Below are 255,738 nucleotides of genomic sequence, written 5' to 3'. Positions count from 1 at the left end.
TCTCTTTACCTGTTTTATAAAAAAAAAAATTTAACTAGAAGTAGATCTTATCCTTATTTATATTTGAGATATATTTTTATTTTTCATTAAATATTTACTTTATAATTAATTTATTATAGTCTTCAAGAACATTTACAGCTTAATGATAAATAAAAAGAAATAATTATTTTTATATCAACTTTCTAACAAATAATCTGAGATAACTATTTTTAAAAATTACCATAAATAATTTGAGCCAAAGAGAGTATAATACTATCCATGATTAGAATAGAATGTAGTTATTCACCTGTTCAAAAAAATATTTTATCAATGATGTGTTTTGGACAATTAATTGGTGAATTATCTTTAACGAGCTTGAGAAATAATTTGAACAAAGGGTATCTTTTTATACTAAATAATTTATAGAGGATTGCTAATAACGGATCAGATTTAGTAGTGTCTTCTCTTTAGGACTCTGTTGTAACTTCCTCATTGTATATAGGTTATAGATAAGTCTTACCTTTTTCTTAGTTTATCTCTTTGTTGTAGAAGTTGTACAAAATCTATATATACTTAGTTACAATCAATAAAATACACCGTTCCTTTCATTCTACTGGCAACTTTATACTTTATATGGTATCAAGAGCCAATTAACTCTCACGAGTAAATTTCTGTCGAGAAACCTCCCACCCTTCCCATAAAAATGGCCCCAGACATCACTGTAACCAACTCCGATGCCAATACAACAATTGTTTAGTTTAATCCTGTCACCCAGTTACCAATCAAATTAACTGGCAGCCACAATTTTTCCCTTTGGAAAGCACAAGTGTCCATGCTTATGCGTGGTCACAACCTTTTTGGCCATCTCGACGGTTCTCGCCCAGCCCCTGCTTGTACAGTGGCTCAAAATAATCAGGACATCGAAAATCCTGCATTTGCTTCATGGTATCGCCAAGATCAACTAATTTAAAACGCTATCTTGGCCTCAGTTGACCCAAATCTTGCTGCTACGGTTATCGCTGCATCCACTTCCCAGGCTGCTTGGGATGCTTTGCACACTGCGTATGCCAACAAATCGCAAACAAGGATATTTAGTTTGCACGATCGTCTGGCTCGCCTCGCAAAAGAAACCCTTCATGTCGTTGATTATCTGCACCAAGTTCGATCTCTCTCTGTGATGAACTTGCCACTGCTGGAGCTCTTGTGTCCAATGAGGAACTGATTGTCAAAATCCTCACTGGACTTGGACCTGAATTGCGTGAAATATCAGCTGTTATCCGTGCAAGAGATTCTGCTATCTCTTATCCTGAACTTTATGAGAAGTTACTTGACCATGAGCTTTTCATCAAGCATGAAGAAGCAAAGAAGCCACTCTCAACACCTATTACTGCTGCTATTGCACAGCAAACAAACATGCATCCTCGCCAAGGAAACACCTCTAATAGGCGTTCAAATGCAAATTCCCCCAACACCAACCAGTCAAGGCGTGCCCAACCATCGCGTGCTGGCAACAATAACCAACATCAGCGTTATGACCACACTCTAAAGTGCCAATTGTGTGATCGTCCTGGTCATTCTGCTAAGGTTTGCAGATCACAATCACACGATCACATACAAGCCCGGGCAAACTATGCTGCTCAATCTCCAACTCAACAGGCTCCTTGAATTGTTGATACAGATGTCATTCATCATATGGCCTCTAATGCGCAAAACTTCATTGAGGTGCACACTTACCATGGTCCAGAGGAGATAGCAATGGGGAACGGTAACACCATTCCAATTTCTCATACCGGTAACACTAACTTAAGTGCATCGAATCAGCAATTTAAGCTTCTCAATACTTTATGTTCTCATTCCATAAAAAATAATCTTTTTTCTGTTTCAAAATTTTGCCGCGATAACCATACGTCCATTGAATTCTTTCCTTTTTCTTATTGTGTGAAGGATCTGAGTACGGGGGCGTCTCTGTTTCGCGGGCAGAATCGAGATGGGCTATATGAGTGGCCATCGGGCAGTGCACATCATACCCTTCAATGCAATGTTGTCGTTCCTCTACACCTGTGGCATCGACGTTTAGGCCATCCTAATCATCGCACTTTAAACACGATTTTACATCAGTTTTCTCTTCCAGTTTCACATTCTAGAACCGCTTCCATTTGTAATTCGTGTCATTCTAATAAAATGCACAGGTTACCTTTTTCTGAAAATTTATTACAAAGTCAACGACCATTGCAAATAATTTATACTGATTTATGGGGGCCATCTCATGTTTTGTCAATTGATAACAAGAGATTTTATGCCTTATTTGTTGACCAGTACTCGAAATACATGTGGCTGTTCACTATAAAATCAAAAAAGGAAGTCATTGATGTCTTTCAAGCTTTACATCCCTTACTTGAGCGTCGGTTTCAAACCAAAATTATGTCTCTCTATACTGATGGTGGTGGTGAGTTCCAAGGTTTATCCTCATATCTCAAAATTCAAGGTATTGAAAACTTAGTGACACCACCATACACGCCTCAAAGAGTGGTATCGATTGAACGTAGACACAGGCATGTAGTTGAGACTGCCAAAACCTTACTGCATCAAGCATCCTTGCCCTCATCTTTTTGGAGTTTTGCCTGTCACCAAGTAGTCTACCTTATAAACCGTCTAACCACTCCAAATTTACAAAATAAATGCCCTTATGAAATTTTATTTCATGAGGCTCCAAAGTATGAATCACTTAGAGTTTTTGGTTGTTTATGTTACCTATGGCTTAAACCATATACCAAAAATAAGTTAGAGCGAAAATTGACTCCTTGTGTATATTTAGGATTTTCTAATAAGCATTATTGTCACCAATGTTTTGATCCCGTCAAAAATAAATTGTATTTATCTAGGGATGTTCAATTTTTGGAAGACACTTATCCTTTTCATAATATTTTTTTGAATCTAAAAAATCAACAGAGCACTGATTCTTGGGAGATTTGTTCTGATGTTCTACCTGTGACTAATAAACCATCACGTTTCGATTCTTGTCATACCCTCCCAGATGCTCTGCCCGTGTACTCTCCACTGCCCAACACAATGCCTGCCAGATCAGAAGGTGTCTCCATTGCATCAGGTAATTCTTAGACTTTATCCTCTCATCCATTGCCACACACTATCACACCACCACCGGATTATACTCAGCCCCCGCCGTCACCCAGACCATTAATCACCTACCAACGCAAAAATCACCAATAACTAAGTACATCAGTGTTACCACTCCCTTCCCCTATACCTCCCACCAACCTACCTTCTCAGTCATCTGCCAATAACTCTTCCCAACCTACACTTGCTTTGGCTCCATCTGATCCTTCACCCGTGGTTACAACTTCAAGTCATCCCATGGTCACACGCTCCAAAACAAATAGCCTCAAACCTAAGCAGTTTAGTGTCAGTGTTCAACTCTCCTCGTCCTTTGTTCCTCATACATACAAACAAGCATGTCCTCACCCTCACTGGAGAGAAGCGATGCATGCTGAATTTGATGCACTTGTTAGGAATCGGACATGGGATTTGGTTCCAGTTACTCCTTCGATGAATGTGGTTGAGTGCAAATGGTTGTTTCGTATAAAACATAAATTTGATGGTTCCATTGACAGGTATAAAGCTCGTCTTGTTGCAAAGGGATTTACCCAGCGTCCAGGCTTAGACTTCCATTCCACATTCAGCCCGGTAGTCAAACCAGTTACTATTCGGTTGGTGCTTACCATTGCAACGCAATACAACTGGCCAATCCATCAGATTAATGTCAATAATGCATTCTTACAAGGAAGCCTTGAGGAAGAAGTTTATATAAGGCAGCCACCGGGATTTGAAGATCAAAGTCTCTCCACACATGTCTGTAAGTTGAATAAAGCAATCTGTGGCTTGAAACAAGCCCCCCGAGCTTGGTACAATGAGCTCAAAAGTTATTTGCTAACTGTTGGGTTTGTCAAGTCCTAATCTGATTCTTCTTTATTTATTTTGCATAATTTTGGATTCACTCTTTATGTTCTTATCTATGTGAATGATATAATCATCACTGGAAATCAGATTCGTGGGGTTCGTCATATAAGTCTTTCCACTCGTTTCTCCTTGAAAGACCTTGGACAGCTCCATTATTTTTTGGGTGTTAAGGTTATCTCTTCTACTGCTGGTCTTTTTTTGTCCCAGCACAAGTATATTATGGATATTTTAGAGGATGTTGGCATGCTAGACAGTATAGGAACTCCTACACCTATGACCTCAACTACCATTTTGACAGCTTCAGTGAATGATCCTCCAGCTGATGGTACTCTTTATAGGCGGATAATTGGAAAGTTGCACTACTTATCCTTTACACGTCCTGATATTGCCTTCACAGTTAGCAAACTCTCTCAATTTATGCACAATCCACGCCACTCTCACTGGAAAGCAGTCAAGCGATTACTCCGTTATCTTCGTCATACCTGCCAATATGGCATACAGATTGCCAAAGATCCATATTCTCGTTTGGTTGTTTATTCAGATTCAGATTGGGCTGGTGATCCAAATGATCGCACTTCTACCTCAGGCTATATCACTTTCCTGGGCAACACACCAATTTCCTGGGCCTCCAAGAAACAACGCTCCGTATCTCGGTCCTCTACAGAAGCTGAGTATAGAGTGTGGCTGTTGCTGTTGCAGAAACCAACTGGATCACAAATCTTCTTCATGAACTTCGGCTTTCACTTAAGGGAGTTCCACAGGTTTTCTGTGACAACATCAGCACCACTTACATTTGTTCCAATCCGGTCTTTCATAGTAGGATGAAGCATGTCGCCATTGATTTTCACTTTGTTCGTGAACAAGTTCAGAACAAGGATATTGAAGTTCACCACCTTCACTCAGCTGATCAAGTGGCTGACATACTCACAAAACCTCTTCCCAAAGCTTCTTTTGTTCAGCAATTTTCCAAGTTGGGTGTTGTTGACACCACCAACTTGCGGGGGCGTAATAACGGATCAGATTTAGTAGTGTCTTCTCTTTAGGACTCTGTTGTAACTTCCTCCTTGTATATAGGTTATAGATAAGTCTTACCTTTTTCTTAGTTTATCTCTTTGCAGTAGAAGTTGTACAGAATCTATATATACTTAGTTACAATCAATAAAATACATCGTTCCTTTCATTCTACTGGCAGCTTTATACTTTATAACTTTGTCGTCTATGCACTATGCTTCTATTAAAATGAACAAAATCCTAATTCCAAATTCCTGGCAGCAGTCGTGTTTCTTCTTCAACAGGTGTGACGAATCACATCAGAAAGAGAACTGCAATTCTAGTAAGTAACTTAACAACAACTAGTAGTTCGTCTAAGTCGAGAACAAAAAAAGGTCAACAATTTACAAGTTCCCCAATTCTGTAGAACGATCATTTTCATGTATATTCATTTATTTTATTTATAATATAGAAACAAAGAAGACTACTTCAATTGATTTCTGGATATAAATAATAATTCTCAAATAGTTTTTGGATTCACACTGAGCAAACAGTGACAACATTGAGTTGTCTTAATAATTGGTAAGACACTTTTGTATGATGGATTAACCTTATTTGAGTGAGAAGAGTTCATCTTCTACTGCCTTCTGTTTGTTCTGAATATTCCTCTCAACCCCAGCAAGAGCAGTATAAGCCCAAGATAGTCATAGTCATAAGCCAATCTGACAAACTCCAACTTGAAATTATTCCATGGAGGATACCTTGATTCCAACTCTATTAATAAGCTCCTATGTAGAACTGCTTTTTCATGACTGAATGTGTCAAAAGAGAACTTCCCATGGTAACGTCCATAGCCACTCTGACCAACGCCTCCAAATGGTAATGTATCACATATAAACTGAAATTGCAATATTATGACAAGTAAATTAAACATCTCCCTTTTTTTCTGCTTATATTTAGCTGAGGGAATGAGGATACAGTTGAAAGAGGAGGTGGATCATCATACCTGAATCATAGCATCATTAAAAGTCAGACTTCCGGAAGATGTTTCCTGCAAGATTTTCTCCTTTAACGAATCATTCTTGGTAAATGCATATATTGCAAGAGGTTTTGGCCTTGAGTTTATGAACTGAATGCTTTCTTCAATATTGTTTAGCTGTTAAAAGAACCACTTTCTTGTCAGACATTTTCTTGAAAGAGATTCTCTGATGAAGTGAATCGAGAGTGAAGTCCTTTTACTCCAATTGGAAGCATAGATCAACGTTTCTCAAGTAAAACATAGCAACGAATTTTCTTGAAAATCAGTTTGCTCTTACTGTGATGATTGGAAGCAATGGGCCAAATATTTCTTCGGTCATGATATCAGCATCAAGTGGAGGATTCAACAAGATTGTTGGTTCAATGACCCTAAAAGATACATCAAATAGAATGAGGAACAGGGTATGTAAGCAATAGTAGAATAGGATATAGGATACTGGGGTTACATATTTTCCTCATCTACTGAGCCTCCATAAACAACAGATGCTGCAACTTTTGGATCTTTCAGAAGATTGTGTACTCTATCAAAGTGGTGCTTGTTCACTATTCTGGCAAGATTTCCCAAAGTTTTCAAGTTTTCACCATAAAATGTCTTGATGATTTTCTCCAATAGTTCAATCTGAAATACCAGAAACTACAGCATAAATAGGTGGCTACACTATCTGCCTCAAAAAGACAAATAGAATTAAACTTTTACTGAGAAAGAAAGAGGGAAAAGATAAATATAACAGCTCATGCTGCCATTAATACCAGAACCGGAGCAAATTGTGTTTCCACGAGCACATAATCGATTCCTATGCATGCTTGTCCATTGCATGGTCCCCACTTGCCCCCCGCTATCCTCTTGACAGCCACCTTAAAACCAACATCGTACTGTGAGCAAAATGTGAATACGGCCTTGAACAAATTATATACTCTACTCCTCATCATAATGCGACCCGAATTTTTTGGTGAAATATACTATGACAAAAATATCCAATTGTACTCGAGCTATATGTCGATTTCCTTTCATTTGCCACAAATAAAGTTGTCCCGTATGGGAGATGTTTTAGCCCTTACAGTTTATAGCTTAACTTTCTTTTTAGATGAAACGTGAAGTAATAATTATTACATTAAGAGGATATTTAACCATTGGGAACCTGTAAATCATAGGAACTAGATAGCGTGTCCAAGATGGTAGGACATTTTCCACCAAGCTCTAGAGTCACAGGTGTTAAGTGCTTCGCAGCTGCTGACATTATGAGGCGGCCAACTCGTGGACTACCTGCAAAACAGGAAGCCAGAATTACATCATCAACACAAGTGGCTGCTCATAACTAACAACTCTTTTTTTTTTTTGATGACAAACATAACTAACAACTCTTTCTTCTAGGTCATTCCTTAATTATTCTTATTGCTGAATGCCCTTCTGCAAATTAAAATGCTCCTCCCAAACATGAGAAAGATCATAGGAAACAAAATGGCTAGGTTATACCTGTAAAAAATATCTTATCCCATTTTAGCTGCAGTAGTTGTTCTGATACATCTTGTCCACCTTCAACAACTTTAATAGCTTCTGGATCCAAGTAACGAGGTATTGTATTGGCCAGAACGGAGGAGCATTTTGGTGCTAGCTCTGAAGGTTTGAGGACAATTGTGTTACCAGCTGAAATTGCTCCAATCGCTGGGTCTAAAGTTAGGGCTGCAGATGAAATAACAGACTAATAAACACAAAGCAACAATTGTGGACAACCAGCTAAGAACGTAAAATCCACATTAGTTTGGCTCCTGATGGTCATTTTGTTCAAGGAATTAGTTTGATTCTAGGATGGTCAACATTTCTCCGCAACTAGAAAAGAAGAGATGGGACAGTTGCAGTATTAGTCAAGAAGATTTTACTCACAGATGGGGAAATTCCAGGACACAAATATTAGCACTACTCCCAGTGGCTCTGATACTACTGCTCCTCTTGCAGGAAAGAGAACTAATGGTATTGAGGCCTGCTCATATTGCATCATTAGTGGCTGCTCAACACCTTGGTTTATAAGTTATAGATAAACACAAAATAGCTGTCAAATGACTGAGCAACATGAATAAAAGAACAATTTTAACTTTCACTTGCTGGTTAGATGACCAAGAAGCAAGTAAACATAAAGAGATATTTACCAGCTTTCACACACAAAGAGTAAAGAGCACTTTGATGTCTCAATAAGGTCATAGTATCACAAGGTTTACTTCATTGTTACTTCTGGATTGATTGCTACTGAACAATTCATTTGAACTGCAGATTGTTTTATGTACTATTTGTTGTAACACTTTTTTGTAGGATGTGATGCAGCTCCTGTTGCTACTACTTAACATATTAGTAACAGAACAGAACAATTTTAATCTGTTCCATTCTAAGTCTATTTCAACCTTGTCAAAGTTTTACTGGCCTGCTTGTATCTGTAAGACTGTTCTGGACAGCAAAACTTGGACAATTCACCAGTAAGACGATACATAGTAATCTTAATTCTTAACAAGGGCAGTTGTAAAAATGAATATACTTATTTCTACCATAGTTAACATACTTATTCAAGAAAGAAAAGAGAGGATCTGTTACAGCCAACATTCAGAATGTGTTACTTCGTTAAGGATAATTCCACAAAGATGTTCTTTTGATAACTAATTTCAACGAAGATATTTGCAAAGAATGCTCGAACAGTTGAGGATGATTTTATTTATTTCTCAAGGGGAAGGGGGGAGGAGTAAGAATTACAAACCTTTTGAGGGGCCATCCACTTCTCAACACAGCGCAAAGCATTGGTAGCTGATTTCCTCACCACACCAACCTGAAATGAGTGAAAAACCAATCCCTTGGTCATGCATTGGATCACTAAATACACCATTTTTTGTTGTTTAATTCGTTTTGATCAAATATGAATTTCAAGTGTATATGCCATTTCGCTGACGTGATAGGTTGATCATTGCAGCAGTAAATTCTTGCAACCATCTCCCACAAAACAAGAGGCCGTTTCCTACTGATCAGGGATCGTTTTCAATCCCTAGCTATTGGACCCTCCGGGTCCTCTAATAAAAGGGGATCCTCAGATTCTTACCCAGCTACACTCTATCGCTCACTTACACTTTTGGTCTTAGCTCAGCTGTTGCTACCACTTTTATCAACGCCTCTATGCTCAACTTGTTTGGAAGCTTACAAACGATCATCAATAAGATCTATCCAGCATTTACTCTCTACTTTTTTCCACCTTTTTTCACGATTAGCTTTCTATTGAAGCTGCTAGTGCCCTGTTCTTCGTAATTGTAGGTTTTTAAAGCATCCACACATCACATCCAACGAATACAACTTTCAATTTTGATAAACAGTGCTACGTATATTACTGAAGCAGAAATTTGCTTTATAACTAGTATGAAAATTAACAGTGTACGAAACTAAAGCACCAGATGCATAACTCAGTTTAAAAACCAAAAATGGTGAAATTAGGTACTCACTTCATCACGATAAGATTCAACGGGGTGCTTTCCGAGATCCTGTTTAAGTGCTTCAAAGATCTCCTCTTCATTTTCATCAAGGAGTTTGAGAATTGCTTGAAGCTGTGCTTTCCTCCATGCAACACTTCTGGTTCTTCCACTCCTGAATGTTGTTGTCAGTTCACCTAACACATCCTCCTCAACTCCATTCATGGCTTCAATTTTACTACTCCAATAACAATCTTCTTCCCCCAAATCAAACTCAAATACTAGGCCCTATTACACACTCTTCCACATGCTCTGTTCCTTTCTCCCACTAAATCTTGCTTTTGCTGTTGCTAACAAATACTCCTATCTTGCAAGCATTAAATGTTGCGTTTCCCAACATAATTCACGTGGCGATTGCTCGGGCCTTGATTTCAACTCATTTGGGTAATAATTCAATTCTGCTTTAAGATGATGTATGATGCCAGTGAATAAATATAAATACTATATACGACAAATTTTCAAAAAATTATGAACCAAAACTATACTATTGTGAATAATTACAACAAAGTAGTATATTTTCAATTAATAAGATGCGGAACCAGAAAGATAAGTGCCGTTAAGACATGATTTTGAAATTATTAATTTCATTTGTTTAAATATTTATTTGACATATAATTTTGATCTCAAAAATGTAAACATGAAAATTTTATAACTTCTAAAAATTATTAAAATTCTTCTAGGTTTTACTATCTTATCAAATGAGGAAATTATACTTCTAACAAAGTATAATATATATTACTAGAAGGAGAGGCGGACCCACCCCTCTAGGTTGGGGTGCATGTGCATCCGGTAAATTTGGAAAAGATAATATATATATATTTTGAGAAACTGACATAAATTAAGATATAACAAACAGTGCACCCATGAAAAACATAGGAGTGTCATTGTGCTACTTGTACAAGCTAGAAGATCCACTCGTGAGACCTGAGTTTGAATCCTACTAGAGTGCTATTTTACCTGAATTCGCCTCGGACTAGAAGACCCTTCTAAAAATTATACTCCCTCTATTTTAATTTATTTGACTAGTTTTAATTTTTACACCAAGTTTAAAAAAGTAAAATAAATAAATTGAATCTTGTTATTTTAAAATATTCTTTAATTTTGTAGTTTTAAACATTTCAGGTAGAAAAATAGATTTACATAGTCATAAAATAAAAGATATGAAACGGAAGTAGCAATTTTTAAGGACCCGTTTGGCCATAGATTTCCCAGGTAATATTTGGGGGAAAATTTGGCAAATAGTGTTTGTCCATACAATTTACTATTATTTGGCAAATATCCCAAATTTCCAAATACTAGATTTTTCTAGTATTTGGGTCAAATCTCATTATTTGGGATCTTTTAAAAATTGAAATTTTACACCAAACTTTTATCTTTTACAAAAACACCCTCTATAGTAGTTGTTTGTGTTGTATTACATAATTTTTTACGCGACACCAGAGTAGTGATGAAATATTCAATGAATATGAAAGTGATGATATGGTTGTGGATGAAAATAATGAACAATCGGCTCAGGGTAACAAAGTCATGTGCTTTGTCTATTTCACGATATATGGAATGATGTTTGTTGCACTCACTCCAAACTACCACACTGCTCTAGTGTCATGGACACTACTTGTTATTTGTTGCAACGAAGATTCAATTGATTTGTAATACAAACTTATGATTAGTTTTGATAGTTTTTAAAATTTATGGATATAAATTATATTTTTCTAAAAAGGTGAAATATGTTTCTCAAATACTATGGTCAAACACATGCTAAAATTTCACCCAAATAATATTTGCCAAGAATATTTAAAAATCTATGATCAAACGCTAGCCAAGTTTGCGAAGTATAAATATTCACGAACAAAAAGAACTAGACACGGTTTGGCAGAGAAGGGGTAAAAGTATTAATAGCAAGATCAAATCCGACGTGGACAATTCTTCTTAAACTCTGATAGGTGATGGGCCTCTCCAGCAATTATTAGCCCCACTTATATTCAAGAAAGAAAAGAAGTAATATTGAATGCTTTAAACTAACTTGCTTGCTCAAATTTAAAACTATCATAATTGTAATTAATACTACAACCGGTAAGAAGATATTAGTTGTTTGGTCGAATTTAAATCTCTCATATTTAATGATCTTTTTGCTTTTTTTTTAATTTTCTTTTCCTTTGTAGTATTATTTAAATTAGTAGTAGTATTTATTAGTTTAATTGAGGAAATTTCTTAAAATCTTATAGTCTTTTAAGGTAAAGATATATTCTCGATGCTCCATTTTAAGTGTCTTTTAATCCTTTTAAATTTGATCCATATTGAATGTATCGTTTCAAGAAATCAAAACCATTACAATATTTTCTTTTTCCTAATGTATTTGTGTTTTAATATTTTTTGAACTGAAAGTCTATTGAAAATATTATTTTTTATCCTATAAAAGGTAATAATAAAATTTATGTGTGAAATTAGACTAACTATGTTGTTATTGCACATCTATGTTCTTATAAATAAAACACTTATAGTTGTGAGTGATTTTTTGTGAGAAAAACCCTAGTTGAGTGATTTTTGAGATAAACTTAAAATTGAGTGACTTTTTGTGAAAATATTTCATAGTTAAGTGATCTTTGAGTTAAAAATCAAAACTGAGTAATTTTTTGTTTTAAAAATTCATAGTTAAGTGACCATATGAGATATTATCTCCTTCACTTGAATAAACATGTTTCAATGGTATTAACATTTTATAGTAATTTTAACTAATCCAGCCGTAAAAAAAAAATATATATACTTTATGAATTGATATTTGTATAATTCAAATTCACACACATTAAATGGAAAGAAATCAGACATACTTAATAATATTTCCATTGTGTACATTATCAAATTATTATATCCTTATTTAATTTGAAGATATAATAACTTAGCATTGAATATTTATATGTTATTTTTTCATAACTGAGGTTTTTCTAGTCTTTACCAGTAACAAAGTATTATTATAAGAGTAATTGAACTTCTAATTAAACTATGGAACATGTCCGCGCTTCACGCGAAGATTAATAAATATGTGTTAGGATATTTTTATTTTGAATTAATTATATCATTATATTATTTGAGCATATCATTATCTTTTCATTTGAAATGATGATACATAATGAAACTTATCAAATTTAGTATCTATTTAATGTGAATAATACATTCTTAATGAATTAGTCCGAATATATATTCTATTAAAAAAATACTTTATTTTCATTGCTAAAATATATAAATACATCAACAACGGCCCAACATTCTTTATTAGATTGATGTTTAGAGAATATATTCTCTAATCATAATTTATTTCAGCTCCCTATTACATAGAAACCAATACATGAAAGACATCATGTCATTCTTTGTTTGTTTGATCTTGTGAAATTCCTCTATATATATATATATTTTTTTTTTTATTTTTTTTCAATTGCTCTTGTTCCTTTCTGAAATTTGCACTTCGCTCTTGCATAATATTTTCACGCATCACTTTAACCGATTTGCTTGATTGTTCAATTGTATCTGTATTCAAAAATAAATATTTAGAAGAACAATTTAATATAGTCATGAATATTATCATTAATATTTTACCTTGACAATTCTCTGAACTAATTATTTGGGGCCGATTCTTATATTTTTTTATCCATTGTAGTACTTCTGTATAAGTATTTGTCAAAATCAAACTAAAGATAGAGTATTGCAATAAATGGTAAGTTCCATATAATAATATTGGATATTGAAAAACTAACCTCAATTAACCACTATGAGCCGATGGTGACTATGAAGATAAATGGTGTGTGTGGATCTTTATTATTTTGTTTGTGGTATTTATACCACTTTTTTGATTTATTGGTTGTGCTACCATTTAATTGTATGAATTAATTATTTGAATTTGTTAAATGTTTGTGTAAAGGTAAGTGTGAAAATTTTGTAAATAATTGGAGGAAAGTTGGGAATTCGTATTGTTTTTATTTATTTATTATGAAATATATGGTATGAATTTATTATGGAGATATAGTAAATAAAAAGGTGTAGAGGAATATATATAGATAAGTTTTCACATTGATCATGTAGATCAACGTGAATATTTTCAAATTAAAAAATAAGTGTATTTTACAACTTTTTTCATTGGTTGTGATCTTCATTTATTCTTTTAAATAATGAGATTATTTATGAAATTGTTAAATCTTGATATAAAAATAAGTGCAAGACATTTTGAGAAATAATAGGCGGAAAGGTTGAATTTGTATTTTTTTTATTAATTCGGGTAAAATTGTAGAGAGTATCGTGAGAGAGCTTGAGAGTCTTTGTCAGAGGGTAAAATATGAGGTACGCACTTGCTTGTGTTACTGATTTGTTATATAAATAAAGGGAAAGGTGGACAAAAATTGCTTAATATGGTGTTATTGTATATAAAGTAATCCACACATATTAGATCATGATATGACTCTACATAAATCTTGAAATTTAAAAGATTTTTATAGATTTAATTAAAAATACTACTAAGATTTTCAATGATATCCCTGGATGTAATTTAACTTCAAGCACTCATCCACATGAAGACACCAACGGCATGAACATGAAAGAATAATTATATGTTGATACCATTATTTTAAAGTTATAACTGAAGATTGATGTCTTAATTTAAGAAAATATATATTTAAAATATCTTATTTTTCATCTCTCCTCATCATTGCTACTACAATTTATTACATTTTCTATCTTCTATTTTTATAATTCTTAAAATAATTTTTTTATTTATCTCTCTAGTTTATTACCATAATTAATTATTCTTATTCACAAAATTATCTTTTTCCTTAATAAGTTTTTTTTCTTTAATTTATAAAATTTGAATAAAAATAAATCTCAAATATTTTATTTTTCTTTTTTCGTGATATTACTGCAACCTGTTATATTTTTTTATTTCTTCTCATTGTTACTATTAAAAAAAAAAATCATCAACCCACCTTCTATTTCTAAGATTTTCTAAATAAAATTTTATTTATCTCTCATTCTTATTATCATAACTATTAAATTATTATTATTATTATTCTCCAAATTTCTCTTTTTTTCTTAATTTTTCTCTCTTGACCTATAAAATATATATAAAAAAGAATAAAAAATATCTCTTTAAACAAAAATCATAGTTTTCCTTTTTCTTCTTTTCTTGAGTTTTTAAATATTTTTTAATTTATATTTTATGTTAAAAGAACTCAAAAGAAGTTATAAAATAGTGTCTAACTTAATATTTTTTTAAGACAAAGTTCTGATACTCACCTTTATATTATTACTAGATAATGTTGCCCGTGCTATGCTCGGGCCTAATAATATAAATGGTATATTTTGGGGCTAATAACCGAGTTTTTGAAGCGATTGTTTGCGTGGATAAAAGAATAAGTTTTTTTATCAAAAGCATGTACTTTCTTTGACGCTATTTAAGGCATAATAAGATTACCACATACAACATTTTTGAAATATTTTATGTTGTCAATTATTATGATTTATAGTATTTTTACGATAGATTCACTTCAAGAATCAGTGGAATTTTTTGTATTTTTTTTCAAAACATATTTTATGTTGTCAATTATCATGATTTATAGTATTTTTACGCAATTTTTAAATATAAAAAATAAAATAAAAATAAGACAAATAAATTAAAATGGACCCAATATATGTTATTTTTGTTGTCTCAATTTATGTGACACAAATGAAATTTGGAGGTCATCCAAATTTTCATATATTTTTTTTAAATGTTTGAAGTTATTAATTAATGTGATTTATAATATTTTTATGTAACTTTGAAATAATGTACATTACTGGTCACTTTGTCATAATTTATGTGATATGGATAAAATTACAAAATTAACCCTTTTAAATGTCTTTAAGATATTTTAAGTTGTTAATTATTATTATTTATAATACTTTTTTGGTAATATTAAAATGATATGTGTTATTTTTTCTGTCCTAATATATGTGAGCCTGATAAAATTCTGAGAGTCAACCTATATTATTATATAACTTTTAAATATTTTAAATTGGTAATTATTGTAATTTTTAATGTTTTTTAAGTCATTTGTAAATAATATATGTTGCTTCCTTGATTGGGACTTTTCCATTTGTGAGATATATATATCGTGCTATGCACGGGCCCAATAATATAAATTGTATGTTTTGGGGCTAATAACCGAGTTTTTGAAGCGATTGTTTGCGTGGATAAAAGAATAAGTTTTTTTATCACAAACATGTACTTTCTTTGACGCTATTTAAGGCATAATAAGACTACCACATGCAACATTTTTGAACTATTTTATGTTGTCAATCATCATGATTTATAGTATTTTTACGATAGATTCACTTCAAGAATCAGTGAAATTTTTTGTATTTTTTTCAAAACATATTTTATGTTGTCAATTATCATGATTTATAGTATTTTTATGCAATTTTTAAATATAAAAAAAAACAAGACAAATAAATTAAAATGGATCTAATATATGTTATTTTTGTTGTCTCAATTTATGTGACACAAATGAAATTTGGAGAGTCATCCAAATTTTCATATTTTTTTAAAAAATGTTTGAAGTTATTAACTATTGTGATTTATAATATTTTTATGTAACTTTGAAATAATGTACATTACTGGTCACTTTGTCCTAATTTATGTGATATGGATAAAATTACAAAATTAACCTTTTTAAAATGTCTTTCAGATATTTTAAGTTGTTAATTATTATTATTATTATAATACTTTTTTGGTAATATTAAAATGATATGTGTTATTTTTCTGTCCCAAAATATGTGAGTCTGATAGAATTCTGAGAGTCAACCTATTTTATTATATAACTTTTAAATATTTTAAAGCTTTTTAAGTCATTTGTAAATGATATATGTTGCTTCCTTGATTGAGACTTTTCCATTTGTGATAGATATATATATATATATATTCTATATTATTTTAAAAGGTAGTTTATGCCCAAGTTGTACTATATAATAAATATAATATATAATATTCAAGAAAGTCCCAATCTTGAATATTATATATTATAGTTGGGTATAAACTTCCTTTTAAAAGTCCCACAAGTATAATATATAATATTCAAGATTGGGAAAAGTCTCAATCTTGAATATTATATATTATAGTTGGACCTAAACTCTCTTTTATAATATAGTGGATAAATTATGATAAATATATTTACCTTATTTATCTCTCTTCTCTTTATTGTCTTTCATCTCTCCTTATCATCAATTTATCATTATTTTTTCTTAAATTCGTTTTTTAACCTTTCATTTTTATAGTTTTTTAAAGATCAAAAATCTTATTATCTCTCCACGGTTTTATTTGGAAAATATATTTTGGACTAGTTTTAAGAGTCGCCACTTAATTTTTAAAGGGAAATTAAGAAAACTTATTTTCAAAAGATCAAAACAGTAAATCTATTGAAATATTTAAAGGGTTCGAGGTTCATATTAGCATTTCGGGAAGGGTTTGAAAGCACCCGAAATTCCCGCTAACACACGGTTATCCAGTAATTAACTACTTGGCTAATTGATTTTAAAATAAGGCATGCATACTTAAATTAATTAAGAGGTAAACAGTTTTAATACTTAAAAAGATCTTAAAGGAGAAAGTGGATATTAAAAATATTATTTAAGTACAATATTTTGCAAATTTTCTTGAAAAAGTCTAGTAGAAAAATGTTTGCTTAATTTTAAATAGTTAATTCAAAATGGTTATCTTTGGGGAGTTGAATTTTTAGAATCTTAAGATTAATTTAGCAAATAAAACATATAATAGCAATTGAATAGATAAGGAAAGGAAGTTTGGGCCCGAGTCTGGATCTGTCCGCCTGGGCCAGTACCTGGGCTCATTTTCGTTTTGGGCCTTTGGCCCAATTTTCACCTGTCCTAAGAACTAACAAGTAATAGTAAGTAAAATGGCGAGGGCTTAGGCCCAATAATAACAAAATACAATTCCGAATAAATAAAGGTAGGCTTTGGCCCGATCTTTTTCAACTCCCGATTTGCTCCGCTTTTCTTTCAATTTTGAGACCTGTTCGTCGATTTTGATATCTAGCTGACTCGGATAAGAGGGGATATGGGCCTCTGTGGCCCAAAGGAAAATGCGAGGATAGAGTCCGTGAGGACCCCGGACAAATTTCACATGCAAACACGAAAATGAGAATCAATAAGTAAGAGTTATGAATAATATAGGAGAATTTATTATATTCTAATATTTACTACACTACCATATACTAATATTTATTACACTACTATATTCTAAAATTTATTATACTACCATATTCTAAAATCTATATACTACCGTAATCTAATATTCATATACTACCATACTTTAATATTTATATACGACTATATTCTAAACAATTATATACTACAGTACTTTAACATTTATATACTACTATATTTTAAATCTATCTATTGCCGTGTCCTAATGTTTATACTACCATATTTTAAATCTATAATTACCGTATTTTATTATTTACATACTACCATACTTTAATATTTATATACTACTATATTCTAAACAATTATATACTACCGTAATCTAACATTTATATACTACTACATTTTAAATCTATATATTGCCGTGTCCTAATGTTTATACTACCATATTTTATAGTTATCTACTATCATATTTTAATATTTATGATAAAAGATAATGTGTGCCACCAAGGGCCTTAAATTCATACACGAATGACACTTCAATGACCTTAAACGACTAAGCCTATAGTTAGAATTGAGCAGATGCGAAGCTTTAACAATAGATAAATTAATAGCCCATCCTAAAATTTCCAATTTTGAAACAATTAAACCATGATCAACTAGTGGTCATGTGGATTTGAATAAGCCTATCACACCCAATCGTAAACCAACAACAAATAATAAAAAGGGCAAATATATATTCTAGTGATAAAAGCAATAGAAAATAAATGGGTCAAGACATGCTTCTCATCCCATGGAAACGATATAACTACACTTCAAAACGGAACATATGAGGCTGTGAAAAATAAATAAATTAAAATCCTAGAAACAGTTTGCTATAAACAACATTTGACTTATCTTGACAAAGTAATACACATAAACAATCTTTCCCTTCTTAAACAACAGTGAACTTCCAAATAATGAGGTAAAGGTGGATACCTTATGCTCTCATGCAGTTAAGATAGCAAATGACTTATGTGATGCAAGAAAAAAAATAAAAATAAAAATAAAACAATGAACCTAAATGCTTTAACATGCACAAATTAATCAAAAATATTATTGGTAAGATAAGAAAGAAGTTCACATAATTTCCAGACTTGAACAATGAAAGGATTTTAGCGCCTACAAATTAATGAAGGAATGCCGGAAAGGATAGACATGTTTTAGCATATTTATGAGACCTAAGTCTAGCAACAAGATGATAATGAGACTAACATATCAAGGATCTAAAAAAAGGATGGAGGAAGGACAGGCCACTGCCTCCAACAAACAACAAATGATGCAACATACGAACTCCACATCGACTAGCTTAGGATTTTGCCTCTAACACTCACGAAAACAACAACATTTACAAGAGCACGCCTTATGTCTCAAATGACCAAGACGCCTACTCCACTCAATCACTCGGCTACTACATAAGCGATGAATCGAGAAGAACAAAGGCAGTCGAGAAAAGAAGATAAATAAATCAACAAACAAGCTTCAATTCATCGAACAACACATCAACTAAAGAGCCGAAATTGAAGCGAAGTCTACCTTTTAAAGTGCAGCGAGCTAAGACGAGACGAGCAGGGGGGCGAATTTCCATGACCACAGAAGAACTCTAACGAACCTCTGTAAATTTCAGCAACCAGCGAACGAGGGAGAAGGAAAATGAAAAGGTTTTTAAGTGTATTCTTGAAATAACTTTGCAGCTTAAGAGTTTTCCTCCTTTGTAAATTTTTCAATCCCTTTTTTTTTCTCTCTTCCTCCTCTCTCCCTTTTCTCTACCATGAATAGGGGGAATATATAGGATAAACTAGGGTTCGGAAAAATGGGGGGAAAGGGCTGATTTTCCGGTTCAAAGAGCCCATTTCGAAATTCAAAAACCCCAAAATTCCTTTCACCATTAAGGATAGACATCATTTTCTGAAATTTCTGCCCCATTCCGAAAAAGGAAAGGGGAGAAAACGCATGCCCCTGCTGCTACTGCGATTGTACAAACTGAAAAAGGCGTCTGAAGAAGAAGACAAAGAAAAACAGAGTGTTGCCTGGCTATGCGTATTGCACCGATTCACGCGTCTCTTCATGCCGTGATGATTTTCGTGAACTCGCTGATGTTCATCCTCGCGTGAGGCGCGTACACACGTTGCTTGGAATTGTCGTCGACGTCTCTGAGCTGCTGCGTCGGTGCTGAAGATAAAGAAGAAGAAGAAACGTGGGTCTGGGGTTGGGTCTGGAAAAAGGGTTGTTGGAACATTGTATTGCTGTTAATTATTGTATTATATATGGGCTGGGAAATAGGAGTGGAAAAAAAAAAAAAAGTTCTTGGTGGGCTGTGTTGGTTTGCTGGCAAAGTTGAAGAAAAAGGCCCAAAATTTTGGTCTTAAAATGGTTTTAAGGGGAGGTTAAAGATGGATTAGTATTAATTAATTAACGAGCTTCTTAATTTTGACGAAATAAAATAATTAACTTGATAATAATATAATTAATTTAAACATGAACTAATTAATTCAAACTCATAATTATGATTTAAATTAAACCAAGTTAGTAAAACCCTTAGCTAAAAAGAAATAAAAATCTTTTGATATGATTTTCAAATATTTATAAAATATACTAATTAGACACATAATTATATAATAATTAACTTAATTATAAACTAATTAACTTGAAAAATATAAACTATTGATTAACCAAACTAAAACCAAATATTCAAATAAAATTAAGATTTTTTGAGGTGAATTTCAAATATTCATAAAATATACTAATTATACACATAATTATGTAATACATATATATTATCTAAAAATTATAAAAGGTGACAAACTATTTAAAATAACTTGCAAACTATTTTCATCATATTTTTTTCTTTTTGGAATTTTCTAAAACTTATTATTTTAAATCGTTTCAAATTGAAGAAGCTCGATGATTAATTTACATCGGGGAGGGTCGAAATTGGGTGTCAACATCCACCTTATTATCATAAACTCAAAAAAATTACAAAATAGTGTCTCATTTAATACAATATTATTTAACATAGTTATGATACTCACCTTTATATTATTACATTATGATAAATATATTTACCATATTTATCTCTCTCTTCTCATCATTACTACGATTTATTGCCTTTCATATCTCCTTATCATTACTACAATTTATTATTTTTTCTTAATTTCATCTCTCCTCATCATTGCTACTACAATTTATTACATTTTCTATTTTCTATTTTTATAATTTTTAAAATATTTTTTTATTTTTCTCTCCAGTTTATTACCATAATTAATTATTCTTATTCACAAAATTTTCTTTTTCCTCAATAAGCTTTTTTCCTTTGATTTATAAAATTTGAATAAAAAATAAATCTCAAATATTTTATTTTTCTTTTTTCGTGATATTACTGCAACCTGTTATATTTTTTTATTTCTTCTTATTGTTACTATAGAAAAATAATAATTTATCTTCCCACCTTCTATTTCTAAAGTTTTCTAAATTAAATCTTATTTATCTCTCCTTCTTATTATCATAACTATTAATTTATTATTATTATTCTCCAAATTTCTCTTTTTTCCTTAATTTTTCTCTCTTGACCTATAAAATATATATATAAAAGAATAAAAAAAAATCTCTTGATCAAGAATCATAGTTCTCTTTTTTCTCCTTTTCTTGAAATTTTAAATATTTTTTAATTTATATTTTATGTTAAAAAACTCAAAAGAAGTTATAAAATATTGTCTAATTTAATATTTTTTTAAGACATAATTATGATACGCACCTTTATATTATTATTATGATAAATATATTTACCTTATTATCTCTCTTCTCACTATTACTACAATTTATTGTCTTTCATCTCTCCTTATCATTACTACAATTTACTCATTATTTTTTCTTAAATTCGTTTTTTAACCTTCCATTATTATAGTTTTTAAAAAATCAAAAATCTTATTATCCCTCCACCTTATTATCATAAACTCAAAAAAGTTATAAAATAGTGTCTTATTTAATATAATGTTTTTTTAACATAATTATGATACTCACCTTCATATTATGATAAATATATTTACCTTATTTATCTCTCTTCTCATCATTACTATGATTTATTGCCTTCCATACCTCCTTATCATTACTACAATTTATTTTATTTATTTTTGATTTTTTACCCTTTTTAGTAGTTTTTTAAAATGAAAAATCTTATTAGCTCTCCTCCTTAAACATATCTTTATTGTCATGATTTATTATTATTATTCACAAAAAAATCTTCTTTTGATCTATAAAATCAGTTTAATTTTATTTATTTTTAAAAAATACCTTATTTATCTCTCTCCTCATAGTACTACTATTTATTATTTTTTCTTAAATTCCTCTTTCTATCTTCTATTTTTTAAAGGAAAATAATATCATCCATCTCTCTTCCTTATTATCATAATTTATTATTATTCAAGAAAATTTTTATTCTTTCCTTAGTTTTTTTCCTTTTGATCTATAAAATTTGCTAAAAATATCTCTTTGACTAAATATTATAATTGGTTTTTTTTTCTCCTATTCTTGACTTCATATATTTTTTTGTTATTTATGTACTATGTTAAAAAAATTCAAAAAATACTTTAAACTATAATCTTATTTACTTTTTAAGTAGTTATATATATTAAGTTTAATTGATATATTTTTATAATTTCATATTTCAAATGTTAAATAAAAAAAAGTAGAAAAAGAGAGAAGTGACTACAAATAAAGTAAAATAAAAAGTAACTCTTTTAACTTCTTTTCCTTTTCCGTGTTTTCTTTTTATGGTAGTTCTTTTAAATTTTTTCTTTTCTTTTACTTTTTACTCAATTTATTACCATCTTCTTACTTTTATCTAAAAATCAGGATAAATTAATTGAGATCTATGTTCCTGGTGAACTAAATAATGTCCAGAGACATTAATATTTCTTGTAATAAATGAAGATTTGATATGTCTCGAGTTAACTATACAACTGGCAATGCATGCCACTCTATTATAGTATAGGAAATAATTGGGCTAGCTCGAGCATGTAATTGTCCTCCTCTAGGATAGCAAAATTTGCTCTCTTCATATCATGTTATAGTCAATTTAATTATAGTAATTGCTGCATGACCTTGATAAAAATAATGCCACGAAGTTCATGTAATTGAAGAGTTTGAGGTTTTATCATATACATACATAAATTAAGTGTTCAGGTTAATTTTCATGTATTTCAATTAATAAGTCTATTGGGTATTGGTTAATTTTCATTAATATAAGTATCGATCTGACAATCTTGTTTATTAAATTATTTACACTATTTTTGGCTTATTTTTTATTTTACTGAATTTTGAACCTAAAACATATGATATGCTCAATTTACTTTATTAACTACAGTATTAAGTTACACCCTTGAACCTTGAGTGCAACTACTTATGATTTATGAATATGGCACTATTAGCGGCAAGGGTCAAGGGTGCCGATTAATCACTTCACTAATAATTTTGTGTTATTTTATAGAATTAAAAAGTAACATTGTTTTGCTTCTTTTGCCTAATTTGTATGCCTAACTAATACAGCAGCATTCAAAATCTCTTATTCATGTATTGGTTCCCTAGCACTTATAAAGCATCAAGAACTAAAACTTTAGGGGCCTAAGGTACAAAGGTAAAGTTATATGTGTATATGAGAAGAATCCACATCGATAAGTTACTCTTTTAAGACAATCTCCCCCTCTTTAAGTTAATTTTTAATTCAATTCAAAATCTAATTTTACATGATAGTCAGGTCCTTCGAATGTGGTTGCCCTGGGTCGTTTGATAGAGTGTATAAGAATAATGTTAGATAGAATGTATTGGTAATGCTTGCATTGATATATATAGATTAATTATTATGCATTGTTTGATTTTGATGTATTAAAAATAACACGTATAGCAAAAAAATATTTATTTACAAAAATACCCTTCACAATTATGGTGAAAAAGATGTAAAAAAGCGTTTGAGGGACAATTGAGTCTTTAACTATGCTAATACATATATTAAAAAGAGGGAACTTTCGCAAATAGCCACTATAATAAACTTAATTATGCTACATAGCTATAGTTTGCATATTTACGGGCTGTAGATACAGTTTATGCTGCCTCGTTTGTAAAATTCACAGGTTTGTATAATTTACGGGTACATTTGTATAATTCAGTTATTTTTGTATAAACTCGAAATAACGAATTTATACAATTACAAACATCAGAAGTGTAAACAGTTATACAAATATATTATAAATTTTTTGAATTATACAAAAGTTATACAAATTATATTATACAAATTCTGAATTATACAAAAGTTATACAAATTTCAAGTTATACAAAACTAAAAAGCTGCACCATGTAATTGTAGCTAAAAGTAGGTCGCGAATTGTAATTAAGGCAAACTATAGTTATGTTAACTAATTAACTAGTATAAGTTTGCTTATACGCGTAATTTTTCCTATTAAAAATTCTTGCATCACTAATACCTAGAAATCCATGGTATTAGTAATACACTCCTTAACTAGAGCCGTCAATATGGGCTAGGCCTGTTGGGCCGGCCTGGCCTAACCCGTGATTTGATAGGGCTGGACTACGATTTTTGGAGCCCATTTTAGAAAAAAGCTTTTTAGTCGGGCCTGAATAAACTTGTCGATTTGTGGGGCTTGAGAAATATGGATAGGGCCGGCCCGTGGGCCAAATAAAAATTTATTAAAAAATAAAAATAAAATAGAGTATTAAAAATAACTGGAGTCTATACTCAAAATCTATTTAAAGTTTGAAATATTATAATTTAAATACAAATTATGTTTATAAAATATGTACTACATAAAATAAAGTTCCTAAAATTTCTAGGGAATTACTACATAGGCCATAGCCTGTGGAATATTATCATAATTTTTGTGTTTTATTATGATCATTGGAAAACAATTAGGTTAATATTTCTATTTAGCTATTTATGTTTTTACTTGAAATCAAACTTCATAAATATTATATAAGGATTTTTATTTGTGTATTTGATTAACAAGTAGTAACAGTAGTCGATATTTATGATAATATTTTTAAATTATAATTTAATTTAAAAAATTATAAAAAATATACTTTTAAGAAAAGAGGGTTGACTCGGCAAAGCCCGTAGCCCACACACTTGTGAGCTGGGCCGACCATTTTCTGACCCACATAAAAAATGGGTTAGCCCGACCTGGTCCGTCAAATTGCAAAGTCTGTATGGGTTGGCCCAGATAGGGTGGGCCAACCCATATTGATAGCTCTATCCTTAACACACAATAAAATATATAAATAATGCAAATATTAGTTATAAATAGGGATAAGGGTCTGAAAAATATCCCAATTTTGGTCGGATTTGTTGTTGCGATACTAAACTTTCATAAGGACCTATTACCTCCCTAGACTATTTAATACCGTATTTTTTACCCCCTGAACTATTTAATTGTGTATTTTAAAGGTATATATGTGCCCACATGGACACATTACTATTTATAATTTTGCATTATTTTTTATGTCCACGTGGACAAATATATATGTTTAAAATACGGTATTAAATAGTCTAGGGAGGTAATAGATTCTCATGAAAGTTTAGTATCGCAACAACAAATCCGACCAAAATTAAGATATTTTTTAGACCCTTATCCCTTATAAATAACATGAAAAAATGTACCAAACAAAATAGTACTAATACATAGAATTAATGCATGCATTATTTTACTTATACCAACTATCCTTGAGTCCGGAGGAAATGAAAATGCCCTCCATCTCGGACGGACTGATTGAACGGGTGGGGCGGAAATATCCCCAGTACATGAATGTGGATGCTCCAATCTGAAAAAAAGATACGTGGATAGGGAGATGATGAATAGAAAACAGAATTTACAACCGTAAAAAAAAAAAAGGAAAAACTTCAGATTATGACAAACATCCATATATATTCAAGAAAAATAGCTACATTTTAATTTTTTTCATGTTATATGGATATAATTAGATTATAAATAGCAAACTTAATTATATACAAATAAATAATTATATATATATATATATATAATATAATATAATAAATAAATATTAAATAGGAAAGTAATTATTGAATGCCTAATTAATTATGGCAGGCACATTTGTGATCTTTTCCCACGTTTATCATCATCAAATTTTTCTCTTTCATCAATATTCATACATCACATACTTTCTGATTTTTTCCCCCCAAATTCATTCAAATTCAAGATCCTTTACATCACTGCAAGAGTAATTTTTGTGATTTTGTATTCATCAGATATCTTCTAATTGCATATTTATCTCGTTTTTATGAATATTATATATCTACACATCTACACTTTCTTCTATTTTCATAGGGTTTTGATTCAAGAATTTGTTTATCCATTTCAATGGCTGAAATTAATACTCTGAGGAGATACGAGAGATATACATTTATTTGACAAATTGTTGGATGAACTACCTTCTTTTGATTTGTGTATTATTCAACAAGAAGTCAAAATTTCAGGCTCTACTGCTGCAATGGAGAACGAAAGAAGAACAAAAAAGGTTAATGACCATATACCCTTAAATCTGCTTGAAAAAATCGAACATGCAAAATTAATAAAGAAGAAAAAAGGTTCAAAAGTGAAAACTAATCTTGAAAAAAAGGAGAAAAGTCAATAATATTGATTCAAGTGGGTGTGAAAATAGAGCAGTCGAGCAGGAACAAGAGGAAAATGAAATTGAGATTTGTATGCTTTATTTTTTTTTTAGTTTAATGTCATTTACTTATATATCTCAACACATGTATTGTGTGCCATTGTCATTATATTATGGATTGTCCTCTTGTATTAAAATTGTTAGAAAATTTGATTTCGTATGCATGTGTATAGTTGTTAAAAAATGAGTACGAGAAGAACATGAACAAAAAAGAGATTGAGGGTTCTTTGATTGTCAATTTTGTATATAGTAGAATACTTATATACATAGACATTTGTATCATTATATAACCACAAGTTGAATTGTTGATCTGTGAATACAATTATATTTGAATACATAAGTACTCAGTCAAATTTAAAGTTGATTAGGGAATTCAAGTATAGTTGGATACATCAATACAATATTGTTGGCCTTTTCAAAAATTTATTTACAAGAATACTTATACAGTTTAATACCCACAAATTGTATCTTTTTTTGCTCGTGTGTCTAATGTATCCATATTTATACAGTTTGATACCCACAAATTGTATCTTTTTTGCTCGTTTGTCTAATGTATCCATATTTTTGCTTACCAACAATGTTGAATGTATCTATATTTATATACATAGATACTTGTATTGTTATACAAGCACAAGTTGAAATGTTGATTTGCGAATACAATTATATCTAGATAGATAAGTATTATATCCAAGATAAAAAGTTGATTAGGGAATACAAGTATAGTTGTATCCAACGTATTCATTTTTGTGTTTAACAACAACGTATTCATTGTATTCTATATTGGTGCATTCATTTTTTGTTTAACAACTAGTGTATCTATTGCCATGTAGTTCACCTATTCAAAATCGAAATACTTAACCTTCATTCACAAATTACAATTTGCTTACATACAATAACTTGAATCAACAAAAAAATAAAATTAATACCTTTACGATGCCAAAATAAGAATTATGGAGACAACAAGAAAATTGAGTATGATGTATCACAACTTTTGTTAAACTGATAAAGAATATAATATGATATGTCTTTAAATGAGTAATTTTCAGTTATAAAGTTAATTATGGGAAGTTGCTCATTGTATGGATGTAATGTAAGGATAGTGGGTTATATTTAGAGTTAATTCTTTATTTAATTTGTTGTACTTAAAGATGTATTAATGTATAAATAAATAAAATAAAAAACTATACAAAAATACAGCAAAAAAATGTTATAAATTGTAGTAATTTATTGTAAATAACATACTTATAGCTATTGATATTTATTAACCCTATAAATATAGTTATTTTTGAAAGTTACTCAAAAAAAAAACCCTTAGGTAATGGTGAATAAGGAGTTGTCCTGGTCAAAGAGCCGACATCACACGTTAAACAGTAATGATAATGAAAGCCAGAGAGACTTTCACAAAATAGGCAAAACCTTATAGTAGTGCAGTTACTACACTTCAATCTTTCTTTTCCCGATATAGTTTCTCTACTAACCCACCCATCTCTCTTCACTTTTTCCTCTCTTTAACTTCATCATTCATCAACAATGAACATGACCCTCGTTTCATCATCTCCATTACAACAATTTCTACTTCCTCCAGAATGGGTCGTGGAAAAATTGAGATCAAGAAGATCGAAAACTCGACAAACAGGCAGGTCACTTACTCCAAGAGAAGAAATGGTATTTTCAAGAAAGCTAAAGAACTTACTGTTCTTTGTGACGCTAAGATCTCTCTCATCATGCTATCAAGCACCAGGAAATATCATGAGTTCACAAGCCCAAACACTACGTATGTTATGTTCTCAACACACACACAAAAAAATTGCTTTATTGAAAAAAAAAAGAGGTTAAATTTATTTTTTTTCTATCAGGACAAAAAAGATGATTGATCAGTATCAGAGTGCACTTGGAGTTGATATTTGGAGCACTCACTACGAGGTATAATTTCTTAAATTTTGTGGTTTAACTTTGATTTAGTATACTCTTACCCTAGAAATTGAAATCAATTTGTAATTTGAATGTATGTGTGCAGAAAATGCAAGAAAACTTGAAGAGATTGCAAGAGATCAATAACAAGCTAAGAAGAGAGATAAGGTAATATTAGGATCATTATTTCGTTTTCGTTACTGTTCTTTCTTGTACATATTGTGTACTACTCTGCATATCATTGCTGTTACTTCACCCATATTTGTATTCCCTTTTTCAAAACTATTTGAAAATGCTTTATCCTTATGAGGTAGGGCTAAGATATGTGTGCACTCTACCCTTCCCCTAAACCCTACTGGTGGGATTACATTGAATATGTCGTTGGATTAATAATATAGCTTTTAACTTTCTAATTTGAGCAATTGAAGGATGGTTAATGAGTTCTATCATGTGATCATTTTTATTTTTGTTTTTGGTATGTGTAATCAAGCAATGATAATGAAATGTCTGATGTTGGTGTCTGTTGATAGGCAGAGAACAGGGGAAGACATGAGCGGACTCAATTTGCAGGAACTATGCCACTTGCAGGAGAACATCACTGAATCTGTAGCTGAGATTCGTGAAAGAAAGGTTATTATTCGTACCTTACTCTTTACATTTTTGGGGTTATGTTAATCTAGAATAAATTTTATCCATTTCTGAAGCTAAATGGACCTAAATTAAGTACTGAGGATAACTTTAACTTTTATCAAAAAATTAAGTACTCAGGATATCTTCTTTTATCAAAATTGTGAAATAGTGTATATTAGATGTTAGGCAAAGTTCACTTTATTTTGAGTCTCGAGAACAGAAAAGTGTTCCAACTTTTGTTTGAAGTATAGGCAACGAATCTTTTCAGCTTGGACCAATTTAATTTAAACATTAGTGAATACAACATTGCCATTTTAATAGTTCTTCAAGCTGGTCTTGTTATACTTGCCAAAAATGCCAAACATTTTGTGACAGGTGCAGCTTTGAGCATTCAAGGTTAGACTCAAGGTTATTTGTAATACGTTAAGGTCAAACCATGAGTGTCTGGGTGTCTAAATATGCATTTATAAAATTCATGACCACTCTATCACAAAAATGATACGTTTGAAAGAATTGCTACTCAGTGACTAATTGATGAGTCGACTTGCCTAAATTAGGTTTGTCACTCTTAGAATTCATTTCAGTTGACTAACCTGAGCTAGTCGAGTAATCTGTCTTCGTATTATTAGTGACAGAGTGATATGTAGACCTACTAGAGGCAGGTTTGTCACTGCCAAGATTTTTACTGGTTGACTTCACATCATGATTCGATTGGTTAGATCTGATAGAGCTATGACCGAAGGATTTGCGCTTGCTATTAAGTTGCATTTGCAATTCCTGAAGAAAATTCTTTTCTATTCCACATATGTACTTCCAATATTTTTCCAACTCTTTCTTTCCAAGAATAAGTGTAGAGCGTTCACATGCAGCCGTTGAGTAAGTCTTCATAGTCTTCAACTGGACTTGATTAGCTTCTAGAGTTTTGGCGAGAAATATGTGTTTTGGTACTTGTTTTCATAGAGGTCATTTGATTACTGCCTTGAGATCTTGAGTTTTAATAAGTGCAGAATCTTCTTATTTAATTTTGCTCACTCGAGATGATTCCTTCTTTAACAGATGTTGATTGAGTTCTTCCCATACAGGTATATTAGCATATAGCTATTTTACTTGACTTCCCTTCATATGCTTCTATGTGTTAAGCTGCGTAATCCTGCATACATTGAAAGCACTTACATTAAGCTTGTCATCATTAAACTAAACCCTAACTGTAGAAACTTTAAAATAGAAGGAACCAATGCTTCAACCCCTTGATCAGCAGCAGCATTAGTGTCCACAACAATTTTTGGAACCTCTCCAACATCATAATCACAACACACTTCAAATACCTTTTCCATAAGCCATGTAGCTAGTTTGTGCCACACACAATGCGTGACACACTTGATTTTTCAAACATAGCCCTCTGCTCAACCCTCAATCTCCAGATGCCCAAATCATTGGGCTTTCACTCAACAATAGCAACTCGTGCACCAAAACATTCACTAAGCTTAACAAGCCTTTTAAAACGGTTGGCGACACTACAACTACGTTGAGGCCCAATTCTAGTTGTGTTGAAGCAGTATGTCACATTGCATCATAAGAAAGTTCATTTAGAAGGTTGATGGCTGTGTTAGTCAGGGGATGATACCATTAGGGCCTGTTGAAGAGGCTTAGTGCAATCTCGAAAATGGTCTCCGTCTATGTAAGTGGTAGCTATGGAGTGAGCTAATGTGCTTTCTTCTGTACCTGGATGGCCTTTCATTGCTATAATTGCTTGTCTTGCTACAAGATTTTGCTCCCCCATTTTGAATCAGTACTTGGTAGAGAAGACCATTGAAACGAAAAGAATAGTACAGTAGTAATATTTTGGTGACTCATTCATGTAATTGATCATATGATAGGTCGATCAAACTACATTTTAGTGTTCTTTTTTTGTGTTTTACATCGTCATCAAATAAAATTAGAATTAGTTTTCCACATGTATTATTTACGTACTTAACTATAAGAGCCTCTATGATTTCCTACAGTACCACGTGATCAAGAATCAAACAGACACCTGCAGGAAGAAGGTAAGTTTTTCATTGTTAATTCTACTTTTTAATATTTTAGATGAATTCCTTTCTTTTCATTTTGCCTGGGACATATTACAAAGTGCAATGGGTTCTTCTATATGACAAAAATAGGTGAGGAACTTAGAAGAGCAACATGGAAACCTCGTACTTGACTTGGTAAATATTTCTTTATAAATTCAGTTCATATGCTGATTTATTTGTTTTTGGTTGATTAATGGGGGAATTGTTTACTAACACAAAAAGTACGTAATTGCTTTATCAAAGGAAGCAAAATGTGAAGATCCGAAGTACGGTGTAGTGGAAAATGAGGGGCATTACAACTCTGCTGTGGCATTTGCGAATGGAGTACACAACCTTTATGCTTTTCGCCTACAACCATTGCACCCCAATCTTCAAAATGAAGAAGGATTTGGTTCTCGTGATCTACGTCTCTCCTGAAGATGTATCAATTTGCAGCAATGACGTTAAACCTTAAATGCTGAGTTACTTATTCGAATCAACTTCCCAAATTATATCTTATTACTAAAAAAGTTAAATATTGCAAGCTGCAAACACTACTACTTTATCTAATTAATTAGGTTTTGCTCTGAGTCTGGATTTGGTTCCTGTCCTATTTATTGTATTAAGCACTTTATTATTCTAGGTGTTTCAACTCCTATATATATGGGTGATGCCTTGAATGTATGTTCAATTAATCAATTTTCCATTTCGACTTGATTGTTAGCTGTCCATACCACTAGGTTCTTTTTAGAATGTTATGCAATATGTATCTTAATATTTTGTCATCAATGGAGCTAAGCTGTTAAATTTAACTTAAGATCTGTATATGTTCTACTTAGGTCATTCTGAATTATCTGATTCATCAAATTTTTTCCCTGTACTTGTTATCTTAGATCTACCACACATAGATTACACGTCAAAAATGTATGTATTAGGTAGCTGTATCCAATTGTAACGATGCACTTATAAGCTTTGTATATTATCATGAATTGTTATAAATATGTGCATCCACATTTTTTCTTCTAAGGAAAAAAATTAAAGAGGATCTTGCAGGGATAAAGGTATCAACAATACAACTTTCGTTTGAACTGGCATAGTCAAATAATTCCCCGAATATGCTTTTGCTTTAGATCCGTTTGGCACTATGGATGCTATTAGGAAATTGTGTGGTTAAAGATTTATCATCTATTACATATGCATAAAAAAAATATTGATTTCCTTATAACATGATTTTCTATAGAAGATATTTAGTTGAAAATTCCTTCATTGTCCTTGTTAGAAAGTCGACACATAATTAGGGAATTGTGTTCTTTAGAACTTTGTTTTGGAAAAATTAATTTTAGAAAATAGTTGTGTTTGAAAGTTGTTTTACAACATTTATGAATTGTGATTTTCATTTAAAACTTTGAAAAACATATAACAGAGTTTTGAATTTTTTTTAACAGTACTGAATTTATTTTCATTCAGCTGAAAATTAAATTAAATCTGAATATTACAATACTTATATGTTCTCTCAATGAGGCTTAAGGCCAATGGAAATATTTCATAATTGGAACGGTAATACCAAGTTCGTTTTACAGATTACTATTTTATTATTATTATTTTATTTTAAGGATATAAATATTTTTTTTAATCTTTGTTATAATCTCTAAATTAATTAAAATGAAGAAGAGATTTGAAACTTAATAATTTGAGTATTTGAAATTGTTTTAGACATGTATATTTTTGGAAAAAAGTTTAAAGTCTTACGAAAGAAAATCTCAAAACTTCAAAACAGGTATAAGCCCACTTTTAAAAACTTGAAAATAATTAAAGATCAGATTTTTAAGATCTAATTAAATTTATTTTGACTGAATATTTGAAGAATTTTTTTTTTAAAAATCTTTGACCAATGCAAGTTCCAAAAATTGAAAATCTATGCAAAAAAAAAAAGGGACGTTAAAGTATTACGGTAACGGCGAAAGGAAAAATCAGTATTCCGTGAAGCATGTTACCCACGCCGTGACAACGCTTCACAGCAAAAAAAATAGAAGCTATAAAAACATTTCCCAATCCGCAAAATGTCACTCTGTCACCCAAGTTAGCGATTCCGAACCATCACCGTGAGTTTAATATTCCCCAATCCACTTCTAGAAATCAGTTTTCTCGCTTTCTCGAATCAGAATTGAGAATGATATAGCTTCCTGGCTATGGAATCAACCTGAATTTTAGGGTTTACAAGTCGGAGATGGCAAATTCTGCTCCACTTCCTGTTTCATGGATTCCTGAAGATGACCTCCTTCTAAAGAACGCCATTGAGGTTTTTCTCAACTCGATGTTATTTTTTTCGCATGAATCACTGATCGTTCTGTTTTTTAGGATTTTGTGTTAAATGTTTCTTCAAATTTTCAATGTTTAAAACACCTCAATCTATTTTAACATTGGAAAATTAAGTTGATAGGATGATATAGGGATGCTAAGACTTTTTTAGATAGTCTAAGGTAGATAATTTGCCGGAAATGCGAGGTACACAGACTGACAAAACTCATGCTCTTAAATCTTTTTGCTGAAATTGTGGTTAAAGAGGAGAATACTGGGTTGTAACAAATCAATGCGAGAGATTCCGCGAATTTTAGGTGTTTTTTGCTCTAGCAGTTGCTTATTACATGATTGGATGTTTCAGCTGCAAGCAGACTGGGAGTGTGAGATGTGTGTAGAATAAAATGATCTAGTTCTTTTGTATATTTATAGATCATGTGATTGTAGATACTTGTACGTCATTATTGTTTGAAAAATGTTCCGAAAGACACGCATCATTGTTGTTAATAGCTAAACATTGATTGCTATAGGTACTCCAGTTCTTCGATTTGATGATTGGCTTTGAGCCTCGTTGTGCCTCTTCACTGTTTTACTATGAACTAGCAGTTTTTCAATTTGTACACTGAAGACTAGCTTTGGAAATTTTTTAGTTTGTCTCTGTGAATCGGATCTTCTTTCTATATTCTTCTTAATTTCCATCTAGGCACAATTAATTTCTTTCTTTCTTTACCTTGGCTCACATATCAAAAAAATAAATAAAAAATGGCTGTCTGCTGGTTGGCTAGTTGATAGAAATACTTCAGTTATTTTCTTTGAAGTAATGTCTGTCTCTTATCTTTTCATCGTCTTACTGTTGTCTTGAATATATTCAACATCTATTTTTTTTAATTAGCACTCTAAGTTGCTTCATAGCTTAGTCTTATCAATAAGACTGAATAAATGCACGGCTAACTTAGTCAACATAGGAAGAGCGAAATCGAGGTGAGATTAGACAGGATTGCGGTACCCAAATACAAACAATTCAGTGTTTAGGTAGTCGTTCTCAGAGAATGAAATGATGATGAATATGTTACACATAGAATCAAAATATGATGGTTCAACATGGGTGTCATGTCATAGCAGATGCCTACCACAATGAAAAGTAGGTTTAGAACAGTCATAAGAACAACAATTTTATATGGGAGGAATGGTGAACTGTTGAAGTTCCACACGTCTCAAAATGTCGCGCAGAGATGCGGATGCGAAGATGGATGTGTGATTATACAAGCCTAGACAATATTAGAAATGACCACATTCGCGAGAAAATAGTAGCACAATTTGAGTATAAAATAAGAGGTCACTTGAGATGGTTTGGTCATGCCTTGCTTCGACTTCAAGATGCACTGGTCCATTAGGTATGAAACCATGATGCTCGAACGTGTTAAAAAGGGATGAGATAGATTTAAAATCACTTGGCAGGAAGTTGTCTCGAAGGACTTATAATCTCTTGGGATTCATGCAAATTTAGCGAAATATATGGCACAATGGAAGGAAAAAATCTATATAAACGATACCTATTAGTTGAGAATATGTTCTAGTCATGTTAGCACTTTATTTTACACCCTATGCCTTTCTAGAAATTGTTTAGTGTTCCAAAGATTTATATATTAGTAAAAAATATAACAAACTTCTTATCTTATTATTATTTTGTATAATATTTGCCAGAGATGAGTTTATATAAAGTAACATGGTCAGTGAGGATTCATATAAGTCAACCCAACTTGCTTTGGATTGAGTCATAACTGTTGTTGTTGATTTTTAAAGAAACTTTCTCAGTTTTCCTTGTATGCTGCAGGCTGGTGCATCCTTAGAAGCACTTGCTAAAGGAGCAGTACGATTTTCTCGCAAATTCACGTTGCAAGAGCTGCAGGATCGTTGGCATTCGCTTTTATATGATTCAGATGTTGCAGTTCCAGCTTCTGCTCGCATGGTTGAGCTTGAGCATTCAGGGATCAATCCATTGTCAAAGTTTAACAGATCTGAAAATCTTAAAGGAAGCAAAGATGTTGCTGGAAAGAGGAAAGCAGACAGCATTCGTAGACGATACTATACTATGCGGAAGAAATTTCGAAGTGAATTTTTCAATTCCACAGATCTAGGCTTTCTGGATGAGCCAAATCTACATGATTGCAATGGACATGGAACTGATTTTAGGCAGGATGTAAGAATTGAAGCTCAGGCTCGTGATGGGAATTGCATGCTTGGGGATTGTATCTCAGATGATCTTGGGCTTCAAGAATCAGATCTTGATATCTTGCGCCATGCTTTCCCAGAAGCACTTGGAGACATGCCTGTCTCCCCTGCCATCACTAATTCTCATATAGCCTACAATAGTAGGTGTTCAATCTCAGTAGACGATAATGGTCCAGATGCAATTCTAAGAGAAAGCAGGTTTCTGGAGGGGCTTTCTACTTCATTAAGAGAGGAGAGGAATTCTTTTCAGCCTGATATGGAAGATAGAGAAATTACGGATGTTCTTAAAGATAATTCCATTGACTTTGAAAAGTGCTCGGCTGTTAAGAGGCCTCGCTTATCACAGTTATCTCCTGAGAGAAAGATCTTCAGTAGTCTTGAAGGAAAACAGTTGTCCACCTTCCGTTCAAGGAGTGATAACCATCAAAATATCTGTAGTGGTCCTTGTGGATTTGGAAGTAGACAGCATTCTCGCTCCCCAAAATCAGGTGAGAACTATTTATTTCATACACTGGAATTTCCATCTGTTTAGTCTATTCTCCTCCTTTGGAACACAGTGGAAAATGTAGCAGTATGAGTCTTGGAGATGTGCAGTAAGCCATTAACAAGGGCATATCCTGATGATGGCAATAGTAATGATAGTGTTCATGTGTGTATGTTGTTGTCATTTCAGGAACTATGTTGGGAGCCAGGACTGGCAGCACTGATTTTATTGATTCATCAGCTACCTCAGATGGTGAGTTCGCGGATCTCCCAGATTCCCTCTTAAATCTTTCAAATGAGGATGACGTTCTTTTGGAGGTAGATGGCAAGGATTCAGCGGACAACTTGTGTAAAGAGAATCTTAAGTTCCTCCCAGATTCTCCTTGTGATATTCCAGAAGGCGGTTCAGATGACCATGAATCTGAAGTAATCAAAGAATCAAACACAAACATTACAGATCCTGATGATTTCAATCCTTTAGGATCAGAAATGGAAAATTCTTCTCTACATGGTCAAGATGTCAGAGCTGATTGTGAAGTTAATGTGCCATCCACATCAGCATTAAGTCCTGATATAAAACAGCCTATTGATGGGAGTAAGCTTTGTACGCTTAACACCGAGGACACAGAGATTCCTTGTAATGATGATATCTTCTTGCTTATCCACCCTTCCACATCATTTGCTTCTACCGCCACCCAATCAGTTGGTCAAAGTTCCATAGACCTGTCATCGCCTTGTAGTAGAAGTGAACAAAGAGTCAACTCCTTCACTCGTGGAAAAGATTCTGGCAAGTCTTTTGCATGGACTAATAAGGTTGTACCAAACGTATTTGGAGAAGCACGACCAGTGCAGCCAGCCGTTGGTAGTACTGCCCATTTAAAGGTGCCTGGTACTACTGCTTTACCTGTCCTTCCTGGTGCTGCTAACAAGGGTGTGGGAGTCGCAGGTCAAAGCAAATCATTGCCTGTAAACCCAGTAGTATCTAAAAATGATGTGCTAGAGGAGGATATTGCTAGAGTTCAAGGGGTATCAAAACATGAAATATTATCTATACTTTCTTCCATAAATTGCTTACCTTCTTCATATGGAACCTTTAGAGCTGCTTATTTGTTGGCAGCAGGTGGGGGACACTCCAACTACTTTCATCGAGGCACCAGAATTTGGTGAATCAAGTTCTGTCAGGGTAGCTGTTACAGAGCCAACAATAAACCCTTCAACATCAGAAGTGGAAGATCCTCAGAGTGATGATGATGTACCATGTTTTTCTGATGTTGAAGCTATGGTAATTCTTGAAGTTTCCTTCTTTAAGCTAATCTTATCTGCAGAGTTACCAAATTAGATATAACATTCTTTGATTTTGCGATTTCGCTTTTCAGATACTAGAGATGGACTTAGATCCACATGATCAAGACTTATATGCAACTAGGCAAGGTAAGTTCTTTGAAATTGAATGGAGTGTGTTCATTTATAGCTTTTACTGGGAATAAATCATGTGCAGTACCAGATGTGTAAAACTTGATGTTCCTTCTCTGTGGTATCACTCTTACATATGTTTGTTCTTCTTATGATTGATGTGCCAATTTTATACAAAGATTACATCCATATTTGGTCATCCATGCATTTAAATGTGTGCAATTATTTAATGCTGTAATTCACATAGCAAGAAAAAAGTCGATTACCAAACGTTACCAATGGGTGTGTTATATTGTGAAGCCAATATTTTTATGTTAAAGTGAAACAGAAAATGCTTATTATTATGCTAAGTGGTGTAGATTTTTATAATCTTGAACTGCTGGGTATGTGATATTCAGAGTCCAAGTATCAGTCTGAAGACTTTAGAAGGACAACCATAAGATTGGAGCAGTGTAGTCGTTCTGGTGTGCAAAGAGACATGACTTCTCGAGGGGCCTTTGCCATCCTATATGGTCGTCATCTGAAGCATTACATCCGAAAGACTGAGGTAAATATCCCAGATTGTGACCTTCTGCATCTTTTGTTATTCAATTGATTGATTATATTAATGCTTTCTGCATTCTCCTTTACAGCTGCCCCCCTACCCCAACCCCACACCAACAGTCACTCACACTCTCTATCTATCTATTTGTCTTGTTTCTGCTGGGGAAATTCTCTTCCACATCTGTCATTTCTATTTTCCACGTAACTGTTCCTTTTGAGGTTTTAGTTTTAATAGTATAGTTGATATCCAACATTTTCATGTGGCTGTTCAATTGCTCCCTTTTGGGGCTATCTTCTTGCTCCTAATAATACAATGAGCAGGAAAAAGTCCCTAGGTCGTATATGCACCAAAGAAGCTACATAAGCTCCATTGCAAGATTATAGTCTTCCTCCTATTAAAGTAATAGATACAAATAATATATACGGATAAATTTCTTCTTCCTATGAAGAAACTAAGCTTGTCTAACTGATCATTGCAATTCTTTCCCATTTTGTCTGTGTATTGTTGACCAAGGCAACTTGTCTTTGTAGGTCATACTTGGAAGATCCACAGATGATGTTGAGGTTGACATTGATTTACGAAAAGAAGGCCGTGCTAACAAAATATCTCGGCGACAGGTAGAATTATTTAGTAATCATCTTCTATTGCATGCTATGACTTTGTTAAGAATGATGTTAGTCTACTCCTTGGAACTTACTTCTGTGTTTATGATTTTATGTACTCTATGAAAAGGATACTTGTCAAACAATACGAGGCAGTGCGTTGTATCTTTGTTTTAAGTGCCTTTTGACGTTACTCCTTGATGTTAAAGCTCCAGTGAAGGAAGATTTTGTTGGCACTTTTTCATGCTTTATGTAATAATGTACGAGCATAGAAGTGATGCCGCCAAAAACACATAAAGGATATTAAGCTTTCTTGCTTAATAACCTTTACTGTGTTATTAAGCATAGGACGTCAACAGTGTTTGACTGATGATGTCTTAAAAAATTTAAGGGTTACTCTTACGGAAAACAAGGTAATAGCACTTGGATGGTGAGAAGACAGGGTGATGAAATTAATCCTCTGTTCTCTTATACATATTATGAAACAGTCAGTTATAAACAATTTATTGCTTTTTTCGTTGAAATCATTTTGGTGGAGTTAGATATTTCAAACGTTCTTTAGATAAGATTGCCTTCTATGTCAGCTTATAAATTTCGTGGAAAATATAGTCAGATTGCCTTCTTTAGTTAGATATTTCCTTATAGTTTTGTATTAAATGGAAGGCCTTTTTAGGACATTTCTCCATGTTTTCTTACTTAGGCAAGCATCAAGATGGAATCGGATGGATCCTTCTGTCTGAAGAATCTAGGGAGGTGCTCAATAGCAGTGAATGGCAAATCTGTTGATACTGGGCAGTATCTGACCCTTAGCAGTAGTTGTGTGATAGAGGTACGTCACTCTCCTTACCTTTAAGGGACAAATTTTCTTGCAGATTACCTACATTTAGGTCTTGGAAGTTCTGCTTTGTGGTCAATAATACTTCCTTCCTATGAGTCTGGTTTCTTATTTATTTAATTGTCTGAGATGTTATGTAAGCAAATATGACACATCGCTTTTCATGTCAATGAAATAAGGATGTTCAAACCATCCAAGGTTATTTCTAGAGATGAGTTGAGGTATTATAAAGAAAAATTACATAGCATTTGCTGAAAGTTAGTGTATGAAACACATCTTTGATATACTTATGACAGAAAAGGATTGATTGTTAGGTAGTAGGATTTTGATGTGGCATGCATCTTTTTGTCATTTTGGAATTCAACATTTGTAAATCCTTTATTTCCAACATATCTAAATGTCTACTGTTCCATATCATATCTAAATGTCCAATGTTCCATATCATATCTAAATGTCCAATGTTCCATATCATATCTAAATGTCCAATGTTCCATATCATATCTAAATGTCCAATGTTTCCATATCATATAATACGGAACCACAAAAGTGTCATTTTAAACAACTATGGGGTCTCAGGTTAAAACCCCAACGGAGACACTAGGTGGTTTCTTCTCATTTGCCCTGGCCTTGGTGGATAGAATTATTTTGTACCTGTTGCTGGTGGGAGGTGGTAGTTTAGTTATAACATAGTAACCATTACTAGTTTTAAAAAAAAGGTTATAATATTGAAGCAAATAATCCCAATTTATCTCCTCATATTTAAAAATATTTATATGAAAAATATTATAGTTATGTTACACGGTTTTAAGTAAGGAAATGATTTATATAAGGTAAAATGTAAATCAATTTGAAGTCTTAAATATGAGTACTTCTTACCTAATTAAGACAATGGAAGATATTAAGAAGATTTTAAATTGATTTCAAACTCCTAAGTATTAAGTAGATAATTAAATTCTGTTTAATCTAATGTTAAATTATATTTTTAAGATAGAAAAGGCGAATGACATTTTGCTTTAAATTCAATTCCCTTTGTCGTTTAATGAGAATGCACATGCCAACATGCTTTTGAAGTTTTAAAAGTATACTAATCTCACATGAATAATAACTCTTTGGTACATTCTCATGTTAAGTACCCAAAATTGGTTGACCAAACCGGGTATGGATCCCACATCCACACCCATGTTGTGTCGACACGGGTGCAACACTGAAAGTGAAGAGTTTGAGCAACTTAGCTTAAAACACAAGGATAGATTGGAGGAAGGAGATATGAGAGCGAGTGCACAATGAATTAGGGAGGGAGTGGAAGTGAAACAACAAATATAGGAAGACTGGATCTGGGTTGTGGGTTAGAGGAAGCAGGAAGATATGACCCAGGGATGTTGATGGTTTAGGGCATTGAACGTGTCACTAGTGGAATAGAATGAGAGCTATAGAGAAACGAGGATTGATGAAGAAAACTTAGAGAAGGGATATGAAGTCGTTTTGGATTTACTTGGGGCAAACATGTCTATTTGAAGCTTATCTAGATGGACCTTATATCCTGGTAGATAATTTGCTCTTCCTTTATCTGTGCATGTGACCAAGAAAGGCCATCTAACAACAAAATAACTCCACCACCACCACCACCTTGATCATTAACTAATTGGAGCCTGCTAAAAAGGTTACCTTACTTGGTTGCAAATGTTCTCCAAACAATAAACAAAAATGTGCTTTTGTAGATTTCCTGTCATTCCACGATTTTTCCTTTTATTTCAATTTCTTCTTAAGTGCTATGACTCTTTTCTCATCCCCTGATTGCTTTGTGGGATCACCCTCCCCCCCTTATGGGGAGTCAATAGTATAATTGGTGAGTGCATTATTTAGTCACAACAATGAAGTGAAATTCCATCTAAGCTAATTTCTGAGATGGCCTGTCACTTCTTCAACTATTTTATATTGTGGCATTTTTATTGGCAGGAGTGGTCTTACAGTTTTATTAACTTATGAAACATACTGAACTTTTACAGATACGGGAAATGAGTTTTTTGTTTGAGATGAACCCTAAGTATGCCAAGCAGTACATAGAAAGCATTACCCAGAATAAAGGAACAGTTAGCAAATTTGAACAGTCACCTGAAAGGAAACCATGATGAACACCTTTAAGGTATCTTTGTTGTTCTTGTTCTGTTCTGTAAATTAACCTTATGTTGAATCAATATCTTTTGTTGAGGATCAGTTTCCTCTGTTCATTAATGGATGTGTAGGTTGTATATATCTCTTTATGTTCCTGTGAAAATGTCACCTAACCTGCCCTGATCCCCTTATTACCTTGTTTCTTTTCTTCATCTCTATGCGGATAGTTTCACTGGGACTCAGTTTTTCTCTTCTGGAATTAAATTTAGGAGAAAGGAGGAGAGTAATTATGATCACATAGCTGCCTAAAGAAAGATTAAATGTCCAAATGGGAGAATCAAAGTTTTACAGAAGAATTTGATCTATAGCTGTCTAAAGAAAGATGCCCATTTCATTTACAAATATTTTCTTCCAGATTAAACTACTCAAATGTAAATGCTGTGAATAGAGTTTGATAAAAAATAAAATAATAACATCTCAAGTCTTTTACTCTCGTATTTCAGAGGTTTAATTATATATACAATTTGCCTCCTTTTCTTTTTTCTTTCTGAAAGGAGAATGATTGCAAATTGATGAGTTATTATTTGTTTTAATCAACTCTAATTATTTGCCTTATCCTTCTTTAAGTCCGTAGAAAGTCTCTGGATTTTTGTTTTCTCTGGGAATTAAATGGATTACTTGTTCATATTAATTGAAGTGGGTTGAGAGCCATGAAGTCTCGGGTCAATTCTCACTGAGACCAAATATTACGGTAGGATATTTTCTAACCTTCACGAGCATAAATATAATAATTCCATTGGCCAAGACTTTGACAAATGGGAAGAAAGATAGCAAATATCCCATGTATTAGTTGAGGTGCATGGTGCCGGTACCCAGTTATCAAAAATAACTTATCTATATATCTGTCAGTTATTTTAAACATTCCCTTGAACTAACCACTACCAGTAAAGATTTTATCAATCACCGTAATGTTTTTGAGCTCTGACTTCTGATGCGCCGTCTCGATCTTGTCGTTGATTCTTCATCATAACAAACCTATTCCTGGAAGCCTGCCAATTGTGTCTATCATTTGAAGTGTAATCTGCCAAGCTTCTTTCGATTGTTTTAGAAGTTCAGATTTTCGTCTCTTATTCCCTTTTGCTTCTTTTGACAAAGTGTGTTAGGAATCTATTCCTCATTCTATAGAAATTGGAAGGTGGATGCATCCTAAATAAATACGTAACAGATTAGAGATTATTCGCCAAAATCTATTAATTGTTCCATGTCCTACAAACCTTTCTTGTTTCTCTTTTTATACAATTTCCATGAGTGCTACTGGAACGTTGCACGCATTTCTTCTTCACTATCTTGTAAAGGTCAGTTGGGATAACCTTGTATTTAACAAAAGAACTCCTTGAAATTTGGCAATGCGAGTCGATTACCTACTTGGCAGTTCATATTGACTTCTAACAACGGATATCATAGCGATCAATTTCTCCTATGTTTGAATAAAATGGTCTTAAAGATAAGACAGTAGTACATACATACAATAGCGAATAGTGAAGCATCTTTCTCCGATTAGGTTAAGAAATGAGCTAGCGACTGCGATTAGGTAGAGGGCAGCCTTTATTTTATTGTTCCCACTTTTTTTTTTACAAAATAAAAACACAATGCATTCAACAGGTTTGGGACCCTAACGTCTCTCTGTGTGATCTGGTAGGGAGTAACCTTATTTTATTGTTTCACTTTATAATGGGATTTTTAATAATGCACTTACACTCTGTTTGAATGGTTGTTACATACTACATAATGTATCATACTGTATTTTGTTGTATTGTGTTGTACGGTATTAATTTAATGAATATGACGTTGGCAAGATTGTATCATTTTTCATGGTTACATAATGTAATACATCAATAATTTAAACGATAAACCTACAAGAATGTTGGGTATGAGTATAGCTACTATAAAAAAGTAGTAAAGGATAAAATAGCATTATTAAATAATAAGTAAAAATAAAATGAGAAAAAATAAATAAGGCAACAACACGATTATGCTAAATTAGTAGTTACACTAAAGGATACTTAGTTTTTGTTATTACCTAATAATACAAAAAATTAAAGTAACAATCAAAACAAACATTGTATTTAATTTAACAAGGGATTACAGCCTTCCAAATAAGCTGTTAAGATGTTCGGACCCTAACGGTCACCCTTAAGATGACATGCCAGACCAATGGGGCTAATAGGGGATGGGTTAGAATTTTTGAACAGCACATCGATATTCTTCCATAGCAACCAACCAAATATTCGTTACACATTTTCCAGTTGTAAGTGATCCTTGATATATTCTTAAAGACAAAACAGAGAAGTGTTCAAAGAACATTGGTGCTAATTATAAGCTTTTTTATGAGTTTAACAATTTGAATGTATAATGTGGCATTTAGAAGTACCAGCGGTATCAAATGATTGGGTGGGGTGAAAGTGAAACGGCTTACAGTAATTTAAGTCAAAACCTAGCCTACCACTTAAAAGTTGTTTCAGTCAAAAATTAAACATAGCTGAGGTGTTGGACACCCTTAAAAAAAAACTCGGCACTTCTTTTTGTTCTGACAAATTATTTATTTAAGAAATTAAGGCGTTAGGTCAATCTCTAGGAAATATAAGTGTATCTGGCCAAAATAAGCTGGCTGCAAGTAGGTTAAACTGCGGGTCACTATTCTACCTCTCTAAACCACCTTTGGACACATTATAGATTGTACTTTTAAGTTTTAACATTGTTGTTAGGAAGGTTCTTGAATGTGCTATTAGTAATGGAGAGTAGAATGTAAAAAATTTATTTGACACAAGATTTTCTCTAATGTTAAGAATGTTATCGATATGATGCAGAAACGAGTGGCTGCATCATGGGAGATAGGAGTGATGTATGAAGATATTTGGATGCTCTTGAGCATGTTTGATTATATCAATTTTATATATTCCAATAAAATAGCTCATTGGTTAGCTAAATTTTCCATTTCTTTGCTGAATGAGATCTCTTGGGTGAGGCTTTCTCCAAGTTGGATTGTACATGATAACAATACATTTGAATCACGCAGTCCTTGATACAAGTAATACAAGAAAAAAAAAGACTTTTAACATTTTGGATGGTGTCGAACATTAGATTGGTCTAGCTTTACGAGTAATTTTGGTTTTAAAAGAAGCAAAATTTATCCAACCAAGAGCAAAAAATTCAAACTTTGTTCACTAGAATAACAGCCTTAAACAACTAGCAGTCAACCAATTGAAATGCCACCTTTAGTGAAACGCAAAGACAAATTATTGGTACCTAACTTTTTCGAGAGTATAAGAAAGTGGCTCTCTTTTAGTGGTCGAAGCAAAGTGCTTACTACTCAATTAAAAGTGGTTGCCTCTCAATCAGTGCAAAAACAATTGCTGTTGAACCAAGTTATTCATCATGTCCTCTACTTGCCCCTTTTGAATACTAATTCTGATACCTATTTTGTTAGTTATGACATAAAAATATATTTGAAAGAATAAAGCATCAATTAGCTGGAAGAATATTGGAAATTTTAGTAAAAAAATATATTGTAAATGAAGAAAATGGGAGCCTGAAATGAACCATAAATTGGGGACCCTATAAAGCATTTATTGGCAGTGTCACAGAAAGGGATCCTGTATCATTTTCCCTTTCCTTCAATAAGCAAATTTAGATGACATTTTACCCGTGAGCCCACTTACCAAAAGATAATATAGCCAAATTTTGCGTACTTTTTTGTCTCGAATTGTATGTCTTGTTTTCTACTTAAAAATTGTTCCAAATTATATCTACCTTTTAAAATATTGGCTTTTCAGTATCTTGATATAATATATTTTAAAATTTTATACTTTTTATCTTCATAGTTTATTTTTAGGCTTCATAGTTAATTCCGCACCGTCTATTTCACCTTTCTTTGTTTGTTCCCTTCTTCGGACACACAGAATATATGCTCACGCATCCATTTAAAAACCAATCTTGAAGGCTCTTCTTCTTCATCAATTCTCATTACGATTAAACAAAATAATATAACCACACATAAAAAAATCCAGAAAATGGGTTGTTTTTCAATTTCTACTATTCTGTTCTTTATAGTTCTCTGTGCTCTGTTCTTGCATGCGCATTCAACTACTCACTGGCAAGACATTGAAGTCTTGAAGCAGCTGAAAAATAGCGTCGACCCCAATTCAGTGTCACCTGGCTCATGCCTGAATTCATGGGATTTCTCTGTAGATCCTTGTGATAATCTCGGAGGTGAAAAATTCACTTGTGGTCTCCGTTGCGACCTTGTCGTTTCCTCTGTTAGCCGAGTCACTGAGCTCGCTCTAGACCAGTGGAATTACTCCGGTTCACTCACCTCTGTCTCTTGGAATTTGCCTTATCTCCAAAACTTAGACATCACTAATAATGCCTTCTCCGGTTTAGTACCTGAGTCACTCTCGAATCTAGCTCGGGTTCAACGAGTCGGTTTATCAGGTAACTCTCTATCCGGGTCAATTCCGAGTTCACTGGGTTCACTTTCAAACCTTGAAGAGCTTTACCTTGACAATAATTTCCTTGATGGAGAAATTCCCCAAAGTTTCAACGGTCTCAAGAATTTGAAACGGCTCGAATTTCAAGGCAATCAAATTACTGGCGAGTTTCCCGAGTTGGATCAATTAATTAATTTGAATTTCATCGATGCTAGTGATAATGCTATCTCCGGCAAACTCCCGGCGAGTTATCCGGCTTCTCTCATCGAGCTTGCGATGAGAAACAACAGCATAGAAGGTAACATCCCGGCGAGCCTCATCGGACTGAATTTCGTACAAGTTATCGATCTGAGTCACAACAAACTCAGTGGGTCAGTGCCAGCGAGTCTCTTCACTCACCCATCTCTCGAACAGCTCACCCTATCATACAATCAATTCGGGTCGGTTCAGGAACCCGGGATCTCGTTTCAGAATAGTCAGCTTATTGCAGCAGACTTAAGCAACAATGAGATCCGTGGGTTATTACCCGGGTTCCTGGGTTTAATGCCTAGATTATCATCACTTTCACTAGAGAACAACAAGTTATCGGGTATGATACCGACCCAATATGCATTGAAAATGGTGTTTCCGGGTGAAGGGGTGTCTCAATTTGAGAGGCTACTGTTAGGAGGAAACTATTTATTCGGACCCATACCGGGTCCATTGTTGGATCTGAAAGCGGGTTCAGTCACAGTGAGGTTAGGAGACAACTGTTTGTACCGGTGCCCGTTGAGATTATTTTTATGTGAAGGTGGGGAACAGAAATCATTATCGGAGTGTCAGGCTTTTGGTCCCATCATTCCTTGATTAATGTGATAATGTCTTTACTTTGAGGTCCTCATTTTCATTTTGTACTATAGTAATTATTGTATCGTTTCAATTTTATCGGAAGGGACTAGTAAGTATTGTATAAATATATTTTTTCCTGCAACCTTATCCCATGTATGGGGTTTTAGATATGATCTAGATGGATCTATGGTAGAGTTGTTATTGTTGTGAAGAGTGAGACAGAAATATAAGATTTCTGACTTAATGTGTTGAAGTAGTAATTGTGGGACAGTTGAGGAAATTTTATTAGCGGATTCTGAATTTAAGCTATTAAGTTCACTGCAATTTCTATATTATATATTGATTGATATGTCTGTCTATATTAGCTTTAAAAGAAGCAAAAGGAGAAAAATAATAGGATGGACTATAAAACAATATCTGGATGGTGTAAAGGTGTATCTTTTCAATTTGACTTAAGTCATCTGTAGCCCCTTAAAGTTGTCTGTATAATTCACTTAGACACCTTAACAAATCTTGTTTCCTATTAGACACTCCAATCTTAAAAAATAAGTACTTATTGAACATTTTTCTGACACTTAATCTAAAGAGAATGTGCGTGTAATACACATGCATATGATGTGGCATTGAAATTTAAAATAATTATAAAAATAAATTTTGCATATAACAAAATCCTAAAAGAAAATACTTTAAACTAAAAAAAGTATACACCCCCTAACCCCACCAACCTCAAACCTCTCTATTTGCCTTGTCCACTATTGTTAACCTCCATTTAGAAAAATTAGAGGTTTTAACATATATTATGAATGAATATATCATTTTTATTTCTCTTTATGCCTTCTTCCTTATTTTCATTTAAATTGATGGTGTTTTCTTAAAAGATCCGTTTTTCTTATATTGATTTCAATTTTTTTTTGTTCGATTTGTGAGGAATAAGGGGTGTGTGGGGAGAGGTGAAGAGGGAGAGAGTAAATATTTGAATAATGATCTTCATTTTTTCCGGCAAGAGAAGATATAGATGGTTTCCATTTTTCCCGGTAAAGAAGATGTACATAATAACTTCCATTTTATCCGACAAAGAACTGGTGATCTCCATCTTTTTTCTGAAAAAAAAAAGCTGGAAATAGACAATGATAAGATGATTTTTTTTATAAAAAAAAGAAGAAGAAAATTTGTGGGGAAATATGGTGATGAATTGTGTTGAAGAAGTGGTTGCAGTAGGTGTGTGATTTTGAAAGGGAGGAAGAAGAAAAAGATTCTTATTTAAAAAAATAATAATGAGAAATATAAAGAAAAAATTGAAAAGGAAAAGGAAAAATGTTAAAATATTGATTTCCCGCGCTCATCAAGACGTGAACTATACTTTTTGTGCGACATCTGTATAAAATGTCTAAATGGTTCAAATTCGAAAAGGTAGAGATGTTCAATAGATAGTAATTCTAGTTTAAGTGTCTAAGTGAATTATGCGTACAATTTTAAATTGCCCTACTTAAGCATTTCAATTTCTATTATTTAATGAAAGCTACGGCAATTGTTTATGAATTTCTATTATTTAATTAGAGATGTGATGCTTGATGGTTTCGGATTGTATGGATGTATGAAAATGGATACGTAACGGACGACGATTAGATTTCCTCGTCCAAAGATGACGAAATGCCATCACATGTTTGTCCTGACTCATAAATGATAATGCTCCTTTTCCCCCACTAATTACTCGCATCTCCAAGCTATAACTTTGTAAAAAAAAAAGTTAAAGCGGATTAAAAAAAAAGATAAATAAATTAAAATAAAGAAAATATTATATTTCAGATTATTGGACATAAATTTTATGTTCACCAATCACCATAAACTCAAATCTTATACTTTTACCTGCTTCTCTCTTAACCAAAGTCTGGAGTTCGAACATTGGGTATAAAAACTTTTTTGGTGAGAGCGTTATCCTCAAATGGAGCCTTACCCAACACATTTAAATTAGTTGAAATTTAATGTGAATATTAAAACTAAATGAGATTTAGTCAAAATTTAATGTGAATATTGAAACTAAATGAGATTTGATTGTTTTTTTTTTTTTTGGTCCATAGATTTGTACCCTACTACTACTACCTTCCATTTATTTTTTAAAAAAAACCATCACACTACTAATATCATACGTGTGAAGACAAAATGATATTTTTTTGGCTATAGCTGCATCATACATGGAACGCGCTGTAACTTTCCTTTTAACCTAAGTTTTTTATTCTTTTAATGGTAAAACCAAAAGCAGAAAGAAAGGGTAGAAGTTAGGGAAGTGGTACACTGATTGCATCGGCAGGGAGCAGAAGCTGCATTACCTGTTCCGCTGCTGACATCTACAAAAATCCACTTTAGCTTAGCATCACATAATCTAGTGAATAGTGATATATTAAGGAGTACTTACGTTCACTTTTATTTATGAGCAACTTTCACATATAGCAAACACAAAATTCATATTTGTATGTTATAGCAAAGTTTGCATAATTGCGCTCCATAGCAAACATATATATGTATAATTCGCTATACATATACAAAAAAACAGTTGTATAATTCGCTATACATATACAAAGAAAGCAGTTGTATAATTCGTTATACATATACAAAAGAAAGCAATTGTATATAAAAGATCAATTGTATAATCTGTGTATGTATAAAACTAGAAAGAGAGAAAGGCAAAAGAAAATTGGGCAGAGAAATATTTGTATTTGTTCACATTAAATTTTATATGTTATTTTACGAGAATAATAAGTTAAATGTATATTTTATTTCGAATTAGCACTGCTTGATCAATGGGGGAGGAGACGGAAATACTTGATCAATTTAAATTTATATCTTTCAACTTGGATTTCACGATGAGGTGGACCTTGAGAAGTTTTAATGTAACAAATAGTGGAAGTATGTAAACCAAAAGTCCACAAGGTAGAAGTGATGGGCCTTATTAATGAATTTTGATTGGTTAGTTGGCACTGTATATAAATTACGTAGCTCTTTTTTTGCCTTTACACATGATCATACAAAGTCTACGCGAGCAGCGGCAGAAACGGAAAATTTAATTGTAAATGCCATTACAATATTGTTTATTCTTATCATACACAATAAGATGAAAGATATTTAAGAAAATCTGTATTTACAAGTAGAGAGACATGTAACATGTAGTAGAAAAAGTGCATATTAAAGTGAAAGCCAATATAGCCTATAGGCACATGATATGACCTTTTATGTGATCTAAGATTGTGTATTTTCTTATAATCTCAAGTTCCCCCGTGGCCGTGGGATGTCTTTTTGTTATTATGGGATCAAATCCATCTCCATACCTTCAAAACTAAACAAATTCAAATGATTGTTTGTATGTCTACATAGTTAGCTAGCTTGTGCACGCCCAATTATCAACTAGTAATAAGATATTATAAAGTTCATTCATAGATTGCAAATGTCCAACATTTATCATAAATCTAGTACAAAATTTTAGGTCTCACATCTTCTCAAAAACAACGTCTATGATGGATATATTGGCTTGCAATTGATTAGCAAAAACATTCTCTATTTCTCTTTCTCAAAAAGTAATTTTTTTGAATCATTCCAAAAAATATGTACTGTTCACTTTATGAGATGCACATCAATTTATCTTCACTTTATGAGATTAATCTTTACTTTATTCAATGCCATTCGCCTCCTATTTTATACCCCAAAAACCACAAAGTCAACATAATGCTCCCACATCACATGTTTTTGGAACAAATAGTACACCATATTTGATCAACTCTTCTATTTTTTTTTTTTAAAAAGCTAGTCCAAAAAGATGAATTTTTGAATGGATGGAGTAATGAGTACAACCTTCTTCTTTTCTCTGTTTTTCACCCGATATTCATATTAGAGTCCGACTATTTAAAATTCGTGTTACATAGGCTCCATTCAGAGAAAAGCGCTTTCTACTAAATATTTTTTCATAACTCGAACTCCAGACCTCTTCTAGAAGGAGAGATATTAATTAAATCTATTTTTTCAGGACAGATGGGGTATTTTTTTTATATGAAAACCTAGAACCTAACCTAATAATACTAGCTAGCTTTCTTGTAATGGGAGTAATTTGAATTTCCCACTCTTCAAATTAAACTTGCTACTACATAGTCAAGCCTCCAAATGTTGAAACTCAAGTATTTTACTACACAAGACAAAAAATACAAATTATTGCATCGTCAACATTTATTACCAGATCCCTTGCAACTGCACTTACTTGAATGAATGAGTGATTTTCCAGTCACCTTTTTCAGTCAATTTTGCTAATTTCAAGCTAAGGCAACCACTCCACTATAGTCAATTATGATCAATATGGATGCCCTTTTTTTCCGCAACTGGTGGTCCATGTTATCTGTTGCCTTAATTAAAATCGTAATTTTCTTTTGCCATATGCTTGGCAAATCATATGCTATATAACATTCAATCAATTATGTAGTGGATGAGTGTAGTACATCTAACATTTCTTTTACTAAAAAAATTGAAAATAATGCAAAGTAAATATCAATACATGAGGACACAAACTAAAGTCTTGTGCCCATTTGACCATAGATATTATTTTCACTTTTTCCCTGAGTATTATTCTAGAAAATTGTTTGAACATGTTATAATTTTCTAAAAAAATTCAGAATTCAAAAAACTCCAAAAAGTTGTTTTCACAACTTTCACTTCAAATCACTCACAAAATTTAAAATCAATTTCAATTTATATTTATGTTTAAACACAACTTGCCAATTTTCGTATACTATTTTTAACTTCTATTTTTTTTCTTTTCAAATTTCACAATTTTGTCCAAATGCCCATTTTAGAACCTTTGCGTCCTCAATCATCGTATCCAAAAACCAAATACAAGCAAAAACTATGATAATAGGCCAAACCCCATTTAAACAAAATTCTACTTACACCACTAAATTGAAAGGTCATGATTTGCACCATTTTCCATACCCCACCCCATCTTACAAGCATCTTGATAAACCAATTTGGGCAAAATGAGTCATCTCCCACTTGCATTATAATATCCAATAATGGTACCATACATTACATGTATAGATGAGATATACATCAACAGTATAAGATCTTATCCATCGTTGCACACAATAAAAGTTTAGTACTTATTATATTATGTTAAGTATGTTACTAACGTTTGTGGTTTTCAAGATTTGCAATAGGTTGGCCATGTTTGTAATTTGGACTTTAGTATAGAGAAATATTTAATTTGTCTTAACTTGATTATTTTTCCATTGGCTAGTTAACAAAGTCATCTAATTGGAGTATACTGCTCGTACTTAGATTCCACTAGACAAAATGCAGCAAAAGAATAGAAAAGAAAAGGTGGATGAGGCAGGAAAGAAGATCTCAAAGTAAATTCTCTGCTGTAATTATATATAGCTCAGTTACTTTAATGTGATAATATAATGTTTGGTCACACTCACGTATTTTAGTGTGACGATAATAATTTTGTAACTTTATTGTCATAGTAGTTCAGTAACTATACGTGAAATTAATTCAATAGTGTAACTACAATAACAAGTTAACAACTAAAACAAGCCCAGATCGGCTATATGATCCATTTTAAATTCATTCCATGCCAAATTGCCAACTAAGGAGGGAAAAATTCAATTAAACAATAGAAGCAAAATATTCTTATTTAGTGCATGACCTATCTAATATATTTTTAGGTGTGTAATTTACTCAAACAGCATGAGGCAACTGTTTAAAGCTACTCTGTATTTAATACACCTCCAAATTCCTAATCTCAATCATATACATTTATTTTCATTTCCAACAACAAATATGGGAATTTTGGGTAGGAAAAAATCTTTCTTGTTCATCTTATTTTACATAATTTTTTCTGTTTCTGTTCCAAGGCCATTAGAATGTTGTCATTTGGTTGATAAAACATCTTTGTTAGACTTTAAGCAAAAAGTCACTTCTGATCCTTCAAACTTATTGCAAACATGGACACTTTCAACTGATTGTTGCAAATCTTGGGAAGGTATTGCTTGTAATTCCAATGGAAGGGTTGTTAACCTCTCTCGCCCTGGCCTTTCTTCAGGGGACGATTTCATTATCGATACCTCAATTTCTGGAACTCTTTCTCCTTCTCTTGCTAATCTTTCTTTTCTTGAATTGCTTGATCTTAGTAATCTTAAGGACTTAACAGGGCCAATTCCACCTGAATTTGGCAAGTTATCGCGCTTGAGTTACCTCTTTCTTGATACTAATAAACTCTCAGGATCTATACCTGTCACATTTAAATATCTATACCAACTTAAGAAGCTTTATCTCAGTGATAATACTCTATCTGGTACTATCCCTTCGAGTATTTTCGAAAGCTTCCTTTCACTCTCAGAACTTGGTTTATCAGCAAATCAACTTTCAGGTCCAATACCATCTTCAATTGGGAATTTAGTATCATTGACCAAGCTTGATATGAGTCGAAATAAGTTCTTTGGAAGCATTCCAGAGAGTATAGGAAGATTAAAAAATCTTGCATATGTTGATTTGTCTGAGAATCAGTTATCTGGAAAGATTCCAAACTCTATTGGAAACCTTTCCCAAGTATCTCTAATGTATCTGAACCAAAACCAATTGAGAGGAAAAATTCCTTCATCAATATCTGGTCTTAGATCATTGGTGTTCTGCCGTTTATCTGAAAACCAGCTGAGTGGCAGTATTCCACCTTCTATTGACAATCTTCCAAAGATCGAAAGGCTGATATTTGAGAACAACAAGTTAAGTGGAAAACTGCCTGCAACACTTGGACATCTTGTAACTCTCACTGATATGTACTTTTCCAATAATCTATTTACAGGGAAAATCCCATCAAGTTTTGGTAATCTAAAGAATCTACAGATACTAGATTTGTCGAAAAATAAGCTCAGTGGTGAAATCCCTCATCAGCTTGTGAAGTTAGTGAGTTTACAGACATTGGATCTGTCATTTAATCCTTTGGGGCTTTCAAGAATACCAAACTGGTTCAAGAAACTAAGACTGTTTCGTCTCCTTTTGGCGAAGACTGGGATCAGAGGGAACCTCCCAAGTTGGTTGGCTTCATCGTCATTATCAACACTTGATTTATCAAACAATGGTTTGACAGGAAAATTACCTACATGGATTGGTAACATGACCAACCTTTCACTCTTGAATTTATCAAACAACGCCTTCTATTCATCAATCCCTGATGAGTTCAAGAACCTGACCCTTTTGATGGATCTTGATCTTCACTCAAACAGATTGTCAGGCAACTTGAGAGCAATTTTCTCAAAGAATTTTCAAGACCCCCTTGGTCACTACAATTCTATTGATCTTGCATACAACTTGTTCACTGGACCATTAGACGAAAACACCGGAAATGAACCTGTCATGGATTCTATTTTGTCACTAAGTTTGTCCCACAATCCATTGACAGGACACATACCAAAATCACTGGGAAATTTGACAAGCTTGCAGGTAATTAAACTAGCCGAAAATGGGCTAACAGGTGGAATTCCAATAGAACTTGGGAATGCCAAGGAACTGAAAACAATTTTACTTTCAAATAACAATTTGGAAGGTGCAATACCAGCACAAGTTCTGAATTTGAAAGACCTTCAAGAATTTGATGTATCGGGAAATCGACTAAGTGGTAGTATCCCTCCTCATAAAGCTAATATCCCAAAGTCTGCATTTTTGGGAAATCATGGCTTGTGTGGAGCTCCACTTCCTCCTTGTAAGCACACATAGTGGAAACCTTCAAACACAATATTTCCCTTTTCTTTATTTATTTTTCATTTTCGACATGATTCTTCGTCAAAATGTATTGTATTTCAGTTGTAATCATTCCTGCAATCAAGATATATAAATAGAAACAAAATATTGTTCATTAAGTTCAAACAGTAGATCCTGAATAAAGTTGATTTTCGAAAGCAACCTTGCAGAATTCTACATCAATATCAATCCTCCATAGTTTCAACTAATGATGATTTTACAAATTCTGTACAGTTAGAAGATTGTTTGCTTTTGCTCTGACTTCTTCTCATCGAAGTATTTGCTTCGGCCTACAAAAGTGTTAGTTTGAATACCATGGTCTTGTTTTAATTGCTATTTTAATTTGTTTTGTATTGTATCCACCAATTCGATGGGATTAGGATGGTTATTACCTTATTTTTTTTCTTATTACTGTTTATTGAGATTATCTAATAATCTTATTTTATTCATTAAAACAATATACAAAATGCAATACAACGATAACCATTGGAACAAAGTGTTAGGATTGGTAAAAAAATCCAACAACGCAGGCAACAATTATTCCATATATGATAATACCCTTTTTCTACCATATGGTGTTGGCCTAATAGGTAGGGTTAGGCATAAAATATCAAAAACTAAATCGAAATTTTTGATAATTCGGTATTCGATATGGTATTTAGGAGTACAATTTTAGAATTATAGCATTTGGTGTTGGATTTGGTAATAAGACATTAGTACCACTTGCTATTTAACATGAGGCACCAGTGGTAGAATAGTTCCCTGCCACGGTACAGACCCGGGTTCGATTTCCCGACTGGGTGCACTTTAATTTAATTTTTTTGGCCTGAAAATTTGTTGGAAAAAAGGAAAATAAAATAATGGGGGTGTTGCGAGAATCGAACTCACGACCTCTCGCACCCGAAGCGAGAATCATACCACTAGACCAAACACCCTCTCGTTAGATTGTAATGTATTATCTAGTATTCATCAATCTAGTTTCTTCAACTGTACGATAGAATCAAAGGAGGAATGCATGCTTCTAGAGGAGTGCAAAATAGACTAGTTAAGGATGAAAGAGTGAACGTTTAGAGCTCGCGAACCTCTAAAGGTAAGTTCAAGTCGGGTTCTAAAACGATATATATGATTGGGGATTATTTTTCTAGTCATTTCTTACGAAGAAATAGGGTAACATGAAAGAATTATATATGTAATATTTGAAACATGAAGGAAGGTAATATTACGGGTATATACCTGAAAGAGGACACACACAGAGACATAGACTACCACTTCATGTTTCATGCATTAATTGATGTAAACTTTTTTAAGGGGGGAAACCAAATTTTGATATGTATTTTTGGTTTTATTTGAAAATTAGTAGAGTAATGTTATTTTGTTTTAAAATGAAAGAGACTTTTTTCATAAATATTCTGGATTGTTTATGGAAACTTTTATTTCAATCCACACCGCCTTGCTTCATATTTGGATTTTCAGACATAAGATGGGTCCACATTGAGAGGCAAGATGCTGATGAACATATCTGCCACTACCATGTGAGTCTCTCATTTCAATTAAATAAGTGAAATTTCAAGCTTTTAATGCTTAAACTTTTATCACCTCAAATTAATTAATCAATTTCTATCATAATGTGCACAACTTTAAACTTTAGTTAAAACTCGGTATTATATTATTTGTCTTGATAAATCTAATTAATATGTATAAATTAGTATTTTAGAACTCTATAATTTAGAAAAAGTTAAAATTCAAAACCTACAAAGTTCAAACAGTCAATTAAGTCGTCAATGCGTACATGCGAATGTTGACAGGAAATTCCTATGTCTCAAAATTTGGAATTTCACGTTAATATTCACACTACTTGGAGCTGAATATGTATGAAAGACTAGGTCCGAAATTCAAATCTGCATTGGTACTCAAAGTTATATCATATATTTAGATATAATTTTAAAAGTTTTTGTATCACTTCCTCTATTTATTTTTAGTTGTTCACTATGATAAAAATATTTTGTAATTTTAGCATGTCAAGAGAAAAACATTTTTTTTTCATGTTTTACTATCAATATTAATTATTTATTTCTCAAATTATTTGCCAAAATTTAATTAGACTAAATATTATTAATTAATATAAATATTGTGATAAAATATTCATATCAGTTATTATTTTAAAAAAACGTATAATGTTCAAACTGAAAAAGTATAAGTGACCAAACAGAGTAACTCGGAGTGGTTTCAAGTTTCAACGCGAAGAGGTTTTACATGAAGAGATTTAAATTGTGAACTTAATTTTTGGAAAAATGTAGAGGGATTCTGATACTTAAAACACAGAGTTCAATGTACATTAGCATACAAAAATATTTGAGACCATCGAAAATTACTTGACATAATTGTACTTGACCAAATCTTTTTCCCCTGGAAGAAAATATTAATTGAAAGAAGTTTTAAATTATTTTACCATTATTTGTGTTTTATGATATAATTTTGTGTTGAATATTTATTCTGTTAATTATATACTCTCTCTGTTCCTAAGTGTTCGTCCACTTTTCCTTTTTTAATTGTCCATAATTACTTGTTCATTTTGACAAATTAAGAAAGGACAAATTCTTTTTACCTAATATATTCTTAATTAATTTCTTTGAAAAAGGTAAAAAAAATATTAAATCTTAAGTTTTTAATTCATCCACTTTATAATTAATGGGGATAAAATGATAAACTCACAATGTCAATCATTGTTTTCTTAATAAGTGTGTTAATTCAAAAGTAGTCAAGTAATTAAGGACAGATGGAGTATTATATTTTCATAATTACTAGTATTCAATGATAAAACTGGGGGGAAATAATTAATTTTGTCTTGAACTTTTAAAATAACAAATGATTTAAGATAACTATTTTCTTAAAAATTAGACAAATAAATAGTAATTTGAGATGGAGGGAGTAATTGGATGGGTTTGACCATGTTTTATTATGAAATTTGAAAAAAAAAGAGTTGTTTTCAAAGGGAAAAATGATATTTGAAAATTGTTGTGTTTGACCATGAATATAAATTGGAGTTGTGTTTGACTTTATAAAGGCAATTAGGAGTCAAAATACTTTTTTTAATTGTTTTTTTCAAATTCTAAAATTCAACTTTATTTTTCAAAAATTTTATGATCAAGCATATTATTTAGAGTTTAACTCCGAAAAAAAAGTGAAAAACTTTCATGCTCCTAAAACTAACAAATGCACATTCCTTTTGGGTACCACGGCATCGACTCACCAAGTGGTTGTTAAGGCACATGAGAGGTTAGATGGAAATTTTTGTGGTGCCAAATTTTAGGTGAAAATTTTCACTTTTGTGCTTAGCTTATTCTTACAAACAAAAATTGTGGTTGAAACCTAATCAATAAAGAATAGAGTACTATGAATACTACTGCTACTTTTTAGCATGAAAGGAAATAATTTTGTTACTATATATATACATTTTATGGGTGAGAGGGTGAGTATTTAATTGGTGAATTAATTACCTCTATTTATGAATTGTACTGAAAACAGATAATAATGCAGTGACAATAACTTTATATGGTCTAACTAACTTGTTCCTTTAGTAAAAGTGATCATATTTACAAGAAATTGTTACTAATTGGGTGTATTCCACTTTATAGAGGTAAATTAGTTCAAAAAAGTATTTCACCTTTAGCTTTTTCCACTTTAGTTCCTCAAAACTGTTTAACATTCCTAGAAATTGAGCCTTTATATATCCAATGAATTATCATATATTTTTCTTTTATTTCTTAGAATTAGTACTCTCTTATCCATCGTTTTTCTTCCATATACTTTCGGACCCTTTGTACAATTATATAAACTAATGTTTTTTAAAAAAAAGGTGTTTTATTTTTATGGAATTATGTAGTAGTATAAGATATCTACACGACTACACGTAACTATTTCAAACAAATTTCATAAAGATTTTGAATTTCAGTATAACTTGGAAAGAGGAGTAGCTAATAAGTAAAGTTGGCATTGCAAGTAATGTAATGTAATGAAGCAAAAAATGGTACTACACATAAGGACGTTTTAGGAAAGTGGAAACCTACTTCCTTAGACTTCCTCGTATGTCAGTATCTTTCTGTTAATCTTTTTTTCTTCTTAAACTTTGTGTCAAGTCAAATTCACTCGTATAAATTGAGACATAGAATACTAACTTTAAAAAACATGATAGCAATCAATTATAATTGATTAAATTATATATTGTATTGATAGTGTGTAATATTACAACAATTTTGGTCTTTGGGAGTTCATGTATAGACTATAGTGCGTTTAATCCTTTCAATACACATGAGTTTGCTTTGGAAATTATAATACATGTAGGTAGAGTTGAAGTTTAAATGTAAGAGGGGCAATAAGGTAATAATGACACAAACATAGGTTATCCAGATACATGGATATTCTGAATTTTGGTAGGCTGCACATTGCGAGGAGATTGTATTTGTAACGCCGAGGATGATGAAAGTGGGCGCCAATTATATGCATTTACTTTTTTCCTTTTGTTTTTTTCTTTTTCGGGTTATTCTATTTTATTTATTTTTTTACTTTCCACTAGATATCTGGTACTCACGTTGAAGTTCAACTATTTCGAATTCACTGTTAGAGTGTGTATCTCATATTGGTTGGGAAATAGATGACAATCTCCTTATGTGGACTTGAGTGATCCCCCCTAATGAGTCAGTTTTTGGATTGAGTTAGTCTTAGATATCATATTTTTACATAGTATCAGGGCCAGGTTCATCCTCGTTTAGACTTTCGATCCACGCTCAAGTTGGGTCTGGATGTGATGGAGGGTGTTAGAGTGGTGAAAGTCCCACATTGGTTGGAGAATAGACTAACGGTCTCCTTATATGAATTATGAGCTAGCTTTTGTAATTATGAGCTAAATTTTAGGGATTGAGTTAGGCCTAAGTATAATATATTTACATTCACACCGTATAAGACTTCATTGGAGGAGAAACGCTTCCTACCCAAAAAAATTCTCATACCCAAGTTAATCTATTCAATTCAAAGTTTTTAAAATTCAAAATTAAAATATTTGTAGTAGCTGGTCAATGATATTATACTCGACCATAGGATAAAACCTTAACCTCGAAATTGTAAAAATAATTTTTGATGCCAGTCAACTGCCAGATTTTCTTTGTCCTATCAAAAAATTACACGTGTTACCGGCCTGCTATATTACGACATTGAGCCGGCGGTCTAAATTATTTACAATGTAAAAACCGTCGCACATTTTGGTATCTATTAATCTTTCTTGAACATTATTCCTTTTTTTCAAAGTCTCGTTTTTTATTTAAAAAATATTTTCTTATTTCAATTTCTTCTAAAAGATAAAAATCTCCAAATTTTATCTATAATCCGATTCAGTATACCAATTTCGTCCTCGCTCGTTGTTGTAAGTAGCAACATCGACGTAAAGACAGAATTAGAATTATAATTTATAAATTATAAATATTTTTAAAAAGTAGCTTATGAAATATATTTTATTAAACTTATTTGTTCATGACTACTATAATCACATTATTATTAAATTATAGTTTAGATATGCAAGTTGCAACTCGAGTAAATTTTCAATCAACTTATACGTATTACTTCAAAAGAAAAAAATCGATTAGTGGTCTCACAAATTAAAAATGCTCTCCTTGTAAGTTTTTAATTAGTCATATATATATATATATATATATATATATATATATATATATATATATATATATATATATATATATATATTCTTAAATTATATCCACTGCTAATATGAGTCAATTCTCTAAATGGTCACCCAAGTTTAGGAAATTGTCTTGAAATATCATGTATGTTTCATTTAGGACCAAAATATCACTCAACTATCATTATTTTCCTCCAAATATACTTAACACTTCAAAAGTTTTACTTTCTCTTAGTTGGCATGTCATGTCATTGATGCCTTTTTTTTAAGAGTGATATCTCGGTCGACATGTGTGCTTTTCAGAAATATCCATTAAGTTCGAGGATAATTTAGTCATTTTAGATTTATTGTGGCTGCTTACAAATTATGACTCTCAAAATATCGCATTTGCCGTATATATTATTTAAAAAATATGTTAAAATATTATACTAATACTAATTGACAACAAAATTATAAAATTAAAATAAATAAAATAATATATATTGAGCCCAAACTTATCCGATCTTTTGTATCTAGTAAATAAAATATACACAAGATACAAGAGACAGCAGTTGGATTTGCAAAGGAATCATTGGAGATGGAGACAAATGGTGGTGGGGGAAGCAACTGGCTATGCTTTCATCTACTTTTAGCACTCTTTGCTTCCAAGGGATTATGCCATATATCTTCATTATCATTACATGCACTACATGTGTGTAATTTACTAATTAAATAAATATGAGTTTTTTAATCAGAATATACAGTATAGAAATATATGATTTCTACTTCCTACTTTTAATTAGTTTTTGCATTATTATTATAATAAGAATGTTAGTACAATAGTACTAGCTATTAGTCTCATGTCTTAGAAAAGTAGTAGAGAGGAATAGAGAATTATTGAGTTATAAATAAATTGTTTTCCTTGATTTATTAAACGAGCGAGTTCATAATAATATATATAGACCATAGTCTGTTTCTAACAAAATAAATAAACATAAGAATCATACTGCAACATTTTTATACGAGACAAAAATAATATATATCATAGGTGTAGACAGAGAAATATGTAATAAATTGTTAGCGGTTGTTTTCCAACTATATAATTAAGTTGGGCGCAACAATTAAATAGTAAATTGAGATAACTCAGACAAGCATGATTTTATAATACCATGATAAGAAATAAACCTTGAATCAAACTAAATTCAAAAAGTTAAATCATAAAGTAAAGATTAATCTAAAACCATATAAAAAGTCTTCACCTCCCTAAGAACTAACACGAGACTCTAACACCTTGCATGTCTAAAATTGAATATTTAAAGAGTAAACAATATAAAATGAGACTGTGATATTAAACCATATACAAATTTTAATATTTTTAGTGCAAATTCAAAAAACATGTTATATTGGGTGTAAAAAAGGAAACCAATAATGTATAATTGAGGTCAGATTATTTGGATTTATTTGTGACTTTAATTTTCCCACTATGCAATGAACATCATGAAGTGAATTCTTGCATTAGACGAACCACCCAGAATCGAAAATTAGGTCAGTGGTATACTTTACGTGCAAATTACAACCATTCTTTCATGGGCAATACATGCGCATGCAAAGTGATTTCACTCATCTTCAAATTCAAAAGTTATTGCAATTACTTTTTCTTTTGAAATTGCAAAGATAAATAACAATAAAATTTATACTAGATGATTTAGAGTACAAGATAATCAACTATCTAAATTTTGGTGCGTAGGATATTCAAGGCATTTAAATAAAATTTATATAATAAAAATTATTATTCATTTTGTTCCACGTATATGCAGAACAATTTTCGAGATTTAAACTTCTAAATTTTGACTATAAATTCACACATAAAAGAGTTAAGATTTTTAAAATAAAATATATACATTTAGAAACTACGGAAAAACTATTGTTTCCTCCATCCAAATTATATAATTTAGTTTGACTTAATAGAGATTCTAGAAAAAATGAAAGACTTTTGAAATTTATGATCTAAAATAAAATTATTTCATTTATGGTCAAATGAGAATTTTAAAGTTAAATTATTAATAAATATAGAAATGTATTACTTCATTTTAGATTGACTAAGAAGAAAAGTGAGACATATAAATTGAGATAAAAAAAGGTATAATAAATCACAATAATTAATAGCTTATAATATTTTAAAATAACATAGAAGAAATTCCAGTCAAAGAAAAAAATTTCTAGTAATCATGACCAATTGTATTTGGAAATTAAATTATATTACTCCCTCTATATCAATTTATATGATTTATTTTTCTCTTTAGTCAGCCAAAAAAAATAATACATTTCTATAGTAAGTAACTATGTGACTTTAAAATATCTATATTATCCTTGATAAAATTATATATAGCCACACAAATATCTATCAGCTATTTTAAATTGGTTACACAATAGATTTTTATGATCATGACCAGTGTAACTATTTTTAATTAATCTATTGTAATTTAAAAAAGGAGCAAGAAGATTGGAAGTACAAATAATTAATTGAGGAAATTTTCTCCTTTTGATGGAAATTAGAAAAGTGTAAAGAGCGGGAAAACAAATTAATTGGTAAATTGGCATCAAAGAGCGCCGAATAAAGCGTTAGCTAAGATAAGCATACGTAATTAATTAGTCAAAAGATATGGGACCAATCTTCTAAAACAAGAAAAGTTTCACCTCCTAAAAGTAAATGAACAATTATTTTTTGGCAGTTTCGTTTAATTTCATCACATTATTTTCAAATTTTGTAAGCTATTTGGCTCCATAACGCTTCATTTAAGTAGCCAATTTGGAAATAATAAGGTTTTATAATATTTGAGCATTTATCCTTTGAAATATCCAGGGAAAAAAAAGCGGTTCTAGATATTAAAGTTTGATAGCTTTTGCAACAAAACAATAATTTTTCTAATTTTTTTTACGTATAAATAAATAAAATTTATGTAAATAATAGGACATAAAATTAAAGACAATTTTAAATGCAAATAAAATTATTTCACCCAAATTACATAGAATATCATGAGTAGGAATAAGTCAAATTGTTAGTTTGGTATTTATATTTATATTTAATATAAGTCAATCTATTGAATGTTTAGTAGAAAATTATCTTTAATGACCATTTACTAATTGAATTAAAAAAAGAAAGACTTTTTTTTTCCAGCACTTATGCATGTAGACTGTAGTAATAAAAATATCTTATAATAAGGACATAAAATTAATAATAAATATATAAAAATTTAAAAATGAAATCTCCTAAATCTTTTATAGTCAGAAAATAAGTTATAAATACTGGGTACTATTTAAATGAAATCCCCCCACAGAAAAGTACAAAGGAAAATAAAAAGAGAAACAGGGGAAGAAAAAAAGTATTTAGGAGAAGTTTTAAGGAAGAAAGCAAAAAATATTTATTCCCTATCTCCTCATCCACCTTCTTCATCTTCCTCCTCTCTTATCTTCTTCGTCTATATATCCAGGTACTTTTATTTTTTTCTTCTTTAAACCTCTCAAAGATTCAATCTTTTTGTGTTTCTTGTTCTGAATTTGCTTTGTGTAACTGTTATTAGGAAATGGACTGTGTGGAGGGGGCTTTGAGAAACAGTTTTGTGCCGGAGACACCATTGAAAATGACCCAAAACCAGACCTTTGGGGATGACTTGTCTGCCGCCGGCGCCGGTCAAAATGGAGTCTCCGGCGATGATTTCTTTGTTGACGACCTGCTTGACTTCTCCAATGGCTTTGTTGAAGGTGAAGGTGAAGAAGAAGAAGGAAAAAACCAGGGGGGAGAAGATATCTCTGTTCAAAAACCATGCTCTGTTTCAATTTCTGTTTCTCCTCTGAAAAAAACAGAAATTGTTGAAAAGGACAAAGTCACCATTTCTGTTAAAGAAGATTTTGCTTCTCTTCCTGTAAGTGAAATCAGTGTTCCGGTGAGTCTTCCCAAACCGCCCCTGTTTTGATTTTGCTGTAAAGTTTTATTTTATATGAAAAAAGAAACGTTTTTTTTCTTAGTTCTTGAACTGAAGGTAACAGAGCGATTTTTTTTTTTTGGCAACAGACTGATGACTTGGATAGCCTTGAATGGCTGTCTCATTTTGTTGAAGACTCGTTTTCTGGGTATTCACTTGCTTATCCTGCCGGAAAATTGGCGGTCGAGAAAAAAACAGGCGACGGAGAAATTCCGGTTGAAGAGAAGAAGCCCTGTTTTGCAACTCCGGTTCAAACCAAGGCAAGAACTAAGCGAGGAAGGACTAGCGTCCGAGTTTGGCCTGCCTGTTCAGGTTCATTGACCGACTCATCTTCTTCTTCAACTTCCTCATCTTCCACCACTACCATGTCGTCATCTCCTACTGCTTCTTGGTTCCTTTACCCAACTCCGGTTCACTCTGCCGAGTCACCAGGTAAACCGCTGGCTAAGAAGCTGAAGAAGAAACCGGCGCCACATGGTGGAAATGGGCCTCAGCAACCACGGCGGTGCAGCCATTGTGGGGTTCAGAAAACCCCACAGTGGCGAGCCGGTCCAATGGGTGCAAAAACTCTTTGCAATGCTTGTGGTGTTCGGTTCAAATCTGGTCGGCTGCTACCGGAGTACCGTCCGGCATGCAGCCCAACGTTTTCCACCGAGTTGCACTCAAACAATCACCGGAAAGTTCTGGAGATGCGGCGGAAGAAGGAATCAGAAGAAACCGGTTTAGCTCAGCCGGTTCAGAGTTTTTGAAGATATTTTATTTGCTTTTTAGGGAATTTTATTTTTAGTTAGGAAAGGAAGGAATTTTTAGATGAAAAAAGAAAGTGAACCGGAGTTAAGTTAGTAAGGGTAAAAAACAGAACCGGTTTAGTAAGAGAGTTAGGCCCGGTTTAGATTGTACATTTCCTAACATGGACCCAAGATTTGGTGAAGGTAGGTTTTAAAGTTTAGTGTAACGGATGGAGGAGTCTTTAATGTACTTTACTTGATATAATTCCCAGAAAAAAAAGAAGGAAAAGAAAAGTCTTTTAGAGAAAATCTTCTTATTTTCATTTATAGTCTTGTTTTTATTCTTTATTGTTATTTGTTATAATAAGTGTGTTTGTATTATTGTGCAAAAAATAGGAGGGAAAAGCAAGATGACAAGTGCATTTGGAACGTTTCAACCTTTTAGTAAAGCAGGCCGTTGAAAAGTGAGAAGTATATGAGTCTTTTAGGGGGTTGTTTGGTACCTGGATATTGTGAGATATTTTAAAATTAGATTTTTATATTATATTTAATTGATAATTAAATACAATAATTTCAAATTTAATCTTGGCATATCACATTTTGTTCCATTCAATTTGTAATTTTATTTTATCTCATTTTTCATATGAAATAAATTAGTCAATAGATTACTTTTTGTTCCTTTTTAGTTGTCACAACTTTTTGAGAGTTAAATTGACTAATTTTCAACGTTAAATTAAATTATATTGAATTGAGATTTTAAAATAAAACTTAAGATTTTCAAAATTCATAAGAAAAGTAGTATAAATTGTATTTTTTTTTACATATTAATATGATGGAAAAAAGACACTCTAAAATGTTAATCAAAATTTATATCGTATGAGTTTAAAAGAGAAAATAGTGACAAGTAGAAGGAAACAAAAACAGAGAGTAAATTTTAGGAATAACAAATATAAAAATCATATTAGTGCTAATAGCTACAGTTTTGCTATTTGCGCTCCATAGCCAAATTATGTTTGATATGAAGCATCTGGTTTGTATAAATCGCGACGATTTGTATAAATTGGGCAGTAATTCGTCTGTGCCTATGAAAATTGTGTTTGTATATATGTATATGTTCTTTGTGTTAGGCTAGAGTGGCGAGCGAGACTAGGAGAGAGAGGACAGAGGTGGATTGTATATGTATATCAGCTAGATAATTGTATATATGTAACTACTATTTATACGTATCGGCTTAACTTGACGTATCCCAAGCTCTTGCTCTGATCAATGATTGTGTTTGTATATCTACATAAAATTTGAATTTGTATGCAATTGAATTGAGTTAAACATTTGTATTTGTATAGAACAGAGAGATGTATTTGTATGTGTATATATAGTAAAGTGAGAGAGGCGAGGAAAAGATGACTGAAAAAGAGGAGAGTGGCGAGCGAGATTCCTTAGAGAGGGGAGAGAGGCGAATGACAAAAAGTTTGCCGCGAATTGGAATTAAATAACTGTAGCTATAACATTTACTTTGAATTAATAGTTTGCTATAATGCACAATTTTTTCCCAAAAAAATAATAACTTTAGGATTATAATTCAGGAATAATTAGTCTTTGTACGAGTTGATCCCTAAGTGTTTTTCTTTTGGTTTTCACCTCCCATTGTCTGAGACCTGCATTTAAATCCTGACTAAATTCGAATCGCACACTGCAAAGCCTATTCGGAGGTGACTCTCCCAACAAAATTTTCTTCATACAGAAGACTCGAACTCAAAACCTTTGATTAAGCAGTCCCACCAATGTATCACAACCCTATGATTAAGCACTGAGCCAATGCAAACACCCCAATTCCCAAACAGTCATGGCGTGAGCCATAAGCATTCGCCTAATCCTAACGAATTAGTTTTGCAATACATGACTAGATAATCTTATATTTGTAAGTTTTGCACTATTTCTTACTCTTATTCTTTATTAGTATAAGTGGTTCACTATTTGTTTGATACAAACAAATGGAAAAATCAAACAAACATGAATAATGACATTTTGGGTGGCAATGGTATATCTTGATGTGGTCCACCCACACTATTTGAACAAGATTCAGAGAATTCTAAGACACATGGTTAAGGTGGGAAGGACTCAAGAGACAAATTCCATGCAATAATTTCGATGTGACCGATAATATCACAACATTTTAATTTACTTATCTATTTTTAATTTTAACTTTTTATGATATGTTTAATTACAAGACTAAAATAAATATTTTTATAAATTTTATATATATTTAATTTAAGACATCAAAATATAAATTTATATTAAATAAAAATCAGACAAATAAATTAAAACGAAGCAGGAGTGCGTTAAGGATTTGAAAGGAGTATCTTACTTTTTAGGAGTCTTTTTTGGTAGAGGAAAGGAATCACAAGCTTTTCGTGTAGAAAGTTGAAGAGTAAGAGAAAAATACAGTCTGCATGGACTGTGACTCTTCTGTGGGAACAAGAGTGGCGCGCACTTTCCTAGTTTTATTATGGTTTCACTTCATATTCAGTGACGTAGCTAGGTTGATTCAAGAATGGTCATTCGAACATATTAAGAATTTATATTATGTATAGAAATAATTTTGTGTATATATATTAAAAATAACTTTTCAGAGATATATATTAAGATTTTAAACACTTTTAGCAAAATTCTTAGCTTTACTATTATAAACATAGCGTTTAACAGTCTTTTAAATGGACATATCCTTCTCTTATTTTATTCTTTCCACTTTTGCTTAATTTTCTTTCTAATATTTGATATTGGAGTGAATATTACTCCACTCCTCATTTGGAATTTTAGCCCAGTGATAAAAATGTACTAGATGGTTGAGGTGTTTTGAAATTGAATTGAGGATCTAATCCATTAATTTAAGGAAATATAATTCCACCAATTAGGTAATTCTATCGATCAAGACTTAAATAGAGAGGAGAAAAAATTGAATAATGTCTTTGTTTTTGTTGGGACATATTGGTGATCTTATCGACTAACTTGTGGTGATCACACTTACTTTGAACCACTTATATATAAGGCACTAAATATCAATCATGTCACTTTGGAATTCTCTTTTATGATTAATAGATTTGTAAATTTGCTTTCTTAGACACAAAAACTAGATGAGAACCTTCATCTAAAATTTGTTGTCAAAAAGAAGAAGAAAAAGAACCTTCACTAAAATAGAAACTTGCACGTCTCACTTACATTGTTCCTTAGTTTTGAGTTTTAATTTGTTACTATCATATTTTAACATGTATGATGACACTAGCTCCCATATCTACTTAGGTTACTTGGAGTATTATTATCAGCATTATTTCTGGCACATTTATAGGCAAGTTTCATACACGTGATCACACAACTTATCACGTGATCATACAGACAATATTAAATAGTATTAGTGGTATAAGGGATTGTTCACACATATTTGAGCATCTCAAGACAAGAGGCCAAAAGAATCTACCAAAACTAGGAAATAATATAATACCAAGGGGTCGTTTGGTAGGCCGCATTAGACTAAATAATTCATGTATTATGTATGGTATTATTTAGTATTATGTTTGGTAGGAATATGAGCCTATGTATAACTAATCCATGGATTAGTTATACCTCCTACTTGGTATTATAGGGTGTATTACTAATACCTTTCATTTGGAGGTATTAGTAATACATTGGATATAATACCATGGGATAAGTCTATGTAAAGACAAAAATATCCCTCAAATCATTTTAATTATTTTATTTATTTTCTTGATTTTATGTTTTATATTTGTACTAGTAAATTTATTTAAATAAATTAGCTTACAAATTATTTAGAGAAAGTTGTTTGTTACAACATAAATCCAATACAAATTAATACAATATTTGAAATGTGAGTTGCTTAACATTAACTAATTAAAAGGGCAATATTTGTGTGGTTTCTAATTATTTATATTTGAACAATTTATAAAATTACATACATATTAAAAACTACAACTTGCAATTTTTATGTGTAAATGTAGATATGATTTATTTAGTTTTACTATTGTTTACGTCTTTTCAATTTTAAAAGTTGATAGTTTATCTTTTATTAAATTTGAAAATTGGCATTTTGTAAGTAATCAATTTACTAAGATGACAATTATTTATCCTCAAATAATTTAAGTGAAAAAAAAGGCAAACATGACAACAAAATTGTTCTTCTCATAGCTAGTTAGAAGGCCATAAAAAAATAATATTGTCTGGCAATTATTTACATAATAATTCAAGGGTATAATTGGAAAGAAGTTTTTTTTATAAAGTTTTAACCCAATTCCAAAATGGGGTTGGAACCAATGAACCAAACACTTGGTAAAAATAAATCCTGCATTACTAATCCCAACATTAGAAATCCCTGCATTATTCATTTTTGTACCAAATGACCCCTAAAATTAATAATTAGTTACATAAAATGGATTTAGGATGCTAATTTGATTGATGATTGAGATTAATTGAATGCACAATCCACAATTGATTAAAGAACGCATGCCATTTGTCACAGTGTTTTGCTCTGACTTTCACAATATCTATGTCATTAGTGTATTTAAATATTGTTCTAATCAATGATTGATTAGGTAATATCCAAAGTAATTAGTGGATGTGATGATAAGTGCGACTGAAAATGTTCAGACATGTTCTCTAAAGTATGTAGGTGTTTCCATTAAATTTATAAGCTCAAGAAGAGTAGGCTAAAATAGTACTCAAATTATTTGTCCTCATTGATTTTATATGCTCTTTAAAAAATATTAATAACGAGGGCATTTTCACTATTTTACCCTTCTTTGTTATTTGAGTAATCATAGTAATCACTACTTAGGTCACATATTACTATTAGTTGTTCACTTTCTCCTTTACACGTCCTTAAAAGGATAATTTTACTAGTTTGTCCTAAAGAAACTTTTTTACTTTACAAACTTGCATGTTTATACTTTCAAAAACAAATTAATTAATTGTAAGGGTAAATGAGAAAAATAATAAGTAATTATATATTTTGATTTTGTAAATTTGACAAATAATGTTAGTGACAATTATTTATAGTAAGGTGGACAACTATTTATATGGGACAGAGGGAGTACCTAAGGTAATTAAAATGGAAAACAACTGAATTTGTCTTAACTTCAAAAACGATAAATAAGTTAATATAACTATGTTCAAATATCAAAGAAATAATTTGAGATGGAGGAAGTAGTATCTAAAATTGTTTTTCAGACATATATATATATATATATATATAGCACGATCAAAGTGTTTAACTATGCGACTAATTTCCATTTAGAAAAGTGGAATGCAGGACTAAAGAAGATCAATACCAATTTTTTTCTTTAAACTTAGCAATAATTAATCAACATAAAATATGCAATTATGGTAAAACTTTATCATTTTGCTTACCCACGGAATTATTAGGGTAATTGAGTGGAAAATGCTTGCAATGACTGTGTCCCAACCATCCCAACTACTTCTCCAAACGGTCTAAATCTATTATGACTTCTTTATCCACAAGCATTTGTAAATGACACCTTGAGAGGATTAATAATTAATTAACTAACTAAATATTGGTGTTTTGGTTTATCAAAAACTTGTTCCAAGAAGAAAAAGAAGAAGATATATATATATATATATATATATGAAGAAAATTAAAGAAGAAGATATATATATATATAGTTCAAATTTTAGTTAGTGTTTTAGATGAAGTGTAAATTGAAGTGTGTCCTTTTTCTCTCTAAGTTACTATATTTTTTTCTTAATTGTTTGGTCTAATCCCATTCCATATTTCATTTCTTTAGTTTTGCAGTTTATTAATTAAAAAATCAATCAGCCAACTCCAATTTATTTCCGATTTATAACTTTTTTGGTCAAACTATTAAAATTGATTTATTTTAAGTTTTTTTTTTCCTTATAAAAAAAATTATTGTGTTCTACTAATCAATTTTAAAAATACTTTACAATTTACCGTAGTAATTAGTGTTTTTGATAAAAAGAATTTACTCAAAAGCGTTTAAAAAAAGTATTTTTGGATAAATACTTATTTTCTTTCAAAAGCTTAGTCAAACACATTATTTATATTAAAATAACAATTTTGGCCTCCCAAAGCATAGAGCATATTTTGATTTACTTAGTTGGTGAAAATCAAAATAGCTTTTAAAGCACTTTTATAAGATATTTTTTTTAAAATACTTCTAACCGCTTATTTTGAATCCTTAATAACAAAAATAAGTTAAATTAATAAAAAACTAACCACCTCTTGGGTGTTTTTTATAAAATAAATAAATAAAACACAATGCTACTAGTGCTTAAAAATTGCTGTTTACTATTCGTGACGCCCTCTGCGCTTACGCCTTAAATTAAATATTTCGGTAAGTGGCAATAGTATCATCCCTATTCCCTGGCGCTTAGCTATTTGGCGGTACAAATTTCATCATCTTCAATTTAGAAATTAATATAAGTTCAAAAGAATGATAATTATAGTTTATTTTCCACATTGTTGTTATCGCAATGATATTGACATGACAAATTCAAAAACCACTAGATGCCATGCTACGTGCATTTCAATTTCTAATATTCAACTTTCGAAACATTCGTACATACCATTTTTGAATATTTATAATTTTCCTGTGCTTACGAATGCTTGACTCTTTGTTGGGTTTAATCAATTAATAAGCGTGATGTGACTGTTTTATCTTTAATTAGAGATTTCAGGTTCGGATCTCAAATGTAAAGAAAATTTTGATGTGTTTCAGATTTAATCAAGGCTTTAATATGGTTTCCGTAAATGGGATGGAGAAAAAAAAAAAGTTTGAAGAATAGTCTACTACACTTTCCATTTTGTTCTGTCTTGGTTTAATTAAAGCGACTTTAATTCACTACCTGTTGCAAATGGCTCAATCATTTCAAGACTAAATTGGACTGGGGATTTAAAAAAAATAATATTTTTGTTGCTAAGTTTTGATTTTGGGACTAATCTTTGATAATTATTGATCCAATTGGTTGGGTTAATATTTGGGTGGAATCTAGCTAGTAACTGCCTCTTTGTTTTACAAATTAACCTAGTGCTTAGTTAGATAATTGTTACTTTTTCCGTTCCATTTTATGTGACACTTTTTAAGTTTTGAAATTCAAATAAGTCTATCTTTGACCGTAATTTTTTCATAGATCTTTTAAAAATTTTGAATTATCAATTATTGTGACTTATAGTACTTTTTACGTACTTTACAAACATATACTCTAAATTTCATTTCAAAAAAATTGAAAATTCCATGCATAAATTTCCGATCAAACTTAAATGGTTTGACTATCGAAAAGAGTACATCAGAAAAGAGCCAAAAATATTTTTGAATTATCACAAAAGATCTAAATATATTCCTTATTTATCTATTTTGCTAAAAATATTTAGATCCTAGATTTTTGCTCACTTATACCTTTTGACTAATGATCAACACTACACTGAATTAATTTATTTTTGAAAAAATTCTTCGTGGTATTTTATCATTGCTCCTATTTTAAACTTGAACCCACTCATCCGATTTTACCCAACCGGCCGACCCAAATCGTAACTAGCTCGAAAAACATTAAATTACTACTAAAAAGGTCGAAAAACATGACCTCATCAACAAATATAAGTATTTATTATAAAACATAATCAACTTTTTTAATGCCAAAATATCGAAAAAATGCAAACCAACCTCCGAAGATATGTAGTTACGTAGAGCTAATAATTATTGGGAAACAAATTGAGGGAAATATGCGTCCTTTCCTATCCGTAAACTTTAAAGACTGCCATATTCTGGACAAGGAAGGAATCACAATCACTACTCTGCAAAGCTTATTTATTGACCCACAATCACTCTCTTCCAAGACATGACCATGCACTTTTTTTTTTAGCTTTTTTGTTAACCTGTCTACAACATATGGTGTGTTTCAATATATTTTATTTCATATTTGATTGGTTAATTTTTTCTAATAAAATTGCCTAATCGAAAAGGGAAAATAAAATTTTTGTAAGTGTCATTCCAATTTCACCGTCTCTTGTCCAACCTAAGGCCCTAACCATCAAAATCCCACCTCTTTTATACAAGTGAAGTTAGGGAGGAGGATGTGTACGGAAACTTTAGCTTAACTTGTGAATTCGAAATATTATTTCTTTCTACTAAATGGTATGCACCCAACAGGGTTTTTTTTTTCTTATTTAAAAAAGTGTTTAGTAGGCCAAACTTTTCGACTGGGCAATTCTTTTGTACTCGAAACAATCATTTTGACAGAGAATATTCTTTCAAGTTCATCAATTAGCTAACATCACCAAGTCCAAGACCAATTCATTACTATGTTTTTATCTGCTTCCTAACGATATGGGCCTGAGATCTGGGTTATTTTGGGCTAGATTACAATTGGGCTTAGCTTTTATTTCTAGTACTAAAATGGTCAACCAACTTATTGAGCTATTTCAACTCTTTGAAATTACTAGTACTAATTGATCGATGTCATTTATACTATATTTGCTGCTTATATATTGAGATATATAAATTTGTTCAAAGAGGCTTTCTCTTCAATGTGTCGAGCTGAATTCAAGTACGGGCCATTGTCTTATAGAAGAAACAATCATCCCATAAAAAACAAGTACAAAGGTTAATTTTATTGATAATCACCATCACCTACTACTAAACACCAAAAGTGGACTATAATTCTATTAATTCATGAAATCAATTCCACAACATTAAATCAACTCTTTGAGTACTAAGACTCTTCTGTTACAAAATTTATTACAAGTAATTGAAATGAGTTTCACACAACCAAGCAATACTTTTTAAATGCCTTTTGAAGCTTTAGGTTAAAAGAAAGAAGTGATGAAAAGTTAGATCATGCATGCAAAGATTAGTTGCCTTTTGGAGGATACTCCCAACATCCCCATCCCCAACAATTGCCCCCTCCTCCACCTCCGCCTCCACCACCACCTCCTCCGCTACCACCACCGCCTCCTCCTCCCCAGCCCCAACCCCAACCTCCACCTCCTCCTCCTCCTCCTCCTCCACCACCTCCACCTCCACCCCCTCCACCACCTTTACCTTTACCTCCTCCTCCACCTCCTCCACCACCTTTACCTCCACCTCCTCCTCCACCACCACCTTTACCTCCACCTCCTCCTCCTCCTCCACCACCTTTACCTCCGCCTCCTCCACCACCCCCAGCTCCTTTTCCCCCACCACTTCCTTTGTCATGTTTTCCTTCATGCCCTCTACTTTTTCCATTTCCTCCACTCCCCTTTCCTGCTCCCCCTCCTCCTCCTCCACCATCACCACCACCGCCTCCTCCTCCACCACCATAACCACCACCTCCTCCTCCACCTCCCCCTCCACTTCCTCCCCCGCCTCCTCCACCACCTTCACCTCCTCCTCCTCCTCCGCCACCTCCACCTCCCTGGCCCCTATTTTTTCCAGCATTTTCAATATTCACCATAACATCACTCACAAAAGTTGTGTTCCTTGCATTGGAAGTAGTGACATTAACTTGAGAAAATCTCCTCCTAGTTTTCTTATGATCCACATTAAGACCATTAACCAAACATATTGAGCTCAGCAAAGTTGCAACTAACAACAAAAGTATAGCCCAAGAACCCACCATCTTCAATATATCTCAATTAATTAATTACTCGAGATTGCATGGAGACACACATTTATATCCGACCGATATTTATACTATTCTATCAATTATACCTTGTATGAAAAGCTTCTAAAAGGCTTAGCAAATTAAATCACAATATATGACAACAAACATCAAAACAAGTTGTTCCAAAGGCTGCAAGCTAAAGGAAGGTAAAGAGAAGTTGGGGACTATACTAAACTGACCTCATGATGAACTTGCTTCTTACTAAATTTTGTCCCCACCTCACACCACCTTCTCTTTCTCTAACATGCTCATGACTAGTTATTATACTCTTTATTTTCAATCCAAAATCCTTAAATTAGTCTTTCTTTTTGCCTCTTCATTACTATTAATCACGTGGGGATCAATTGGATAGCGGCGCAACTTTGCCAGCGTTATTAAGCACAATGTTAGTACATAACATCATGTTTCTCCCTAATATATAAGACTGGATAATTCCACTTCACATGTATCTATTTTTAGTATTTTTATAAAGTAGATTCTCTTATAAATCTCACCAAATCCGCCATTAATAAAACTGTTTATTTTTCGTCTTCATTCCATTCCTAATTGATAATCCAATAATGGGTCCTTCATCATTAAGTTCAAGATTTTAAGGTGGAAATGGTCATTAAAATTTTCCTCCGAAAAATATTCAATGATTATCATCACAGATATTTTGATTAAAATGAATGAGAAAAAAAATTGTGCAGTGACTATTCTTACTATTTCAATGAGAATATTTGTTTAATTCGCTTCTTGTGAGTTGGTTCGATAGAAATTAGGTGTGAATATTATGTTTTATAACCCTTTGTTTCTAGTAATGACAAAACATGTTTAAGACCACAATATTAAAAAATGTTTTGTACATTCGACAAATCTTTAATTTAACAATATAAGATTTAAAAATCTTCTTTTACTTTCTTATATTTTATACCAAATTAAAACTAGACAAACAAATTGAAACAGAAAAACTCAAAAAAGTATGATTTAGTGGAAATATGGTCTTGGATCATTACGTATTTCTTGGACATTTTATTTTAGTGTCCCATCATTTTCAATTGCCATCTCATGTACATCTTAATTAGGTCATGTTAGATTCTATTGCTAAACATTAATTGAAGTATTAAGCTGTGTTCTCTTTATATGATTTGTACACATGATCTCATGCACTTGTCGTTGGGGTTAATATAGGACTAAGCTCTATTAATTTCTTAACAGATCGTCACTCATACTAAGTCTAATATAGATCATGTCCTATTAAGTTAATTTGAATGATATACATTCAATTATTTTAGTTCAGAGGAGTATAATTCCAAGAAAACATTGAAAATATATATAAAAACAGTAGATGGATATAGAAAAATAGACGTTCATGTGATGTGGGCCTAGATAGGGATGTTTTGCCTTTAACTTAACTTCAAGGATAGGGCAATTCCAAGAAGTGTAAAGCACGTGATAGAAAGTGGTAAATGATGCAAGTCACCTAATAAGCAACTAGCTGCTATTTATATAATTGGGTGCGGTGGATTTTGGGCTCTTTCTTAAATTAATAAAAGTGATGTCCAGATAAGTTCCATACCTCAACCACTACTTTTTACATGTATTTTTTTTTCTCCACTAGTTTAAATGTTTTTACGTTTTGCTATGTTATTTTTTTATCACCTACAATTTAAAGAAAAAATTAGAAGACTTAAGCCTAGTTAACTCAAGAATTAAAGCAATTACAACTTAATCCGGAAGTACAAGTTCTTTCGTTGGTCAGTTGGGAAGGTGGTCATTCACACGGATGAATTGGGATTGATTCCCCCGCAATGCCTTCTGAGTCGAGTCTGTCGTGTAGGACTTGCCTAGTGCAGTTTAAGTCTCTTGTGTGATTTGCAGGCTATTACATAGTGGCGGGTTTACCCAGTGCTCAGCCAAAGGACAGAGGCTGTGACAGAAGTTGTAGCGGCCGCGGTTATCCATGGTTAAAAAAAAAACAAATTATCCATTAGATAAAGTCATAATGATACTATGAGGATTTCCTCTTTTCTTAAAGCAATTGGTTCATAAGGTGTGGTAACAGCTGTACCTATAGGACCCATGATGGAGAAAGATTTGTTATCGCCATGTCTAGGACCTTAATTCCACACGAATTAAAGTTTTCCTATCTTTGCCGATGGAAATTCTCAATTTCTAACATTTTACCCACAACTACAAAATATCTTAACCATTATATTTAACATGCCTTGATGTCCCTTAAATTGCAGACATTATTTCTAAAGTGGAACGAGTAAATTTGTCCATGGACTATCATAAATTGAGCAACATGGGTGCGTGTCTAGTTTTACTCTACTTAAAAAGTGTTGATTTTGCTCTGGATTCGTGAATAGAGCTTCATATGAAAACTTACATAAATCTCACTGGTTTAGAAACTAATTACTTAGATAAACTTCAGGTTATAATATTATGAATTTTACCAGATTTTGGTGCGTCCATATACATGTATCTCGGATACATGAGGTCAAAATTAGGTATAATTTGTTCTAGATACATTGTATCCAAGTGGATTCGCATGTATTTGGGATAAACGCAAATCTCGTCTTCATCCCTCGTCTCTCTCATCTCGCTTGCCACTCTCTTGTGTATATAGTGTGATTTATATGTATCAAGATATATAACAAATCTCGCTCGCCTTTCTCCCTATTTTAGTATATCTGATAGCAAAAATACATGTATCTAGGTGTATCTTCCTTAATATATATAGTAGAAAACTCTTAATTAGTAGTAAGATATGTAAAAAATTTAAAGTATAGATAATAATAATAGTACATACGGACTTGGTATATATAGTAGTGTGACCTATAGTAGTAGAGTACATCTAATAATATAGTTTCTATATGCCGTTCCACTAATGGGCTTGTGGTCCAACAAACATGTTGCAAGTCCAAAAGGTTTGGGCCCAAACTACAAAACATTTTTCATTTCTTTTCCTCTGGATTTGCCACTTGTTGAAAGAAACTTTTTATTTCATTAGTTTCTTCTTCTTAATAATACTATAGTTTGTGTGTGTATGTTCAGCAGAATGATATTTTTGTAGAAATAATTTAAATTAGCAAAAATATTTTTTTCAAATTTCAAATGGATGGTTCGGCATCGACAAATTCAGAATGATTAGAAGGACTAAAAGAAGTCTAGACATTGAATATAATAATACACACATAAAAAAGGGACACCTTATAAGACGACACCAGCAAAACCTTCAATTTCTACGTTCCCAATGAACCCAACTGCGGCTGTTTTACTCCTTTTTTATTTAATGTTGTTGTTAAAATATTATTTAGGGGTAAATTTATGGGGGAAATTGCCTTACATGAATAAGTAGTAAGTATTCTATGTATATATATATATATATATATATATATATATATGTATTTTTTAAATTGATCTAATATTATCTGTTAACACCCATGTTTTTAGAACACTAAGTACAATTTTTTCTCTTTTTTTTTGGTGCACCGATATTCTAGAAATTTCTGATTCGTCACTTTATATACTTACTTGAAAACATACAAAGTTCAACGGTCTTAACTAACCTTAAAATAAGGTCTTTATCAGCATGTGTCGACAAAATTGACAAGCTTAAGGAACTTGGTACAAGTGTAAATTTATGTGCATAAAGTCTTCAAGACCTTCAAGACTTTAATATAAAAAGCATAGCATTGTCATTACGGTAACTGCGGTAGACCAATATGTCAAAAAAATACAGTTATACAAGATAAAAGACAAATAAAATAGTCAAAGTCATCCATTATATCTTCACAATTAAAAGGATTTAGTGGTAATTAGTCTTCAATACTAACATATTTTACGTTTAGATCATCTCAAACCTCATGCTATGTCATTTTTTCTCTAATTCATGGTTGTGATTAAAGGCGTTGATTTAAATTAACGTTCAATGTCTTTAGAACCATTTAATCTACAAAATATGTATAGAATATGTAAATAGTGTATATTGTATACTAAATATATATACACAAAAGGAGTGCATATACGTGTTGTATATTTCGGAATATATTAGTACTCACAACTGCATTATCATGATGTCATACTTTGAGCCATTTTTTCATTTCTGTTTAATGTATTAAAAAAAAGTGTTTAGTTTAATATGAAGTATTATCCATTTTTGACTTTCTTAAGTGGGTGCATTATATTCTCTTCTCCACACTTGATGTAATCTATTCCTTTTATTTATTTATTTATTTAAATGGAGCCGAAAAGCATATGTTAATGCTGGAACTTGAGTTTAGTTGTATTGGATTATTTATTTATTGATTAGGAATATTTATTTAATAAATTAGAAATACGAGGCTTAAGGTAGTAATGATTAAAAATAAATAAAGATAAGAACAAGATAAATATGAGAAATTGGAGTGGTTGGCCCGTTCCGCCCACTTGGGAATTTGCTGATTTGGCTTTGTTGGTGTTCCACAATTAATGAAAATACGATTTTCTTTATTGAGTTCACGTAAATCTGTGCCTAAGCTTCTAAATACACATAATGGAATTTGTTGGAGCTACTCAAAATTCTAGTTTTATGACCGACTCAACCCCTTTTGCATGTGAAAATTAAAGGGCTTAGCCTTCAAATTTTTCGATTAAAATTTAATGACTCGATTAATTTAAATTTTAATAGTATAAAGCTCGGAGAAAGCGCTCCTTACTATTAGGAGTAGAGAGTAGTACTCTTTGTGATCCTAAAATAAGAATGAGTAATACATGTTTTTAATATTTATTTAATCTGGATGAGTTTTTCTTCATTAATTTGGGGACGTATGGTACGGAGGAAATCATAAGTAATATTTTTCACCGGTTAAAATGTTTTACTAAATATTTTTCTTTAACAAAAATAATTTTTTTGGACAAAATATCTCTCCTAAAGTCCGAATATAAAAAACAAGTTTCATAAATTGTATCACATTACTCGTCATCCTCCAAAACACCCAGTCTCACCCTTGTCCTCTGCCCCATTGCGCCCCCACCTCCTACTCCATATCACATAGGCAAATTCAGAATTTGAAGACTTAGGGTGCATCAATATTATCTTAGGTCAAATATGAACTCTAAGATAAACTTAAAATAAAAACATTGTAATAGAAACTCTAGCTGGATTTGAACGGACATATCCATTATGTTTGCCTCTATTCCATATAAATGTTTTGAGATAGAATTTTCTGGTTATTTACAATATTTTAGAAGATAAGTAAGAAAATTACTTCTTTTTTTAAAAAAAAAAAAAATCTGCAAAAAACATTTTCCTTCCCAGCTACTACACACACCTAGGACCCGTTTTGCCCCAAGAATATTTGGGAAAAGTTTGAGAAGTGGTGTTTGGTCATATAGCTTGGGAAATATATTTGTCAAGTATCTCAAGTTCTCAAATACTAAAAAAATTAGTATTTGGGCCAAGTTCTAATATTTGAGAATTTAAAAAAAATTCAAAAATGAACCCAAACTTTTATATTTTATAAAAAATATCCATTATTTATTAATTCCAACTCATATTTGTTACTACCTCGTCAGAAAAATTTTGAGTTCTAATTTGAGTGATAAAATTGAGAAAAAATAGCAATTTGTGTTTAATGGATCATAATTAAAACTGAATCAATGACAAGTTTGAGTATGCGATTAATGTATTGTCTTGCTTATATTGTGTCAATTATATAATAAGGTTATTTTTAACGGAACATATTCATTATAAAATGATAATATAAATATATTGTTATTTTTAATAATTTTTAGAACTTATGAGTATAAATTATATTTTTTGAAACAGTCAAATATTTTTGAAAAAATTTGAGGCTAAACACATGGTGAAACTTCATCAAATATGATTTGCCAAGAATATTGGAAAACTTGAAGCCAAATGCTAGCCTGAAGTGTGAACCTTAGCCAAAAAAGTGTCTTCTAACTAATAAATTAAAAGTCAGAAAAGGAAGAAACCGAGTACCCAACACAAACCAACACACGTTCATGAATGGAAAGTGACATTTATTTTGTGCCAAAGAATCTAACTTCCCTCTTCTTCAAACATTTGCATCTCCATGATTATAAAGGAACACCGCTTCTATTATTTCCACTTTTTATTTATTGTAAAACCAAACCGACAGTAGAGTCCACACACACAAAAGTGAATGGACGTATCAATTATATATTAAGATTAGAGCATTACTTATAACACTCCAAACATCATTGTCTCTTCGTTTTTATCATGGTGAATTGATGAGGTCACTCTGATCATAGATTGAAGTAAGAAACCACTCTACTATGAATTCTATCATCCACTTGTTGTTATAAATATCTAACTTGTCTCTTTCTTTTCAAGTCCACCTTTAACTGCTATGTCCACACATGGACAATATATAAAAAGATTTATATCGTACTCGCTTGAATTATTTAATTTTCAGATGAGATTATTATACACTTTAATATAATATCAAAACGTACAAATAGTCTGAATTTGAATTTCATTATCACCCGGCCCATTATTAAAGAATAATTTTCTCCTATGTAGGACCTACTTGGCATTATGATTTGAAATAAGTTGATTTAGAGTTGTAAATTTTATTTTGATAAGAAACTTGAATCTTAAAATTGTTTCTTGTAATGATCTGATTTGTTTGCCTTTTCATTTTGATTAATTTACTTTAAAGTTAAGAGCTACTTTTTATATTATTAGTCAAGAATAAATTCCCATATGGCAACCTTTACAAAAAAGATTTTTAAAAATATCGAGAATAATGTGATTTTTTTGTTTTATTTCATGACACTTGCACCACCTATACGTTGATAAAGGCACTCATGATGTTAATGCTCTATCATATATATTATCACATTTCATTTAGAGTATTTTAATAGCTCGATTAGTTGAAAATTCCCACATTATTGGTGATTGTTTGATTTTTCCATATTGTAATACCATATTGAATGTTTTTGGATATTTCTATATCTTGTAGTACAAATCAATAGTTTGAATATATATCTTACCTAGTTTATGTGAACTTTAAAACTGATTAAGGTAGAAGGAGTGCAGTATAATGTGACATTTTAATAATACGTGTACATATTGATGGATGTATTTTACTAACCATTAAAGAAGCATAGCATATATAGTCATGCATTATATTTTGATCCAATAGTTGAATCTTGTTAGCTATCTAGAATAAGAAGAAAGGATCATTAATTTAGACAATACAATGTGAAAGTAATAACATACATATATGTGAGTGATTAGAATTTAGATGAAACAATTGTTTCTTTCAATTTGTATCATGCATTTGGGTAAAGCAGAGACATAACTAAAATTTTAATTTTAAGGATTTCGATTTAAAATGATGATTTTAATAAATAGCAATTATCATTTGCTAGTTTAATTTTTACTGTTATTTAAATAGTTATAATATCCCTCCACTAATTACAAACATGTACTAATCTATCAATAAATTAATTACAAACATGTACAAATCTATCAATAAGGATGGTGGTGGAGTGCTAAGTACTCCTTCATCCTTAAATCATCTTGGGTACGGAGTCACTTTTGTTACGGAGTGCTTTACTCCCAATGTGGACTTTTTGGATATAGAGTCATCTTTGTTAGGGAGTGTTTTAATCCCAATGTGGATTTCTTGGTACGAAGTTACCTTTGTTAGGGAGTGTTTTACCTCCAACGTGGGACTTCTCAGTGTGAATCCAAATTTTATCGGACTCCAATATGAATATTGGACACCGGAGGAAAACAAAATAAACTTTGAAAATGGGAAGGCACTTCCGATTAATTTATACATTTCATTTACACTTCAGCAAGATGACGCATAAGTTACATTTATTCTTGATTGTCAGAATGACAAATAATTAATCAAATACTACCTTTTAACTTTTTGAAGAAATCTATTATGAGTTAATGTTCGGTGTATTAAAATAATAATAATCTGCATCATGATAGGGTTTTGTTGGTTGGTTACCTGAACTTACAATTTGTTGGTGAGGTTTGATTTACTACATTGTAATTTTCACTTCCTACCCCAAACTTTTAAAAAAAAATGATAATCCAAAAAGAGAAAGAGTTAATCTGTCATTATCGATTAAATTGGCCCAGTAGGCCAAGCCCATTACGGGGTCCCGATCTTTTTGCTGCACTGAGCATCTGAAGTCACATGTTTTTTTCCTTGTTAATTTAGCAGTTGATTAGTATCTTAATTTTAGTGGCACATCCATGAATATTTATTATTTTACTCTTTTTTTTAAGTCGAATTTGGGAATTTGAAGAATACCATTCCCGTTTGGATATAGATTTTTAAGTTATAATTTAAAATTTTGAGTTTTTTGGAGTTGTGTTTGGACATGTATTTTACTTTGAAAATATTTAAAGTTTTATGAGTGGAAGTTTCAAAAACCGCTGGTAACTTGAAAATATTCGAAGATCATATTTTCAAAATCTGACACTAACTAATTTTTCATATTTTCACTCTAAATCACTAACCAAAATTCAATAACTCTAATTTATACTTGTGACCAAATACAATTCCATTTTCCTAATACCATTTTGATCCCTTTTTGACCAACCAATATTTGAAGATAACTTTTCAAGATCATATCAAAATTTATGGTCAAAGGTTTGAAAGGTTTGACTTTGGGTTTGAGCTAAACATTTATCAAAACTTTGGTTAGGAATAAATTATCTCAGAATTAATTATTTTGGAATTAATATTTTATGATAACTTATCCCACCACATATATGAATAACTTATTTCATCACTATGGTATAAATGGTGGATAAGTTATCCCAAACATGACAACCAAATAAGAGATCAAAATTTTATCCTAGTATTATTTTTTTATACAAAATTATATATTATTATCCCTCACACCAAACAACTTGGAAGTCGAATTTTAACCAATCTCCATACTCAAGGACAAGTGTAGTAGGGGTAATTTGGGCAGCACAAAAAGTAGTACTTTGATTATGATTATCATTTTTAAGTTATACATCGTAAAAGTAATTACATTTTTTTGTTTAACTATAAAAAAAAAGTTGGAAGTTGCGGCGTCAATATTGGGTGGCACCAAAAATACATACAATAATTAAACTGAACGGATTATTCAATCAAGCAGATTTCAAATCTAAAATCGATAGGATTCTGAGGTAATTCTAAAATTTGTTATTTAAACTATTTACTTTCTTTTAGACTGAAGAATTTTCATTTCTAGAAGGTAGGATGACAATAAGATCATTTTTGAGATCAGATGTCAAACCATTTATAGAGACAATTGACCAAAAGAAAGCCAAGTTTCGAGTAGACATTTCGTTTTTATTTTACTACTCCCTCTGTCCCTAATTACTTATCCACTTTTTCTATTTTAGTTGTTCCTAATTATTTGTCCGCTTTGACAAGTCAAGAAAGGACAACTCTTTTTACCTATTACACTCTTAATTAATTATTTTGAAAAAAATAGAATTTCTTGAAAATCTTAAATTTTTAATTCATCCACTTCATAATTAATAAGGGTAAAATGGTAAACTCACTATGTCAATTATTATTTTCTTAATAGGTGTGCAAATTCAAAAGTGGACAACTAATTATTCTCCAACTCAATTTCATTTTACTTGATTCATATATTAAAATTATTTTTTTATTTTACTTGTTAATTTTATTGTTTTTTTTTTCAATATTATATTTATCATTACATAACTACGTAAAAAGACTTTCTTAGTACACCTTTGCTTTTCATTTTTGTTTATTTCCCTTTGTCTAGTACTTTTCTTATTATTATTATTATCAAATAGCCATGTGACCTCCTTTTTTTTTAAAAAAAAAAAACGGAAATAAAGGAATTCCATTTCCCTCCGTTCTTATTTAGTGTAAAAATGTGTGATATTAGCAAGCTATTTAGTAGTTATTTCCTTCAAATTAATCAATTTTACATGAATATTTATATGTAGTTTTATAAACGATATGATTAGGGGTGTCAATGATTTTAAAAAAATTGAGTTAGCTACTATGTTGTTTTTTCTTGCCTGTTGTTTAGGTAAACCATGGTTGAGAAGAACGTAGTACGACCAAACATTTTGGTACTCATAGTTATTTTTCTCCCTATAAATAATGCTTTTAATTTGTTAATTTCTTTTTTAATTAATCATGATAATTGAATATGGAAGATAAAACGTCAAAATATGAGATAGATATAAAGTTAAAATTGAGGGGAAAATATCTAGATTTTTTTGTATCCATCTTTATCATGAAAATTGAATGTCACAATAATATGTCATATTACAGTACTACTAATTATTCGGTTGCTAGCAAAAGATAAATCTTTTTCGTGCTACAAGTGTAAAAGTCTGTTTGAATTGGATTAAAAGTTGGTCAGACCTACTTTTAAGTCATTTTTAACTTTTGAAAATATTAAAAATAACTTTTAAAAAGTTAAAAATCAAAAGTAGGTTTCTTCTTACTTTTTTTTTTATTTTTTTACTTAAAAAGTCATTTAAGTTTTGACTTTTTTATATTTTTGACTTAAAAATTATTATTTTTTAAATTAATCCAAACGGGCTCTAAGTTTATTTTGAACAATACTAACAACTAAACAAAAAAATTAGGTGAACCATATCGTTACCTCAAGAACTATAAATGTTGTATTTGTATACACATGTTTTAGGTTTATATATATATATATCACTCTGAACAACCAATCCACTTTTTTCAAAGACATCTCATATTACAACTGCATGCTCTAATATTGAAGATATATAAATAAGTATATTAAAGTGTGTTATTTCTCCAGTAATTTAAGTTTTTAAATAAGTTTATCATACATTTCAATCATATGGTATAACGACAGTCAGATGTTTTGGGTTCAAATTCCACGGTTAACCAACCGACAAAAAAATCTGTGTGGGTTTGACCCATGTGACTAAATAACTTTTTAGACCCATAATTTTCAGTTTGGACCTATAGTAGTCCCATATTGATGTTTGTTATGACGATAATTCAATATATTGATCTCATTAGCTAGATTTAGAGATTAAGTTAGGCCTAATTAGTGTTTTCAGTTTGTTGTTATTACTGAATTCAATTCAATATCAAGTCCTCATTGAATTTGTTGTTATTAATTATGCCTTAAGATATTCTTCATATTTATTTATCTGCTACGTGTTATCACTATTTTCCAGCGTCATGTAAATGTAGGTTGTGACTTGTGAGTCGTACTCTATAGATTCTATCTGATTCAAATTAGTAATTTTACCTCTAACCACTTATTATTAATTATATTTGTGTTTTCCTGTTATTTTATCCCATAAGTTAATTTGTAACCTGTAACGACTTATTAGAAGCCAAAAGACTGAATTTTATACCAAACAACTCACATTAATGGTATTTAGTAATGAATTGATAAAGATCGCAACCGATCACTGTTTTTTTTTTCTTCTTATAAGGTTACTTAAGTAGACAGGCAATATGCTTAATTTTGTCGAATTATCTCATGCATAGGTACTTTGGTTAATTTGCTTAATACATGGAACTTCTATTTATTTTTTCTAAAAAGAAGACATTACTGTCCAAAATGCATATCATTTTCAGTCACACTGGACTTAAAATGGCTTGTAGTAGTAATAATTTTCCACCTTTAGTTTGGTGCTACACTATACGACAAAAGGAAATGAAACCTTCACATACGTTGTTATTTGCAGCAAAGGGAAAAATATCTTGTAATTTTAGAATAAAGCTATTATCGGAGAAAAATGCCTTAATTGCTGGCAATGGTTTTGAAAAAAATACTCGTCCTGTTAATGGATTAAAATGGGAATAAATGAAATGCCATCATCAAAATTAAGATTGCGATAGGGTGGTAGTTAAGTATCTCTTCATTCTTGATCAAATATTTAATTTTAAAGATAAAGCGTGTAATTAATTAATCGTGTTTAATAGAAAGTATTTTACTTTCTAAATAAAAAAAAGATTAAATCTGAATTCAAATTAATCAAACTTCAAAGAAAGTCATCTAACTTAAAAACTTGTAATGGTGAGGTGATGCTTTTTTTTTTTGCGATGGTTCTAGCGTCACATAAGAAAACACAACAGATAAATCAAGTTTTACATCAAAATCTTTTACCTATTTTTCTCAACAAATGGCCTTAAATAGTTAAATTTAACACGTGCGGAGTACTCTTCATATTATATTCTTCGCTACACAATTACTTATTATTACAACTCTCACGTGAAAAATAATAGATCGTCATGATTATTTATAAAGGAAAGAAAATGTATTTGTATTTCGTGCTCTAGGAAAAGTAGGATGGGGTTGTTTGGTATAATACATTTTTTTTAGAGCAACTCTCACATATAGCAAACATAAAATTCATATTTATATGTTATAACTTATAGCTATAGTTTGCATAATTGAGCTCCATAACAAATTTTATATTTGCTATGGAGCATTTGATTTGTATAATTCGCTACAAACATCCAATTTTATACAAATTGTTCAGTTTTGTATAAATTCATTTATACATTGTAATTTGTATAATAAGATTTGTATTTGTATAATTATAAGTGTATAAGACGAAAATATATGTATTTGTATTTGTATATACAATTTTCTCTCGCTTTATACAAACACAAACGCATTTTATACATTTTATACCAAAATGTGTAAAATGACTAATTGTATACCGAAAATGGCTAATTGTATACCGAATCAGATGACAAAAAAAGGGGATGTTTGCTGCGAATTACAATTAAAATAAACTATGACTATAACATTTAATTTGAATTAATAATTTGCTATTTCATACTATTTTCCCTTCTTTTTTTTTGTATGATTTGGAATATTTCATGGTTAGTTATAAATAATTAAGGACTAATTAATACTCCTTATTAGAAATAGAAAATACAATAATCCAATACCTCATATAAAACAACCCCTTCAGATAAGACCATATTATAGATAGAATGGTCAGCCAATGATATTGTGTGCCCTGATTTCGATTTGTTTGTTTTAATTATCATTTTAAAAGTAAATGATTTCTTTTTCAAATACTTTCTAAATATTTGAAATTGTTAACTATATATATTTTAACTTATAATAGTTGTTTTTTAAATATAATTTTTAGATATATAAATTTTATTTTTAAAAAATTAAAAAAATTTATAACTAAATTCACATTAAACATTAATTTATGTGTGAGATTAGGAAATATGTACAAGCTTGAGGGAGTTTTTACAAGATTTGACGTTTGCGTGAAAGATTAAATATACGAAAAAGGGCCAAAAATATCCTTGAAGTACAGGAAAAGGTCTAAAAACACCCTTCATTCATCTTTTGGTCTAAAAATACCCTTCTACTCTCTCTCTCTTTTCAAATACTTATTATGTGTCATTTTCTTATTGAATGAAATAAAAATTCACCTCTATTAATTTTTCCCCATAATTTATCCAAATCAAAACAATATATCTTTTCAAGATCCAAAAAATATTTTTTTTAAATCTAGCAATTACTATTTTCTATAGCTCTTTTCCAAAAAAAAATTTGTTTTAGATAATTAAAATATTTTTAAAAATATTAGTCATGCCACAATTACAGGGACATAATATATTAATATAAATCCTAAAAAAAAGTTGTTCCAGTTGGTGCACCAGTCCAAGATTTGATCACTAATGACGTGGATGACAAGATTATTAGTCAAAAAAATTAAATGATCTTTTTTAAAAAAAAAAAAGAAGATAGAATTGTACCCGCATATAAAGTTATGTTTCTTCAAATTTTATTTGTGTAATTTATTTATTTTCCATATGTTTAAAATTTGTTGCAAACGAATTGGCACGCCCAATGGGACCAAATCTGCCCTTCATCTCTTCTCTCTTAAATCAAATATGAAAATCTAAAGCTGCAAAGGTGGAAGAAGAGTACTTCAAGCCTCGTCTTTGAGTTTCATCGAGTCTACACTCCAACAAGCCTTGAAGCAGGGGGCATTTGTAGACATTGAAATTTTGCGGACTCTACAAGACATGTTCAATTCGAATTGGGACTCTAGAAGGTGTGTTCAGTTTCAATTAGAATTTTTGAAGTCTACTCAACCCTAAACCCTAGTTTATGCCTATATAAAAAGTACTAAACTTCCTTAAAGGAATCGCAAAGTATCCATTAACTCTTGGATATTTTTAAAGATCAAGATCTCGAATATTCTACAAAAGTCATGGAATATCCATATAGAAGTTAAATCTAAATTATCCTAGTTCGAGAAATACGTCACTAACGGCCCTCGAATCATGGATAAATCTTAGGAGAGTAGAATCAAGAGAGAAACAGAATTGTACCCGCATATTTTTCAATAAAGTTATGTTTCTTCAGATTTTATTTGTGTGATTTATTTAGTTTCCATATGTTTAAGATTTGTTGCAAACAACAACCACTCAAGGCCTCAATTAATTCATACATTACTTCTTCAAATTTTAAATCCTCTTAATAAAATTTTTGACTCCACACGCCATGGTCCAGTTCACCAAACTTAGGCAGGATTTTTTGGTGAATTTGGCCGTTCAGCTACCTGAAGTACAAGATGCTAGTGGCTAGTTCCCCTCTCATATGATATTTTATTTTTGGTTCCCACTCGGTGTTCAGAGCCCACATTGAACTGCAGGACTCATTTAGGGGTGGTGCTCTCAACAAGACTTTCTATATAGCCAAGGCTTGAACCCGAGACCTCTGGTTAAGGATAAAAATACTTCAATCAGTACACCACCACCCATGTTGGTCCTCTCATATGAAGTTGTGGACTAGCTTGGGTCAGTCTTTGACTTAAAAGACCAATCTACAAATAGTTTAATATAAAGCTTAATATAATAATATATTGGTATATTTTACTTGACATATAAATCATGTTTTTTTCGCCAAATCAACAGTATACACCAACTTGGTACCGACTGGAAGTGGAATAAATTTGTATATAAAGACCCCATCCTATCCTTCAATAAAAGGTAGAACCAAAATTTTGAGTTCATCCCAACTAGTCCCTATCTCCCACATACTCCACCACCATCTCCCAAAATCTCCACTCAAAAAACAAACCAAATATATCAAAAAAACAAAGAAAAAAAAGAGAAAGCATTGTGAACAAAATGAAAGAAATGGTACAAAACAATATCAATTCAATTCTTGAAGCTTTACAAGCTCAACCCATGCTACTCTTCTTCTTCATCATCCCTCTCTACTTCTTATACCTTTTTTCGACGTCTTGCCGAAAACGCTATCCTCCAGGACCATTAGGCTGGCCTCTCATTGGTAACATGATGATGATGGACCAGTTAACTCACCGTGGTCTTGCCAAACTTGCACAAAAATATGGTGGCGTTTTTCACCTCAAAATGGGTTATGTCCACAAAATTGTTATATCTGGTCCAGAGGAAGCTCGTCAAGTACTACAGGTACTATTGAAATATCTGACCATCTCATCTATATACGGAGGGTATAAATAATTAGTCAGTAGTATAACATAACATAATGTAGTACTACTAATTAATAAGTTTGGGTATCTTATTATTTTTCAAATATTAAATTAAACAGATTATTTAATTTCTAACAGGTACAAGACAACATATATTCGAACCGTCCAAAGACCGTAGCCATAAGTTACCTAACGTACGATCGTGCGGACATGGCTTTTGCGGACTACGGACCCTTTTGGCGTCAGATGAGAAAATTATGTGTTATGAAACTATTCAGTCGTAAACGAGCTGAGTCATGGGACTCAGTTCGCGACGAAGTGGACTCAATGGTAAAGATTGTTACAACCAACACGGGTACATCCATTAACTTAGGGGAACTTGTTTTCTGTCTCACTCGTAACATTATCTACCGAGCAGCTTTCGGAACAAGTTCAGATGAAGGACAAGATAATTTTATTAAAATTTTGCAAGAATTTTCGAAGCTATTTGGTGCGTTTAACGTGGCTGATTTTATTCCATGGCTAAGGTGGATTGGTCAGCAAGGTCTAAATGTTAGACTTGCTAAGGCAAGGGCATCACTTGATGGATTTATTGATTCGATTATTGATGATCATATTGAAAGAAAGAAGGCTAATGTTATTAATCATGATGGTTATAGAGAAAGTGATATGGTCGATGAGCTTTTAGCTTTTTACAGTGAAGAAACAAAAGTAAATGAGTCTGAAGATTTGCAGAATGCTATAAGGCTTACTAGGGATAATATCAAAGCTATAATCATGGTAAGTTAATGCTTTTCCGTACCTTTTTTTTTGTGTGGTTGATACATGTTCCAATTAACGTGTCATAATTTAAATTAACTCGTGGTTTAAAAAGAAAAGAAAAAACTAAATTTGTACTTGTGGCATTTGTGGTTAAAAAGAAACATGTCATGTGACAACAATTTTTTTTTTGAAACTTGCGGCATCAAATATATCATTATATTTGTGGTTTTAAAAGGTTTTCGTTGGTCAGGGAAATGAGAAGGGTAAACTTTGAAGTTTGAATTGATAAGAGATTTAAGAAAGATTTTTTTTTTTTTAGAAAAATAACCAGTAATCTTAAATATGTCATAATATTTGTGTGATAATAACTTTTTTGAAACTTATGTCATAATATTTGTATGGTTACAGAAGTTTCTTGTTAAGGTAAAATTGGAAGTACAAAGTTGATAATTTTCAAATTTTAAAAGTGACATATTTTTAATTAACAAAAAAGAAAATTGTTTTACATCAATCGAAAGGAATAGTATATTGGGAAAATACAAGCAAATAAAAGAGAGTATTATTTTAACATAAATTGAACATAAATTAATTTGATGTTAAAAATCTTGCCCAAAACAAGAAACTTTAAATTTTAATCAGTTGCTACTAGGTAGGATCACTGAACACGGCTGTCTCTGACAGCTCATGTATAACTATCAAGAATAATAGAAGCTTAGGAAACACAAATATTTTTCGTGAAAATATGTCCAATGTATAATTTTAGTACTTTACTTATATTTTAAAACTTCCTTTGTTAGATGAAAATTTTGATAATTATTTAATTAAGTTGACTCTTTATGATTTGTTTTTAGAATAACAAGATGCGTTAAAGTTTCTCAATCATCACAAAATTGATATTAAGAGTGAAAGGAAAAAATATTATTGAAAATTGATAACTTAGTATAATAAAATTAGTGCTACCCCATATTTCTATGGTTTTAGCATCACCTAGCTACACTTTAATTTAAAAATTTGATGAAACTTATTACTACAATTCATTATATAGGAAAAAATCTCCCTTTAATTTCCAATTTTTCATACAACTTGATCCTAGTGGAATGTCATAAAATAGAAACATTAATTTCCTCTAAATCATTAGCTTCAAATCATTTGTTTTTTTGAATGTCCCATCAATATAATAAACACCAAATATGATTACGACTTTGTCTTGTTATATACGATATAATTGTTAATGTCCTAGCTATGGTCTACTATATATTTTTCTAGAATTAAATAGTACAAAGGAATTAGCGTACTGTACAACTACTAGATCTTATCTTATAAGTAGATTTTTATTTATTTATAGGTCTATCTACTGATGACATATATCATGAGACTAATATGTTGATTTGAACTTTCCCTAATAATCTTGATTTTAGCTTCAATGCTATCCAATATTTTGCCAAGTGGCACAAATGGAAGATTAATTAGGTAACAAAAGTTTTCAAGTACAATTGCCTAATGTTTTTAATGTGAAAAAGTTACTCCAGAAAGAATTTACTAATGATTAAATTAAATCTTTACTAGACAATGAATATATTTAACGTGTAAAAAATGAGTTAGAGCCGTAAAAACTATTCATTAGGGGGCCCTTACTGAAATTACTCCATAATTAACATTTCAAACTGGCCTATATTCTATGATTAAAAATTCAAACTGGCCAATAAATACCTATCTAGAAAATTTGGTACCATTCCTTATCCCTTTGAAAAATCATTTTTCTGAAAACGATGTAAAAGTTATAGTTTATCTTACTTCTACCTAACTACATACCTATATAACTTTTATAAACCTACCATATCAAAAAATAAAATAATATTGTTATGTATTATATTACTTGACTCATATTGATCTTACGTGTTAAAAAATTGTAGGATGTAATGTTTGGTGGGACAGAGACAGTGGCATCTGCGATAGAATGGGCCATGGCAGAGCTTATGAAAAGTCCAGAGGATCTTAAAAAGGTACAACAAGAATTAGCTAACGTTGTTGGACTGAATAGAAAAGTTGAGGAATCTGATTTTGAAAAATTGACCTACTTAAAATGTTGTTTAAAAGAAACTCTCCGACTTCACCCTCCTATCCCTCTCCTCCTCCACGAAACCGCGGAGGAATCGACAGTCTCCGGGTACTATATTCCAGCAAAATCACATGTTATCATAAATTCATTTGCAATTGGACGTGACAAAAACTCATGGGAAGATCCTGATAGTTTCAAGCCTAGTAGGTTCCTTAAAGAAGGTGTGCCAGATTTTAAAGGTGGTAATTTTGAATTTTTACCATTTGGGTCGGGTCGAAGGTCTTGCCCCGGTATGCAACTTGGGCTTTATGCATTAGAAATGGCTGTGGCCCATTTACTTCATTGTTTTACTTGGGAATTACCTGATGGGATGAAACCAAGTGAACTAAAAATGGATGATATATTTGGGCTTACTGCTCCAATGGCTAATCGACTAGTGGCTGTGCCTACTCCACGTTTATTATGTAAACTTCATTGAAGAAAACAAAAAGGGGTGTATACGAATAGTTATACACAAAATATTGGTTTGTTTGGACATGTTTATCTTTTTTTGTTTTGTCTATTAGATGTAATAATGGAGAGGGACAAGCAAAAGGACGAAAATAATTGCTTGAAAGGGAAAAGAGAGAGGAATTGATTGTGTGGTATTTGTGTATAGTAGACACTATATATCTCTTTCCTTTTGTTTTTTAATATTCATTTGGCTTGCATTGTAAATGTCCCCTCCTCTTGTTAGTTTCTTCTTTGAAAACATTATTTAAATTAAATAAAGACTTTATCCTTGTTACCTTACTGTATTATAATGGTTCATTTTGATTGGATCAGTAAGGAGAATTCAGGTAAATAGTCGGACAAATTTACTGTTTAATTTTTCTGATCGTACATAGAATACACATTAATTATACATGATTATACACATACACACAAATTTATTATTGATTTTTCTAATTGGTATAGATAGATTATACATTGATTATACACGATTACGGAGGCTATTGTGTTCTTTTATGAGGGGAAAAAAAAAGAATTTTCATATAATGGTCTTAAACTTTTCTTCCAAGAAAAAAAAACATTGTTTTTTTAAAGTAAAACACAGTTATGAAAATAAGGTAGGAAATTTAGGATAAATTTCAACAGTGTTAATATTTTCTTCAAACTAAACTATGTACATATTTTTGAAACTCAACTTATTCAAATTCATATTAGAAAATCTCACTTTAAGGAAAACGTTTCTTACTAAAGATGACTTCATTTTTAAGATGTGAACCCAATAAAAAAATATTATTAAAAATGTTGACGAATTAAATGTGAAAAATTTGGAAAAGGGATGTCAAACATACCCGTACTCTTATCTTCTCTGCTGATCCATGAAAAAGTTCTAACCTGAATTTTGAAATATTACCTCCGTCATATTTATTTACTAGATACATATATAGGTTTAATAAATTAATGAACACACTTGCGCGCTTCAAAAGCATAAATACAAAAAGTAATCGAATACTTTGTTGTGCTATTATGTGGGGCCTACAACGACCATTCACTTACAAAATGATTAATAATAATTTTTTGAATAACTTAATTAATGTGTCAATATCCTGTGACACCCAATCGGGTTGCTTCTAACCAATACCCTCTTTGCTTTAGAAAGCAGGAAAAGGATATTTATCCTTTTGATATTCACTTTTTACCTGTTTAGTTTAGAAAATCTAGAAATATTTTATAGTTTATTTTTTAATTTATTCTTATTATATTAATTAATTAGGGAAAATGCATAAGTACTCTCAATTTATGCTCAAAATCTCAGAGACACACTTATACTATACTAAGATTTTATTACTCTCGAACTTATTTTATAAATAATTTTCTACCCCTTTTCGACCTACGTGGCACTATCAATCAGATAGCTTGAAAAATTGTCAACACGCATTGGGCCCAGAAGATAGCGCCACGTAGGCAGAAAATGGATAGAAAATTATTTATATAATAAGTTTGGGGGTAATAGGACCTTAGTATAATATAAGTGTCTCTGAGATTTCGGGCATAGGTTGAAAGCTACTTATGCATTTTCCCTAGTAATTATAATCCTCTTTCAATGCATTCTTCAAAGCATTAAATTGTTATAGCTAAAGGGTAAAGCATGTTCTAAGTTAATATTAAATATGTAAAAATGAACGAAATGAATAATAACAAAAAAAAAAAAAAAATAGACACATGAAAATGAATGAAAGAAATAATAACAAAATAAATCTGATAATGAGGGTAGGGTTGAGTAGGTCCAAAGCTGTGGAGGGGACCGTTGAGAAGGTTTGAATTTCGACGCTGAAAATTAAAATAGAAGGACACGACACTAGTAAAGGAAGGGAAAATAGAGGATCGAATTTTTTTGTGAAAGTTCAAATAGTTAATTAATTGAGTTATTAATTCAATGTTTCATGTCATTAGTTTTTTCTTCTTAAATTAGTGTAAGACAAAGGAAAATAGGGAATCAAACTCTTAAGTGAAAATTCAAATAATTAATTAATTGAGTTACTAATTAGATTCTTCACGACACTATTTTTTCTTCTTCTTAAATTAAGGTAAGGAAAGAGAAAATAGAGAATCAAACTCTTTACGTGAAAGTTCAAATAATTAATTAATTGAGCTACTAATAATTATTTTTCATGGCACTAATTTTTCTTCTTCTTAAATTAGGTAAGGGTAGGAAAAATGGAGAATAGAACTTTACATGAAAGTTCAAATAGTTAATCAATTGAGCTATTAATGGATTTTTCATCGCACAAGTTTTTTCTTCGACAGGGAAAATAGAGAATCAAACTCTTAGGTGAAAATTTAAATAGTTAATTAATTGAGCTATTGATTAAATATTTCACATCTGTTTCTTGAATTAGGGTAATGAAAGAAAAAATAGAGAATCGAACCCTCACGTGAAAGTTCAAATAGTTAATTAATTAAGCTACTAATTATTAAATTTTTCACGGCACTAATCATTTTTTCTTCTTCTTAAATTAGGGTCAGAGAAGGGAAAATAGAGAATTGAACCATTATAAAAGTTCAAATAATAATTAATTATGCTACTAATTAGATTTTTCACGGCACTAGTGGATGCATGGTTCCAAATTAAAGTAAGCCAATTTTTCAACTCCCCAAAAATGTAGTTGTTGTAGAAAGTTGACACTAATTGGAAGACGTACGAAAGCAACCTTAATTGAGTTGAATATGTGATGCATTAATCATAGGGAGTTTAATTACGTTGGATAATCTTGAAAAGTTTAATTTAGGGATATTAAAGGACAAAATTTCTTTTTTGACATATAAGAATAGTCAATTCAATATGTTTCTATATATGCATTTTAAATTGATGAGTTTGAAAAAACTTGGTTGAGTATTTGCTTACATTAATAACTAAGACACACACATGTAGTATACATAATCTAAGTAAACATTGTATGTATTTAGCTTTAGATATTTGTATTAGTGGTTAAAATTTAAATGAAGAGCTAAGCATGAGTCTCACCATCCTAAATATTTGTTTCGTTTGATATATGTTTTAACTGACGATGTGAAAATATTTACTGAATTAATCAGGTACTATAATTTCTTAGATAATTACAATTAAATCCTTTCAAATAAATTAATTGGCCATCAACATTATTCTAGTCTAACGATATAGGTAAACAACTGTGAAATTTACAACCAACCAAGACATAACAAGCCTGGATAGCTGAACGCGTATGTCAATATCGATTGTGATAGGATGATTGAAATCCCTCACTTTTTAGTCAAATTTTTTGCGTTCCTAAATATGGAAAAAATCTTAAACTCTACCATGCACGATATCAGATATTAAATAAATAGATAGCTGAACGAACATGATGACTTATTATCTAAATGACCTTAAATTTGTTAGATATCGCTTTCAAATTAAAGAACCATCAATAATTTAAAAGTTGTAAGTCCGAATTATTCATGAATGACACTATCAAATCTTCCAATAATTTGCAAGTAAAGGAATGCATGGCTGGAAGCCTGGAATTGGGACACAATGCCCAGTCAAGTGTTAGCATCATGTGCCAATTGCAATAAACTATTGAAAAGACTAAATATAACCATAGACAAAAAAAACACGAGTAAATTGTATAGTAAGGTATGGTACGAAACTTATGTTTGTGGACCACTGATCCATGTATCATGTCCAGATCGTTTCGATGCGGTGTTCACGATTTGGTGAAAAATGAAATAGATTTTTAAAAAACTTATGATTTAATCTACTTTTAACTTTTAAAACTGATAATAATTAATTGTGTTTTGGTACACTACGAAAAAAAATCAAAAAAATAAATAAATAGCCAAACCAATTCTATATAATTATTTGGATATATGACATTAGTTTTAATAAATAATTAACGATATTTTATACTTTTTAACTATTAACTAGGATTTAGTCCTACTTATATGTAAAGCGAAGGAACCTTTAATGTTAAGCAGTTTTTTTAACCCCTCTATAGAAACTTTTACCCTTTTTGCTCTCTAGTTGAGGCGAAGTCAAGGTACTTACCATCTGAGCATCTCACTCTCGTCTTATAATTATGCAACTTAAACATGCTAAAGCTTAGGAATAATGTTGAAAAATAATAGGATTCAGATACATTGATCTTCTGATAGTATAAAATTTTTTGTTGATTCTTAATGTTCATTTGAAATAGTTGTCTCCTGCCTCTTAGGAATAGTATTGAAAAATAATAGAATTCAGATAAATTGATCTTATGATGGTATAGAAAAAATTGTTGATTCCTAATATTCATTTAAAGTAGTTGTCTCATGCCTCGTAATTTTACTGTCATCAAACCGATATTGATTTGGTTTTAGAAATTTAAAAATCAACTAAATTGATTTGGTTTTGATTTTAATCAAAAATCTAAAACCAAAACCAATCCAAATCGAACAATGAACTCCGGACTCACTAGTGGAACTTGCATAGTATTTATGTTGAGAAGAGATTTTAAAATGGGTACAGAACTGATGACAGCAGATCAGTTGATATAACATTCGACCAAAATTTGAAGGCATTAATAGGCCAAACTGAGAAATTGTTGCTGCTACAGGAAAGGGAATCTTTAGTTTAACTAATTTTACATGAACTCATTTCCATAAACTAATTTCACATGGATCATTTCCCTAAAACAAAGTCATACTTTCTGAAATCTACAATTAGCTTGAAGCATCTCAAGCGTTATGCAACAAACATAGATAAAACACACCCGTTCAACACTACAACTCAAAAGTTAATAAAAATTGAGTTGCACATTTAAATAGCTAGTATGCTATAGTTATGATGTCTGCTAATGCAATGGAGATTTAGGTGTCATACAACTCTGTTTTATCCATTGAGCATCAAAGATGTTGAACAACTATATTCTTTATCATCATTAGCATTGTATTCCACCACTTACTTCAAAAGGCGGACTACGGCCAAACCAACAGCTGATATAGAGACAAGGGTACCTATGCAATATTTTATAACATCATATTTTGCAGCTTCCAACTGCGCCCGTAGTGTATGAATTTCCTGGGATTACATAATTACATACAAAAAGCAGAAAGAATTAGTACAATTTACCAGGTATCAAATGTCAATCAATAGTTATTAGACTCACTCGGTCAAGTGTATTAGTGAGATTAGCAGTTTCTTGATTCTGATTTGCTAGTTCATCCCGGATTCTCCTGCACAGAGAGCACAACAGTTGAGGCTAGTCGTAAACAGCTAACTAGCAGTAAATCTGCAATCATACTACTAATGATTATGCAATGACTGGCCAAAATGAAATAGTGACAGTAACTCCCTACCCCCTTTCAAGATTGAGATCCAACCTATGACCAGCAGAGACTTTGTCAATTTCATACCTGCAATAATCCAAAACAGAGACCAGAGAAAAAATTACAAATTCCAAAACAAGCACACCGTAATATGGAAGTGGTAGTGTGGTACTAAGAAAATATAGTTTGTGAAGACCAACCTCAATTCACTGCGCATCTTTTCTATATCTCTTTTGAGTTTTTCAATTTCATGTTGCAGTAGAGAAAAGTGGTTCTCCTGGATCACCGAATGAGTGAAGCATGAATCATTTTACAAGTTTAGACACCCATGAATCATCATGAAAGAAAAACTTAGTCCAATGTATTAAGCATATAGATTAAAAGGTTTACTAATTTGCACTAAGCTTGTATATTACACCTTTGTACATATGTATGTAAAGTCTGATGTGTTGACTCACATGATCTCCTCTCTTTTTTCTTTTCTTTTTTTATCAAGAACAGGATCACATATTAATTCTCTCATATCTGACAGATTATCAGCGGCATTATAAGAAGAAAATCTTGACTCTTTGCTGCAGTCACAAGCAACATATAGGAGAAAATCACTACGGCGTCACTTTACAACAGCTTTTTGCCCTTTAGTCACTTTCAAAAATGTTGTGTAAAACAATCACCATTACAAGACTTAGAATTCCATCACAAGCAGAACCCACCAAACCACACTCACTGGATTTTCATGAGCCACCACTCAACCAGAAACCTCTGGAGTCCCAGAGGCCAGAACGCCTCACATAGAGACAAGTAAAACACTTGGTTGTGCTCTGACTTTGACAATTTTTCAAAGCAGCATGTCATCTCTGAAATTTCACTTGTGCAACATCTTAGGCTCACTCATCGTCAATCTCTACCATCTGATCACCAACCCCCAACCTCCCACAGAACTACACCTACTGACATACCAACCGTGCTAAAGATTCACATCTACTCAACAGACTCACACCTTGCACCAAATCCTTTCATTGCCAAATGCATTGCCATCTTCATCACCTTTTACTATATTAAAAGGTAACTGCCACATCTTCCAATCAAATATCAATATAGAAGTACAAATACTAACTATTGTAAACAGAAGTCAAATACAAATGTAAAGTATTTTCATTGAGGAAAATAAAAAATTCATTCTGAATCCAATGAGACACTAACACACACAATTACTAATCCCAAACTCAGCATCTACTGGTTTACTAGCAATTTTGTGTGGTATTTCATTTTAAGAGATTAGATCATGTTACTATACTCAGATTGAGATGTCAATGAGCGCTGCAACATCAATCCGGACACTAAACCAGAACAGCACTAGAACAGATGGAGTACCTATTAAAAGCCGTTCTATTAAGTATGTTCTTCATTAAGCTTCTAGATAATACTATCAGCAAAACCTCTTAAACACCTGAGATTGGCTCATTATAGAACAGACTGACATCTCAAGTATCAATATACAGATAGCGCTACTTTTTACGATCATATTCTAACTAACTTCCTCAAGGGAATGGCAGGACACGAGTGTATTTAGGAACCTACAGGATAGTTTCAGACGCAATTTTGATAAAATAGTCACACATGCTACACGTCTAATCCACTGGCTGAATGTTCTTATCTATTAAGCAAAAGTATCAAACTTAGAATGCAGAAAACGTGAATACATAAAGGTGAATTTCATGTAAAATTATGGCCTTTGCAAATATGATAGAAGATTTGGACTTTGAAAAGGAAAACAATCAAAAGAGAATGGCAAAGGGTTGATCATTGGTGATATCTAGAAAAAGGAAGCTCTTTTTATTATATCAGCCTGGTCATTGAAGAGTTATCATAAGATCACTCTTTTCAGGAAGAGAAAATTTTCCTTCAATAAAGGCCTTGATATTTCCCAAAGGCCATATATATGATGGATGACCAACTCATTCAGCATAACACCACTCCAAAACCCAACCTTTACCAAAATATACAATGCCAAAGGAGAAAACTTTCCACCAACGGTATCTCTTTATAAAAAGGGGCAAGTAAAATTTGTCAAGACGAACCAATGAAAAAGTAAAGTAGGGATACTCAGTTCATCAAAATGTGAATCCACAAATTTCACAGTGAAGAATTCATACCTGAGAGCTTTGAACTTCGGACTTAAATTTGGACAACTTGGATTCTTGAATCATCTCAAGCTATAGATAAGACTAATGTCATATAAAGTTGAAGCTAAATTATCACAAGGACCAAAATAATCAATTCAACATTACATGTACACAAACACAGTTGGATGTATAAAATAAAAAATTACTTACTCTCTGCAAATCAGCTTTAGAAACAAATGTCTGAGCTACATTATCCAAGCTATCGTTCAAAACTTCAGTAATAGCAGCCGTTATAGCCTCGGCTTGCTTCGTAGGCACCCCTTTCGCTTCCAATTTTCTCACCTAACAAAAAAACACACACTAATTCATTCTAAGGCCAATTCAAAACTGAAAAAATCAAACATTCTTCATTTTCAATTTCGCAATCATAGAAGCAAGTTAAGAAATTACTAGAGCTAGAGTGTCGACGAGGAACAAGAGCTTGCCGTCAAAAGCACGGTTCGAAATGAATCGGCAGTGGAATCGGTGGCTTCCGGCAAGAGCTCCGACCCGTTTACATGCCGCCATTCGAATTTAAACAAAGAAACAAGGCAATCGCCTTCGTTATTCCGATCGTTGAAGAAGATTTGACTAAGTTCAATTAGTGAATCAAAAAGTATTCTTATCACCACGTTTTTCTTGGGAATTGTGAAATACTTCAGCATTTTTCTTTAAACCTTTGCTTCCACCTTCCAATTTCAGCAAGGTAATCAACCGCCAGTAATTTTACCGCGTGTTAATTGGATCCTTGTGAATTTACATTTTACCCATTGTTACAAAAAAAATGATTCTTTAAAAATATTATATTTTCTAAATATAAATTGGGACATATACGGTGTGAGAAAACAATAGAAAATTATGTTTTGTGAAAGGCAGAACGCATAAGTGGCCCCTGAACTTGTAAGGATTTTTCGTATAGACACCTTAACAAGGACTCCTTCCTATTGAACACTTAAACCACTCAAAACGTGTACCTATCAAACACACCTGACTGACTTGGCACTTATCGTGTGAGGCACTCCTTTTGAGCGCGTGAAGTGAGAAAAAAAAAGCTGATGTGCCTGATTGGCACACTTTAACATACAGTCAAAATCTTCCCCTTTTATTTATTCAACCCTAGATTCTTCCCCTTTATTTATTTCTCATCTCTTTCTTCTCCACATCTCACCATTGTTGCTGCTACAGTGGAGATAAAAAAAAATTCTTCATTCGTCTTCTTCACAGCGAAGGAAATGTCCAATTTGTCGATTTCAACTTCTTCAGATGCAAATGTGTTCTGTCGATGTGGGGTCAATGCTGAATTGAAAATTTCATGGACACAACTTAATACAGGACGTCGATTTTTTTGCTGCAAAAACACAAAGGTAAGCTTTTTATCATTATTCTAATCTGGTTAAACAAATCGTTGTCAATCGCTAATTATAGTTTAATTATTTTGATAATTTATGTAGAGAAGAGGTGGATGCAATTATTTTCGATGGTACGATGATGAAATACCACCTCAAGCAAAAAAGATCATATGGGGTCTATTGAAAAGAATCAAATCCTATGAACAAGAGAGGAAGCAAGCAAGAAAAATCAGGATCATATGCGTTATTGCACTCGTGATTTTCGCTATATGAAAATATTTATGTTAGTAGTCTTAGAGTGATTGTATTAGTAGTCTTGTGTTTATGTTGTACTGATTTTGGAAGAACAAATGGGGATAAGTTGTTCATTAATCTATCATATTGCTCATCTCCGCGACGCGGAGGCATCTTTAAATTTCCATTCGCACACAATTGCTCATCTCAGCGACGTGGGCACTCCACGGAGTGTTCTGCCTCAAACTTGCTTTGTTGAATCAATTTAGGAATCCCTCGCGGAGAGGGAACGGAGTGCTATGCCTGGAATTTGATTTCATGAGCCAAATTATAATTCTTCTCCACGTCGCAAAGAGGATACGGAGATGCCTTAAGTGACATTCAAGCTTCTTCCTTGCTTTCTTCACCTCCAAAGAACAATAACCATACTAAGTGAACAACCAATAACATTAAGCTCCAAACAAGCATGAATGATTGACAAAAAATTCTTAGCATTTCCTTGTAAGAAAATCCACATTTAAACCACTAGTTATAGTGTACATCAAAAACATCACAAAACATATTAAAGCAGTCTCAGTATTATTTCCTGCTTGCATTACATATTCAAATAAAACAACCCCCAAGTGTACATCAAAAACACCCAAAACATATTAAAGTAGTCACACCCATCTGTTCTTGCTCTTGTTGCACTAAACATTTGCAAATCCACCCCCTTTGGACTTACTCATGCGTTGTAATTGTGGAGTAGTGACAGCATCTTTACCCTTCCATTTCAGTCCACGAGGCTTATAACCAATATCAATATTTGTTGGTGTTACACACTTGAAAACAGCTAGAGTAACAACTCTTTCACCTGTTGTACCAGGCTGTATACAAGAAACTAAACTAAGTGCCTATTATAAAAGTGGATTATAAATAATTGAAGTTGGTTATACTCTTACATTTAATGTTTGTCTGCCACTTAGATCATCAGTGTAGATGCCAAATCCCACAGTCTTAGGCCTTTTGTTTCCTCGTGTTGATGTTGATGCTCCTTCTCTTCCCTTACCTCTTCCTGCTTGTTGCCCTCTTGTAACAGTTGAAGTATCATCACTTCCTCTCCCCCTGCTTTTTCCCCTGCCTCTTCCGCTGCCTTTTCCAGCTTGTTGAACTCTTCTAACAATTGAAGTATCATCACAGATAGAAGTTGATTGTTGGCCTTAGCTAACATGTTGTGATGTTCTCCAGGTTGGTGCCTGGCTAGAACCTACAAGTTGGCCTGAGCTTGGTGGTTGGCTATAACTTCTTGGTTGCCTTGAGCTTGGTGGCTGGCAAGAACCTACACTTGAGCTTGGTGGTTGGCTATAACCTGTAGGTTGCCTTGAGCTTTGAGGCTGACTTGAGCTAACAGGTTGGCTTGAGCTTCCAGGCTGACCCATTTCAGAAGATTTAATAGTGTAAATAAGAAGAAGAAAAATTGTATTGCATTTTATCTATTTAATTGAAGTAATTAAAGGTTTGCTTGAGTATTACCACATATTTGCAGGCTTTATTATTGTGGCCTTGTTAATGACACTTGGAGCAAGTTATTTTTACACCTCTCCTGGACAACTTTCCATACTTCTTTCTTGGCTCATCCTTTGACTTTCTTCTGCATTTTGGTGGTTTGCCAGGCATTTGCTTTGGTTCAAGAGGCTCAATCACTATATCACTAGTGTGAGGCCACATTTTCATGTTAGGTATTGGCTGGATAAAGTAATTATAAGTCTTCATGAAAGTATCTTTTCTATACCAATATACAACATGATCTTCAGGGTCTTGGCCTGCATGCTGATAAGCCAAAACAGCATGTTGACATGGTATGCCTCTCAACTGCCAGGTTCTACAAGTACATGTCTTCTTTCTGATATCAATAATATGCCTATGACGACCATCTAAAATTTCATATCCAAATTGGCCATTGAACCTAACTTGACAATTTCTAGCATAATCTTTGTTTTCTTCAAGTACTAAACTTGCCATAGGAGAAATGTCTAATATCCAAGTGTCAACAAATTTTCTCATCTCAACATTTCTATCCATTATCTTATGTCTAATTTCTTCTAACATGGTGATAATTGATTTATGTCTAGCAGCTAATATCCAAGAATTAAATGTCTCACACATATTATTCTCAACAACATCACACTTAGCATGCTCCTTAAAATATGCTTTACACCATGTCTTTTTTTCATAATGTAACAAGTTTCCACAGATCTTATTACCAAGTTTATCAAGTTTATCCATTTCATCTTGAAATTTTACCTCAAAACTTGATTTTGCACATCTCCAGAATTGTTTTCTTCTTTCTTCTCCTCTCCAATTCTTCTGCCAATTGGACCAGATGTGTCTAGCACACATCATCTGCTCACAATCTGGCAGCAACTCCATTATGGCTGCTACAAGACCCTACATATCATAATAATTGAAATTTATGACTAATAATAATTAAATAAATAGGCAATGAGATCAAAATTAAATAAAATGAACATTAAACTAACCTTTTGCATATTAAACATCACAGTCAATCCATGTCCAGTGCCTAAGTTTAGATCTTGTATCAAGAAGTTGATGAAGAATCTCCAACTGTGCTTTATTTCTTGATCAACAACTGCCCAAGCAATTGGAAACATTTGTTGATTTCCATTCCTACCAATTGCAACTAATAATTCACCCTTGTAAGCACCCTTTAAAAAGCATCCATCAAAACCAATGATTTTTCTACATCCTTCCAACCAACCACTCTTTAATGCATCAAAACAAACATAAAAATAAACAAACATATTCTTTCCTGGAGTAGATTCCATGTCTGTCCTCACCCAACATGAACTACCAGGATTAGTCTGTTTTATCATGTCTGCATAATCACACAACCTTGCAAACTCCATCTTCCAATCACCTATAAACTCTTTGAGAATCATCAATTTTGTCCGATAACAAAGAGTTCTTCCAACATACAATCATGTCGTCTTCCTCACCAACTCTTGAATTTCCCACAACTTTATATAAGGTTGAGAAACTATTCTGTCCCTAAACTTATTTGCAATAAAGTTAGATGTACACAACTTGTTTTTGGTTGTGGTAGGGCACTGATGAACATGATAGTAATTCTTAACAATAAAGTCACCAGAGTCTTTGTCTAGACTAGCATACAACAACCATTTGCATTTCTTATGCTAACATTTAACTCTGACTCTATGTTTTTCATTAGGCCTCAATTTTAATCTGACTTTATATTCCACAACATACTCTGCCACAGTCTTTCTAAATTCTATGACATTTTCAAATACCATACCAAGCTCAAATATAGCAACTACACAATCAGGATCAAATCTAACTTTTTTACTTTTTCTTCTAGCTGGTAAATCAACACCTTCCACAGCTTCAGGATCTAATTCATCCCTACTGTCATCACTATCCAGTTCTGAACTATCAATATATTGCTCATCTCCCCCCAATCTTCCTACATACCTAGCAGCCTTGTTCCTTCCAATGTCTTCAAATCCTCTATCAATACCAGCTACTCCAAGAATTATTTCCTCTGTAGAATCAGGTTTTTTCCTCTGCAATTTGGTTCTTCTTTCATTTCTAAGAGTTCTCAACTCTTCATCAATCTCTGAGTCATCATCATCTGGAATAGCAAACTCTTGTGAATCATCATTAATATCCCAATCTGTTTCAACACCTTCAAGATCTGATGCATCATCTACACCAACTTCAACATTAATATTCTCAGATTGGGTAGCTCCTTGTTGTAACCCTTCATCCACACCAACTTCAACACTAATATTCTCAGATTGGGCAGCTCCTTGTTGTAACCCTTCATCCACATTAATATTATGTGAGTTTTCTACCCCATCCTCATTAATAATTTCACCAACTGTTGGCCCACAAAGATAACCTGTAGGGACCCCATCTTTAATAATTTCTACCTCATCTATAACATGTCGAACATACAAGTCCAAAAAGTCACCATCACCTAGGTCTTTTATAAGGTTTAGTAAGCTGAAATCGTTATCCACTAAGACAAAGTTATTGGATGTAGGGTCTTTAAAATAAAACCCACCCACAGTAACATACCTCAGATCTCTAGTATAAAAAAGCAATTCCATTAAAGAAAAGTGGTCTTTATCGATACCTACATATTCCACTTCACTTTTCCCTATGTAAGTGAGACCTCCACCAGATGCTTCCACAAATTTACCACCATGGTGAAAGCGAGTTACTATAATAATATCCATAAGATTGCCTAGAAAAAAAGTCAAATAAACTCGACAAATTACTGACAAGAAAACCCTAAAAAATTCAAACTTTATTCACATATGTACAAAACATCATCACTGTAGTAATATACAAAAGAGACGTTATATTTAAAGGGGAAATTGATAGCAATAGTCATAAAGATTCGAAAATGAACTTACTTCACAAGATTTAACACAAAATCTCCTTGTTTTCTCGAATCAGCCCTAAAACACAACAACAAGAATTATTTTATTGAATCGACCACACCGTAGGATGAAAACATGAAGATTATTGATTAACTTTCTTGAATCGACCACATATTGAGCGGGAATCTTGAAAGAATATCTAGGGTTTTTTGAAACACGTTTTGGGGATTTAGAGAAATGACTGAGGGGTTGGGTGTGGGGTTGGGTGTTTTGTGATGTGTATTACCACGTAGGATTAGATTTTCCACATAGGAGATGTGTAGTGTCACGCGCTCCACCTTAAAACAAATGCCTCACACGATAAGTGCCAAGTCAGCCAGGTGTGTTTGATAGGTACACTTTTTGAGTGGTTTAAGTGTTCAATAGGAAGGAGTCCTTGTTAAGGTGTCTATACGAAAAATCCTTACAAGTTCAAGGGGCCGCTTATGCGTTCTGCCTTTGTAAAATGTTCTTTTGGATTTTGTTGGAGAGTGAAAAATATTTTCATTAAAAAGCATTCATTGAAGAATGATAGTAATGTTAGCTAATCCTATAGTGTTGTAATGTAGTTAACTTGATCGAAAACTACTTTCCAATTGAAATGTGTGTGAAATATGTCCCTTTAAAAAAAAGCATAGTTACATAAAAATAAAAAAAGCTCATAAGTTTAGTCAACTATTGTCATATTTTCTGTTTTTTTCTTCTCATTGAGAAACTTCCCAATAACACTAACAACCTCCATGATCTTTTCCAATCCAATACTACATGTTTTGACTAAATATGTTAGGTATTATGACTATATAGCTAATTTTCCCTAATCTATATCATCAATGTCGATAGCCCATTGTGATCGATATCCTAAGCTTCAGAAACATCTGTATACCACCACAACTACAGATGACAATTCCAGCTCAACCACATTCTGTGCTTACCAATATTAATAAATTCCTTTGCATTTCCTCAACCAACAAGATAACCAAGTTTATACAAAAGATTACACAACTCACCCCTGGTCAGAGCTCATTATGCTTGTCAACTACAAATGACATGCCTTCAAAATGAATCTTGAAAGACACATTACAAGGTTTCCTTTTAACCTATTCCAAGACAAATGAAGCGGAAGTATGATATTATTTGTTGGAGCAGCATTCAGCTCAATGCTAATTTCATTTCTCTATTTCAGGATTAGAATCCTATTTTGGGCGTCGATAAAAGATGTCATCAACACTTTCTTTTATACGGTTCCCTACTTTCCGCAAGTTCTTGGCAACCCCCATTGCAACCAAGTTAGCATTCCTGGAGAACCTGTATTTTCAAAGGAACAAACATCGCCATTGTTATTAAACAATTCTATATAGTGCATCATGTGAAGCAGATATCATGTATCAAAATTCAAATAGTGCTTGCCTGGTAAGGAACTCATCACCAGCTGAGTTAGTTGGTTTGTTTGATCGAGGCTGTGGAGGTTTATGTCCATCTTTTTTCCAATAACAATATAAAGAAAACAGAAGAACCAAATTAGGTTGCTAATGATTAAACCAATACATAATGAGCGTAACATTCCAAAATAAGTGCAAGAAATAATGAACATTACATAACAAGATCCCTGAATTACATTGCATATCAGATTATGATCAACTACTAAACAATATGTCAAATTTAGAGGTTTTCATTTGCTAAAGATCTAACACATTATACCAATAGCATGAAATGCATGGAAGAGCAACAACAGTTATCCATGAATTAGAACACCAAGAAGCCAGAGAAGATATGTTTGAATCAAAACAAGGAATAAGACATCTAACATCCTACCATACTTTTCCTTTTTCTTTAGATAACCCTGGTATCCAAGCAGCTTATGCGCACAGGACTAAATGGAACACTGTCAATAGCTTTGCCAAGCAAGAATAAAATGGAAAAGTTTCAAAAGGAGAACCAGACACTTGTGTATTCTGTTTCAGCTACATCTAGATTCAAACTTAACCATCATTTGTGCATTGCCTACCAACAATATTAATTATCTAGGATGGAATATCAAAATTTCCTTGTTCAGAAGTTTTTCCAAAATGAATAGTAGTCATAACACTTAAGCAATTCTACTCTGTTCATATTCCCACTACTAACAAATACTAATAGAAGATAAATAAAACTGCAGGTAGAATTTTAATTGAAAAATGACATTATTTAGAAGGGGGGCAAATGTCTGTAAATTTATTATTATGCCTGTATGGTCCTTCAAAGACAAGTCCAGGAGTAGTAGACTAGGAGATCATTTATCTCCATCAGTCTTCTTTTTTGTAAAGGAAGATTTAAGCAAGTTAATGTAATGGAGGGCATCTGATGAGGTTCATAAAAGGGGTACCAGAGGTGAGGAGATACCTTTTTTTAATGAAAAGAGTGAGGAGATATCAATATTGCATCTTTTCTTTGAGGGGTGTAAAATAGTTGAGCCCCCTACTTAAGTATTTTGATCTTCCTCCTGATGGTAAAGATCAAATACGGCAAACTTTGAAACTCAGAAATCTCGAGATCTATAGGGATCTTGTCTATAGGCAATGGTCGCAGACGTTCTTAAAAGGGAGTCAGAAATCTCAAGATCTACAGGGTTCTCGTGGCTTGATCTATAGGCAATGGTTGCAGACGTTCTTGAAGGGGATGTAGGACAACGTGTATGGGATGATTTTTTAGAAGGCGAATACAAGATTTCACTGCAAGAAGTGGAAAATTTCCTACATAGCTTTATAACTACTCACATTTTAAAGGTCAATAATATCTTATGAAAAGAATCATCTTCAAATTCTCTCTGTTAAGTCATACTGTAGCCACTTAATTGCTGGAGGTAGCTCAAGGCCCTATTTAGATTCACGATGAGGAACAACAAAACCCCAAGAGAGTGATTTTCTTTACATGATATGCAATGCGAAGAGCAATATTAACAACAGAAAATAAAATAAGGAGAGGATGCATTGTCATGAAATTTTGATTTTTCAGTGAGGATTTTTTGATAAAGGATATTTCTGGATTTTTTTACTTTAAGAAAGAAAAAGGAAATGCAGTAGGTTAAAATGTGAATAAACTTTCACGAAGCATGTAATCAATTAATAAAACATGTTACTGGAAATTTAAATATCAGGAAACTGGAACTAGAACACATTCTATGTAAAAATGTTTGAACCAAATCTAGACATCCATATGAAGAAGTAGCACCCTTAACACATAGGCAATAGCATATTAACGTTACATCGAATATATTTTTCGGCATGGAGAAAATGAGATCAAGGCAGTCACCTTCTCTGTTATGAGCATGAGTATGGCCAGGAGTTGCATCAGCTGATGTGGGTCTTTTATCCACCAAAACCTATGGCACGCTTTCTATATTAGTTCAGCAAAAGAAAATTGGGATAACCAGAAATGATGACACAGAAAACACTAAGTTATTCAGGGCTATTATCTTCCTGTATATTCTGTCAAAGGTTAAATTGCATGTAAAGGACTGTAAACACAATACTGGTCTGAAGAGGAAAGTAAAAGACAACTGTGGACAGACTCGCTGTATCTTAAATCATTAAAAGCATGACACCTTGAGCAGAAATAAATTGCTTACTTCTCCATACTTATCCTAGAACACGTCATAACACAAAACAAGGCATGAAGCGAACTTTAAAATAGAAAGAGGAGAATGCTAACCTCAAGGCCAACACATACAGGTAATTCTGTTTGTGCCTCTTGCGCTTCAGTTGATCGAGATTTCTGATCCAAATAAACAGAATAACCGACACAAGCATATCTAAAATCTGTAAGGCTCCGACCCTCTTTAGAAGCTTCCTTCTCAGATTCCCCAACAATATATCGAGGTACTTCAACAAACATCAAAACCAGTCTCAGCACACATTCAATACAGGTCTAATTTTTAATTATGCGAAAAATGGAAACATTAAAGCAGAACATTCAATGCATAATAAGATACAGTAGCAGAGGCTATGTACCCAACAACTGAGCACGTTAAGTCAAGAAATTCTAACTTCCTGTTTCCCACAGAAATATTTATAAGAAGGATATCTCATATGACATGGAATAACTAGAGCAGACCTAATTCACCTGCCCAAAATGCTTAATATTTAGTCATTCAGAGTATTACAGTATAAGTAACATGTATTACTACCAATATTGTTGAGTATTTGGTCTCCTTATTGGAATTTTAGACAATCATCACCTCTAAGTTAGCTTTTGGGGTTGAGTTAGGCTCAAGGTCAATTTCTTATCAAATATAGAGAGAGTTTATGAAATAACACAGTCCACAGATAGCATGAAACCCACAGTTAGACCAAATTAACAACTATTGCTACTACACAACTATTACACCTCAATTCCAAACTAGATGGTGGGGATGTATGAATCCTCAACATTCATTCTGCTCCAGTACTCATAAAGTCATAATTTGCCTGTTAAGACCAATTAGGGATTCTCAAGAACTAGAATCTCTACATTTTCTATTGAGCATTAACTATTAGATACTAAAAGTTCACCAGTAACCTGAGAAATTTCCTCATCTTAAGCTGCAAATTCAACTAATCCTAAATACTTTTATGAAATTTATACTTCCAAGAAAAACAGAAAAAGGAATCAGTTCAAGCAATTCAATTAGCAAAAGAGAAGCACAATAAGCAAGTAACAATACATTTCCAGTATTGTGTTCAAGAAAATCTGAAAAAGAAAAAGTTAGAACGCGAACCTTGAGGAAGGGAACTACTAAGACCGAGACAGAGTGGATTGCGAGAATTGGATTTGAAAGTAGACGAGTAATAGAGACATCCTTTGCATGATTTCCCTTGATTCTTGGATGTCAACGACGAAGATGTCGGAGATGAAGATACACCTTCACCGGAGCCTGTTCCTCCGGCTCCGGCTCCGGCTCTGGTCTCGTTGATTGGATTTACGCTTTTGCTGTTACCGTCGACGCAGCAACTGCCGCCTTTTTCGATCGTACCATTCTCCTCCCGCATTTGTTTATTCCTCTCCTTGGCTCCAGAGCAAAATATGTAGATTCAGATTTTCTCTTTCGTTCAACTCTAAAGCGCGTTTAACTTTTTATTGTTACTCGACGTCGGCTAAAGGGATTCGAACCCGGACCATATCAATATATAACAATTAGCATATTATTTATATAAAAGAGAACCCTAGGCCCGCCTAGGGGCCTAGGTGGGCCACCACAAATCAGGATCCCCTTTTAATCTATAGTATCTCCAAAACTAGCCTTTCTCTTTCATGGAAATTTATGATTTTTACGAAAAGTTGGGATTTTTATTAAAAGTTATGTGTTTTATGAAAAGTTGAGACTTTTATAAAAGATTGTTATCTTTTCGAAAGGTTGTAACTTTTCCAAAGAGTTGTGACCTTTTCGATACGCCACAAAAAGTATTTGTTCACACTGCCTTTTGTTGTCTATAAATAGATGAATTTTCTCTCATTTTAAAACAACAAAAAATCTTAACTTCTTCTTCTTCTTCTGGACAATTAAATATTTGTGTACTTTGCTCCTGTTGAGAAGCTCACTGACACTATTATTTTATATCAATACACTGGTGAATAGAATTGTTCTATCCTAAGAGGATATATTCATTTAAACCTCGGGTACTAGAGGGGAATAATTCTCTTAAGGGGACACTGTGCATTCAGTGGGCTCGATTTTTTCCATTTTGTTTCATTCTATTGATACAAATCATGGTATGCCTTTTACAGTCATTAATTTATGCTTATATTATTAATTGTTGTTTTTGAGTACATGTTTTAAACTTAGTTGTGTATAGTTCTGCAAAGTAATTGTTATAAGTATTTGTTAGTGCAGATTAAATAACAAACGTTAATTGAGTATTCATGCAAGTTTTCTCTACGTACAATAATTTCTTCATCAACAACGTCATTCCTTCACACACAAGCATGAGATTTTCTATTCTTTAAAAAATCATCTGAGAGTTAATAAGTTTGCATGCCCATATTTTTGTCTTTTATATTGTAAGTTATCTATTTTTACTAAATTTTATAAGTGGGTATTATGAGTACTTTAAGGATTGAAAGTTGATTGAAGTGTCGGTCAATTTTTTGAGGTATGTTATTTTAAAACATAGGAAGTTTTCTAGTTAGAATGATTTGTTATCATGATTGGATATCTCATATTTTACTCCATTTAATGTATGTGTTTTCTCGTTGTTTTCTTGTCTCCTTAAATTTGTATTGACTATTTTTCGTTTAGTATGTATATGATCTCACTTGGACAAAACTTTCGTCCTTTTAATGTTTTTCTTTTTTCCTTCTCATTCGACTCTTCTAAATATTTTTTGTGTGAGTTATGACTGTTTTCGGCAAGCTTAATTTGAAGAATATGAAATAAAAACCTACTATAAATAAAAGTAATATCTTAATCTACAAAATATATGTCTATTAACATAGATTTTTTGGCCTTCATGTCCCATGTCATTGCTGAGCATTTGAGCTATCTAGGTTAGGATCATCTTTAATTTTTTCATGTTCGAGAATATTTCTTTAACATGAGTCTAGAATCCAACATTTTGATCTACTTGTACTTTCATAATCCAGCAATTATACGTACATACTCTGAAAAAATTGTAAAGTTGCATTGATGAAGCATTTAGAAGGGCCTTAAGAGCAGCATTTTAATGAAGAATGAATTTCTAAAAGGATCAACAATATTTTGTTATTGTTGTTTCAAATTTATTTTTCTCCTTCTTTAAATTTTGTTAGAGTAACAAAGTAACAATAACGAAAAGTGTTGAACGTTTGACCTCAGACAAGTAGATTTCCTCTAAAAAAATTATTTATGTTATTGTAATGTACATTTTTTATATTATCAAACATATATTATGATAAATTATATAAAAGATAAAAATGATTAGCTATCAAGATAGTTTTAATCATTCATTATATATTTACAATTCTTGAGATATGTGACTCAAATTTACGTTTTTTTTTCTTTCTTATAATAGTCGGTGATTGGAAAGGTTGTTCAAAAGCTTAGAAAAATTTCACGCGGATAAATTACCTAGTTTGATAGAAGAATAAATTGGCAAGTAATTTAAGAAAATTAAAAAGACTTTTAAATTAAAGATATTATTAAAATGATATTTAATTTTATGACCTCAGTGAAAATCCAAAAGGTGAAAACTAGGACGAATAAAATGAAATGAAATATTTGAAGAAGTAAGAAAAAAGTCATTTTCACTCTCTCAATATATTCAAAAAGAGTAGAATACTAGATTCTAAACACCTACTTTAACCCTAAAGTATATATATCTAATTAAAGAAGAGTCAACCTTGATACATATTCATGTACCAAAGCTTTACATCGCAATGACTTCGTGATATACCTCATCTACCCTAAACTAAATATTTGTAAATTGACTTTGATAGTTGATTTATGAAATTTGGCAGTTAACTATTATATACTTGGTCTTTTAGAATCAATACTGTATCAGTAAATATCCAAAATGAATAAGTATTTACTGTTATTTTCTAAAACTTCACAATCCAGGTAAACACTAATACTTCTAAAAATTAATCAAATAAATAAGATGGAGAAATAGCATTTATCGTTTCGTTCATGTCTTAGAAGGAACAACCTTCTTATCAAATTCACAATCTGGCATAAATCAAATAAATACAAGAGCAAGAGAATCATAATTTCAGATTCTTGCTATATTATTATTATTCATAAGCAGAAAGCTTATGTGTGATATATCGTATACAACAATAATAACATACCCAGTAAATAACCACAATTTTGGGGAGGGTGGAATATATGCTAGAGAGGTTGTTTTTGATAAACGCACGGCTAAAGAAATTCATTTTTCAGAAAATGATTTGAAAGAGAAAAATTGAATAAAGAACTACAGTACCAGACTAGAACCCTGTTAGTGGTCATATAATGAACTGGCTACCTATGGACTTCCTGTAACAGATACAATCCCCTAAAATACAGTTATCTAAGGAAGAAAAATGTGTTGCAACGTCTGTCTTCATAGCGCAACTCGACCGAGGACTACCGGATAATAGGCATCAAGCTCAAGTAGATCTAAGATCTTTTGGGTAGCCCATAAATAGGAGGAATGGCCATCAATGAGTTCAGTTACATCAACCTGTTAAAAGTGAGAGGTTTAAGCAAGAAATGATGGAGATCCAAATTTGGTTATCCTTAAGAAGAAAACTTACAAGGAAAACTTACGTTCTCAATGCCAGGAACATCAACTGGTTGAATTCCAGCCAAACCTCGAGTCAGGAGACTGTTCAGAGAAATTGCACAAGTTACACAGAAATAGAAGCACAAAACAGCATGCGAAACAGAGAACATATTCTCCCTCCATCCACAACTTGTCCTATTTCCATTTTGGATTATCCAAGAGTTATTGTGCACTATTCTTAAATGAAGTTCTCATATATCTTAGGGAAGGATTTTTTTTATAATCCAGATATGCCCTGTGAGTTAGCTGGTCCTACCCAAATTGGCTCATAGGTTCAGAAACTCGAGAGTGTAGCCTGCACTCTACCCTGCTTCTAACTTGAATACCTTGCTTGAGTCAGACACACAATGACATAAAATGTTTTACGTGACCTAACTTTACTCTCTCAAAACAGTTTTGACCTTATTTTATTGTCCTATACAACATAATAAATTATCAGAAAATGACTCCATCAAGAAATGACGAACATTTCATATTTTTAACGTATCTTAATAATTGTGCTAGTCAAAACGCAACATTGAAGGGGGTGCAAGGGAATAGGTTCAACACAGGTTATGCCCAACTCAACTTCAGTCCAATACACTTTCAACATCAGTACTATGCTTGCAACTAAGGCAAACCTGGCACGAAAGGCAATTCCTAGCATCCAATCATTTGTAGCGTAAGCATTCACAAATCGACCAGCCACTACCTGTAAAATAGGAAGAGGGATCCTCATATAATAATGAGGTAACCAAGAAGATAAGTACAAGCCTTATACTAGAGAAAACAAATGAAAAAAGGGAAGGGGATAAATATGCTCATACTAGTAAGAGTAGATGATATGAATAAAGTGGGAAACAACAACCTTTCTAGCTGCTTCCCAGTTCATATTTTTAATTGCAATGGGTGCACCAAGAAGAACAACTCTTTCCACAAGCCCCGCTATCAAAATACAAGAAAATATTTTAGGATCATCTAAAGAAAATGATAAAATGTAAGAAAGAAAAACATATTTCAAAATAACACTTACAAGTATTCTCACTCTCAGACAGAACCTGGAGACATTTAAAGATAACTCTTGCCCCAAGTGAAAACCCAACAAGTGTTACAGGCCTGAGATATTCATGGACAACCAATAGAGTTGGCTGATGTGAAAACTCGATCTTCCAAGAGACTCAACAGGAAAATGCTCAGAATCTATTTAAGACTATTTACCTATTTCCTTGTAATCCTTTCTGTAACACTTCTGCCAGAAGTTTTCCTGCCTTATCCGATCTGATATAAACAACAGGTTAAATTCAAAGTAGGAGACAGTGCTTTGACATACTAACATAATATCATAGTAGAACTGCTTGATAATTTAAGCAGAGGCAAAATTGGAGCCAGAATTAATTCCACTGAAACAAAAGATGGAAATACAAAAAATTCAAAGATTAGAATTGCAAGGGCCAAACAAAAATTGATGAGAAAACTGGTAAATAAGTTGAGTTCACCAATACACGTATAGGTTCTTCTCATCATTACTGCAATTATATTAATCTAATCCTTTTACTTCCAATCATGTCATATAGACACATGGAAGATAAAACAGCTTCATGCCTTTTTCCTCCTTGATCCCAACCCCAAGCTCAAAAAAGAGATTGTACTGAACAGACACACAGACAAACAAGAACCTGTCCACAGCAATTGCCCATTTGCTGTCAATAAAATCTGTCATTGCAAGCAATGTTGCTGGCAAAGCCAATGCTGTCAAGAGAGTTTTTAAAACTGTCATCATAGCACCTCGCTTCATCAACTCCATTGCAAGTCCTGTTGTTAGTGATGATGTCAGCATCATAACCGATCACAGTGGTAATGTAGCTGGTCGATATATCATATGCTGAAACGCAAAGTACAAATTATTACTTGACGTCAACCAATCCTGAATTGCAGTGCTTACAGCAATAAGATTCTTTGACTCCCACTGTAGCACATATCTGAAGAAAATGAGAAAAGTAAGAGTGGTTTCTGCATTATAAGCCTTCATCGACAGATACGGGAGAGGGGGGGGGGTAAGAAATCTGAAGTAAAATTTATGTTTACCTAGGTAAACGAAATCATCTACCCAAATGGAGATCAACCAACAAAAAAGAAAAAAACAGATATTTTACCTCTCAGAATTATCATATTGTCCTTCCCAAGGTCTTACAAAATCTTCTTCCTTAAAAACAAGTCCTGAGATCAAAACCTCAACTGCCAGCCGCTGATAGCAAAAATGCAAAGTGAGAACAAACATAGCTGAGCTCCTGTGGTCCATGACTAAAACTAAAAAGTATGGCAACTATGAGAATAAAGATGAAAGAACTCAAAGAGACACAATGCAGACTGCAATGGCCCACCTACCAACTAAAACGAGAAACCGCAGGCAGAAGTTACAGGAAAGTTTCAAGTAGTACACACAAAAGCTAATTACTTACACCCTGGTTATGGTTTTCTCCTATAGCCTTGAACTCAAATTCATCAACATCTCCTATTCTCCTGGCCATTTTACTTCCTGTGAGTCCAGCTCCAGCAGCTGGGTAAGCAAAAATATCGGTGACAACCCTTAGTAACTGTTGGATAATTTCAAGATGCTCAGATTCCACAAATCAATCTAAACCTTGTTACCTAAGAAGTGCAAAAGCACTTGCGCAAATGATTTAGATCATCCATTTTATTATTTGGATTGTATGAGCTACTGATGTGATTGTGCTCCTAAGCACTATCTTTTTGTAATTTTGGGTACCTTTTTGGTACTTCTCTTAAGGAAACTACATTACTTTATCAAAGGAAAAGAGAAGTGCAAAATCACAAGTTGCGCTCTCCTCATCTCCATTATTAACTTATGACGAAAAAGGAGATGCAACAAGATATCTCATGAAACATGTGTTTACCTCCAAATGAAGCTGCTACTGCAACAGACCCTGCAACACTTCCTGCGGCACCAGCAACGGCAGCAAACCCACTTGCTCCAATCACAGGAACGAGAGTCCCCAAGGTAGGGGCTAAAGCACCAAAGCCTGCAGCTATTGCTGGAGCAGCTAAACCTGTTTACAAACAAAATAAAGGCAACAAAATTACAACAATTTTGTCTCCTATGAGCACTTTCCACAATCACATTCCAACTTCTTTATGCACCTTATGAAGACTGTAAGGAGAAGACATCTGTTTCCTGTAAGGCTTGTCGCTAAAAGGACAAAAAAATCTGTTTCCTAAGATGTTTGCTTAAACATGTCAGGACCTGAGTTAAGAAACTTAAGAAAGTCTGGAATGTCATACCACCAGTAACTGCCAACAAGGTTCCTCCAGTTACTGCAGCTGCGCCTATTATACCTCTTCGTTTCCACTTAGCCAATGAGCTTTTAGGAGATCGGCTTTGTTCCTTTAATTCTTCTTCTTTCAGTGCCATTGCAGAACAAGCAATCGTGGTTTCAATGGCTTCCTGCAGCAGATAATTTCTTTTTTCACTGTCTGTACAAGGTTAAGGTCCATGTTTTAAGCTATTATAGGCAGCATAAATTTCTGCATCACTACAACAGGCTCCTTTCTTATGAAGTAGCTGTTTTCCTAGTCTAGAAGAAAATGATTGCTAGATTAAATAGAGAAAAAACATGTCCTTGCTTCTGCTCATATTATGGTAAAGAAAAAGAAAAATTGACATCAAAAAGTGGAACCAACAGTTAATGTCAATTTTTCTTCTTTTTCTAATGATAATGTAACTGCTCAAAAAAAAACAAGAAGAATGGAACAAAAGATGAAAAAGATTTGAAACAGTTAACTATACAAAAGAAAATCAGAAATGAAGGACTAGACATTCCCCTATTGCCCACTACATAGTTATAGCAAGGTGAAGGTACAAGTGTGGCATAAACAAAATCCTCATGTGAATTAACATGTAAGCTATGATTTTCTAGTAACATACTCCACAAAGGTGAGAAGAGCACTCCATTATTTAAAGGTGTCAGCCCTCAACTAACAGATGCCTCCCATGCTCTGGTTGGAGGTGAACTTTATCACCTGCAGAAGAATAAGATGCTTGCAATAGCCTTTTTAAGATGATCATCACTTCTGTAGGATAATCTTAAAGGATATAAAGCTAAGTTGTTAGAACCCTTCCATAAATTTTATGGATAAAATTCAAAGGTATCCCATCAACAAATTAAGCAGAGCTTAGACTAAAATTTAGCGACATCTAAAATATTTCCACCTTTAAGAATTTTTTATTGTTGTACTTGAGATGATAGAAAGAACGTAAAGAATCAGGGATGAAATGCTAAATGTTTAAGGTGTTGTGTTCGAATAGTCCTACTTATATTTGTCCTTTTTAATGATGATGATATGAAATGAAATGAACTTAAATTAAGAAGTGAGGATTCATATAACCGACCCTAACTTGTTCGGGACTGAGGTGCAATTGTTGTTTGGTGCTTCATGTGTAAGAGAGACAGTGAGGAAGTCAACCACCTACTACTTCATTGGCAGGTGGTGCACAAGCTTTATCGTAAGGTGTAGAATATGTTTAGAATCAATGGTAATGGCAGGGACAGTAAAGGATTTGATACTAGCATGAAATTTCAGAAGAAGAAATAGAAGACAGAGAGCATAGGAGGTAGCAGTATGCCACATCTAGCAGTCATGTGCAAGATATGGAGAGAGAGAAACTGGGTTTTTTTTATGGAATATCTTTCAAATATATTAGAGGAATCTTGTTACTTTTCTGTATATCTTGGAGCAGCTCCAATAAGCTGGTTATGGTACAGATGATTGGATGCTTTTTGTAGAAAAATGTTGTTGTCTTTTTGAAAGTTCTCTACATGGTATACATCTTGTATGCAGAGTTTTCCCCATCATTTGACTAAATTTACTACCTTCATAAAAGTATAAAAAAGGGAAAAGGTGGAACAAGTAATGACTATACATGTCAAAAATAGAAGGCATCCTATCTATCCAAATTCCTTTGAGAAGAATAGTTTTATTGACCTCACATTACTAATTGGGTCTCTTACTTTCTCTCGTTGTTGGGAGTGTTTTTCATTTGATTTTCTCCTACTTTGGAGATGAGTTTTGTATTAAAATGATGCACAAGGAAGAACTTACAAAACATTTTAGTAAAACTTGAACACTTCAATTCTCCCTGCATCACATCAAGCATGTATGGACAAGGATATCCAGTAGGCAGTAGTATTAAAGAAAATCACTCCAGAAGAGACAACAGCAAGAATAAATGATTGAACAATAATATTGCAGAAATCACATATGATGTAGATGCAGGAACACACCACTTTGATCCATTTGACATCAAACCATGTAGCTAGCAACCGCAAAGCCACGCGATGTCGTGCATCATAACCCCTCCTTTGTGTATAATTTTTACTCTCTTCAGATGATTGAGCAAGACAGGCAGAGAAAAGTTGATAGAGAACATTAACTTTCCTAGAGTATTCAAGTGTCGATGCCTCCTCCACAGGTTTTTCATCAAATCCACTAACTGACTCTAAATGGGCTTGCTCAATGCTAGATGGCTTCTTGCTTTTCTCTTGGTGATTTTCAACATTTGTAGTATTTTCCACTTCGGACCTAGATTGCGTATCAGCAAGAGATAATTTCTCCCGACATTTATGCTCATATTCACACTGCTTCTCTTTCTTGGACACATTATGGGAAGTTCTCTCCATGCTTGATGCCATAGCATCGATGGCCTTTGCAAGATCAAGTTCTTTGTCTGCTGCTTCTGAAGAAGATTCAGCACCTTCTTCAGAGACAGATAGTGACCTTAGAAGCTGTCAAACTAATGTAATATCAGTCATTATGGCATCAAACAAGTAACAGAAAAAGGGCACAGAATTATACTCGTTGAGGGTATTAGCAGAAGATATTAAAAAGAAAAGGATAACTCCTTTCCCTTCCGCTAGAAACATGTATCAGCAATTGCTACAAAGTCCTGTCTGAAATACACTAGACTTCGAATGTGCATGCAGACACATGCTATGCCGATGAAATCATTTGCCAGTGTTCGGTTACCTCAAATAGTTGAAATGCTTTTCCATAAGAAAAAAACAAATCTATCAAAAAGGAGTAAAGCTGCTCATCAATTTGGGCGGAAACGAAATATCTCAACTCGTATATCATTTAGCATGCTTCAATCAATAAGTACACATATAACATAACCAAAACACAACCACGATACCCTGTCTTCCACTTTATATAATCAGTTAATTACCATATGTCACATAATTTTATACCCCAACAAACCCTGAAATATGATCCAGAAAATGATTCCCAAATAAACCTCATAATTTAATGCCACTTATCAGTAAATTTTCTAATGGTTTCAACATAAACTCAATGCTGATTAGAAAACTAACCGCTCCAACGTGATGCTTTGGTGATGAAGACCCAGCAGTTTCCTCTAGTCCAGACCATGCTTTTTTATCAATCTCTAGAAATCTGTCAACCACAAATCAAACATACAACTTGAATGAATGATCTTCGAATAAACTACGTCGTCAATCGATGAATGCTAATTCAAATAATAGTGTTAATTGAAAGCCAGAAGATTAAGATAAGCAGAAGGGAATTAACTTGAAAATTGGGCGGAGGAGGCCGGATGATTCGTGAACCCAAAGTTGAGGGTCGTCAGAGACGGAATCATTACTGCTACCATTGCTGATACGGTCCTCCTTGTCGGACGGAAAGCCCAATGGACAAGTCTGATGAATGTGGGCCTGATGAAGGGCCAGACCGAACAGAGCTCCGGCAGCGTACCTTTGCATTGGCGTCAATGTCGAAGACGACATCGTTTTTGTTCCAAGAGAAACAAGTTTCAAGTTTTTCTTTTCTGTGAGGGAGGAATAGCATTCAAGTATCAAGTTATCAATGAAATGAAAAAGTATTCAGTATTTCGAGTTTCACCATTGACGCTCACTTCCAAAGCTCTTTTCCTCTTGAGGGCTGATTTATGTTCTTTTGGACACTTGGCGTAAAGGTAGGGTCGAAGTGATATGTATTTTTCTTTTGTTTTTTCCCAACTCAAACCACAAATACAAATTTATTTATTTATTCTATAAGAAACCGAAGATAAATTATGACTCTATGAGTGAACCGGCATTTTTTTATTATTATTTTGTTTCCGAAAAGACCGTTTCGTAGGAGTGAACCCTGTGCATTCGATTTTTCGATTTGATTTTGGACTATTTATTTTGGGTTTTTCTTTTTTTAACTTTGAAGAAGTGTAGCCCAATTCGAATCAAAATAAATTTGGTTTGATTTGATTTAGTTTTTCTCTTTTCGGTTTGATTTTTTCGATTCAATTATTCGGTTATAGATAATTAAAAATATAATCAAAATTATATTTGTAATTTAAAAATAATATATATATATATATAATTGGTTTTTTCATTTTTTGATTTTTATTTTTCTTAATCCGAAACATAACCAAAAAATCAAATAGAGTAAATTATTAATCCAAAACCAAACCAAGACCAAAAAATCAATCCAAATTAGAATTTGATTTGATTTTTCGGTTTAATCCGTATAGTGCACACCCCTACCCTAGAGTCTAGACTAGTGATTAGCAAATCATTTATATTTTTGACTTTGCTAAATTTGAATTTTGATCTCATATAATTTTCATGTCAAATTATTGAATATTAAGTTATTAAATAAATGACGTTGAATAATTATTTTGAAGTATAACTTGAGAAGAACTATACTCTCTTTGTGCAAAGCGAATACTATGACTTGAAGTAAACATATATAAAGACATATTTATTGATGGATTATTTTGGGCGAAATTTAAGTCACTCTATTAAAAAAGTTAAAGTCAATTTGTATCGTATATAAAGAATTTTTTTTGTATCTAAACAAAATATAAAAACAAACAAATACATGAAAAAAAATATTTGAGTTGTATTATGATTTCGATCCGTTCATTTAGACCTAAGCTAGTGTTCAACTAATTATATTTTATTCATGTTGACCCATTTTAATATATATATTGACTTGTCCATCTGATGTCACTACTTGTTATCCATTGACTTGTGCTAAGCCATCCGAAGCAGTTCAATGGCCTAACTAAGTACTTCAATTAAATATACTATTGAGAATTGCTTCTCATAGGCTAAATTTGCTACCTATTGTAGCAAGGAAGAGGAGCTAAATGTTAAAGACAACAAATTTATAGCACTAAAATGAAGATGATCCATCGCATTTACTGGCTCCTTTTCTAAGAAAGAAACAGGATTTGGGAATTTACTCATTCAAGTTTGAAACGTCAAATTAATCCGTAACGCTTACCATTCAAAAAGCAGAAAATTGCTATAAGTTCACTACTGCAGCTTATACATGTGGCAAAATCCTCATAACACACTGGTCCAGAAGAAAAAATTGCAATCTGCCATATTTTCAGTTAAGTTATAGTGGTAACATTTTAGCTACATGTCAATTTGTTACTGAAAAAAGAACTTTCTGATTATACAAAAAGAAAGCAATTGCCTTCAATTTACGGGTGTAGATAGTCACACGCCGCCCCCTTCTTGCAACGCCCACTCTCATAAAATTTACAAATTCGCTGACCTTTGGGAGGAGGCCTAGAGTATCCTCCACCACCATATGGCTGCTGTCTGTTCCAAGATGGCCTACCCCTACCAAATCCCGACTCTCCTCCTTGAAGAGCCCAGTCTCTTGGACCACCAGACCTTTCCCCTGCATACCTACGCTGGCTATCCCAGACTGGATTACCAGTGAAAGGCGCCCCTCGATTCATATGTGAATTTCCCCATGCAGCTCCCATGTTGCTTCCAAAACCAACATTTGCATATCCCTGAACTGGTCCACCCCAACTTAGGTTTCCAGGTGCTGCTCCACGCCCATTGGTCATACCTTCAAACACTGTACTCCTACCCATTGCAGCAAATGCAGTAGTTTGACTCGTGGTACAGGGTGCAGGTATACCGGTGGTACAGGGTGCAGGTATACCACTGGTATATGGTGCAGGGATACCGGACCCAACATCCCCCTGGGAAAACAAAACATCAGCCGACTTGGTTTCTCCCTCACTACTCGTAGATGAATTTCCGCCAGACCTCCTTAATGGATCAAAAGCATCAGCTCGAGATGCACCAACTGTTTCATCCGTCACAGTAGATTGACAAGGTAGTTGTAGATCTCCGGTGGAGCTCAAGTCATCACTTCTTACAGGATCATGTGTATGACTCAGCTCCTCAATCGGGCTAAAGCACTCAGTTTTGCAACCAGGTATCATCTCCTCACCGCACCTCATAGCAGAAGTAGGAGAACCCATACCATTTTGATTTTGAGATTCCATGGCATCAACTTCAGCCAAAAGGTCTGACACTGATTCCTCAGCCAAAGTGCTGAACTCTATAGGTTCATCAAAGAAGTTTGACATTGGATGAGATGGGGAAGTATGATTAAGTTGGTTGGCATTTGAAGCAGGTCTCAAAACATGATCACCCACTGCTTCAGCTGGTTTCAGTGAGGAAACGGAGACAAGACCAGAATCCCATTCTTCAGTAGATGGTTTTGCAGTAAGCAGGTCGGCAATTGAAGGTGGTGTGGCAACATGATCACCCACAGTGTCAACCGGTTTCAGTGAGGAAACAGAGACAAGACTAGAATCCAATTCTTCAGTAGACGGTTTTGCAGCTGGTGAACTTCTACCCCATTCATCAGCTATTTCATGAAGTTGGGGCCCACCAACCACTGGACTAGAAGCACTGCTCCACCTTTGGCCTGATTCCTGAAGAGGAAGACTTAATGGACCAGATTCTTTATTTTCACCTGCATGCCCACCTCGAGATTCACTGTCAGGAAGATTTGATGGACCAGATTCTTTATTTTCAGCTGCATGCACACCTTGAGCTTCACTGTTTGAAATAGGGGTAGGACTTGGCAAATCATGAATATCTGAACCACAAACAGGAATAACTGAACTCAACAAAAGCAGCTTCTCAGCAGCCTGAGCTTCAAGGTCACCATAGCTCGTCTCTGGAGTAGGACTAGGTAGGTCCGGGAGATTCACTTCTCCTTTCTGTTCAAATAAATCACTTGATTTGGTAGCAGAAGCAAAACTAGATCCAGAATCCAGGTTAATTGAACATTTATTGCTTGTAAAAGATTTCTGGTTCTGACCAGAAGATGGATCTAAATTCTGACTGTTAGATTGTGCATGGCACAATGTGCTTTTATGAGAATTCTGAGTTCCATGTCCTTTTCCCTGACGTGGAAGAGCTAAAATCACCTCCCGCTGACTAGATGAAGGGGAGCTCGACAGTTGGGGTTTGTCAGAACAAGAACTATTTCCCTTCAATGACTCTACACATCGTGGAAAAGAAGGGGACAATCCATTCATCCTCGTAAACTCTGTGTTACCGTTTGAACAGTAATTTGCATTGTGGAGGTGCCCAGGTGCCTCTCTCTTTTCACATTCTCCCCCTGAGCCAGTAGCACTCTCAGACCACCTAACACTAGTTCTACTATCCGAGCTAGTTGGTTCCCGTGACTGGATTGATGTCTTATCATGTACTTGAGATTCTTTATGGAAAAGCCCCTTTAGTGCATTAGTTAAAAGTACTGAGTCTTCATGCTCATGATTTGTCCATATCCTCATATCAGGAGGAAAAAGCCCTGATGTATTCCATTTCCTCAACTGCATCACGGAAAATGGTCCTTGTATTCGTTTAGCAGGGTCTCGGTAATGCCACAATTTGTCAGTTTCACTACTGATAACGGATGATGCATTCGCCGTAGAGAGACTAGCAATTGAAGTTTCAGATCCAGACCTATCAACAGCCTGTTCAACAGTTAGTTGATTTCCTTGCTTGTCCAAGATATTAGTTCCACAAGCATCTCTTTTCCCACTCATCCTACATTGAGCCATGATAGAGCCCTCTTCTTTAACTGGATAAACACAAGAAAATCTTTAGTTAGCTGACGCTAAACAACCTTTTGAAGGACATCATAGTACAGTCTTCATCTTACCTCGACTCCCTGAAGATATAAGTTTCCTTCTACTAAATCTAGTGCCTCTTGGTGCCGGATGTTCAACTGCATTATGTTCCATCAGCAATAAGCAATCATTTTATTTCTTCCTCACCCCCAACCCTTAAAAAAATGAAAGAGGATTTAGCAACACCCGTAGAGTTACTAAAAACAAAATGATATAAACCTTTTCTCTTGTCATTGTGTTCTCCATCATCTCCTTCAGATTCATAATCTGGGTTCATCTTTGGATCAGCATGCACTTGTGGAATCTCCAGTAGCCTCCTCAGGCGCTCCTCAGGCGTCTTGAGAAGCTCTAACTTCTCTACACATTCTCTGAGCGTGGAAGAGTCAAGGAAGCCCTCATGCTCAAGGTCAATGTTCTTCAATTAATGAATACAGAAAATGACACAATTCATAAATATCAAATGGTGCCTCAGCTTTTTCAGTTGAGGCATGAAATCTGAATTTGGCATGTAAAGAACTATTAAATATATTGCCTCAACAAAGGATATTCTTTCTTGTGCCCTTTCTCACTTGCTCTATCACGAAGATTATTGAGGCGCAATATTTCCGCTTCCAGGGACTGTATTTTAAAATAAATAAACACAAACACATCAAAACACCATACAAAAAATCTCTAATGCAAAAATGTAACAGTTCCATGAAAGTAGCTATAACATTTTGTGATGTCCTGAGAAAGAACAGTATTACTTATGGAGAGCACACTACAATGCATGATCAATTACCATCTCACCGCAATTAATCTCTCCTTTTTTCCTTTTCTTCTTTTGGGGTGGGGGGGAGGGGTAAGAGAGTGTACTTAATGAAAAGTTAATCTTCCAACTAAGTTAGATATCATGAGTAACATGCCTTTCTGCAAGTTTTCTTATTTTCATGAGGCGAAAATAACAAAAATAGCAACTGGTACCCTCAACTTTAGACTACCATGTCCACTTTATGAAGAAATAATGAGCTACCCATTCCACAAGGAGTAACGCGTTGTGGTCTTTTGCAGAAGAGGTGGTACCACTTTATGTATACCAGCAGATAATGTGCTCACCAGTTCCAAGAAAGAGATTATCAAAAATATTGAGTTAGTTCTCCATTTTTTCATTTATTCCCGCAGAAGAAGCCCCACAGGCACCTCCCATGAATTTGTAAAAATGTCCATTATGCGATATTAATGAAATGGAAGAAAATAGGACAGGACACACAAATACAGAATAACTGTTGAAAGATGAGTTAGGTGACGCAAGTTTTAAGGAACCAACAGTAAATTGCTTCGAATGATATACATGCAAGGTTACAATTAGAAGAACTGAACACTAAGCAATTGACATACATCATTGAGCTTTACTTCCCGGAGTTCCATAGCTTTCTTCTGTATCTCACCCTACAATTAAATCTCATTAAGTTAGAAATCTTAATTTACTATAGCAAAATTTACAATACTCAGGTTTGAACACTTACTACAGTAAGCCTTTTCACAAGCCCGCATTTTATACTCTGACGTAATCTTCTGCATTCATCCTGAAACGACAAATTTAAGCAATCACTTGAAGCCCACAAAATCATGCTGAAACGGCTAGAAACCAAAACCCTTGAAAAGAACATCTTCGATGTAGAAGGGCTGCCGAAACTAGAAGTGGGAACATTGTAATGGTAGAAGAGCAAGTTGGTAAAAAATTTAACACATATAATTGTAAACATGCATGCAATAATGTGAAATAAGCTTTTCCAATAATGCACCTGAATTTCATAGTCAGCAGCTAACAAGTAAATTTAGCTTGCCACTCACTGCGAAGTTACAGATGACAAAAAGAAACGAGACAAGATAAAACAAAACAAATACAAACAGATTTCCCTCATATAGGCCACTACAGCAAAAAGTTCAAGGTTAAATGAGCAATATCTACACCTTCCAGAGCCAAAATAAACAAGGTGCTAATTCGCTCATGGGCAATGTTTGGCCATGCCACTCTCCTCATAGATGCGTGCAATAATTTATTACAAATCAAAAGATTCTCATGACCCCATACTAATTGACTAGATTCAATATAGAGCAAGAAAGTGAAAGACCTTTCCCAGGTTGTAGAACAGCACAAGATAGGAGAAGACAGCATAAAATGTTGCATGTGATACCAAAAACCACCAAAACGGTACCATACTATGGCCTCTGTCAGTGCCAGACAGACTGCTTCCAAAGGGAAGAAGGGATAACAAGTGGCTGATTTTGATACTCCATCAATACAACCATCTCGAACCTAGCCATCACCCCCTCGATGCAACTATATTTTTTTTACACACAATACGTATGTCAGTACCAGACAGACAGCTTGCAATGGGTAAGAAAGTAAGTGATAACAACAGGCTGATTCATCTTCGTACCAAACCACCAATACAACCACCACCAACCCAGCCCTCATGCCCTCAATGCAACTAATAAACCCACTTAATTTTTACAATCCAAGTTTACTACTTTTTGGATCACTTTTAACTACTTTATTAATGCAAGCTACACTTGAAAAATCTTACTCCATATTTACAATTATACCCCTAATACATAGAACCAGAAGTCAGATAAAAATTGCTCAACCCTACTGACAATTTCCAAAACATCCCTAACTTCCCCAGTATTATGAGCTCATCTAGAATCGTGTATCATATTCATGCTAAATGGACTAAAATTACAGTGACATGTAAAGTTTGCTCGTGTCTATGTGAACTAAATGATTCTTCAGCCTCAGCTTAGGTGGTATATATTTCCTCTATATAATTCCAATACAGCAGCGGTTTGTGCTGCATTACTTAAAAGTAATATTATGGCAAATGTGAAATGAACAGCCTAAGAAAAAAGTCAGAAAAGACTGATATACCACACATAATAATAAAGATGAATATCACCTTATCTGCCGCAATATCCACTGGTGAGCAAGATTTCTTTAACAAGTGTGAGAGTAAGAGGAAGCAATTTTCAAAATGGATGGAGAAGTAAAACGTGTTTTGTCTTAATTACCTCACAGAAATCTTGATTTGAAATAGTATCAATAGATATGGTTTCTTTCTTGTCTAAGTTCAATACTTCAAGTTGTACATCAACCGTCTTATCTCTGATCTTATATGGTTCAGATGCCTTGCATGTACCTGCATTAAAAAAGTACTATAAGCCCCACAAACAAGAACGACATTATATTGCATCACTGTGTCAACAAAAGCTTTATGATCAATTTTTACCTACAACATGGACAAGCCTGTAAATTTCCTGTTTCTGATCATTACCAGGTATTCTTATGCGGACAACTGAGCCAGTAACTCTGCCATGGAACTTCTCCACATCTTCAGTGAGATTTTCCATCAAATCACGCCGCAAATATAAGAAATTTATATTGTGAGCATCAATTGCAGCAAATTCATCAAGATTAATCTGGGTCATTTTGACTTCACCATTTTTACGACTTTTACGTTTTTTCGATGAAGAGATGCCATTGCTATCATCAGGTTCTACATGGCTAGCCACTATTCCAACAATTCCAGCTGGTATAAAAGCACTCTTATCTGAGTCCTCCTTTATCAGAAAGTGAAACTCGAGAAGCTTCAGCATTTCTATGTGGCCAACACATGGCTTACCAAAAAGGCTTTTGAGCCTTGAATCACAAATTATCTGACTCTTCCGCTGAGGATCTCGAAGATTATTTTTCTTAATATAGTCGAGCAAAAGTGTCTGGACATCATACTGAGATATAGCAGAAGTTTCACCATCCTTCATATGTGCAACAAAATCCAAAAGCTCCTTTGACGCCCACTCCATGCATCCATTCACTGATGTCTGCATAGCAGTGCTTCCCTGTTTTGTCCTCAAACAATGTTCATTCTGGAGATCTAGCTCTACAGCAGGCTTTGTTAGTTCTGACTGAGGAGAAGAACTGAAAATGCTCGGGTTATTAGACTCTGCAGTTGTTCGGCTTTCAGTGGTTGGAGGATCCTTATTAGATAGCTCTAACAGCTCTAACGGTTTCTTGAGCTCTAAATGGACAAATGACTTGCCCGCAATACCTTTGCCATTATTTGCAACATAATGACCATAAGGCAGTAGTGGACGCTTACCATGTACTGCACTTGATTCTTTCCATGGATTTTTAGCTTGAAGAAGTTCATCAAGTGTTAATGATAGATTTTCCTTTAGGATTACCCAATATACCTTGAAGAGATACTCCCAGCTAGTTTTGTCATCAAAATCTACCTGAACCTGTTAGGTTTTAGGTAAATCAAAACTTAACCCAAGATTACTTTATGGAGATAAAAGAAAAGAGAAGTACAAAATGATAAAATTAAACATGGCAGTCTTTTATCTGGAAATCCGTGATAATATCACTGCTTGGAGAACCAATTGGTTTATTCGCAGTTAGACTGATAAGGAAACATATTTTGTGAGATCTTACAGTACATTACAGTATTACACATACCATTTCCTTATCTGCTTGGTCTTTGTTCTCAATCAGCATGATAGTTTTCATGCACGTCGAGCAAAAGCCTTTGTTTCCTCTAACACACAAGTAATCAGCATTTTTTGTGCATGCCTTGCACAATGAATAGGTACAAGTATAGCACAGGTAGTGGGAAGCTTTTTGACACACACTACAAATATGCCAACCTAAAAAGGGAAAAAAAAGTAATATCAGTGTGCTGTATCATTCTGAGGCCAATGATGTAGATGATATGCTTCATATAGAAAATAGAACCAGATCTTTTGTAGTTCAAGAGAAAAGTACTAAGTGCAAAATAAAAGCAAACCTATTATGCATTAACAGTCTCCGGTACCAATCATGGAAGTGGATTCTAGTCTTTTTTTTAATCAAGTAAACGTACATAGCATCATTCATAAACATGGCCAACGGCCTGACCAAATACAAGTAATATACCAAAAGGTAAAGAATCTACACCAAGAAAAGATTCTCCACAAACCCCACCCAATCTTCTGGAAGGGGATTCTACTTTAACATTGATGATTACTTCAATAAGTTCTAGTTGATTTTTCAGTTCTTTTTGTTGTTCCAACCTTCTGTGAACATAGATTCCCTGGATATCACCAAGATCCTCAAATGTCCTTGAATATATCAACTATGATATACTGAGATACATTTTAAGATAATACTTACATTCCTTGAAGCATCATTCAAGCAGTACATAAATCAATACCAAAACCTGGTTTTAGCAACAAGGTTTTCTAAGCAACATAAATAAGGTTCTTTCAAGAAGCTCCCAGCTTAGCCACATTACCATACAATCTTTTGTGATGTTGTATGACTACCCCAAAGGAAACAGATTTTTCGGATGCTCTTGATGAAATATGTGCAATGTAGGGAAAAGGGAAAAATAGAGAGAGGGAAAGAGAGAAGTTATTAACAATCATATGAACTTGTTTACTAGTAATATAAGGGAATTCCCACACATGGTGTGAAAGATTGTCTGCAGATACCCTAGAGAGTTTGTGGAAGTATCTATCATTTCGGACAAGTTAGAAATATGCAACCCGTTCAAACTTGGAAAAAAGACTTTGAAGAAGACAACAGCATACATAAGTGATGACAAAAAAGGAAAAAGATACAAACATGTACTCTATACAAACTCAGAGAAAGACTAATGAATACGACAAAGAGATACACGAGTCAAGACGATAAAAGGCAATAAATACATTATATATGATATACAAACTTGTAAAAAGACTAGAGTCCATACGAATTTGGGAAAGACTGAAAATGACAAAAAGATGCACAAGTCAAGACAACAGAAGGCAAAAGATACAATAGGGTACTCCATTAAAGTTAAGAAATAGACTATGAAAACAACAAAAAGATACATGAGACGACACAATAAAAGACAAAAGATCCACGAAGTATTGGCAGCCCGTGCTGGGATTTTCATTTTCCAAATTTTCAAAATCACTATATTATGAGATCACACTTTGAATTTTAAAAGGTTTAATAACGGCTGGTAAGAATCCATGTCTAGGACTTCATATTATCTCGAGAAAGGATTGTGAAAAAGAAAAGCATCCAGAGATGTTTTTGTTCTTCAAGCCAATACCTAGATTTGTTATTCAGGCAAGATATTAATGAGCAAGAGAAAAAACAACATAACAATGACTCACATGCTTTTTCATGGTTTTCACTTGAGAACACTCACCTCACTGATTCTTCCCCTCATTCCTTTTATCTTGGAAATTGAAATGATAATGCAAAGCATTCTGTAAAGTAATATACATGACCATCCGAATTCCGATCATGCATCTCCTACATTCAAGACTCATCCGAGAAGTATGAGTTAAGGCTGTCATTGCATTTATAGAAGATGCTTCTACAATGTAACAACATGAATTATGCCATGCAAGCCTTTCAGCCTTAATGTGTCATGCTCAATAATCTACTACTCTTTTTTTATAGATAAAATTAAAGTAAATTTACAAATAGAGAACCTATGCAAAAACTACTATCCTTATTTCTCTCTACTTAAATAGAATGTCATTTAGTTCTCTCTTAGCTCTTGCCAAAATAATTTCGGCACTTAAATTATCCCATTATGAGAATAAACTAATAATAAAAAATAAAAATAAAAACTCTAGCAGTAAAGAACTACACGAACTGAACAGATTCTTCATGTGCATAACGCAGTAAGAGAAAACATACCACAGTTCCATTTAGCCTTGGAGCGAAAAAATGCCTCATCCCGCTTAATACAAGCTGGATGATATGCCTTTGGACACCCCCTATCCATTAAAAGAAACAACTTGTAACACAATTACGCTTATCAAACAAAGAGTACGATTATTTCTGAAGCACTGGTACTTTTTTTTCAACATTTATAGCTCAAAGTGAAGTAATGTCACATGGGGAAAAGCATTAGAACACTTAAAATTGGAAAGTAGAGTATGAAAACTGATAAAAACGAGCCTCACTCACTTGCGATCGCAAAGAACAAGAGAACCACCATCAAAACATATGAAGCAAACATCTTCATCCTCTACTCGCGGTTTCTTTGGCACCGGAGGTTTCATCATCAGGTTACGAGGTGGCCTCCCTCGCTTCCGGTTATCGATCACGTTTGCAGCTGAATACCTAACATCTACAGCTACCGTAGCCGGAGCACCTCCATCTCCGGCGACCGAAGACGAAACTCCGACCAACTGAGAACCATCCATATAATGTACGGAACTACACTGTTCCGACCTCTGTAACTCCATAGATGTTGCTGTACCTTCATCTAGCCTTTGACTATGTGCTTGCTGTACACATGGTGCGTACATCCCTGAGCTAGACTTCACACCACCATCCATGGAGAATTTGAGCCCGTATCAAAACCCTAGACTACTGAATCGGGTTGATCATGGACTTAAACGACGTCGTTTGAAGAAACAGGGAAAAATCTGAGACGAAAATGAGAAAGATTAGGAAGAGAGAAAGAGGGCACGTTTGGTTAGAAGCCAAGTGTGCCTGTAAAATTGAAAAAATGTTTTGTGTAGTATTAACCTTTCGGCGAAACAAAAAAGGACTTGTCAATTAACACACATGGTAAAGCGTCAAACGCGGCTCATGTGGGATTGTTTTTATACTGCTACGACTAAACTTGTTTGGAGTCTTTTTTAAATGACTGGATTCACAGTTTTTCTCCACTCTCTAAATAACACGTGACTTGCTTTCCAACTCTTTTTTTTTTTTCTGCCTTTTAAACAATTGCCTTTTTTTAATACTAGTGCGAGTAGTCATATTAGAGTTATGGTCAATTAATTAATAAAAAGATTTTATTAAATATTGTGAAGATTTCATTGAAGTCATTCTTAAATTCTTTTCCTATAATGTCATTCAAATATTCTAAATAAATTCATTAAAAGCACTTTTGAATTCTTCTTTCCTAAATGATTATTTAAGTATTAAATTTGAAGAAAAAAAATCCCACAAAGTCATCTAGATTAAAAGGATTTCATTAGAGTTACTTCTGAATGTTTCTTCCTTAAATAATTATTTAAGAATTGTGAAGATTTTACTAAAGTCAATCTTAAATTTTTTTTCCTATAATGTAATTCAACTATAATTTTATATCCTAAAAAGAAAAAAAGTCACTTTTTTCAATTATTTTATTACTTGGCATATCGTCTCAAATTAATTTTTTACTTTTTATGTCATGTAAGATAAAATTTAAATTAACTTTGGATACAAAAATGTTGAATTTAGCCGTTTGAATTTAAGTATTTGTCAACTCAAATCCTCAAACGTTTTGAAATAAAATCTTATTGTTCTAACAATAATGATTTTCAGTATGGTTGCTAATAAAACTAACTATAGAAAATAAAAATTCTTGTTAATTTTGTGTACGGAAGACTCTTATATCCCTACAAATTAAGTAATTCATCTATTAAATGCTCTTATAAAAATGAATTACTAATGAAGTTATGTTTTTTAAAATAAATAATTAGTTGACATAGTCTTAAAACCTCATCATGATATATATGATATATATAAATGCAAGTTGCCTTTTGATTTTTATAGTACTTCAAAATGTGGTTCTATTTCATACCAGGTTAAAGTTACTAGCAAATCATTAGTATTTATTTTTTCATTAGCATTTTTCGTTGATATACTAAAAACAAAATTAGATGGCTACATTTTATTTTATTTTGTATATCTTAAATTTAGACTAGGTCTTGTCCTACAGGAAAAAAAAATGACATTACATGGCATGAATCTAGTGAGGGCCGAGGGGAGAAATTTTCGCATGACATGAATGATTTTACGGAAAGAAAAAATCAAAAATAACTTTAGTGACATTTTCTCAATAATTTTCTATATAATTAAAAAAGAAAAAATTATTTTAATATTTGAATGACCATATTAAAAATTAACTCATCAATTATAATATATGTTGATTTTGGTTGGCTTAGCTGGCACAAGGACTGGTTAATGCCTATAGTATACTATACCCCATCATCTTAAAAGGGCCTTTTCACTAACAACATTTTTCATCACTTTTTATATTCCTTGTGTTTGTACAATGACAACATAATTTTATTGTGAAAAAAGATTAACTTTTACACAAGACAGCTGCACGCATCTATTTTACCTTTGATTTCTGGTATCTAACAACATGCACTTGTTGTATATTTTTCTTTTTTTATACTTTTTACTATATAAGCAATTAGAGAGAGGATAAATTTTAGGAATAACAAACGTAAAAAATATATTAACGCTTTATATTTATAGTTTTGTGATTTGTGCTCCATAGCCAAATTATGTTTGCTATGGAGCATTTAATTTGTATAAATCCCGGCGATTTGTATAAAAATTGCGGCGATTTGTATGAAAAATGTGTTTATATATGTATATGTATATGTTTTCTGTGTTAGGCTAGAGTGGCGAGCGAGAGATGGCAGAGAGTGGAGAGAGATGATTTGTATAGGTATATTGGTTATATAATTGTACATATATAACTATTATGTTATGTATCAATGATTGTGTTTGTATATTTGCATAAAATTTGAATTCGTATACAATTGAATTGAGTTAAAACATTTGTATTTGTATATCAAATCTCCCTCTCGCTTTCTACAAATACAAATTATACATTGTATTTTGTATAATTGGTGTTTGTATAAAGTGAGGGAGAGACAAATACAAAAGAGAACTAGCATGAGAAGATTTGTATTTGTATAATTATAAGTGTATAGATAGAGAGATACATATTTATATTTGTACATACAGTCTCTCTCGCTTTATACAAACACAAACACAAATTATACAGTTGTGTTTGTATAAAGTGAAAGAGGCGAGCGAGAGAGAGTTGAAAAAGAGGAGAGTGACGAGTGAGATTCCAGAGAGAAGGGAGAAAGGTGAATGACAAAATATTTGTTGCCAATTGCATTTAAATTAAACTACAGTTATAACATTTATTTTGAATTAATAGTTTGGTAATGCATCATTACTATGTTAAATTGTAAGTTTTTGTAATTGTATTTGTTACATGGGACCCCTCGTTATGTTTGTAATTTGAGCAGTCACAATCAGATATAATGGCATATCATAAATTACGTAGTTGCAAAGTTGGATAAAAATTAAGTGGAGATGGCCTCGCATGGGAAAGCATTTACTAAAGCTACTTGCAAAGTGGTAATTTAATAAATGATGAAGAGGGGAATGTAGAAATAATTAAAATATTATGTTTGTTTTATTTCATGTGAAAGTATTATAATTTAAGGAGTTATTTTTGTTAATTTAAACTAGTGGAATAGCCATATTTTGAGTTTAAATTAAATTAAATGACACTTTCATATTCCACAATTTAAGTCTATGCTACATATAGAATATTTTCCTTAAAGCAATTTTGTTGTTGATTTTTTTTTTAATGATAATTGATCTTTTATGTTGTTAATGTAACTCAAATTGTGATTTTTGGACCATTGCTATGGAAACAAGGATATGGGTTTTCCTCTTCTTTTAAAAAAATTTCTTAGTCTCTCCGTCCAACAATAGTTATTCACTATTGATTTGACACATACTTTAATTTAAGAAACAATAAACAATAGAGGTAACATTATCATATTACCATTTAAATATATTAACTTTAATAATTTGAAAAATGTATTAGAAATTTAATAGTGTTTAATTAATAGCAAGGTAAAATAAATACAAAAAAATAAATTATCTTTTGATTTTCTGAACTGGACAAATATTGTTGGACATCTATTTTAGTATAGTGAACATCTAAACTAAACAAATATTGTTGGATATCAATTTTAATATAGTGAACAAGTAAAGATGGACGGACTCACGGAAGAGTATTTAATGTGGATGAGTGTGATTATATTAATTGTTACAGAAGAATAAAGGTGTGAACTAAATGAGATTTTGGTGGGAAAAATGTATTAGAGCTTTATTATGGCGAACAGTTAGTAGATTATTTTTGTAAAAAAAATAAAATCGAACAAGTAGTGGATTAATTAATGATGATGTGTCCACTTAGGACAGTTGCTGTGTTTGGCCACCATTAATTAACTAATTTTCCAAATTAATTGCAGACCAATCCAAGACGTCAAGTAAACATTTTTGCTCCGGATTTAAGAAACGTCTAAGTTAGCATTACACGTGGCGGTGAAGAATCGTTTGTAATATTTTTTTCCTTTTTTTACTCTTTTTGCCTAATCTTGGAAATATTTCATTTTCATTTGCCAAAAGAAAAGGGGGGGAAAATAAACAGATTTGTGTCTGTTTTTTGTCCTTACGTTGTGTTTCTTTTTGTTTTTGTTTGTTGAGTGTTTTTTTATTTTATCATATATACGGAAAATGACGAATTTATTAGTTTTGCATGCATTGCATTTCATTTCGCCTTATATGTATTCTATATGGGTGTTTAAATACTATTTTCATTTTGAAAGTTAAATAATATGAATTTTAATTAATATTTAAGATGTTTTTTTTATTATATTGATAGAAGAAAAAATATAATTTATATTTTTTTAATATAATTTTAAATATTTAAATTTTAATTTAGCGAATATTTTAAACCGAACTTTGTTGGATCAAGCAATATACAGGTAATTATATAACTAAGAAGAAGCGGAGGAAGTATTTCATAACAATCATTAATTGATTAAGCCTAATTCCTTTTTGGCCAAACCAAGTGTACATTCTATTTTAGTAAAGTAATTTAAAAATAAGAAGCTATGAAGGACAGAAAAATGTTCCATCTCGTTTCGTAAGAAGATGGAATTTCACAGACACCACTAAGGCACTAACTATATGTAGCACTACTTTAGAGATTTCAGTTTTGAATGTGGATATGAAAAAATCAAATGGCAGAGAATGTTATCTCTAAATAAGCCTCTATCTAATGTGAATTTGAATTAGTTGAACTTTAATGTAAATATCAGACATCCAATAAGCAAAAAAAGGACACTAACTATAATAAAAGTTAATTGTAATCATCAATATATTGTGAAGAAATTGTATACATGTCGTGTTAGTAGTTTTAACCGATAAAAATTAAAGATTTTCATATGCCTCAGAGATCGTAATGTGATCTTGTGTGTGTGTGGAGGGGGGGGGGAGTCACATGTTTTTTGTTTTTTTATCATTACAAACGTATAATTATTGAATTTGAGCAATACCAATGAATATGACTTGAAATTAAATTATCTTAAAGTTGATATATAATTATAATTTGTACAAATCAGAAAAAGAAATGCATATATATACATAATACTCTTCAAGACTACTTAGTTTTCTATATTTTAAAATCATAGTAGCTAATCATGATTGCCTTGCCTATTTTCATTGTGTGATCTTTATATTTAATTAGTAGTAGCTATTTTAACTTACGAAACCCACCTGGATATTGGATATGAAGGTGATCAATGATTACATATTTATAATCCAAGCTAGAGGGAACCAAACCAAAATTTTCTTTTAATTAACATATATATAGTTTGCTAATAGGAAACCTATTCTACTCTAATACTAGGTATTCCTAACTTGTCCATGACAGAACGCAACCAAGAAATAGTACAAAAAAGGGCTAATTAACATTTATAAATCATAATCTTGTCCATTTTAAGCTACTAATTGAGATAAGAGTATCAACTACCTTTGTTACAATTGTACTATAATAATAATACATATGATCCAAAATTTCATATATTTGCTCCATGATCATTCTCAATGACTACCATAATTGAATCAACATCTATTTGAATAGAATGACAACAAAAAGTCAAACATTATTTCAGTCAATACAATTGAGATGTGTTTTTCTTACGATAAATTCTATCCTAATTATACTTTAATCAAAAATGACATTCGGTGGAGAATGTTTTTTTTTATGAAAAAAAGTACCATATAGATAATTTTTTTGGAGTTAAGTTTTGGACTTCTATCGATAAAAGATTATTTTTTGTCATACATAATACAATATTATATTGTGAATGTTATCATGTTATGGTATAAAAAAAATCTTTAATTTACAGAAATCCAAAACTTTTCCTCGGGTTAGGCAAATATATATAAAAAATACATTTCTTTTAGAAAGAGTAAAATCAATTAGATAATATATTTATATCTCTCTTGAGAGAAAAACAAAATTACCCTATAATTAAAAAAAAAAATAGGACAAAATGCTTAACAAATTTTGCCTCCATAACGGTCATATTTAGGGCCAGTTTGGCCATAGATTTCCCAAGTAATATTTGGGGGGAAATTTGGCAAATAATGTTTATCCATACAATTTGTCATTATTTGGCAAATATCCCAAATTCCCAAATACTAGTTTTTTCTAGTATTTGGGACAAATCTCATTATTTGGATCTATTAAAAATTGAACTTTTACACCAAACTTTTATCTTTTACAAAACACCCTCTATAATAGTTATTTGCGTTGTATTACATAATATTTTACGTGAACACCAAAGTAGTGATGAAATATTCAGTGAATATGAAAGTGGTGATATAGTTGTTGATGAAAATGATGACCAATTAGCTCACGATAACAAAGTCATGTGCTTTGTCTATTTCACGATGTATGAAATGATGCTTGTTGCACTCACTCCAAACTACCATATTGCTCCAGTGTCATGAACACTACTTGTTATTTGTTGCAACGATGATCCAATTGACTTGTAATACAAACTTATGATTAGTTTTGATAGTTTTTAAAACTTATGGGTCTAAATCATATTTTTCTAAAAAAGTGAAATATATTTCCCAAATACTATGGCCAAACACATGGTAAAATTTCACCCAAATTTTATTTGCCAAGAATATTTGGAAATCTATGGCCAAACGCTAGCTTAAGAATTGTGCTATAGGCAAAATAAGGTTCATTCCCAAATCCTTATAATACCTTAATTACCATAGACTTCTAATTTAGTGATTTACCTAACAAAACAACTAAAATAAATAAATAAATCAAAGTCGTTGAGGATTGATTTGATCTATGGTGTGATCTAGGGGTGTTAAATGGCAAGTTGAGCTGAATTTCATTAAAATGAATTGAGTTCATAAATGAATGATTTGATGGCATGTTTGTTATTTGGGATGAAGCAGGTTGAGTTGAAATGAACTAAAAATTGGTTCACATAAAAATTCTTACTAAGTTTTAAATTCAAAGTTTATTTTCTTATAATTTGTTTGAGTAACTATTAAAACTCTTCCCTTAAATCATGACTATAAAATTATATCAAATGAAAAAAAATCTTTTGAAAAATAATTAAAACAAATTTCTCACGAGTCAATATGAATGGAATATATCAGCCTAATTTTAAAATGAACTTAAACTAAACGAATCAAAACAAATTCACGAATAAAATAAACAGGTAGTTACATGCTCAAAAATAAATTGATTGGGCGGGTCAATTTTTTTTGGGTTGTGCGAGTATAATATAGGGAAAATTGTATATAATAGCAAACTATTAATTCAAATTAAATGCTATAAATATACTTTGATTTAATTGTACCCTATAACAAACTATTGCTATTTTCGCCACTCTCCCTGGTGAAATTTCGCTCACCACTCTCGTTTGGTGGTAGTCTCACTCGCCTCTCTCACTTTTATACAAACACAAATGTATAAAATGTGTTTGTGTTTGTATAAAGCGAGAGAAAATTGTATATATACATATATTTTCGTTCCCCTCTCCCAGATCTCGCTTGCCACCCTCGCCTCTCTCCCTTATACAAACAGAAACGAAATGTATAAATTGCGCTTCTGTTTATATAAAGCGAGAGAAAATTGTATATACACATGCAAATACATATATCTTCGTCCTATACACTTATAATTATACAATACAAATATTTCCCTGCCCAGTTTTCTTTTGCATTTATCTCTTTCTCATTTTATACATAGACAGATTATACAATTAATCTTTTGTATACAACTGCTTTCTTTTGTATATGTATAGTGAATTATACAACTGCCTTCTTTGTATATGTATAGTGAATTATATAATTGTTTTTTTTTGTATATGTATAGCGAATTATACATATATATGTTTGCTATGGAGCACAATTATGCAAACTTTGCTATAACATACAAATATGAATTTTGTGTTTGTTATATGTGAAAATTGCTCATTTATATTGGGCTCATTCGTTGAACCAAATAACTGGGCTTGGTGCTTGATATCTGTGGGTTCAGGCCCATGTAAAGTCTCTACATTATGTGAAGCTACCAAAATTCATCCCAATTAATTATAGTTGTAAGTATTCGAATTTGAGGTAATTTGACAATATACTCTTTGTCAATTTCAAATATTAAGAAGTCCTTTAATAGATTACTTTTAAAATATCCAAACAAAAATAATCAGTCCAATAATTATCTGTTCTAATAATTATTTAAATGGATTTGTGTATAGTCTTAAATTTAGAGTTCCCTAGCAAAACATTACGATTTTCATGGTTAAATTAAGTAGGTCACTCTTCAATAATAATAACATATTCAATGTAGTTTCACAAGTAGGGTTCGGGAAGAATGGTGTAGACCAAAACATTTAAAAGTGAATATTGAAACAAAAAACTTATTTAGTAGAAGAAAGAAAACACAATAATTAGTCATTTATTATCTTAAATTAATTGCATGGAGACAATGGGTTACTATTACTTCCAAAACAAATGGTAGAATTTGTAAAACATAATAAATAAGAATCACATGTGAGACAATCTAACGATAAAAAAAAAATACTAGTCTGATTTTACACTTAGATATTTTTTATTAATTAGACAAACACAAAAGCACATGAAATGAAGTTCGTTTTCATTCCAAAAAAGTGAGACGAGTTAGTAAGTACTCTTCCGTTCTTTCATTTAGTAATGGGCTTCTTACTTTGCTGCCTCTACAAAACCGGAACAAAAGGGGCTCTCTTATCCAGAACCCGACCCGCCATTGTTGAGGAGAAATTAGTCAATAGACAATTCTAAATTTCTTTTTGGAATTAACCTAACCTCGAAATCATCAAATTCACTTTCGAAACTCCAAAAATAAAATAAAAAAAGATAACCACGACGTTTCCGTGTGCTCGCTGGATGCCAAAATTCCATAAGCAGAGCCTTTGCCACATCGTTGTCAGCTTGCCTCTCCTTCTACTTAAAGCTATCTATCTCCATCGTCTCTAGACTTTAAAAAAAGTCACAATCCCCCGATTCAACATATTTCAACAACGAAACGATGCAGAGACCAAGACGCCGCTGCGAAGGCACTGCCATGGGTTCTATTGTTCTCGATCTCCGCCCTGGTGTTGGAATCGGTCCTTTTACTCTAGGTAAACTTAATTTATTCCATTTGTTATCTTGTTAAGTTACCGATTAGGTCAAATAGGATGATCAATTTGTCTCATTTTTTGTTTTGTTTTGTAAATTGATTGATTAGTCATTCAATTTGATGCGGTTTAGTTTAGCTGATTCAACATGTGATGATGATCTGGTAAATGTTTCAGGAATGCCTATTTGTGAAGCTTTCGCGCAGATAGAGCAGCAGCCTAATATTTATGACGTTGTCCATGTTAAGTATTACGACGAGGTATGATTCAGGGTGGACAACATTTTTTAGGCCAATTTTACATACTTCTTTTTGTTTTGGTTAATATGTTTTCCTTATTATGGTGAGTGGTGACATCTAATCTTGCACCCTAGTCATTTGAAATCAACTTTACTCTATGAAAATTTAGTTGCTTTGAAGTTCAAAACAATCAGTTTACGGAGTGCTGATTACTATGCCTTTAAAATAATTCTTTTTGTGTTATTTAGTGTTCTGTTAGTCACATACTTAGTACCTTTTGTTGATTGAATAGAAAAATTAGCCAATAAGTTGCGATCAGCTGAGCCATAATCTATTTTGCAGTAGGAGCCATTCATAAAGTTCCCCATTTAGTTGTGATTAACTCAGCCAGTAATGTATATTTTGTAGTAGGACGCATTCCATCCATTACAATGGGTTTATAGGCTGAAATTCTGCAATTTCCATGCATGAATGGTTCTGAAATTATCAGGTTTTACATGGTATATTAATATGATAACACTGTAATCAATGTTGTGGACATGGGTAGTTTTGCACATCAGCATCTCGAATATTACATAACTTCAATGCTTAATCTGTGTTCTGCAGGAGCCCTTAAAACTTGACATTGTCATTAGCTTCCCAGATCATGGATTTCATTTGCGGTTTGATTCCTGGTCACAGGTATTAGATGTGGTGCATGCCTTACTCGGGTCTAGTTAATGAGAATATTTAGTTGCCTTGTATGTAAATATGTTTGGTTGTAATTTGTTCAAGTAAGCTAATGATATTTTATTTATGGTTCATTCTTCGCTGAATTCGCAATTCTGAATGCATGGCTAAAATGTGGTGGCAATGCGCCAATGCCAACTTTTCGAGGCATTTGTATCCTTTATTTTGTAATCCTTGATCATTTATTATAATGCACATCTGAGGGGCAAACTTCAACAAAAAAGAACATACCTTGTGAAATTCCACAAGTGGGGTTTGCGGAGGGTAGAGTGTACACAAACCTATCCTTAACTCGTGGAGATAGAGAGACTGTTTACGGAAGACCCTTGGTTCAATTAACGCATATCAAAGTAAATTTTAAAAGAGAAAACGGAAGTTATGAAGACATTGCAAATAATAAGGGAAACGTTTTGAAACAAATAAAGAAAAGGAACAATAACCACAACAAATAAAATGATAACCGAAGCATAACACTTAGCATGTAGTAGCAGAAATTAAGGGACCAGAAACTACGAGAATAGTGCTAATACTACTGGAATGCAAGGAGAAACCTATCCCACTGGACAACGAGACAATGCTCAACTACTCACTAACCTACCACCCTAATCCGCTTCCGCCATAACTTCTTATCTAAGGTCATGCTCTTAGTAAGCTGGAATGTGCCATGTTTTGTCTAATCACCTCTCCCGAACGCTTCTTCAGCTCACTTCTACCTCTCTCGAAGCTTATCACAACCAACCTCTCACACCTCCTCACCAGGACATTTGCATCCCTCCTTTTCACATGCCTGAATCATCTCAGTCTCACTTTTTTAATGAAGTGTTGTTAAAAACACTAAAGCGCTCGCTCTAAGCGAGAGAAGCGAAGCGGTAAGCTGTTACTCTAATGCCTTGAAGCGACACGATGGTGAAGAAGCGAGAAGCGTGCTTCTTATTAAAGCGAGAAAAAGCTCGCCTTTTAGAAGTGCTAACTAGTTTTTTTTTTTAAATTTCTGTAAAAAACTTACCATAGTTTTTACCAAATAATTTTCTTCCTTTGTCAACTACTGTTGGACTCTCTGTAAAAATACTTACCTAAGTTCTTCTTCTTCTTCTCTTTCTGTTTCTTTGCTGCACAAGGTAACTAGATTTTTTCCCTTCAATTTGCTGTTTTAGTCTGTTTTTATTTCTTCTGATTTAATATTCCTCTGTTTGTCGTATGCTTTGTTTTTCTCTTTTTTTGGTTTTGCTAGTCTGTTTTGTCTCTATTTTCTGTTCCTTTGTTTTTTTGCTGTTGTGTGACTGAGTCACGATTCTGTTTTTGCTTGTAGTAAGTTGTATTTTCTTAAATAATATCTATTTCTAGTATCTATTATTTACTTTTTAATATAACAACTGAAAGATTTGCTCAATGTGTTTATTGAGTTCTTGATTATTTATGTATGCATATTTAATATTTCTTACTTTTATACTAAATAGCGCTTTATATAAAAAAAATTGTGCGCTTTCGCTTCACGATTCTTGCTTCGGTGAAGCGAGCCCTTATTGTTTTTTTCCGCTTCTCGCTTCCCAAAACACTGGCCGGCCCTCATTTTGTCTCCCATGGAAGTCACCCCACCTTGTGTCGAACATCCTCATTCCTAATCTTGTCTCTCCTAGTATGCCTACACATTCTGAGATTCAGACTTCATTGAATTGAATTCGGTCTGGAGTGTTCATGAAGAAGCAAAGGCACGTTGCTGCAATTGGAGAAACAAAAGATTTTACTAAGCCTGAGTATGCTGGCAACGAATGTCAAAGTTTGCTAATGTTGTGCAAGATTGTCCGTGCCGCTACACCTATTCATGGTTAAATTTTATTAGGAGTAAAATAAGTTTTCTTTTCTTTGGGTGTGGAAGAATGCGAAGCTTATATTTTAATCTCTAAATTCGGGAAATAGTGCTAAGAGATCTTCAAGATAGTGAAATGTATTGGTGAATTCATCTTGTCTTTATCCTCGTTACCTTTTGTTGATTGTCTCGATGGTTGTCATTTATGGAGGGAGAATTCATCTTCTCCATGGGAAGGAATAATGAAGGGAAATATTGATTTTTTTTTTTGAAAATGGTAACGATGTAAGGGAAATATTGATTTTAAAAAATACATTGAATTTATAGAAGGAAAGGCAATCATATCTGATTTTGGTGCCGGAAGGTAACTCTGAAGATTGAGAGTCGAAAGAAATGGAGCATTTTTCTTGGATACTAATAGTTTAGTGGCTAAAGAATGGCAGCATGGGATGGCATCAAAAGCTGACGTCGGGGTGGGAGGGAGTTTCCTGGTGAAACCTTACTATATTTATCTGGATGGTTCAAAAACTGCTAAGAATTAGCTTTCTTTGCTTGGTCCGCTTCATGGGACGTTATCCTTAGGTTGCAGCAATTTGAAAAGGAGTTGCATAATGTTAATCAGTGTTGCATGTGCAAGAAAAAGGGGGAATACACTAATCTTGTGCTCCTTCATTACACTATGTACTATGTAGCGGAAGTAAGAGTTTTGGTGTATTCCATGATTTACTTCCCTGAAAAGTTGAGACACCCTCGCAATGTGGAGGTTGAGCAAATCAGGGAAGGGAAGGAGGAAGTTTTGGAAATAGCATTGTGATGCCTTTATTGTATGATATGGAGAAATGTTTGGAGTTGAAAGATGGATGCTGAAGATCATTAGTTACCTTGTTTTCCTGTACTATTGGTGTAAATAAGAGATTCCATTATTATTTGTAGATCGTTGAATAGTTTTTTGGAGGCTCAATGTAAAGACCTTTTACGTATTAACATTTGGCATCACCTTGGTGCACATTAAGGAAATTCCTTTTGATTTACCCTAAAAAAATAATATACTTGGGGAAGTATCAATAACATGAATACATCTAATATCTAGTTTCCTTGATCATGTACATCTCCGAAGTGGAACATGATTTGGGATGGAATGAGGTATGGAAATTTCCTTTCAGGATAAATGAATCCCCTAGGTGCAAGTTAAACATCAACTCAAGAAAGCGATAGGCGAATGGGGTTAGGCACGGAAAAGGCATTTCCCCTTAGAATTTTTTTTAAAATTATGTGATTCTCTTTTAAATTTATTGTCTTGTAATTTACTTTATCAGGAAGACATGAACATATTTCTTTTGTAAGTTTCTCTTTTATAAGATTTATTTCTTTTATAAATTAGCTCAAGAGCTTTCTACTTGCATAATGGATTAGAAACAATTTTTCAAGTATGTCTTTACACTGAGTCTACCTGTTTCAGAGACTGCGCCTTATTGAAATATTTGATGTAAAACGGCTTCAGATGCGCTATGCCACCTCTGTTATAGGGTAGGTTTTCATAGTGTTTACTTACACAACTCTCTAAATTGGTAGGTTTTCATAATGCTGTGCTAACACCTCCCAACATTTCTGTTGATTTAAATATTGTCTTTTGATTTTGTTACTTTCAGCGGGCCGTCCACTTTAGCCACTTTTGTAGCCGTCTATTCTCTTTTTGGGCCGACCTATCCAGGAACATATGACAAGGACAGAGGAGTTTACACTTTATTTTATCCAGTATGTTTGTCCAATGTCTATTGATGCCACATTTAAATCTGACTTGTGGCTTTTGGCTTATTTTTATTGTTTTGGCTTAAAAGTAAGTGCTTAAAAGCACTTATTTATTTCACCCAAACACTACAAAAGTGCTTAAAAGCTATTTTGGCTTAAAAACACCTAAAATAAGCCAATCCAAAGAGGCTCTTATTCTATTATCCATCACTTAGTTCTGTGTTGAGGGTTCTGATAGATTGCAACTTTGCAGGGATTGTCGTTTGCTTTTCCAATTCCCTCCCAGTATACAGATTGCTGTCGTGATGGTGAAGGTATTCCTGGTTATTTTCGTTTTTCACACTTGTGCAGACTCAAATTATTTACTCTGGTATAAATAATTTTTTCCTTTCTTTCTCTTCTTTTTCCATTTCAAAAGCGGAACTACCTCTTGAGTTTCCAGATGGCACAACCCCAGTTACTTGCCGTGTATCAATATTTGATAGTTCTGCTGGAAGTAAAGTTGGTGTTGGATCCATGATGGACAAGGCCTGTACTCCTCCTCTGCCTGCTGGGAGCCTCTACATGGAAGAAGTGCATGTTAAGGTTTGGTTTAGTCCTTTACATGTCCACACTGAAGGTTTTGTGCAGTCTCTTTAATGTTATATATGTGATTTCTTATTGAATAATGTATTAATAGTAAGTTAAGTCCTCCTCCTTTGAGCTGCAACTCTTTATGCTTTTTCGTGGGAAAAGCTCTTTAGGATGTTCTTTTTGTGTGCTTGTGGTGCTTTGACATAGAGCTGACATAAAGGGCATTCACATCTGGAGCTTATTAGTTTTGGCTTTAATGTGCTTAAATTCGGCCTTTCACAGATCTCTTTGCCATGAGAACCGTTAATAGTTTCTTGATATTTTTGTCGTCACTTTCCAATATATAGCCATTGAAAAAGGGAATTGACCGCTGGGATTTGACAGTTCTGGCTGATATGTTTGTCTTGCTCTGTTATAAATCAATCATCAGAGAATCTCAAACTTGTGTTTTAGAAAATTGTAGTATTGCCTCAAAATTGATGATGTTTTAGTTTTCATCTCAGTCCTATCTCAAATTGTGATGCAAAGGAAATGGAATTAAAGTAAACTAAATCTGGTGCCATTCCATTTAATAGTTCCTTCGTCACTTGCAATGGCTACTATTTTTGATAGTTCTTTCTCCACTTGCAATGGCTACTAGTTTTGAGGTTAGAATTCAAAAAAGTGTCTACCCCTTTTTGAATAGAGAAGATTTAAATGTCTAGTTTGATATCCTGTGGGAGGTGCGTACAAACTGGCCTAGACACTACGGTTATAAAAAAAAGAATATTTGAATGTCTAGTTTGATATTATTTTTATCAGATTATTTTTTTCTCGTGCTCTATAATGCTGAATCTTGGCACTTGATGAATGATTTAGTAGTATTTTCCACTTCCAAAGATAAAAAGTTCATATGTGTTTCTGTGCAGTAGTTTAGATCATAAAAGATGTGTCGAGTGTCATTTGTTAAGTTTGACGATTAAGTTGCTCTGACATGCAGTTCAGTTGATTTACATATGATTTTGTTTGTTTTCTATCTTCTTTAGCTGGGGGAAGAATTACGGTTTGGTATTGGTGGACAACACATCCCCTTTGGTGCATCACCACAGGTAACTATTCTTTCTTTAGATTGTTTTGGAGTTAATCATTCGCTTGAGTTGTTTAAAGTTTCTCTGTCTTCCATTGGATTATTTTTCCTTCATATTGTGGAAACTCTAATTGTATTGATATGATACTTTCAGTCTAGATTCCATCGAATAATCGTATCCCTATTGCCTAAAAGAAGTTCAGGATGAGTTGCAATGCAGAAGTTAATTTTTTCCTGAAGTTAAAGGGGAACAAGAGGCTGAAAACCTATTTTAACTCGTATATTGAACTAGGCGTTGAACTTATTTCACTTTTGGTTTAACAATGCTTGAATCTATTTGTTCTTGTATGTTGCGTGCGGTCTGGCGTAGGTTTGTTCGTGCTGCATATCGTCCTGTTCCTTTATTACATATGTTTTGATGACTGAATCAACCAAGCAAAACCTTGTCTTATCTTATCTCTATGCAGGATGTTTGGACCGAATTAGGTCGACCATGTGGAATCCATCAGAAACAGGTACTGCTATATTTCTTTGGTGTCTTAACAGAAAATTGATATATCCAAGTTCTTGTGAGTTCCTGTCAGGTTTCTACATGTTAGATTGTTGGTGGAGATTGACTTCATTAGTTATACAGGTTGATCAAATGGTGATTCATTCTGCTTCAGATCCCCGGCCGAGGACAACTCTTTGTGGTGATTACTTCTACAACTACTTTACTCGTGGCTTAGATATACTATTTGATGGGCAGGTATGTCATCCTCTGAGTTTCCATGAGCACATGTTATGATGTCTATATCTGTTCTCAGATTATTGTGGTTTATTTGCAGACACATAAAATCAAGAAATTTGTCTTGCACACCAACTATCCTGGGCATGCTGATTTTAATTCATACATGAAGTGCAATTTTGTTATCCATTGTTCTGATTGTGAGTTGATTCTTCAAGATCTAATGCCCTCTTTCGTTATACCAATGTAAAAGAATTGGATATTCGTTTTAATACTTTTTGCATCTTTTTTTCTGCAGTTGTAGGGTCTTATCATCAGGATGTGAACTCCTCTAAAGCTACTATTACAGCCAGCACAAAATGGGAACAAGTTAAGGTGAATTCTTCTGTTTGATTCATAGTCATTCCTATTCATTTATCGGTATTTCTTCGAGGTTTTCAAGTTGGAAGTTTTTACTATTAGTGTTCTGGATAATTATTACTCTGCCCCTTTTTAATTTTAAAAAACTCAGAATCCGTTCATGTTAATGATATTTAGAACTAATGGGCAAACTGTTGTGTACACCTGTGTATATACCTATCATCAGACATCCTCTTTTTCTAGGCTCAATTTCAAGTTGACTCATTGTTAAGTTGCTATGATTCTGCAGGAGATACTAGGGGATTGTGGTCGAGCTGCTATCCAGACGCAAGGCTCTGCGAGTAATCCGTTTGGATCCACCTTTGTATATGGCTACCAAAATCTTGCCTTTGAGGTGATTTTTTTGATTCGAATAAATGTCTGTATACCCCACGCTGTGGTTCCGCGACACACTTTATCTCTCTTCCCTTTGTGCTTTCATTTCCTATTGCTTCACTTGGATCTTTGCTTATTTGTCACAGGTGATGAAGAATGGTTACCTTGCGACTGTAACTCTCTTCCAGTCCTGATCATCTATGTGGTGCGTGACCTGTGTTTATTTTTCAGTTTTCTCTGATAGTGGGTGACTTTATTTTTTATATGAACATCACATCATTTTTCTATAGTTGATGACAACTATTTGCATATTCGTTGCAAAAAAAAAAATATTGCTATCACTATCTGGTTTGGTCAGTTCCGCAGTAATTTTCTCTCCCTTTGTCTTGGTGGTGATGTTGGTTGTCCTTGCTGCATACTAAGGGGTGTGTGTGGGATGTCCTTGCTGAGTATGAGCGGTAGCTGTTTAAGAAGTGTCCATTTTCTAGGAGTGTTGGATTTCTTCTCCATTACAATGTGAACATGAGATGTTGATATCTGATGTTCTCTATATATGATATTGACATCTAGAGGACCTATATTTTTTTTTGACATAAAAAGAGGACCTATATTTGTTTGCCAGTAACTGCTAGCATGTCTTTCCCCATTGTGCTTTTGATCATAATCTTCCTAAACTATTGGATATTCCTTTTCGTTGTTGACTTGTTCAGTTTGTTTCTGTCAGGCTGCCTGTTGGTATTTTGTACAGTTCAATTACTTGAAGAAAGCAATTCTTTTAACTGACCGTCATGGTGGAATTGTATCTAATGTATATTTGTTTATACTTGTACAGTTTATTTTATAATTGTCGTCTCTTGTAAACTTATATACATAGCTCCCAACTTCTTGCAATACAAGACTCGTTACTTCATTCCTCGGGTAGGTGAAGTTTGGTGGCATGTGATTTGATAAGGCATTGTGCTGACACTTTTCGCTATGACTTCTTCTTGACAATTGTACTGGACCACTTGACCCATTTGGTATTCAGTTGGCTTTGCCCAGCTTAATCATTTGATAGGGTTTGTTTCCAAAACAAATTAACGAAATTTTCAACCAAATAGCACAGAAAAGCAACAGTTCCTGAAAATGAATGCTGATAAAATTGATTGTTCGTAACTGTATTTTGGTTTAATGAAAGTAGGAGTAGGTACTTCTTCTATTTTTGTGGTCGTGGATGGACGTGCAGGCTGCTGCAACAATTCGGATGAGAAAATTGGTCTATAACATGGTGCCTGGGAAAAATGATTTTCTAACTTACAATATGATGCACACAAATTGCGTAATTGTACAGGAGTAAAGACTGCTGACTTTTATAGCTTAGCTAGACATTAAAGAAATCATCAAATATGGAGTAGCCATTCATGACCATCTATGAAACTGAGTGAGATAAACGGTTTAGCTTCTTGTTCAGTGAGCTCCCTGGACCATTTCACCCTTTCACCATGGTCTGCCCCTGGTCCTGAACACTTGAATTGCCCATAAAATACTGTCCTGCAGATCAGCATAAATTCCTCAGTAAATTCGCGTTCTATAGTATGTGAAGAGCATCTGTGTGTAAGTAGTATGAAAAAAGAAAGGAAAGAACTTACATATGCCTGTTCTTATCTCCCCAGTCATACCATCCCTTTGATGTGATGATTTTATCCATGTAAGTGTAAGCAAATACGACCCTAGAGAAAGTACCCCAAGCCCTGCCCAAGTAAAGAGCACCAGATCCAGTAACTTTGCAATTGAGAAAAGAGAATCCAGTTTCCTCCAGTAAACTCTCCCTCTTCTGGGCTGTCAAGGCCCCATAGCTTTTTGTTTTGGCACGTAAATGACAATTCTCATAAAGGGACAGCCCATCACCAAATATAAAATCTACAGAACCTTGAATATAACAGTTCTTGAAATAGTGCCTGCCCCTGTGATCATACAGTGTGTCTTGTGCTCCAATGAACTTGCAATTTATGAACGCCGCTGTGTCTGCCGAAATTCTTAATGCCACCGCTTGCTTTCCTAGTGCCCCTGATGGTGGCGGTGGTGCTACATTCTGTTCACGAAGGAATTAATTGTGATCTCAAAAGAATTTTTATAGAAGAAAACTACATGTTTTCCAAAAGTGAGAATAGTTTTTCCGATATATCAATTGTACAAAATCTATTATATTTATAAATGTTAATCCAAGAATTATACAGGTGGGAGCTAGAGCTTCGCCTACAAGTTTGGCATAACCCAGTAGCTTTTGCTCAAATATAATATTTGTGTAATAGATAATTTATCAGGAGCTTACTACATTTTTTAAAATTCAGAATCCATAAATTTAAAATTCTGACTCCACCGCGTTAACAAGCATCATCTCTAGAGATAAAATTAGTTCTTAATAGATCCATCTAATTGTAAAACATAACAAAGTACTTGCACAATTACCTTAAAGGTGATGTTTTTGGCAATGAAGTAGGGGGAATTAACAGCAAAAGTTGCGGAACCATAAGTTCCCATTGGTTGGCCACTTTTTCCTGTCCTATCTGCAGTGTCATCCCATTTGATAGTTGTTTTGTGTGAACCAGCACCCTCCAGGGTAATGTAAGCCATTGTTGCTGGAATTTCAATCTTCTCCCTACAAAATTTTAACCTCATTTAAACAAAACTTCCATACAATTGCTCAATTTGTTGAATGCGCTTATAGTACAAAATCAAGAAGCAGAAAACAGGACAATTGAAGTGTACAAAATTTACCTGTAAGTCCCAGGACTAACAGAAATAACCACTCGACATGAATTGACTATTGGGATTGAATCAATAGCCTTTTGAACCGTAGTAAAATCTCCGAATTTCGGGTTTTTATTCACCTTAATAAATTTACAAGGCTCTAATTTGTTCTTCGCTTCTTGGAAAACAGAATGATTGCGAGAACTCATGCGATTGATCCAATTCAAGTAGTCTTTTTCTTCATTAGCCACCTTCAATGTATTATCCCTCCTAGAATGTTTAGCACTACTTGTGCTAATAGTAAACAACATTAACATAAAAAACAGCTCTAATAGTTTCATCCCGAGAGTACTAAAATAAGATAGAAGATAATGAGAGTCAGAAATTTATAGGAGTAGTATATAAAGGATGCAAAAATAATGTATGTGTACACGCGGCCTAGTGGAGTAGTTGAGAGCCGAGAGGTCTCCGGGGAGAAAAAAAGATACTAGGTAATTTTTCCTATCTGTCTTGGCCTTGATAGATAGAGTTACCTAATACTTATTGCTAGTGGGAGTTGGATGGTATTCCGTAGAATTAATTGAGCTAGTCCGAACACCACAATTATAAAAAATAAATAAATGTGGTAAAAATGTTTGGTCCGGGTGAGAAAGAGAATAGGAAGAGAATCTGACAGGTCGTGGCTATGCTCTGTATTCGTATTATCTTTTTGTTTCTTTCCTCATTCAGACCAATCTATCCTAAATTTTGATTTTACCATAGGCCGATAAATCATACCCTATGTGACTAGAAACTGATCGAAGATTTAAAGTTGATTGTTTCCGTTTTTTAAGGTTTTTAGTGCTGATCAGAGGCAGCTCAAAGTAATAAAAGACCTAAAGCGAAATTTCAATTAGAGGCCTAAAATCTAAATAAACTTCATATATATTTATTTAAAAATTATTTTTCTAACTTTTTAGATTTAAATTTTTGCTTAAAATTTCTTTATAGACGATTTCTTCAAATATCTTTTTTATTATTATTAGTTTTAGGTAAGATTTTATCAATTCAACATTGGAAAATACTCTTTTACTGGGGCCATTACTATATGAAATGTTAACATAATTCTTAGTAATAAGTTGACAAACTTTAAATAAAAACAAGAATTAAAATCATAGAATTTGATTCAAGAAGTTGATAACTTGGTATATCCTACTTTAATATGTTTGTTGTATTCCTTGAAAATTTAAGAAGAAATAAAAAAAGAATTTGTAATTTACTTTGTTCAACACTTTTCGACTATTGATTCATATTTTTGACAGACTATTACTCTACCTTATTAAAGATTTGAAAAATGAAGAAGAATTCAAACAGATAAATAATATGAGTGTTGGCGAAAAATAATTGATTTTTTTGAATGGAGTTAAAGAGAACAAAATAATATAATTTTATGTAAAAAAATAAACATAAAAATTATTCTTGGTAAGAAATTGAGGCCCCCCAAAATTGGGGGCCTAAGGCATATGCCTCAAATTTTGTATGCAAGAGCCGCCCCTGGTGCTGATCGCTGAATTCATAATACTACTAAAATCATGTATTCAATAAATGTTTGTTAGAAATTTTAGTGATTTTTCACATATAAATATCAATGTTCGGGGATAAAAAAAATACTGGATCTGGTTGAACATGGGTTCTATCCGCCTCTATATTGATAATTACTTTCTTCGTTTCAAAATAAATGTTACCTTAGCAAAAATAACAGTCATTAGTAAATCAATAAATATAATGTGTTGTTTACTAAGCTACTCCTAATTAATAACTGTTTCTTAAAAATTGAACACCATTAAGAAGATTAATCGGAGAAATATATTAATTTTTGACTTTGGGAGGGAAGAGAGTATTTGTCATATTATGCACAGTTCGATAGCAATGTGTCTGTTTAGGTCAGCTGGAGAGTGGGACTGTTAGGGAAAAACCGTGACTATAATTTGGCAGGGAAAAAAAACAAACAACCAACCAACTTGTACATAACACCAATTGCCATTATATTATAGCCATTCTCTTTGCAATAAAATATATGAAGTATATTTATGTAGAGCTATTGCATTATTTGCCTGGATTGTGGTTGTTTGCGGCAGAATAAAACGATTTTAGGAGCAAACTGGTTGACTAAATTGATAAAGCAGGAACGGAATTCAAGAAACTATATCATCATTCATGGGACCCTTTATGCACGAGTTTGGTATTTCAAATTTCATGTGACTATTATTTTTTCAAAGAAAGTTGGGGAGGAAAAAAAACTGTTAATGGGTCTTAGCTACATCATATATTATATTATAATAAAATAAATAAATAAGAGTTTGGTTAGAGTTAGAAAGTACAGCTTGGAGTTGGGAGAAGAAAGAAAATAACACAACAATCACTATTTTTCCATTCAAAGTTTCAGAAAAATCTACTATAGTTATTTTTTCAGATATTTTGATTGAATCATTGATAAAAGAAAAAAATAATCAGGGACTTCTATTAGTATTTTAATGAGAATTTGTTTTTCACTATAATCTGCCACAGACCCTCACCCCTATTTTTATAGGGTTTTTTCGATTGATTCTCCACATTTCTCCTTTTTTAACCTCGCTTAGATGGGCTGAGTTGGGAGAAAGAAGAAAATGGAGTTATAAAATTAGGGGAATTGAAGGTAGTCATGATACATCTAGTCCGTGATGAAGAATTGGAGGTGTTGCAACTCCCATTAATATTATGAACTAATCCTTTAAAAGTATAAATATATCTAAGACAATTTAGTAAAATATAATTCTATTGTGTGTCTTTTTTTGGTTAAAATTTAAATAGTTGAAACCCATCTCAGCTCCTTCAAAAGCACTCAGGGAGACGGTCCAAGGATTCCAACCAAGTTTCAAAGTTAATGTTCTCTATTTGACTTTCACATGCTATTCTTTATGGAGCAGGGGAGAGGGTGTTAGATTTCCCACATCGTCTCCTTATATGGTTTTGGACAAGGATTACCTCATGAAGGCTCTGATAAATGATTTGAGAATTTACTAGATACTGAGAGGGTGTTTGGATTGACTTAAAAGTTGGTCAAACCTACTTTTAAGTCGGTTTTTTATTTCTGAAAGTGTTTGACAAATATAAAAAATAACTTAAAATAAGTCAAAAATGACTTAAAATAAGTTACGAAGTGTTTGGCAAGATAAAAAATGACTTAAAATAAGTCAGAAACCAAAAGTAGGGTAGGTCTCCCTTGTTTTTTATTTTTTGACTTAAAAGTCATTTCAATTTGATTTTTTATTTTTGACTTAAAAATTACTTTTTTTTAAGCCAATCCAAACGGGCTCTGAATTTTGTTCATTATCTAGTGTGCCTAAGCTCATGTTGGTCTTAGCAGATACTGCATTCAGGACATTTGAGCTGCAACTCTTCTGTGAAGGGAGATATGTTCTGTTGCTTCATGCAAATTGCAAAGCTAGGCACGATGACTCTGTGTTGGTACCTTCTAAATAAAGAGGAAGGTTTTCCCAAGGAACTTATGGATTAAATCTCGTACAAGGATGCCTTTGGGCAGCATATTTGGGTCCTGGATGTTAGAAAGGTCTATACTATCCATCTATTCATTCTAGCTCGCGCTAGAGGTATTACTTTTCTGCAGTGGCGGATCTATGAAGGGCTGTGGGGGTGCCACGCCACCCCCGAACTTCGACAGAAACTCTATATATACATAGGTATATATATATATATATATATAAAATATTTATATAAATATAAAGCGTGCCACCCACATAACAAAATTGGCTTGTGGTGCCACGGTAGGAGGACAACTTTAGAAGGTTGATGTTGCGGGTTCGAATCCCATTTGGCACCCACGGACTCTAAATCCTGGATCAACCACTGCTTTTCTGATAATAAATGCTTCCACTGAATGCAGATAGAAATGTTACCGTGAAATGCTTGAACAACAATTCTTTCATCCTGTGATTTTATAGATGAGGATAGTTGTGATTGATAAAGCTTTCAGATTGTGGCAAAAGGATTACAACTAAACCTTTGACCACTCACGAGACATTGGCTATGCGAGTCTTCATTTGGCAGAGTCATATTGTGGCAAAAGTATTACAATTACAAAATTGTTGAGGGTCTTGACTGAAAATTTTGAATCAGGATTCTTAAATCAGTCCACACTCAGTGAGAATTTATGGTCCAAGTTTGAGGTCAATGCTAATGATGCTTCATCACGAACCTTTTGTGCAACATATGCCCATGTAGAGGAGCCCTGGCCATTGCAATCATGTACATCTTGTCCTAGTTTTGATTCTGAACAGTCGGATAATAAAGATGAAGAAGCTCAACCCTCATTAAGCGATCAACTTGAACAATTAACTCAACCTTCATCTAGCAATTAACATGAACAAATACCTGAGAAGCCGTTGGATGTTGATCAATGTGATGCAATTTCCAAGGAAGACTCCTTTCAGGTGTCTATGTTTCCTCTCCACAACCCCATTTTTGTGGAGAATGTGGACATGATCTTTGGTGAATAATGCCATGTCGAACAAATAAATCATGACAGTTGTTATTAACAAATTCCCCTCCATTATCAGACCTGAAAACTTTAACACTTTCCCCAAACTGAGTCATTATCATTATCAAGAACTGTCTCAAAATAACAATTACATCAGACTTCAAAGCAATAAAAAAAGTCCACGTCCATCTAGATTTATCAACTAAAGTAAGAAAGTATTTCATCCCATTATGAGTAGCCACCTTATATGGACCCTATACATCCATGTGAACTAAGTCAAAAACATCATCTACTGTAGTGTGACTCATAGGGAATGGAACTCTAGTTTGTCTAGCTTTGGGGCAAACCATACACTATTCAATAGCAAGGTTACTACATGTATTGAAATCTTTTATTCTCCTAAGTACTCCCATAGGAACATGTCCTAGTCTCTTGTGCCATAGTTCTGGATCTCTTTCTCTTGATCCCACTGCAGACAATGATTTAATCTTGTTTTGATGTTGCTTGGTGTTCCAATTCAGCACATACAATCCATCCTCAACTTCACCAATCCCCTTGACCTTCCCATACAAGAGATTCTGAAACACACAGTGTGTAGGAAAAAAAGAAACATATCAGTTCAATTCTTTTGTCAGTTTGTTGACAGACAAAATATTAAACTCAAAGGCTGGTATGCATAAAACATTTGTGATCATATCAGTGTCATTAAGTTGAAGATCCCCAACATGTGAAACTATGGTTGAGTCCCCTGTAGGCAACTGCACTCTCCCCATGCTACCCACTTTATTCTCAGAATGTAGGTAAGTGTGATCATGTATCATATGGTCTGTAACACCAGTGTCTATGATCCATTTTAAGGATGAAATAGGCTTACCTGCCATGTGTGCACTTTTCTGAGTATTCATGGTATTGTTGTTGCCTTGCAGGACATTGAGTATCTGGTTAAGTTGTGATGGTGATGATTCGTTCAACAATTGCAACAACTGGTCGTGTGTGAGATGTTCTCCCATATGAGATAGATCAGGATGTGACTTCTCTCTCACAGTTGTGTGTGCTTTCCATGCCAGTTGATCCTGCATAGCACTATTTCCCATTACTGCATTTACCTTCTTCTTACCTTTGAATTTTTTTGGATTGCCAATGAGTTGGAAGCAATCATCCTTCACATGTCCAGTAGCATTGCAATGATCACATTTCTTCAGCTTATTACATTCAGCTCGAGTATCCCCTTTCATATTACAAAAGTCACAGAATAATGAATGGAAGTTTCTCCTGGGAAAATCCTGCCTAGAATTAGGCTGTGATGACCTAAAATTTCTAGCAGTATACAGTGCTAAAGATTCCATTCCTTCATGTACAGATCCAACAATTCCTTTTTGACTTTCATCCTGTATAATCAAGGCATAAGCCTGGTTCACATTGGGAAGGCAGGTCATCATCAAGATCTGACCTCTAGCCTGTGAATAACTGTCATTTAAAGCCATGAGAAATTGAAACAAACGTTGGTATTGCATTTGTTCAACATAGTCCTTTGCCTTATTGCAATCACAGCTAGGTGGAGGTAAAATTGAAACGTACTCATCCCATAGGTTCTTCAATTTCGTGTAGTATGAAGAGACTTGCAGAGTCCCCTGTGTGAGAGTGAAAATGTTTCTGTGCAGTTGATAGAGTCTAGATCCATTAACCTTATCAAATCTCTCATTGAGATCGAGCCATACCTGATTCGTACCGGAAGAGTATAGAATTCCATTGAGTAGATCCTTGCTCACATTACAGGTGAGCCAAGAGATTACAATTGCGTTATATCGATCCCAAATCTTTTTCAAAGCACCATTAAAATCAATATGCAAAACAAAACCATCAATAAATCCCACTTTGTTTCGTCCAAGTAATGCAATCTCCATAGCTCGACTCCACAAGGTGTAATTCTCCATTCCTGTTAGCTGAATTCCAACAGAGCTCTAGGAACATCAGAAGAACTCAAATATAAGGGGTGATTGTGATCAATTACCACAGAGCTTTCATTGACAAGATCTCCTGGAACTCGACTAGCAGTGCTTCCCGTTAGTTCTTCCTCAATCGCTATGGTGAATCTCTCGATCTACCTCCAAATCTCACGAGGATAAATCCCTAGATCCCTATAGCTTTGATACCATGTAAAAAAAGTGCATGTAAAGAGAATTGTATATTGATTGCTTGAATGAATTTACAGATACTAAAAGTGTGACTTCATAACTGCTACTTAGCTTCTATATATAATCAATTATCCTAACTGAATTACTGACACTTCTAACTAACTCATAATCTGTTAACTTTAACTGACTATATTCCGTTAGCTAACAACACTGCATTTAACCATCTGCTTAACACAAACCACCTAAACCCCACTTGAAATCAGCCCACTACACCAGCGAAGAAAACCCCGACTACGGGAGCTCTGACACCCTCAAACCACCTTAAAAAAACATACCACATCACTCATTCCCCTGCTTTCAGCCATCAAACACCACAACACCCACTCTTCGCCTGAAACAAACCCCAAACCCCATTTTCCAGCATCTTCTCCGGCCACACACAAAGCCACACCACCACCAAAACCCTTCCCATCGCTGCCTCCTCTACACCAGAAATAACCACCACCGCGAGCTTCGAGCTTCGGTGAACTCCCTCGAACCAGTAGCTCCGAACAAATCCCAAAACCACCATTTCTCCGGTGAAACCGGAATCCACAAGCAAGCAAGCACAAAGCTTCGACCAACAACAACAGCTAAACAAAACACAACCACGAGCTCCAAGCTCGCCTTAACCAGACCCTTTCCACCGGCGAGCAAAAGAGCTCAAAGCTCGTTTGAAGCAGTAACAGATCCACAATGGAGGAAACATAACCGATGAGTTCCATCTTTGGCGACCCTCTATTTGCTATCATTTTTATATTTCGTGATGGTCTTTTACATACATTTTTGCTTTGTTTTGTGTTTTAGATCTGAGAAATGATTTTATTCCGGCAACACTTGATGTCGTTTTCTATTTTAGGCTCAAAATTTGTTGCATGTTTGATTAGATTATGTGTTTTTCGTTGTTACACCATCTCCAATCCAACACCAAATTTTACATTAAATAGAATTTGGTGTTTTGGAGCTCCAATCCAACACCAAATTTTACATCATTTTGGTGTGTGAATGTAACATTATTCATCACACCAATCCGCTCAAAAACTAGAACATATATAATATGTACTCACCCTAATTTGCGTTAAAAGACAATTAATTGAAATAGAATAGCCAAAGTGGAGCGGAAGGTTACAAAAGATTCATATGGCAATTCAGCTATTAAGAATAGTCGAATTGATTGTTGGAGGGAATGGAAGCGCATAGATAGAATAGTTGAATTGATTGACGGAGGGAATGGAAGTGCGCGCATAGATTCTACGAATAACATTGAATTGAAACATTTTCAGAACCCATTTGGCAATAGATTTTCCAAATAAAATTTGGGAGAAAATTTGATAAATAGTGTTTATTCATACAATTTGTTGTTATTTGGCAAATAATCCAAATAGTGGAAAAAATTGGTAATTGGGCCAAATCTCATTTACTAGGATCTTTTAAAAATTTAAATTCTACATCAAACTTTTATCTTTTACAAAAAAAACACGCTCTATAGTAGTTGTTTGCGTTGTATTACATAGTTTTTTTTATGTAAAAAGCAAAGTAGTGATGGAATATTCAATGAATATGAAAGTGATAATATGGTTATTGATGAAAATGATGAACAATCGGCTCAGGGTAACAAAGTCATGCACTTTGTCTACTTCACGATGTATGGAATGATGTTTGTTGCATTCACTCCGAACTACCATATTGCTCCAGTGTCATGGACACTACTTATTATTTGTTGCAACGAAGATCCAATTGACTTGTAATACAAATATATGGTTAGTTTTGATAGTTTTTAAAACTTATGGGTATAAATCATATTTCCTGAATAGGTGAAATATATTTCTCAAATAGTATGGCCAAACACATGGTGAAATTTCACTCAAATTTTAATACATAATATTTGCCAAATATATTTGGAAATCTATGGCCAACGCTAGCTCAATTTGTGGACTTGGATAGTGTTGAAGGCCGAAAGATTTAGGAAAATACGTGCTAGATGAGATTGTACTAATTAAGTTTGCAATTGAACATTATTGATCTGATCTGGTCGTTGAATTTCAACTGACCCCTATTATGTGAAATAGTTTACCTTGAGTTGGGAACTCAACGTCCTAATTCAAATACTACTAACATTTCTTTCTCTTGTCTAAAACGTCTTTGTGAACTGCTAATATCATCTTCTGTTTTTGTTATATTTGCACCGAATAGTCGTCTTCTTACTGGCTGAAGTTGAGTGGTGATATTCTCTACGGACCATCATGAATTTGGCTGTCTACTCTATGAGATTCATAATGTGCTCACTTTTCTTTCCTTGATGGAGATTTTTTTGGGCATGTGGACCAGAATATTTACTGTCACCTATTCGTCTGATGTTATAATACAATTGCACATATGAAAATTTAATGCCAATTTGTGTGGAGATCGATTTTTATGAGGACCCAGGTTGAAAAGGAAGTGAACGCTTCTCTTGATTCTTCAAATAAAGTCAATATTAGTAGGAACTATCAATCTCATTACATCAATTCTGTTGCAGGAACTTGTTACTAGGCTAGCTAACCCGACCCTTTTGGTAAAAGAGAAAGCAATTTCTACTGGGGAAAATTGCGATTTTTTGCTTTTAAATGGGGAAAATACTCTGATTGATGAAACAATATCAGACACCTAAAACATAGCTGAGGATTATTAATTAATTATAGTGTGAGATTCTTCGTTTAAATTTTGATGTCCACTCAACAGAACCCAAACTAGACTACATTAGCATATTTGTCTTTTACTTTAGAACAACTAGAGCCTCAAACCTATATGGTTTTACAAAGTTCCAAAAAGGAGTTAATTTTGTGGCACAGGAAGTTTAAATGATAAGGAAAATAAGGACTAATGAAATCCAACCATCAGTTAGCAAATTCCTACATAAGTCTGTCAAGCCAAGTCAGCAAGTTATCAAGCCAACTGGCAAGAGCTAATTGGCAAAACTATAATGGCCTCAAATGATATTATCTTTTAGAACTATATATGCAGTAAGCATGGCGCTCTCTGCCTGTATATTGAACACACAAGATATACTCAGGAGTTGAGGAGAGAAAGATAAGGAAAGTAAGAAAATGGCATCAGCATCTCTCCTCAAGACATCTCCAGTCCTTGACAAGACTGAGTTTGTAAAAGGCCAATCCCTACGCCTTCCATCTGTCTCCGTCCGCTGTCACCCGGCTGCTCCCTCTGCACTCACTGTCCGTGCTAGCTCCTATGCTGATGAGCTCGTCAAAACCGCGGTACACAGTCTTGTATACTCCCTCTGTTATTTTATATAACCATTCTGTGCCAAGTCAAATATTGTTATATAAAATGAGAAGAGGAATATTGCTATGACTTCAAAGCTTTCTATCTCATGTAGTACCAATTGTTATTTTACTTAGTCTTAACAACATGCACTTATCTTCTTTTTACTGCTTAATTATCTCTTACTACTTGGATAATTTGCCTGAAGAGTTTTGCTAGTGTTTTCCTTTTCTGACAAAACAGTGAACAGTGTATTATTACAAGTTCTTGATAATTTTGTTGAATATGGATAGTGATGCTGTTAGTTAATGTTGAAAATTATTACCGAGATAACGTGATGTATGAACTGAGATTAATTAGATTTTTCTAGGAGTACAAGTGTTAAACCTTTCTATAAAACTTTTTTGAGATGAATGAAGCATATTTAGCTAATTTGAGCTAATGGATTGAGTGTAGAAAACTATTGCGTCCCCTGGTCGTGGAATTTTGGCCATGGATGAGTCCAATGCTACCTGTGGGAAGCGTTTAGCTTCAATCGGAATGGAGAACACTGAGGCTAACCGCCAGGCGTTCAGGACCCTGCTAGTTTCAGTTCCTGGACTAGGGGAGTATATCTCTGGTGCAATCCTCTTCGAGGAGACACTTTATCAATCAACCGTCGAGGGAAAGAAAATGGTTGATGTGCTTGTTGAGCAGAACATTGTTCCTGGTATTAAGGTTGACAAGGTAAAAGATCTAAACTTAGTGACTTAAAAAGGTGTAAGGATTCTTCCATCGTGTATTTCTAAGGGTTTGATATTTTTTGCTCTTAAACTACAGGGTCTTGTTCCTTTGGTTGGCTCAAACAATGAATCATGGTGCCAAGGTCTTGATGGCCTTGCCTCTCGCTCTGCTGCTTACTACCAACAAGGCGCCCGGTTCGCCAAATGGTAGAGTGCTTCTCTTTTATAAGTAAAAGCAATAATTACTTAATTTGAAACTCATCTTGTCTTCTTCATTGTGAACCTTACAGGCGTACTGTTGTGAGCATCCCTAATGGTCCTTCTGCACTTGCAGTGAAGGAAGCAGCCTGGGGTCTTGCTCGCTACGCTGCTATTTCTCAGGTAAGTTGGCATATACATAGGATGTGGAAACACACATAGCTCTCTAAAATTTTTAAGTTCTGTGCACAAACAATGTGTAGATTTTTCACTCTATCAAGTTACATTTACCTACAATAGTAGGTAATTTTCATAGTAAGTGTGATATGGTAACATGTAAAATGGAGTAATGTCCTTCTATAACCGGTTAAAAATTGCACTAGTAGTATGAATTTAAGCTTTCTACATGATTAATAGCTAAAGTTTCTTGTTCATTCTTGTAGGACAATGGGTTGGTACCCATCGTTGAGCCAGAGATCTTACTTGATGGTGAACACAACATTGATAGGACCTTTGAAGTCGCCAAGCAGGTGTGGGCTGAAGTTTTCTTCTACCTTGCCCAGAACAATGTCATGTTTGAAGGTATCTTGTTGAAGCCCAGCATGGTCACCCCTGGAGCTGAGTGCAAGGAGAAGGCCACCCCACAGCAAGTTGCTGACTACACCCTCAGTCTCCTCCGCCAAAGAATCCCTCCTGCCGTCCCAGGAATCATGGCAAGTATCTACATATCTGATAGATCAAATATTTTTCCATAATTCCAAAAACTTGACTTATAACTTTTTTCATGATTTTATTATACACAGTTTTTGTCTGGTGGACAATCAGAAGTTGAGGCAACTCTAAACTTGAACGCCATGAACCAAAGTCCCAACCCATGGCACGTGTCGTTCTCATACGCCAGAGCCCTTCAGAACACATGCCTCAAGACTTGGAGTGGAAGACCAGAAAATGTGAAGGCAGCTCAGGATGCCTTGCTTGTTAGAGCAAAGGCCAACTCTCTTGCCCAGCTAGGGAAATACACCGGTGAAGGTGAGTCCGATGAGGCCAAGAAGGGAATGTTCGTGAAGGGATACGTCTATTAAGTGTCTACCAAAGTCTATAGATATTTGATGATGAAGCATGTAATGTAGCCAAATCAAACTGCATAAATGCTTATAGCTGCTCCTCAAGACTGTTTTGTTCATATACCGTGTGCTTTTAGCAATTTATTACATTCATCCTGCTCTGTTGGTTTATGTTAATGAGCTCAAATTCTCCACTAAGTTAAAATCAATTATAGTGTAAAAGAAGAAATAACATTCTACTTCTAAGATGAAAGTTGTGATCTTAACTTTCAATGAGACAATTAGAAACAGAGTTTGCAGTAAATACAAAGTGAATTCCCAAACTTAGAATGAGATTATTTCACAAGAATTGTATCCTGGAGAATACTTGCCGTTGACCCAACAGCAAACTATGAATTGAGGAAGCAGCGCGTATGATGTTTCTTCAGGAACTATATAAAATATCCAAACACTTAAAATGTTTTTTTTCGGAAGTTTAGAGAGTTGAGATGACTCTGGTTAGTGAAGCAAAGTAGGTTGCTACCCAATCAACAGAGGTTCAAAAGCTACATGCCTGAACAAAATATTCAGATTTGGACATATACCCTTTTTCCAGAGGCAAAAGCTATCTGTGATCTTGGCATCCTCTATGATATGAATCCTTTGTCTATTCAAGATTTCCAGATTGAGTTCCGTGCTAGGAATTATGCGAAGGAAATAGTCGAAGCGTAATGATACTTGTAGAACCCTGATAGAATATTGCAAAGAAGTACTAATAGGAAGTGCTAGAGGCGTGGGAACATATAATGAGAGAAGGCAACAAATGTGATGACTTTCTTGCCGTACAGGATCATGTCGATCTTGATCAATTTTTGAATAGAAAAAGAACAACAATACAAGAGCAAGAAACCATAAAAAAAATCTATACACCTAAAAATGACCTTAAATTTCAAGATACAATTGTTAACTTCTTAATGTTATGTAAATTCTGATAAACGACACTTAACACACTACTCACAATTCTCGCAGGCATGAAGATCCAATAAGAAAAGGATCCAAGCAAAACAACACCAACATGGAAAGCAATATATTTTGATCCTTACAATTACTTCATAAAGGAAAGGCATAATCAAAGGGATTAAACAATCATTAACAGAAGGCCTAAAGCTGGCAGCAGATCAATCAAGCAAATAAGCTGGCAGCAGATCAATCAAGCAAATCGTGATTGATAGAACCAGATCAAGGAATCATCAATCAAGCCAAGAATAGAGCCAAGCCATCAAGAGAAGAAAGGAAATCAGATCAAGCCAAAGAGTCAAGATAAATCCTTCAGCCAAGTACATAATTGAATCATATCTGTCAAGAAGGAAGGAATGCAATTTACCATGCACATATCTAATATGGACATGGATCAGCAAATCGTCTCAATCAAGGGATTCCTCAAATCCTTGATTGAAGTATAACTCCGTTGGGTTTTCCTTACAAGAGCACAAGTCTGTTCATATATATATACATCCTCACACTTAGATGTGAAGTATGCACTTGTAATCTTCTTTTATCTTTCATAAAACTTTGTACACACTTTAGTGAACAATTGAAAAGAAAAAGAGAAAGAAAGATCTGAGTGTAGGTTATACAGGTAGAGGTTGTGTCTAAGAAGAAGATCTGATTTGCATATCAGACGGGGCTCTTAATTGTAACATTCTGTAACACCCAAGTTCTCAACAAGCTCTTAAGGAAACCCTTGTAACCCAAGGGGACTAGACTAGGCACCACATCGGTGATCCTAACCAGTATAAAAGCACTCTGTGTTATTTACTTACTGCAAGTTATTATTACTGTTTATTTATTCTACTAACGTGCAGGTGAGTCGACTGGCCACTACAGGAAGTCGACTAAAGGAAATTTTAATTCACCCCTCTTGACTTTCAACAATAACTTCTACTATAATCATCATAAACTTCAGTTACATCAGCTACTTTCAGCAGGCAGTTTCTTCAATGTTGTCTTAATGGCAAAACTAAATCCTAAAGCAAATAATGATCATGAGACTGGCGAAAAATCAACGCATTCAGAACTTGCGCTTTATCTAACACTAATTGCCAAATGTTGTTCGATTACTAATCTGGGCTACTGAGCTTCAGTCATATGCGCAAAGGTGGAACATGCATGCCACATGAGGTCTATTTGACGCCTCACAAACATTTGCTCATAGAATATCTGGCTGGAACAATCACTGAAGATGATTTAGTCCTGTTGAGGAAAAACAAAAAAATCAGTTCAAAAAGTAATGCTTAGAAACTTAAATAGGGAAATACTATTAGATCAACCTTTTTATGAACAATCTGTCAAGTTTTCTCCTATAAGTTCTGCACAGCAGAAATGGGCTGAGAATACATTTACTGTAGAATCATTCTAGTTGGTTTGGCATAGACTTGACAGTGTTAACTGCAACTTCAAGCCGGAACCTTCTATTCAAATTTGTTCATGAATAGGATGCCAGGAGATTAAGAGAGACATTAACAAGAAAACATAAGAACGAGAAAAACACATCTCTTCAGTAGACATTTCAGCAACCTTCTTCTAGTTCGGAAAGGTTTTCAATTTCCAGATTACGAATAAAGTCATCTGTTCTACTTACTAAAAGGGAGAAGTAGAAGAAGGGACATGAATTGATGAAACTGGAAGAAACTCATCTCCACTAATTTATAACATAAACCAATGGCTCATCGGTTTTCAGACAGTTTAGTTCAGATGATAAATATTTAGCATTCAAACGAAAAAAAGAGAATGTGAAGATTCTGCATTATATTAAGTTGAAATTACTGACGAAATATAGCAAAGTTATTCCGAGATATATTACAATTGGCTAACCTGATTAGATGCGTGACCATGAAAATGACTTGGCTTCACATTCAAGTCGATCATTTTGTCCTTCTTGCCATGCCCATCTGCACTCCCATCTGAAATTAGGATAGGAGACCCCCTGTGATTTTGTTGATTGTCTTTAACCATTGGCTTTGGTGAGTGACTATGATCCCTCTTATTTTCACCGGGATCTAATGTCTTCCTGGCTAATTCCTCTGTAGGCCCAGACTTGTCTCCTGGAAACTATATGAGAAAAACAGAGAAAAAAATGACCTTATATGTAAACATTGCACATATTAAGAGTAGCATGTAACTCATACAACGGAATACCAACCTCAACTTTCTGCCTCAACAGGAGATATCTACTGTGTGTTCGTTTACTGCCAACATGTACCATCATGTCACATTGCAGACAAAGAGAACTTCCATCGACGTCACAGTAAAAGAATGCTTCACGTGTAATGCAAAGGAAATTACCGATAGTTAGTTTCACTTTGCAGGCCCTTGTTTGTAGGACAATATTACAAAATAAAATAAAAGGAATCAGAAGAAGAAACTAATCAACTGAAGAACAAGACGGATTTAAGCTCCACTAACCAGGTGAATTTTCACATATGTCACAACGACGAACCTCGTTGGGCTTAGCAAGTCCAACCCTCACATGCCTACTAGCAAGCTTGTTACACACATGAACCTATGGACCAAATTTGAAAAGTGTCCACAAGAACGAAAACATCAGAAGTCTCTTAGTAACATTGTCAATATTAGCCGATTAAACCAAGATAAGAAGTTGATCAGATGGCCTGCAATAGATTTGGCCTTTCATGACTCCGGATCAGAAATATGAGTGTTGAAGATATAATTTAAGAACCTTGAAGTGTATCCTCTCTAACATCTTAATCTTTTAGATGAGGTGATCACATAATTCACACGTGTAGGGATGTTCAAGATATAACCAAGTAAGTAGAAGCATATCCTCTCTAACAGCATAAACTTTTCAACATAAAAGAAGATGAACTGATGAAACTAGAACCAAAGAGAAGAAGCAATGATTCCCAGAATTTACAATTAAGAATACTGTGAACACATGTCAATTTGTTCAACAGGTCAGCATGCTTTTTGATCTTTATAAGAAAAAATGCCCTATGAGAGCAAGCCTTACAACAAGCAACATGATCTCTCTATTCTAAACTGACTCACAAGCCTAGTGAAATCAAGACTGTCTGATGCTAACCAAAAAACAGATAACTTTAAAGACACACATAATCTTAGGCAATATTAGTCCTAATTAGCACCATCCTATACTTGTAGCTTATTATATAACTATGCTCAACACAAGTAATCTGCACCTCACTACACAAACAGATGGTGGTCGGTTCTCTGTTCTTCCTTTAAAACTGAACACATTCAGGTAAACACAACAAACCAACAACTCACTCAAAACACAAAAGCATATTTCCAAGAAATATAAATGGAAAAATTTCATACAAGTAGAGTATTAAATTTGAGAGTAAAAATGAGACCTTTTCATCACAGGCACGGCAAAGGGCAGCCTCATCTGCAGCACAGAAAAGAATGGCTGCAGCACTTTCACAAACATCACAAAGTGTCCGCATGATTCATTTCTACCACAACTCACCCAATAATAAAACAATATAAAGCCTCATATTATTATCTAGATTCCTTCAACTAATCTTTATCAAGAATTAACTAGTCTATTTAGACAAATACTGCACCTTTTAAGTATGGAGAAAGTTGAATAGTACACTAGTTTGACACAATACAGAATACAACTCACCAACCAACTCTTATATATTGACAAACAATATTTTCATAACAAACCCAAATCCTTCCCTTCTTAACCATTCCTTCGAGATTTGTGAATGGATAAAATTCTGCTAATTTTTTTTTTATTCCGTTCAAATTTTTAGATTAGTCGAGAAAGCAAAAAGGAGTTCAACATCTATTATATAATATACATTAAAAGAAAAATACTCTGGCCATTTAGTTGTACTTGTCCACTGTTCTAAAAATAAATTCTTAGTGTCTACTAGTCAGTTTTAAATTTTAACATATAAGAAAACACAATTAACTTGTTTTCATATTTATCAGTATGAATATTATGATAAATACTTGGGGTGGTTTGGTTGGGAACAAGTTGTCTCAGAATAACTAATTCTGGAATTAGCTATCCTGGGATAACTTATCCCACCATATATATGGGATAACTTATTCCATCACTATGGTATAAATGGTGGGATAAGTTATCCCAAATATAGCAACCAAACAAGATACAATAGTTTTATCCTATCACCATTTTCTAATCTCATCACTATTTATTTTTATCTCTCACACCAAACAACTGTATTGTTTTTTAAGAAACGTAGCAAATGTAAAGAAGTATTTTTGTGGATGTTGGTGAAGGTTGAACTAATTGATGGTAAGTTAGTACTAGGATACTTTTCTTATTGGCTGGGGTTTTGAAAAATTAGACCATATAGCACCATGATCTATTAAAGGAAAATATACACTCAAATAAGAAAAACTTAAAAAGAAAAATATATACTGGCATCATCATTCAACACAAGGAATACATCACAGCCACAAGATTAAAGAGTGTGGCCATGATAATTCCTATTGGAGAAATATGAACCACCAGTTACATATCTTAGACTTGGCCCATCAAATTTAATATTATAGTGAGTACTGCCTTTTCTTTTTGTTTTGATTAAATTTAAATTGCCCATCGTAAGATCCAATGTTTTAAAAGGCGGGGTGTGAGACAAGACACTTTATACAATACAGGACGAGGTGAAAGCCCCGAGACACAGGGCGTAAGTCCCATGAATCTACGGGGCATAGTCTCATGTATATTCAATTTTATAGTTTTATTACTAATAAAATAAGTAAAAGTAAACCTTTTAATGATTTATGATTTTTATTTGAGATAAATATTAATAATCAATAATGAAGGAAAAAAGTATTATAATTACTATTTGAAAAATATCACTACACTAGTAATAAAAATATGATGTAAAACAAAAAAGATAAAAAATTAAATTAAAAACACCCGGGTGTACGTTTTACGCCCAGGACTTACGTTTTTATATTCAGAGCTTATGCCTCAAATTTTAGGATTTATGCCTAATGAATCTACGTCTTTAATTTACACCCCGAAGCATTTTTGGTAACCCCGCCCCTAAACTCGCCCTAGGACTCACCCCAAAAACGTTTTTGAAAACACTGGTACGATTCATTAAAACAAAAATTTAAATCACGTATTGTAAGATCCATTTAGAGGTGGTGCTTCTAATAAAAAAAATATTCATATTTAAGATTCGAACTCAAAATCTTTAACTAAGGATGAAACAATCTCAACCATTACCCTGCAGCTCAACTTGTCTTCTCAGTTATGCTTCTCCATTTTCATCATTTTGGATTTTATTTTTAATGTATAAGCCACATTGTGAGTAGAGCTGTCAAAATGGGCTGGTCCAATCCAACCCAATCCAACTCTAACGGGTTAGAGAGTTAAATGGGTTGGGATGGGCTTACCCTTTTAATTGAAGGGCCTATAAAATAGCAGCCCAACCCATCTCTAAGCGGGCCACGGGTTAGGATGAGTTTGTCCTTCAACCAAAAAACGGATAACATTTTCCTTTTAGAAAGAATACGAGTGTTGATGAATTACACATACTTCAGCGAATATTTACAAAACAAATACATAATAGCCAAGATACAACATTCATAAGTTTCATCCGAGCAAAAAACATTACATGATCACTATTTTCATAAACAAGACAATAAAGGAGAAGTGGAAAATTAGGCATAAAAAAACAAAAAGTAAAAGAGGTTGAAATTTTTTAGTTATAATGGAGTAATGGACTTAGGGTAATAAGAAAATTTAGTGGGCTAATGACCCTAAAATGTAAAAGATATATAAGAAATATAATCTTGATTTTATATTGGTATTTTAAAATTATTTATTGACAAAATCTTAACAAGTAAAACATTACTTAAAATATATATAATAAATATTTTTAAAATTTACTGTCCGCGGGCTGGCCTTTGAGGCTCGCGGATTGGGCCTATTAGGCCAGCGGGCCAAATGAGGCTAGGTTAAAAAGCCTCGTTCCTAAATGGGCTGAAAAAATTGAACCCAATCCCTATCTAATTCAAGGATTTGATTGAATCGACCTAGCGGACCAAGCCTATTTTGACAGCTCTAATTGTGAGGTCTGTGATTATGCCACGTTCCCCTTTGTGTCTTCTCATTCTCAACTAACCGTACGTGACTTTTGTTTTTGCATCCCAATGATTTGTCGATTGATCAAGTTTGGTCCCCTAATTTTTGTCTATTTTTTTCATGTGGCTACTAGTACTGATCGCGAATTCATTAGTTGCCCTGTCGGTTTCGTTCGCACAATATTATTTTTTTCTATACTATTGAAAATATTTTTTTTGATTTTTAATATATATATTTTTTCGTTATACTTTGACACAGATATAGGTAAATACAATTTTAATAAAAAAACACATATCAAACTAAGAAAATTCGTATAACCTATATCCCAATTTTAACTCATGCCTGACACATTCTTTCCGGTGACCCAGCTTGAAGCATAATCCATTTTCATAGTCATCTTCTCCGCCTAAAACTTACATTTAAAAGTTTTCGAAGATGAACAAGTGTGAGAAAATGATTTTGACCAGATTTAGTGATTACAAAATTTCTGCTCTTTTTTTTTCTTCTCCAAGTTAAATACATCTCTCCATTTTTTCAAGTACGAGTTCGAGTCATGAAAAAAAAATGAAAAAAATGGGAGCTCCCAAAAAAGATTTCAACATATTGCTTTTTGTTCAAATATCACAATTTTTATATTCAAACACCCACCCAGTTATATTGGTGATCGATGATTATGTATAAAAGTTCCACTCCACGGTGTAGGTTAATTGTCATTGCAGGTTATCTACTTTATTTTTAAAATTAATTAGCTTGACTTATTAGGAATATTATAATAACGCATTCAGTGTAATTCTACAAGTGATGTACAGGAAGAGCGGAGTGTATTGGTAGAATTTTTTTTAATAGACCCTCAACTCAAGCAAATCCATAAAAAAATATACTCATATAAAACAAATATGGTAGAAAAGAAGTTAGGCCGAAGACAATGAAAAAGAAACGCATAATATATAAACATGATTCTTAACTTGTCTTCAGCGGACAACTATGCATTTCAACTTTGAATGTGCATAAAAAGACACTTAAAGTTGTATAAAATTGAACAAGTAGACACATGTGTCTTATATGGCAGAACACACGTAGGACGCCACATTGGACACAAAATATGTCTATTCGTTCAATTTTATACAAGTTTAAGTATTTACTTGTGCACGCCCAAAGTTAAAAATCATAGTTGTCAGTTGACGCCGAGTTAAGGGCCATATTTATGTATTATGCCAAAAAGAAATCCGTACTTATTTGAATATTTATTTGTAATTAGTTTCTCAAGTACTATTTATAATATTATTTTTTTCTTATTTTATTAATTTATATAAATTAAACTCATTCTAGTTTCATCTATTAAAGTTTGGATTGTTGTGAAGCAAGTTGAGTCATAAGGGTTTCATATATGTACATGCATTAATAGGTCATCCTAAGTGGGCAACTAAAACATCATGAAAGAGGCAATAAGCTCACAATTTTACAAATATGTTGTTGTCGCGTCTGTTGTTGGGTTCCAACACCCCCACACCCTCACATTTCTTGGAGGCATGAAATTAAACTTTCCTAATTTCTCCACTTTTTAAGATTGGTGTAAAGTGTAAACTATGTACAAATGTAATCGCAGTTTTAATTTAGTTTACACTAATCACATATTATAAGCAACAAATCAGTTTACTTAATGTAGATTATAATGTTTTTGTTATTTAACTGTGCATAAACTACGCCAATTTTCTGTTGTTAGGAAAAGTTTCCTCGAGCGAGTATGGTAGAGTTTGATTTTTCTACCCAAAAAATAAAAATAAAAAACCCCAAAATGCAGCTAGCTTAGTATAATTAGATCTCGATACATCATCCTTATTGTTGATGTCTTTTATTAAAGTAGTTTCACATGGGTCAATTATGGGATAAGTGGTCTATGATTACCTATTGAGCTAACTTTTGAGGTTGAATTAGACCTAATATCCATTTCTTTAATGCCTATTATATTATTTTCTCCCATCTTGAGACAAACAAAAATAATAACATATAATTGTAAATATACAAACTATATATAGTTTGAAAATAAAATTATTCAATTATTCAAGCTTTAACTTGTGTAGGTAGTATCAAGACAGGCTTAAAAGATATGAACTTGTGGACAAAGCCACTTAATCAAACAAATTATAAGAACTTCCAATCACACACACACATTGCACACTGGTATTCATGTTTAGAAGGAAAAGTTGAGCATGTTCATGCTTAAGTTCTCCAGCATCTCATTCTCCATGAAACCACATCCATAATTTGTGGCAATCATTTTGTTATAATAGTTGTGGGGCTTGAGTGAGCAGCTTGAAGAAATGGGCAGAATAGGAAGGTTGTCACAGTTGCATATTTCAATCATGTAGCCATCAGGATCATGGAAAAACACTTGATCCACCTTTATCCCTTCTTCCTCCACAAGTGCAGTCGCGTATCGCATTCCCATTTCCTCCAACCTCCTCTTCACTACCACAACATCACTACTCTGCTAATTGCAGTTCCAACACATGTTAGGAAATCGGAACGATTGAAAAAAACAACTGAACCCAAATACATTGTGCTTTTTGAAATTATGGGTTCATAGTAATGTCAAATGTTTGATTCGATTAGCTAGGCTGAACTCATATTACATGATCTGCCTCTGTTTAAAGAATGAAAGTAAATTTACCTGGAAGGAAATGTGGTTATCCTTGGGATTAATTGGTCGAGGTTCATCGTAATCCTCCATACCTTTGTTCTCAAGCAAGTGAATCCCCACTCCATAGTTGTACAACCTTACCAAAGCAATTACTATATTAAAACACGAAGCATGCATATATATATATATGTGTGTGTGTGTGTGTGTGAATATTGTATTTGTAATAGAGAGGCTAATTAATTACCAGGCTCCATGGAAGTTGAAAGAAGAAGGGCGTTTAACAAGGCAAAAGCCCAAGACATCTTCATAGAAGCGCACAGAATTCCAGACATCTCTCACTAACAAGGACACATGATTTAGTGAAAGCAGAGGCAGTGCTTCGCAGCTGCTCACTTCCTCAATCTCCACTATCATCTTTCCTTCCTCGATCGATATATAGATTATTATTATTATTATTGATTTTTTTTCCTTTTCTCTTGTTATGGACAAGTCTAGCTAGGGAGATTGGCTTATTTATAACTGCATAACGGAGACTTGCAATTGGCAAATGAACATCTGTGAACTTTCCTAGAAAATTCTTATCATTGGAGTGTAAGTATAGGACAACGATGTACAATTTAGAATTTTCTTATAGTAAGAAGGATCGGAGTTGTGTAAAAATGGAAGCAACCTATTTTCATTTTGCCACACCAACGCCTACTGTCGCAGATATCAGTCTAGCCCGGGACGATCTATATGTTTCAAGTGTGTTATATAAACCTCTACTTTTTTTAATAACTTAAATTTTTAGATGACATTCCAAGCGGCCAGAATATGTGTGATGGAGTAGGGTTTTATACTTCCAAGAAAAAAAAAACTGCACATGATTAGATTGGCTTTCCTACAAGTAAATAGATTTGTCACGGAGTACGGTTTTGCTGGTAATTGGGTGTTCCATAATCCAAAGAAACTTCTTCGACGCTTCTGCTTCCTGCCAATTCTTTGTATAGTTTCTTTTATTCTTCAACATACTCCAAATGCGTAAGATTTTTATATCTAGCTATAAAAGGTACACAATTCCATGCTCTTTGAAACTACGCTACAATCTTTCTTTTTCACAAGATGGGGTAATATCTGCGTATACACCACCCCTCTCCAGACCTCACTTATGATATTACACTAAATATATTGTTATTCTTATTCTAATTTCAAAAGCAGAAGAGAAAGATTTAAGATATTCATCAATTTCTCCAATGTGCAGGTTAGAGATGATTACGAAGCGACCAGATCAGAGATCTTCTTCATCAAATGTATGATACCTATTTCCAAGCACGATGAAGAGAAATTGAGAATCAACTGTTGGAATGGAGAACATCAATTTAGTGAATAAAGCATGTAACGGCAAGGGTCATATTGTTTGAAAATATTAATAGTGTAAGATGAAGACGTTGCGGAGCGAGAACAAATCGTGTACTATATGCGAACTTGTGTGATCAATCAATGAACGGGGAAATTGCGTGAATGATGAGACCGAATCGTTAAATTCACCACCAAGAGAATTTAGTATCCCATGAACTAATCCATTTTAGAAAAATAAAGTTATACTTGAAGAATCCTCAATGCCCTGTATTAGTATATATGGATCAAGGTGGAACACGTTAGTGCACGGTCATGTGTGGTGCACATAGAACTTGAACAAACTATTTAAGAAAGTTCCCGTTTAAACCTTTGACCTTTTTGCTTAAATTTAAAATTTTACTGATCAACATTGCACGCAAAATTAACAGTTAATCACAAAGGATAAAAATTAATAATTGTCTTTTTTTTTTTCCTTTACATAAAAAAAACATTGTTAACAAAGAACGGAAAAGATCTATTTTTGACATTACATAACATGTATTATTTGTTATACCGCACATGTTTATTTGTGACTGAAAATCCATAAACACATCTTTATTGATTAAAAAAACATCATTTGACATTACATTTTAATAATAACAAAATCATTTGCTAATTTGTCTCGTAGTAACTCTCTACGTAGTTTTTATTAATTTCAAGTGTCTAAAATCTGAAGTTAAATAACATAATTAATTTAGATTCATACCGATAAATCCGTTAAAGCAAGATGGAAAAATCCATCATTTTGAAAGTTCCAATATGCTACCTCTTACAACATTTAGAGGGATCTCAAGATGATACCAGATGTGGAGCCGAGATTAAAAGTTTGGGATTCTAAATCAATTTGTTTGAGGTTCACAAGTTAATATACATAATTTTTTTTATTTTTTAATACAAATATAGAATCTACGAAAAAGTAAATGGGTTCGTTCGAACCCATGAACCCCCACCTAGCTCCGCCTCTGGATGAAACTCAACTGAATTTGATGTAAGTAATATCTGAAAGTTAAATTGTGTAAATTATTAGAGTAATAAAATACATGTCAAATATTTATTAATTTGGTATTTAGAGAATGAATTCTACTAATGCTATTTTAATTCAATTGCGTGTTGTTTATTATTACTTCTGTCCATTTTTAATTGTCATTAAATAAAAAAATTAGATATTCAAAAATTATACGAAAAATATTATAAATTGCAATTTTTTATATATTAATATGATGAAAAAATATATGGTAAATATTAGTCAAAATTCTTATAATTTAACTCTACAAAAGAAAATCATGACAAATAAAAATAGACGGAGACAACAGCAAACAAGAAATAAGCCACATTTAAAATTACACGTATATCATATAGTGTGGTCTTTATCGCCGACAAATACAATCTGTGAAAAATGCTTATCGGCGATGCTCTTCACCTCCCGTCTACGTTAGCCTCTGCAACCAGCGACGCCATTAATTTTCCCTATTCGCCATGTCAAGGTACGCCCTTTTCTTGTTCATTTCGCACATTTTGCCTTTCTACTCTACTTGTTTAGCTCTATGTTTTTATTAGAGTAGTAGTAAATTAAGTTGGCTGCAAAATAAATCGCAAGGTTTCTGTAGGCCTTTTGGAATTTTCTTCAACAAGCTTTTTAACTGCTGTAAGTAAAACTCAACGTTTCATACTTTCTGTATTTATAGGGTCCCATGGGTCTGTTGGTAGGATTGGGGTACTTTTTGCACTAGGGCATTTTAGTTCTGCATACGAGAACGAACATTCAGATTTCATTGTGTAGTCATTCCAATTAGTGTTATTGTTCTTGAAACAGTATTTTAGTTGCACATATCAAAAGAGGGAATTATTTTTAGAGTGAAATAGCTACTGGTTTTACATTTTGCCTCTGCTAAGTTGTGTTGTGCTTGGAATGCAGAATCTTTTCAGTTGGTAAAACTAAAGGACTTGGACAATCCTTATGCCGAAATCGGACTACTATCTGCTCAGAACAAGCGAGAAAATTAGAACTTATTGGGAATGGTGTATGTCCTCCTATATGTAGATTTTATGGGCAATATGTATCTACTAGGGGATATGATTCATCTGTAGCACGTAGAATGCGTAATACTTTCTATGGGAGTTATTCATTGACTTCACCGGGAACAGCTGTAAGAAATCATGCAGAAGTTGCTTGGAAGAAGTTATCACGTAAATATTTCGATGAGGGGCAAACTTTTATTCGCTTAAGTCGATTTGCACAAGCACTTAGCTTGGCATTGAGCAGATCTTATGTGATTCTCCCTAGTTTTCTTGCCTTAACGTATGGAAGAAATATAGCACTGGCACAAGCATCACCAGACTTGGAGTATGGTCTCCCACTGACTAGCTTCTACAGGCATGCTGAAAACGGACATTTTTTGGTTACCTCAGTGCTGCATTCCATATTTGAAGGTTTTGTTCTGCTGTTGAGGGCCTTTTATTTGGGGATACTCTTTTCTCCTAGCATTGTAATGGCCCCATTTGCTGATGCATTTGGACCTTCTTTCAGGAAACTGTGGCTTCAGGTAGTCCGTAGCACACTCGAAAGAGCAGGTCCTGCATTTATCAAATGGGGCCAGTGGGCAGCTACACGGCCTGATCTTTTCTCTAAAGATTTGTGTACTGAGCTATCAAAGCTTCACACCAAAGCTCCAGAGCATAGCTTCGCTTACACGAAAAAGACAATCAAAAAAGCATTTGGTCGAGAGATTTCTGAAATTTTTGATGAATTTGAGGAGAAACCTCTGGCATCTGGAGGTATTGCTCAAGTGCATAGGGCTTCCTTGTTGTATCCATACCGTGGTCGAAAGATCAAGCCTATAGTGGTGGCTGTGAAAGTTAGGCATCCTGGAGTAGGTGAATCAATAAGACGAGATTTCGAGATTATTAATCTAGTTGCTAAGATATCAAAGTGCATTCCTAAACTTAAGTGGTTAAGGTTGGATGAAAGTGTCCAGCAATTTGCTGTTTTTATGATGTCTCAGGTTGATCTTGCTAGGGAGGCTGCACATTTAAGCCGCTTCATCTATAATTTCCGCAGATGGAAGGATGTCTCTTTTCCAAAGCCTGTCTATCCCCTAGTGCATCCTGCTGTATTGGTGGAGACTTTTGAACAAGGGGAATGTGTTTCATATTATGTTGATGAGCTTGAAGGCCATGAAAGACTTAAAAGTGCACTTGCTCATATTGGGACACATGCTCTTCTAAAGATGCTTTTGGTAATATTCTCTTTACTTAGTGTGTGTGTTTGTGTTGTGTGTATAGATTAAGAAAATGTCCTCTTTGTGTTAATTTGTCTGAATTTGTGTATAAAGCACCACATTTTAATGTAATGTGAAACTCAGGATATACTTTTATGGAGTTGTACTTCTACAAATGCTTTTGGTTTTATTATTTTTATATATGTTTGCGTGCGGGGATAGATTTTCATTAAGAAAATGTTCTCTTCATATTAATTTATCTAAAATTTAAGTATAAAGCACAAATATTGATGCAAGTGTGTGACTTGAAATATACTATCAACTGAATACAAAGGTCTAGTGCAATACAAAACTGACACTATATTAGATGTTGTTGTTCCCTCTCAAGCTATAAAAGCAAATGTGTTGGTGCAAGATTTGAACAAAAATGTGGAGTATGTATTCCAAGAAAATCTTTAGTTATGCCTAATGTTGTTTGGCCAATATTGGGCTACATGGAAGTTCTTGTTTCTTCTCTTGGTTAGTATTTTAGTATGAATTTGTTTTTCTGTAATTGCTTATTAGTCCTTACTCCCTTAAAAGGAAACTGTTAGATGCTGTATTTTTTTTCTTTTCCCTTGTTAAAACATAGTCTTGGATATACTATAGATTTGTTGCTTTACTGAGTAATCGGTGATATATTGGCCTTGAATACTGTCCAGAAACTGTACTCTTATTGAAGTTAAAACAGTGAGTAGTGATAATACTAAAATATTCAAATGCATTATTTTGGCATTATCAACACTTCTTCTTTATGACTGTTTTTTACTGCTATTGTTTGTAGTTTTTTAGCTATAAAGAAGGAAGGAAAAGAAGCCTTCTATGACATTTGCTTGGATGCTTTCTTTCTTTTTATGTAGTCTATTAAAATAATGTCTAGAACTTGTGATGTTGAAGAGGGGATGGCATTGGAGAGGAAATTTCGGAGTCCAAAAAGTGTTTAGATAGATTAGAACAATCTAATTCTCTATGTTATGTATTAAAATCACTATTTTTTACTTGCTCTTTTGTCTCTCTCTCTCTCTTTCACTTCTCATATAATACCCCATTTCCCATTTCAGGTGGATAACTTTATTCATGCTGACATGCATCCTGGAAATATCCTTGTTCGGGTAACCCAAAGCAAGTCATCTCGGAAACGAATCTTCAAATCAAAGCCTCATGTTGTTTTCCTTGATGTAGGCATGACCGCTGAACTTACTAACAATGATCGGATAATATTATTGGAGTTCTTTAAGGCAATTGCTCGTCGAGATGGCCAAACTGTAGCAGAGTGCACTCTGCAATTGTCAAAGAAACAGAATTGTCCTAATCCAGAAGCCTTCATTAAGGTTTAGTTCCATGCATCTTAAATTGATTGTTTCAAAACTTGCTTTGGCTGTTCTTAATTATCTTCTCCAATAGAGCTAAAATTTTTTGATCCCTCGAATTTCTTTTACTATATTATACTTGTGCAAAGAAACAAATTGGAAATCTACCATGAGGTTCTCAGGTTCAAATCCCAGGTGAGACAAAAACACTAGGTGATTTCTTTCCACCTGTTCTAACCTTGGTGGATTGAGTTACCTGATAAATGTTGCTGGTGGTAGGTGGCAGGTATCTCGTAGAATTAGTCGTGGTGCTTGTAAGCTGCCTGCCCCGGACACCACAGTTATTTTTTTACAAAAATGGACATCAGATGTTTTAAAAACAACCTATAGGGCTTGCTATTTATCCTCATTAAACTAGTGAACTACTAACTTGAAATCCATTAGTGAACTATCCTTCTACCCAAATTGGCTGTCAGGCTGACAGCTGACTTCTTGGGAGGTTTGGAAAAAGGGCTCGAGTGTTCTGTTTCTGATATTGTGAACATAGATTGTGAGAAGATGGAAAAAAAGAATATGAAAATATTGCAATCATATGTTTTTGACATTTTGAAGATGTAATTTTCCATTCAAAGGAGGTAAAAATTAGCAGGACATTCTATAATGGGAAGTAGATCAAACAAAAAGTAGGATGGAGGAGACTATTAAAAAGAAAATAGTTCCTTATATTGATCAAAATACATTACTAGCTTTAGCTCATTGGCTATTAATGAGATTATATATAATCAGATTCTACATTCTTCAAGTTGTTCAACATTTCTACACATTCTTGCTCATGAAATTCTGATTGGTCATCTTTTTGTGGGTACAACTAATGTCTATGGGCATGGAGAATTGGTCCCATTATTTTACGTGATATTTTTATGCTAAAAGACTGCTTAATTTTTTCTCGTAAATGGGGGTGATGGATATATGCCTTGGTTCTTTACTGACGTACTGCAGGAAGTGAAGGAGTCATTTGATTTTTGGGGAACTCCAGAAGGTGATTTGGTCCACCCTGCTGATTGCATTGAGCAACTCCTTGAGAAAGTTCGGCATCACAGAGTGAACATAGACGGCAATGTCTGCACTGTTATGGTGACCACTTTAGTCCTCGAGGTAATCTTCCTTTTTCAGCAAACATGGCGTTCATGAGTAAGACGTGGAATTGATTAACCTGCATTTCTATATTCAAACATGTCGAAATTACTTATTGACAAGTACTGTAATCAGTCTGCTGAGTAGTGTTCAATAATCTAGTTTAAGATTTTTTCTTCTTTTGATGATTTGTTTATTGCCTTGTAGGGCTGGCAAAGGAAGCTTGATCCTGATTATGATGTTATGCACACCTTGCAGACACTGCTGCTCAAATCTGATTGGGCAGAATCTCTAACTTACACTATTGAAGGACTCATGGCCCCATGAAAAACTCTTCTAATTCTTCCTCCAATTGCAACATATCGTTATACTTGTAAGTTTAGAACAACAAATCGTATATTAGCCAATAGTTCAGTTTGGTTGAAAAAAATTTAAGCATTTCAGCTCAGCCCAAGTGTAGAAAAACAGCCTTAGAAAGACTGTCCTGTACTTGTTGCTTTGGTCCAAAAATATTACAGCCACATGGATCTTATCCCATACATGTAAGAGTTTATAAGTAAAGAAGAATAAAGCCCTTCTCTTTGCCTGAATTGTCAAAAGTGAAAACCATGTGAACTCCAGAAATTTGACTTTAGCACTGTTCTTGGAGGCAGTAAATTATTTATGATGTCACTGAATATAAGTTTATTAGAAGAGTTTGAAATTCAAAAAAAAAAAAAACAATAATAGAAAAGGTAATCACATATTTCTTGAAAAGATGCAATCTTCAATATCCAGTAAAGCTAAAGTTGACAAACTGTCTTCCATTTGAATTAAATACAACACAAAGGTGAAGCTTGTGAAATATCGTTGCAGCTTTGTCAAAAGAGTGTAATTATAAAAGATAAACCTTACATAACAGAAAACTTATGTTAAAATTGTGACTTTTGTTTTTTTGTGTTTATTTGTTCTTTTCTTTGGACATAAAGAATGCGTTCAAGTTATTAATAATAGACCCATCTTATTAATCCAATAACTCTTAACGGTTTTATGCACTAAAGGGTCTTGAACTAAACTTTCTGATGGGGTACACAAGTACCCAACATAGCATATGGTATACTTTTAAGAACATAATTCACAGGCCCCCTCAAATATAACAAAGTGCAAAGTAATAAAGATTATAAGGTGGGACTCAAATCTAATATTGATGCCCCAAAATCTCCCAACACTAAGAAAACACATTCACACCACATGTTTGTTCATTAGATTTTGTGGCTTTGGTTCCATAAACCCTTTGTTTTCTCAGTCTTTATTTTGACTTGTGCATTTTTGGTCCACCTCTCCTGTCTTCTCTGAATTCATACATGAACCTAAAAGACATTATTGTATTTCTGTAAGTTTGATTGATCTTGCTAAAGAAATTATCAAAAATGAGAAGAAAAAAAACGGATTTTAAATCGAATTCCTCATCTCTACTTGTTTCATTTGTTAAACAGTTGGAGCATTTTCGTTGCACTATACTGGTAATGTTAATTGTGAATAATGTCATAGCCAATTTCATTCGTCAAAAAATTATACTTACTACTTCAAATGATTGAATTTCCCTAAACACAATAGACCACTCTTTTTTTTTAATTTCCTTAAAGAAATCCGTGCCTCACACTGATTGGGAAGAGAAGAATACAAGCAAATTATAAATAAGTATACATATTTTAATGTCCTGTGAATTGTTGGAATGATAAAGAACCATTAGTATACTGAATATATATATATATATATACAATTGAAAATTAAAGTTGGAGAAAGAGAAAACCAACTTCATTTTTTATTTTTAGAAAAATAAAAACAAAGTAGTGACAGGTAATAGATAAAAGCTACAAATAATGAGAAGTGGCACATGCATGTGAATGGTCCTTTCTTATTGTTTCATCTGAGCTGCATAATAATGAAGAGTAAGCAAGGAAATGATAAACCTTCTCTTTTCAAAGCACATGCCTTCTATTTTTATTTTTTCCCCTCAGTCAAATAGGTCCCATCATCCCTACATACTCTACAAGCTTTACTTTTCTACTCGTGTCCTTTTTTTTCTTCTCACATTGGCCATTCGAAATTGATATTAGAGCCTGATTATATCTGAATTCACGTCGAAAAGTTTCACATAAAAAAATAAAGCGGTCTCTAACAAAGACGATTTAGTACGAAGGACCCGCACTCAAAACCTCTTATGTTCATTTTTACTTGTCATAATTCTCTTTTTAAGTATCATATAATATGAATTTTGATTAATATTTTAAAATATATTTTTTCGATATAAAAAAATTATAATATATAGTACTTGTTATATAATTTATAAATATTTTAAAAATTAATGAAATTATCTCTCGAAAAGCACACATATCATGAAACGGTGCAAGTATATCTATATATTCCCCCAACTTATGATAATCAGAGAGGAAAATAATTATAAATGGAATCGGCTTCTATCAAAACATTCATTATTGGACGAACAGAATATGGCAATATTGGAATAGGAGAATCATATTTAGGTTGATATAATAATAATTCAAGTTTAAATTATATATACTTAAAGTTCTCCCAGCACATGCTATGAATAGTAGATAAGTCAAACAAAATTTAATCCATTATTAAATAGTTTGATCATTACTAGACAATATTATTGTACTAGTAAAAGTCGTAATTATGAAAAAAAAAATATCAAATTGTGTACCTTGGATTAATGTTGTTACAACAGAAAAGAAAATGTAAGATATAATTGTGATTTGAGAAAAATATCATCAGAACTGTATCATTAAAGGCCTAGGGTGGCAACTCTTTATATAACATAAAATTGAGATTGATAAAGTATTAAATTATACTCGTAGAAAAGAATTTTATGTTGTCACGGTATAATTATAATTAAGTTAATTATATACAAATGATTAATCGTTTGGCTGCTTTGGAATAATAGCATTTAATCTGCCTGCTATGGAATAATGACAGGAAGAATTTGGAAAGCCTGAAATTTTAAATTAAGACATAAATATGTTACTTAGTACTTAATGATAAGAATTAAGAGCAACAGATTGTGAGTGATTTGGCTCCACAGAGTTGGATCTTCTTCACCTGCCACCATTTATTGTCTTCATAAATTAGTAGTATATTTTTCTCTTGGTTAGGTGAAAATATTACATTAATTTATTTGGGCCCAACATAAAAAGTGAAAATGATTTTTTAGCTTCTAATTAAGCACCTAAACTGCCTGTCTTTTATTTGTTGACTTGTTGTATATTGGTGTTTCTATAGGTGTCCCGTGCTTTTTTATGAAAAATGAAATTAAAATATCAATGCAATATGTAAGCACAAGATAATTTATTGCCCACTCGACAAAAAAGTTAGGTAACTTTGTTTATCAAGATTAAAACAGATAAAAAAAAATATTTAGTCATATTTAAAAAATAATAATTAAACTTGAGATCTCATCATTATTCTCAACTCACTCTATAGCTATCAAGCTACAAACAATTTTTTTTTTTATCGAAGAACTATATTTTTGTTATTTCACTCAAAAGTTACTTAACTAAATTAATGTTACGACACAAAAGATCGTTCAAACCAAAAAGTGATATATTGAGCTACTCTTTAATAATGTAACACCTGATTTTTAAATGAAAAATAGAATATATTATAGAGATTTTAAACAAAAACCTACCTGACCCGTAAAATCTCTTTATATACTAAATAAATTCCCAAAAATTGACAAATATGTTTAAGAAATAAGCCTTACTTGTCATTCACGAATTTAGTACACGAGAAAAAACGCAAGATGAGATAGACTTAAAAAGAATAAACATATGAAGCGTGCCTTTAAGCTCCAAGTCAAAGCCCCACAATTCTTTTATTTAAAATCTTTTTCGAATACTCTATAAATTTATAATATGTTAATAATAATAATATAGTTTCATAAAGAGGTTTGGGAGAGTAAGGTGCGTCGTATATGTAGATTTTTATATCTATCCTTATAGGATATAAAAGTTATTTATGATAGACACCATGACTCAAGAAACAGTTTGAAAGAATTGCAAGTTATAAAAAACTATGATGCAAATATTGAAAAAAATAATTGATAGTACAAATATTAAAAACAATCAAACTAAAATAAAATCGAACATAAAATAATGGTAGCGTACTATTGTAATATGATACATATTTTTGCATTTTTAGAATTCCTTTTTGTAATCCATATTATTCTTTTGCTTGCCATTGCTTCTACAACTAACTAAAAGTTGACGTTTATGCTGAAAAAGACTGTTCATCTTTAATGTTACCCTATCTTTCTTTAATTCAAATTCAAACAAGAAAAACTACATTTATTTATTTCTTCAATTCAAATTCAAACTAGTAAAATAATTTAGCCATTAATTTTAATTTAGAGACAATTATTATCTAATGAAATGGTCAGTTTACCGAATTGATTGAGTCAGGGCAAAAAGTAATTTGATTGAAATGGAAGAAATTTAATTTAATTAATTTTTGGTAAACTGTTACAATAAGATCTAACATGTATAACAACAATTAACCAACTGTTTAGTTGATGTTTAGTGAAAGAAAAAAATGTCATTAAATTAGTTAAGCTGTTGTTGGATGTGGTTGTTAAGTTTGCAATTAAATTAGAAAAGAAAAAATCTAACACAACTAAATATTAAAGAAAAGAATTTGGATCCAATTTCTACTTTTATTCAAATAGTTTTAAAATTCTGTCTCTTTATTCTTGAAATTTATATTCCAAAGAAACTAAACAGAGATTTTGTCAAATGGCCGGTGTTTATTTTTTATTAAAACTATCAAATCAACTTTTTCTGAAAATGACCCCCTGACGGAGGAAAAATTCCACCTTTTCCAATGTGTAAATAAAATAACAAACAAACAAAAATAATACTAACAAAAGAAAAATATTACTAGTAGTAAATAAATAAATATTCATATCCCCTTTATTTTTATTTCTTCGTTCTCAATTTATGTGTTTTACTTCTTCCTGATATATATTTCAAAAAGAGTAATATTTTTTTTATATTGAGTATGTAAGTTTTTCAAATTTCAATTTTATCTGATAAATTCAAAAACAACAAGATTTATAAGTATTACACACATCAAAATTTCAACATCTCCCTTTATTTATTAAATATATGCACAATTAAATTAATACACTTTCTTTTTAGTCTGTGTATAAAAAATATTTTTTGTTCAATCAAATATCTTGTTATAAAATGTAATGAAAGGTGTATTAATTACTCCTATTATATTATAAGTATTTTAATATTAATGGATGAGCTTGTGAACCTAATCTTTTGGTTTTGTTGTGAAAACCAAAGGTTAAGGAACATTCATAAGAATCAAGACAGAGACTGACAGACTGTAAATGGGGACCATAGCTAACCCATAAACATCCAAACAATATTTATAAAGTCTAAAATTTAGCACATAAAAAACCATAAATGCATGAGACAAACAAAATACACTTATCATTCAACTTCCATTCCATTGACTCACACAAAATGATCATTCATTCAATTACATAATATGCTTTTACTAACCTTTACTTCTCTTTGAAGAAACAAAAAAAAATGAGATATATATTTTGCTAATTTCTTTTGACATTTTATGCATAAACTTGAAGCAATTATGGGTACAATGGCGACTGCTGATGAGGTGGTGAAGGAGGCTAGTGGCGGGGAAGAAAGAATTTTGGTGTCGGTGCGTCTGAGGCCTTTGAATGATAAAGAAATTTTAAGAAATGATGTTTCAGATTGGGAGTGTATTAATGACACTACAATTATTTACAAAAATGTTAATCTTTCTGTGTCTGAACGCTCTATGTATCCCTCTGCTTATACATTTGGTAAGTTCATCCTTTATTTCTTCATATTTACTTGAAAGTCTTGTAATTTGCATTTCTGCTTGGTCCATTTTGGGTACTTTATTTGGATTAACTGTTGATTTCGGAGTTTTAAGTTAATTGTGATTTAAATTATGTGCTAATTCAGGAAAGAAAGGTTTTAGCAGCCTCAATAAGTCATGTTTAACCATAATTGAATTAAACTTTATGAGTTTGACAATGTTCTGTTTTTGGGATATGATTTTGCTTGCAGACAGGGTATTTAGGACTAATTGCTCCACAAGACAGGTGTATGAAGAAACTGCTAAAGATGTTGCTCTTTCTGTCCTTAGTGGATTCAATTGTGAGTAAGAAAATTAAATATTTTTCATTTCTTTAGCTAATTTATCTGATACTATTAAAATTTCAATTTTCAACTTCATAATCTATGATCCGGGTATTTGTGTCTGAATTGTTCAGTATTTCCATCGATCTTATAGTTCGTACAAGTTCATGTTTTGTATTATTGATTTGAAACCATTAATGTATTTCGTAGCAAGCGTATTCGCGTATGGCCAAACGAGCAGTGGAAAGACGTATACTATGACTGGTATAACTGAATATGCTATAGCTGATATATATGACTACATTCAGAAGGTGATCACTTGTTTATATTGTCTGCATTTCGTATTATCCAAGGCTTTTCGCTTTCGCTTACTGAGTATCTAGTTGTATTACTACTTGTAGCACTCGGAGAGAGACTTTATTTTGAAGTTCTCTGCTATGGAAATCTACAATGAATCTGTCCGAGATCTCCTTAGTGCTGATAGCACTCTTCTTAGACTTCTAGATGACCCCGAGGTTAGTCGTTTTCTCCGAATCAACAATTTTTTTTTCCTCTTTGAAATCTCATTAAAGCAATTTTGACAGAGAGGGACAATTGTTGAGAAGCTCACAGAGGAAACATTGAGGGATTGGAACCATGTCATTCAGCTCCTTTCTATTTGTGAAGGTAAGAGACGAAAAATTAGCTTTGGCTTCAACAAGGCATTTGTGATTTTGAATTTATTTAGTGCTGAAACGAAATTTTGCCTGAGAAATGTGGAATGTGGATATTGATTGATATTGCTTGAACTTTTGCAGCTCAGAGACAGATAGGGGAGACTGCGCTCAATGAGACCAGCTCCAGATCTCACCAAATTATCAGACTGGTATAATAACTTAATATTTGTCTTGTGCAACTGGCTAACAAGCTAGTATTAGCTTTTAGAAGATTACAGTTTTGACACAACTTATTGCAGACAATTGAAAGTTCTGCGCGGGAGTATTTAGGCAGGGACAATTCCAGTTCTCTTTCAGCTACTGTGGTATGAAAATATGTCTGGGGAGATAGTTGATATTTAGCATGGTCTCAGTAATCATCATACTAATAAGTGCTTGTTTTTCTCGATGTAACACAGAATTTTGTTGATTTAGCTGGAAGTGAGCGTGCATCTCAGTCATTGTCAGCTGGCACAAGGCTGAAAGAAGGCTGCCACATAAATCGCAGTTTGCTGACTTTGGGCACTGTTATACGCAAGCTAAGGTCGTTTATATTTCTTGCGCTCTCTTCTAATCTAGTGCAATAGGGTCATTGTAAGAGTTCATCTCCTCTTACATTGCCTTTGCATCAACTTTATTTTCTCCAAAATGACCTAATAAATCCAAAATGCTGATTGATATAAACATAACATCTCTAGATCACTCCTAATATAGCAGGAAATTGAAATTGAAATTGTTGCTAATGCAAGTTGTTATATAATACAGCAAGGGTAGGAATGGTCACATTCCATTCCGAGATTCAAAGTTAACTAGGATACTACAACCGTCATTGGGTGGCAATGGTAGAACTGCCATCATCTGTACAATGAGCCCTGCACGAAGTCATGTTGAGCAATCAAGGAATACTCTTCTGTTTGCAAGTTGTGCCAAGGAAGTAACTACTACTGCCCAAGTGAATGTAGTCGTCTCAGATAAAGTTTTAGTGAAGCATTTGCAGAGGGAGTTGACGAGATTGGAGAACGAGTTAAGGAGTCCTAGAACTTCTCTATTCCCTACAGATTATGAAGCATTGCTGCGAGAGAAGAACAAACAAATAGAACAGGTACTGCATCTTGGACTGATAATCTAGTTTCCTGGCTATTGTACCAGTTTGACACCTTGATCATTATGTCATCTCTTTTGTAGATGGAGAAGGAGATAAAGGACTTGACTATGCAGCGTGACATAGCTCAGACTCAAGTTAGAGATATGCGACAACTGCTTGGAGATGATGCAGGTTTATTAATGCAGGTATATATGCTACTTAGACTGTTATTTTCTGTCTATATATTTGCTTCTTAATGCTAAAAGGCGCTTCAGGGTCACTGTGGTGTGGCTGAATGTAGAGCAGTCCGCCCTTACAGCCTTTGAATTATATTACAGGTTGGTTTAGGAAACTACCCAAATCTGTGTGCGCGGAGATCACCAGATTATCGAAGCCCAATGCAAGTGTCCATTTTGTCATACACTCCATCTATAGATGCTGATATTAGAACATGTTCAGATGGACATAGCAGGAGTAGTTCCGAGGAACAAATTATACGCGTACCAGAGTTTGAAGAGAACTTTCTCCATAACAGTTCATCTCCAAGGTTATTAGCTGGCCGCAGTTCAAATTATAGTGAAAGTGATTCATGTGAAGGATGGGATGAGATTGAAAAACAAAGTAATGGAACTAATTCAGAAGACCTATACAAGGAAGTTCATTGCATTGAAACCAAGGAATCAAGTACGAAGGTAAAACAAGAATCCAAATTTCCATCTCCTGAAGAAAGAAGTAAATTTCCAGCTGAAATGACAGCAGAAAATGAAAACAAAGCTGATAAGGGAACAGTGTCACCTCCAGCAGACGACTATGCACGATCAGCACCACCTTTACTCAAGGAAAATAGAGAAGTCACATTGTTGCCCTGTAAAGAAGATGTAGAATTTGTGCCCTTCTCATCTTTTAAGGAAGAAAAGAAAGCTAGTGAAGAACCATTGTCACTTCCCTCAAAGGATTCTCAAACCCTTGAATCACCAAAGTTCGCAGACAGTAGAGAGTCAGTAACATTGCCGTTGAAAGAAGAGAAAGAGTTGAACTGTGTGCATACATTTGAGCCTCCTTCTCCAGCAAATTTATCCTCAACATATGAGCTCCTTGACGATTCACCAGGCTCAAGCATCTTGAAATTAAGTAGAAGCAGAAGCTGTAAACCTAGCCTAATGGATGATCTATATTCTCCATGTTTTAAGGAACGCAACAAAAATGAAAATACTCCACCATCTCGGCCAGAAAGAAATGTCAACGCAACACCTGAGTGTTGGGAAATCAAAATCTCCCCCCCGAACTTTACCTCCGATGTGAAGGACTCTCAAGAGAAAAGTTCCACCTTTTATGGCGAGACTGATGTCAATGAAGTGTCAAAAGGGGAAGATACAGATAATGAGAGTGTCAATGATGTAGATGATGCAAGGACGGACGATACAGATGAGCTTCAATATGAAAAGGAGGTCAAAGAGTGTCCTGTGAGTATTATCTTTTCTTCTCTCTACCTGTCTTCTTAATCATCTTCCCATATATCTCCAATCTCTTATCTGTTCATGATGATGAAATTTATATGCTTCATTTTTTGGATGGGTGATTCTTCTAGTCCTGAGATTTTTAGAAGAACGCCCTTCTTTCATGGTTGATGTTCATGGAATGAAAAGTTTGTGTGACGTGAAAAAATATAGATAAAACCTGTAATCGACAGTCGGATTACATTCCTTGGGTTTATGTCCACTGTTTAAATAGAATCAAGAAAACTTACATTTCCTTAATTTCTGACTAATGTGTTTGTATGTTACTGGTTAAGGAGGCTGAACTAGAGCATGATAGACCATCAAAGTGTGTCAAAGATGTCAGGTTGGACCCAATTGAAGATGATCTGAAAAGTCTTCGCAGCTGGCCCTCGGAGTTCAAGATGCTACAGAAAGAGATTATTGAACTTTGGAATGCTTGCAACATTTCCCTTGTGCACAGAACATATTTCTTCCTTCTTTTTCAAGGTGATGCTAAGGATGCAGTATATCTGGAGGTAGAGATCAGAAGACTGACCTTCCTCAACAACACATATTCGCATGGAGAGAAAACAGAGGTCAATGGCAGGACTTTGTCCCTTGCACAAAGGTAATTTGACTAACATCAGGCATATATTTGTATCACAGAGCCATATATATGTGCACTGTCTTTGTACCTAAAGCATGATAAAAGGTAAGTCTTTGCATTTAACAGCTCAGTTTTGTACTTGGCATGTTAAATGCAAAAGCAAAAGATGATAGATAACTATGCAAATGAAATTTGAACGGATTGACAACTTGTTTGATTTGTGAAACAGCATGAAAGACCTTCGTCAAGAGAGACGAATGCTGCGCAAGCAAATGCTGAGGAAGCTAACAGAAGAAGAACGAGAAAGCCTGTACCTTAAGTGGGGCATTCGGATTAACAGCAAACATAGGAGGTTCCAGTTGGTTCAGCGTTTGTGGAACAAGACAGATGATATGAACCACATTGCAGATAGTGCTTACCTGGTAGCAAAATTAACCGGATTGATGAAGCCAGGACAAGCTCCTAAAGAGATGTTTGGTCTTGATTTTTCACCTAGACCATCTAGAACTTATAGCTTCACGCGTAGTTTGATATCTTCAATCTTGTAAAAATGTCAGGTCCAATATTTGAGTTGGAAACACTCGTTGATGGCTGGCTTCGAGCTCCATTACTCATAGTGTTCTGATTTTTAACTGTTAGTGAGTTTGAGTATTTCTTAGTTTGTTTGTTCTCTTGGGTGTTGATCACCGGAGAGATTCTGATTGTAATTGCGAATGTAGATTTGTACAGGAGTGCTAATTTGATCTACTGAACATAAAGAGAGTGTAAAATACCTACATTATATATAGATTGGTTGTTGATTATGTGCTTCTACCATCATTTCATCTGTCACAAAACTTTAGTGACCAAGAAGAGACTGCTTTCCGTTTTGGCTTCAGTAAATTGCATAAAATGGACCTGCACTGCTGATTTCATCAATCCAGCAAAAGCTTAATTCACATTAACAATGGGCTTGTAGCTGATGACATTCAGCTGCAATCTGAGTTATAACATGTTTTGCCAAACAACCCTTTGATTTCTCTCTTTTGTTAAAAATTTGGATATTGACTCCGAATAGTTTCTACTGATCAGTTTCCGTGTGAGGATTGATAGCAAAAATTTAGAGCAAGACAACAATTAAGTCTCTGATTAGCACAAACCATAAGAGGGAAAATCATTTCTAACACTTACTCATATTTACATAAGAAAACACACTCCAATATCAAATATCAAGAAAATATAATCAAGATTAGAAAAACATACTGACTGATGACTAAAACTGGAGTCATAGATGAGTCCCAGTGCCAGAAATTTATCAATTTCTACTGATCTACTAGTATTAGTTTAAGCCAGGGATTAACTTGTAGCCTTTTTATCTTCCTCTGGTTTGGGTTATGGTGGAATCTAATCAGCAGTTTATAGTGAAAGTCATAAGTTTTCTAGACCGACTTCTTCTCAGATTCATCGACATTATATTCATCATCATCATCATCATCTTCTTCTTCTTCTTCTTCCTCAATTTCATATATGTTGCTCCTGAACTTGCTTAGGTCAGCCTCAGCATCATCTTCACCCAAAAAGTCAAATCCAAATTTGATGTCACGATGCTTAACCAAAAGCCATCGAAGTAGGCGGTCTTCTTTGTTCAAGTAATGCAGCTCATTGTTAAAACTGGGAGGTGTCATCACTGTCATTTGCATCAGTTGCCCCTAAAAAAATGCAAGATATTTCAAATATAGTAACAATAATCATAATGCTGTGAACGAAAATGGACCTAAATTATTGACTCTATTGTGAAGATAGAGAAGAGCAGGCCTATCCGAGGTCCTATAGGTGCATCATGGAAAAAATTAGCATGGTCATTGTCACAGACCTAAAACTTATTTATTTTCATGCACCAAAATATAGGAAAGCAGCAGAAAAATGATGATGGGGCTAAACAACTATCTCTACTGCTATATGGAACAACTGTTAAAAGCACCTTTGGAATTTCTTCGGGCATAAATTCATATCTTTGGCAACTTTTATAGTTGAATGTTCTTCCTTCCTTTTTTGTTAATTGTGGTCTCAGGGATGACTATGTGGATCTCGACTATTCCACCTAGTACGTGCTACTTCCTACCAGCACAGGTACCGGGTAACTCTTTCTATCAAAGATTAGGAAGATGAGAAGAAATCAACTAGTGTTTTTTTTCTCTTCTACTTCTATAGTCAAATGTTCATGGGACTGCATTCCGCCTTTGATGCTTTTCTGATGAATCATTTGCTTGTCCGGAGAAAAAGAGATGCAAATATGACATTATTGAAAGGATAGTAGAGACAGACCTGATAATATCTTCCATCTAGTTTCTTAATGCCATAACCCAATTGAACAGTACCAAACGACTTTAAATCTGTAAGCACACCATTTTTTCTATAAACATGCTTCCCAACCTTTGCTACAAGGTCCATCAGAGCCTCCTTCTTTACATGCGGTTTCAGTAAAAGCATACAATCATAAAGCGGCATCTTTTGTCTCCTCTTGACTCAACCAACTACCTGAATCACAAAATTGAATTGTATTAAAGCTTGGAGAATCCAAAAGTAAGACAAACTGCACACCTGTAACAAGATGATTAAAGCAAACTCAACCAAGAGATTCACCCATTGAAGTAAAACAGAATATAAATCTTACACGTTATAATGTTTGATTGTTTTCTCATTAGCACAAGTGAAGTAGAAAATACATGAAGTCCAGATTCTTAAATATTTGGAGAATTCCTTTTTCTGATAAGCAAGCAACACAAAGAGATCAGTTCTCATTGTGACAATTTGAAAAATCCATGAGACACACACACAATACAAATGAACAAGCCATAAAGAAGCAGAATACCAACTTCCAATCGCGACATATGAAATATTCTTTGACTAACTCAAACCCCACACCATGAAATAGCAAAGTATCATAATAACCTCCGGAGACCCCTTGGGATATATATATATATATAACACAAAAGAAGAAAAATCGTGATACGTTTGCACATCTAAGTTCAAGCTGTGAATTATAAGCATTTTTCCTCTTCAATTGCGGTATAAATAATCTTTATATTAATGCTCTATCAAGGTCATAATCTTCAATTTCGTGCATATATAATCTTTCAAGTGATATCAATGTGGTCATAAACTACGAATTTTTAACTCTTTTATACAAATATTTTCATTATCAAGAACACCTATATTTCACACCCTGCTCTTTATTTCACAGCTTTTGTTTATTCTCAACTCTTTTATACGAATTTTCTCTGAATTTTCCGCAGTAAAATAATTTCTTCAATAAACAAGAACACTTTCATTTTCATTATCAAGATTCAAGAATACCTAACTAAGATTTTGAATTAGAAACATTAATATGAGTGAAAAATTATTTAGGGGAGAAATTATAGATTGAGAGGTGAAAGGAGTACCGTTCGATTGCCGTAAATGCGAGGATTTCGCCGTCGACGGAGTAAGATTGGGGACGGGGGTTTAAAAGAATTAAGGCAGAAATTTGGTTAAGACTTGAGAGTTTGGGCTTTATATGTTTTGTCTTCGTCCAGCCTCATACATTTTGGGCTAATTTTTCTGATTGCAGGACGAATGGGGTTGTCAATTGAAAAAAAAAACATAAATCTCACATAATGTGCTTCCACTTTAGTTTTTGATATTATATTTTTTTAATCACATTTACTTCATCATATATGAATTATAGGTCAAATTAAATGTAATTATTTTAGATACATTATATCACAACATAATTAGCATGTATTTAGAATGTATTTGGTATAAAAAAAAATACATGTATTTAGTATCAACTATCAAAAGATACATGTTGATAATTCACTTACCTCTCTTCATGTGTATCTGTAATTTAAAATATATCTGGTATCAAAGATACATATTTTTAGTAATTTTGATACATGTATCTGACTTGAAATCTAAATGAGTAATGTATCTGACTTGAAATCCAGCACAAAATCATTAATTAGTGAGACATGTTATAATTATTTGGAACTATAGAGTGAATTAATATCTATGATAGAAATGTTTATGTAATTAAATAGTTTATTTTATTTATTTTTTAAAAGAAATATAAATTACTAGTTTTAGAATCTAGGACAAAAAAAAAATTAAAGAGGTTAATTTTGTATTAAATAATACTTAATAAAATTGTAGGTTAATTAATTAGGGCATTAAATACTCCTATCGATTTTACTGAAGGGAACCTAACACTTTTGTCATCTCCCTTTCCCATAAGCCGCCCTCAAAGTGAAGAGAAACCCTAGAAAATCCAGATCGAGAGAGAAATTTGAAACCCCAATCTCGAAGCTCCAACGATGACACGAAGTTTTGATGAGAAGAAATCTGTTCATACCTGCAAAGAGGAAAGCTTTGCGATCAAGCAATCAAAGAAAAGAAAAAGGCATCGTCACGCAATAAGAATTCACTTAGCAGATGAAATTATTACAAACACCCTTAGCAGATTACCCGTGCAGTCTCTTCTTCGATTTAAATGTATTTCAAAATTTTGAAACACGTTAATCTCTGACCCTTACTTTAACATGAAGCATCAGAGTCATAATTCTGAAAAGCTTCTTGTTGGCCAATGGTGCATGAATACACCTAATATATTTAATTTCTATGCTTCTCGTTTATCATCGGTTCAACTAGTTGAGGACGATGTAGAAAAACTTGTTTCTCCTTCAAACTATAAACCGGCAATTAGGTACAGAGTGTATTCTTCTTGCAATGGGTTGGTTCTTCTATCAATTGCCGAAGACCTTTTGATTTAATTTGGAACCCTTCTACAAGAGAATCAATACGAATTCCACATTTAGAAAGACAGAGTACATTTCTTACTTATGGATTTGGATATGACACAATTAATAATGACTACAACATCCTTAAGTTAAACTATCCTAACATGGAAATTCTACCACTAAAAAGTGGATTATGGAGAAAAATAAGTTATTGTGGACGAGACTTATTACCGATAATTGTGTAACGCTCTTATGGGTCCTTTAACATTTCTACATGGAGCATTTCATTGGGTAGGTAATTTCCAAGAAAAAAAAACTTTTTGTAGTTTCATTTAGTATTTCAAATGAGACATATGGAGAGATACAATTGCTAGAGCCAATAAGGAAAATATTCACTCATCATGATGTCAAATATGGAGTTGCAGTATTAAGAGAAGTGCTTTGTGTTTATTACGCGGAGAACACTACTTGTAAGTTATGGATAATGAAGGACTATGTTGTCAAAGAATCTTGAATTCAATTGTATACCATACGAGAGACATTTTTTATTTTAAATAGACCGCTACATATGTTTGACAATGGTGAAGTGCTACTCAGCTGTAGACGTATGAACTATGTAGGATATCGATTTAGGACATCCAAAGGGCCATTTGGATTATGGCTTGAATTCAATACCATTCTGTACGGAATTACTTACACAGAAAGCATGATTTCCTTAAAATTACTTAGTTAGTGTTTGCTTATGTATAATCAAGACATGTTTTACTTTTTTTTAAAAAAAAATTAGTCTTTTGCCCAATGTACTATATCTTTAACCTCATATTTAAGGTATATAAAGGGTATTGTTCATAGTAACGAAATTGTTTTACTGAATGTTTACATATAAATCTATATTTTTTTAACTAATTAGATGTATGCAATATCAAGTAAATATAATCTAATTTAGCTTTGAAAATTAATCAAATTAACTCACGAGACGTAAGTCAACTACACTTCTATTTTTTGTCAGGAAAAACGAAATATAATCTTATTTTTGTCAAATATCTATTCCATTATTGTCAACTACACCTCTAATTTTTTTAATGAAACTTACCTTGCATATAACATTATAACTTCCTTTCTTCTATGTTAGTGAAATAAAGGAATACTCCATTTTCGTATTGAAAAGTACATACCCTATAAACGCTGAATTATTATTTTAAAATGTAAAAAAATAAAAATGAGGGGGGAACAAAAATAGAAGGAAAAAAAAGGTTTAATGGAAGAGATTACACTTTTGAATAGAACATTTTCTTGATTCACAGTGACCTTTATATTTATATAAGTCGGTCTCTCTCATTCATGAGAGAGTCAACAATTAAAGAAATAGACTCACTATTCATCATTTTAACTTTATATTTCGTGGCCCATCAAATTACGTGTAAATCATGAACCACATTTAATAATTTTTATATGATTTAGAAAAAAAATCATAACAATTAACATGAAATACAAGTGCTTGCAACACAATACTAATATCATAAGTACCAAATATGAAGAATGTTATCATACGAAAAAAAGAAATCCTAATTATTAATCATGAAAAGACTAGTACTTGAAGAAATCCTAGCTATTATTAAATCAAAGAAGGAAATAACATTTTCAAATCTTTTATAAATAAGACATAAAATTAAAAAAAGTTTGAGAAGAAGTAGAAAATCATAATTTCTAGTGCTTGGGAAACCTAAAATCTTCTTGTTTGAGGACAAAATAATCTTGAGCACCATCTTTAATTGCTACTTTCTCTCTCAATACCACATTCACATTCAACTCTCCCATTGATGCCTTATTTTTACAAATCTTAAGACTTGTGTTCTTATTATTCTCACAAGGAATAAGAGATTTTTCTTCTTCTGAACGTAATTCACTACTCTTGAGTCGAGTCTCCAATTTGTACGTTGTGATTCCTATTAAAGAATTCGAAAAAAATTTACGTGCCTTAAACACCTCGAAACGAAGAGAATTTACCCTTTCTGTTGGATCAACAGTGATTACCCACCTATTTGTGCCCCATATAACATTGTTGGAATATTTGATATTTTTAGATGGGAGTGTCACCAATGCGTTACGCTTTATCGGACCTTCTCCTTCGATGAAAACTTTCACGTAGAATGTTCCCTTCTTTTTTTTATTAAAAGAAGCAAATTCTACGGTCAACAACATTAATATATTATCACTAGCATGTGTGTTTTTCTCCATGATAGTAATAAATAGAAATTATATAACCCCACGCTACAAAGCAAGCAAGAAAAATAATACTTAAGTGATTTAATTCTTAGATGCATCTAATATATATATACTCCACATGAAATGGATGATTTTATTATGTTTAAATAATGAGGATTTCCCGGAGAAAATATCTCTTTGATCAACAAAGTCAATACTCAATAGAGAGAGAATTCCTAGTTCTATGGATAGGGATATGATAATTCTGTATTTTATTCCGAGATTAAAGTAACAAAATTTGTTTTTTTTTAAAAAATATACAATTCACCTAATTTATTTTATTTTTTTATTAGCTTGATTTACTTTAATTTGTCAAATTTAGTATATATAAATTTTGATTTATGATTTCTTATCAAAATCATATTATTTTGCCTTAGTCATTAATGTAATACGTTGAGATTTGAATCTAATATTTTTTCAATAGTCTTACCCTTAATCATTGGAATAATATGCCAAAGTGCACCAAAATTCACTCCGGAGCTTTTAAAAATAATATCACCTTTAGTGATTATATATTATATATAATTTTGATGATTATAAGCCCTAAATAATTCAATTGTTAGCTTCAAAATGAATGAAAATACTGAGAAGCTTAAACCTATCCAATTAATTATCGTAAAAGTTGTATAAAATGAATGCAAATGAAAGTACAATATGGGATAAATATATGTAAAAGTTGTATAAAAAACTACTCCTATTAATCTCCAGAGTGCAGTCTCCCTTATGGCGAGATTTAAAGGTATTGGACTAAAAGAGACATATTTAATTATCAAACAAAATTAAATAAAAGAATAATTTTTATTAATATTATTATATATAATATAGTATAAAAAATTATTTTTTACAAATGAGTTTCATAGGCCAATCTGAACTACATATTTTGCTAAAATGAGACCAATTTTATATAAATAAAATTTGACGAATCAAAATAAATTGATTTAATAAATAAACAAATCAGGTGGATTAGATTTTAAGGATTAGTTTTGTAACCCCTACATTAAAGCCTTATGGATAGCCGATTTCGGAGGGAGAATTGGACTCTCAATTGAAAAAATATTTTATTAAAAGTGATTTAAAAATAAAATAAAATAGATGAGAAAACAGTTTATATTTGATCAATAATTTTTTTTAAAAATCAATAATTAATGTTTGACCAGGAAAAATTCTTTTGGGGAAAACCAACTTTTGTTTTAGGTTATGAAAAAATCCACTACTCACACTTATTTCTATCAAAAGTTTGGCCACTTTTTGGATAAAATTTGTTTGTTATAATACCAAAAATAATGGTATTATAACTAAATTCTACGTGAAGATTTTGTAACACGGCAAGTGAAAACAACCATCTAAGAAAATAAGATATTCTAATTGTATCAGATCGATATGAAAGTTTTTGCTCGTTCAATTACGAACAAAATATTTTTGTTTTGAGGTGTGTAAGGCACATAATTTTTTTCCCAATTCTTTAATAAGAGTTGCAACATATAAATTGGAGACTCAACTAGTTATCAACAAGAAGAAAATCTTATTCCTCATGAACATATATAAGACGACCACAAGTCTTGAAATTTATCAAAATAAGATTCAATTGGTGGTGTTAAATTAGAATATTTTATGATCCCATCCCAAGATTATTAATTATTAGTAACTCTTTTTTCTGATTGTCTTCTAGTCGATGTTTACAATTGTGCAATTTATCTTCATATTGTTTGGGATCTTTATTTTCTATTTGAAAATTGTTCAATCCTCAATGTGATGAAAGTAAAATGTTTGTGAAGCTCTTTCAGAATTAACGACAAATACAAAAAACTGTGATGTCATGCAATACCTCAAACATGGCTTCAGTCAGAATAGATCTTAAGCCTCATGCACCAGTGTTTTTGGCAATGGCTTTCTCACCAATAAGTCGAAAAGCATTCTCGGTAAACTGTAAACAGTGGCGGAGCTACAGAAATATATTTGATCTTAGCCAAGTATTTCACCATTAAAGATTCCACAAACAATTACAACCCTAGAAAAAAGCCTAAAAGTAGTGACCACAACATCCATCAAACTCCTGAAACTGGAAACTGCCCCACAAATTCAAGTATGAGTCCATACGTAGTGAAATCATCCCTTTCTACCGAGATACAGAATTTAATGTCAAACTAATGCTTCTGATGCATTTAGCTTTTAAAATTTCACGAGAATAAAGAGTCATAAAATCACTAGATTTACGGAAAAGAAAACTATGCTCAAGTCACAGGGATCTCCTCACAAAGTGTTTCATGAAATTAATTGAGTATGACAAGATAACCTTTCTGCAATTGTCTTCTCTAAACCACAGGGATGAGAACAGTGACAAGCTAATGAACAATTAATGTCCAGCTCGTTACAACTTCACAGTCTTCGTAGATAATTGCTGCAAGGCATTTAAACCAGCATTTGACTTGATTTCCCACTTCCAACATAAGTGTAGTTTAGCTGAAGAAGTGTTGTTTCTTGTTTGTTGGATAGGCCAGTGTCCGACATCTGATTTTTCTTGAACAAACAATCTTTCCCAGTAGAGACTAGAGATTGTATTTCACCCCAAACTTAATCAAATAGATTCTAAAAAGCACTAAACTATATTACCATCCAAATAGCAAGTGGTTAGTGTTTTTCCCACTAAACTACATTACCATCCTATAATAGATCCAGTATACCTGAATAGTATCGCCACATGGATGCTTCCGTGCTCTATTATCAGGTACACTCACAATCTAAAAAAGAAATAAAGATAAACTCAGCAGGTGAGCTTATTGATCTCCGAAAAATGCTTCAAAAGAGAACACATTTGAAGTCAAGGAACTACAGATATGAATTTGAGAACACGTTTACAAGAGTAATAGGCAATTTTGGAACGAACAGAAAATATTTTGCAATAAATACTCACAGTTCCTTCAAGCATCTTTGGCAGCGCCTGTTGGACGTCCTCCTCAGATACATCTCTGCCAATGTTAAGGCTCTCAGCCTATAGAGATTACGATGAGAATGATTACTTTAAAGTCAATTATCCAAATTCATAAAGTAGATAATAATTTTTGGACCAGTTTAGCTATTTTATCAACTTCATCTATGTAGACAACCTCTTGCTGAGCTGCTTCGACATTGAAGTCAGCAACGTGCAAACAAACATGAACACCAAAAAATAATTGAATAACTATGCTGATGATAGTACAAAAGTGAACCAGATTACAAAAGAGAATCCATGTAGTCTACTTGACAATGAAACACGAGCCTTTGAAACCAATATTTAGGCACATTTCAAAAGACAGGTAAAAGTCATGTTTAGGTTCATTTTGGAATTTGGAGAAAAGTTCTACATAAGATAGTTATGTCAACACTCATGGGTCAAATTTTAAAAGTAATACTCAAAAGCAAGTACTTCAAACTCTCAAATAAAAGGTGACATATCTCCTCCCTATAGTTGCCTCAATGTGAAGAGAAAAATGGGTGACATTTTTCCAAGCTCTTCCAGAATTAACACCAAATACAAAAAGTTGTGGTGTCATGCAATACCTCAAACAAGGCTTCAGTCAGTATACTTTCTAGTATAGATCTTAAGCCTCGTTCACCAGTATTTTTGGCAATGCTTTACTCAACAATAACTCGAAGTGCATTCTTGGTAAACTGTAAATCGACCTGTAGCATCAAAACAAATTGTTTCGCGGTAAATTAACTTATTTTGATCCAGTGCATCAGAATGGAGTATCATTTTTTTTTTTTATCAAGAATGGCTTCTTCTTCTTCATTATCTCTTTCCCTTTTTTCCTGTGAATGTGTTGGGGATAAAGACAGAAAAACTTATTTTTTCAGAGGAATGAAATATCATACGTTAGAGCTAAACAACACTGAGTTAAAAGCATACATTATTCAAGTTGATTGCTTGTATTTCTTGCAAAGAGCATCTTTGGGTTCTGTGAGAGCAAAAATAAGCATCCACAAATAAAAGGAAAAAAAAGGAAGTAAGAAACAATATGAAAGGTGAAAAGCAAAAGAGAACATCAACTTCAATTATTCTCTTTCATCTTCAAGCAGCCTACATATTTTTTTTCCTTCTCCTGGTAGTCTAAATATCATAAACAAATAATTTCTCAATGCATGCAAGTTGAACCTCACAAAGACTTTTCACAATAGGTGTAAATGACTGTTTCATAGGTTGGTTGGCTTCTCTGTCCATGTATAAATCAACTATTGTAAGATTATTGCATTTAACTAGGTCAAGGTACTTAAATCAAATATTTGAATAATAAGCTACAAATTCAAGAGTACTTCTGATCTAGACTATAAATGCAAAGAATATGCAAAAATGGAGATTTATTTGAAGAAGTTCGATAATGTAAATTTTTGGCACGCGGAAGCAGCACCTCAAGCTCAAATTCTAGAGGGGTAAAGATGATTTTACAGATATCAACATGGAAAAAATGATCAAAGAAAGATAGAAAAAGCAAATATTGGAAAAGGATACTTTTAACAGAACATATTGAGTTTACTAGTCTTCCCTTCTTAATGTCAGCTAAGAGTCCACGATAGCACCTAAAAGCAAAATGAACAAACTCCCAAAGTTCCCCATCCAATCAATCGATCAAAACCACATTTAAAAGTCTGGTGTAATTCACTCTGGTTGGGCCAATTTCATTAGGACATCATCTCAACAAATACTATGAGGATTCATCATAATATGACTATTTTAAAGTTGGTCATCAACCTCCTAAGCAGAGTTGGAGTTCCCAAAAAGCCGATTAAATCATGAAAACGTGAAACTAGAAACTACATTGCAAAAAGGCAAAAAGAGTAGACAAATCTGAACAAGATGATCCTTATCCAGTGAAGATAAACTCACTAAAACTGGAAACCGCCTCACAAATCCAGATATGAGTCCATATGCAGTGAGATCATCACTTGACCTCCCCCTCCCAACATATATGTAGTCTAGCTGAAGACGTTTTGTTTCTTGTTCTTGAATAGGTGAAATGGTGCATCCCTGAATCCCTCAAAGAGCTAATGTTATATTGGAACAGATGAGGCCTCCACAAAACTGCAAAGCCCCTCTGGTACTCCATACCATAACCAAAGTAGTGACCAAAACATACATTAGACAACTTTCTTCACTAAAGAAAAGACACCGTAGAATCTTGGTAAAACATCACAAAGACATTGTAAATTCTTGAACATTCGAAACCACTAAAGCAAAAGAATATAAATTACATTGTGAATTACAATCACGAAACATCAAGAATTCAAATTCTCCATCATAAAACCCTAAAGAACCTAAGATGCAATCAAAAGAGGGAGAGTTTCTTTGACTTCACCGAAAATCTTGAAATCACAATACGAATATCCATTGAAAAAGAGAGGGAGGAAGCTTACTTTTTAATGCCAGAGAGAGAGAAGAGAGTGAGAGTTTCTTTCACCTCACCGAAAATCTTGAAATCACAATACGAATGAGACACAGAGAGAGATCAGTTCAGTATGTTCAAGTAAACCACCCATGAGAACGTATTTACTATTAGAAATCTCAAGGCACGGCATAATTTACCCACCCAAAAAAAGATTGACAAAACGAAAGGTGAAGTTATGTAAAGCATTAAACTAAATCTTTAAGTTTCTTGAAATTTTAATTCTACATTAGTACTATAGAATGATCGAAAATCAAGAAATTAGAATCATATGATCAGAAACATAACAAGAAGAACTAGAATTTATCAACAAAAAAACGGGTAATAAACCTCGAGGGGCTGAAGAGAGTAACCCGAATGAAGAAGCGAAGTAGCCAATTCCAAACCTACGAAGCCAACTACACTCCCAATAGCCATTACTGAAGCAGAGAGAAACTGAATCATTGGCGGGTTTTTTTGGTGGAGAACAGCGTGGAATGCGTTTGGGTAATTCTCTTTATATAAAGAGCAGCTTCAAGTTGACGCGCTTGTTTATTTCATATGTCCGTGTCCATTATAGAAACACTACTACTGTCTACTTCACCAATCTTGATGAAAAAACATTGATCTTCATAATCTTGATAATAATCTTGATGAAAAATCAGAAGAAAAACAATTGATAAGTACTAGAATGATCGAAAACCAAGAAATTAGAATCATATCATCAGAAACATAACAAGAAGAAGCCAAGTTCTTGAACAAGATAAACCACTAAAGCAAAACAATATCAATTTACACGGTTGAATTCAAATCAAGAAGCCAAATTCTCCAACATAAAACCCTGAAAAAAGAATAAAGAAAGCTTACTTTAAGACGAATGCCACATACACAGCGATTTCGAACGAATTTGAGGCTATCAGATGCTTTTGGAATTGATGATTAATTTTGGCGAGTATTTGGAAACTTCAGAGTTTCTTTTAGTTTTTGAAGAAAGCAATTTACCCCAATCCTCTCTATTTATACGCAGGGTTGCCATTTGCCACGTGGAAATTTTTCAAAAAAGAAAGAAATATTTCAAAAATAAATATGTTTACTTTTAAATTTAGATTTAATAAATTAGCTAATGTTTCTTAATTATATTTTTAGATTAGTTATTTAACTTGTAAGACATTTGATAGGTAGATACGAAATAAATTATTCATGTATAAAGTAATACAATTTTTGTTTAACAATTAAAAAATTCATATAACTAATACATGTATAAGAATAAGTTATGAGGAAATTTATATATTATTTTATTAGTATTTTTTTTTTCCCTTTAAAGTTGTCTGTATTATGAATATCAAACATTTTTTTTATTAAAGAACAAAATATCACAATTAACCTATTTTAGGATTATTATTTTTTACAGAATGGAGGGGGGAGGAAAAATGTGGGGTGATTGCTATGTGGGAATCAAACCTTCACTAACAAGATGGGAGTTCAGATAACTAACCTACTAAGCTACTAAGATTCTCTAAATCTATTTTAGGATCAATTTTGAGTCCTAGAGTGAATCCCTCCATTAATAAAATTGGGAAAAATATGCGGTTAAACAAATTTATGCTACTTAATTACTCATCATAATTATAGTTTGCTATAATTACCACTCGCGACTAACATTATACATTAATTGCGTGGGCTGACTTCCAGTTTGTATATTAGCCACATTTGTATATGTATAATTTGTCATATTTGTATAATTCGCATGTAACAATTCTTTGTTTGATTTGTATTTCTATACGATTGTTTTAATTTGTATATGACGATGATTTCCTTTGGTTTTTCAGTTTTATCATCATATACATTCAATCTTTTTGTATATAACTTTTTAAAGTTTGTCTAAACGTGTAGTTTTTGGATTTTGTATAATTTAATGTATATAATGTAATTTGTATAATTGTTTAAAGTTCATATATTTATGTATGTATCAATTTGTTACTTCGAGTTTCATTATATTTGTATAATTTCAGACTTTATATTACTCAATTATACAAAAACACGTGAATTATACAAACGTACCTGTGAATTATACAAATTATTGTCCTCTCTCGCTCGCCTCTCTCCTCCCTTTCCCAGTCTCGCTCTCCTCTCTCCTTCCTCTCCCAATATCGCTCGCCTCGCTCCTCCCTCTCCCAATCTCGCTTGCCATATATACAAATGTATATGTATAATATACAATTATCTAACCGATATACATATACAATTCATCTCTCTCCCACTCTTTGCCCTCTCTCGCTCGCCTCTCTCCTCCCTACAATATGTAGCTACAAATTGTAATTATCAAATTATAACTATGAAGAGTAATTAGGCTATTTTTGAGTGGCTATATGCGAAAATTCCTCTTTAAAATTGGACCAACAATGTTGTATACGAGGTGGCCCAAAACAAGTAATAAGCCCGAAAACTTCAGTCCATTAACCTATGTGCATTGAAGGTGAAACTTGGACGTCTTGGCCATTAAACTGAGATGTCAGTGAAGAATTTTAATTTTTTTTTTCATTCTCAATAATATCACTTACTTATGAATGAAGGAAAAGTTATATATTTGGCCGAAGGGTGTAAAAAATGAATTTAAACATAGGTAATTCGTCCAGAATTTCAAGGATTGGGCTCAAGATAATTTGAATTAGGTTCAATCTCAACTCATTCAAGCCTAACTCATTTTAAGAGAATCCTCAATTGAGCCCAATTCAATCTCCAATTTCAATCCGTTTTAAAACTCTTTACTAAGATATGTTCCTATATTAAAGGTATGAATTAATATCTATTTAACATCTTTTAGGATTAATCTATCTATTTGTTACTTTTAAAAAAAATAAAATCTTGAGCTGAAATTCGAATTGTGATTATAAAAGTTAAATATCGCTATGTTAAAATTATTGAGATTAATCGGGTCAAATTGGGCGGATCAAGACCCAACCCGTTTTTTAGCTCATTTGAGCCCAAAGCAAATTTGGGCGGATCAAGACCCAACCCGATTTCTATTTCAACCCATTTTAATATCTCTAATTTCAACTCAACCCGCCCATTTGACACCCCTAATTTGGCCCAATAGCTAAAAACTAATTAGATTTTCTATCAAAATATACTATTATACACAAAAGTTGTATATAAACCTTTTAATATACAAAACATATATATTATCGACTATTATTTTACTAGACCGCTATATTATGCAAAAATAGGAAAAGTGTGGTCAGGGAGCCAATAGTTGTAAAAAAAATGTGAAGGTCTAGAGCAAATGCCTGTTAAATCATCTCATACTAATTAATTACTGACGAGTTAGATAATCTAAATCTACTTTGTAAAACTCCAAAAGTTAGTAAAAATAAAAAATGTTGTAAATGAATTACGGCCCGTTTGGCCAAGCGATGTGGTATCATGATATAGATTCATGAGATGAAATTGAAGGTTTATTTGGACATGCGATATAGAATTTTTGTGTTGTATATTTTCTCATAAACATAAAAATCTCATAAGTTGTAAAACTATTAAAATAGCCCCAATTATTTATTCATTCTTATAAAATGAACAAAAAATTATAAAATCGCATAATAAATTATTATAAAGTTATTTGTTCTCCACTTAATTAATTGTTTCATCTAACTTTAATTTAATAAAAAAAATTGAACATAAATTGTAGTGTACTAGTCTTTAATATAATCCTCCCACATAGTACGAACAATTTTCTCACGTTGAACTTGCATTTCTCGATCATGTGACCGAGAAGACGAACCAACATTGTTACTTTGAGTCATTTGTTGGTCAATATCCTCCGCAACTATATCTTCATGTTCATCGACCATAAATATTTCATCACTACTTTGGTATTCTCGCAAATAATTATGTAACACTGCACAAGCTATGACAATTTTCACTTGTGTATCAATATCATAATGGTTCATGCCTTGTTTCAATATTCTAAATCTATTTTTTCAAGCTCCAAAAGTCCGTTCAATCACATTGCGCAGAGATGAATTCCTATAATTAAATAGCTCTTTGGCATTTTGAGGCTCTCTTTCACTTCCTCGGTAATCTTGCAAATGATAGCGTACTACCTTTGTATGGAGCTAAAAATTCTTCTGTGTTTCGGAAACCAGCATCAACAACATAATATTTATCTACCAAAAAACATTTTATAAAGAATTACTAAAAGCATATGTGACGTAAATGAGACAGCTTTGTGTAAATACATAATACTTATTCTAAGGATGTAATTTAAAGTTATCATGTGGCGGAAATAGAAATTGTGACGTTGGTTCAACAAGTGCATTCTCAAGTACTTTACTATCATGTGCAGTACCTTCCCAACCAGCAGCAACAAATGTAAATCGCATATCAAAATCACAAACACATAAGACATTTTGTGATGTTCTTCCTTTGCGATTATGATATGCTTGTTGCACCGCTTTAGGAACCTCCCCTTCTATATATGTTCCATCAATCGCACCAACACAATTCTACCAAATAAAAAATACATCAATATTAGTTTAGGGAACATAAAATAAATTGGAAGCATTATAGAATGTACTTCATAAAAATAATATTTGTAAGAGTAATAAAAATAGTGCTTCCAAGACAATGCAAAGTCATAAAATAAATATTATCTCTTTAAACAAAGTTGATAGGAAATATGTAACTAAATACTAATAACTTACTGATAAAATATAAATGTTCACTTATTAAGGCCATAAAATAAATTTATTAATGTGATTGAAATTTTACTTTAAACCAAGGCCAAAATCAAGTATTATGTCAAATTTTGGAATGTACACCAATCATATTTTTTTGTTGTATAAATGTTGGTTCCATCTTGCTAATTGCCTCGGCAACTATTTTAACATGCCGGTTAATTGTTTCAAGTGAATGTTGAAAAGTTTCACAATCGTGAGGTGTGAGTTAAAGTGACTATATGTTGGTGAGAATAATAAATTTTATGTCGGTGAGAATAATAAATTTTAAAAAGTAATGATGTGATTATAAATTTTATTTACATATGAAACAAATGGTTAGTAGATATAAATGTGGGATTGTTTTAACAAAATATAAACTCATGGATCAATTATTGTATTAAAATATCTCAAATCATGATATGGAATCACCATATAATTCCATATCATGGTTATTGGAGAATATGGTATCACCTCTCACGATATGGAATCATGAGATGAAATCAGCGTAAAATCGCATGTCCAAACGCTAATTCCATCTCACGATACCATATCGTGATATGATATCACATGGCCAAACACCTACTTAATAAACGTCCATTATACCCTTTTTATACCTATAAAAGGCATTGTAACTTGTATGGAAAAACACACAAAATAAGAAAGATACAAAGTTTCCTATTTTATCGCTCTACTATATTCTTTCTTTCTTGGTTGTTATTAGTTTAATTTTAGTACTTAGTCTTTATTTTATAACAAAAAACGTGATGTTTAATTTCATGATTTTATCAAAACTTAAAATCAAGATTCACATTTGTTGGTTTATGAACCCGAGATTATGAGATTATTGACAGGAATGTATTATTTCAAATACCTAAATGTTGTTGGCTATCACATTTCAATATGTATAACTTTTAGAAAGAGAATATAAGAAAATTAAGTAGGGCTTGTTTATAAAAATTAAATATTTTTCACTTTGTATGACTTTTTTGAAACTGAAAATAGAATTGTGTTTAGTTATACTTTTTACGAAGGAGAGAAAAGAACATTCTATTTGAAATTATAAGATAAATTAAAAACATTTCATAAGTTGTTTTCCAATTTCAAGTTGCATTTGGAAGTTCCATGACCGACATTGATTTTCGAATAAATATTTTTTATGGTGAAACAAGTCCTTAAGTAGTAGATTATGTGGATTTGATCAAACTCAATAAAATTTGCTCAAACTATATATTTTACTATATATAATAAGTGGGAATGTCTACTACTTAGCACATGACAAGTGTTACATGTGCTTAGATAGTGTTGTACATTCTTCTTTTATGGTTGTACCTTTAAAATTTATATTATTGGACAATTTAACACCATTAATCACAATAATTAATAACTTAAAACATTTTTAAAAAAATATGAAAATTTGGATGACTTTCCAAATTTTATTTGTGTCACATAAATTGAGACAACAAAAATAACATATATTGGGTCCATTTTAATTTATTTGTCTTTTTTTTGTGTTTTTTATATTTAAAAATTGCGTATAAATTAACATAAAATATGTTTTGAAAAAAATACAAAAAATTCCATTGATTGTTGAAGTGAATCTATCGTAAAAATACTATAAATCATGATAATTGACAACATAAAATATTTCAAAAATAAATGCATATAAAAAAAATTCGATTGATTCTTGAAATTAATCTATCGTTACAAATTATGTATAAAATATAATAAATCGTGATAATTGACAACTTAAAATATTTATTAAAAAAACATAAATAAAGAAATTGACTGATTCTTAAAATTAATCTATCAATGTCACATAAAATGAGACAAAAGTAGTAATATGTATTATTTAATGTGAAATTATTAAAAACTACGGAAAATGTATTGTAAATCTTAACAATTAACAACATTTGATTGACTCTTGAAATTTTATCTATGCTACATACATTGAGACAAACAGAGTAATATATATTAAGTATTTAAAATTACGTACAACCTTATTGCTTTTTGTAGGCTTCGAATCATCGTGGTCATTTTTTAGGCTGATACAAGTTTTGTACATTTTCTATTTAATTTTTTTTAATATTATAAATCGCAATAATTAATAATTTAAAATATTTTAAAAAATATATTAAAATTTGAGTTGGTTTTGGGAATTTTATTTATACTATATAAAATGGGACAAAGGAAACAACATATATCATTTACAAATTACTTAAAAAGCATTAAAAATTACAATAATTACCAACTTAAAATATTTAAAAGCTATATAATAAAATAGGTTCACTCTCAGAATTCTATCATGCCCACATATATTGGGACAGAAAAAATAACACATATCATTTTAAAATTATCAAAAAAGTATTATACATAATAATAATTAACAACTTAAAATATCTAAAAGACATTTTAAAAGGGTTAATTTTGTAATTTTATCCATATCACATAAATTAGGACAAAGTGACCAGTAATGTAGGTTATTTGAAAGTTACATAAAAATATTATAAATCACAATAATTAATAACTTAAAACATTTTAAAAAAAAATATGAAAATTTGGATGACTCTCCAAATTTTATTTGTGTCACATAAATTGAGACAACAAAAATAACATATATTGGGTCCATTTTATTTATTTGTTTTATTTTTTTTGTGTTTTTTATTTTTAAAAATTGCGTAAAAATACTATAAATCATGATAATTGACAACATAAAATATGTTTTCAAAAAAATACAAAAAAATTCACTGATTCTTGAAGTGAATCTATCATTAAAATACTATAAATCATGATAATTGACAACATAAAATATTTCAAAAATATTGTATGTAGATAGTCTTATTATGCCTTAAATAGTGTCAAAGAAAGTACAAGTTTGTGATAAAAAAAACTTATTTCTTTATCCACGCAAATAATTGCTTCAAAAACTCCGTTATTAGCCTCAAAACATACCATTTATATTATTGGGCCCGTGCATAGCACGGGCACCATTATCTAGTATGTTAATAAAGCAGAAATTTCCCCAAAACCCCACCCCCAACCCCCTCTTTTTTTTTCTTCCTGTTCACAATTAACAAGTACTGTTAAAACTAGTTTAAAAAGTTGGGGAAAACCCATCAGTCAATATGTTGCACTTTCTGTGGTCCTATTATAAGCTCACAAGGCAAATAAAGTTCCCAAACCAAGAGTCAACAAAGTAGAAATTTGCCTTCATCAATCTTCTATTCCCTCACTTCCTTTACACTTTGTTATCCCTATCATAAATAGTTGACTTATAGTATTTATCATATTCATTGATTGAAAGACTGATTAAAAAAATAAATAAGGGCAAAATAGTAACCTTATTTAATTTTTTAATGCACGTGAAATAAAAAATGATGACATATAATAAATAAAAGCGGAGGGAGTAACATGTTTGAGTTTGAAACTATTCTACACATTTTAACATTTGAATTATCCCACTGAGAGAATTCAAAACAAAATCTCTGCAGTAGAGATTTTTGTCTCTTTTTTTTCCACCTCCATTTGATTAGCTCACATTTCAAAAGTAAGTCAGACTACAAAATGCTAATTTTGGGATAAAAGTTGAAAAGGTAAAAAGATAAGAGACTAGTAAAATAAAATCTACCAGTTTTTTTTTAACTGAACCAGAAAGTAGGGAAGCATTAATATATATGGGACTTAACACATCGTTTCAATAAAGATAATAATTTCTAAGATAAATTTGAAACTAATTTTATTTCATGTTTGAGTTGATATATTTAATAATTTCAGAATTATTTTATTTCATCATAAAGATCAAATAAAATAATCTCAATTCTCATATGATAAATCCATCCTGCTTAGCAAACAATCCAAAAATACTTTCTCCGTTCATTTTTACTTGTCACAGTTTGATTTGATAAATCTATTAAAAAAATAATTATTGATATAACTATTTTACAAAAACTATCCCTATTAAATGATGTCTTGAAAAATGAATATTTAATGTTAAGGGTAAACATTGAAAGAAATTACTTATTGTCTTTTTTTTATATGTAAAAAATAACAAAAAAATAAAATATATTTTAAAAATAAATGACAAATAAAAATAAAGGTTGGGAGTATAAAACTTATAGCTCAGCATTGACCATTGACTAGTGATGCATTCTCTTTATTGTGATGCTGTTGTACAAAATTTAATTTGAGTTAATTGTAATAGTAACTTCAGACACTTGGCCCCGCCCAATTATTATTAGTACTATATATTATAGGCTTTATTATAATTTATGTCTCATTATATGCATTAACAATTACAACTACAAATTAAAGGAGTTTACTGTGCATTTTCTTTAATTGTTTTCAATTTTCCATGAAAACTCACTTTACTTTTCCATATAATAATGCTGCCAGCTCATATACTTTGGACAACTTTTAAGTATATAGACCAATTTCGGATCAAGTTTGAATATTTAACAAAATTAGAGGTTAGTGTCTCTCCAAGATCCAAAAATTAAAGTTGACAAAACAATTCACTAACTTAGTATAGTCTAACATATACTTTATGAAAATTAAAAAAAAAACAATAAAAATATAGAGCATGTGGATCTAAATATGTGACCAATATAAACATCATACATAAAAATACTCTCTCTGTCTCAATTTAATTACGTGTGTTTTTCTCTTATCGAAATCAAATAATATAAACTTTAACTAATACTTAATAATAAAAATTATCCCCACCCCCTTTTAATCAAGAAAATCAATAGTACTCTCATATATTCTTCATCGTGACTTCAATTCTCAAAGATTAGTTAAATCAATTATGAAGAATGAAAAGTATCACGTAAATTATGACGGAGGGAGTAGATTGATACTCTTAGGTAGTGTACTACTAACTACTAAGTTGTAATGATCTTTAATTTAGGAAGGATAAGATAGCAAGAGGGTCAAATGATTCAACCCATAAGAGGTTAAAAAGTGCTGGCCCTTGTTTTGAAAAGTGCTCATTTGCACATTCTCCACTTCCTCCCTCACTCTTCTTCTCTGTGTCACTCTGTACCTCTGTGCAAAGTGAGGGGGCCTCTGCTATGGCCATTAACACTCATCTTCTCCCCTTTATCATGCACCCATTTTAACCTTCACTATAAACCAAGCCAACTCCTTTTTCTTATGTTCTTGATTTCTTCTTCTTCTTCTTTCATGGCTGCTTATCTACTTCTGTTTCTTGTTTTTCTCTCTACATTATGCTCTGCTCAGAGAAACTCACAAACCCTTTTGGAAGTTCAAGCGCTTACTTCTTTTAAACTTAGTATTCATGATCCACTCGGTGCACTCACTGACTGGGATTCTTCTTCCCCTTTTGCTCCCTGTGATTGGCGAGGTGTTTTCTGCGTCAATGGCCGGGTCGGTGAACTTCGTCTCCCTCATTTGCAACTCAGTGGGCCACTTAGTACCCAAATTGGTAACGTGCGCATGCTGCGCAAGTTAAGCCTCCGGTCCAACTTCTTTAATGGCACTGTTCCAGCTTCGTTATCCAAATGTACCTTTTTGCATTCTGTTTTTTTACAGGGTAACGCATTTTCCGGTAATCTTCCGCCGGAAATATTCAACCTTACTGATTTACAAATCTTTAATGTTGCCGGAAATCAGTTGTCTGGTGAAATCCCGGGAGAGCTTCCTCAGAGTCTACGATACTTTGATCTTTCGTCAAACTTGTTTTCAGGAGACATTCCGAGGAAATTTTCTGACCGGTCTCAGTTACTTCTGATTAATCTTTCTTATAATCGCTTTTCCGGCGAAATTCCGGCGAGTCTCGGTCGGCTTCAACAGCTTCAGTACCTGTGGCTTGCGTACAACAACTTGGTAGGAACTTTGCCCTCTGCAATTGCTAACTGTTCATCGTTGGTTCACTTGAGTGCCGAAGGAAATGCTATAGGGGGTCTTATTCCGGCAGCAATTGCTGCTTTACCGAAGCTTCAGGTGATATCTTTATCACATAATAATCTCTCTGGTTCCTTACCAGCTTCATTGTTCTGCAATGTTTCCATTTATCCTCCCTCACTTAGGATTGTTCAGTTGGGTTTCAATGCATTCACGAATATTGTCAAGCAAGAGTCTTCTAAATGTTTTAGTTCTTTGCAAATTTTGGATCTTCAACACAACCAAATACATGGTGAATTTCCTTTGATTTTGACGAACATTTCTGCATTGACGTCGCTGGATGTGTCATGGAATTTGTTCTCTGGAAAAATCCCAAGTGCCATTGGGAACTTGCGGAGATTGGAGGAACTGAGAATGACAAATAACTCATTTGAAGGTGCTCTTCCGTTTGAGATTACGAACTGCAGTGACTTGAAAGTTCTTGATCTTGAAGGGAATCGAATGACGGGTGACATTCCAATGTTTTTAGGTGATCTTAGAAGCTTGAAGACATTGTCACTGGGAAGAAATCAGTTTTCGGGTTCCATTCCTTCTAGTTTTAGAAATTTGAGTAATCTCGAAAATCTCAACTTGGGAGGAAATGGTCTCAATGGAAGCTTGCCCGAGGAGGTAATGGCTTTGAGCAATTTAAGCACACTGAATCTCAGTGGAAACAAGTTTTCTGGCAGTATGCCAGTTGATATTGGGAATCTTCAGCAGCTCTCGGTTCTGAATCTGAGTAAAAATGGCTTTTCAGGCACTATTCCTTCTAGCATTGGGACTTTGTATAAGCTAACGGTTGTTGATTTGAGCGGACAGAATTTCTCAGGTGAAATACCATTTGATCTTGCTGGTTTGCCTAATCTACAGGTTATAGCTTTGCAAGAAAACAAGTTGTCTGGTAATGTTCCTGAAGGTTTCAGTAGCTTATTAGGCATGCAATATTTGAATCTTTCTTCCAATTCCTTTTCTGGCCATATACCATCTACATTTGGGTTCTTGACCTCATTAGTTGTACTTTCTTTGTCTAACAACCACATAAATGGTTCGATTCCTCCCGACTTGGGCAACTGCTCTGCTCTGGAGAATTTGAATCTTCACTCAAATTCATTGAGTGGCCAAATACCTGCTGATCTCGGGCGTCTTTCCCACTTGAGTGTGCTAGATTTGGGTAGAAACAACTTAACAGGTGAAGTCCCAGTGGATATTTCCAATTGTTCATCCTTGACATCACTCGTGCTTGACTTGAACCATCTTTCAGGGAACATACCAGAGTCACTATCCAGGTTATCAAACCTAACTGTCCTTGACCTCTCTACTAACAACTTCATTGGAGAAATCCCAGCTAATCTTACCATGCTCTCTAGCTTGGTGAGTTTCAATGTGTCAAACAATAATTTGGGCGGCCAGATTCCGGAGATGTTGGGCTCCCGTTTTAATAACTCATTGGATTATACTGGCAACCAAGGTTTGTGTGGGGAGCCATTGGAAAGAAGATGTGAGACATCTGGTGATGGTGGGAATAAATTGATTATGTTCATTGCTGTGGCTGCCAGTGGAGCTCTTCTCCTTTTATCATGCTGCTGCTTATATACTTACAACTTCTTGAGGTGGCGCAGGAAGCTCAAAGAGAAAGCAGCTGGAGAAAAGAAGCATAGTCCTGCAAGGGCTAGTTCAAGGACCAGTGGTGGTCGTGGCAGTGGTGAGAATGGTGGACCCAAACTTGTTATGTTCAATAACAAAATCACACTCGCTGAAACAATTGAAGCAACTAGAGAATTTGACGAGGAACATGTGCTAAGCAGAACACATTATGGGGTGGTCTACAAGGCCTGTTTCAATGATGGAATGGTGCTCTCAATTCGTAGACTTTCAAATGGAACACTAGGTGAGAACATGTTCAGAAAAGAGGCAGAATCACTTGGCAGGGTGAAGCACAGGAACCTAACAGTTCTGCGTGGGTACTATGCTGGCCCGCCTAACCTCAGATTACTTGTCCATGATTACATGCCTAACGGGAACCTTGCAACACTGCTCCAAGAAGCATCCCACCAAGATGGTCATGTCCTCAACTGGCCAATGCGCCACCTCATTGCACTTGGCATTGCTCGTGGCTTGGCTTTCCTTCACTCATCCTCAATGGTCCACGGAGATGTTAAGCCGCAGAATGTCCTATTCGATGCAGACTTTGAAGCCCATCTTTCAGAATTTGGCCTAGGCAAGCTTGTAGTAGCCACACCAACCGAGCCCTCCACATCAACTTCAGTTGGTACCCTAGGCTATATATCTCCAGAAGTAGCATTAACCGGAGAAACCACAAGAGAATCAGATGCTTATAGCTTTGGCATTGTTTTGCTGGAACTGCTAACAGGAAAAAGACCCTTAATGTTCACACAAGATGAGGACATAGTGAAATGGGTGAAGAGGCAATTGCAAAGAGGGCAAATTTCCGAACTATTAGAGCCAGGATTGCTCGAACTGGACCCTGAATCATCAGAATGGGAAGAGTTCTTGCTAGGAATTAAAGTAGGCTTGCTATGCACAGCACCTGACCCACTTGATCGTCCCACCATGGCCGACATTGTGTTCATGCTCGAAGGCTGTCGTGTGGGACCTGATATCGCGTCTTCAGCTGATCCCACATGCCAACCTTCACCCGCCTGAATCCCCCGAGGTTCATTCTAATTCTTTTCCTTTTTTTATTATTAGCTTTGTATCAGTTGTGAGAGTAAATTTGCAATGCAATGCAACGCAGCAGTAGCTAGCTAGCAACTTAGTCGTTCAATTTCATGCTTTTTTTTTCTTGTTGATTTTTTTAAGGTAAAAGAGAAACAATATTTCTCTTTTATTGATTCTTGTTTTATGCTATTATTCAAACACCTCGCTCCCCATGGTGCCGGGATTTTTCTCCTTTGGCGTGGGGACCAAAATGTAGTGCTATCAATAAGTCAAAGAAAGCTAAAAAAGAAGTGAGTTTGTTGAGTTAATTCATTTGGACTGTTGTGCAAGTTGAATATTAAGGGCCGGCCCACAACATGGCCTCTCCCGCCCAAAACCAACAAAAAAAACCAGGAAATACCAGTCTGGTTCAATCACGTGACTGCAAACTACTTAAAAGGTATCTCTTGGGTTACTGAAAATGTAGCCGTTGAATGCATAAAATATTACTACTAGCTAAGTTTCTTTTGTCTCTTCACTTTTGGTATCACAATACATGGAATTCATATCCGATTTGGTCAACTGATTTTCGATATATTGATTGACAGACAAATTCAATTATTTACGTAATAAAAACAAAAGTAAAGGTGAACTTGAAGAAAAGAGAATATTTTGTATGTAGAAATTTCTATGTCATCTTTTTATCTCCTTCAAGAATTCTCCTTTTCTCCTGGAGCTTTCCATATAATATATCATAATTTAGATTTTATAACTATTTTTCAAATATTTGAATTATATTTAGTTGAATCTCCGCACGCGTTCCATGCATGGATCCATAATTTGAAAATTTAGATAATGTAAGGCCTGATCTCTAAATCTGCACCCGTATTGGATACAGGCACTTAAGTCCAAGCAACTAAGATTACTAGTATATGTAAATTCTGGTAAAAATAAGAACAAATACTACTTCCAAGAATTACCTTAAATTGTGTGCATTTTATTTGACTCATCTTTCTCTCCAGTTGCATTAATGAAGTTTGAATACTACTACGACTTGGGTAATTGTTTTCTGTGGAGTAATAAGAAAGGAAGGAAGCTGACAAATAAATTCCTCTACCCTACCTACAGTTTAATGGCCAAGGATGATGAGGGATCAAAAGTTCTGGGATTTTGTGGGGTGATGAATCCTTTTGAATATGGCCAGGCTGAAAGAGACTAAAGGAAGAAAATGATTGGCATGGTGACCCACTAATCAATTCATTTCCAACATTTTGTGGGGTGTTTTGTTTTTATGTCTTCCCCCATAACATAGACAAGTTTTTTCGCCAAGAGGATTCATCATCTATTATAATTTCCGGTGAATTTCCCCAACAAGAGTCAAGACTATGGTAGAGGCGGACATAAAAATGATTCCCGATCAATCATAATAAAATAAAGTAGCATGCTTATGTTCGCACGAGGTTGAGATCTGTGTTAATTATATTGTTATCACTAAATCAGCTGCAGTGACCGTTAAGGCATCATCTATTTGTTTTTTTATTGTATACTATTTCTTTTACAGCAGAGAGCTATAGCATTAGCTTTTTCAATGCTGGGAGTGCTACATATTGCAATAATGTTTATAATTACATGTTTTAGCTGATTGATCTAACTTGCCGACATTCTGAATTTTAACATTGGGTAAACACAATGGGGCTAAAAACTCAACAGAGACAAAAAATATGTTGCATCTGTAAGGCCAGTGTTTTCCCCAATGAAGAGCAATAAAATAAGCCATTCAATCTAGTTCGTTATTGAAATGCAAGTAACAAATTCACACAAAATATCCCTAACCTTCATGCACTGCTGCCCGCGAGTAACAGGCCTTCAGAGATCATATTCCTCGGTGTTCTTGGTTAAGATCCATCAGAGAAGCTATATGCAAAATTAACAAAATGAAGATGCCTATAGTGCAATCATGTCAATCATACACGTTGTGTCTGTCATTGCAAATATGCATCTTTACACTCAGAGCTCCACTAGTGAACCAAAATAGAACACATGCAATGCAGCAAATTTCATTAAAAATTGCAAAGACAATGTTAACACTGTGCTTAGCAGGTAAAGAAAACATGGAAAGGAAAAGATGTTTTCTAAAGAAGCAATCCCAACTCGAGTTGTACAACGTCTATTCCAATGCTCTTCCCGTTTTCCATCAGACCCACACTTCACTACATCAAAACTCTGTATGCAATATTTAAAGATTCTTTCACTTGCACAGCTCATTCTACCATTTTTTATATGTAAAAGTCAAAAGTCATACACAAGAAAAGCAAAAAAGCATTATACTGCTCAGGCAGTTATACCAACGATCAAGGTGGATTTCATATATTCAGGAGTATCAATACATTCCACAAATAATAATACAATTGTATCAGCATTCAAGCAACAAGATGCTCCTCATTATTGCAAAATACAGTAATGGAAAAATTGAGAGAACGTTCTCTTGGTCACATACAGGGAAAAGGCAGCTCCCAAATCTACAAACACCAGTGGAACACACAATGTGTGATGGAAAAGGAAAAGGAAAAGGAAAAGGAAAAGGAAAAGGAAAAAGAGAAGATGCACCTAACAACTAGCATCGGTTATCAAGCTGCAAGCACAGTGATGAAAAAGATTCCATCATAAACCTGAAAACACATTATTTTCTTCTATTCTGCCCTAGATTGGCCAGCACGGGAAGAAAGGATGATGCCGACAATCAGTCCATACAAAGCCAACGCCTCAGCAAAAATAAGAATCAAGATCATACCAACAAAGAGTTTTGGTTGTTGTGCATTTGCTCTGTGCGAAATTATAATAATGTTAGTATATAGGACTTGGAGACATATGAGAAAGATACAACTACTTTAAATCATCACTTTAAATCAAGCGATGACAGGTACAAGATCTAACAATCAAATAAACGGTACTCCCCTGCTAAGAACATTATATATAGCAGCAATGATGGAAATTACGAACAAAGAAGCATTTTGTTTTACAAATTACAATGATACTAAACTGTTTAGAGTCGATGCTTTTCACCTTCCTATACATTTCTGAATGACAATAATAGTTTGCTATGCCAAAACTGATTTCATGATGACATCATATTTATGTTGCACACTCATTTCATAATGACGGTCATATATATATACCTTGATTTCACATCAAGAATAAATTCTGCAGCTTTTATTTCCTAATAAAAATAGTATCTACTAGTTCTAGAAAAAGTGGAAACAAAATATGTGCAATTCCTTAATGGAAAGAGATCAGCATATGTGGGGAAAATGGAGTGATATCTTCCTAAAGGAACTGGTAACAGTAAATTATGTTTTTCCAATTGCGCTAAATATTTCATATGAAGGCAATAAAAGGGTCCTCCACTTCATATAAGTTAACGGCCTGCTTTTTGGCATGCTACAATGTCATCTTAGAATCAATTTCATCTCAAATAGGTGGTAAATTTATGCTAGTTTTAGGATTTCACACTTCAAATTTGAAACATCCAAGTTATAGGGTTAATCCTTCTAATGTCACTACCGCAGAAATTAGTATTAGGTTGCAATTTGATTTATCAAATTTATTCAGTGAAGTCAAAACCACTTATCAAGAAAAGAAGAAAAAAAATCAGAGAACACAAAATTTTTTGCTTGAATTGGAAGTTCCAACTAAATTCGTTGGTGCAACTATGTGTAAAGTAGAACGATTATTATTGACTACATTCAGTATTTTAAAAGCAATAAGCAAAAAAGCGATAAGACTTAAGAGTCTTTAAGCGAGACACGGGACGAGAGAAGGAGAAGGGAAGCGTTTACTTCTTAGAAGTAAAACACATAATTTATTTTACAAATACAAAAAATTACCTAACACGTGAGGTCCTTATTTGAGAGATAATAGTAGAGTATGCATTTTCCATACGGATACTAAGTAAGCAAAGAGATTGATGTTTTCTGGTTGCACCATCTTGAAGTAGAAAGTTGACTCATAAACAGATACAGCTTTCACACAACAAAGTCACTCTTTTTGAAATGCTAAAAAAAATTGTTTCTGTTCTTACAACAAAGCGTTTACTCAACTAACACGGAAGAAGAATCAGATAACATTCAAAGTTCAGACTTTTCTATGAAAACCAAGCACTTTAAGCAGCAATAGCGACAAAGAGAATCTAATGTAAAAGGTAGAGCGCCTCGACAAACATCCCTAAACAGAGTCAATTTACTACACAGTCAAATAAGATGACATTCATCTAAGTTCTAAAATTCTTAGATGACATTGGAGGTGACAATTATTTCATTTAAGGAAAGATCCAAATCAATTCACGTCAGTTGGGATGAACTTACCATGAAAAAGTTTCTATAGTAGTATAATTTTGCACAAAATACATTACAGAAGCCAATCAGTTCACAATCCATTCAGGTGCAAACTAAGGAAAAGTTTGTAATAAGTTATCTATCAAAGAACCAGGAGACTGAGAATTTACCTAACACCAGCATCACCAACAATTCCAATAGCCATTCCAGCGGAAAGTCCAGCGAGACCACAAGCCAGACCGGAAGAAAGGTGCGCATATCCATCAAAAAGGTAATACGATTTGGTCTTGGGGTTAATCCCGGTACTGATAATGACTGCAATAATCAATCCATAAATACCTAACACACCAGCCATAACAACCGGCACAATTGACTTCATCACAAGCTCTGGCCTCATTACTCCCATGGACGCCACTCCCACACCGCTCTTCGCCGTTCCATAAGCAGCTCCCATACCTACAACATTCCACAATTTTCTATTACTTCCTATTCATTGAATCGGAATAATAAACGAAAAGTTTGATTTTCATGTGAAACTTACATGAGAAAACTAGCGCTGCAGCGGCGCCGAGGAAACCGAAGAAAGGCGCAGTTTCATCGCCACTGAAAGTTGACGCCATTGTTTACTCCCACACAGATTTAAGCGGTAACCGATCGGAATTTGGAAGAACAACTTTCTGATTGGCGAGAGAGAATTATTGTTTTTGGATTGTCTGGTTCTTTGTAGTCGCTCTCGATCACACGTTCAAATTTCTCAATTCACTGGACACGTCGTGCTGGCAACTTCTTCGAAGCTTCCATATTATGGGCTTTATGTTCATGGGCCAGATCTATGAATTGACTTTAATTGGGCCGTCCGCTGAAATCTGGGCCTTGTTCTTCTGTTAGTTGAATGGGCTAAACTTGTTGTTCATAGCGGCTTGGGCTGTTAGCTTGTGAATAGTTGGCGAATTGTAAATAAAAAACAGTTCTATATTTTATTTTTTTTACAAAATAATTAATGATTGAAACGTTTAAATCAGAAAAAAAAAAACTAATCAATTGGCAATGGGTACTGGAGACTGGAGAGGGTTAGAAGTGATAGGGAGAGAAAAGTGAACGTAAAGAATCATTTAATTCGATAAAAGAATATGAAATTAACAATACATAATATAAAAGAAGATTTTAGCTATCGTGAGGAAGACAAATGAATACTAATCTCTTTCCTAAAATTTATGACCTACTAAGTTATATGCACGACCAGTATAATAACTTGTTTACACTATCAAGTTAGACATTTACAAGCAAACTTTGTTATATATAATGTTGATTTGAAAATTTAAAAATGAGACAGGTTATCCGCTATAACAGATCAGCATTATATAATTAGTATTCAACTATTCAATGGTGGTAAAATAATTAGTAGCGAGGAATGCACGGTTGAAAAAGCAATTGGAAACTCATCATCAACATAATTTAAATTAATACGCGCTTTTATATACGTGAAAACTATAATCGAGTGATTAACACCACATAGTTTAGTTTTAGTTTATCATTTTTATAAATTATTGTATACGTACATTACCACAATATATAGCATCGTTTTATATTTGATTAAAAAATTGACAATTTGAATAGGAAGAAGAAGTTAGTGAATTAAACACTTGAGAGAATTTGAAACCTTTGCTTGACATGCAAAACATTGCATTGCAGTAATTAATAAGTGGTGGATAAAAAAGGCATGCATATATCCCACTTAATTATTTTATCACTTTTCATCATTAATGTATTTATTACAAAAGCTCCACCCGCACGGCCAATATGAAAAGCTTCTATATTACTCACATTTTTCCCCATTAACACCAAAGATTAATTGTAACAACCAGCACTTGAAGGTAATTGATGAATATTCTCATGCAACTTATGTAAGACAACATACAAAAACTAGTCTAAAATAATGCAAGAATTTAATATTAACATAGCAGAAATTAGAATTTCAAACTATATGAATTCTGAATTTTATAATGAATATACTTTTAAGTAAGTTCTATATTTAATATTTATATTAGCAAATTTATTAATACAAATATATTATTTAAATAAAATCTATGATCGAATTCACATGTGGACTACTACCTCCCTTGTGATCTGTTGATATTATACCAGAAGTATACAGAAGAAGCATCACACCCACGTTCAACTGAGATCATGAAGTGCTTCTCAAGTCATTTTTGTGGGGGGCTGGCCTGACAATATTAGAATCTCTCAAAAGGACATTAATCAGCATCACTAACAAATAATTTAATCATAAATTGCACAGTCGCATATACAAAATTTTATGCGAGCAGTATCGTATCAGACAATTGGATTATTATCAGTTATCACCACTAGATTATACTAATTCATAGTTTTAAAAAAAATATTATATAATGATGTACATTTAATTAAATTTTTCCACGACGAAGCAATGTCGGATGACAAACGATATTATGTGTCTCCGCCCTTATTGCCAAATTACAATTGGTTTTTTTTAAAAAAACAAATTAGTGTTAGTGTAGAATCTAACGAGAAAAGCGAAATTGAAGACAATAACAATAAATTTATAGTCAAAATTAAGATTTTTAATTTATGAATTATGAATCACAATATTATTTTTATTTATTGGGTTTAGGGTTTGAGTCAAAGCTATAAGTTGGCTCCACCTCTAAAATAAGGAATGACTATTAATACATTATTTTTTTTTGAATTTAATTTTTTTGTTTTAGTTATAACTTTTGGTAACTAGAATTTCAATTATATATCCTACTAAAAAAATATAAAATCTTTGATATTAATTGAAGTTAGGTTTTCGAAAAATGGTCCATGAAAATGCCAGCCAAATGGTTCACAAAAATCATGGGTAATAATACTAAAGATACCTTATCGACCAACCTAGATATACTTGGCAAATGGCAAGTTTAAGTAAGTAAAGATTAAGATAGTAAGCTAAGTAACTACTTAAAAAAGAATCACAACTTTTGACAAAAAAAACAGGAGAGAATAAACATGGATTAATCGTGAAGGTGCAAAAGAGAAACGTACGTATCTACAAACCAAAAAACAATAAAGTAGTAATAAAGAAAAAGAGAGAAACACATTTCTGTCTGATCAATGCAAGCAAAAGAATAAAATAGATGTAATTAGTCAATTGGGAAGTGCTATCATTGAGGAACAATCATTTTTTAGTTTTGTTTTTTGTTTTTTTGGACCCCCCACTTATAATCTTGAAAGAAACTCTCATTAACACGGGGCAGTGTTCGAGCCATATAACCATACTGTAATCAACAACGACATTCATCATTATATTGTTTATGGGAGAACAAACGAATCTATGATTTTGAGTTTATAAATTTCAAATTATATAGAATGCAGTTTATTGCATTTCAAATAAATTAGTTATAAATACTACGTACATAAATTATTTTATACAAAAATACACTATCTAAATTAAAGTTATTAGGTTTAAGCAAACTGTTAGCTCCGCTTTTATTTCACCCTAATTTTATACACGATGGAAAGAAGAAAAAATAGCTCTCATATGACCATCAATGGTTTCTTACAATTATTTCTCATTCAGAATTGGCCCAATTCCCAACACTTTGTGTCAGGACATTCCCCCTCGAAAAGAAAAAAATAAAAAAATTACCTTGTTTGTTCTTTGAATCTTCTTTTTTATTATAAATAAATAAAAAATATCACTCCCACAAATTTTTCAAATTGACAATATGTATTGTTCCATCAAAATAGGTACTAATATGGAACATTCCTTGTTGAAAGTGACAAGTGACAAAATCCAATTTTTTTAAAGGTTTTCTTAAAATTTCCCTTTCTACTACTAGGTTGTACCTAGCTAGCTATATAATAATCACATTAGTTCTCAATTAGAATTAAAAAGAATAAAGGAAAAGAAGTAATTAAAATTTGAACAACTTTCATTTCTTTTTACAGAGGTCTACCACCCAAAAAAAAAAGAAAAAAGAAGAGCTCTGCTGACTACGTATAGGAGTTACGTCTAATAGTATACCATTTCGACGAATATCATATCTAAGTTAGAAAAAAATTTATTACATGTTTTTTCACTAATTGGCTATTTACCAAATGCATGCTCACTTGTTAAGACTTTATTTTCTTTTCATTTTGTGATAGAAATCAAAACGTAATATCAAAATATTTTCAAGGAAGTTTGGGTTGTGCTTGTATATACAGTGATGATATACACATGACAGCATCTATATGGTTATCAATCAATCAGTCACTAACAGTAACTTGGTAACTTTTAAATAATATTATGGTCCATTAATTAGGCACAGGATTTGTCCACTTTAATTTTTAACATGATGGTCAATCATCAACATCTCATTTCTAGATGAGGCAAGTACCTCCAAAATATAAATTCAATATATTTTATATCAAAATTAATTCTAGTGATGCTAAAAAGACTACTCTCTTACAATTACTACTAATTATAAGGTGGTAAAAAGTGCTTAAATATTTAATTATGAGTTTTATGGTAAGATGTTATAATCGCGAAAAGTGATATGTAACAATTCTTTTGTAAAATGACATATGTAGTATTTGCTACCTAGAAGAGTTATGTAATCATAATGCATATGCTCCCCCCATCCCCCCTAACCCACCCACCCCAACAATGAAAAGAATCTTGTTTTTCACACATCTAAATATAATAATTTACAAGTATAGTGAAGAGGGAATGGTCGACCAACCTGGTTTATGGTGTTGTAGTGGGACTACTCTGAATCACTTTTAACCAGAGGTCTCGAGTTTGAGCCATGAGTATGAAGGTTGGGGCGCCACCCCCCGCTCCCCCGAATGAGACCTATAGTGTGCAATTCAGATTTAGTTAGGACTTCAATGCAAATTTTGAACATCGGATTGAAATTTTATTTTATTTTAAAAAAAAAGGGAATGATCATAGAAATAATGGTGAAGTTTGTTAGGACCATTGATTTAGAGACAAATAGAGTTTTTAGGAGAGTGATTTTTCTTCTTCACCAACCACCATGTAACCATAAGTCAATAATTTCACTTAACTAAAGGGTAAGATGTTATGTTCTTAATTAGTACAACTTCATTAATTTATTAAATCCCATTATATTATCCGAAGAGGGGGGGGGGGGGGGGGTGTTTGGAGGAAAGTCAATGTCTAATGTATGTCTAAAATCTTGAGAGGACCCCTCTCAAGGATATTCCTTTTGCTCTTTACGCTAACGGGTATTTTTGCATCATAGCTACTTACTTTTTTATACACTTTGTATTGTTACCGAACACATGTTTGACAGAGAAATGTTAAATTTTAAGTATGTGTTTATTTCATTTAAAAAGTTTAAAATTTTAGATGACATATTTTTAATTAATTAATTACAATTTCAAGATGACTCATGTAGGTTTGATTTTTTTTTATGAGCTAAGTATGTGTTTTTTTTTAAAATATAATAGGTGACAATAAAATTCGAACTTAGAACCTTTGTTTACTTTGATATCAGACTACGTACCTCGTCTAATAAAAATTTAAGAAATTAGAGAAATCACATTTATTTACTTAATTAATATTATCAATAAGAAAGGGTAATTTTAAGGTTCAATACATGTGGACAAATAATAATAAGGAGTCGTTTGGTGTAAGATATAAGGTATAATAATCTCAAGATAAAATATAAAATAATTTTATCATGTACTTAATTGGAGATATTAGATTGTCCTCGAATTATTTATCCCATCATTTCCATCATAATGATGTGATACGTTATTACATATTCATGATAGCATAACTTATCTCGAAATTACCTATACTGAAATAACTTATTTCAGACCAAACGACTTAAGATCGAAGAAGAATAATGTGACATGAAAGTTGATGAAATAAGTGAAAAATATATAAAATTGAAATATTAATTATATAAAAATAAAATATATATATATATATATATATATATATATATATATTATTATTTTTTATTGACCTAAAGTTTAGTTTTAAAATTATTCGATATTTATACGGATGAACGTAGAGAAGAGGGAGAAAGAGAATTGGGTTTTGAGGTGGGGATGTTGTGGACCATGGAGTCGAATGGGGCGAATGATGAGGTCCGCCGAATGATGGGAGGTCACCGCCGACCGAACCCCTTTGACGTCAACAACCAATTAGTCCACATCACATACTAGCCGCCCGATTACTTCTTTCCCTTCACCTATCCTAATTACAAAAATAATTAGTAAATATATAATTATTAATTTATAATATATAAATTTGTAACTTTTCCGATTAAATTTTCTACTGGTTTATCTGAATTCAATATATTTTTTATGTGAATCAAATATTTATATATAAAATTTATAATAATTAATAGATATGAATCGATACTTTTACTTAAAAATCTTAGAGATTTAACTCACAAAGATCGAATTCTGAATATATATGATTGTCAATAAAAGTAGAGGTGACAATTTCATTTTTGGTTGTCCACCCGATATTCAATATTCGCATTGGAATCCTGACTAAATTTGAATTGCGCACGGTAGAGCTTAATCGGGGGTCTTCATATCCGATGTTCGAATTAGAAACCTTTAGTTAAGAGTAAAATAGTCTCACCACCTGCATCACAAACTATATTTGTATAGAGGTGACATAATCATTCTTAACCTCGGACCTCTAGAGCAACACCTAGCGCCGTCCTAATTAAGGAAATTTGGTTAATTTTAAAGTGCGATTATACTTTAGCCACAAACTCTACGTTATTGGAAGCCAGCTCATATGATTTCCAACTCCTAATTGCTTCTGTACAAGTCCCACAAACAACCAACAATATATAACAGTACTATTGACAACCGGGAAAAAAAATATTAGTTTACTATAATACTTTACTTGTTGACTTGTTACTTTCTAATGGAAACTTTGGCCGACCATATATATAGATTGATAGATATTGCTTATCATCCTTTATCCTAACAGTAGAAATCTATTTTACCTTTCTTCATCAAAGCTCATGCTCTACTGTTTAAAGATACTGATTTAGAATTTCAAATCAGGCAGTATGTAAAGTTATTATAATACATAAAAATTCTTTTTTATAATTTATTACTGTATGATGGTGTGATAGTTATATTAATGAATAAAATTACAAAGCTGAGGGGAGCTTAAGCTCGACCCACGGTTCTAGATCACCACCAATAATAGATGCATAGCAAAATATAAGGCTCATATAAGAATTATACAAGTCTAGCGTGAGACAAACATCTCTTCTATACAAAATAATTCTTCCTCCGCTTATGCCTTAGGAATTCCATTTGTATGAGATTAAGTCTGTAAGGTCCAATGACTACCATTGATGGAATAATAAATGAAACTTAGTAGTAAAAGCTTATATTATTTCAAATATAGAAAAATGGGTATGATTATATACCAGCTACGGTTGATATACTATTTACTTCAGCACTTGTTCTTGCGTTTCATTTGGTGTACTAGCTACGGTTGATATACTATTTACTGTTAACATTTTTTCTAGCGTCTCATTTGGTGCGAATCCAAATTAGTTTAACAAAAATATAGAAACTAAAAAAAAATCAGTTGGCCTTTATCACTCGAGTTTCCATCAAGTTATTCTAAGGAGCACCTTATTAAAAGTAGATTGAACAAAAAAAAGAAGCAAGTTTTTCAAATATCTCAAAGATATATTCTCGGATTAACTATTTTTAAATATATATATATATATATATATATATATATATATATATATAGCTAGCGTAGCAATTTTTTTTGTTATATTTTTATTTATTCAATGTAAGAAATCTTTATATAGTATAAAGTTATTTCTTTTATCTTCTTCATTTTTTTCCTTTATTTATTTTTAATGTATCATCTCCATAACTTATATCTATTAAATTTTTTCTCTTAATAATATCATTAATTCCATGATTTTTAAGTTTTCATATTCATAACCCCCAACTATTAAATTATATAATTTAAGATATCTTATGATATTTCTTCATTTTTTGTCTATATAAATTCACAATTTTATGTTTCATGAAATCCTAACTCAAAATTATTCTTTGTATTTCATTGTTTTTGTATAATACTATCACACTATCAAATTCATGTTTTAGCTTAACACGATGAAGAAGTCTCTTGGATGTTGATTAGTTTGTCAAAGGAGGTGTCGGATAAGAGCTAAAAAAAATTGTGCACTAATTTTGTAGTCTTATTTCCATCTATTTTCTTATGATTATGGTTCAAAGAACGATGTGTATGTTTGTGTTCTCTCCATCTAACTTCTTTAGTTTGGAATTTAGTAAAAAAAATTTATCATTGTAAGCATGTATTTTTATTTAGATGCCAATTAGTTATTGTAACTTTGTGGGGAATAATACTAATTACTAACCAAGGTTCAAGAATACTATTGTACGGTGAATTATTTATGTTTTCTTTAAAGATTCATCCATCTTTGATAGTATAAATTTATAATTTTGTATTTCATGAAACCCTTCGTCAAGATTATCCTTTTTATTTCATATTTGAAGTAGCGTTTCCTTATGTTACTATTATAGTATCAAATTCATGCTTAAGCATAACTCTCTGAAATAGACTCTCGGATGTTTATGTAGTTAGCTAGAGAAAATATAGACATGAAGAGCTAAGAAATTGTGCATTGATTCATTATTTTTTTTCATGTATTTTCTCATGATTATGGTTATAAGAAAGGTATGTACATTGTGTTCTTTCTATGTAATTTCTTAAATTTGAATTTTTATAATTTTTGGATTTTCGCAAGTTTATACCTTCATTATACAAAATTAGTTATTGTAACTTTGTCAGTAATATGCTAATTACTAATCAAGGTTCAAACGCTACTATTAATAAAGATTAAATATACATTAAAAATTGAAATACAATTTTTTTAATGATGTTTCCTATGATATGAAGAACCATTTATGCTTTCCTCTTTATTCTTTCTAAAACTAAAATAAAATAAAAAGATAGTAAAAGAATTGACAAGGATAAATATATATTGTACTCTAATTTTGTATTTTTTACAATCAAGAATTATTCATAAATAGAATAAAGGAAGGAAAAGAGAAAAATTAAAAAAAAAACAATAAAAACGTATAAAACAAATATTACTACAATAAATCGTAGAGATAAAAATAAAAATATGTCTACTTATAATGAATGGATAAAATATCAAAACGAAAATGTTTCTAATTTTTTTTCTCTCCTAAGGAACTTGCATAAAATTAAGATACATCTCCTTTTCTTTGGCCTTATATTTTACCTAAAATAAATTTAAATATTAAAAAAATAATCCCCCTTAAATTATATAACACAAATAATACACATTTAAAAACAAATAAAAAGTTATATATTTTTGTGAAAACTTATATTTATTATATACATGTACATACTTATATGAGTATATTTTTTTAAAAAAATTACAAGCTTATATATATATATATATATACAAAAAAAAATCATGTATATATACTCTCACTAAAGGCACAACCCTAAAAAATCAAACTATTTTTTCTTATCCAAAAAGAAAAGAGAATAGTTTTACCAATATAAGAAACATATTCAGAGATGATTTAAAATTGCAAAAAATATAAAATTAAGATTCTTTGTAATAAAATTTAACACTCAATAATTTTAAAAAATATTTTATTAAATTAATGAGGTATGTTATAATCGCGTGAAGCACAATCAAATTCACTAGTATATATTAGTATAAATAAAACATTGAGTTGCTTGTAATTTTGGATTGTTATTGGTAGAATAATAACATATTTAATGTAATTTCATATTATAAGCAGTTTTATATCTATCTTTTGGCTCAAGTAAAGCACTATAAAATCACATATGAAAAAGAATGTGAATAATAATAAGAATGAGTAGATATCACTGGACTATCTACTAACTTTCTACCTTAATTCTTGGTTTAATTGGTGTATAGTATAAGTATTCTTGCAATATAATGTCAGTGCATACAATGATACAATAAATCAATTAGTATGATTTATCTATTTTTGGAGTATTTATGCAAGAGGAAATGGGAAGTGGAGTCCAACCTTTGAGTATAGTTGTTCATGATATATGAGTAAAGGCTGTTGCTGTGCATAAGATTTTTTTGGAATATTATACATTATGATATCGTATTCCTTTGTTTATCTTCTACGGAAAGTAGAACAACTTATACGCATTCTGACTAATGGGTAATAGCCACTTTGATTTTCTCCAAAAGCCTATTTCTCTGCTTTCCCTTTTTCCTTATAGTTCCTTCCTCAAAATACTTGTCCATTTTAATCATTTGGTGGAAAGAAAATGCCCCCTGATAGTGACACCAGTGAGGAGTCACGGATCGCCAAGTCAAAAATTTTGTTAAGGGTGTCCAAAATTTAATACTTGACCTATATATTTTAGGGAAAAAGGTCTGAAAAATACTCTAACTTTGACCGAAATTGTTGTTACAATACCAAACTTTATGGAGGACCGTTTACCCCTGCACTATTTAATAGTGTATTTAAAAGGTATATATGTGCCCACGTGGACACATTATGATTTAAAATGATGCAATATTTATGATGTCCACGTATGCACATATATTCCTTTAAAATACAATTAAATAGTACAGGGGGTAAAAGGTCCTTTTCAAAGTTGGAGTATTTTTCAGACCCTTTTCCCACACCACTCTTTGATCATCATTTTCATGAGAATATTTATGGAGCAATTCAGTGAACTCAACGCGGCTGCAAAATTATTCATCAAGTCACATATTACAAAATTAATCAAACTCATCACACTGACTATACCGTTTCTACGTACTAGAAGACTAATTGGTTGGTCGGTTAATTATTAATTGCATATCAAATTCTCAATCTCCTGAAAATGACCCCCCTTCTTTTATAATAAAATTATGGCGCATGAATTTGAATTAATCGAATGGTTTTCAAATAAGGAGTTTGTGACATGAAATTAGCTACACAATATATTGATAATTCTTATTTAATTTATTACAAAATATCTCCTAGCTATTTGAATTTTAAGATTATTCGTAGCTAAATAAGATTAGCATGAAATTTTTACTATTTAACTACAAAATTCCGTCCCTAGCTAATTGCTTGTTGCTTTTCATATGGTACCAAATTAAAATCTTAAATTACAAATAATAATAATATTGCCTCCACCTTAATTTATGTAGTTATATTTGGAATAAAACTTTTTTTAAAAAAAAAACCTTTTAAACTAATTGTAATCTTAATAAACAAGTTATAAACATTTTTGTGACTATTTTCATTTCATTAAAGACGAAGGATCGTTTGGTATGCATGATTATACTCTATTTTGTTGACAAAAAATTACAATCCATATACTATAAACTCAAAATAATTTAATCTCCGTATCAAAAGAGAAATTAAGGAGGTTTTTTTCTCTGTGGGAAGATAGGCAATGACGTCAACAATGGGGACAACTTTCAACCCATGCGCAATTAAGCGGTCCACCCCCTCTAATACCCCCCGCCCCTTCCTCCCTCTTCTCCTTCTCTTTTAATACAGTACTTGCTTTTATTTCAATCTGTGGAAACTTCACTTCTCTCTGTCTAGCTCTCTCTTACAATATTCTTTCAGTTTTTTCTGTCTTCTTCTCCATTTCATAAACCCAATCATTAGCTACTACCTTCGCACTGATCAAGCTAACAAAAAAAAAAAAACACTGCAGGTATATATAAAAGCTTTTTACATCACTTATATATATGCATTTCATGCAAACATTAAAGTAGTGTCCGAATCAATTTACGTATAAATTGAATCCCCTATCTTGCATCATGGATTACTATAGTGAGGATTGCATTATTTGTAAAAAAATAATATTGTCAGCGTTATGTTCTTGTGTTGTGTGACTCTGCCAAGTTTTGTAGTCACGATACATTGAGATTTTCGCTCTTAACTCTTCGAAATTGCTTACATTAGTAAGTTAATGAAAAATATGGTCCTGCGTATTAGAGTGCACCTATCAAAGAAATGAGTCAGAAAGGTGTCAAGTTCATTCTAGACAAACAGACAAGTGGTTCAGATTATTCCTTCTTTGGGATGATACATTATTTTCTTCCTTCAAACATTCAAAATTTTCACACACTACCTATATAGCTAGTGGCTTTTCGTCTTTTTTTTCCCCCCCTTTCTTTACATGCCCTTTTTTGGCAAGCTTGAATATATCCCATAATACACACTATTCCTTTTTGCCTCCTACTCTTTTTTTTCTCCTTTCAAACCAAAGCGTGCCTAATATTAGTATTGTTTAAAGCCATCCAATTGTTTATATCCAACCAGATAATAAACACTTCATATAAAGTGAAACGAAAGAAGTATTACTACATGTTTTTTTCTTTGACAAAAACAAATTAATTTTGACGACTTTTTTGTTTATCCTGTAATTGATGACCATTTTGTAGGGTAACGGTGTTATATTATTATACTAATATATGTAGAGGCCGTTTTTGATCCATCATTCAACTAGACAAGACAGCATCATTAGCTCAAACTTGCACTTGTCCCGTTTCCTTCAATTCTAATGAAACGTGAAATATACCAAGAGAAAAAGAGTGACTCTTCATCTCCCTCGACAGCAAAGCTTCATCATTTCGTTTTCTTTTCTTTCCTTTTCATCTCTTCTTCTTTAACCCCACCATTAAATTAAAATCATATCATCCTCAGAAAAAAATATTTTTAAAAAAAATAGTACTAGTAACTTAGTAGGTTATATTAGTCTAACACGCGCTCATTTGACCACCAAATGGTTTGATGATTACATTTGTAGGGTTCATAATATGCTACATTTAAATAGCTTTTCATAGATGTTACATTTATATGGTGGCTAGTATTACTATTTGTTTCATGTCCCATGGGTTATTATTGGCTATGACTTTGTAGTAAAAGAGGTGTAATTATATAGATATATTAATGTGTTGAATGATCTTGTCTTTTGGTGCTGAATTTTATGCAGAAGTTATAAATTAAAAGAGTGATCATGGATACAAACGAATCATGCGTTCCACCTGGATTTCGATTTCATCCAACAGATGAAGAACTTGTTGGATACTATCTTAGAAAGAAAATTGCATCACAAAAGATTGATCTTGATGTTATTAGAGATATTGATCTCTACAGAATTGAACCATGGGATCTTCAAGGTATGGTCTTCTTCTTTTTTTTTTCATGTTAGGGTTTTTTACACCACAAATCTAAAACAAAACTGAAATGAACCATACGATTGGATTTTCACTAGAAGCTCAGTCTAGAGTTGATCGATGAATTCCCTTGAGCTAGCCTTAGTGGTCAATAAATATAAATAGTGAATCTAAGCGGCGCTCTCCCTTCTATCTATCTTTAGTTGAATGAATGAACTTTTGGATTCATTTATGTCCAATAAACTTCAAACAAAAAGACATTAAGATACCAGAGTACTTGAACAAACAAGTGCGTAAATATCACAAGATATATACGGTTTTTGCTAACAGTTTAAACTTTTAGATAAGAAAGTCGTATACTAGCTCAACTACATAATATTTAAAATTATATTTTTGATTGTGAGCAGATAAATGCCGGATCGGATATGAAGAGCAGAATGAGTGGTATTTCTTCAGCCACAAGGATAAGAAGTATCCAACAGGGACCAGAACTAATAGGGCAACAATGGCTGGATTTTGGAAGGCAACAGGAAGAGACAAAGCTGTATACAATAAATCAAAACTTATAGGCATGAGAAAAACACTTGTCTTCTATAAGGGTAGGGCACCTAATGGACAGAAATCTGATTGGATCATGCATGAATATCGTCTCGAATCTGAAGAGAATGGTCCTCCACAGGCAAGTTCTTCATCTAATATTCTTGCTTACTAATTCAATTTCAACTTCTCTTCTTACTATAAGTTATATACACTGTCATTGCTCATAAGAATTTTCTTACACGATAGTAATCTGTCTTATTTTCCACATTTTAAAGAAGTTTAAATGTACTCTCTACACATCTTTTTGAAGGATCTGAGTGTGAAAAGAATTTTATACTAACGATATATATAACTTAAATTTTTTTATGGAAAAGCAAATTTTACAAAGACAATTCATTAAACAAAAAGATTACACAGTCAAAAACAGCAACAAGAATTAATCCTTTGTTCTTTACATGCACACCACTTTTATTTAGTGATCTAACTACAGTAGAGTACATACTAAAGATAATTTCCAACACCTTCAAAAGTCAAAAGACATAACTTTTTGAAGCAAATTACAAGTGTGCTTTCCTTATTAGTCCCTTTTTGTGAGGTCATTGAGCTTTCACTCTTCCAAAAGAGATTTTCCCATATATATATATATATATATATATATCTTATTACCTACAACCCCTTTGACTAACTTCTTATATCTTTACCACACAATTCAGATATGTACTCCACTAAAACAAAGAAAAAGGAAAAAAAAAAAAGAAACCTTTAGATATAAACTTTACGAACCTTCTTATAACCACCAAGTTAAAAGGAAATCACATAGAAAGACAATTAGATGAACTATCATATCACTGCTAATTACTATAATTAACTGAGTTTAACTTTTTTACACAAATTGAGGTTAACTAATTTAAATTATAGGTGTTAGAGAATATAATTAAGTAATGAATTAATTAGTGTGCTCTCTACAATAATAGGTAACCCATCCACAAAAATGGAAGTAGTAACCTTGAAAATGAGACAAGTTATAACTTGTTACTCTCTCCGTTCATCTTTATTTGTTCAATATACTAAAAATAGTTGTCCAACTTTACTTGTTCAGTTTGAAAAATCAAGAGATAACTAAGTATAATTAATAGGGATGATATATAATAAGGGGTGTATCAGATCAAACATGGATAAGTAAAGATAGATGAAGCGAGTATATCAAATTAAAATGCATTGATATAGTATGCAAGTTATTAAATCCTATAATAATTAGTAATTTACTTTATTGAACTGTTGCAGGAAGAAGGATGGGTGGTTTGTAGAGCATTTAAGAAAAAAATTACAGGACAAACAAAGACTAATAATATGGTTGAAGGATGGGAATCAAATTATTTCTATGATGAAGCAACTACTTCAGTAAGCTCAATAGTGGATCCTCTTGAATACATCACAAGACAACCTCCTCTTCTTTCAAATAATAATTTCAACATGCTACAAAATAATCTACTATGCAAACAAGAAACATCAATGGAAGCAGCCGAAAACAATCTCAACTTTTCTTATACAAATTCAGATCAATTCATACAGCTTCCACAGCTCGAAAGCCCTTCTCTACCACTTCTAAAAAGGCCAATTAGCTCCATGTCTCTCGTCTCCGATAATAATCATGAAGAAGATGGAAGCAAAAATGTAACGGCTGATTGGAGAGCACTTGACAAATTTGTAGCGTCTCAATTGAGTCATGAAGAGACAACGTTATACGAAGATGATCAGCACAATTGTTCCGATTTGGGAATGTTGCTATTGCTGAGTGATAGAGGAGAAGGGCCTAAGCTGAATGAGATCTTGAGTTCGAGCTCTGAGGATTGTGATATTGGTGTTTGTTTATTTGATAAATGAAGAAGAAAAATGATCCATTTGAAACTATTATACATATATATATTATTATTATATATATTATGTAAGTAAAAGTTATTATTTGTGAAATTATTAATGAGTGAAGAGAACCATCCATTGTACGTATTGAAGTTGATTATATATAGAATTGCTAGGAGTTAAGAACTAGTACAACTAATAAAAAACTTTATACGTGCATGTGATATTTAAGAATTTCGATCGTGTTTAACCATATTTTTACCATATTGGTATTCTACTTCTTCTTGTTTACTTTTTTACATCTTCCTGTCACGTAAAAGATAATTACAAGTAATTATTTTGCAAAAACTCTCACTTCAACTTTGTGTTGACCCTCAAAACTAGTGTATTTATCACACCTTTCTAGTTTTGCAACTCAAGTTAGCTACCCTCAATCGATCGAGTTAGTCACATCTGCATTAGGAGTAGAGTGAGAAGTCTGGATATTGATTAGGCCGAACGCAGTAATTTTACTCAAATATTATTTTTGTATGATGAAATTTCTCAAATATGTACAAACATTAAGTTTAGAGTTCAACTATTAACACTTGAGTCATAGTTCTAAAATTTGAAACTGATGAAATTAAAATCATAGCTCCGCCCGCTCGGCACTCCGCGTCTGATCTATATACCATATACGTTTAGAATAAATCCAAAGATTCCATCTTTAAAAAGGAATTGGAGAACATAAAGTAGTATCCTTCTTCTTTTTTTCTTCTTATTTGAGGAAACTATTTCATGCAAAGGAATAAAAGAGAAAAGAATATTTGACAAATGTATGAGAATGGTAGGACTATTGAAAATTGACCAATGGGGAAATGTTTTGTAATGGTTTAAAGGGGATATTAGATTGATCATGAAAAAGAGAAAAGCATAATAATAAACATGGCATGTAGTAGAAAATATTAGCAAAGGCAAATAAGAAGAAGAAAATATATGTTATAGTGGGCCAATGTGTTGGCTAGCATGCGTTGTATGCACCATCGCAATGGCTTCTATTTTGGCATGCTTTGTCTCTTCTCAAAAGTAACTATTTGGACAATAGTTGATTGAAATACAAATAGTATAAAATGTAGTAACCAAGTTAAAAAAAAAAAAAAAAGTACTCCCATTTTCTAATTTATGTCATAATGTTTGACTGCTCACGAAGATCAAAGAGAAATCAAACTTTCAAAATTTATGATATTGAAGGATAAAATCATAAAGTAATCATTTATCATTCTTTCTGATCGATTTAAAAAGAAAGATTGTCACATAAATTGTCTTCGCGGATTGTTTCTTGTATTGTCCTGCTAGTGACGTACACATGCGAAGTCCAAACTTAAAATTTTGGCATTTACTAGTTTGATACCAATCAGTCTTTTTATCATGGAAATTGGTGTCCGACAATAAAGTTTAGAACAGATTTTGTATTTGTCGAAATCTAACCAATTAGTTCAGGCCCTAAATTTTTCTTCTACTTTTTGTTTCATTCTTTTTGTTAGAGGTGGAGAATTCAAACTTTTTTTAAAAAAAAATATGTTCATGATCATATTAGGCTTGATGGTCGTAAAAGTTACAAATATTTACATTTTTCGAAACGTTATTTTAAAATATCTCAGATGTTTGGTTACTGCTCATGAAAATGTTGGACAAATAATTAAGTTGTTTGTCAATCAAACTCAATTAAAAACATCCACATAAAAAGGTAATTACCGTAGAAAATGATTTATCCCACACAAATTAAATTCTTATCAATTCACCACAAGCTTGTTGATCCGTGAGTAGTTAGCTTCCTCTAAATATCAAGTAAATAATAATAAATAAATAAATAAACAAACAAATAAAAATAATAGAATAACTACTAGTCTCAATCCAAATAAGTTGGATGAACTATATAAATCCTTACAACCATGTCTCTCTCTATTCAAGTAGTAACTAAAAGACAGAATATTCACCTTTCGTTTTTCCTTTTTGTTTCTTTCAAGGCTACTTTTAGAGTTTTTGTTTTTATTTTTATTTTCTGATATCCTCATTAAAATTTAATTAATTTAAATTCGAACCGTTTAGGACTCCATTCAGAGGAAACATTCCCTACCAAAAAAAAAATCCATTTTCAGAAATTGAGTCCAAAATATCTAATTAAAAAAAGGAACAAATTCATCAACTACATCACATCTTTTAATGGTACTACTTTGAGAGTTACATTTCAGCTAGGTATACTTTTCTTTTTCTTTTACAAATCCTCACATTGGGGGTTGGGGTTGGGGTTGGGGTGGGGGGGAAGACCAGAAACAGTAACATATGATAATGCCTCCTTCAACGGGGTACAAAAAGTTGTCACGCCACAGGTGAGATGGAGAGGTATGTTTTATCATATAGTACTAATGCTCCCCTAATTAATTAATCAAATGGGACACATTACAGCTTTTCTTTTTTTCACGTAGAAAACCCAGTTGCAATCATGAGTTACCCTAATACTATATGAATATCTAAATAATTTTATTACTATATATTAAACTGCTCTATCATATGTTGAACAATGGGGAGGAAAGCATGCCTTATTAACAATTTATATCTGTACATTAGTTACCTAAATTACTCAGACAGGTACCCTACTTTTTATCATTAATTATTTAGTATATGTGCATAATAATTTCACCATCTTCCACGCCGTCCTCTACATAGCTATCTTGCATCTCCAAAACTGTCACAGAAATGGTTAATAAACAATTGAGAATTTGTTTAACACATGTTCAGTTTTCCACATGTTGTGTGGTCCAAATATCATCACCTTCAGTCCTGCAAAAAATGACGATCACTCATGGTGACATAAGTTAGGCAATAAAGCAAGTAATATTTTGACCTAAAATGGGCATTGCGAGTTACTATGCATTGCAATGTAAGCTATAATGACAACTAGTAATTGAGCCAGGATTTTCACTAAAGGGACCCAAAAAAACAAAGTAACAACACGAAGAAACCAAAGAAAAGCACCATACACAATAAAATAATTCGATAGGGAGTTTGGATAACCCCTTTAGCTCCGACCCCTGATGGCATTCCCTTAGCTATAACTCTATAACCATACACGTAGATAAAATTTTAAGTAGCAGCAAAGGAATAGTAATATAATCAAAAACTTGAAGGGGAGAAAAGTCGAATAGCATGACAAATAGGGCATAGAGTGTAAGGGTGATTGAAATTTACAGGTTCTAATGGGGGAAACAAGTATAGTGGTCATTCAATTAAAACTTTAGCTCATTTAGCATTTTGAGTGGGTCATTAGCATAAATGAGTGCTCAGGAGCTTATGTTAATGAACAAAGATCAAGAACCAGGAAAAGATGCATCAAAATATTCCTATCTCAAGGAAAAGAAAAGCCATCCAAACTCACTCTAAAATCCATAGGGCCAATATATAATCAACTATTTCTGTATTTGTGCAACTCAAACTTCATCACCGGAGGGCTGTAATGTTTTCATAATTGTCAGCAGAAAAACATGTCACACTACTATCAACCATCAAAGAAACATGCAGCAATCAATCTATGAATTGCACATGAAACATGAAGGAAGTGGGGAACAAGTTGTGGTGATAGTTAAAAGGGATATTGGCACTTTGCAAAGTGACTAGCTACCAACCATACTAAGATGCAGGCATAATGAGACTAATCAATGCAAATCCGTTCAAGTATACAATTACCGGAGAGTGGTTAACATTACCGCTTCAAACAAAACAAAACTCTATCAGGGGATACATGGCAATCCAAGCCAAAACACAAATACTTGAAAAACCAATGCCTGCAAAAAATTCCAAATTACTTGAATCGTCAGTGTATTAAATGTTACTCGACACACTTTCCATTTTAGTCCGTCCCAAAAAGAATGACACTTTTTCTTATTTAACAAATATTTAATAACACTGTTAGCATTTTACCCATGTTGAATCCCATTTATTTGGCAAAGAAGTCCACAAAAATGTTTTCTTTTAAAAAACAATCATATATTTTAAAGAGTAGTTTTGAAACATTGCAAAGTCTCCCCATATTTCTTTAACTTTGTTCCTAGTCACACTACATCACATAAATTGGGGTGGAGGGAGTAGTACTCAGCCACCAACAGCTTATTTGTAAGAGAAAAAAAAACACTTCCATTCCAAAAAACTTAGAAACTTCACACCAAATTAGAATTGAATAGTTTAGGGAGTGGGTTGGAGTGTGGGGGTTACATGCTTTACAAGCATCCAAAGTAATTGTTCAGCATTGTAACAAGTCTTATCCCAGTTATGGTCTGTCCCTATTCACTAACCTTAACCATCAAGCTTCAGGTGAGCAACAAAATAGATGGGGTTAGGCCTCCATCCACATATGCAGTTGGACCACTGGTGTAGAAGAGATCCCTTGCACTTGAGATGTTTGGCCAAATCACCAGTAGCATGTGACTTCCACTAGTCCTTCGGAGTGCAGGAATAGAAAACAGAGTAGATCTCTTTATCGAGGCACCAAACTGTTAGTCCCAATTTATGTCAAATAAGAATACCTGCAAAGTACATTGGATTTTTCTCCACAGCTGAAAGAAACACATCAATGGAAACAACAAACAAGATGAAAAGACAGAAAAAGAATACACAAAATACAGAGAAAAACTAAAACAATCTGACAGCAACATAAATCCAACTTTTAAGCCCAAATAGATGATGTGACATTGTTAACAGACATACTGAAAAGTAAATTACCATCACAAAAGGATCAATGGATGCAAATTCATCTAGTTTTTATCCTAAAGAAAGACATTGATGATTCAATCGATGTAATAAGATTCCCAATAACCAAATTCATCTGTTATTCTAGTGATATTTTTTTCAACTTTTCTTTGTCCTCTTACAGATTGATCCTTTCTTGTGATCTTGCTGCAAAGTTCAACACTTTCAAGTGTTCCAATTCCAAGAACCTTAAATTTAGTAACAGTGAGCAACTACAGATAATATCTTCATCGTTTTCAGTTCAAGCAACTCAGATATTTCAACTAACATGAAAATATTATAAGTTCATAAGACCTATAAGTTCATAAGACCTATAAGTTCATAAGACCTACAACAAATGGAAGAAAATTATCTCAAAAGACCTACAACCTCTTCGAATCCTTGCAGATTTGGCTAAAAATAGATCCTGATAAAATAAAAAGATCCATGTAGACAACAGAAATTAGTAGAAAATGTAGAGAACTTGTAATGTTAGAATTTAAGTTATTGAACATTGGCATGAAACAGGTGCAGATGAAACAAAGTAGAAAGTGGGGATTCATATAACCAATACCAACCAGTTTGGGATTGAGGTGTAGTAGTTGTTTATAAAGAAAAAGGGGAAGCATCAAAGCAACTATGAAAAAAAAAACCAGTCAAAGGCACAAACAAATACCTTTCAAAAAGATCAAAGGCACTAAAAGAAATCTAACATTCATATCAAAAGAGGGCCCAAAAATACCATATACATACAAAAGCTAAAAATTGCACCACATATATGCACCACGTGCTTGATTCAGCTCCTGAGTTTTCAATGTCAAGCATTAATTGATATATAAACGTGAGAAAACTGAAGTCAACAATTTGATTTTTTTTCAGATGTATCAACAATGACATAGAACCCTACTCATCAAGGACAACCAGGATATCGCCAAAGGTTGCGCTCTCAAACAGAACAAGTAAAGGCCTCTTTGTGGCACTTGAATTGCACAAACCAATTAATGAGTAACCTCAAATCTACCAAAAAAATGGAAATTGAAGAAATCCCTATTGCCATCAAACTTCAAAAATAGAACAGAGGAAGCTGGATGACAATGGTGAACAGAATTAAGCAAATAAGATAAAGAGGATTAACAGGCACGAACAAATAAGTTACCTTAAAGGGTTCCACAGACCAGGCACTAAAAGTAAGCCTGAGGATCATAAGCTTAGTGCAACATTTGGAACTATTGGGTTTAATTTACTCCTGACAGGTGAATGAGGAATCCATAACTATGATATCCAGATTCTTCCAGTGGTTGGTGCAGACTTCCTTACAGCCGCGTGAACCAACAGTGATATCACGATACAAAATTAATCAGATCAAAAGCTAACAGCACAAACTCACAGCTCAAGTAATTAGCCAGCCACCTTAAAAACATTTTTTTGCACATAACAAATTCACGATTTCAGTTACACCAAGTATATTTGTGGCAAGATGAACACCAACATACTTAATCTGACCTTGATCCCACAATAATCGCTCAGTATGATAATAGATAAACAGTGTGATCAAAATGAAATACATTTGGATTACATAAAGTGCTTCATTATGGAAAAACTCTGCAGGAACTTCATTAATTTTTTCAACCATTTTATCGCCGAAAAGCATTGCCTTCTGAACCTTCTGCTCTCTGTGAATAATGTGTTCGGCGACGAACACTTTCCTCAATTGTGGAGCTTCCTCCCTTTCCAGCACCATAAACACTTCTTTGAGCAGCGTCCAGAAAATTCCTACCACCAGACGAGCCAGCATGTACAGCTTCCTTAGCATCTTTTTCCTCTGCCTTCTTAAGTCTTTTCCATCTTTGCTCCTCATGGACCTCAGCATCTTTCTGCATCTCCCGTAGACGGGCAGCTCTCTCTTCTTCAGAAAGCCTAACAGGCTTGCGAGAGTTATGACGCGACTCGTGCCTTGGAGGATCGGATCTTGGCTGCTCACGAGAGTTACGATGGGATTCGTCCCTTGGTATATCAGATCTTGTCTGCTCACGAGAGTTACGATGGGATTCGTCCCTTGGTATATCAGATCTTGTCTGCTCACGAGAGTTACGATGGAATTCATGCCTTGGTATATCAGATCTTGTCTGCTCACGAGAATTACGATGGGATTCTTGTCTTGGCAGATCAGGTCTTGCCTGCCTCTCATGTTTCACAGCTTCATTATCATTCCTAATCTTAGATTTTTCTTTGTCAAAATCATTGCCTCCTTCAGGATCTCGTAGGAGAGACAATTTCTGATCATTAATCCTCTTGTCCCTGCAAGACTCTCTCTTTCTCCTGGAATCATCTTCGCTCGAGTATTCATCTGGATCAAAGGTTTGTCTAGGTGAAGAATTCCTCAAATGCTTCGATTTCGAGTGGTGATGCTTTGATTTCTTGTCTCGATGTTTATGTCTGCGTTCATCCTTCTCTTTCTCATCATGCATCTTATCCTTATTTTTCATTGTTTCAACAGATTTACGAATCATGGCCATCTGGACAGGGTTGTTTTTCACACGTGCAAGGGCTTCTTGCTCTCGCTGACGAATCATAAGCAGGGGATCAGAATGGAGTTTTCTCCAAGCATCATTGGAAGATTGTGGCTTGTCCTCAAATAGAGCTCCTGGCACAGATGCTTGCGGTTTGGCAGAAGAACTGGAATCAGCAGCAGTTACAGCAGCTGTTACAGGTTCAGCCGGCTTGGACAAAGATTCAAACCCACTAGAACTTCCCTTTCCAACAGCTAATCCAGAATCATAAAGAAATTCCAGCCTCTCTTGCCTGGTAACCAAGCCAGCTTGTTCCTGGAGTTGGCGAAATTCACTGCGCTCACGCTCCTCCTGGATCTGCTTGCGGAGCTCCTCCAACTTCCTCTGTTCGGCGTCATGCTTCTGCTCTGCTTTCCATACATTTTCAATGTTGCGAAGACTCCCCGTGTGCCATCCCTTCTTATTAAGAAACTTCAGAGCCATCAAAAATCCACAATACTTAACACTGATTCCAACTCCCAAATAAGACACACTATCAAAGGACGGAAATTTCTCTCTTGCTTACCCTTAATACCTGCAAATAAAAGCAACCAAATGGGAGAGTAAGTCAGGAATGAAAATAAGTACAAACAAATTTCGTTACCAACTTGTCTAAATCAACTAAAGAGGCGATCTGGAAGCTAAATAATAGTTTGGATTTCCGAGATAGATAGATAGATAAGAGATTCGTTTTAAATTCTTAGTTGTTAGTTGCAGTACATCAGTAATCAAAATTGTTAACTTGAATAATTAGAAGGATTTGACAAATACTTAGATCTGTGACTTCCCCAAAGTGCTGAAACTCCACAACCCCAAATGAAAACACTCCATCTTTTAGCCTCTGATTTTACGTTTTCTGATTTAAAAATCCGCAGAAAGTTTATTGGTAATACTTCAAGGGAAGATTAGTACCACAAACCCGCCTTGAAGCAATAACAACATCGAATGCATATAAGAACGCAAAATCAACTTGAAAATAAAAAAAGCACTGTAGAAAACGGATTGAAGAATTTCTATCTACGATAAGAGTTGACAAAGAAAAAAAGCATTAGAAACAATTCAAACCTAGATAAACTTTACCAATTAACATAAAGAAATCTATTTGAATTAGGGTTTTGGAGAATATCTAGAATAGGAGATGAAAAAAGGGAGAGGGAGATGAAGAAACTTACAGGTCGATTACCGCCGAGGAAGAGATTCGTACGTCGCCGGTGGAGATTTGACGCCGCCGATAGTATAATAGTATATCGAATCAACCCGTCTGATATTTTCTTGATATTTCCTTTTCCTAAACTATTTATTAGTTATTACTCCCTCCGTCCCTTTTTAGTTGTCCATTTTAGAAATGACACACAGATTAAGGCAACAATGATTAGCACAGTGAAGTTACAATTTTACCCTTATGACAACTTTTCATTTCAAAATTACAACCACTTATTTGAATTAAAGTGAAATAAATTGGAGGGAAACAACATACACTTTTACAATTTTCAAGAAGTGTAAATAAGGGTATAATAGGAAAAAATTTGTTGTCCTTTCTTGATTTGTCAAAATGGACAACTAAATAGGGACAACTAAAAAAGGAAATATGGACAAGTAAATAGGAACGGAGGGAGTACTACTGTATTATATTACTATAAAATAATAATTGCATTAAATTTGCAAATAATCATTTACTAATATCCATACATTATAAATAATAATAAAAAATAGGTTCTTAAAAAAATATTAGCAATATTCCAACATGAATTTGATTATTTGTCATTATCACATAACTCAAGAACTTCTAATGAATGAATTATTCAGGAAATAATAAATTATTGATTCTTTAATCAACATTAAAAGGAAAATAAATAAGAAAATAAGAATATATATATACACAAAGGTATTTCGTAAAATTGAGATACTGATGCAAGTTCTTCCCTTCTGAATCAGATAGATTCATATCTGAAAGAGGTTGACAATAAGTTCTTTCAAAATTGACTATTTGCCCCTCTGTTAGAGGTGTTCCAGAAATGTCTGCGATCGAGTAAATAGCTCTACGAACGAATGGATCGAATCGACTTGGAAAATGGAAAGATTTGTACAAGTTATACGTTTCGTCACCACTTTGTGGAAAATCGTTAGGTATGAATATGTTAGATACCTGTGACTCGATTGGTGAAATAATATCTCTCCCCCAAAAAGCATGTTTTTTTTACCGACGCACAAAGAAAATATTTTGTTGCGAATGAACAAGATATTGAGAAATTGTCCATACGTAAAATTCGAATTATTGATACGGGCCTTTTCCACAGAAAAGGGGAATCTTGAAGAAAAAAGAACATGTTTAAGTTGCATATATTATACAATTGTGATATATGTCTCAGGAAAAAATTCAAAAATTTATTAACAGATTCAAAAAAATATTACGCTTGAACATGAAAGCAATTACTCCCTCTGTCCCAATTTATGTAACACATTTCAGATTTTGAGATTCAAACAAGTCTATCTTTGACCATAAATTTTTCATATATCTTTTAAATATTTTGAAGGTGAAATAGTCTAGTGGACCCTTATACTTGTATGAGTTTATATTGTAAACTCTTCTACTTAATCATTTATCAACTAGACCCTTAAACTCAATAAAATACAATATATCAAACCCCTCTGACCATTGACCAGGCTTATGTGGCATTAAGATGGCTGAGTTGGCAAGAGAGTGTGACTACACGCATGTGCAGGCGAGTGAACTTCATATTTAAATTTAAAAAATATTTAAAAATAAAATATTAAGTTTAAAAAAACTAAAAAATAATATATTGAATTAAAAAAAACTAAAAAATAATATATTGAATTAAAAAAAACTAAAAAATAATATATTGAATTAAAAAAAATTCTTCTCCACACTTATTATCACCTTTAGCAGGACATTGGCACCTCCTTGTCGTCAGATTTCAAGTTGTTATCACTGGAGAGGCGACGTTGATTTATCGTGGTGCTCGTCAGAGTCTAATTCAAAGTGGAGTAAGAGAGAGGCGGCGCTAATCCTTTTTCATCAGAACGGGAGATGGCGAGGGGGTATATTGGTACGACGGAGAGGATGGAGAAGAGAGGCGGTCCCTGGTGGCTCGCCGGTGGTGTGGCGGCTTAGGGTTACTGATTTTGTACAGGTCTCGCCGACAAGAAGAGTGGTGGCGGCGACGACTTTCACCGGTGGATTTTAGATGTTACGCTGTGGAGTCCCAAATTTTGCTTAATAAATTTAAATTTTATTATTTTATATTTTATTTAATAAAACTTTGTTTAATAATTTTTAAAAATAAATAATGAAGATAATTATGACATGTTATTAATTAATGTGACATGGATTTGACATGCCATCTATTAAAAGGCGAGTGAACTACACACATGATAAGAGAGGTTTAAAAATATTCGTTTGATTGAGTTTAAGGGTTTAGTTGATAAATGATTAAATAGAAGGGTTCACAATACAAACTCATACAAGTATAAGGGTCCACCAGATCATTTTGCCTATTTTGAATTATCAATTATTGTGACTTATAGTATTTTTTATGTAGTTTACAAATATATAAATTTCATTTTAAAAAATTTGAAGATTCCATGAGCAAATTATTGGTCAAACTTAAATTGTTTGACTCTCGAAAAGCGAAATGTGTCACATAAATTGGGATAGAGAGAGTATAACTTTTGGACATGCATAATGAATTTCTTCAATTGATAAGTGAGAAACTTCATATCTATGTAAAAATAGATAATATGTAAGCTTATATATAATACTTTTAAGTTATAGAATTTTATATAGAATATCAAAACATGAATTCTTGGAAGTAAGTACAATAATTATTTTATGTACAATGAATATACCTACTATATGTGTATATGTTCAATATAATCAGAAACAATAACTTTGCAGAAACAAAACAATAGAGTTTAAAACATATACTCAAAAACAATAATTAATATCATAAGCATAAATTAATGACCGTAAAAAAAATATATCAGAATATGCAAAAATATAATGAAATAGAAAGGAAAAAAATGAGTCTACTAAATGCACAGTATGCCCTTAAAAAAATTATTCCCCTCCAATACTTGTGGTTTAAAGAATTAGACCCTCTCAAGATGGGCGATTTTATTCTCCAACATATTGATACAAAAACAATGGTGTCAGTAAGTCACTCAACAGGAGCAAAGTACACAAATATTTAATTGTGCAAAAGAAGAAGAAGAAGTTCAAAATTTTCGTTGTTTTAAAATGAAAGAAAATCCCTCTATTTATAAACAACAAAGGGTAGTGTGAACAAATGTTTATTGTGTCTTATCGAAAATGTCACAACTCTTTGAAAAAGTCACAACCCTTCAAAAAGGTCATGATTTTTCATAAACATCACAACCTTTCATAAAAGTCGCAACTCTTTATAAAGTCACAATTTTTCATAAATGTCACAACTTTTCATAAAAGTCACAACTTTTTATGAAAGAGAAAGGCTAGTTTTGGAAACAAATTAATTAAAAAGGAATCATAATTTGTGGTGGTGCCATGTATACGGGTATAGGGTTCTCTTTCATATATATATATATATGATTACTCTCTCCGTCATTTATATTAAAAAAATAATTTCTCAAATTACTTTTCAATTTGAAACATCAAAATACAATTAATTATATTCTATAATTTATTTTTTTAATTATAAATAAATTTGTCAAGTTCAAAAACAAATCTCAACATGTAAATTAGTAAAATAAATAAATAAATTAAAGTTGATGACTTTTAGGAAGGATGTAAAAAAATGGATTAATAATATAAAGCAAAGAGGCTGCTATTAATATGTTGGATTTTTAGATGTTATTATAACTTATAAAGACAAATTATTCCTTAAAAAAAAATTAAACTTTACCTAACCATTGGATGTGCATAACAAGATTCCCTTCATAAAATGAGCAAGACAATTAACCCCTTGAATTCAAATCAACAACCAAAATATTTTGTAATTATTTCAAAAAGAAAAAAAAAACTATTTCTCAATCCAAAAATAACAAAACAGTTTGGACATAATTTCAGATTATATCAGCGATTTAAAAATTGATTTAAAATTGAAATTTTATTTGCTTGTGCAACCTAAATTGCTTAAAACTACCCACGGTAGGATTGTGCAAAAATCGAACCGATCGATAAATCGAACCGGAAAAAGTGTTATTGATTTATTGTTATTGGGTTATTGGAATAACGGATTTTTAATGGTTTTATAAAAAAAAAATTATTGGGTTATCGATTCTGTATTGGTTTTTAATATTGGATTATTGGGTAAACCGATAACCCATTAAGCCTAGTAATTTACTACATTTACTTGTACATAGATATTATATATTAATCTCAAAACTTTACTAGTTACGGTCTTTATTCTTTAGTAAGAACTCTATTCCTCTTAATTTCTCTTTGTGTTACATTTGTATAGTTTTTTACTTACATTATTGTGTTGTTGCGTCAAATTTATTAGATAAGTCATATATTTATTTTATAAGTATCTTCTTATTGGTTAAACCGAAAACTGAACCATTAAGGACCAAAACCAATCAATCGAAAACCGATAAAAATATCTTATTGGTTTGACGTATTTAAAAACTGAAAACCAATAAATTGAACTGATAATACATAAAACCGAACCGAACCGACCGATGCACACCAGGAAAAAGAATAATTTCCTACTCATTTATTGTTCAAAGAGATTTTTAAAAGAAAAGAAACAAAAAATGAATTCTTAAATAGCGATATTTTTATTAGGAATAGAATATGTTTATAAAAAAGGAAATAAAAATACTGGTACTGTAATATTTTTATTAGGACCTGAACTATAATCATATCCTCTCTAAAAAGAGCATAACAATTACATCAAACTATGCAGGATTTGGGAACAAGAGATTATATTCCACGTTTCAAAACTTATACTGACAACTTCATGTTTAAGAGAAGTTTCAATTCCAAGTAAGGATTAACATCTTGAAACCTGGTCCCGAGCAAAGGATCTGGTGGCAGAGGAGACTGGACTAAAAGATGGCATAATTTTCTGTCTGTTTAACAGAATACATAAGATTTTTCTGACCTGATAAATTTTTTAACCTTGCTCTGAGTTTTACACCTGGAGAAGTTTCTCAAAATATACTTCCATTTCCATGCCTCTAGGAGATCTATGATTTAAGACATGGTTGCTGCTACTTCAAATTCAACACTCTAATCATCTTCAAGGCCATTTTGTTTATTTCTGCAGTTACTTTTTTCAAACTTAATATCTTCATCACTATCAAAAGATGATCCATCATAAATCAGGCTTCTGTGCATAGTGCATAAATGGTTTGAAACCCAGCATGGCTGCAAGCATCAGTTTGCCAATGAGAGAGAGAAGAAAGACCAAAAAATGGAACTTCACATAAAATCTGATAGACCCACCTGAATCACCGTGCTAATCAACAGTTCTTTAGCTCAACAGGTAACATGTTTGATTGAACATCGATGGATGAAAACCTTCAAATCTTCTTTGTATATAAAACGGAGCAGAGTGAGTACTAGGAAAAACAAAAAGAGGGAGTACACATGTAACCTGTCAAAAGCTTAGAAACCAGTCATGGCTGCAAGCACTAGTTAGCCTTGTGATATAGAGAAAAAACACCAAGAAATTGAACTTTATCCAAAATCTGACAGACCCACGTGATGCCATGCCAAGCAACAGTTTTCAGCTCAAGAGATAACATGTTTGATTGCCATTTTGAGTTATACCAGAAAGAGTACTAAAAGTAAGAAAAATGAAAGGTAAAGTGTAAATTCACCAAAAGGGTGGTTTGGTAAGAAAAAAAATTGAACTTTGCGAGGCAAAAACACAATTAGCTCAAAAGCATTGAAATCAGTCGTGGCTACAAGCATCAGGTAGTCGTATGAGATAGAGAAGAAACACCATGAGATGGAAATTTCATAGACCCACTTGAGGTGTCGTGCCAAGCAACAGTTTATTCAGCTCGAGAGAAAACAAGTTCTACTAATTTCCACGGAAGACAAAACCTCCACTTCCTCATGGTTTATAAATGGATCGAAAAAGAGTAATAAGAATAAGAAAAGAGGAGGTCATGTGAAGTTTCACAAAAGTGTGGTTTGGGGAGAGGAAAAGGAAACTGAACTTTGCCAAGCCAAAACACGAATCAACTCGAAAGCTATGAAATATGTCGTGGCTGTAAGCATCAGTTAGCCTTATGAGACAGAGAAGATGCACCATGAAATGGAACTTACTCCTAAATCTCATATATCCACCTGAAGTGCAATGCCAAGCACAATTTTTCAGCTCAAGAGAGAACATGTTAAATTGCTTTTGTTGAATTTTACAAGAGTGAGTAATAAGAACAAGAAAAGTAAAAGGTCGTGTAGTTTCACCAAATGGATGATTTACCAACCCAAAAGAATGAACTTTGCGAAGCCCAAACACGTTAGCTCAAAATCTTTGAATCCCAACATGGCTGCAAGCAGCAGTTTGCCGAGGAAACTTTTCACAAAATCTTATAGACCCATGAAGTACCGTGCCAAGCAACAATTCTTTAACACGACAGGCAACATGTTTGATTGAACATTGATGGATGAAAACCTCCTAATCTTCATTGTGTATAAAACGGAGCAGAGAAAGCACTAAGAATATGTTAGCATCCCTTTAGTCTACCAACTGTTTACGCATGTGAGATTTAAGGAAACTAGAAAGTAGATTACTTTAGCTTATAAGTTAATTAGTTGTTCGCAATAGATTACTACAGCTTTTAAGTATTTATGTTTTCATTTTGTGTAGCAGTTGATGCAGTAAGGAGGTTATTCCTCCACTTTCTCATTCAGTTGTAGTAGGCAGTAGGCAGTTACTTTCCTTGTTTTCAGTATTGTATTTAATGTATTTGAATTCAGTGAAATGTAGTGCAATGTTATGCAGAAATTACCAAGTCTTTGAGTACTTCAAACTCAATAGATTGCAGGTTCTCTCTTAATGAACTATCACCATAGGTCATAGGAAGAAAACATTCGATTTCACACTACAACGCCCCATAACCAGATCCATATCAGGGGCCATAACAACTTGGTATCAGAGACGGGTGTTATGGGAGATCAAATTCAACATCAACTGGCACAATTGGTGAACTTATTTCAAGAGGAATGTGCAGCCAATATAGCGAGACAAGAAGCAATAAATGCTCACTTAGATACACTCGCAAAGGATCTAGCGAATTCGAAGGTTGATTCTGAATCAATTGAACATACCAGTCAGAATCGAAGTTGGAAAGGTAAAAGTGGAGTGGCAGAAAGGTCAAAATCAGATGCAGGAAGAAGTTCCATCATTCTTATGTATAAAGTTCGATTTTCCACGGTATACTGGCCAAGGGGACCCTTTGGGATGGCTGAACATATGTGACCACTTCTTTCGACACCAACAAACTTGTGACATGTTTACAATCCCGTTTTGAGTCCTCATCACTAACCAAAGCCTCAGGATAGTACAACACAAAACTGATACTTAAAGAAACAATATACATCCTATGATTGCCCCCAAGGCCTAGCTCGGGTGGCAAAAGGTGGAGGATTTGTGGCTTAGGTTACAGGTTCAAGCCCCACACCATGCAAAGCGATGCCCGTTATTTAAGTGGAGAAGGGTAAAGGGGCAGGCCCATTATCCACCGAGTTTAAAAGGTTGTGATTGGTCCAAAGGTGGGTCATAGACGGATTTCTCGGTTATCAAAAAAAAATATACATCCCATGATTGTGAATAGACAAATATTCTTCTCGTGGTGCAATGGAAAAAATATCACAAACTTATTAACAACCGTGACCGATGTATGCAAAAAGTTTCTATTAGGAATTTCAAGAAAATCAGAGAGGAACAACAAAGTATAGAAAACATGGTTCATCACATCTCTTTATCCATCAATTTGGGCATGTATACCTTCACTGTCTTCAGGACCAGAGATATATCCTAAAAGCTTGAATGCACCAACGCTTTTGTTAAGGGAACTCAGATGAATCCCAACCCACTGGACAACAGCAGCAAGGAGAAGGAGAAGCACGTCATCTTCACTGCATGCAAATGAACAAAATCTAAGAAACCAGACAGGAAATATCCTTAAGTTAGCTACTGTATTAAAGATGGACCTTTCAATATCAACAATTTTGAAGGAGACTCGACGCGCAAGGGAAATTCTTAGCAGAGACTCTTTCGGAGAATGCAAGACCATATTTGGACTTCAAGATTATATATGCAAACCAAAAGATCAATCAGATCAGAGTACTGCTTTAGAAGTAAAGTATGTAAATCAATATGTTTTACTTTTTTTATTTTGAGAAAACTAAGGGCATATTTGAATGGGCTTATAAAAAGTAATGTATAAATTATAGGAACCACATATTATAAGTAATAAATAACATTCTATCCCTTCTAGTTTTCTATTTATCAAAAATCCCTTAAAAATGATGTTTGCGGGATACATAGCGTTGTGCACGGGATACATTAGGTTTGATACATTCCACATAACGGGATACATAGCATTGTGCACGAGATAACATTAGGTTTGATACATTTCACATAGCGGAATACATAGCGTTGTGCACGGGATACATAGTGTTGTGCACGGGATACATAGATAAATAAGGGATTTTTGAAATTTTTGAACTAAGTAGGAATAAATGAATATTAAGGTAAGTAAAGAAGTATAGTTAAGTAATTTGTCCAAAAGTAATTTGTCAATCAAAAGTAGAGGATACCCTACTTTTGGCTTTTGACTTATTTTTAAACTTTTTGGCCTAAAAGTGAGTGCTTAAAAGCAATTCTTAACCTTTCCAAACACCTCCAAAAATAAAAAAGTGTTTAAAAGTCAAAAGCGCCTAAAAATAAGCTAATCCAAACGGCACTGAAAGTACTTGAAGTGCAATTGCTTCCTTCGAGCTGGTTAATTGTAAAATACATCACAAAAAATTACTTCAAAAAGGAAAAAAACCAAGAAATTTCCTTATTAGGAAACAGCAGTCAACTCATGTATCAGGTAGGGTTATACATAATTACATGTTGTACAATCATCTTGTCTACACTCATCAATTCCAAGGTACAAAAACACTTGCCGTCCTGTAAACAATGGCCAGAACAAAGACCAGGTTGGTAATTTTATACCCATCCTAATGGATACTATACTTACTAAAACTCTAAAGAACTTAACCTTCAAAACCTTACGATATCCATTTGGCCTCTCATGAGTTTTGGTAACAATTCCAACAAATAAACATCAGAAATAGAGCTCAGATCCTCTCCTTTAAAGCCAAAGCTTGCTGGGAAAGCATGCATATCATCTGAAATGGCTGTATTTTGATGTCGCTGATGTAAAGCTAGCATACAAAACCATAGTTAAAATGGTCAGACAAGTAAAACCACAAAATAATAAATAAAACAACATCTGTAAAAGGATATTAATGAAAACAAACTGTCACTACATTTGGCAAAAAGATTACCATATCTTTCTCCCATCAGCAGCACCAGTCCATCTCGTGAGACACCAGATCCCAAAAGAAAGTACAACTTCATGTGATGAAGTAAAATAACAAAATTGAGCAGAACTTTTTGCACATCAAAATGCATTATATCAATGTCAAAGAAACTAATACTTACCATTGTCATCCACCTTAATATAGCAGGTCCCAATGCCTATAGCAACAGATACCTGGTGGAAACTGGATTAAAGTTCAAACTAGGAGTACACAACTTAAAAGAATAACAAACATATAAGGAAGTAAATCTCATGGAGAGAAGAAATATTGGTTGTGTTATAAGAATATTCATTTGGAAGAAAAAAATATGCTACTAGAATTGAGAATCATGCTAAGAGGAGAAAAAATAGTATCAATTTTAATATAAAGCATATGCCCTCGTCATCAGAAGTAGCAAAGAAATGAACATAAGAATCTATTAAAGAGCCTCACTGGTCACTGCCGTTTATGAGGAGGGACACTATCTTGGAGGAAAAGGATGGGAGGAATATGTAGCTAAGCACAAGTTGTTAATTCTTGACACCATCTGTATTGACAAGGTAACCGTGAATGACAATGAACTAAACTCAAGTGCAGAATGTATTTGGATAAAGGTCACTGATCTAA

General features: G+C 32.9%; 25 protein-coding genes and 1 non-coding gene across 33 annotated transcripts; 12 read left to right on the top strand and 14 right to left on the bottom strand.

Moving 5' to 3' along the window:
* Positions 1 to 5,566: 5,566 nt before the first annotated feature.
* On the bottom strand, positions 5,567 to 9,718 carry LOC125822497 (aldehyde dehydrogenase family 3 member F1). The gene is made up of 10 exons (XM_049501899.1): positions 9,454 to 9,718; positions 8,724 to 8,792; positions 7,865 to 7,961; positions 7,457 to 7,663; positions 7,122 to 7,246; positions 6,733 to 6,837; positions 6,429 to 6,601; positions 6,261 to 6,351; positions 5,951 to 6,100; positions 5,567 to 5,842 (listed from the first exon to the last, which is right to left on the bottom strand). Exons 1-10 carry the CDS (start codon positions 9,643 to 9,645, stop codon positions 5,582 to 5,584), a joined length of 1,470 nt encoding a protein of 489 aa, XP_049357856.1. The 5' UTR covers positions 9,646 to 9,718; the 3' UTR covers positions 5,567 to 5,581.
* A 12,642-nt stretch (positions 9,719 to 22,360) lies between these two features.
* Positions 22,361 to 151,014, top strand: LOC125822134 (PHAF1 protein At3g51130). 4 transcript variants are annotated; one of them, XM_049501512.1, is made up of 16 exons: positions 22,361 to 22,364; positions 142,376 to 142,482; positions 142,657 to 142,739; positions 143,325 to 143,399; positions 146,714 to 146,781; positions 146,904 to 147,009; positions 147,257 to 147,317; positions 147,422 to 147,588; positions 148,602 to 148,664; positions 149,110 to 149,157; positions 149,277 to 149,390; positions 149,470 to 149,569; positions 149,668 to 149,744; positions 150,019 to 150,123; positions 150,251 to 150,309; positions 150,829 to 151,014. In XM_049501512.1, the coding sequence occupies exons 2-15, from the start codon at positions 142,389 to 142,391 to the stop codon at positions 150,296 to 150,298; spliced, it is 1,209 nt and encodes a 402-aa protein (XP_049357469.1). In that variant the 5' UTR covers positions 22,361 to 22,364; positions 142,376 to 142,388; the 3' UTR covers positions 150,299 to 150,309; positions 150,829 to 151,014. The 4 variants fall into 4 exon arrangements, 3 of the variants coding, with proteins under 3 accessions (XP_049357469.1, XP_049357468.1, XP_049357467.1); XM_049501511.1 differs by lacking the exon at positions 22,361 to 22,364 and adding an exon at positions 116,178 to 116,184; XM_049501510.1 differs by lacking the exon at positions 22,361 to 22,364 and having other exon boundaries at positions 142,274 to 142,482; positions 150,815 to 151,014.
* LOC125822140 (agamous-like MADS-box protein TM6) lies at positions 27,804 to 31,697 on the top strand. The gene is made up of 7 exons (XM_049501517.1): positions 27,804 to 28,165; positions 28,248 to 28,314; positions 28,409 to 28,470; positions 28,833 to 28,932; positions 30,936 to 30,977; positions 31,092 to 31,136; positions 31,245 to 31,697. Exons 1-7 carry the CDS (start codon positions 27,978 to 27,980, stop codon positions 31,416 to 31,418), a joined length of 678 nt encoding a protein of 225 aa, XP_049357474.1. The 5' UTR covers positions 27,804 to 27,977; the 3' UTR covers positions 31,419 to 31,697.
* Positions 33,010 to 44,590, top strand: LOC125822129 (uncharacterized). Of its 3 annotated transcripts, XM_049501502.1 has the most exons (10): positions 33,010 to 33,279; positions 35,113 to 35,998; positions 36,184 to 37,019; positions 37,114 to 37,275; positions 37,370 to 37,424; positions 37,805 to 37,953; positions 38,481 to 38,567; positions 39,253 to 39,381; positions 41,394 to 41,530; positions 44,367 to 44,590. In XM_049501502.1, exons 1-9 carry the CDS (start codon positions 33,208 to 33,210, stop codon positions 41,514 to 41,516), a joined length of 2,499 nt encoding a protein of 832 aa, XP_049357459.1. In that variant the 5' UTR covers positions 33,010 to 33,207; the 3' UTR covers positions 41,517 to 41,530; positions 44,367 to 44,590. The 3 variants fall into 3 exon arrangements, with proteins under 3 accessions (XP_049357459.1, XP_049357458.1, XP_049357460.1); XM_049501501.1 differs by lacking the exon at positions 44,367 to 44,590 and having other exon boundaries at positions 41,394 to 41,640; XM_049501503.1 differs by lacking the exons at positions 38,481 to 38,567; positions 39,253 to 39,381; positions 41,394 to 41,530; positions 44,367 to 44,590 and having other exon boundaries at positions 37,766 to 37,870.
* LOC125821937 (receptor-like protein 35) lies at positions 45,570 to 46,939 on the top strand. Its single transcript, XM_049501290.1, has one exon. It carries the CDS (start codon positions 45,570 to 45,572, stop codon positions 46,830 to 46,832), a length of 1,263 nt encoding a protein of 420 aa, XP_049357247.1. The 3' UTR covers positions 46,833 to 46,939.
* On the top strand, positions 52,627 to 54,656 carry LOC125822131 (LRR receptor-like serine/threonine-protein kinase FLS2). Its single transcript, XM_049501507.1, has one exon. It carries the CDS (start codon positions 52,632 to 52,634, stop codon positions 54,561 to 54,563), a length of 1,932 nt encoding a protein of 643 aa, XP_049357464.1. The 5' UTR covers positions 52,627 to 52,631; the 3' UTR covers positions 54,564 to 54,656.
* On the bottom strand, positions 55,451 to 55,522 carry TRNAP-CGG (transfer RNA proline (anticodon CGG)). Its single transcript has one exon. It is a non-coding gene; the product is annotated as a tRNA-Pro (tRNA).
* Positions 63,574 to 65,246, top strand: LOC125822146 (GATA transcription factor 5-like). Its single transcript, XM_049501523.1, is given in 4 exon segments — positions 63,574 to 63,631; positions 63,634 to 63,743; positions 63,834 to 64,196; positions 64,325 to 65,246. Coding segments are annotated over 4 exon segments (1,191 nt in total). The 3' UTR covers positions 64,985 to 65,246.
* On the bottom strand, positions 73,856 to 74,274 carry LOC125821934 (putative glycine-rich cell wall structural protein 1). Its single transcript, XM_049501285.1, has 2 exons — positions 74,214 to 74,274; positions 73,856 to 74,106 (listed from the first exon to the last, which is right to left on the bottom strand). The coding sequence occupies exons 1-2, from the start codon at positions 74,272 to 74,274 to the stop codon at positions 73,856 to 73,858; spliced, it is 312 nt and encodes a 103-aa protein (XP_049357242.1).
* LOC125822133 (cytochrome P450 84A1) lies at positions 89,645 to 93,639 on the top strand. The gene is made up of 3 exons (XM_049501509.1): positions 89,645 to 90,084; positions 90,243 to 90,884; positions 92,780 to 93,639. The coding sequence occupies exons 1-3, from the start codon at positions 89,779 to 89,781 to the stop codon at positions 93,401 to 93,403; spliced, it is 1,572 nt and encodes a 523-aa protein (XP_049357466.1). The 5' UTR covers positions 89,645 to 89,778; the 3' UTR covers positions 93,404 to 93,639.
* LOC125822141 (protein FMP32, mitochondrial-like) lies at positions 98,077 to 101,569 on the bottom strand. Its single transcript, XM_049501518.1, has 7 exons — positions 101,316 to 101,569; positions 101,076 to 101,207; positions 100,896 to 100,955; positions 98,940 to 99,016; positions 98,770 to 98,826; positions 98,580 to 98,646; positions 98,077 to 98,491 (listed from the first exon to the last, which is right to left on the bottom strand). Exons 1-7 carry the CDS (start codon positions 101,430 to 101,432, stop codon positions 98,372 to 98,374), a joined length of 630 nt encoding a protein of 209 aa, XP_049357475.1. The 5' UTR covers positions 101,433 to 101,569; the 3' UTR covers positions 98,077 to 98,371.
* On the bottom strand, positions 104,033 to 105,393 carry LOC125821933 (uncharacterized). Its single transcript, XM_049501284.1, has 2 exons — positions 105,007 to 105,393; positions 104,033 to 104,914 (listed from the first exon to the last, which is right to left on the bottom strand). The coding sequence occupies exons 1-2, from the start codon at positions 105,391 to 105,393 to the stop codon at positions 104,033 to 104,035; spliced, it is 1,269 nt and encodes a 422-aa protein (XP_049357241.1).
* On the bottom strand, positions 107,858 to 112,042 carry LOC125822139 (uncharacterized). Its single transcript, XM_049501516.1, has 5 exons — positions 111,665 to 112,042; positions 110,620 to 110,789; positions 110,221 to 110,290; positions 108,340 to 108,409; positions 107,858 to 108,237 (listed from the first exon to the last, which is right to left on the bottom strand). Exons 1-5 carry the CDS (start codon positions 111,933 to 111,935, stop codon positions 108,126 to 108,128), a joined length of 693 nt encoding a protein of 230 aa, XP_049357473.1. The 5' UTR covers positions 111,936 to 112,042; the 3' UTR covers positions 107,858 to 108,125.
* LOC125822130 (uncharacterized) lies at positions 114,807 to 122,002 on the bottom strand. 2 transcript variants are annotated; one of them, XM_049501504.1, is made up of 15 exons: positions 121,767 to 122,002; positions 121,550 to 121,631; positions 120,464 to 120,964; positions 118,464 to 118,626; positions 118,079 to 118,231; positions 117,623 to 117,720; positions 117,317 to 117,408; positions 117,072 to 117,142; positions 116,840 to 116,975; positions 116,382 to 116,441; positions 116,197 to 116,279; positions 116,032 to 116,108; positions 115,805 to 115,875; positions 115,169 to 115,226; positions 114,807 to 115,082 (listed from the first exon to the last, which is right to left on the bottom strand). In XM_049501504.1, the coding sequence occupies exons 1-15, from the start codon at positions 121,979 to 121,981 to the stop codon at positions 114,963 to 114,965; spliced, it is 1,980 nt and encodes a 659-aa protein (XP_049357461.1). In that variant the 5' UTR covers positions 121,982 to 122,002; the 3' UTR covers positions 114,807 to 114,962. The 2 variants fall into 2 exon arrangements, with proteins under 2 accessions (XP_049357461.1, XP_049357462.1); XM_049501505.1 differs by having other exon boundaries at positions 120,464 to 120,972; positions 121,767 to 121,907.
* LOC125822126 (zinc finger CCCH domain-containing protein 44-like) lies at positions 123,604 to 133,601 on the bottom strand. Its single transcript, XM_049501497.1, has 11 exons — positions 133,145 to 133,601; positions 132,872 to 132,951; positions 130,652 to 130,839; positions 129,423 to 130,434; positions 129,205 to 129,332; positions 127,659 to 127,718; positions 127,531 to 127,581; positions 126,701 to 126,771; positions 126,373 to 126,527; positions 126,186 to 126,251; positions 123,604 to 126,104 (listed from the first exon to the last, which is right to left on the bottom strand). The coding sequence occupies exons 1-11, from the start codon at positions 133,516 to 133,518 to the stop codon at positions 123,685 to 123,687; spliced, it is 4,605 nt and encodes a 1,534-aa protein (XP_049357454.1). The 5' UTR covers positions 133,519 to 133,601; the 3' UTR covers positions 123,604 to 123,684.
* Positions 151,015 to 151,483: 469 nt separating the features above from the next.
* Positions 151,484 to 153,175, bottom strand: LOC125822136 (probable pectinesterase 53). Its single transcript, XM_049501514.1, has 4 exons — positions 152,862 to 153,175; positions 152,553 to 152,742; positions 151,733 to 152,175; positions 151,484 to 151,634 (listed from the first exon to the last, which is right to left on the bottom strand). The coding sequence occupies exons 1-4, from the start codon at positions 153,173 to 153,175 to the stop codon at positions 151,484 to 151,486; spliced, it is 1,098 nt and encodes a 365-aa protein (XP_049357471.1).
* Positions 153,176 to 162,535: 9,360 nt separating this feature from the next.
* LOC125822135 (fructose-bisphosphate aldolase 1, chloroplastic-like) lies at positions 162,536 to 164,920 on the top strand. Its single transcript, XM_049501513.1, has 6 exons — positions 162,536 to 162,778; positions 163,242 to 163,511; positions 163,605 to 163,714; positions 163,798 to 163,888; positions 164,149 to 164,418; positions 164,509 to 164,920. Exons 1-6 carry the CDS (start codon positions 162,611 to 162,613, stop codon positions 164,785 to 164,787), a joined length of 1,188 nt encoding a protein of 395 aa, XP_049357470.1. The 5' UTR covers positions 162,536 to 162,610; the 3' UTR covers positions 164,788 to 164,920.
* A 2,242-nt stretch (positions 164,921 to 167,162) lies between these two features.
* LOC125822143 (B-box zinc finger protein 19-like) lies at positions 167,163 to 169,397 on the bottom strand. The gene is made up of 4 exons (XM_049501520.1): positions 169,140 to 169,397; positions 168,214 to 168,310; positions 167,951 to 168,066; positions 167,163 to 167,859 (listed from the first exon to the last, which is right to left on the bottom strand). The coding sequence occupies exons 1-4, from the start codon at positions 169,230 to 169,232 to the stop codon at positions 167,608 to 167,610; spliced, it is 558 nt and encodes a 185-aa protein (XP_049357477.1). The 5' UTR covers positions 169,233 to 169,397; the 3' UTR covers positions 167,163 to 167,607.
* A 4,476-nt stretch (positions 169,398 to 173,873) lies between these two features.
* On the bottom strand, positions 173,874 to 187,959 carry LOC125822142 (glyoxylase I 4-like). The gene is made up of 4 exons (XM_049501519.1): positions 187,954 to 187,959; positions 174,748 to 174,940; positions 174,534 to 174,639; positions 173,874 to 174,350 (listed from the first exon to the last, which is right to left on the bottom strand). The coding sequence occupies exons 2-4, from the start codon at positions 174,915 to 174,917 to the stop codon at positions 174,054 to 174,056; spliced, it is 573 nt and encodes a 190-aa protein (XP_049357476.1). The 5' UTR covers positions 174,918 to 174,940; positions 187,954 to 187,959; the 3' UTR covers positions 173,874 to 174,053.
* Positions 177,197 to 182,238, top strand: LOC125822132 (uncharacterized). Its single transcript, XM_049501508.1, has 5 exons — positions 177,197 to 177,364; positions 177,796 to 179,116; positions 180,199 to 180,468; positions 181,447 to 181,602; positions 181,789 to 182,238. Exons 1-5 carry the CDS (start codon positions 177,357 to 177,359, stop codon positions 181,906 to 181,908), a joined length of 1,875 nt encoding a protein of 624 aa, XP_049357465.1. The 5' UTR covers positions 177,197 to 177,356; the 3' UTR covers positions 181,909 to 182,238.
* Positions 187,110 to 192,445, top strand: LOC125822128 (kinesin-like protein KIN-7G). The gene is made up of 13 exons (XM_049501500.1): positions 187,110 to 187,456; positions 187,707 to 187,796; positions 187,989 to 188,089; positions 188,180 to 188,293; positions 188,363 to 188,444; positions 188,576 to 188,643; positions 188,734 to 188,799; positions 188,893 to 189,017; positions 189,239 to 189,575; positions 189,659 to 189,763; positions 189,896 to 191,020; positions 191,350 to 191,663; positions 191,872 to 192,445. Exons 1-13 carry the CDS (start codon positions 187,219 to 187,221, stop codon positions 192,188 to 192,190), a joined length of 3,084 nt encoding a protein of 1,027 aa, XP_049357457.1. The 5' UTR covers positions 187,110 to 187,218; the 3' UTR covers positions 192,191 to 192,445.
* Positions 192,446 to 192,798: 353 nt separating this feature from the next.
* LOC125822145 (uncharacterized) lies at positions 192,799 to 195,188 on the bottom strand. Its single transcript, XM_049501522.1, has 3 exons — positions 195,065 to 195,188; positions 193,947 to 194,159; positions 192,799 to 193,330 (listed from the first exon to the last, which is right to left on the bottom strand). The coding sequence occupies exons 2-3, from the start codon at positions 194,127 to 194,129 to the stop codon at positions 193,061 to 193,063; spliced, it is 453 nt and encodes a 150-aa protein (XP_049357479.1). The 5' UTR covers positions 194,130 to 194,159; positions 195,065 to 195,188; the 3' UTR covers positions 192,799 to 193,060.
* Positions 195,189 to 213,920: 18,732 nt separating this feature from the next.
* LOC125822127 (probable LRR receptor-like serine/threonine-protein kinase At4g36180) lies at positions 213,921 to 217,341 on the top strand. Its single transcript, XM_049501499.1, has one exon. It carries the CDS (start codon positions 213,921 to 213,923, stop codon positions 217,332 to 217,334), a length of 3,414 nt encoding a protein of 1,137 aa, XP_049357456.1. The 3' UTR covers positions 217,335 to 217,341.
* A 2,280-nt stretch (positions 217,342 to 219,621) lies between these two features.
* Positions 219,622 to 222,456, bottom strand: LOC125822144 (V-type proton ATPase subunit c2). The gene is made up of 3 exons (XM_049501521.1): positions 222,201 to 222,456; positions 221,830 to 222,115; positions 219,622 to 220,151 (listed from the first exon to the last, which is right to left on the bottom strand). The coding sequence occupies exons 1-3, from the start codon at positions 222,277 to 222,279 to the stop codon at positions 220,019 to 220,021; spliced, it is 498 nt and encodes a 165-aa protein (XP_049357478.1). The 5' UTR covers positions 222,280 to 222,456; the 3' UTR covers positions 219,622 to 220,018.
* Positions 222,457 to 234,686: 12,230 nt separating this feature from the next.
* LOC125822138 (NAC domain-containing protein 37-like) lies at positions 234,687 to 237,294 on the top strand. Its single transcript, XM_049501515.1, has 3 exons — positions 234,687 to 234,873; positions 235,278 to 235,553; positions 236,699 to 237,294. The coding sequence occupies exons 1-3, from the start codon at positions 234,711 to 234,713 to the stop codon at positions 237,292 to 237,294; spliced, it is 1,035 nt and encodes a 344-aa protein (XP_049357472.1). The 5' UTR covers positions 234,687 to 234,710.
* Positions 237,295 to 243,444: 6,150 nt separating this feature from the next.
* LOC125822162 (uncharacterized) lies at positions 243,445 to 245,852 on the bottom strand. 2 transcript variants are annotated; one of them, XM_049501541.1, is made up of 2 exons: positions 245,753 to 245,852; positions 243,445 to 245,115 (listed from the first exon to the last, which is right to left on the bottom strand). In XM_049501541.1, exon 2 carries the CDS (start codon positions 245,022 to 245,024, stop codon positions 243,666 to 243,668), a length of 1,359 nt encoding a protein of 452 aa, XP_049357498.1. In that variant the 5' UTR covers positions 245,025 to 245,115; positions 245,753 to 245,852; the 3' UTR covers positions 243,445 to 243,665. The 2 variants fall into 2 exon arrangements, with proteins under 2 accessions (XP_049357498.1, XP_049357499.1); XM_049501542.1 differs by lacking the exon at positions 245,753 to 245,852 and adding an exon at positions 245,301 to 245,404.
* Between the last annotated feature and the right edge of the window lie 9,886 nt (positions 245,853 to 255,738).

The sequence above is a fragment of the Solanum verrucosum genome, unplaced genomic scaffold, assembly GCF_900185275.1.
Source record: "Solanum verrucosum unplaced genomic scaffold, falcon-dt-bn FXZP01000103.1, whole genome shotgun sequence".
Lineage (NCBI taxonomy): Eukaryota > Viridiplantae > Streptophyta > Magnoliopsida > Solanales > Solanaceae > Solanum > Solanum verrucosum.
The sequence above is the reverse complement of the archived record's forward strand: the minus strand, read 5'-3'. Positions and strand labels throughout refer to the sequence as shown.

Coding starts and splice junctions, on each gene's coding strand:
- LOC125822132 (XM_049501508.1), top strand. Junction 179,117..180,198: donor CTCTTCTAAAGATGCTTTTG/GTAATATTCTCT, acceptor TTCCCATTTCAG/GTGGATAACTTTATTCATGC. Junction 181,603..181,788: donor TGACCACTTTAGTCCTCGAG/GTAATCTTCCTT, acceptor ATTGCCTTGTAG/GGCTGGCAAAGGAAGCTTGA.
- LOC125821937 (XM_049501290.1), top strand. CDS start 45,570: ATGGGTTGTTTTTCAATTTCTACTATTCTGTTCTTTATAGTTCTCTGT.
- LOC125822129 (XM_049501502.1), top strand. CDS start 33,208: ATGGCAAATTCTGCTCCACTTCCTGTTTCATGGATTCCTGAAGATGAC. Junction 37,020..37,113: donor ATATTGCTAGAGTTCAAGGG/GTATCAAAACAT, acceptor TGTTGGCAGCAG/GTGGGGGACACTCCAACTAC. Junction 38,568..39,252: donor ACAAAATATCTCGGCGACAG/GTAGAATTATTT, acceptor TTTCTTACTTAG/GCAAGCATCAAGATGGAATC.
- LOC125822141 (XM_049501518.1), bottom strand. CDS start 101,432: ATGGCGGCATGTAAACGGGTCGGAGCTCTTGCCGGAAGCCACCGATTC. Junction 101,208..101,315: donor TCGTCGACACTCTAGCTCTA/GTAATTTCTTAA, acceptor TTTTTTTGTTAG/GTGAGAAAATTGGAAGCGAA. Junction 98,647..98,769: donor GATCTCAATCTTGAAAGGGG/GTAGGGAGTTAC, acceptor CTCTCTGTGCAG/GAGAATCCGGGATGAACTAG.
- LOC125822133 (XM_049501509.1), top strand. CDS start 89,779: ATGAAAGAAATGGTACAAAACAATATCAATTCAATTCTTGAAGCTTTA. Junction 90,085..90,242: donor AAGCTCGTCAAGTACTACAG/GTACTATTGAAA, acceptor AATTTCTAACAG/GTACAAGACAACATATATTC. Junction 90,885..92,779: donor ATATCAAAGCTATAATCATG/GTAAGTTAATGC, acceptor AAAAAATTGTAG/GATGTAATGTTTGGTGGGAC.
- LOC125822139 (XM_049501516.1), bottom strand. CDS start 111,935: ATGCGGGAGGAGAATGGTACGATCGAAAAAGGCGGCAGTTGCTGCGTC. Junction 110,291..110,619: donor CTGTATGTGTTGGCCTTGAG/GTTAGCATTCTC, acceptor AGCGTGCCATAG/GTTTTGGTGGATAAAAGACC. Junction 108,238..108,339: donor GGTGATGAGTTCCTTACCAG/GCAAGCACTATT, acceptor TTGAAAATACAG/GTTCTCCAGGAATGCTAACT.
- LOC125822145 (XM_049501522.1), bottom strand. CDS start 194,129: ATGCCGCTTTATGATTGTATGCTTTTACTGAAACCGCATGTAAAGAAG. Junction 193,331..193,946: donor TAGATGGAAGATATTATCAG/GTCTGTCTCTAC, acceptor GCATTTTTTTAG/GGGCAACTGATGCAAATGAC.
- LOC125822131 (XM_049501507.1), top strand. CDS start 52,632: ATGGGAATTTTGGGTAGGAAAAAATCTTTCTTGTTCATCTTATTTTAC.
- LOC125822128 (XM_049501500.1), top strand. CDS start 187,219: ATGCATAAACTTGAAGCAATTATGGGTACAATGGCGACTGCTGATGAG. Junction 187,457..187,706: donor TCCCTCTGCTTATACATTTG/GTAAGTTCATCC, acceptor TTTTGCTTGCAG/ACAGGGTATTTAGGACTAAT. Junction 189,018..189,238: donor ACTGTTATACGCAAGCTAAG/GTCGTTTATATT, acceptor TATATAATACAG/CAAGGGTAGGAATGGTCACA.
- LOC125822497 (XM_049501899.1), bottom strand. CDS start 9,645: ATGAATGGAGTTGAGGAGGATGTGTTAGGTGAACTGACAACAACATTC. Junction 7,247..7,456: donor GGATAAGATATTTTTTACAG/GTATAACCTAGC, acceptor CCTGTTTTGCAG/GTAGTCCACGAGTTGGCCGC. Junction 6,101..6,260: donor CATTGCTTCCAATCATCACA/GTAAGAGCAAAC, acceptor TTCTTTTAACAG/CTAAACAATATTGAAGAAAG.
- LOC125822162 (XM_049501541.1), bottom strand. CDS start 245,024: ATGGCTCTGAAGTTTCTTAATAAGAAGGGATGGCACACGGGGAGTCTT.
- LOC125821934 (XM_049501285.1), bottom strand. CDS start 74,274: ATGGTGGAGGAGGAGGAGGGGGAGCAGGAAAGGGGAGTGGAGGAAATG. Junction 74,107..74,213: donor GGAAATGGAAAAAGTAGAGG/GCATGAAGGAAA, acceptor GTGGAGGTAAAG/GTGGTGGTGGAGGAGGAGGT.
- LOC125822142 (XM_049501519.1), bottom strand. CDS start 174,917: ATGATAGTGGAGATTGAGGAAGTGAGCAGCTGCGAAGCACTGCCTCTG. Junction 174,640..174,747: donor TTCAACTTCCATGGAGCCTG/GTAATTAATTAG, acceptor TGCTTTGGTAAG/GTTGTACAACTATGGAGTGG. Junction 174,351..174,533: donor ATAACCACATTTCCTTCCAG/GTAAATTTACTT, acceptor TGCAATTAGCAG/AGTAGTGATGTTGTGGTAGT.
- LOC125821933 (XM_049501284.1), bottom strand. CDS start 105,393: ATGGAGTTTGCAAGGTTGTGTGATTATGCAGACATGATAAAACAGACT. Junction 104,915..105,006: donor TGATGTTTAATATGCAAAAG/GTTAGTTTAATG, acceptor TATGATATGTAG/GGTCTTGTAGCAGCCATAAT.
- LOC125822138 (XM_049501515.1), top strand. CDS start 234,711: ATGGATACAAACGAATCATGCGTTCCACCTGGATTTCGATTTCATCCA. Junction 234,874..235,277: donor TGAACCATGGGATCTTCAAG/GTATGGTCTTCT, acceptor GATTGTGAGCAG/ATAAATGCCGGATCGGATAT. Junction 235,554..236,698: donor GAATGGTCCTCCACAGGCAA/GTTCTTCATCTA, acceptor TGTTGCAGGAAG/AAGGATGGGTGGTTTGTAGA.
- LOC125822126 (XM_049501497.1), bottom strand. CDS start 133,518: ATGGATGGTGGTGTGAAGTCTAGCTCAGGGATGTACGCACCATGTGTA. Junction 130,840..132,871: donor CAAGGCTAAATGGAACTGTG/GTATGTTTTCTC, acceptor TTCCCTTTTTAG/GTTGGCATATTTGTAGTGTG. Junction 129,333..129,422: donor CAGGCTTGTCCATGTTGTAG/GTAAAAATTGAT, acceptor TTTTTAATGCAG/GTACATGCAAGGCATCTGAA.
- LOC125822136 (XM_049501514.1), bottom strand. CDS start 153,175: ATGAAACTATTAGAGCTGTTTTTTATGTTAATGTTGTTTACTATTAGC. Junction 152,743..152,861: donor GTTAGTCCTGGGACTTACAG/GTAAATTTTGTA, acceptor AAAATTTTGTAG/GGAGAAGATTGAAATTCCAG. Junction 151,635..151,732: donor GGAGATAAGAACAGGCATAT/GTAAGTTCTTTC, acceptor GCTGATCTGCAG/GACAGTATTTTATGGGCAAT.
- LOC125822130 (XM_049501504.1), bottom strand. CDS start 121,981: ATGTCGTCTTCGACATTGACGCCAATGCAAAGGTACGCTGCCGGAGCT. Junction 120,965..121,549: donor CAAAGCATCACGTTGGAGCG/GTTAGTTTTCTA, acceptor TTAGTTTGACAG/CTTCTAAGGTCACTATCTGT. Junction 116,976..117,071: donor TCAGGATTGGTTGACGTCAA/GTAATAATTTGT, acceptor CACTAACAACAG/GACTTGCAATGGAGTTGATG.
- LOC125822144 (XM_049501521.1), bottom strand. CDS start 222,279: ATGGCGTCAACTTTCAGTGGCGATGAAACTGCGCCTTTCTTCGGTTTC. Junction 222,116..222,200: donor TGCAGCGCTAGTTTTCTCAT/GTAAGTTTCACA, acceptor GGAATGTTGTAG/GTATGGGAGCTGCTTATGGA. Junction 220,152..221,829: donor GTTGGTGATGCTGGTGTTAG/GTAAATTCTCAG, acceptor AATTTCGCACAG/AGCAAATGCACAACAACCAA.
- LOC125822143 (XM_049501520.1), bottom strand. CDS start 169,232: ATGCGGACACTTTGTGATGTTTGTGAAAGTGCTGCAGCCATTCTTTTC. Junction 168,311..169,139: donor GCCGTGCCTGTGATGAAAAG/GTCTCATTTTTA, acceptor TTTGGTCCATAG/GTTCATGTGTGTAACAAGCT. Junction 168,067..168,213: donor CATATGTGAAAATTCACCTG/GTTAGTGGAGCT, acceptor TTACACGTGAAG/CATTCTTTTACTGTGACGTC.
- LOC125822134 (XM_049501512.1), top strand. CDS start 142,389: ATGCAGAGACCAAGACGCCGCTGCGAAGGCACTGCCATGGGTTCTATT. Junction 147,010..147,256: donor TTTACACTTTATTTTATCCA/GTATGTTTGTCC, acceptor GCAACTTTGCAG/GGATTGTCGTTTGCTTTTCC. Junction 149,391..149,469: donor ATATACTATTTGATGGGCAG/GTATGTCATCCT, acceptor GTTTATTTGCAG/ACACATAAAATCAAGAAATT.
- LOC125822140 (XM_049501517.1), top strand. CDS start 27,978: ATGGGTCGTGGAAAAATTGAGATCAAGAAGATCGAAAACTCGACAAAC. Junction 28,315..28,408: donor TTTGGAGCACTCACTACGAG/GTATAATTTCTT, acceptor GTATGTGTGCAG/AAAATGCAAGAAAACTTGAA. Junction 31,137..31,244: donor GAAACCTCGTACTTGACTTG/GTAAATATTTCT, acceptor GCTTTATCAAAG/GAAGCAAAATGTGAAGATCC.
- LOC125822135 (XM_049501513.1), top strand. CDS start 162,611: ATGGCATCAGCATCTCTCCTCAAGACATCTCCAGTCCTTGACAAGACT. Junction 162,779..163,241: donor ATGAGCTCGTCAAAACCGCG/GTACACAGTCTT, acceptor GATTGAGTGTAG/AAAACTATTGCGTCCCCTGG. Junction 163,512..163,604: donor CTGGTATTAAGGTTGACAAG/GTAAAAGATCTA, acceptor CTTAAACTACAG/GGTCTTGTTCCTTTGGTTGG.
- LOC125822127 (XM_049501499.1), top strand. CDS start 213,921: ATGTTCTTGATTTCTTCTTCTTCTTCTTTCATGGCTGCTTATCTACTT.